Consider the following 279,090-nt stretch of genomic DNA (forward strand, 5'->3'; position numbering starts at 1 on the left):
TGTTGCTTTTTTTTTTTTCTTAAAAAAAGTGAGGTCTCTTGTGAATAATATTATTTGTTGGTGATTGGTATTAGTTGAATGTATATATATATATAAATAAAAAAAGGAAGAAGAATGTGTGAATTAGGTTCTCAAAGTCTCTTTGTCATGTAAAGGTAGCTATCCCCATAGATGCCTATTTCTAGGGATGGAATACCCACCATTCATTTCAACAAAGAGAGAGAGAGAATGAGTGAGTGAGAGAGCTTTACAAGCTAAAGAGAATGTGACAAAAAAAAAAAAAAAAAAAAAAAAACTTAATGTCCCTACATTTAATATTTATATTAAATATTCATAAAAAATAACAAATATTTATATTTATATTAATATTGCCCTTTGCCTTCCCATTCACTATACAAGGAATGTGAAACATGCAAGCTCAAATATTTAATGTCTTACCATTTCTTAAAACTCAAAAGTCAATTCTTTTATCTAAAAAGAGAAAAAATAACTTTGGTTTAGCAACAACGTCCTCGTTCAAAGTACATAACACTAATTAAGGTAATTCGAGATTCTAACATATTTCTAAAAGAAATTTACGAGAGAAAGATCATGGGATGAGTACCAAAAACAAAACTCCACCACAAAATTGTAAGCGACAAAATTACAATTAACACTTACAATGAGTAAGTTCGTGCAATTTTATAAGATTCGTGGACGACTCGTTGAGAACATAAATGATGTTTATCGTTGTTGCTATTGAAAAGAGGTGTTAAGTCATTATTTGTCGGTGGACTCAAACTTAAAAGTTAAGTTGCTGTGTCAATATCCTCTCCATTGAAATTTACTTTATAACTCATGATCAGATACCTACAAATGAGGATAAAAATATAGATATATGATGTACCATTTCAACTTCAACTACTTTTGATGTAATTTTTCCATCATTATCTTTAAGAACCAAACAGTTCTTTTTTTTGTGAAGTGAAGGATACAATCAGACTCCAATCACCCAACTTTAAAATTCTCACTAAAAAAAGAAAAAGAAATGAAGGGTAATTTTCTCAGAAAGGAAATTAACAATATTTACACAAAAAGTTTTGAAATTTAAATGTGGGGTAGTTGAAAAGCAGCAATTGAATTTACAAACATTGAACATTTCCCAATTCAAAATGAAATTTAAAAATTTAATCTTTATTTTTATATAAATTCATATTTTGATGTTGAGATTACGCTTATACAGTCCCAACCAACCGATTTCCAGCCACGCTTTCAATAGAAAAATCTGGAATTTAAATCTTCTCTGTTTTGTAGCTTGACTCAATACTCTCTATATTTCTTTTGTTTTCTTGTTTCTTCCTTAAAACAGGGTTTTTTCCCCTTTTCTTTTCATTTCTCACTTTTCCCAGTAAACATATTCTGAGAATCTTCTTCGCCCTCCATTATTTTTCCTCTGTTTTTTTTCTCTCTCTCTCTCTCTAGCTTTCTGCTTTCTTCTGTTACTTTGGATACCCACCTACTGCAAGTTGAAGAGAAACTGAACCACCAAACTTCTCTCATAACCTTTTTATTTTCGTCTTTCTTATTTTATCGTCATGTGTGTGACGGATGCAGAGCAGGTTGGGACTGAGAGACCAAGTTCTGGGGTTAATAATACCAAGCCATGGCCTATGCATTGTGAATTTTTGCAGAATCAGATGGGGAATCCTGATAAGGAGTCTGCTCTAACTGGAACTAGCGACCGAACTCGCTCTGGGAATTCTTTTCCTGTACGAATTTTGCTTCCTTTATACTCATTTCTAGGGTTTTCTTCCCTTGATTTGTATTGGGGTTTCCTTTTTCTTGTTGGGGTTTTGATAAAAAAATTTAAAAAGTTGTTTTTGTTATTATTTCTTTTGTGGAATTCTCTCATGGGGTATCATGGTTTTGCTTTTTTTTTTTTCTTTCCCTCCATTTTTGTGTTTCTCTCAACTGAATGTAGCTGATAATTCATGTATTTGGTTGCTTTATTTCTTCCCTTTTTGTGTCTGTGTGTGTGTGTGTTTAGGGGGTGCACTTAAACTGGTGGTGGCTTTCTCTTCTTGTGTTTTGCCTTTTCTTTTGTTCTTCTATTTGGTTTTCCTTGCTAATTTCAGCTTTGTTTTTATGTTAAATCTGATCTGATAGTTTCTTATCTTGTTCAATCCAGAGTTGCTGCTTCTAAATATGTTGGACAATTTTCAATTATAGTGTTTCTTGTTATTTTCTTCACTGTAATTGATTTGAAAGTACTAACGTTTTAGGAACAACTACTTTTTGTCCTTAATGTGCTCCTTAAAGATTCCGTTATTTTAGTCCTTTCATGTTTTAATTGAAGTTCCATTGTCAATTTTCTAAAGTTTCAAGCATAAAGTTTTTTCTTTGCATAGCTTGTACAATTCTTACTTTAATTTATTGTCCCTTGGTATGGACCAAAAGGAAAGGATAGGGAGAAAAACTAACAAAGAGTGTTTTATTCATGAATACTACTCTATGGTAATAGACTTTTCTGTTGAAATGTATGGTTGAAATTTTTTTTCCGAAGAATGCATCGCTGTAACCTTAACTAACAGTTCGTTGGCTTTGTAATACATCAAAATTTAAGTGTCACATGTAAAGGCTAACCATGCCAACCAGTACATTTGAGTAGTTGAATTGCCCTTAATTTTGGTCCTGTTCTCACTTGTACGAAGGCTAACTCTAGAATGAATTTACCTTCATTAAATTAATTTAAGAATCTTGTTAGCTGACGTAGATCCAAACTGACCAAATCTTCCCTTAAATTGGACACTTCTGTGGATTGATGGATATGCTAACATTATATGTTGTCCTAAAATCACGTCTGTTGAAACTTCTTGTAATGATATGGGATCCCTTTGGTTCTCCATTTGTTGTTATACCGCTTCTTGAAGAGTGAACGTATGTGCAAGAATTGTTCTTGCATAAATTGTCCCATCTGATGTTGGACAATTACATTTTATAGCATGAACTAAATATTTCCTTCTTGTTACTTTGAATTCAAGTATTGGCTTCTCATTCGTCCCAACTTGTTGATTGTTCCATTATTTTCTTGTTTTTGTAGCTAGAAAGCATTTCTGAGGATGCTGCAGTTATAGACAAGAAGGAGAACCCAGCAACTTTTGCTCCAGCTCTTAGATCAGGAGAATGGTCTGACATTGGAAAGCGTCCTTATATGGAGGATACTCATGTATGCATTCATGACATGGCTAAGAAGTTTGGTTGTAGTTTTCTCAATGAGGAAGCTGTCTCCTTCTATGGTGTAAGTTCATGTATATATTTTCTGTACTGCAGTTATAGTTTAGATGAAACGTACTAGAGCAGAGAAACTGTTGCTCCTGAAGTTCATACTCTGATTTGAGAATTTCCCCTAAGAGTTCTAGTGAATAATCTTCACTTGAGATGAGAAACTGACATAGAATCAGAATCCAGAACATTAGTTCTGTCTGTGTCTTTAACTGCCTTTTGTCGTTAGTTCAGCTAGGAAGAAATCATTCTCTTGGATTTCTTGGTAAAGCTGTTCTGCCAGTTTTCTTTTAACTATAAAACAAACTGCATTCAGCTAGACTAAGTTCTAGAAGTGGTTTCTGAGAAAATTCCCCTGATTCTTGCCACTAAAGGGATTTTTTTTTTTTTTTTTACATGAAAAGGAATCCATACTAAGGTTATCTTGCCAAAATGTGAAACCCCATAGAGAACACAGCATGAAACAAATTTATCCTCTAGTCTGTATGAAAAAGGCCCCTCAAATTCATATCAATTACATTTGAAAACTAATACGAAAAAACATAGAGAACTCTAAATTGACCAGTTGAATTGATGCTGTGGGAATGAATTTGAGAATGCAGGATATGAAAAAAAACACAAGACAAATCAAACTTGTGAATCAGAGTAAAGTGCTTAAAAATTAACATAGAGTAGTTTCAAGGCTTGACTTGGGTGAGAATCGAACAAGATGTTGAAAAGCAGGTTGCTTATTGTATGTTGAAAAACAGGTCTTTTGTAGCCTAACCTTCACTGAGTAGCTGTGGGAAGATTAAAGACAGAATCTGTTTCTTTTCCCTTTGGAAGGACTATTTTGATGAAAAAAAACTGTCATGAAGTGTGTAATATCTTACCGTTCACTATCAGATGGTATGATATAGTGGGTTATGGTGACCATCCGTCGATGAGATAAAAATAGGCAAGTTGATGGTGGCTATTTATTGATTTGGTGAAGGGTGCATCTTAAGGAGCATTTGTGTAGGGTTCATCCAATAGGATTTAATCAACATCAATACTCGCTTAGTGGTAGCCAATTTGACAACAAACATTTCAAGACACGTACCCCAAATTTCTCCAAACCTTCCAACACCTTTTTGCCCCAGCCATGCCTCTTGAGAGTCGAAACCCAACACAATTTTAGGAAAGCTGGTTTCCTTTTCTTTTCAATAAAAATGAAATCTAGCTGCTAGTTGCTGTCGCCGCTCTTGTTTAAGCAGTGGAGCGTCCGAAGGACTGATTTATGGAATATAGCCTTGATCTTTCTTTTCTCGTATAAGTAACTCAGCCACGGCGCGGAAGGCTGCAAGTAATCCGTAAGGCAGTCAGCCCCTACCTATAAGTTGATCTTCGATAACACTCATTCACTCACCTATCTAATGGAGATTCCTTCCTACGAGTCTGATTTCATCTTCCTAATATCCATCTTTTCTTCTAAGCCGTCCTAGGTTTTTCCTACTTTTCACTTTGAGGATGAGATCATGAGGCAATGTGTTTTGATGGATAGCATCAGTAAGCCCATGGTCTTTTTGACATGTGCTAGATATAGGAAGAAGAAACAGATCAAGGAATATGTGTCATTTACTTGGCCAATGCAAGTTTCACAAGTGTGGAAGCATTGCTATGGGGGGTTCAATAGTCTTATTGTGTTGTCATTTGGTCAGTAAGGAATAGGGTAAGGAAAAGCCTGAGATTGTGTTTGTACACTTTTGAAAAAAAAAAAAAAGGAATAGGGTCAATTTTGCTCCTGTAATTGGAGTTGACCAAGCTCTCAGGTTTGTTGGCAGAGCTAGTTTCTGTATCTCATCTCTAGCCATATATTAGAAACAAAAACATTCGGTCGTCTTGTCCATTCACTTTGTAAGGTTTGTATTTGTACCCAGAAAGGTGCTGGTGGCAAATGAGATCATTGTGTTCAGCCCCTCCTCCTCTGGGTAGTGGCTTTCGAACTGAATAATTTAGCAAGAGATGAGATTTTGGTTCTATGCTTTGATAAAAACCTTGAGTGTAGAAACTTCTGGTCTTTAGTTTGTTATAAATAATTGGTTTTGCCTGAATAAATAGGTATTTGACGGACATGGAGGAAAAGGCGCTGCACAGTTTGTTCGTGACCACTTGCCAAGAGTCATTGTTGATGATTCCGACTTTCCTTTAGAGCTTGAAAAGGTTGTCACAAGGTCATTTATGGAGACTGATGCAGCTTTTGCTAGATCTTGCACTCTTGAAACATCTCTATCTTCTGGCACAACTGCACTCACCGCCATGATATTTGGAAGGTAATCACTTGCCTTGCTTTTACCTTTACTTTCAAATTCCTTGTTCTCTTTACCTTTTGTGAACTTTGAACTTCATGGTGGCAGAGCATCAGAATAGTCTGTGAGCACGGCCTTAAGATTCACAAGTGAAATATGTTAAAAGATAATTTAAAAAGTTCTGAGCTATCAAAGCTCTGTCGCTTTCTTGCTAAATGTGCACGCCATTGTTACTAGTGATGAATTGTTAGTTTCTGAAAGATTTTGATCTTCTAGTATATACATATCTGTCAGACTGTCATCATTTTCTTTTATCTTCTAATATACACATCTGTCATCATTTCTTTTATCTTCTAATATACACATCTGTCATCATTTCTTTTATCTTCTAATATACACGTCTGTCATTATTTCAAACAGGTCTTTGCTTGTAGCAAATGCTGGCGATTGCCGAGCAGTACTATCAAGACAAGGATGTGCAGTAGAAATGTCTAAAGACCACAGGCCTTCCTGCACAAAAGAAAGAAAGCGAATCGAGGCCTTAGGTGGATTCATCGATGACGAAGATTACCTAAACGGTTTGCTCGGAGTTACACGTGCTATAGGAGATTGGCATCTTGAAGGAATGAAGGAAATGAGTGAAAGAGGTGGACCGTTAAGCGCAGAACCTGAACTTAGATTAATGACATTAACAAAGGAAGACGAGTTCTTGATCATAGGTAGCGATGGAATATGGGACGTCTTTACAAGTCAAAACGCCATTGATTTTGCTCGGAGGAAGCTCCAAGAACACAATGATGTGAAAATTTGCTGCAAGGAAATAGTAGAGGAAGCCATAAAGAGAGGAGCAACAGACAATTTAACAGTAGTATTGGTTAGCTTTCATTTGGAGCCTCCTCCACCTGTAGTTTTTCAAAGGCCAAGATTTAGAAGAAGCATTTCTGCTGAGGGACTTCAAAACCTCAAATGTCTTCTAGAAGGTTAGAAACTTTAAAGACATTCATTCTTGTTAATTGGCCAGAGAGACTTTCATAATGAATTTTCATGGGGTAGAAAAGTTTCAGCTCTTAACCTTGTCTCAAATTTTATCGAAAGCTTCTTCTGGGTGCTGCCCCAATGAGAGGAAATTAGGATCTAAAAAAAAAAAAAAAAAAAAAATGGAATTGTATAATCACATTTCCTTTTTTTCTTGAGTGTCTCTCTTTGGTCAATAATGGAGGATTATACTAAATTGATAGGGAAATATCATGTATATTGTCTCTACTTTGTAAATAAAATTGTTTTGTTTTGTTTCTTATTCATTCATCTTTGCTTATGATTTTGCTGAGTTCTAAAAATAATCCAACTTGCTGAATATATTTTGTTAAAATTGCGTTACATAAGACTCCTAATTCGATTTATTAAAACTTAAAAGGATATCCATTTATTTTGAATTCTAGCAGAGGCTTGTCAAATTTTGATGAAACAATATAAACATTTGTTGTAATCCCTGCATTTGTGTTTTATTTTCATTTATCCTAATTTGTTTTAAAAGTTGAGATTTTGTATGGTTTATTAATATTTTAATTTAATCCTTCATTAATTTTGAATGTTAAAGTTAGGTTGTCACTTATCATAAACCTACCTAGCAGGGTACTTGGTGAAATAACAAAAGAACATTTTTTTAATCCCATTTAAGACTATGGGCTTATAAAACAATGTAAGGTTACCATCAATCAATTTGGGAATGTTTATATTTGAGATTAGTAATGCCTGTTTATATTTGAGATTAGTATACCGAGAGGTATGTGTGTGCATATGCTTCAATCAAAACATGATACGACACGATTAAAAAGCATTGCAAGCTCGAAAGAAACCAAGGCATCTTATAGTATGACATGATTAAGAAACCAAAGTGAAATCACCAAAGTTTTTTTTTCTTTTTGAGAGATGCATATCCCCAAATCTAAATTCGGATTTCTAATTTGGTAGAGTAACCAACAAGACATGAATATATCATTAGCTAATCTCAAGGAGGTTGATTCTAATTCTTTCATTTCCATTCTAAACATGTAAATGCAACCAAATCTGCCTTCCTGGTTTCACATTACAAGGTTAATACATACTCTAAACATTACAGTATAAATTCCTAAAATATGTATTCAGCTTCAAAATCCCTTAAAATTAGCAGACAAAGGAAACTTCTCTGAAGATAAGATCTACAAATCTGAGTCTGCTTGCCTATCTTCTAATATATAATAAGAATGATGGTTGTTGACTCAAGGCAGGATATGGGAGGAAGTGAAGAGAAATAACTATTGTACAACACTTGGATTCACCAACAAATCAGATCAAACATTTTTTGGATGAGCTTCAATTATATCATTTGTTGATGAAGATCAGCTGCTTGCTGAGCCAGCTCGACCATCATTGCCTCGTCGAAGAACTTGTTTATGCTCACATCCTCGCTCATTCCCTGTAAATCCCAGCAAAGCTAACGTATTAAGGCAAGAACTCTCTGTTTTTCATTTTGTCAAGCTATTGTTTAGCAGAATAATAATCACTACGGCATCAGAACCATCTTGGGGAAATAAGAACGTATAATTCCAAGCATGAACTTCAAATTTTGAAGTTCGGTTATTGTGCAAAGAGCACTTATAAAGCCATGCATGTATATAGCATACAGCCGCCCTTGCATGCATGATAAGATCGTGAACAAAAATAAGCAGGAGGTCTGACCTTTCTACGCCTTGTCTTCACCATGAATTCACGAGCAAGGTGTTGAATTGGTGCTGGCTCAAGAGGCCGTAAAACGATGCTCTTATCAAGGGGATCGCCAGGAACAATGGCCCAGTGGTCAAACACAGAGAGACAAAAAGCCTGGCCTTGCGTATGATAACGCAAATCCGTCTCAAAGCCAAAAGATTCTATAACGGGTAAAAATGCCTGGCAAATAGTAACGGGTAAAATAACATAAGAAATTGAGTCTATCATGCCTTTGTATCCTATAAATTTCCTAGTGAAAATGAAACCCTGTTGTCCAGATCGAAGATCTTGAATAGTGAAATGGACATGGAATCTTGACATGAGAGAACAATTTGTTAATACTATTCAGTGATCGAGTGCAGTAGTGAAGCAGTTTCACTACTGTTCAGAGAAAAAAATTCAATATAGTGAAAGTAATTATCAAGACCCTTAACATTTTTAGATAAAGAGTAATTTTAGTCGATAAAACCTTGACAATGTAAGCTGGAGTCCCTGGTTGAGCAACATCAGCTGTAACATGTCCACGCCTCCGGGATAGGACAGTATAGATTGCAGAGACACAATCAATGGGCGTTTGTATCTACAATAAAATAATAAAAAATTTACTCAAAACAACAATAGAAGAGTTACATGTAGTGTTTACAAAATGTTTTAGGTTTGGTACAATTTAGAAGTACTCTTCACAAAAAGTCAAACACCAGAAGTGATTTCCAAAGAAGCCAATAGGTTTTTTTTTTTTTTTTTGAGTATGTGAGATGAGATCATGAGGGATCAAACCAAAAAATAATTTTGTGGCCATCATATAGTGATTGCTCCCCTTACCTACATGTACACCCAAATGCGCATGGTGAGATTATAATTTCTAGTCTCTCCTAAAACTAACGGTAAAACCGCCAACAGTGTTTATCAGTCTCCTTGAATCATTCTCATGGTATTATAATTTATCAAGTATTTTCTACTCAACACTTTATTTAATATATAACCTCTACTCTCCACACTTCCCCTCACAAATTTTTATATCGGGCATATTTTCTTTTATACCTTTACTCTTCAGGTCTCCTTCACTTACTTTCATAGATTCTCGCCAACTTTCCTCTTGGGCATCTTTTTAATAGTCTTCTCATTTCACACATTCCTTGCACTTCTTATTATCCACACATATTCACTTAGAAATACCTCTAAACATATTTTCTCTCCAATTCTCCAAACAAGAGTGAGTAATTAAGCAGTCTTTGTTGAAGCCACTATGAGTGTTTTTAATACACGACCTCTCGACATCACCACTAAACAGTAAGCGAAAAGAATTATTATACCCCATATTTGACTGCATAAAATATTAAAAAATAAAAATTTAACCTCAACATAATATACTGGTTCCATGAGTCGTGGGGTTGCCATAAGAAAAGAGGAATAGGCCACTCGTCGAGCTGTGGGAATGATCTGACCAGACCCACGATGCAGTGGCTCAGGTGCAATTCTAGCATCAACAATTTTGAACTTAACATTTCTAATGGGTTCATCACAAAGTGGTCCTTCTCTAGCTCCCCACTGAAACCTGTTAAAGGTATAAACGGCTTACATTGAGGAAGAAAAGGCAACAAAATTTAAAACATTTAAAAAATATTTACTAAAAACAAAAAGAAAAGGAAAAAAAAACAGTGGGGGAGCTAAGCCCCAGGGTCCCTTCCTCCGCCAGGAGAGAGAGAGAGAGAGCCATAAAGATAGTTTACCCTTGAACAATGGAATCCTTGACGGCATTCAGCAAATTCTTGTCTACTTCAGAAGAGAGCGTATCATCTAATAGAATGTTAGGTCCCTGAAATTTGATTAAAAGTTTAAAAATCAAGAACAAAAATGCAGTACAAAGCACATGCTGCTTATCAAAATCTCATATATATAGTTATAGAAGATGCTAGCCTATCATGATGGCAGAAATTGATTTTAATACATGACAATTTCTTCTTTTTTTATGAAATACATGACAACTTCATTGAACCCTGAATCTTTTACCACTATGCCTAAAGTTGGAGTTACCAAATGCCAAGTATCAGGAAGATTACTAAAAGGACAAGTCAGACAATAAACTATACCAAGTCGATCTGGAATTCTGCATTGAGCAAAGTATCAGTTTTACTTTTATCCTCTCACAAGAAAACGTCAAATTCTGTGTCCATTTAGAAGTTATGTATTTTGGTAAAGAGATAACCGGCTACAAAAGTTACCTGCTTATCAGGGCCAAATGCCCATATAGACCTTGCAGCCAGCAAATCCCACTCATATTTTGTCTGGAAGAAATCTCCGAGTTTCTTTCTTGACCAATCAAGGCTTACAACACCATTCTCAATGTCTTCTGCAAGTCCTCTCTCCAATGGCTCTGCAATCTAGAAAATTTTTTTTGAATCACCACATCACATTCCAAGTATTTTAAACCTACAGAATAAACTAAAACAGCCAAATTAGAAAATTGCCTACCATGGTTATTTTATTCTTCTTGTTAGGAGTCTCAGCAAAACATTTCATTGAAGAAGACTCTACAACTGTTTCACAAAATGAAACGACAGGATCGGCTACCTATAAGATGGGTTACAGAAAGGAAAATCATCAGAGAAGAACAAAGAAAAAAATTGGGAACAAAAGGTGAGAGACAATAGGGTAAAAGAATACCTTGACTTCTACTTCCGAGTAGAGCTCTCTAAGATCCTTCATAATTGAATCCAAGTAGAGCTCTCCTGTGCCTAAAATGGTATGCTCGCCTGATTCCTCAACTTTAGTGATTGCTAGAGGATAGCTTTTGCTGATCTTCCGAAGACCCTCTACCATCTTTGGCAACTCACTTGGATTTAGAGGCTCAGTAGCTGTTTTTACCACAGGAAGGGTATTGAATTGAAGTGGTCGGAATATGTAAACATCCTCATCATAATCTACATTAGACAGAGTTGCAGTTTTCATAATAGATGCATCCACTCCTTCTATGAGAACCCAAGATCCAGGAGGAGCCTCAGCAATGGGAACCCTGTCTCGAGCTTGATAAAGCCATAATTTTGTTACTTCCTTAACTGTCATATCTTCCTCATCCTCTGGGGAATAGCCCTCACCCAATACCCGTACAGTCTGCCCTGTTTGAATCTTACCACTATAAACCCTACCAAACGCATCAAATACACTGCAGTCTGACTTGGGGTATAGTTTGGTGACGTTAACCATTAAAGGCCCAGAAGGATCACATTCTTCCATTGCTTTGTAAATCATGGAGTCTTTAGGCCCAGTATAAATATGATCAACCTTCCGAGAAGAAGCATCCCTGGGAGAAGGTATGTGCTGAACAAGCATGTCAGTGAATCCTGAAGCTCCACCAAAAACTGAACTACAAGCCAGTCTCAGCAAAGGCCTAACATTCAACTTGTAAGCTGCATTGCTAAGAGTAACACCAAGCTCTGCAAGAGTAGTCTCAACACTTTTCCTATGTTCACCAATAACTTGACTATATATTTTGTATAGCGGCTCAAGTACAAATTGAACAAATGACCTTTCTCCACCACTTGCAGGCTGTTTTTTCTTAAATCCTCTGGTATCAGGATGATAATAATAATCTCCCCAAAGACGGGTAGCAAACTTATCAGCATCAAAAGGGATTCCATGAAGTTTGACATATAACTTTGCAAATGATTGCAAAGTAAACGACCATCCTGCAGTAGCACTTGCAAAACACACATTTCCGGCGGCTGGGTCAATGACTTGAACATTTCCAGCAGTAGATGAGGCAGCAGATATATGATTATTAATAATTTCTAACGTATGCCTTAATTTATAGTATGCATCCCTTGGAGGCAATTTAAGTTCTGTAATCAGCCTGTCAACCTAGATACAAATACTATATCAGTATACAAATTAACACGTGGTGTTTGAGGATCCAACTTCTAAAAAACTGATGAAAACTCAAAAAGAATAAAGAAGGATAACCTTGTTAATTACAACAACAATGGGCAATCGCTCCTGAATTGCATGCCGTATAGCCCTCTCTGTATTGACCTGTAGATTGTAGAATACATTCTCATTAATGCCACCATGCATTTATTCCAACCTCAGTGCTCTCTCTATGAAACAGCAATATCAATAATTCCATAATAAATTAATCAATAAATTTAATAATAAAAAATTTAAAGTAAAAAATTTAAAGTAAAAAATTAAATTAAATTAAATTATTCAAAAAAAAAAAAAAAAAAAAAACTCCATGCAAGGCATATCGAACAACCCACACTCATTATATGGTTACATTCTGCAGTAAAATGATTGCACCAATCCAAAACCAAGGCGAAGAGGGTTAAATCTAAAATGAAGTGCCCCAGCCACAGGTAAAAGTAAATTGGGATATAAATTGATGTTTAAACCACTTAGAAGATAAAGAACGGAAATTTGCTGATTGCTTGGCAGCTATGAAAAAATTATAAACTTTAGCATATAAAGCTAAAAATATATAAATAAAAACTAGGATCGAGATTTATTAACTTACCATAACTCCTTCAGCAGCGTCTACGATCAACACTGCACCATCAGCAAGTCTAAGAGCAGCAGTCATTTCATCAGAAAAATTGGTATGGCCAGGGGTGTCCATTATATTGCAAAGGTATGATTTCGAATTGCCATCCTCGAGGACCAGTGACATAGGAACTGCCTTAATTGATATTCCTCTCTCCTGCTCGTCAATCCTAGTATCTGTGTACCTCAGATGTTTCTCTCCTTTAATATCAAATGTTGACATGTGATGTGTTTGCTCAATCAGCATATCCATGAAGACCGTCTTTCCATGATGTACGTGGCCTACAAGTGCAACATTGCGGACCAAAGTTGGATTGGACATGAGACCCACCAGAAATTGATTTGAGACATATGTTCTAGAATCTTTTACCCCGACCTCAAATTTTATATTTCTAACAGGCTTAATAATTGGTTGCTCTAGCGGTAGCTCATCTTCATCCATAACCAATGTTTCAACATCTTCACCATAAACCTCTTCTGCAGTTGGATAATATTTTTTGTCCTCTGCAAGGACAATCTGGTTGTCCATATCAACATCATTAGACGTTGTAATCCAACCATTTGAAGCACCACCTGCATCTTCTCCATCCGATACACCTTCATCTTCGTCAGGCTTCTCCATGAGGTCTTCATCTTCATCTTCGATGTCACTATCCTTATCAGAATCAATTTCGGGCCCTATGTAGTTTCCAAATTCATCATACAAGCTATCATCCATGCTTAGTATTCTCAAAGCTGCAAATATATAAGAAACTAGCTTAATTTTACGATCCATTCAACTAAAAGGCTTGGAATTCTATGTAGCTACTAAATACAGGCTGGACTTGTGTCTGTTATCTACATTTGCGAGGGAAATAAACAAGAAGCAGGGAGAGAACACTTCCCATAATTTTTTTATACAAGAAACACTTTCCATCGATACAAAATCAATCAAGCCATAACTACAATATCAGTCACTCCCAAGTGGAGCTTAGAAGAACCCACCCCTAGTGTTACCATACTTGAGTGACTGCTAAAGCCACAAACAGTGCGTAGAAATCCAATTCAATAAGAAGAAGAAGAAGAAGAAGAAGAAGAAGAAGAAACCTTAACTAGATCAAAAACATCTACCCAGTTCATTTAACTCATCTTTGAAAATTCTTTTGTTTCTTCCCAACAAATACTCCAAAGTAAGAACTAACTACACTGACCCACAAATCTTTTGCTGTACCCTTTACGAGGTAAGCACAAAGTAAAAACCGATGAATTCTTCATTCTATCCTTCAGAAAATGAGGGAAAAGTAACTGGAGTAGTTTCTCTTCTAAAGAATTGATGGAAAGGCAAAGAAAGACTAGAATTTGTAACAAGAGACTTGATAGCAACCAGAAAAAGAACCAATCTACATTGAAATACAAAGTAAATAAACTTACAAGCTAAAACAAGTGTTTCGAAAACCCTCCCCTCGACGGACAGTGATGGACAACTGTGGGAGACGAGAAGCGGCAAATGACGGCCGAAGACGGTAGAGAAAGCTCTGCCAGAGTAGGCGCAAGAGACGGAGGGTGATGATCAGTAGTGAAAATGCCCGGGAATGGTGGCGGTGGCGGTGCGAGAAGAGGAACACGGCGACGAGGGCGCCGGAGAGACGAAATGAAAAGCTTACAGTGACCTGGCTAGGGTATGGCCTGATTTGTCACGTGCATAGGACGCCAAATCGGGTCGGGTTTTTGGCTTACAAAAAGAACGCGCCGGCCCAATAACCCATCTCAGTATCGGGCCTTTTAGACAGAAGAATTGGGCCACATCCTAGCCCATTAAGAAAAATCATCCAGCTCATGGTCCATTAAGAAATGGCTCTCCCTCTTCTTCTTCTATCGATACTTCTCATCAAAAAAAAAAAATTAAAAAAAACTCACAAAATGATAGGAAAAAAACAAAATTAGGATTCAAAAGTAATCAATACATAATTCACAATCCACCAAAGAATAATATTAACTCATATCCAAAATAGAGAAAATATTCATAGACCGAACTTTCGAGAAATAACTAATTTTTTTTAATTTGATTCTCGAGACTTTAATAACTAATTTTGTTTAATCGGTTGTCCAAAGCTATCATTTGGTAAGGGATGAACATCTATGAAAATTCACCTCACTATGAAGAATCAATCACCATTCAAGTTATCAAAAATAAATAAATAAATAAATCTTTTAAATGATGAAGACCTAATTTCGCTCCCTCAACTATGTTAAATTTTGCACACCTCGAAATCAACACCTTCGAATATATACGCAACGTACTTCCATAAAATTTTAAAAGATGACTATGTCGGTTTTAGTTTAATATTAATGGCTAATAAGTAAATTTAGAACAACTATTATTAAATTTAGAATAATTAAATTTAAATATAATGATATATTTGTAATTAATTACAATAAAAAAGAACAAGGTGTCAAAAGAAAGTTTTTAAAATATGGTTGCTTTTTAATATAGTATAAATTATTATGGGAAGTGAGGGTAGAGGGGGCAATTATTTGTTTATTTCTAATTCACAAAAAGTATTAAAGTGGTTTAATTATTATTCCTTAATGATCTACATGTTTGTACTTTGGAGTATAAAAATGAATTAAATTGCTGTAAAGATGTCCATCTCGATCACACCAAACTGATTTGATTCCATTTAATATGAAACCATTTTCTAAACAAAATAAATTTGTCAATGAGATTTGATTTTCTGTTTAATTCAGTTATATTTAATTGTTTTTAAAAGATTCTTGCATAATTTATTCTTTTACACCATTGTTCGATGGAATCACCGATCTTTAAGATAAAAATAGATATGTTATTCAAAATTTTTATTGTTCGAGTCTAGTTGTTTTTAAATATAGAACCACTAAAATAAGAAAGTCATTGAATATACTTCAATAAACGGGTTAAAAATTACAATTTACTCTTACTTTTATCAAAGTAATAATTCTCCGTAAATTTTAGTTCGTGTAATAATATGAAAGTAGGTGAAGGAAAATGATATACTAACCTCAAATCTTATTATAGTGTTACATTGAGGTGAATATAAATTTTAACCTAAAGTAAATTAAATTTAAAGTTAAAATATCATTTTCATTCAATAATGGTTCAATAGTGTCAAATTTTACTCTATTGTAATTTTAATAAATGCTAAATTATATCCCTCTTTTTTTCAAAAAAAAAAAATTGTTGACATTTTTAAAAAATCCTATTGTTTCATTAGTATTTTTACTATAAATTTAAAAAAACATATTCACATTTTGCATTTTCCAAACATAACAAAATGACCTAAACTATTTACATAATTTACATAATGTAACAAATTTTCATATGATAGACACTACTTTTTTCTTGTATTAGTTTTACCATTTAAAATAAATTTCTTGTACTAAGTGCTATTATTAAACAAATTTCAATAAAATTTAGTTTCAAATGAATAATTTATTGAAAATACAACGATTGATATTTAACTCTCGATAGAGCATGAACTAAAATTAAAAAACTCGGTAACTAAAAAGTTTTTTCAGCCTAAAATCTTAATAATATAACAAAAAAAATTGATATTAACGATCAAAACAAGATTACTCAATATCATATATAATTTAATAGTAGTGATTGTTTTGTAAATTTTGAACACACCTTTCGATCATTAACACATCTATACATATCATTAGCGCTACCTTAGCCTTGATTAACCAAATATAAAACTCTATAGAGTTAGGTAGGGAGGGCTTATAGGGAAGCGCGGCAGCAAGGACAATGGGCATTGGCTTGGAGCCAAGGAACCAAGCAAGTGGAATGGAACTTATGGGCACATGGAAGATGGAGCAGTGGCTCGCCAGATCTGAACCGTTCTAGACAAACGCTGCACTCGTCCTGCTCCGAGGCTTTCCATTTCATTAGCTTCCGGCCCCAACTAAACCTTTTTCTTGTTTCTTCTTCTTTCCCTTTTGTACTCCTCATCTCTTTTCTCTCACCATTATTTTTTTCTCTTGATTCCTTCGACTTTACTTCTTCATTCTTGCTATTCTTGCTCCTGTATTGTACCAAAAAAAAAAATGAGTTTCATAAAGATTTTGATTATTCACGTCGATTTACTTTGTTTTTATAGTTCTACCATCAACTTCTATTATTTTCTTTTTTGGATCGATAATTTAACCCTTGTTTGATATGTTCAATGTTGAATTCTTAGACAATTTCTAAAACAAAAAATACAACAAAATTCTATCATATAGGCATTATTTTTTTTGCTCCGTAAGTAAGAAAACAAAATATAAATTACATGCTATCAAAACATAAAGGGGGCGTTTGGGGGAATGGTTGGATTATGAGGGTTAGGGTTATGTAATCCAACCCCCGTTTGGGGGAAGGCCGGTTATGTAACCCTAGTTTTAACTTCTTAATCCTTCCTCAACCCTTCTTCAACACTACTTAATCCTTTTTCAACTTTTCCTCAATCCTTCTTCACAACATTATCATAACACTTCCTTCATAACACTTCTACCAAACACATCTTATCATAACATTTCCTCCATAACCCTTCCCCCCAAACACATCTTATTATAATCCTAGGTTTATCATAACCCTAACCCCCATAACCCAACACTTCCCCCAAACGACCCCAAAATGTTTGAATGATATGCTTTTTCTTAAAAATTTTTAACTTCCTACAAATTATAGACTTCTTGATCACTAGTATATTCATATTGGATTGACTTCTACTTATGTTTACTTTTAAAAAATTTTAATTATTTACGTAAGGTTGATATAGATTTTGTCATAGTGTGCATTGTAGTAGCTAGTAGGCCAACGTTTTGGCTTCATTATAAATTTAGATTTCTCAATGAGTTTTTTTAATGAAATTGGTCAACGATTTAATGGAAATAATTGCAATGATTACATATGGATGAAAATTTTACAAATTTTTGGACTAAAATGAAAATAGAAATAAAGAGAAATATTTATTAAATTTATCAAAATATGATCGTGGTAGATAGACTAATATTTGTGTCGTGTCTATATATTATAGATACTTTAATATATTCTTTTAAAAGTTTTATCATTTAAACTAACTTTTCTATTTTTTTTTTAACTATAAACATGTATGTTCAATAAATAAAAAATAAATTCTAACAAAATCGAATTTTCGATCTTAATTTATATGTTTTCAAAGGTTCAATTTTACCCTACATTTTGAATAAAGTTTAAACTTAATCGCTAATAATAGTTCATTTATGAATTATTATCAATGATATTTTTCGCTATAAATTTTGGTAAACATATTCTTATTGTAACTATTTATCTCATTTCAAATAAAATTATCTTTGAAATTTAAATGACTAAGTTTTTTATTAATAAGAAGAAACTAAAATTTAGCATTTGAAAATATATAAACTAAAATTGATCATGAGCTCATTTTATGCTTAGAATCCAATTAAAGTTTCCAAATCTATTTTTATAAGGTGTTTTTTTCTTACATGTCCTCTCTTTTCTCATTGTCATAATGTTCATTATTTGCTACTCAATTAAAATAGTATGTACCCCAATTACAAACTATTATAAACACAATTTATTATTACTATAATTCACTAATCATAAGAATCATTTCCTTTAGCTACTAAGCCTCCTAAATGCCCTCTAAAATTTGGGATTTTATTCATTGATAGTCTCTTTTTCGAGGCCCAGATGAAGAATAACCCAAAGTTTAAAAAATAAAAAATAAAAAAATGGTTTTTCTTGTATGTTAGCCAATTGTGAAAGTATCGAGAATGTGCTCGAGGGCTTGACACTGTCGTTTAGTCTTGTTCTTCATTAGACTGGAGGTTTTTCTCTAACTTTCTAGCCTCACTCTCTCTTGGTCTCCTCTTTATTTCGACCCTTAGGAAGAAGAAGAAGAAGTAGTGAAAAGAAGATGGGGAAAATAAAGACATGAACAAATGAGAAAGAAACGGGGAGGGGAGGAGGAAGACGAGGAAACCAGACTAAGAAGGCAAAGAAAAAACACAGAAAAAATGGAAAGGAAGAACGGAAATACATGAGAGAGCACCGGAGGTAGAGTGTGTTTAGGTCAAATTGATACCTTTACCACTATCACAGCTGACACAAACAACAAAAAGCCATCTTTCGAATATTTTATAACTTGGGTCATTTTTCATCTGGCCCCCTCAAAGGGTCATTGTTCTTTCGATTAACAAATGGATAATTTATAATAGAACGAAAAGAAAAGGAAGATTAAAGTAATGACAAACATAAATAAGGTGGATCATGAAGCAATCACCTTGAATTTTCAGGTTTTCGGTGAGTCCTCAACCTCTCATCTAACCGTTCCTTAGCTTCTCTTGCAATTTCACCAAGTTTCTCGTTCTGATGAGCTTTATTCGTCAGGCTCCGTTGCTTAATTTTAAATTTCCAAAGAAACAATTCGTCAGATTTTCCCGAGAAACAAAAAAGACTAGAGGAATTTTTTTTTAGATTTTTATTCATAATAACCTGTGAAGAAGATGATGAAATTAGATGAAAATCACGGTTGCTTGTGTACAAACAGAACGATGGTCTTCTTGTAGATCCTGATTTCGCCGCCGTGGACGGCGAGTCCGATGAGTTTATGCTGTGGTGGAACCGCCTCCTTCTAGCACATTCAACTCCGGGTAACATTCCCGCCATCGATTAACGATGTTTTTGTTAGATTAAAATCGGAAATATCAGTAGATTTATTGGAAACTCATTTGGAAAAAAAATCTGCAGAGTAATCTGAATAGAGAAACAGAGAGGATAACGAAGAAGAAAGAGATAGTCGAGATAGAAATGGTGAAAACTAATTGGATTAAACCCAAGAGGATTTCAACTCAAAATACCCATTTCACGACGAAGAAACACAAGTACAAATTCTCAAATCCACGCTCGCTAATTTCATCTCAAAATCAACCCAGTTTCATAATTTCGTCAAAATTAATCAAGCCAACGAAACCCCTAAATTACAGGGAATGAACAGAAAAAAGAAAACACGCAAAAGCAGAGAAACGAAGAACACGAAGAAGAAGCTTGAAAACAGAGGTAAAATGAGAGATGGAGAAATGTGAGAGGAAGGGATTAAAGTAATATTTTCAACTCAAAATCCATTAAACAACAAAGAAAAAAAAACGATTTCAACTCAGAATCAATGGAGCTTCTCGGTTTGAGCAAACGAATCAAAAATACCAACTCCACCGAAAACAAAGAAACCCAACTCCAAAATCCTCAAATCCATACTAATTTCATTTCAAAATAACCCAAGTTTCACAGTTTCGTCAAAATTAACCAAAACCCATCACGGATTACAACTAAAAAAAAATGAAATCGCTGATTTAAAAAACCCAGAAGCAGAGGAAACGAAGAACACGAAAACAAAGGTAGAATGGAAGATAGGGAAATGTGAGAAGAAGGAATTAAAATGAGGATAAAGTATGAAGGCCAACGAAGCTGGGGAGTGAAGAAGGTAACAGACAAAAGTGGGGCCTCGCGCATTGAAGGTGGTAAGAGCAAAACGTACAATAACGAGACGATTTGCTCAATCATTCTCTCTTTTTCTCACTCTTAAAAAAAGGAATGTAAGTGAGAGAAACGATGAAGAGGAAGAAGGGAAGAAGCTTCCTTCAAGATTTACAGGAGATGATTTCATGACTAAAAAGTGTTAATCCCACTAAGCTAAAGATAATGGTAATGGATTTTGTTTTTGTTTGTAGTTTAACTGTACATGCTAGTAATGGCATAGAAGTAGGCAAATTACCGCTAAAAAATGAAGTTTTTTTTTGGATCCTAGTGTATGTTTGTGCATTTCATTTCACTAATTTGTTCATGACATGTGTAGCAAAATATTCCTATTTATTTTTTTAAAAAAAACATTTTAGTTATTGTTTTTTATGAATAATGGAAGAAAGAAGCAAACATGGATGCACCCAAGTATTGTTTGAGGTTGATTATTTTGTTTCTAAAATATTATACTTTTCTTTAGATTAATTTCAAAATCAATTTGTGTTAAAAAGTTGAATGCATCTAACAAAACTTCATATATATTGTGTATAGCCTATATGGTTTGATTAAAAATATTCTTCTCTTTCGTATTCCCAAGTCCTAAGAAATGACTTATTTTGCTTTCCAGTCGATTAATGTACTCAAAATTGTCTATCCTATGAAGATTTTGGAAATTTGAATCAGGTTTCTTTTTTCGTCGAGTAAAAAACGTGCTAGATTCTTTTCAAATAATCCTCATAGGAACTAACAAAAAGAAGTAAATTGTCTCCATACTCTATATTTTTCGAAGATTCAATCTCACACTTCCATCCATTATTGTACTAAGAAGAATTATCGAAAAAAGAAAATTTCTTATAAACTTGATTGGATGATTTGGTTGGTTGAAAAATAATATGACAAAATTATTGTATGAAGCAAAAGAAAAAAATGTAAAATGATTTGCGTGGCTGTGGGCTTTGTTATGTTAAAAACTGGACCCAATAATATTTTGATATTTTGGTAATTTTGTTATTGTACGAGGTTGATGATGACATTTCAAGTTTTGTCGTCTTCTTATGTGGCTTTCTACTGCAATTTTCTTTTTAATTTAGATCTCAATTATTTACTCAAATAACATTATTACAAATTGGAAAATGTACAAGAGAAAATACATAATCACATCCAAATAATTCCTGTAACTATCTCTGCATTTCAATCCAAATATACTTCAATTATTTAACTATGTATTGACTAAAAACTAAAGATTTGATTGTGAAATAATGATAATTCTTTGTGAAATCTTGATTAGAGATTTCACTTTATAACTTGCACGATTATGAAATTTTCTTGGTTCGATGATGATTATGATTCTTTTTTCGTATATCTAACATGCAAACCAAATGGTTGTTTAAACGTGATGAAATTTTTTTAATGACGAAATTAAGAGAAAATTGTTATAATTTCTTAATTAAAAAATAGTGAAGTTTGAAATTTTACTTGTAAATATATAGGTTATTTTTAAAATTTTGAAATATAGATTTTGAGTGAGACAATTCATACATGTGGATCGTTAATTTTGACATGTTTAAAATTGAATTTTGTCAACCATTTTATAATTAATAGATTAATATATGTAACACACCTATTAATCAAAACGATTAAAGAAGTAACTTTTAAATTTTTTCTTTTATAACTACCGTATTAGACCAAATTGGAGATGATTACATGTCTACTTATTACATTAGATTTCAATTTCTTTCACTAAATAGTAAATATATACGCATCATATATATATAATTCCTAAAATTAGATGGACTAAATTAAGGGAGCTAGAGAGGTCCAAAAACATTATTCTAAAAATACAAAAACTTAAAACTTTATAATTCACATTCTAATTTTGATTGATAAAAAAAGGCAATGATAAAATACCCATCAATGTCAGCCATGTGAAAGACGAAGGAAGAATTTTAACCGTACAGAGAAGAAATGACAACGACTCAATATTAAATGACCAAAATACCCCTCGATTCCTTGTCTTTTATCGTAATTTTATCCTCCACCCACACACCTTATATAAACCCCCAAACTTCCCTTTTTCCTCTAACCGCGTTCTTCAGTTATAAAAAATGGACGATTCCAACGAACACAAAGGAAACTCCTCATCCTCGACTCTTAAAGAGATGCTCAAATCTTCTCTATGTTTATCTTGTTGCCTTCGTAAGCACCGGAATGGCCATCATCATCTTCATCACCATCATCACCACCACCACCACGGCCACCACCGGCGGATGTCGATTTCGTCCGACGGCGATTCGCCTGGACCGCTCACGAGATGTTCTTCTGCAAAGGATAAATCCAGATCTCGTGAGTGTCATGATATTAAAGATCGACTTCCGAATTTCATTTCTCGACTCGGTCGCCATGGACGTCGTCACTCTGCTTCCGCTGATTTCCGTTACGATGCACTTAGTTATTCGCTTAATTTCGATGAAGGATATGATGAAGGTCATGTTGATGATGAGTTTCCTCTCAGGAATTTCTCCTCTAGGTTACCGGCTTCTCCTCCGAAATCCTCACCGTCTTCGTCTACTGCGTCGAGAGAGATGATTACGGCGTTTAGTTAATTTAATCCAAGCAATCGAATTACATTTATGTGGAATGCGTTCTGAGGTTTAATTCGCGGCCGATCGTTAAAAATTTTATTACGGCAAACGGATGACGGATCGGTGTGGTTATACTTATGAACGATGAGGTTCACTGGAACGGAAGAGATCGAATTCCAAAAGGTACATTTCTCGCAGATTTTTCAATGTATTTAAATCCTCTGGAAGTACGTTTTGGTTTCTTTTTGCACAACTTTTTCTTCATGGAAATATCATATACATATATAATACATATATGTAATTTCCTGTGTTTATGTAGCATATTCGGATTTTGCAACATAGTTTTCCATATTGTTCTTGTTTCATATATATGTAAATCTCATCCTGTTCTTGTTTCTTCTTCTTCTTCAATTTTTTCTTAAAAATTACTAGGTATAAATTTACTTTCTAGATAAAATTTGCTTTAGACTTAATTCCTTTGAGTTCAATCATGAACAAAAGAATCGAACAAATTAACACAGATTTGATGGAGAGTTGGTTCCCATTTTCCATTTATACACTAAATTTATGAATATTAACTCATTTCAATATCAAAAAACGATCTTTGATTTTTGTTCAAATAAATAAATAAATAAAATTTGAATCTTACTGAATGAATGATTGATTGAGTCAGAGTAAACAAAATATGATAAACACACATTAAGCAGAGATGATGAGCATATAAATGCACAAATTTTGAAAAACAATGGTTAGAAATAAGAATGATACAAATAATTAAATCGATTGTAAGTTGGTACACTTTTACTTAGGTGGCGTGTTTATTATTTCACATGTCTAATCAATGATATTGTCTTTTTTAAGTAATAATAATTGCTTTTTTCCAACAATTATTATTACAAATCTATGGCATTAGTAATATAATTTTAAAGCATGATACATACCATCCTTTTCCATCCTAATCTAATCTGTTTGTAATTTTTTAAAATGTTATTATACACTTACTTTCTTATTGTCCTTAGATTTGCTAACCATTACCCACGGTGTGAAGTTAGGTATTGGGATTTGGTAATGGCCTTAAAATCATTTTATTTCCCCTCCAATAAAAGGCCAAAAGGTATGGTTTTTTTTAGAAATCTTCCCCGAAAGCTTGAATGAATGAATTAATTAGAGTGATAACTCACTACGTACTTAAGAATTCAATAGCGAATTCAATGGCTCACAAATTAAGTAGTTCTTCCTACCAAGTGAAAGTCGCATTAATAGTTTTAAAATGAGATTCTCGTTAGAGGGGTGAAAATTGGTTAGCGTCCATCTTTTTTTCTTTTTTCTTTTTCTCTATTTTTGTTACTAAATTAATAGGGCCCACTTATACTTATCGAACGGGTTACTCATTTATCCTCTTCAACTAATATAGCATCATTCAATTGAAGTATCAATATTTGAGATGACGACGACGATTTTGCTGAAAACCATGTTTTCAATATTGAAATTTAACGTGTTATTTGTTCTGATGATACTTAGTTAGATTGTTGCTAGCATGAATGCATATAGTAATGTGCTCAAGACATTTAGTTTCAGTTTTAGTTTCTAGTCTTTTCTATCAAGCAAATCTTTTGTCACTTTAGACCAACTTGTGCAAGGAGAAATGATTATAGATGAAAGCAAACAATAGTTGCCATAAACTCCAATGTTACACTATTATTTTCCTTTCCAATATCGTAACTTATTTTCAGGACGAGAATTTAAGAGTCAACTTTCACGATCATTCTAACCTAATATCTCTTTTACGTTATTTGACAACCAATGATTGTCTACGTAGAGTATATTTAGTTACATATATTTTGGTCATATTTCATTATTTTGAGAAAAGCTAAGTTAGCCATCAAGGCATCAATTCAGGCAAAAATGCTATTATACCACGTGGGCAGTTTGGCATCCAACTTGTAATTATGACAATTTGGCATCCAACTTGTAATTATGACAATGACCCAAATTGCTAGAGTTAATTACTCTAACAATTAGTTATACCATTGCGCAAAGTAACTGTATATGTTGGTAAAAATCGAGTTACAATGCTTCTTTTGTTATTTTATTCTTTTCTTTGATGTGGCCTATGTCAACTTAGGCTCGAACCCTCGCGTAATTATGAATTCGTAAAGATCAATGAACATTTTTCATGAAAAAATTAATATTTCTTGAATGTAACGTACATTTCTTCATTTATATAAACTACATATCATTTTCGAATTATGCTATATTTGTTCTCTCCGCTTTTTTATGTTTCTTACCATAAAATGACCATGTGGCTTTTTTCATATATATTCCTCGAATACTTGTACAAATTTTTTTAATAAGAAAATGAATTTCAATTAATCATGCATACACATTTTCCTTATATTCATTAACTAAGTCTCGAACCTCGAACCTGATTTAATGGAACAAAAGAAGTGAACTTTTACTAAATGACGAACATGAACATTTTTTTTCTTTTTTGTTCTTTAAAAAAAAATCACAAGACACTTTATTCGATTTCGTATAATCAAATACTTAAAATCAATAAGACTTGAAAATTTTAGAACTTCATCTTAAAAGGAACCTTTCAACAATACATTAAATAAATAATAAATGCAAAAAGATTAACTTAATATATCCATAAAACTATTTTTTTAATATTTTTTAAATATCTCAATAAATAGATTGTTTTCAAATATAACAAAACGAAGAAAAAACTACAAATATAATAAAATATTATTATTTGTTATCTATATTTATAAATATTTTAAGCAATTTTGTCATTTAAAACTAATTACTCATATTAATATACATAAAAAAATAAAAAATAATAATAGTTAGGAATTTTGAGTATTAGAATAAGGAGAGATAACCTATGAAAAAGGTAGTGCTAGTTTATTGCCATTTTGATATTGCAATACAAGAGTGTCATCCTATTTTCTTACCTTCCAATCTCAAGATGAAGTTCTTGTTAAAGCAGAACAAAAGAAAACAAAAACGACTACGAGGAAAAATTTGGGCAATGTAAGAAATTAAACTTAAGAAGCACTAGAAAAGTATATAAAACCATGAGTTGAAGACTCATTAGTTTGGATAATGTATTTGTGTTACGTTTGTATTGAGACTTACTCAAACACACAAAACATTCTTGAATACCATTCTACCAATATCCATTTGCTTACAAAATGGCTATAGGACAAAAAACAATGAGTGAGCAACAATGGAGTTTTTGTTTTTAGCATATGTAAAAACATCAAAATTTGGTTTCTAATTTGTTTTGATCATAAACAATGGTCAGAACAAAACAGAGGCCTGGTTAAGGAAAAGAAAAAAAAAAAAACAAAAACATGGGGATATAATTTTTGATTTTCACAGAAGAAAGAACACAAATGGAAAGATGAGAAAGGAAAGAAATGGAACCTTGAGAATGGATCTGTGTTTAAGGCAGAGTTGGAGATAGTGAAGGCTTTGCAACTTTGAGCTCTCCACAGCCACTGATATAAACAGTTTGGAGAGGTCTGTTCCATATTGTTCTTGCATTTTGAGCTCTTTCATCTCCTAAAAACTTAGCCAAATCATTGAATTGCCTAATTCTCTCAGATGGCTTGTATGTTGGAGTTGAGGATATGGCTGCCACAACATCCAGTCCTGAAGAATTAAACCCACAAATTTCACACATATCAATAACGTTTGGTTCCACAACCAAGATGAATGTTAGATTATTATATATTGGTTTAAATTACTAATTTCAGCCATTTTAGTTTCAAAAGGTATAGTTTATTTCTTATGATTTGGTAAAAAAACTTGATAAATGTGATTAAACTTTATGCTAAGGTGTGCAATGGATCGTATTATTAGAGTTTAAAAGGTAAGTAAAATCTACAAAGTAATCAAAGACAATGCTATTCTATTTACATGATGTACATAATAAGGCAGAAAACTAATATATTAACATATTGTATATGAGGTTTAAAGTCAACTAAAACTTCACTAACCATCTCATTTGTACAGAAATTCCTAATAATCTCATTTGTACAGAGATTATTCCTGTATTATAATTTTTCTGGATAGTTTTCTATTTTTTTTTAATATCATTTGAAGTGGAAGAATCAAACCTTTTACCTTTAAGTTGATAGTACGGACTAAACTCGTTTTGATAATTTTTATCTTCTTACCTATATTAGTGTTTCTTATGTTTTGTATGTTAATAATGCCCTAAAATAATACTTATGTGACGATTGTTATCCCAAAGCTTAAATGAACGAGTCACTAGAATAAAATTTAATGGTAATTACAATGGACGACACTTTTGGGATAATTAAGTGCATTATGAATAATAGTATTTCTAAAGATTTGGACATATAGCAAAATCTAACCTTGCATCTAGCAATTTTTCATACCTTCTAACAAATTTTCTAATTATAGTTTGTTATTTGGCGAATTCTTATTACTTCTTTTTGATTTGGGAATCAAACTTATAGCCTTCAAGTTCATTGTACAAATTTAATCACATAAACTATGCTCATGTTTGGATAGCTAGCTAAAAGCTTAAATGGATGGGTCGTTATGATAAGTTTAATTATATCACTAATTCGACACTCCCTCGTTGATGTAGTTGAGAAAATTAGTAAAGCATTCGACAAAGAAAATCAACGAAATTCATGTTAAGTCACTCATCAAACTAAAAGCTGGAGTTCATGGTGAATACAATGATGCCAACAGAGTTGAAGGGCAGGTAAAAAATAGGACAAAATTGGAGAGGATCAAGTGGAGAAACTTTTGAAACTAATCATACAGATCAAATTCAAAATTGAAATTTAGAGTTTGAATTTGTACCTTCAAGAACAGTCCCGAAGACAATGTTCTTGCTGTCAAGCTGAGGGCAGGGGCCAGGGCCGGTTGTGATTAAGAATTCCACATTATGATAATCCGGATCCAACTTCAAATCGTCATCGTCATCGTTCTCCGAAAGGCAAAGAGAAACAACGCCGCCTCTCGAATGCGAAAGCAAGAACGAATCTGACTTCACCGATTCCGTATTTCTCGGCAATTGCAACGGCGGCCGAACTTCTCCTTTGTCACGGCGTCCCTGTCGGCCAGCAAGGAAGAATTGGCCAGGGAAGATTTTGTGAACCAAAGTGCCTTTATACGAGGAGCCGCAGGATCCGGTACACATGGATTTGAAATTAGAGACGGTGATAGGAACGAGATGGCCGTAGAGGCCAATCACGAGGCGGCCAAGTAGGACGGAATCAGAGCAGAGGAGGGAATCGCTACCATCATCGGTGGATTCACGGTTAGGGAGGAAGTTGGTAGGGCAAATGCTGAAGTCGATGAAGACGCGGTCAGTGATGGTGGTGTCTGGAGATGGAGAAGCCGGGGAGGGAGGAGGATTGATGGCGGTGGAGAGAGAGAGGGACGTGGAGAGAAGGAGGAGAGAGCGGCGAGGGAGTGTGGTGTCTCCGGAGCGGAAACGGCGATAGTTGTGATGTGGAGGTAAGAGGGCAGTGGTAATGGCGGCGGCGGAGGAGGAGTAGGTGGAAAGGAGAGCGAAGGCCATCGTCGGAGAATGAGTGAAGGAGGAGCATTGTGAAATGTGGATGTGTGAGAGAGAGCGAGAGAGCGAGAGAGCGAGGAGGTAGAAGGAAATGGAAAGTTTTTGACCACAGACAAGTCAGTGGGGCCCTTCCCTTTTTTCCAATTAAATTTATTTTTCCTTTAAAATTAAAAAATAAAATAAATATAATATTTTTTCAAAACTATTTACAAAATCACAAAATTTATTATACTCACAATTTTTATACAGAGTGTGTATAAATACCAAAACTAGGGAACTCATCATATTGGATACCTAACGCAACTCACACATGCACAATTTTGATCATGAATTAGTAGTTATCCTCCTGTTGATATTATCACATTTTTAGTTAAAAGAGTTTTTCTTTTTCCTTTCTGCACTTTGATAAATGAATCAACTTATATTTTTTTCTTTGAAAATTATTTGCACGTATCTTTTCTTGAGAATTTTAAATAATTTCAAAGATAATCAATAAAGAATAGTCTAAAATGATTAACTTATGAATCAATAAATAGATAAATAAAACACATTATTTTAGTCTTTAGATATGAATTTCATGGTAGGATCGGTGAGCTGCATGCAGTGAGGTTGGCGGACGATTAGAGGGAATTAGATAATGGCATAGAGATCTTATTTTCAGTACAATATAAAAAAATTCCATAATTTTTATGAATTTTCTTTTATTCATATATGAATTTACTCAGAGCTCCGGATCTTAGAAAAATTTTATATTAATAATATATCATAATTGATGGCTTAAACTTTGAGATCGATTACTGATTGATTTATGGTATAATTATTGGTTATATTTTAGAAATTTATGAACTAACATAACCAATTATGATCTTTCTATTTTAATATATAAACCTCTACTGATTAATTAAATTAAAGCTATATATATATATATAGTTTTTCTTTTTTCCTTTAATTTTTCTCTGTTCTTCAGGAAGATCATGGTAGATCGATCGCCAATGACTATCGTAAAGAAACAAAGAAACAGTCAATCAAGAAGCAGATGCTACTTGATTAGCAAGAAATCAGGAACAAATTCAGAAGAAGACAAATAAAATATATATTTATATTTATATTTATATTTATATACATAAACTAAAACGCAAGATCAAGTATCTTAATCATCAACAGTTACCTATCCTCCTCCAAACAAAGAGAAGATCGATTTCCAAATCTCGCCATCTATTTGACGACGAGAATGCAAGTAAAAAACATGACTCAAAAACAAGAACGGATCCAATATTTTTCTTTTCAGATCACAGAAACTCAAGATAATAAAAATCACAAGTATAATAAATCATCTCATCTGGTTCACAGTTATTCAAAACCTAAGGCAGGAAAATTGTCGAAAACATGAAAGAAGAAGAAGAAGAAGGAAAATAAAGGATCGAACTCTCAATTCGGCCTGGCAAAGAGAATAGGAGCGTCGTCGTCATCGTCCTCGCTCAAAGCAGCACCAGGCTGAGAGGTCTTACCGACGACAGGGGAGGTGGAAGGGGAAGAGGAAGCAGAGGCAAGGGCGAGAGACAAGCAGCCTTCGCTCCAGGATCGACGAATGGGATAGGAGATGGATTTGGATTTGGAATGGGAACAATGAGGAGGTTGACGGCGAGACTTGTGGAGAGCGCAGGTGCAGTTGCGGTGGTAAGGACGGCGGTGGATTTCGGAGTCGCAGCCGGCGATGCAGGCCTCATAGACGGGGCGGAGGAGGCCGTCGGCGGCCATGGAAGAAGAGAGGGATCGGACCACCGCGAAGGGAAGGTGTTTGAAGAAAAGCGAGAGAGAGATGGAAAGGGAGAAGGAAGGGGGGTATGTATAGGCGCGAAAAAAACGAGGGATTAGAAGATGGAGGAGCGAAGTGGAAGGCGGGGTTTATGGAGTAGAAGCCATGGAGCGTGTACTTTGTGTTAGGCGAGAAAAATACCCAATTTTAGTAATCCACGAAACGAAAACAAAATTAAAAAGAAAAAGAAAAAGAAAAAGAATAATAAATAATTTTGGATTTTAAAATGTAAAATTATATTAATTAAATATAACTTTTAGAAAATATTTACGTAGAATCTCAAAATTTACCCATAATCCATCCTTATAGGTATAGATTTTGAAATTTGAAATAATTAAAATATTATAAACTTTAACTTCATTTAAAAGAAACTATAATCTTTTATAAATTATATAATATCAAGAAACAACAAAATATTTACGAACAATTTTTAAAATGAAAAAAAGCACACAGTCTAGAAAATACTAAAAATATTAACTGATAGTTAAATTTGTTCGTTTAGATGTGGATATAAATTATTTTTTCAATTCTATTGTTTAATTCAATATGTTAAATTAATTGGATTACTTTAGATTTGGTTACACCTTGATTTGATTGGCTACCAAATTGTTTAGATTCTTCTTTTCTTGACAAGCCTGTAATAAAAACTTTCCAAACAATAATTGTACAGAAAATAATTGTATAGAAAAATTGTTGTTATTATTCCAACCAAGAAAAGCCAAAAGAGATTTTTGTTTGAGATAGATTTATTATCATTATTATTATGATCATTATTATTATTATTATGATCATCATTTGTTTTAAATAAAAAAATCAATCAAAATATTCACAAAATCTAGTAAAATATTACCATCTATCTATTGCGTAATCGTTCAAAATATAGACTATCATATATATTTACTTATAATATTGTACTATATTTATAAATATTTTTATAAATTTTGTTCTTTAAAATAATTTTCTTTATTATTGTTATTATTTGTTAGTAAAATGAAAACAAGTTAAGGCATATTAAATAATATTTTTGTTTGAGAAAAAAAGTTTGAAATAGGAGCAATAACCACATGCATGTTGTGTAGATTTTAGATTATTCTTTTTCTAGCTTAGGAAAAATTTTCAAATTATTCTATTTTCTTTTTAAGAAAGAACTTTCAAATTATTCTCTCTCTTTTCTCTCATGGAAATAATCACATGACATTATTAAATACAACATGCTTTCCCTCCATATTTTTCCTTTTAATGTTGCTTGTGAATCCTCACTTTGTTTGCTGCTTTTTTATTTCTTTTTTCTTTTTTCTTATAACAATACGTAGGAGAATTATTCAAATCAACAGATCTTATATATTTTAGAATAAATCTTTTGTTTTAAACTATTTATCAAATATACATTGTTTTAGTTAACTACGTAGCATTATATACTATATTTTCGTTTATATCGTAGTTTTTTTAGTCAAAGCTTGCCACATTTAGTATGCTAATAAAGTCAAAATGTTTGATAAATACTAAGTTATATAGTGGTAGGTAAATATATAGATTGTGTTTTTCTCTATATTTTTTTTAAGGAAATACTTTATTATTAATGTTTAGGATTTTATTGAATAATTGCAACTAAGAAATACTTTTAAAATTAAATGTATAATAACATTTTAAAATAATTACAATTATAGCAAAATTTATCTATAATATACTTATATCTGTAATTGAGGGTATTTTATCTAGTGATATTAGTTGAAGTGCCCGTTAGCTGATCCGGACACTCATGGATATATAAAAAAAAGACTTCTATCAGTGATATATTTTATCGTTGATAAAGTACTATAAGAGTTTGATCTAAATTTTGTTATATCTGCAAATTCTTTCACATTTATAGTATATCCGTAACAAAACCTCATTGATCATATTTGTAATTTTTCAAATATTTCTTTTGTGTTTTTTTAAAAAGCAAAAAAAAAAAAAAAAAATCAACCATGTTATTAACGAATAAACATATTTAGAACGTTAGACATACTTTTCAAAACTATGATCATCAAATTTCTACCTATTCTCCAATCTTGTACCTAAAAAAAAGAACAATATGAACATTTCTATTATTATAAGCAGTTTGAGAATCCTCTCTACTATATAGTAGTATAGTTCTTCACATTAGAATGTATTTTTATTCTCGGTTTTCTATTTCTTCGAAAAAGTGAGCGTTTCTTATGGATGAATGTTTATTTCAAAACCAATATTTAAATTTACAAGAAAATAAAAATTAAAGATAAAAAAGAGTGAGAAAGAAGACATAATATTTAGGATATTGTTGGGAGAGAGAACCCACAAAAAGATCACATTTGCTTCAAATTCCTCTTTCTTGTTAACAAACTCTTCTTACCAACTATACCTACACCCACGTTTGTTCTTCTAGATTCCATATATATATATATATATATATATATATATATATATATATATATATATATATATATATAGGACTAAAACTAATTAATTTATAATTACCAATTAAGTATGTATGTGTATATTATATCAATATTCTAATAGTTTCATTCAAGTAATAATTATTCAATCTTCAACATTATATAACACATGAGGGTTCGATATAGCCCACCTTTCAATTTCTAAACTAAAAAAATTCAAGATTTGTTTGAATTAACATGGAGAAAATGTTTTTAGATAAAACGTTATTTTTTATTTAAATACTTTTGATATCGATAAATAAAAGTTTAAAAATAAAATACTTCATGTGTGTGTTTGCCAACTCTTTCTCCAAGGTGGCTTTATATACTAAGTTTGTTTGTAATTTGATATACATTGAAAGTGATTTTATTAATGTCGAGCTATGAGAAAAGATTACCATAAAATTCTACAAACTAAGTTATTTTAAATAAGGGTCGTCGGAGTTGCTAGAAGTGATCATTGAAGTTGGTTGTTACTAGAGGTTGCCGTTGGCAAATAGTGGTGGTCGGAATGTAGGTCGGTAGAAGGTATATATAGATAAGCACAACAACATAATAGAACCGAAGCTGACGAGTTTTAAGGTAATTTGATAATTTTAAGAGCCATATACAAATAAAGGATATATTAACCGATTCTTATAATCATTTTTCTAAAAGTTGATTTCAAGTGGTTATCTCCTAACTTATTTTATAAACACGTTTTTGGAGAATCTATGTTGAATGGTTTTCGAACACTTGGTTTTTTTTTTTTTTTTTAATTTTTATAAAAATACTTATTTTTTAAATTCTTTCTTTTCTCCAAAATTATATTTTAAATCGTTATCAAATAGTTAGATTTCTTTTAAAAATAAATTATTTTTATAATTAAATACGAGTTAACTTGCGGTTAAGTCATGCTTATTTATAACCATTCATAAGTGGTCTAATTTCAGTTAAAAAGAAAAAAAGAAAACAACTTAATTGCCGAGGGCATGTTTTAGTAATCAATTTGTTTCTTTTTTATAAATTAATTTTCAAAAAGGTGTTTGATAACTAATTTATTGTTTTTCTAATTTTTAAATAAGAAATAAATTGAAAATAAAAAAGATAAACTTTTAAAAAACACATTTTATTCTTAGAAAACGTAAAGCAAAATTAGTTACCGAACATATATGTTTTTTTGTTTTAAATAAACAAAAGTTTAAAAACAAAAAAACACCTACTTTTAAAAAATTAAACTTAAAAGATAAAACAAATGAGTTACCAATGGAGTGATCTCCTAAATTTTGAAGGAAATTTAATTACTTATATAACGATGTGGGATATTTATCAAATTTGGAAGTTTAAAGAGACAAATTTCAAAATTTATAAGGACAAAATTTAAAAATAGTTTATCTTGTCCTTTACCTTACACGTTGTATTAATTATTGAGTATTAATGTCAATGTCGGTTTGTGGGAGGGTGACCATCTTGTTAGCTGTCCCTCTTTTGTTCCTAATTCCACCATCCATTAATCTACCAATTTAATACAAACATAGTATGTATTATTTGTATGATTTTGTTTCAATTTGAATCATCTCTCAAAAAAAAAAAAAAAAAAAAAATCTTGATAGTGAATCAATCGGAAATGAATATAGATTAATTTATATAAAAATGTTATATCAACTTCGAGATTAGAGATTTGATTCTCTCATTCACACAATATTAAAAGAAAAACACACACAATTTAACTGCTTAAAGTTACTTTACCGTTTCAAGTAATATTTCGTGCCATAAATGTGAGAACTAAAACTTCAAGTTTTAAAAAAAGAGATAAACGCAAGTTAACTCTTTAAAAATAAAATTAGAATGTTTTCAATTGATTAAGACAAATACCATCAACAAAAAAACCATCCGAACTTCCAATATGCCTTCATGTTATTTGAACCTAACAAACAAAAGATATACAATATTTTTTTTCTTGTTGCAAAAAAATACTTGGAAGGTGCAATCAAACCATGCTATACATATAACTCAAATAAATAAGGCAAAAATTGAACTTAACTTAGTGGTAATTGACATAACATTTCATCTTCGAGGTAGGATGTTCGATCACTCATCTCCACAATTGTTGAACTAAAAAAACTCAAATAAATAATACTAAAAAAAATCAAATAAATATATAATACGTTACACATACAAAAAAAGTGTTAATTAAGTAGATCATAACTGCGTTTTCTTTAAAAAATAATAATGATGATGAACGGTAACAGTGAAACACTTTCTTGATTGTCAGAGTTGTTTTTAAATTCTATAGTTGAAGTTCTATATTTTCCTCCACATTTACGAGCAAATGAACAATTAAAATTTCGACTACGAGAAAAGAAGTGGGTCAACTATCACTAAAGTATAGTACTCATTACTTTCACCATATATATAGTCGATATATATTTAAAAGTATGACTCTTTAGGGGCAATAATGTAATATCACTTTTTTTCTTTTTGGTATTTAGACCAAATATGGAGTAAGAGTGAGATCCAAGTTGCCAAAAAGACTCCTAAAACAAGTTAAAAGTATAATAGAAATAAAAAAAAGGTTGCTATAAGAGAAGAGTATACTTACTTAGTTTTCTTGAAAGATAAGTTGCTCACATGTTAAGAGAAAATGCCTAAAAAGTATTGGTGGATCCATTTCAACATAGATCCAAAAATTATGCAAAGTCAAACCCCTCTACTAAATTACAACTTCTTTTTCTATGTATTATTCTCTTATTAAATTGTTCTTTTTTAAGTTCTACACTTTTAATGGGCTTTTATTATTACATTTAATGCCTTTTAGTTCATATTTTTTTAAAAAAATTATTTTAATTAAAAAATTTCATTTTTTATTTATAAATACTATGCACGATTTAAGGGTGATAAATAATGATAAACATTAATTAATAGAGTTATCATGAAATTTAAATATTTATTAACATTTTAAAGCATTTTTCCTATTTTGTTTTTAACAAATTAAAAAAGTATATATTTAAAAAATTAACATTTCAAATTTCCTAGTTCTCCTTAAATTTTAATTTTAATAGTGGGAAAATATTTTATGCTTTTGGTCTCGTGTTTATAAAAGTTTATTGACTAATAAATAATTTATCATTATAAAATTAAAAATAAAAAAGTGTTATAGATGACTTAGCTCAAACGGTCAAAGGTGTAGTTACAAAAGCCTTAATTCTCAATTAATAATCTCCAAACTTAGGTCTAAAATTTAATTGATCTAAACTAGTTTTAATATTATTTAGGACGAAAATTGCCTTTTTAGTTGCTAAGTTTTGATAAATACGAGTATTTGATCTTTGGTTTTAAAAATGTACCCTTTTTGTTCTATATTGATAAAAATAGACTCATTTGGTTCTTAAGTTTTTTAAAACGTACATTTTTAATCCCAAAGTTTTTTAAAATGGGTTAAAAAATTCTAAAAATGTTTTTCTTTGATTTTTTTTCAAAAATAATTATATGTTACATGAAATTAGAAAAAAGATAGTTTTAAAAAGAATATAAAATTAGAAAAAAAATAGTTTTCTAATTTTAAATTTCATATGATTTTTTCGAATAAAAGTATAAAGTCACTCGAGGGATCTTTTATGAAACCTATTTTTAAAAACCTAAGAACTAGAGATGTACATTTTGAAAATCCACGAATCAAAAGGATCTACTTTTATAAACCTGGAGACTAAAAAGGCACAATTTTATAACTCGAGACCAAACACACATATTTTTCAAAATTTGGAAACTAAAAAAAAAAATACTTTTCTCTACTATTTATTTGTCTTTCTTATTTAGTGAGTAAAATATTCATCTTGTTATATTTAAAAATAACTAAAAAAATTAATTTAGATTTTAACCAATTATAAATAGATTGTGATATATAGACAGTAGTATATATTAGTCTATCACAATCCATAATAAATAAACTGTGATATTTTGCTGTAGTTTTTTCTATTTAAACACTTAAAAAGTGTTTTTAATCTATATATTACACGTCAATGTTTATTATTTTTTTAAAAAATGAATGAAAAAGAAGCCCACACAAGAATATATATATCATTCGCAATCAATAATATGTCTAAATATATGTTTTTGAAAGATGTGTTAAAAGTATATGTTCATTGATATTGTATGCTTGTCGAGATTGTCGTTTTGATAGCTAAGATTATCGCAGTTGAAGAAGTAAAGATTTTTTCCTTGATGAATTATTTGATTATTCTCTTAAACTTATTTAAAGGTTGAGATTGTTTCAACAACATAGTTAGAGTTTTTTTTTTCCTTCATTACATTCTAGTCTTTTATTGATGAACATTGTTTATATGCTTCTCTTTTTGTCCATGAATTATGTAATTCCATTGCTTACATTCTTGCATGCAATGCACAACGAACCAACATCTCTAGCTTCTAGCTTGAAGATAACCCCATGGATCAATGCTGGTTTGTCTAGTGATATGTATATTTTTAGTTATTCGTTCTTCTTTGTATTACTTTTTCTTATAAAAAACAATCAACATGTCAAATGTTCAAATCTTTCACCGAGTTGGCTTAGGTACCAAATTCTCTAAAATAAAAGGGCTATTTTTGTTTTGAGCAATTTTCAACAAATTTTAGAAAATTAGCCTAACTAATTATCAAAGAGACAACATTTGGGGCTATTTTTCAAATATCAGAATAAATAAACAAATGTAAGAGGAAAACGAGTCCGACCCCTTTGCAGGCTCCAGAAACGGAAATTTTTTCTTTTGCTCATTATATAGAGACGTTTCTCATTCCACAAAGTTGTCTCTTCCGCCAGAACCATTTTCTCCTCTTCCCAAATCTGCCTTCTCCCTCCTCCTTCTTTGTTTCTGCCGCTGCCCATTTCTCTTCTCGTGGGAGATTGTATCGATCTCTGTTAAAAGGTCAGTTTGATTATTTCTTGTAAAGCACATTTTGGGAGCCATTTTGATTCATCTTTGTTTGTTTTGCTATTTCAATGCCTGATTTCTGTTCATCCCATTTGATTTTTTTTTGTATATTATAGCACATGTCGTAGAATTTTATATGAATTCGATTATATGATTGTGTTCTCGTTTGTTTTGATGCGGCATTGATTTTTCCTGATCTGGGGTTTTCAGATCCGATACAAATCGATTATGGGTTTGTCGAGAATGAAGTTGGTCAGTCGATTTCGGATCTGGGTTTTAACTTGTTCTCTGATTTTTCAACTTGGTTATGGGTTTTACCTTCCTGGTAGCTATCCCCACAAATATGTTGTTGGTGACTTGCTGTCAGTGAAGGTCAATTCTCTTACATCTATCGAGACCGAATTGCCATTTGGGTATTATAGTTTGCCGTTTTGTAAGCCTTCAGAGGGTGTTAAGGACAGTGCTGAGAATCTTGGTGAGCTTCTGATGGGAGATCGAATTGAGAACTCGCCTTATCAGTTTAAAATGTTCACAAATCAGACGGATATCTTTATGTGTTCTTCAGATCCATTGACTTCTGATCAGTTTAAGATCATGAAGGAGAGAATTGATGAAATGTATCAGGTCAATTTGATTCTTGATAATTTACCTGCGATCCGTTATACTCAGAAGGAAGGTTATGTCTTGAGGTGGACCGGCTATCCAGTTGGGGTTAAGGTTAAAGATGCTTATTATGTGTTTAACCATTTGAAATTCAAGGTCCTTGTTCACAAATATGAGGAGGCTAATATGGCACGTGTAATGGGCACCGGTGATGCTGCTGAGTTGATCCCGACGATTGGCAAAGAGGGATCTGATGTGCCTGGATATATGGTTGTTGGATTCGAGGTTGTACCTTGTAGCATTGTTCACAATGTTGATCAGGTGAAGAACTTGAACATGTATCAAACGTATCCTAGCTCGATACAATGTGATCCAACTACTGTGTCAATGCCTATCAAGGAAGGCCAGCCTATTGTTTTTACATATGAAGTTATGTTCGAGGAGAGTGATATCAAATGGCCATCTAGGTGGGATGCTTATCTTAAGATGGAGGGATCCAAAGTCCACTGGTTCTCAATCATGAATTCTATGATGGTGATCACTTTTCTCGCTGGTATTGTTTTTGTTATCTTCTTGAGGACTGTTAGGCGGGATCTGACTCGTTATGAGGAGCTCGACAAGGAGGCCCAAGCACAGATGAATGAGGAGTTATCCGGCTGGAAGCTTGTGGTTGGAGATGTTTTCAGGGCTCCTTCAAGTCCTGCACTCTTGTGTATTATGGTTGGTAATGGTGTTCAGATTCTTGGAATGGCAGTCGTGACCATATTATTTGCTGCTCTAGGATTCATGTCACCAGCATCTCGTGGAACCCTTATTACTGGTATGCTATTTTTCTATATGGTTCTTGGTGTTGCAGCTGGTTATTTTGCTGTTCGTTTGTGGAGGACGATTGGTTGTGGTGACAACAAAGGTTGGATTTCTGTCTCATGGAAGGTCTCCTGCTTCTTTCCTGGTATTGCCTTTTTGATCTTAACCACTTTGAACTTCCTTTTATGGGGTAGTCACAGCACTGGAGCCATTCCATTTTCCCTTTTTGTTATTCTACTCTTGCTTTGGTTCTGCATCTCAGTTCCATTAACTCTTGTTGGCGGTTACCTTGGTGCCAAAGCACCTCATATTGAGTATCCAGTCCGTACTAATCAAATTCCTCGTGAAATCCCTGCTCAAAAATACCCATCTTGGTTGTTAGTTCTTGGTGCTGGCACTCTTCCATTTGGAACCCTATTCATTGAGTTGTTCTTCATCATGTCTAGTATCTGGATGGGCCGTGTCTACTATGTTTTCGGGTTTCTCTTCATTGTTTTGATCCTTCTCGTGGTTGTTTGCGCTGAAGTGTCTTTGGTTCTTACCTACATGCATCTCTGTGTGGAGGATTGGAAGTGGTGGTGGAAGTCCTTCTTTGCATCTGGTTCTGTTGCCATATACATCTTTTTGTATTCCATCAACTATCTAATCTTTGATCTCAAGAGCTTGAGCGGACCGGTCTCTTCCACCCTTTACCTTGGATACTCCCTTCTAATGGTGTTCGCAATCATGCTCGCAACCGGAACGATTGGGTTCCTGTCTTCATTCTGGTTTGTGCATTACTTATTCTCTTCAGTGAAGTTGGATTGATGGAGTTTCTTAGAAACTGAGGACAGTGGCAGTTTAGGGGAGGAGGATGATCAAAGAATACAATGTATGGATTGTCTTATTACTATGATATGATATATTAGTTTTCGTCGATTCATTTCAACGAGACGACAACAATAATACCGTCCAGTTTTGATGTGTAATTTCTTTGTGTTTTAAGGGAGATTGTTGCCTGAATTATGATACAACGGGTTCTCATTTGCTTATTTTGGCACATTAGGCTCATACTTAGGTCTTTTAATGTTAGTTTGTAACACATTTATGTGGGTTTTAGTTTGTACTTTTTTATCGCTGGGATCTATCTGTAATGGTTGAAGGCAGAAAAAGTACAATTTTATCTGCCCTTTTATATAATATTTCATTCATTCCTTGGTCTTACATTGCTTTTGTAGGGATTCTTTACCTTTTATATATATTTTATGTTCTAATACAGTTAAATGAAAACTGATTTTATTGCATGTTTGCGATTTGCTAGTGATTTCGAAATGATAAAAGTAGTTTTTGACTATTTTAAAATCATATCAAATTTGTCATTAGTAAAAGAGACCATATTCCTATATACATGGAGTAATACCAGTTGAGATCGAAGAACAAGGATGTCTCAACGTGTTGATTACAAATTGTTTCATCTTAGTGGTTTAAATCCTTATTTTGATTCTTTGGCTATCGATCATTTCAAAACGTTTATTTTTATGTAACTTTTCATCCTAATTTTAGAAGGTTTACTTTAGTTTATACTATTGAAAAATTATTAGTTTGACACAATAATTTTGTACACATGTAATATGAAACTATAATAAAATTTTAAAAAATTTAAAAATAATTGTCCATAAGATCAATTTTAAAGATAATAAATGACTAATGACTCTATTAAAAAAAACTGTCAAATGTTCTTCTACGAACTGCATCACGTGAAGTTACAATATTTCCTTTTTATTATTTTAGGATATTTTTTACTTCTTTTCTCTTTTCTCTGGCATCGTTTCTCCTTTACCAAGCGTCTTCTTTTTCGACTTTTTCTTCGTCTATAGCACGACATGTCTTCTTTCTTCGTTTTGAGAACCAAATTTAACATGACTTGGTTATCTTTAACGTCACAGTAAACAGTTGTGATTGGGCTTTACAAAACAATTGTTTTATTCTTACATAGATGATTGTAATCCATCGTTTAGATTATATTATATTATCGTTTATGTCTAAAACTTTCCCTGTAGAGTTTATTATATGATCGTTTAAATTTAAAACATTTTTTTTCATCATTTAAATTTAACTATACGATTGTGTATCATGATCAAAACTATCGTTCGGATTGTAATACATAATCATTTAGAAGGTCACTCGCGCAGATGTGACCGTATTTTTGGTAATTCACATTGTAGGCATGTGGACCTTTTCATTTTTCAAATTTGTTTTATACAGTATAAATATTTTTAAAAAAATCAATAAAAGGAATTACTACGAATCTTAGAGAGTAATAATTTTTGTAAAAAGTAATTACTACGAGGTAATACAAACAAGAAATCCGTGGTAATGTGCTCCTACATCCACTCTGGCACTGTCAAAATCCTCCTGGCCTCCACACAGGCTTAACTTGTTGATAGACCAGACATTTATCGACATATTATGCTATCTCTCGCTCCATCCCAGGCCACCAATATGACTTCTTCAAAGTTCTGTGCATCTTGGTGCTATCTGGATGCATAGCATAGCCTGCTGTAAGGCCCAGGTTCAAAATAAAGGGTTTCGTTTTGTTGGAAAGAAGTAGAAGTCATTTTGTTAAGAAGTAAGCATTTTGAGGTTAGACCATGTTAAAGCAAGCAGCGGGATGAAGGAGATTGTGGTCAAGTGTAACAAGGCGTTCAACGTGTTATCTTGCAAGGAGATGCAACGTTGAGTTAGGCGGTCGCATCCTACATGGTTGGGTGGAAGTGATCTTGGGGCGAGGCCTGACACTTGGACTATGCGCTTTTTCTATGATAGCATCTAAACACTATAATTATTCAGAACACATAATCTTTCCAGCTTAAGTATGGCCCCATCTGGTCTTAGCTCTAACTCTGCCTCTAAGTCTTGCTTAGACTTCTCAAGTAACTTCTACATATTTGTATCTTATGTCTGTCTTTTCACAATCTCAGTCAATAAAGAAGATCTAACCCTGGAATTATGCTAGCAAACTTCCTGAACTCTCTGCAGTTACTATTGCTCTGACACTCTTCAACTCATTCAACAGAGCTACTCGAACACCTTTTAAGCATTCTTTGGAAGTCTTGACTTTCTACTCAAAGCATCCATACTACGCTCGCTTTACCTAGGTGATACTCGATAGTATAGTCATAGTCTTTGATCAACTCAATTCATTGCCTTTGTCTTAGATTTAGCTCCTTCTGATCAAAGATATATCTCAGGCTCTTATGATCGGTGAAAATATGACATTTCTCATTGAATAGGTGATGTTTCCAAATCTTCAAAGCTAACACTATAGCTGCTAATTCTAGGTCATGTGTCAGATAACTGCACTCATGCTTATCAATGTTTATCAATGCATTGGTAGACAAGTTTATCAATGTTTTATCGACGACAAAATAAAAAAATTTACTATATTTTGTAAATGTTTTCAACGGTACTTTTGTCTTTTACAATAGTTTCTCTTGATTTAACTGACTTAAGTTAATTATGACACCAAAATCCAATAAAAAAAAGGAAACAATTTCTCTCTCTAGGCTTTTCTTATATAAGATAAAATTGAAAGTTCAAAGATCAATTAGATATATTTTATATACACTAATTTCCATTAAATATTTTGGTAAACAACAACTATTCTTACAAAGCAAGTATAGCTCAATTAACATGGACAGTTAAAAAGATATACTAAAAAAGAAGTACCTATTTCTTGTTTTTTTGGTCACGACCAGAAACTATAAATAATATTACTAATAAATTCTTTTTTACAAAGACAAATGTGGATAAAGGAGAGATTGGAACCTCCAAATTTCAAGCCCTAGAATTTCTTTTAGAGAGCTAAAATAGCTCTTTCTAATGTATGGATGGTTAGTAATTAAACTCTTCTTTTTTTTAAAAAAAATGAATTTGTGAGTTAAAAGGGCATTTTGGAGCTGTCAATGTCTTGACAATCTCCGGAATTTCATGCCTTTCATTGGCTTTCATTTCCTTTGGCTTTTCTTTCTCTTCATTTTTCACAAGTGTCTTAACTTTCCTATAAAAACCATAATTTTGAAGAAGCACTTTGCAAACACATCTTTTTCCAAAGCATCAATCCCATTTCATCATTTTACTTGTATTTCCTCTTTTTCTTAAAAAAAAAAAAACCTAATGGAGAGAGAAGGAAAAGTCTAAAGAAAGAGGAGAGAGTGTGTGTGTATGTGTGTTTAATTGGATTTTGGTGTCATAAACATGGCTAATATTTCATTGGAAGATGTTAGAAACGAGAATGTTGATCTGGTAAGTCGAATACATTTAGGTCTCGTTTCAAAACTGTTTGGCTTTTTGTTTATAGTTTCTAGAAATTATGTGTACGTATGTCAACATTACTTCCACATTTTGCCTTAATATTTATGTTTTTAAAATTCAAGGCAAATTTTGAAATAAAAGAAAAGTTGTTTTTATAATTAAGGTCATGTTTGACACAATTGTTTAGTTTTTTTTTTTTTTTTTTTGAAATTTGCGATTGTTTTCTATTCTTCGTCATTGTTTTCTTCATTATTCATAACTAAAAATTTGAATTCGTAGCTAAATTTTAAAAAGGAAAAAAAAGAACAAGATTTTCAAACCAAGAAATCAATAATTACGAGTATTGTTTATAAATTCAATTTTTAAAAATAAAAAACAAAAAACTAAATAGCTAACAAACGTGAGTAAGAAACTTGATTTTTTTTTCAAATTTGACTAAACTTCAAACATTTTTCTAAAAGAAATTGAAAACTAAAGTAAGTTACAAGAGAAAACAAGCATACATCTCAATATGAAATCTCTTTTTTTTTTTTCTTTTTGTAGGAGAGGATTCCAATTGAAGAGGTATTTGAGCAACTGAAATGCAATAGAAATGGTTTGTCATCTGATGAAGGAGAAAAAAGACTTCAAATCTTTGGCCCTAACAAACTTGAAGAGAAAAAAGAGAGCAAATTCCTCAAGTTTTTAGGGTTCATGTGGAATCCCCTTTCATGGGTCATGGAGTGTGCTGCTATCATGGCTATTGTCTTGGCCAATGGAGGGGTACTATTTTCTCTCTTTCCCTCGCCTTTCGCCTCTCTAAGTAGCATCAATACATACATGTGAGACTCGGACATCGTGACACGCTTCTTTCTAAATCTAAGATACAAACAAAATAGAGTAATTGCAACTGAGTAGAAATACTTCAACGGCTGATAATCAACTGTATAGCAATATTTTAAAATGATAGCCAATGTAGCAAAATCCATTAGCGATAAATTATATCGTTGATAGACTTCTATTAGTGATAGCCTCTATTGTTAATAAACTATTATTAACGATATGGTTTATCATTGATTGACTCTGATAACTTGATCTAAATTTTATTATATAATTTGCAAATTTGGTATTGTGTTATATCTACAAATAGTTTGGGCTTGATATCTAAAAAAATGAGTTTGATCGATGTTGTACACAAGACAACTATTATTATATTCCATTTTACTTAACTATTTGCCTTGACTTATTATGTTTAGCAAATGTTTGATATATGTCTCTAACAAATGTTGGACTTATAGTTATAGTTACTTCCTACGATTAGTGTCTGACTCTAATTAGACATGTGTCTGTGGTGTTAGAATGCATCAAAGTTGTTGCTCGGACAAGTTACTCAAACTTAAGTGTTTGTGCTTCTTAGTTTCCTCTTTCGCGTCAGTATGTTGACCTGACATGTTCTAACAATGTAGGGAAAGCCTCCAGACTGGCAAGATTTTGTTGGAATAGTGGTGTTACTCATTATCAACTCCACGATTAGTTTTATTGAAGAGAACAATGCAGGAAATGCAGCTGCTGCTCTAATGGCAGGACTTGCTCCCAAAACCAAGGTATGTGTTTTCCCTATCTTTGGTCATTTCTTTCCGCTATATATACATATACATATGTGGTGAGATAGACTTATTTGGATGGAGATTTGTAGGTTTTGAGAGATGGAAAATGGAGTGAGGAAGAGGCAGCTATTTTAGTACCAGGAGACTTAATCAGTATTAAGTTGGGAGATATTGTCCCTGCTGATGCAAGACTCTTGGAAGGAGATCCTCTTAAGATCGATCAATCCGCTCTCACTGGCGAATCTTTGCCAGTTACTAAGAACCCAGGCGATGAGGTTTTCTCTGGCTCGACTTGTAAACAAGGAGAAATTGAGGCTATTGTTATTGCCACTGGTGTCCATACCTTTTTTGGCAAGGCAGCTCATCTTGTTGATAGCACCAACCAAGTTGGTCATTTCCAAAAGGTGAAGATGTTATATATTTTTGGATAATTGCAATAGGTAACACTTTTAGAACTAATAATTAAGTGCGTAGCAATATTTTTAAAAAGTTGCATATATAGCCCAATGGTAGACACTTTCATTGATGGACTCTGAGAGTGGATTATAAATTTTGCTATGTCTATAAATTTCTTTGCATTGTGTTATATTTGCTAATATTTTGGATGTTTTGGGATTGTATATTTTTTTTAGTTTTACTTTTTTGCTCAATTCTATAATCAACCTATTGTTACCTTTTGAACATTTTTGGGAAGCCAACATGGATGGGTTGTTTGTTTAATCAATCAGGTATTGACAGCCATTGGTAACTTTTGCATTTGCTCCATTGCTATTGGGATGCTCATTGAGATCTTAGTGATGTACCCAATCCAAAATAGGGCATACAGAGAGGGAATTGATAACTTGCTGGTTCTTCTCATTGGTGGCATTCCAATTGCCATGCCGACTGTATTGTCAGTGACCATGGCTATTGGTTCTCACCGTCTAGCGGAGCAAGGTGCTATCACCAAAAGAATGACAGCCATTGAAGAAATGGCAGGAATGGATGTACTTTGCAGTGACAAAACTGGAACTCTCACCCTCAACAAGCTGACGGTGGACAAAAGTTTGATTGAAGTAAGAACAAAAATTTACTATAGTTTTCGAGATAAATTTTCAATGCTTTTCGAATAAATTTTTTTATCATAGCTAGAATTTGGAAACAGGTATTTTCAAAGAATACTGATGCAGACACATTACTTCTATTGGCTGCAAGAGCTTCAAGAGTGGAGAACCAGGATGCCATTGATGCTTCGATTGTCGGGATGTTGGGTGATCCTAAAGAGGTAAATCATATCTTTATCTAGCATTCATTGTTTCGTACCAATTAATTCTTATCCTATATATGATTTATAAGTTAACTTGAAGTGGTGGCTTTTATTACATGGGGGATTTAGGCAAGATCAGGGATCACTGAGGTACATTTCTTGCCTTTCAATCCTGTTGAGAAGCGCACTGCTATCACCTATATTGATAGTAATGGAAACTGGCACAGAAGCAGCAAGGGTGCTCCCGAACAGGTAATGAATTTGATTCATTGTCGTTTTTTGCCAAGTTTTGAATATATTGATTAACTTGCTTTCTGGTCAATCAGATCATCGACCTTTGTGACCTCAAAGGGGAAAGAAGGAAGAAAGCTCATAATATTATCAGCAATTATGCAGACCGTGGTCTTCGTTCTCTAGCTGTCGCACGCCAGGTAAGCTGTCATGTTTGTGTAACACTTATGGATGAATATTGCTATGGAATAAGAAATACTAAAGCTATGAACTTCATCTTTATTTTAGACGGTTCTAGAGAAGACTAAGGAGAGTAGTGGAGAACCATGGGACTTTGTGGGCTTGTTGCCCCTCTTTGATCCTCCAAGGCATGATAGTGCAGAGACTATTCGTCGGGCACTCGAACTTGGGGTAAATGTTAAGATGATCACTGGAGATCAATTGGCCATTGGAAAAGAAACTGGTCGCAGGCTCGGTATGGGAACCAATATGTATCCATCATCTTCCTTACTTGGTCAAAGCAAGGATGAAGCAATTGCTAGCATTCCTGTTGAAGAACTTATTGAGAAGGCGGATGGTTTTGCTGGTGTCTTCCCAGGTAATAGCTTATTCAAACACAAAATATAGGAAATCAATGTATCATTTCATCCTCATTAGGAAAAGGGATTTCATGTTCTTATAAAGTTTGGATTTGCAGAACACAAGTATGAGATTGTGAAAAAGCTCCAAGAGAGGAAGCACATTTGTGGGATGACCGGTGATGGCGTCAACGATGCCCCTGCACTCAAGAAGGCTGACATTGGAATTGCTGTAGCTGATGCAACAGATGCAGCAAGGAGTGCATCAGATATTGTTTTAACAGAACCAGGTCTAAGCGTGATCGTGAGTGCAGTTCTAACAAGTAGAGCCATTTTTCAAAGGATGAAAAACTACACAATCTATGCAGTTTCCATCACGATTCGAATCGTGTTAGGTTTCTTGCTTGTAGCTCTATTATGGAAGTTTGACTTCTCACCTTTCATGGTCTTGATTATTGCCATCTTGAATGATGGAACCATCATGACCATCTCCAAGGATAGGGTGAAGCCATCTCCTGTGCCTGATTCATGGAAGCTAAACGAAATTTTTGCCACCGGTGTTGTTCTCGGAACATACATGGCTGTCATGACTGTGGTCTTCTTTTGGCTAGCATATCAGACTGATTTTTTTCCAGTAAGAAAACAAGAACACAATTCTAAATTCCATAAGACAAGAATATATAGAAAACAAAATATTTGAAATACACTCTCTCTCCTAGATTCAATACTTAATTTTCTCTCATTTCTAGAAAACATTTGGGGTGAAGCACATCAATGAAAATCTAGCTGAGCTTAACTCTGCTCTTTACCTCCAAGTGAGCATCATTAGCCAAGCCCTCATCTTTGTGACACGATCGAGGAGTTGGTCCTTTGTAGAACGCCCCGGTCTTTTGCTAGTTGGAGCCTTCCTAATAGCTCAGCTTGTGAGTGGTGTTTTCTTTCCCCATCCTGCAACTTCCAATTACGATATGATTCACATATGAGATCTTAAAGCATTTATTGTGATTATGTCAGTTGGCAACTGTCATCGCTGTGTATGCCGAATGGGACTTTGCTAGGATTCACGGCATTGGTTGGGGATGGGCAGGAGTGATCTGGATTTACAGCATCATCACATACCTCCCTCTTGATGTACTCAAGTTCATTATCCGCTATGCATTGAGTGGGAAGGCCTGGGATAATATGCTTCAAAACAAGGTTTGTCAAAGTTTCATCTGATTCGAAAATCTCGAAACCACGAATTACTTGTCTCTATAGTCTTACTCTTCAACTCATGCCTTTCTTTACTAGACTGCATTCACAACTAAGAAGGATTATGGAAAAGGAGAAAGGGAGGCACAATGGGCATTAGCACAACGTACACTACACGGCTTACAAAAACCGGAAGCGCTATTTAGTGACACAAGTAGCTACCGGGAGCTTTCCGAGATAGCAGAACAAGCAAAGAGAAGAGCTGAAGTTGCCAGGTAAATACAAATTAAGAAATGATCAAAACATGATCTTCTAACAAATCATTTGATTAACCAAAGTTTTAATCAAAACAAATATACATATATTTATGAAACAAAACTTTGTGTTTCTTACAGGATGAGTCAGAATGTATGATTAAGAAAAGCAGAGATTTTGGAGGGTCAGAGAAGTTTAGTTTGAATAGACTTTCTCAGGAGACTATCAAGAAAGATGGATATAGTTGATTCTTTAGGAACACCCTTCTTTTTTTCTTCTCACTCTCTCACTCTCTCTCTCTCTCTTACATAGATCATAAAGATGGATGCAAAAGAAACAGATTCGTTGTTTCCTTTCTTATTTTCTTTTCTGTTTTTTTTTTTTTTTTTTTGTTTAAGCGAAGTTACAACAAATATATATAGAAAAGAAAAGAAAGGCATATGGAATATATGTAATTCTAGGAATGTTTAGGGAATTCAAACATTAATTTATATAATAGTGAATTTTTTGTGTGAAGTGATTTGATTTCAATGAATTTGGGAAGAAACTTCGATATTATGAGTCATTTATCGTATATCACGTCGGCATATTTTAAAAAAAAGAGTAGAACTCATTGACACTTATATGAAATTTAATAATATTATTATTTATGAAACCAAAATACATAATTTGAACAAAAAGTTAAAATGTATAACATTCTCGTTATACTAGAATTTTTTGGATTGGATAGAGTTTCGGTGCTAAAAAAATGTTTTGGAACAAAGTAAAAGTATTATTCCATGAAATTTGTTTAAAGTTTCTATTAAATCACTATGTTTAGAAGATTGTTTTTTTTTTTAAAGATGCTATCTTAGACTCCATTTTATTTCTTTCCACAAAATATGCCAATTTCATAATAATTCTTTTCCCTTATTGCTTACTTGACAAAATCATTACTTTTGTCAGTTTAACGATTGAGCTATGACCAATCTCTCGTAAGTGTTACAAGAGACATTCCCTATTTTAACCATGTTGGTATAAACCTCTGATGCTGAATAAAAAAGTGTAGAGGCTCCACAGATATAGTCGTGCTAGTATTCATCTGTGGTCGATGTAATTCATATAAATGGCAATTATGTGGTTGAGCCTTTAGACACAAGTAGTGTGCTTAGGTGTAATTCAAAGAGATGGCTATTTTAGGAGAAACTCATCGATCCTTTGTTCATAGGAAAGATTGTTGAAAATACAATTAAGTGTCAAATTAGTTAGATAAATGATTAGTGATATAAAAGATGATAATTGTCTCTAATGGTATAAAATCTTTTGTAAAACCAAAGGTAAAGTCACAAGAGTTCATGTTCAAAGTGAACAATATCATGTCATCCGTTGATGATCTTGGTAAAAAAAAAAGACAATTAACCTAACAAATTTTAGAACAAGTTACAACAAAAGGCCCAGTTTTTATATTTATTTCACTTGAAAGTTGAGAGCTCGAAAGTATGATTGGAAAATGTAGATAATTTTCAATACTACCAATATATTTTATATTCACTTAATATCCAGTCAAAATTTTTTATACTGCTACGTAGTGTTTGAGCGATCAATTTTATTTTTTTTAATACAAGCATAGCTCAACTACTTGAAGTGTATATCTTCTTACAAGTTAAAGCGAGGTTCAAATTACTCCCCTCATATATTTGAACCCAAAGGAAAGGTCGTATTATTACATAGCTCATACTATTATCTATTTTAGTTGAAGGGGTATATGTACTACATTCACTCCAAAGGAAGAAGCTTATACGACCATCTGGCTATTTTCAACTAGAAATAAACTTGAGGTGCCTCTCCTTTGGGCAAAATAATAACAATTGAGGTAGCACAGAAAAGTACTCCATCTTGGATTCTTGATCTTTACGAAATGACAACACTAGTATTCTCTCTTTCTAAGTTCTAGCTTAGGAGGTTTTGTAATTGAGGGAGTTGAGAAGATAAAAATGCCACTTTACTGATGTTTCTGTTTTATAATAAAAAATATCATTTGCTACAAATACATAAGGTCAGAAGTATAGTGTCATGTCAATGCAAAAGGGCACAATATAAGGAAGAAAATTAACTTATCATGATTATGCCTTGCGGAAAATTACACGCCTTTCTCTTTTATATTCAACTTCGTCTCTCTGGTGCATGATAATCAGAGCTCTTCTCACCTGTCCAAAACATTTATAGCATCATAATCGGATGATGAATAAGTTGGAATTCTGAGTACATACAACTTTTCTTTATTCCTCGTCTTTTATCTCAATGATAGTTTCTTCTATCTACTGAATTCAAAAGGTGCCTTGTGACTATTTACTAAGCTTTTTAGTGCAAGCAAGTGTCTAATGCTAAGAATTGTAATGTTCGTTTGGTTCAGAGGGGCTTACAATTGACTCGTTCATCCCCATTTTGGCAAGCTCGTCAATCAGTCTTCTCTCAGATATGTGATTGCCAATTCCTATTCTTCTCTTTATCTGAGTTTCCGCTTGCTGTTTATGGGGGGATGACAAAAAGTAATTAGAATAGCTGGTGAAATTACAAGGAAAGGAGAATCAGTGTTGTGGTTGTGTATTGGACCAACCTTTATTTCATTGGCAATCTCAGGAGTCAGATTTACTTGCTGATGAATCCCAGAGCGTGCTGCGTCCATCGTTGATACGGTAAAAAGTCTAATAGCTTCCTGCACATTTTCCTCAGTGGCAACATGGGACCTGATATCATTATATTGATGAAGGTAAAAAGAATTGTTAGGTCCAATCGAAGCGAAGGGGGGTGATCTGGGGAAAACGTAGAAAATCTGCAATATAAGGACAGTTCACGCAAAATAGTTCAAAAGATGCTAAGAATGGAAAATTTATATCTAAAATATTCATAACAAACCCAAATTTTTATTCGTTAGTGATTAATCAGAATTCATTAGTTAGCTCAATAGCTAAGCCTAAGCCTTGGACTTCAAGTTAGTCAATAAAAATAACTCAAAATCAATCTAGTTTTTTTCTACAACTAAGTGGCTAAAATAAAAATATCTGGAACCAACTTTCATTTGGATGATAACATTAGAATGTAAAACGTAATGACGAAAACCACACTTAAATCATTTTTGTTTTCATTGCATAATCAGTTGTAAAATTAGCTTCTTAGTATCCAACGCCAAATGCAAATCCGTAACAAGTTATAAACTTCATTCACGTGTGAAAACACAACCAAAACCTACTTTCAGTAATGAGGACTGCAATTTACGAGGAATTAAATTCAACGAGTCCAACCATTTCAGATCTATATTAATTCAAGTTCAAAACTTATGCTCTTAATCCATAGAAAACTACAGCACTGATGATTAAGCAAGAAACTTTGTGCATCTCCCATAAAAGTTTGTCTACACTACAAGCTACCTCTTGAATTCATGACTGACAAAAATTCCTCACTCCTTGACATTATAACGAGCTCCCACATGAAAGAAATTTATACGATTTAAATCACGCTCACTTTTATGTTGTCCACCCTTCATTCTTAAGTAGGCAAAATTCAGAAACAAGAGGATATGAGAAAAAGTTGGCCTTAAGTGATACAAATACTTACAACTTCATTTTTGCAAGTGCCTCGCTTAATCTTACAATAGCTTCCAGCTGCCTTACTGTGATAGGAATTGCAGCAGCCTCCCCTGTTTCATTTGCTTGTTGTCTCATGTCCTACAATGAGGGACGATTAAGCATATATCTTAACAAAACAAAACTATTGTTGAGGCAAAATTTCATGGCTGGAGGATTAAGCATTCAAAGTTCAAGTTTCATGTGCAAATCTAATTTAAAAAATGAAATATATCTATGCTCAAACATACCTGTCTGATTTTAACATAGTTATTCTGTAGCATTGTAGATGCAGATTCTGACAAACGGGGATAACATTGAGTTCGACAATATTGAATATACCTACCAAAATTGCAATGCAGACAGTTGAGCAACCACAAGGATTGTAAAAGCAAGCAAAATAAAATATAAACGACTACTTTCTCTCTGTAACTTCCCTCACCTCTTTAGCCAATTCTCTTCTTTGGAAGCTCTATTTTCACCCAAGGTTGCACCAGCAGACGCATGGACTTTTATTATGTGGCTTGCTATAATCTGTAGTTGTTATAAAGCCACTGCCATTAGCAAAGAGTAGCCTGATACTATAACTTAAAAGTGTTCCGATTTCAATGGAACTTATTGATAAAGAATTAAACGTGCTTAAGGGATAAAATTGACAACCTATCCTACCAAAGACTCCATGATGTGGTTGTTTCTTAAGTTGACAAGAACTCGAGCAAAAAGAGGCAAGCCCAAGTCCATGCATGAAAGTGGGAAATGGCATTTCAAGCAAGCCTTATAGTTACCTTATCTTGACTGTACATTCTTATATCTTTAACGATAAAGATCAGATCAAATCTGGAGAGAATTGTTGTCTGTAAATCGATGTTATCCTGTGCTGTCTGCAATGCAGGTAAACAAACACAGCATATTAAGCTAGGCCACTAAGAAACCTATAAAGGGGAAATTGTAGACTATGAATATAATAAAGACCTTAAGATCATCATAGCGTCCTGATGGAGGATTAGCAGCAGCAAGCACTGACGTTCTGGAATTAAGAACCGTTGTTATTCCTGCTTTAGCAATTGATATTGTTTGTTGTTCCATGGCTTCATGAATAGCAACTCTAAAAGCAGAATGAGGATTTCAAAATTAATCAAGAAACTTAGATGGATATAACAAAAAATCCTTTTAGGTTACCTATCCTCTGATCTCATTTTGTCAAACTCATCAATGCAGACAACACCTCCATCAGCCAAAACCATTGCACCTCCTTCAAGATAAAACTCTCGCTGGATTGCACAAACAAGTGAAAAAAAATAAGGCAGCTTATGGAATTGAATAAAAACACACACATTTATTGCAATTATTTATAGGAAACAATGCAAAACCAAACTCTAAAACAATATAAGCAGAAAGCAAAATAAAATTGAGCACTCACAGAGCTGCTATCTCGTATCACTGAAGCTGTAAGACCAGCAGCTGATGAACCTTTTCCAGAAGTATAAACAGCAACTGGAGCTGTCTTCTCAACAAACTTGAGAAACTGGGTAGGGCAATTTGTGGATTTGTATTAATACAAGGGAATATGGGTTACAACAAGTGACATACTATAGTAGTGTTTCATGTTATATCAACCTGGGATTTTGCTGTAGACGGGTCCCCCAAGAGTAATACATTTATGTCACCTCTCAACTTAACCCCATCTGGCAAATTCTGCTCGACAAAAAGTTTGAGCATTAATAGAATCCAGTTAATAACTGAAGTTAAACAATATAGTCCATGACATACCTTCCTGGATCCTCCAAATAGAAGACAAGCCACGGCCTTCTTCACATCATCGTGACCAAATATAGAGGGAGCAATCTTTGAACATATGCTTTTATAGACATCAGGCTCTGCTGCAAATTTTTTGAACTCTTCTATCTGCGAATTTTTCCACCATGTTTATCCATTAGAAAAATGAGACTTGCCTCGTCAATATTGATTAGATGAACATAAATTGAAAGGACGTGCTGTTAATATCCAACTTTGAGGAAATCTATCGAGAACCTGGGAACCTCGCTGAAGACAAATTCAAGATACTTTGACATAATTAAATGGAAAAATCGAACAGTTGTTTGGTGGCAGAAAAATTAACTATATATTACATTTCATCAGTGTGCCTCTTTAAACATATTGCCTGTATGAGCATGAGCACTAATATCGTGTACAAGATGGTAGCATTCGATCAAATTTTCCAACGATAATTGTACCACTTACATCTTCGGTTGTGAAGGATGCAGGTCCCCGGGAGTTAGTTTCATTACATTCTTCAATGCCTACAACCCTGATATAAGGCTGTCTGATTGCAACTGCCCCTTTGTGACTGCAAAGTTAAGTTCTGAAAAATCAGTCACAAGAAAGACTAGGAAAAGGCAATGGTCATTCATATACATCAAAGAATGGTGGTTCTCACGATGTAGAAGAATTGGAAGCTTGGTAGATACTGTATATCCCCATGATGGTCAATCTAGTGCCTGGGACAATTGTTTGAACAAGATGACGATCTACTGATAGAAGCATGTTCCTAGGAAGTTCCCCAGTTGGGACGTCCTTCATTATCCAGAAGAAATATCGTCACTTGTTGTATATAAGCTACATGAAAAACTAATCTTGACCATAATTCGTTACAATGAAATCCTTACTTCTGGGTTTTCCTGAAGTTTTAGAGTCTGTTGATCAACATACATGCTCTTGTCAGGAACCACAATCCAGGGATCTAGTGGGCATGGTTCTTCTCCAGGCTACACGAATTTCAAACCACATAAAATTTTTAGTTAAAAGAACTAACATAACCTAACTAATTCAAAGAAAATGATAGTAAGGGGTATACCTGAGGAACATGAGTACATGATCGAGGGACAATTGCCCCTCCAAGTCCTGGCCGACACGGAACTCGTGTTGTACTTCTACAGTTTTTACAAATCAAGGTCACATATGTTGCCTTTGCCTTGGTCCTTGACGCAGCTATTGTGATTCCAGATATTTTAACAAGTTTCGAAATGTACTGTGCCTGCATATGAATGTAGAAAATATTCAGCACCGAAAAGTACTAATACATATTAGCCTATAATTGAAGCTAAAAACTTCCATTTTCATTAGTTCTTTCATGCTCTAGTTCTGTTTCAATACAACAGACAGATAAAATTCACCAACCCCAAGGGACCGCATTGAAACCGGATCCTCCTTCGACGTTAGCAGAATTTGAACATCACCAGGCACTGGCTCCACCATTTCTCCAGTCTCACCAGCCACCTTCGTCTTCAGATTCATTAAAACCTCCCCAGCAGCAGTCTCAAACTACCAAAAGAGGGAAATAACAAAAACAAATCAATCAATACCTCATAAACCCTAACAACCAACAATCAAGAACTAGATCCAATAAATCCACCATACCAAGGGCAAGAAATCAGCAGGAGCAGATCGAAGCTTTGCCGGAAGATCGGAGTCAAAAGCGTTAACATCCTCCATATCAACGCGAAGAAACTTGGGATTATGGAGAAGGCTTTCTCTATAAGGGAAAACATTCTTGTCGGCTTCAAACCCACGAATGAACTCCTTGAATTTGCGAAGGACGGAGTGATGAGTGGCCTTGTCGTCGGCATCTCCGCTTCGGCCGATGCCGGTTCCGTCACCAAGGGATTGTGCTTGGTCACTGTAGTAGATTCCTCCTTCATCCCAGCCCGACATCTCTGTGTGTGTAAATTAGGGCTCCTCCTCTTGAAACCCTTCTTTCTCTCGTTCTCTCTCTCGACGGAGGTTTGAGGTTTTTGGTTCGGTGCTTGGAAATGGAGGCGGAGGCTTATTACCGAGTGTAGTTTTGGCGGGAATAATGGATTTGGAGGGAAATTGGTTTATCCCTGCTTGTAAGCCACGCGCCAATCGACGCGCGTGGTTTGGCTCCTCCTTCCTTTCTATTAAAATACCATTTTATTATTCCTTCTTTTCTTTCTCTTTTCTTTCTTTTTCTTTTTTGGTAAAATACTAATCGGTAATTTTCTCAATAGTAATTGAACAATTAAATTGAATCAAAATACTTACACAGATATATTCAAATTTTAGAATATGGTAATCATAAGTATCGATAGACTTTTATTGTTGTTCATTAGTAACATTTACAAATATTAATACAAGTTTATTAGTGAGTCTAGCAATATCTCAAATTTGGTAAATTTTGAAATTTTATTTATAAATATATTCAACAATTTTATCATTTGAAACAATTTCTATAGATATAATTTTGATTGTTAGTTCGTTGGTTCTTAAAAAAAAGAAGAGTATTTTCTATTATATTTCTTTACTTTGATAAAAATTAACTTAAATTAAATTTAAAATTTATTAAAAGTACGTAACCCAAAATTAAAGAAGGAAAACCAATATAGTATTTTAACATCTTTTGAGTAGAAATAAAAACATTAAATTATAAGTTTAATCCCTTTAGTTAAAAGATTTGTATTTATTTAATCTATAAACTATGTATGCATAGTTTTGTAGTCTAATATATAAATTCACCCTTTAAAAAAATTAATTAACTTAATAGATATAAGTTTATATATTTTTTCTATATAATAAAAACCATGAACTTTTTCTAAAACTATAATTTTGAAAGTTTAAAAATTAAATATAAAACCTTTCTGGTTAATAAACTAGTAATTGAAATGAAATGAATAAGATTATAAAATATTATCGAAATTTTTTTAAAAAATAAAAAAAATTTAACAAACTATTTAGATTTTATAGAACAAAATCACTAAAAAACAGAATTCATTATTTGATTTTCCTATGAGATGTAATGTTTTATTTTCGAACATTTTCCAATTTTTTAAAGTATTTTAAATATATGTTTTAGTTGTTGATCAAAATAATAATAATAACAATAATCGATGGAAAAATAAAAGTTTAAAGTGTTCTACCAATTTGGTCTGATTGTATACAAAGTCTCCATTTAATTTATTATGTTTTAACATTTTTCAATCACACTTTCACATTGATAAATTTTAATTCTGCAGATAATGGAAAATAAAAAACTAAAGAACTAGGAATGAAATCATTATCAAATAGAGCAGAAATTATGAATAGGCTCAAAGAAGAACTCAAATTAGAGCGATTAAAGAAGTATATTTAGAATAGACAAGACATTAAGATAAATAGTATACACCAAAAAAACATTACCAAAATAGTGGAAACAATATAATATTGCACAGAAAATTGTATAAAATTAATACTTACAAACTTACAATCATACAATCTATATTGTTCCTTTTTTCTTTTGGGGGTAAAAATGATGTTGAAACCAAAACTACAAACAACTTTCTCCTTCAAAGTCTTATGATTTTACCTCTGGTTTTATATCTGATAACAGCTTTAAGATATCTTCCATGGATGGTCTGTTGGATGGCCTGCTCCTTGTGCATAACAAAGCTAGATCAAGAACTTGTTCTATATCCTCTTGTGATGAATTGGGAGAGCTAATACAATTTTCTTTGTATATTTCTCTTAACAGAAGATCTCTTGCCTTGTTTTGTGTGCTCGATCCAGCCGTCGTCAACCGACCATTGCTTATAACTTCCAGGATGATCTCCCCAAAACTATGAACGTCCATCCACAGCTCCTCCTCTGTTGCATTATTGAATTTATCTGTCCAATATGAGAACAAATCAGAATAGTAAAACTACACTTTGGAAAATGTTTGTGTTTCATGAAATGTAGAGAAGAAAAGTGTTAAGTGTACCTCCTTTTGTTGTAGACGACAGGGGAAGAGTATCTTCATTTAGTTGTTGTAGGAATCGAAGTCCGAATTCAGCCAGGCGGGGTTCCATGTTTTCATCGAAAATGATGTTATTTGGCTTCAAGTCTCCATGGGGAATTGCAGGCGAACAATCATGGTGAAGAAAGTGAATTCCTCTTGCTATGCCTATAATGAGTTTGAGTTTAGTTGGCCATTCCCTTTTCATTGAAATTTTCTCTGCTAGATTTCCATTGGGCAAGTAATCATACAAAAGATAAACCATTTGTTTGTTGTAGCAGAACCCCAGCAATCTGACCAAATTCTTGTGCCTCAAACTACCTAATTGAGTTATAAATTCCGATATCGTCTTCATTCTTTTTGCTTCCCAATCTATCTTCTTTATCGACACTGTGATTCCAGTCGGCAATACTGCTTTGAAAATCGAAGCAGACAATGGCAATATTGCTTCCTTAGATTCCGTAGAGTCAAAACTCCTGAGAATATCATTAGCTGTGAATGGGGGAAGTCCAGTAAACGACACCATCTTCCATTTACCTTTGCTACCTCTTCGGACGAAGAAAATCCACAAAATCGATATCACCGAGATTATAGCAAGACCTGAACACAGTATCAGGATGAGTATAAACTTCCCCATCCCTTTGCCTCCAATCATAGCCAATGAACCTGAACATGGTCTCAAAGGTGCTCCACATAGCTTTGAATTTCCAGTAAATGCACTCCTGCCCATTGATCGAAACACTTCTTTTTCCGGGATCGAACCAGAGATATCATTGTAAGACACATTTAGTAAAAGCAAGCTCGACGAATCCTTGAACTTATCAGGTATCGTTCCATTGAAACCATTGTGAGATAAATCGAGGATGCTGATAGAAGGAAGGTGAGCAAGTTCTTCAGGTATATGACCTGATAGATTGTTGTAAGATAAATCCATCCTTACAAGAGCCTGGCAATTTGCAATGCTTTCTGGGATCTTTCCTGATAGTTTGTTATTATTCAATTCAATGGTAGAAATGGATTTACAAACCTGAAACTTGGGAAGTTCTCCTCTAATACCACAATCAGAAGCTGAAAAGTTTTGAAGAGGTGAAATCCATGTTTCTACAGGAAAAACACCTCCTAGTTGTGGGTTATGAGAGATATTCAAGTATTGAAGGTTGGATGCTTTGTTTATATCTGAAGGAACTCCTCCACTAAAATTGTTTCTAGAGAGATCTATATATGAGACATCAGCAAGATCATTAAAATTCAGAGAGATATCACCAGAAAACATATTATCCTCTAACCGTAATCGAACGAGGGAAGAACAATTAGAGAGAGACGGGGAAAGTCCACCACTAAACTTATTTGAAAACAGGATCAACTTAAAAAGTAAACCTCCTTGGCAAATATCTGGTGGGATAACACCCACAAAATTGTTTGTGGAAACATCAACCCATTTGAGTTTTTTGTTGCTGCCTAAGTTGTTGGGGAGTGACCCAGAAAACTGATTGCTCCATATAAGAAGAGTCTCCAATGAAGGAAGCTCTCCGATGCCATTTGGAACAGAACCACTCATTTCATTGTACATAACACTCAACAACCTAAGATTCCTCAACTCAGAAAAGCTTTCTGGAATAGGACCAGAAATATGGTTATCAGAAAGATCTAAATTAACAAGAGAGATGATTTTGCATAGTTCATCAGGTAAGAACCCAGATAGTTGGTTTCTAAAAAGGAAAAGAGACTCAAGCTTGGTGAGATTACCAAATTCTTTAGGAATTGAACCAGAGAGATTTGCACTTGCAATATCAAGATATTGAAGGTTACTCATGTTACCAAATTCCCATGGGAGATTACCCTGGAAATTATTGTAACCAATCTCCATATGAGTTACAGTTTTGAGTTTACCCAATTCAGGAGGTAAGTTTCCACTAAGAAAATTCCCAGCAAGATGAATGAACTCAAGTTTTTTGAAAGAACCATATTCTGAAGGGATTGGTCCCTTGAAGTAACTCCCAGCAAAGTTAAGAAACTTGAGATTTTCAAGCTGAGAAAGATCAACAGGCAATGACCCAGCAAAACTATTGCTAAAAGCATCGAGAACAACCAAGTTTTGAAGACTTGAAATTCCAAGAGGGAAATGACCAGAAAAATTGTTTCTACTGATATCCAAACTTCTTAGATTAGTGAGATTGAAGATTCCAACAGGAAGTTTCCCAGATATATAATTGTGACTCAAGTTAAGATCAACAAGTTCTTTAAAAACATGAAACTGCTCACCAGAAATCTCCCCACCAAGCCTCTTCATTGAAAGGTCGATTCCAATAACAATGGTGGAATTCTTGTCGCATTTGATTCCTGACCAAGAACATCCATGGATTTTCCCAAATGGGTTTTCTCTAGAATCCACAATCCAATCACTCAAACTCCCAAAATCATCAAGAAATTCAGATTTCAAGCTTAAAAGTGCTTCGGAGTAACGATCAGTGGAAGAAGCTGCTACACAAAACAACAAGAACACAAGAAGATAGAAGCACAAGCATTTAAAACCCCCCATTAAAACTCAATCAAACTATAACAAAGGAGAAATGGGAAAAAGAGAAAAACCCAGAAAAGAAACAAGTTCTAGTTTCTATAAATTGCATTTGCTTGATTTATGGGGCAATCAAATGCATGGGGACTGGAGAAAGCTCCATAAAAAAGGATGGAAATGAATGAAAAAAAACTACAGAGTGTATGATTATTTTAAAGTTAAATTACAAAATTTGTTCATTTATTTAAAAAAAAATTAAAGCTTTATCCTCATGCTTTCCTTATTCCTATAATTTGACAAAATCGTTCATCTTATAAACTGTTTTAAGCAACAAAATAAAATAAAAAAATTTACAATCTTTGTCTAATAAAAAAAGTAAAATTTTTGTTGTATATTTATAAATATTTTCAGTTATATTTAGCTAAAAGTTTGACATTTTCCAAACTACAGAAACAAAATTTACGATTTAAATTTGTGAAACATTGGATGGGAATATTAAGGAGTTGCTTTTTAAGAACAAGATGGGTCCCTTGAAATGTTTTTGTATGAAGATGGTGTTGGTCATTTTGGAATAAAGCTTTGCATATTTGAAAGCATCTTTCTTTCTCTCTTTTTTTTTTTTTTTTCTTTCACTAGGGGTGAGAATCCAATAATAATAATCACAAATTTTGAGTTGGAATTTGAACAATATTCCCATGAAATCCCATAAATATTGGGGATTTTTTTTTAATGTTTATTTAAATTGGGAAAGAAAACAAAATAAAGTTCAATTGCTTGGTCCACTTTAGGTAATGTAAGTTCAAGTTCTTGCTGAATTTTAGGTGAGGTGGGAATGTGGAGTGTAAGATCTTTAACATGGGTTTGATGCAATTTGATTTATACACTTCTATTTAAGATGGGTTTAATAAAATTAAGCGAGCTTAGTTCAACGATAATTAACATAGTTCTCTCTTTTATAAGTCGGAAGTTTAAACTAGTACTAAAGAAAATTCAATCGTACAAAAATGATTCATTAGAAGTTCTAGAAAAAAAAACCTAGCAAATGGTATATTTGGAATAAAATTCAAAGCTTAAGAGTGAAAATGAACTTTGTATATTTGAAATATAATTTAGGAACAACAAAAATATAATGATATTCCATATCTATCTATTACTGGTAAATATTAACAGAATTTTATCAGTATATATTATGAATAGAATCTGAAAATTTGTTATATTTTTAAATATTTTTAACAATTTTATTGTTTACAATAATTATTCTATGATTTAACTATATATGGATAAAATTTCTATGAAATGGTAATATGAACCCATCTTGATGGGTGAAAAGTCTAAGTTTTTACTTAATAACAAATATATATTTGTATTAACTACATTGTTTTTCATTGGTTTGCTTTTTAATTAAAGTTGCAAATTTATGTGATTGGATTAGTAAATTTAATATAATATGTCTGAATCAATAAGAATTTAATAAACAAAAGTAATGTTTGTTTAATGAAAAATAGTATGAAATTAAATTAGAATGAAGATTACTTTAAACTCCTTTTAGGGTGGGGTCTCTTCTTTGGTTTAATTAAGATTGTGATTATAGTAATGATGATGCTAAGCTTCAAAATGCATGGAGTGATAAAAACTACATGAAAGGGCAAAATTAGTAATTTAACCAACTTCTATGTTTTTTTTTTCTTTCTTTTTAACATTTAGATAAAAAAAAATAATAACAAGTGGGGTAAAGAAAGGTTTGGAAATTGGATGATAGCTTTAAATCAATTGGATTAACACTTTTTTTTTTTAATTCATTTTTGTATTTTTATTTGATTAACTGCGTGATTTTGAATTCAATCATTTAACTTTGTCTCTATTTGATATTTAAACGTTCAATAAATCTTTAAACGTTGAGAGGGTTTGGTAGACATTTGAATTTTCGACTTATCGTTCAATTCCTTGAACTTTAAAATGTGTCTAATAAGTCTTTCAACTTGTAATCTTGTGTTTGGTTGGCTGTTGACGTACTCTTGTTTTTTAAGAATCGTTTTCAAATATAACAAAATGAATTAAAATAATTATAAAATATAATAAAATTTCAAATCCTGTAAGTGATATTGATAGACACTAACAGGAATATATTCGTATATATTATTGATATAGTTTGAAGTTTTACTATGTTTGTAAATATGTTCAGCAGTTTTTTCGCTTGAAATAATGTCATAATTATATACGTACAAAATTTGAATCCTATGCCTAAAAAAATCATAACTTCTAAATTTTGTATTCATAGTACATTAAATAAGATAAAGTGTTTTCATGAATTTGTAAAATACGAAATTAAAAGGTTGATGTTATAAAGAGTGAAAACAAAAATAACCAAAAAGGACAAAGATAACGATAACCATTAATGTGAGATATGGACAAAAGTTGCCCACAATAACCAAACAAACTTTCCCTCTCTAATTATTCACCAAAACCTTTTTATAATCTCTTTTTCTATATAATAAATATCCAAATTGTTGTATTGTTTTTTAATTATATATATATATATATATATATATGTTTATTATCAAACTATACTTATCATTTAGAATTGCTCATCAATTAGAGTAATGATTTATATTGTAAAACCGACTTTTGAAAAAGACTATACACGTTTGAAAATTAAATGTAAGAGTAATTGTAACATTCCAAGTTTAGGATTCTGGATTTGAATTAGTAGCTATTAGCAACAACACTTTCTTGCGTTCCCTATAATCGAACAATATTGTTCTTACTTGTCTTGAAGTATTTTAAGAGTGAAGGTTATCCTCACAAACCAACACAAACTCATTCAACATTGTTTTATTCTCAACCTCACTTGGCATAGAAGAAAGTTCTCACTCAAGTGCATCGAAAAAATTTCAAAATGTCACCCAACATAAAATTGCATCAACTTTTGAGTTCATATAATTGAGTAATCGAAAATTAAAGTATTTTTTATTGGTATAGATAGTAGTTTGTAATTATTCTTTTAAGTCTTTCGTAACCATGCTTTAACGACCTCAGGATCTCTCTCGTTCAGATATGATTTCGATCCATTCATGTCTCCCTCCTAAGCTCGATTTGTTACAGTAGTTGTAATTTAAAAGTCTAAACTAATTAGCTTACGAAAATTTACAGGTTCAATTTACTCAAATCATAAGTTTTACACGATATATCACTCAAACAAAATCTAAAGGATATTGTAATTGACACAACCCAAAGTCATGGGTATAAATTAAAGTTAAAATTTAGTCTATATGATAAAACCCCATAAATACTCCATATGATTTAATAAAATCTTAATAAATAGTGCTTACCTTAAAAACTACTCACGAATGTTTAATCAAATCATATGGACTAAATTTTAACTACAATTTATGGAGACCAATTTACCACTTTCTTTTCATTATAAATACCAAAATTGTAATTGGGGTTTATTTTATTTTGTGTATTGAAGAGATATTTAGAAACTAAGTTTAGATAACATAAATAAAAATAAAAAGGGGAGGAAGCAAAGGCAATGCTATGAAAAAGGGAAATTGATATTTAAGTACAAAAGACATTAAGAAATTTTGTCCATTGTGCTTTTAGGTATTGTCTCCTTCCCTTCAATATACCAAAATTTCACTCATTTCTCGTGACCTATTTTACTCCATTTTTTTAAATTCAAATTTACATCATTCAAAACTATGTATATATTATCACTTTTTGTTGTCTTCTTAAATATATATACATTTTTTAGGTTTTTTTTTTTTTCTACTAATCATTCAATTACTCTCCCAAAGTGAGTTAAAACGTAGGTAGGAAAGTTGGGACGATAAAATTTGAAACTAAATAAGAAATGAACGGAATAAAAAGTGTATGTGTTAAATTATGCTTAACTCAATGATAATTGAATATTAAAAACCTTAATTATGTTAAGAAAGTTATGAATTCGTTTAAATGCATAATTAATTACATTGCCAAATATATTTTTATTTTTAAGGCAAACATCAATTTGCTAGTTATTAATTGAAAACTTAAACCAATTCAGTATAAATTTAAATTTTTGTTGGTGTATCATCCTCCATATTTTATTACCAATATGATGTAAAACCTATAATTTGGACCAATTTAATTTTTTGGATCTTCATATGCTAATGAATTTGATTTGTATTCAAACATACATGGACTTCTCAAATATTGATTTTACAAATGGACAACTAAAGTACTACATAAATAATTACAATTTTTTTTGAATACGAATCTAATTTAATTAATTTGTGAAAGTTATACAATCGTAAGTTTTGCGTAAAGTTGTTTTACTCGTGAGTATATAAAAATATAAAGTTTTAAATAAATATTTCTTAAATATAACAAAATGAATTAAAATATGCAAAGTGTTACCGTACAATTTACGTAGATATTTTGGTCTATCATGGTTGCAAAATTTTGTTAACATTTATAAATATTTTTTTGAAGTGTTGTTTATTTAAATAATTAATTGTTTGAAATTTATGTAACATTTTTGTTTTGTGGGGAAGGATATAGAGGGAATCCTATAGAAAATAATTTGTGTATAGTAACAAAAATAAAAATGGCATCGTGCGGCCTCGGGGAAAGAGGTGAAGAAAAAAACACATCTTTTAAGGGGGAAAATGGATTTAATTTGACAGCAAAAATAAAATACTCTTTAGGGTTAAAAAAAAATGACCAACGTTTGGTTGCATTGATTTGATATCCAAATCATAATACAAAAAAAGAAAAGAAAAGAAAAGAAAAGCCATAATTGTGTTTGTAACCATGTTTTGATGCTCTCTTCACTTTACTTTCATACAATTATGTCATCTACTATGATTAACCATAAAGTATTATTGTCTATGAAACATAGCCAATTCGATAGACGAGTTAACCTTATTTGGTACGAGTTTTAATTTTATTAATGTTTACTTCACAACGTTAAACACTTGAAAACTAAATGGAAACCATTTATTTCTCTAAAATGTTTTAATTCTAAGATGAGTACATTCAAACCAATTTAGTTAGAGAATTCTTTTCTATTCTATCCTGACCAAGTTAGAATTTTTTTCTATTCTGACCAAGTTAACTTATACACAATCGCACACACACATGTACATTTTTAACTTATATTATTTTTTAACATAATAATGTGAATCAAAATATTTACGATATATGGCAAAATTTTATATTTCATCAGTGATAAATACTAGTAAATTGTTGGCAAAAATGATTAGAATCTAAAATTTTGTTATTATTGTGAATATTTTTAGCCATTTTTCTATTAACAATAATTTATAATTAATTTTTAATTTTTATGTAACCCATGTTTCTTTATAAGTAGTGTTTTAGAATCCATGAAAAATTAATCAAAATAAATCAAATTAATTGATTGAATTATTGTTAGAACTATTTTCAAATATAACAAAATGAACCTAAATCTTTACAAAATATAACAAAATATCGCATTATATCAATAATAAACAACAATAGACTCCTCCTATTCATGTATATCATCGAAATCTATCATAGATGTATTGTAATATTTTATTATATTTGCAAATATATTTAGAAGTTTAGTCCTTTAAAATAATTTTACACATCAGTGGTGGGTGGTAACAATTTGTGAATATAAAAGAAATTAAAGGAAAAAAAAAAGTTGTACTTACTCTTTACGTTTTCATCAACTTTTCAATATATATAGATATAAATATATCAATGTTAAAATACAAGGAATTTAAATAAATAACAATATGTTTACATGAAAAATTATCAGACAAATATAATGGAAATTAAATCATCCATCATCCTAAAGTTTTGCCCAATGATACGATAATAAAGTAAAGCATAGAGTGGTTGGGAGTGGGTAAAGTGATAGCAGAAAGGGCCCTCTTTTATTTTCTCTCTTTTATTTTTGCAAGCTTCAAGATGGAAAAGATTGGCCCTGCAACAGTATAATCATTATAATATATATGAAAAAAGAGCAAAAAATAATAATTAAAAAAAATCAGATTATATTAACGAGATTGAGGTGGTGGAATTCTGAGGCAAAAACCCAAAAGCAGAGAAACAATCAAGAAAAGTCATGAACATTGTGAAATAATTTCCAGCAGTAGTAGTAACAGGGAGAGGCCAATCCCATCAATCCAATCACTTTTTTGATAAATAAATGTGATGTAGATTATAATAACAAAAAAAGTAAGAGAACTTAACCAATCAAATAATTGAATGACTTTGTTCAATGATAGATCAGTCAATTAACAAAATGAAATGTTGATCCTCTTTGAATGAGCTAGATGAGATAGAAACATATGAGAAAAACATGGACATGGTGATACGATGTAGATGATGTGTGTGTGTGTTTGTTTAGGTTAAATACTTTCCAAAAACCATGTTCAAAATTAGAGAAAAATATATGTGTACTTTAATTTAGACATGTTTTTTAGTGTATAAGACATCTAGACAACCTCAAGTTTCCAAATGTATTGCTGAATCAAGCTTTACACGGTTTAATCGAACTGTTCCAAGAATATATTCAGGCAATTCTTCCTCTTCCTTTGCCTGCAATTGTAAATATTTGTAAGAATCCACAATACAATGAATTGCAAATAGTCAGGAAATTAAAAAGTAAAAACCAGTTGATTAATCTCATAATGCCACTGATATATGTTGTTCCATAGAATATAAAAATTATAATGATGAATTAACCAGTTAAAATATGTAGACAGACACTACCCAAAATAACAAATAAAGACAACTCTTATTTCCTTCATTGTTTTCCTAATTTCTCAAGGAGCGAGAGTACTAATAAAAGACCTTTGAAGAGAAGCACATTGGATTTTGAAATATGATTGCGTAAACATATTAAGTAGAAAGTGTTAACCTCGATTAAGATGGCAAGATCAACGACTAAGCTTGTGACATATCCAAGGACAATGCCAATAACACTCCTGGCTACTGTTGATGATCCAATATCCACATCAATCTGCAAGATATTTATGAAGAAATGTAGTAAAATAACTTTAATATATTTTAAAATATGTATTACATTCTGAATATGGCTTAAAAGACCTCTGATCTTACTATGAACAATAGAACAAATCTATAAAGCTTGAGCAGTTCAAGATGGATGGTGCTCTCTCCTAGAGGAGACTCTAGGATAAAAAAACCATTACGAAACCAAATGTTACAGTTTACACAAGCACCAACTCCTAATAGTGCTTCCCCCAAACAAATTAGTATGTCCATTAGGCCATCACTACAAGATGGATCTCGTAATCACACACAAAAAATCCCAATGCCTGGTGTAGCGCAAGCCCAAGCTGATGTCTAATAAAACGCTGGCATGTGGCATTTCTTGTTTTCTTTTTTCTTTTTTAATTTCTTCTTTGTGTGTATAAAAATGGAGAATATGGGATTAGACTACACTTAATCATTGCTTATCACGTACAAAACATTCTCCTCGCTCTCACATTATCGAATCTTCCTACACTTGCTTCTAGCACTTGCTTCCTACTAGTCAAGCAATAGGAGGACTCAACATTGGATAATGCAGTAAAGGTAAATAATGTGAAACATATTATATATAAAGTAAATATTTCGAGCTTGACATTAACTTGCTTTACCAGTAGACATCCGACTCTCTACTTGGCCTGTGCCGTAGAGCATCTCTAGCAAAAATTGCACCTGCTTATCAATGCATGCTGTTAAGGATGGGTTAGAATTACTTACTTCCAGAAAATTGTCTCGCCTGAGGTACTTGCATGTAACTGCTTTGCCCAAAAGGCAAGCTTTTGTTCCAACTGCACGCTTAACCATCCAATATCCCTGTTGGATAAAACTAATCATTAGCTGTAATGTCATCAAGAATAAGAAATATAAGATGTTAAGATTCCGTACCTCAACAATGCTGGGAATTAATTTAAATCTAGAATCTCGATATATATCACTTCCATCCACAAATTTACCCAACAAAGAATTTTTGTTTACAGGCCTATCTGCAGCATAATACATAACCATACTATAGTTTGGCTTGGCTGGAACCTGAACAAAGATCAACATAAGAAGAACATAAAACATCTCAGATAAACTGACATACCATTTCTCGGAAGATCGAGAACAAGGAAATGGTAAGGATCTTCAATAAAGTATCTTATCTTACTTTAAAAAATAACTAATTTTGTACTCTTTTTTATTAGTACAAATGCGTTTAAATTTAGTAAGTTACACGTAAACAATTAAAGACAACAAATGCACATCCTCCACATCCTACTTGTATATGGACATATTATCATTTTTCCACAAAGAAATAAAGTCTATATAGAACGCCTAGAAAATCATTCTTGCATATCCCAATATCACTTCATTAAAAGTGAAATCTATTTATTTCTTTGCTTTTATTTTATTTATTAGAAAAAACATATTTTATTAATATATGAAATATTACAGGAGGGGAGGGCAAGACCACCTAATTGTCAAGGGTACAAAAACCCTTTTCGATAGGCCATGGGTGAGTGAAGACTACGATCTAAAAAAGGTGCATGTACATAACATATACCATTCTAAAGCAATAAATAGAACCGGATCAATAAAAGAGCCAAAGGCACCATCGTGCCGTGAAAGGTGCATATATTTCTCTATAGCAATCAAAGCCACAGGATCTTTTTCTGATTTTTGAATGGATGACCCAAAAGGTAAAAAGCAGGGGGGTGATCGCACAAATTAAAAAACACATAGGATTATGCTTAATGGCAGTCTCAGTTCAGCTGAAATTTTGCAGAAAAGAAACTGTCACAATGTCTTATGCCATCAATTTGTTCTTTATGTTTCAAGGAAGGAGAATCTCTAATCACATTTGCTTCGAGTGTTTATATTATCTAAGTTGTCAATTTTTGTTATTTAATGTCTTCACTCTCCCATGGATTTTTTCTGATTCTCGGAAGGCGAATGAGTTCCAACCTTTATGTGGTATTGAGTGAAATTCGCAAAGTGTATTTACATTGGGTTATGCTGTCAAGACCATTCTCTTCAAGCTTTGGATGGAAAGAAATCAAGGTATTTTTTAAATTCTGCTCAAACTTCTTATGCTTGGTTTGATTTGACTCATCTAAAGTCTTATGCATGGTGTTCTCTATCCAATAAGTTTATAGTGTTTTCAACCCAAGATATTTACTGTGGCTGTCATTTTTTATTGTGCCATCTTGATGTTGGATTTTTAAGTAGTCTTTGTTATTGTTCATCACCTTTTTGTTTGTATTTATTTTCTGTATTATTGTACTTTTTAGTATTAGTCTCTTTTTATTCTTTTTATTCTGTTGGAATCGCTTTAGGTTGTTATCAATCTCTGGAGGAACACGATCCATTCTAGAACTGGTTGGAATTAAAGCAGAGGCTAATATTTAGTTTCCGATCAATAAGGGAAGAACTTAACCACGGTCGATTCTTAGCAAACAAGCCGGAAATCATGGAAGATCGGTGAGAATTACCAGCGAGACCTGAAACGAAGATCCGAGTGAAGAAAAAGTTGCTGTCAGAAGCTGAGATTGATTGGCTGCAGTGGAGAAGGAAGACGCGGAAGTTGACTGGTTCCGATGGAAAAAGAAGATGACAGCAATCGTGTGGATGCTAAGGAGGGAGAAAACGCCGGCAAATGGTGATTTACGGTTGTCCGAGAAACTAATTTGGAATTGGTGTAAATCGCATGGAGAAGAAGAAGATCTACAGTTACCCGAGAAACTGATTTGGAATTGGGATGAATCGTGTGGAGAAGAAGAAGAAATCGCCCATGTGATGCTGACAGCATGGCAGAAGGTGATAGGAAAGAAGGTTAGGGCAAGAGAAATAAACCCAATGGGCTTCAACTTATTTAAAATAAAACAATGGAGGCCCTTAACGCTATAGATGAAGTGGGTGGTGAATTCCAAAAACGGGAGAGAAGAAAAACGTGTCTAAGGGAGGGTTTTGAAAATGAAATGGGCGGCAATATGATTTGGGTTTTGTTTGGGCTTAATCAAGATTATGGCCCTAACCCACAGGAGAAGAAAAGTTTGAAGAGAAGAAAAGTTTGAAAATGGAAGACTTGATGGTGATATGCAAAGGGTTAAGTATGATTTGTGGGCTGAAGGAAAATTATCCTGAGCTATATAGCCTTTAAGCCAATGCACCTTATTGAAGCCAAGAGTTTTTATTGAAGCTGAGGGAAAAGTTCTTTCTCAAACTTGAAGAACATGTCGCTGGAAATGGGTGGTGAATAAAATAAAAGAGAGAGAGAGAGAGAGGGTCAATTTTGTGATTATATTTGTAAGCACAACTTGAGGACAAGGTGTTTTGAAGGGTCGGGTAATGTTAGATACCTAGATTAGTATAGGACAGGGATATAAAAATAATTAGATATGTAGCAGTTAGATGGTATACTCCTTGAGAGAGAGGGGAAGCAGAAGGCCAAGTGCTTTTGTTCCAGTTATTTCATATTGTAATTTCTGTTTAGATATTAATAAAGAAGAAATATTATATCAATGTTCTATCAGAGTAATTGCTAGAAAAAAGCAAGATAGGAACAAGGGTCCCTAAGATTCTTCCTCCACATCACGCGTGCATGGCACGCTTACTTGGAGATAAAATGAGAGGAAATCTTCTTTGCACCTTATCTTTGGTACTAATGCACACCTTCGTGACTGAGCTCTCTAAGAAGAATTCGATCTTGGGAGCACTTTCGTGCCAAATATGCATAAATGGGGAATGAAAAAAATATCAAAATAAGTATGCACCAGCACTAGATGAAAATCCAAGCCTTTAAAATATATTGAGCTATATAACCATTCACTGCAGGCTGTAGCTAATAACCTCTTCACCACTCAACTCAACTCTTGAAATTATAATGTCTAATACCTACAAATAAGCTAAAAACCAAAGACATGCTATGCATGTTTGTCGTCTTGCTGCTCTAGAACCAAGTTTTTAGTTATAAGAGAATATAAAATAAGTTCAATCATAAATATAGAATTGTAGATGATTGTGCATACCTGGAGATTAATGACAAGCATGAAGGGGACCTTCTTTCCAGCTTCTGACTGATATGGAAAGGAAATAGTTACGCTTAATGGAATTGTGGGAGAAATAATCTTCTTATTCAACAAAGGACCTAATAATAGTATAACTACAATAAAACAGATATTACAGCAAATGAAAGTAATTAGGAAAGAAAAGAATACTAACTAATAGATAAAAAAATAGAAAAGACTAATATGTAATCTAAACAACATAGTAATCTATTTATATAGGCTATCCTCAAGCCTATGTACTGTATAACTTGGCTTTATTTAATAAGGTGGCTCCCGCCACATTGTTTTCTGATAAAAAAACAACATAATAATCTATTCAGGTCAATCTTGGGTCAAATTCAACAAGTTGTCCATGGTAATGATTTGGCAAGGATGCAAGTAATTCGATGGCAAGATAGATCTAGGCTTCTAGCATAGTTACACAAATTAATAATTCAACTAAAAGTCTTTTCCAAATTTGACAAACTAATTGAAGGACATCTTCAAACAAGTTTGAGAGGAGTGTTGAGTTTCTTTTCAAAATGTGAATATTAGTTGTCTATTAATTGTCTACATTTAGGTTAGTATTTACTTTTTATTTTCCTTATTGGTAGTTCATTATATTTTCATGTTTTCAGTGCTATCCTAAAGAGGTACATTTGCTCTTTTATTGGGATATTAGGTGGTGTTTCCAGGAGAAGAAAAAGAAAGAATGAAGACGTATATAGCATGTCAATCATAAAAATTGTTCTAAAAATCACACTTGTTCCTTTCTGATCAAATGGCATAAGAGAGTGCAGGCAGTGCAGCAATTGCACATTTCTTAGACACCTTCTTTCTTCTAAAAACTTTTGGGTTTTTAGTAGTGATTTATTAACAGCACGGTAACAAAAATGCAGTCACCTAGCTTTATGGTGTGCTTAAGATTCCAAGCGCAACAAAAGATTACATGATTCTCTAATTGACCCGTTCAATAATGAAGTTATAGAAACAAACAATTTCTAAGATGAAATTACTTAACAAGACAATCAGTTAAAGCTCCTGACTCCTTATGTAAATTCAACATGTAAACTTAAAGGCATCAAGCATGCAACTTTTGGTAAAGGAAAAATACCGTGATTAGGATTAAGAATACAATACACCATAGATTCTGTTAGGGGTTTCTACTGTTTGTAGAAGCAAAAATGCAACGAAAATACCTGAACTAAATTCTGGGGATGCAATGCAATGCCATCAAAGCTTTTATCGACTTTGAACCAATCTACTGCTATGAGCTTGAGAAGAGGATCTCCTCCCATTACCTGAAAGAGATCATATTAGATGGTCTATGTCTATAGCATATCAAAAGACATCAACTAAGGACAATCATCTTTGACATTATTTTCTTTTGATTTAGTCTGCATGTTTTTATTGTACTTGTTAGTTTCAACAAACATTAACTAAATAATCAATTACAATTAATATCTAAATATCAAGATTGGTAAATGAATCATAAATAAAGAATCATGTTTTATAAAGGAAACGACAAATCAATTTACAAGAAAATAGAATATTAGACTATGTCTAGGAAGAAGCTCCATTGACAGGGAAATGGAAGAATGGGACAGTCTTTCTTCTCTTCTGAAATATGTGAGATCCGGCTAGAGTAAACTAATGATGTTTCCATTAGCCCTCCAATTTTTGGCCCTGGGCTTGTGTAACATGAATTGGGATGGGTTACACCGAACAAAGGTTAATTATCTTAAAATGCTTCCCACATTCATCCTTCCCCTTGTGTTGTGTGCAAGAGAAAGGAAGAATACCTTAGAAGTCTAGACATTTATTTGTAAATGGTTTGGATTCATATGATGCTGTCCAAAACTTCTAGAGGAATGGTTTCTCGAGATTGTCAGCCCAGTGGTTAAAAAGATGTTTCATGCTCAGACCTTTTGTAACTGCTCCACGTTTCTTGTCAGTCTAGATTGGAGGGCTTTTGTTCATCACCCACTTTAGAAAAAGGGACTCCTATGTTAAAAATAATTGAAAGAAAACACTAACTGTATCTAGAAGCCTCTTGGAGAATCTACATAAATTATATAGGAGAGGCCTTTAGCAATCTCTCCTGAGGACTATCCTCTTTGTTGTAATTTCATTTGTCTTTAGGCCGGATATGTGCTCATAGGACTACACCTATCTCCTTCTCACGTTTTTCTGAAATAAACTTCAACAAAATTGTTAAAAGTAAATAATTTTGAAAATATGGTAAAGGAAGAAAGAAAGGCCAACGTGAGTAGAAACCTTTTGGATACACCCAACTTTCACTTCTTTCAATGGTTTTGAAAAACTTACTAATTTTATAACCATGTAAAACATTGAGAATCTCACATTGAAAAAAACCAAGGGACCTCACACTACTTATAAGATAGATGAGCTACTCTTTTTATTGCTAATTTGTTTTAAAATTGAACCTCATGTTATCTATGGTATCAGAGCCTTAAAAACCCAAATGTGTATTACAAAGTCCAATAAAAAGAAATTAGGACTCAATCAAGAATGATGACCCAAAAAAGAGGCACCTTCTTGAGGGGACATGTTGAGAAACCCACTTTGAAAAGACTCAAAAATCTCGCATTTCTTATAAAATAGACGAGCTACTTTTCTCAATAACAATTAGTTTTGAGATGGAACCTCGTGTTATCTAATATAAAAGCACATTGGCCTTGGGCTTTCCTAAGTGCTAAGCCCACTCAAAGTTGGATCAATCTTTTTAAGAAGTTTATTAGGACCATTTTTTCTATTCTCTCTTCTTTAGACTTCGAGCTTATCAAGCCAACCCTGGGGTTATTGGCATCCGAACTTCTAAATGCATGAAGGTCATCATTACGAGCCAATAAAAAAGTTCTCTTAATGAACCATAACCCCTCTTGTGGTCACTGCATCAAATGATCTTTCTTTGGCTTGCATTCCATCTTCAAGAACTAGAAAATCAAGGAAGCATTCCGTGAATGGTATACAATCATGATACGAGAAAATAAACCAATACATTGAAGAAATAATAAAAGAAGTGGCGTTAATATAAATGCAAACATTTTAAAAATCAAACATAAATTAAAAATATAATACCTAGATAAAAAAACTCTCCTAGAATAACACTAAATTTTATTTATTATAATATGATATATGTTTGTTAAGACTCACATTTTAAATGTATGCCCATCCAGCAAAACCACAATCAAAAGTACAAGGAATTTAAACCCACAGGAACTTCGATGATTGTAAAGGCCCACTATATCAAAGTTGCAAAAATACCAAATATAGAAACATCAAAATCCAAAGCAGTAGACGTGTGTGAATAAATGTAACTAGTGATTCTTTGAACTGAACTTACATCTTTTAAACTCACAAGAGAAAGAAACCCACCTTAGAGTTGTCCTTGAGGTAATTTTTCCCTCTTATCATGAATCCCGTTCCACTAGGACGAGTCCAACAGTTTGTATCCTTTTCATCCCTTCCTCTCTGCAAAGAACCATGAAACTGGCTTGTTTCCAAGATGATAGGAGCAACATTAGGATCTAGTTCCTTATTAGCATCAACAGCTGCAACCATGATGATCACTCATTTATTACCAAACATTTTTTCAATTAACTTTGTAGATAGACACGCATACATGTGTCTAAGTGTGTGACAAACAAGCTAAAGCACGTAAAGAAACAAATTCAGTTGACCATAATTGTATGAAACATGTGGACGTAAACCAACATTTCGCAGAGGAAAAAATTGAAGGTTAAATTATATCATTATTCTATGTTCCCACTCACATGCAAAATACTGACAATTTCACTCCACCTCTCAGAAGAGCTCATGAAGATCATAAGTCTAGATTGGCCCTAACAAACACTTTCAACTCAACATGAGAGTTTTGGAGTCAGGTTCACAAGGAATTGGGCTTAGGCCAACCACTAACATATTTCTTTTTTTTTTTTTTTTTTTTCTCTTAAGTATCCTCCCATCTGCACCTATGCTAAGCTATAACAACTTCCCCTTCTTTTGTTGAAGATCTTTGGGGGTTACTCATGTAATGATATTTGTAACAATTGAGGAGCTTTATTGTAAGGGTTTCTTGTCTTCTTTTTATTCTAGTTCTTTGATGCTGTTTTATTTATTTTTATCTGAAGTCTACTTCTGGTAGATTTTGGTAGCTTGTACTTTTATGCAATGTTAATTTAAATAAAACCCTGTTTTCATTTACATTGATTTTTAAAAGGGAAAATTATTGTAAATGGCAAAATTGTTGAAAATAGTTACAAAATATAGCAAAATTTGAAATTCTATTAAAGTCTATCATTGATAGAGTCTGAAATTTTAAAATATTTTATAGATATTTTGGTTCATTATGATATATTTGAAAATGTCCCTTGTAAAAATGGGTCAACAGTAGCTTTTTGAGATCAAACACCTAGACTTACCAACAAGCTTCTAAAATTTTCCCTTTTATCCATTTCTTCATGTCTAAAATTGAAATTCGCTAAACACTAGTCTATTACAGCTGATTTTTCTATAAGCACGATAAATGTAAATTATTTTAAATATGGCAGCGCCCAAACTAAGCCTTTGTTTCCTCCTATATTTGCATCCCGTATATATTGTCCTTCCTTACTGAGTATTCATGAACCATTATATGTAGGGCTGTATTTCTAACAAAAGGAAGAGGGAAAGAAGTCAACCATGAAGTCTGTATCATTCTGTAAAAATCACAATCAAAAGTTTCCAGCTCAAAGTTTCTTGTGGGGAAAAAAGTGTAGTAGCTGAAATGAGTTTGTAAGCAACTTGTTTTCATAAAATTGAGTTTCACCATTTAAAATACAAGGTAATATGTAAAGACAAACCTGACTTTCGCTTCAAAGAAAAGCCAGCTAGAGCCCATGACACATTTTTCAGCTTAACTTTTAATTCCTGTAATAGAAAAGCAGTAAATAAGCATTTAAATTTCTCTCTTCCCCTTTGCCTTTTGAGTTGTATTTTTGGCCTTCTGTACATACATGATATATTTCTTGCTTCTGATAAAAGAGACATTTAATTTCAGGGCAAGTGAACTTTGGGACGTAAAATCTCAAGTTCTTGAGGAATGATTAGTGAGGGATTAAGAAATGAACCTAAGTCGAATTCAAATGAAGAAGAGAACTACCTTATGGTCAAGTTCTTTATCATTATCACTATCCTCTTCTGAAGATGATGAATCGGCAGCAATTGCATCATAAAATTCATCCTGCACTTCTCCGTCATCATAGTCACTGTTCGTAGTAGAGCTATCTGAGATTTTTGAACGGACAACAGTGGGCAGGTTTTCATAGTTTAAAGCGGGATTTGCCAAAACATATTCCTTTAGACCTGAAAATTGGGAATCCAGAAACAAAATTTCCAGTGAATGAGGACCCTAGTTCATTCTTTTTAGGCGTTGTTATAAAAACTTAAAAAGATTAAGCCATGTTATTGAAAGTTTAAAGCATGGTTTCCAGAGAGCAAAGAAGTAAATACTGGACACTTATTTGGGCAAAGCAAACAAAGGTCATAATAACAAGTGCCACTTTTTGAGTTCACTATTCTTAGCTTAATTTTTTTTTTTTCCGGTATTTAGACTTCATGGACTCTAATACCATATTAGATAAACATAGAGCTTCATCTCAAAATGAATTGGCAATAGAGAAGTAGCACATGTATCTTTTTTAAGGATTGTGATGTCTTCTCATCTTTTCAGAGGGACGGAAAACTGCTCTACAACTCAGAGCAGTTAATAGGTCGTTCCAAAGAGATGGGGGTTGTTTCTGTTAAATATTTTTTTGGAAGGGATAGCTACAAATGAACTATTGTCTATATAGGCAGTAATCCAATATAATCAGATATGAAAGTACAATAATTAGAAATACACACAATGATTGTCTTTTGTAATCAACATACCTGCAACTTGGCACAACAATGCATAAGGAACAGTCTTTTCAAACTTCGAAGGGTGATTTCTCTGCCATTTGAACCAGCCTACCGGTTGTATCTCTAGTATTTGAGTAACAAGACATTTTGGAGCATTTGAACCCATAGCTGTATTTAAGCACCTTATTTCCCACGTTGAAGCTACAAGAAAAATAAACAAATATCTTAAATGAAATAACAGTTTTCAACGTAATTCATGAAAAAAAAATCATCTTGAAACTATAAATTTATAGAATGAGAACAAGCAATGATAGTGGAAATAATAAAATATTGAATTCAGCAAATAAGAGTTTAGAAGTCAGCAATTAAAACTTAATGATCACTAAAATCCCATCTTTTCAATTAAGAGGAAACATGATCCAATGTTCAAAGAAAGTAAAAAGGAAGAGGATGAAACAAAGAAGACATTTTGTGCTTCTTAATATTAATGTTTTCCAATAACCATCATAGGTCGACCTAGTGGTAAAAAGGAGACATAGTCTCAATAAATGGCTAAGAGGTCAAGGTTCAATTCATGGTGGCCACCTACCTAGGAATTAATTTCCTATGAGTTTCCTTCACATCCAAATGTTGTAGGATCGGCGGGTTGTCCCACGAGATTAGTCGAAGTACGCGTACGTTGGCTTGGACACTGGTGGATATAAAAAAAAATATTAATGCTTGCCAGCATACAAAAAATCTCATATTTCTAGATAGAAACACGCCCCCTTCTCTTGATTACTTTTGTGATCTTATGAAGCTTACAACCTCTAGTTGGAGTGCTCAACATAGGGCCTTTTATAATTACTCTTTAGGTTTATTAACCTAGATTGGAAGATATTTTTGTTATTTTCCTTTGGGCAAATGATGCCTTATCCCCATGGTCCTTGAGTTTTTTTGATGAGGTGTATGCCATCTTAATAATATTTCTTGTTTCTTATTAAATAATAATAATAATAACAATAACAATAACATTTTCCAGTTGTGTTTGTTGTCTAAACTTTCTCCTAATGATATTTGTAATAATTGGGGGGCTTCTTGTAGGGGTTGTGGATTCTAGTCATTTTCTATTCTTTTCTTTTCCTTTTATTCTTTTCCTTTCCCTTTTCTTTCTGCTATATTTGTGTTTCCTTCCTAAATCTATACCTTCAATTCTCCTTAATTTATCAATAAATTTTTGTTTCTTGTTAAAAGAAAAAGAAAAGAGAAACTAGTCTTGAGTATGTGGAGACAAAACTCCCTCTGAAGGACAGGCATACAAGAACATAGACATGATTTTTGTTTAGGGTTTTTTCTGAAGCTTTTGGGATTAAGCTTAATTGTGGGCCTAAGGTTAGTTAGGTAGCAAGCAACACATATTTATGTGTTTATGAGTTTTTTTCTTTGTATGGGCACAAGAAGGTAACTTCTGGCATTGGCAAGAAGACCTCTGCAAGCGGATTTTTTGTTGATAGAAATTCTGGTTTGTTCTTGTGGCAATGAGCATATTTGAAGAAAATAAAGTGAGTACTTTTCCTGCATTTCTGTGTGTTTCTTTTTCTTTCTTATCCCAAGCTACTGAGTTGTGGGACTTCAAAGCAAATAATTGTAGTTGAGTTATTTTGAGAGAGATTTGCGCCGCAAGTTTGAGGGCCTTTTGTAATCTCTATCATAATAGAATAGAACATGCAATTGCAAAAGATTAGACGTGGTCTTGAGTTTGAGGCGAACTAGTGTATTTTTCAGTGTTCTCTTTTTTCTCTCTTTATTATTTGTTATTTTATGATCAATTACTTATTTGGCTCTAACCTGTGAAGTGCTAGTTTGAGATATAATGTAGTTTATTTCACATTTATTTATATTTGTATAAATTCAGTATATATATATATATAACATAGAATAACATAAAAACTATGCAATCGAGCCAAACCTAACCTAGAGAAGAGGATGGAAAAAGAGGTGAGGGCTTTCCAACTAGTCGTTATCAGTCCATACACTAGAAGATCCCCTATTTCTTTTGAATGAGTAACTTTACTTTCATCGAAAAAAATAAAAGAATGCACAAACAATAAAGGAGAATCCACAAAGAAGAAAACCAACTTTAGAAAAGGAGAACCCGAACCCTTTAAGAACACACAAACACCCCCTCAAAGGCCTCTCAAACGCTTTAAAAAATCTAATTTTTTTCTCTCTAAAGCCCCCAAACAATGGCAGATATCCCAGCTTCCCACAAAAATATTTATCGCAAAAAGGAGGATGGAGAAGGCACTCAATCATCTCTCAATAGACTCAAACCAATACCAAACTCCGAAAAATTAGTCAAAGCTACCTACGCAAATTCACAACTAAAAGGATATTCCTTTAATCAAGAGATCCTTGGCTTCTCTCCATTAACAAATGCAACACAACGGCTCAATCAAATTGAGGACCCTCCTCAAAATCCTACCAAAGGTGTTCATATTTCCGTGGAGAACCTGGCATAAACAACTTTAACCTTGCTCAAAACTTTAACCTTCCACAACAAAGCAAAAGATTGAACTCAAGCAATTTTCAAGCTTTTCAATGCAAGACATCTGTTTACATTGGAGAGCTTTCATCTTCCTAGACTAGATTCAACTTTTCTTTTTATCTGATTCATGAGTTCATGTTATATTTTATTATGTATCTTCTTAAGTTGAGCATTGACTCTTTCATTATTTCAATATCGGGATATCATGAGGGTATTAAGGGTATGCCAACCTAATTGAGATATCTAGGTCTACTTGTCGATCCCCTTATCTTCTAGTTTACTTGGATTAGTATGTCTAGTTGTAATTTGAGAAATAGTGATATGAACCGGCCAAAGATAAAATTATCGATTAGATTTTATTGAATAATTGTGGTGTAATTTTAATATTTTTCAGTTTTATCCTTTTTAATAATATTTAAGCATGGTTAATTTAGTTTTTTCACAATACATTAGGGTTTTATTGGAAGGCTATATAAGCCTTGCCTGTAGGTTGTTTCAAGGTAGTTTTTGACAATTGATGGTTAGGGTATTTTCTATCAATAGAAATTATTTGGTAGATGACAGAGTCTCATCACCATCTTTTGCAATTATTGATTCACGGTTGCATGCCAAGAATATTAAGATAAGTTTGATCATCTTGCCTATGAAGTGTTTGAACTTGGAGTGAGGAACTAGTTCTCCTTATCTCTTGGTCTTCGATCAAAAGGTAATCCAGTTCTAGTCCTTCTCTTTGGATTGCTTTTAAATTAATTTGGAGGTTTTAGAATTTGATATTTAGGGGTTCACCAATTGGGTTCCTAATTTTCAATTTCTTGGGTTTTCATATCAAATAGTCTCTTTTAAAAATATCAGTGAAAAGCCTCATTCACCTAATACTACTTCAAATTCACAACCTCCACTTAAACCCAAAACCTTTCTTTGCCAACACCCTATCCTGGAAGTCACGATCACACCTTTTCACAGTCAATCTTGACAATGATTGCTTCTTGTTTGCGAATTCTAGACATCAGATATACAATAGTGGATTCAATGATAGACACATATACAAATAGGTGTGAATTATGTGAACATTAGTGAATAACTCATCGGGTATACAAATAGTGGATTCGACACGAACACAGTATCATGTTATTTTCCAAAGCTAGGACATGTTTATTAAATTTTTTTTTTTAATACACACACACACACACACATACATATATCAATTTTATAATGGAATAAAATTCAAAGTCAATGACTTTATGCATTAAAAATGAGTTTGATGTATTTTTGTTATATACATATCTATTTAGGATACTTAATAAGTGTTTGATATGTGCCTCACAAGTGAGATCTATGCTGACTTTGTACAAATAATGTTTAGACATTTATTGCACCGACAAGTTTCAAGTTTCTGATACATGTCTAATACGTGTTGGAGGGTCTAAGTATTCAACATGTGTCTGACATGCTAGCCAAACTAATGTGTTTGTGCTTCCTAGTTCACCCTATTCAAGCCTTAGAATAAACAAACAAACAAATAAATAAAAAGCGTGCACACACACAGAAATAGTTATAAGTCCCTTGGAATCGCATCATAAAAGTAGGGAGAAAAGAGTCAAGGGAAAAAGAATTCATACGGTTAATCCGTGAACGTCGGAATCCAGATCTAGGTGGCTTCTTTTTATGAGTGCAAGGAACCTGCAATATTGCTGCATGAACGAGAGAAAGTATGGTTAGGCCAACAAAATATATGAGCAGAATTCTTCACAAAGCTAGCTAATAAAAACAGCACAATTCAAATGCTTTTGTAACCCATTCACTGATAAAGCAATAAAGTAGGTGTTAAAACACCAATTGATCCAAAAACCGAAGCTTATGAATGAAGGTAAATTGAATATATCAAAACTCTAACACTATCTCTACTTGTGGGTTTGAAGATGCAGAGGACCTAAAAATTGGAAGTCAATATTAATTGGGGAGTAAATAACATTGCAGTAGTTTGAACACACAACATCCTGCTCATATACAAAGTTAAATCACCGATTGACCCAAAACTTAAGTCGAAGAATTAGAGTAAATTCAATTATATCAATACTTTTAACATTCACTCTTCAAACAAGCGATTGAAATTTTGTAAAAGGCTCAACAAGTGGAAATGAATATTAATTGAGAAGGAAATAGTATTATGGAGGTTCAAACACAGAACCTTCTTAACCGCCTACCTCAATAGAATCACTGATCGACTCAAATGCAAGCTTATGGTGAAGGAAAATCTAAAATTATATCAGCCCTCTAACATTTGGACTTGTTTCAGACAATCCATAGGACAAGTTCAGAATTTGAGATAACATCATATGTAACCTTTTTAGTTACTAGAGAGCGTTTTACAGCAAGATCAGCTGTGTGTGGTTGTACCTCTAAGCACTATGGGTACGATAGTGGCAGAACTTAACTTTCAGAATATAAAAAAAGATAACTAATAATTCTATCTGCTCTTTCTACAACAATACTACATTTTATATAGTAATGTGTAACAAAAACAAGGACAAGAAGCCATAACATCAAATTGTTGCCTATTTTGTTAATATCCGTTTGTACAAAAAGAACACTGTATTTTAAGATTGTAAATAAATAAAAAGATAAAAAAATCATTCGATATAACCCTCTTTTCAAGAGTGTGGTGTATTCCAACAGTAATAACCACAAGAATAATAATCGATGTTTAACAGCAGCCTCTCTGCCACCAAATCACAGAAATCATATGTAAGAACTATGAACTGCTTCTTAACAAAAACAGAGTAGCATAATAGAAGTACAGAATATTTCTCTTACTATATGTTCCATCTTGTCCTCTAAACCATTGTCGAGAGAAGACAAAGTCTCTTTTGCATTGGGATCTACAGTCAGAACACAGTGTTGAAATATATAAATAAAGAGCTGAAAGAGAATTTGAATGCAAATTGACAACAGACAAGAAACTGAAACCAATCACCTTAACAAGTTTGTTTTAAAGTAAAGAATATATTTATATACAATGGGTAAAGAAAAGTAAACATGGCAATGTTAGCAGTGATCTAAATGACTTCTTGAGCACTGCTAAATTGTGTAAACAATTTGTAAGTATTGTTGCATTACTGGCTAAGATACGTGGGATTATTTGTCCCATAAAGAATATCATAATGTCCATCGTAAGATTCAACCAGTTCCAAGTCACTTATCAGTGTATCCCACCTGCACACATTGATATCAAAGTCAGAATTCAGAGGCCATGACCATTGAATCCAAACTTGAAACTTTGAAAGAGATATTAGCAACTTACTCATATCTCTGACTCCAGTCAAAGTTTAAAATTATATCAAAAACAGTATCTGCATGAGCATCGACCACACCAACAGACTTCACGAGAACCCCTTTACCACTCTAGAAAGAAAGAAAATTGCTGAAGCAAGAGATTGAAAACCATCAAAGAGGACATTGAAATGAAGAACCATTTAGTTGCATCAATCAATTTCTATTCTGCTGGTGTATCATGTACATGTGTTTTCTCAGAGTAACTTTTTTATTTCTTTAGGTGATAGGAGATATAGCAATGGCCGATACCTTACTATCAGCAACATCTTCAAAAATTCTAACACCTGAAAACCAAAAATAGGGAAAAGTAAACATTATGGAATACCTAGAACAAACTTGTTATTCTTTTTTCCTTTTTTACTTTAGTTTGGAAACAGAACTTTTTTTTTAGAAAAATGAAAGAGTATACAAAAGCATATAAAAGGAGGAGCCAAATAAGACTTGAACAAGTTGAAACAAAAAAGCATTTCAATCCAGAAGAATAATATCTTACTAGTAGTCACGAAGTCAATCAACTTCAAGCCAAGTAAGAGTTGGGTAAATTAAAAATTTTAGAAACCAATTTGACATACAGGGTCGACGAGAAAGGATGACAAATGCAATGATTGATGAAGCTATAGGGGTCAAAAGGAGAAGCCATTGCATAGGAAAAATAATTTTTTAAAGAGGAAATGATTTTTAAGTCAAAATAATGCCACTGAATCAACATCTTACATGTTTTTATGTACCAAGGAATACGGCCCATTGGCCATTGTACTCCATAGCACCAAGAAGAGAAACACAACACAACACTTTGCACAGGATAACAGTGATTATGAATTAACGGATAGTTCAAATTTGCACCCTTTCAAAGTGCCTTTTCCTAAGAGATGAATTGACTAAGATGATAGTACCGTTAAATGTGCGAACACATTTCCACCTATGTCTTTCAAGTGCATCACCGAAATCCCCTTCAAAGAAGCCATCTGAACCAGTACGAGTATTCAAGTTTGAAGATTGACGCAATAGTATCTCTGGACCTGTGCATAAGAGGTTAAAACGAATGCAAGAACAAAAATCTTCTTGATTCTGATGGGAAAAAAAGAAGCGACATTATGCAAACTGGTCAAGGGAATAAAAGCACAAGATCAGTTACAAGGTCAACTTTTCTTTTTCTACATAAAAAGAATTCCTATGCATGGTAAATAAGGTATCAAATATGAATTATGATAAAATGGGGCAAACAAAAGCTAAGAACTTCATGAATCACAAGTATGCAACCCTTTAATAAAAATGCAACCACTAACACCATGAACTAGTCACTATCACTTAGGTTTCTCAATCTGGCACTGCACCTTGATAAACTGAATGTATAATGTGTGCCAACCCGGGATAAGGAACAAATTTCATTGTTTACCAAACCTGAGAATTAACCTTCATTCTCACAATTCAAGTACAAGAATGTCCAAGCATTTGCGAAACTGTAGCACCATGGTAAATTATTACTGATGTCAAACATGCAAAACTCCTCTAAACTATTTAGCTTTCTTAATTCACCAAATGGTCATGTAAAATTAAAACGAACACCATCTAAACATAGGAAAAAAACACAAGCTACCTCACCTTGTCCAATTTTTATTAGCCTTTTCAATCCATGTGCATACCGTCTAACTCTTGGTCTGTGTCCATCCAGATTTATCCTTCCAAAACATGAAAGTTGCTCAATTATAAGAAACCAACCAAGAAATGTGGAGGGTTAAGCTGGTCAAATTCAAAGTTAGGCCAGAAAAGTAACAACAATATATGAAGAACCCAAGAAATATGACGCCAAGGATATTCAAGTGCAGATTGGAACATCCAATTGAACCAAACCAAATCCAACCAATATCACAAATATGTGTCTAACTATAACTACTTTTCAAGAGTAGCAGGTATTGATCTTTTAAATTCTAAACTGGTCATGGTTACAAAGTAATAATGGTGAAGTTCACAAAATAAACTGTTCTCGATTCAACATTCCATTATTTCTTTATTGTAACTAGAAACAGGGAATATCAAGCATTAGAATGAATTCTTTCCTATGGATGCAAAATATATTTTTTTAGATCAACCTGCCCGCATCCTGAGTTGCAGAGAGTTTATAGAAGAGGTTGATCTATCCACCTGGCGATTTGTTCTGTGGCTATGCTGTTGATCACTTGGCAAGAAAGTAGGAGGATCTTTTTATAATAAAGTTTTTGAAAGGATAAAATTTGTGATTTAAGGTGTCAAGATATGTCAATTTTCTTTTTGCTTTTAAATTATTCCTTCATATTCCATTTTTATTACTGATAATTGAGGATGTTATTTATAATGCTATATATTTCATTAGTATAATCTTCTGGGAATCTAGGTTTGTGGCAATGGGAATCTAGGTTTTTGTTTTTGTTTTGTTTTGTCTTTTTTTTATTTTATTTTATTTTTTTTTAATGAAATTTATCCAAAAAGCAACACCTGTATGTCAGTTTTTCTTTACAGAAAATACCTTCAGAGACTATCTTTATTTGAAAACTCAAGAACTAATTACATCAGAAAAGTCTACCCTTAATAGATAAGCAGTTTCCCCTGCACACACTGAAAGCACCATGACTTCATTCAGAACTATCCCATAGTTTATAACAAAGCATTCATCCAATCAGTAAATCTCAGTTAATTACTCGTACCAAAAATGAATCTGTGCAAACCTCCGTGCAGAGTTTTTTTTATAAAAAAATGCTTACTCTTCCTCCATGATCAGTTTGTCTCGGGGGCTACCTCCTCTGATCAGCTCATACTCAGCCTATCAAATTAACGTCAATCAAATAAACACCAGATACATAGTCCTTTTACCAATTGTGGCATTACAATGTAACATAACCAAGTGTCATGCTTCACAAAAAAGTTTCCAAGTTGCATTCTTGTTAACAGGCAACGATAAATTTTTGCTTGTTTTGGTTACATTTATCGTCCATCCAGACATGAAAGTTTGTTAACCTTTCACTTGAGATTTTTGTACCTGCTGCTTGGCGTGATCAAATGCCTCCATCCATTTTCTGACCTCTCCAGCCGTGGCACAAGCAATCTTAAGCAAAAACACACACACACTTTAAGTTAAAAGGAACATTTTTTCTTAGATACATACAACAATCTTTATCCACTAAAAAAAAAAAAGGGAAGCCCCATTAACTATAAATTAGTTACAAGAAGAAAATATAGCAATGGAGTATGTCTCAACCAATGTTTTCAAAGCCCAAGGCTAAGGCAACAAACTTTCTAATTGCTTCAAGGCAAGAAGTGCCAAAGGCATTGCCTGATTGACGTGAGGTACAATTAATAAAATAATAAATAATATTATTATAGACAAAAAAATATACTTAGGATTAGAAAGAAATTAACTCAAATAATGTTGAAGAAAAAATATTGGAAAAAGGAAATACAAGTAGAAATGCTTTTAAATAGGTAAAAAGATAGTGGTCTGAGTAGTCTTTATTTAGAGTCGAAACATTTCTATTTGGAAATTTGGTTAGCATGCATCTATCATTTCTTTATTCTTTCCGGTAGCCCACCATTCAGTTCTTCTAGGAAGTTATGAAAGAAAAGAGAGCTTTCCATGGACTTTTCTTCTTCCCTTCTAAATTTCAACCCTTATTTCTTTTTCTTGCTTTTCTTCTTCCTCTTTCTTTCTTTTCTTTTTTTCCCTTTTTTTTTTTTTTTTTTTGATAAACTGCTAATGAATAGCTTAATAATAAAGAGAGAGATAGCATATTCCATTATGTTTCTACTTCTTCGAATCCTCTTTTTCTTCAATTCGTCTTCCTTCCTTTAATTTTTCTTTAAAATCTATCTTTACATATTTTGATAATTCTTCTTAATAAAAGAATTGAAGAAATTTTTTTAAAAAAATAATGATAATAACAATAAATAAATAATTGAACAATTGAAGAAGGCGAGCGCCTGTATTTTCAAAGCGACTAAAAGGCACAAAAAGGTGAGCCCCTTACTAAAGTTGCCCACTTTGGGAATTTCCAAGGCATGAAGACCTAGTCTTTTCCTTAGGCGTGTGTTCGGTGTGTCTCAATGAGACTGATCTTATCCACCAAAATGAGAATGTAAAGCAAATGCACTAGCCATCAATTGACTCCCAAAAGTTTACAAGATTACAACCGTTACCAAAAAGACATTGGCTAAGGAAAACTTTTGTAGCCTAAATTCATGAATATTAATGAGAAATTATTTCCTAAAATAAAGAGAAACTTTGGAAGAGCCCATAACTTCTCAAATTAGATGAAAAATGCTTCCACTAACAGGAGAGGTTTACATTGATTCAGTGAGTCCAGTGTAGTACTCCTACATATTATCTTTCCTGTTTAGGTTGCATCTATGAGCGGCTGGTGGTTTTTTCCCTTTTAAGAAACGACCTTTTGTTGAAGAAGTAAGATGTAAAAAAGGGGAGTCTTACTCGAAGGAGTCAGAAAATAACACTTCAATCTTATTTTTCTGTGCACTCTTTTCGTACAATTCATCTAAAGCTTGTTCTAATTCTTAACTACCGAACTTACTCAAGTAACGATGAAGAAATTAATACATGAGCTGCACAAAAGTACTTGGGGGATTAGATAGTCTAAATGGCATAACAAGTCATTCAAAAAGTCCTTCATAAGCAGTCTTCCACTCATCCCCAGGCGAATCTGAATTTGATGATCACGACCACTACGCAAGTCTGATTTTGATAAAATGAGGCACCATTTAATTGATTCAAAAGATCACTGATACGAGGAATGAGAAACATGGACTTGACAGTAATTTTGTTCATTGCCCAGCTGCCAATGCATGTCCTCCAACTGCCATCTTTTTTAGGAATTAACATGAACTCATACCGTGGGATATGTCCTTTGCAAATGAGTTCTTCAATATGTTCATTCAGTATTCATATTCCCTAGGGCTCATTTTGTAATGAGGTAAGTTTGGAATTGTAACACCATGATGAATTTCTTGAAGTGTCAGATGGAAAATCCATTAATTTTGGATGCTGTGTGAGCAGATTCTGCACTTCCGAAGGAATACTCTCCGAATCATGCAGTATTTCTTCTCCTTTTATTATTAAAGCCAATACATTCTGTAGTTCTGAAACAAAGTGCTACCCAATTAAAGTAGTAAAGAGGTTAGTCTTGTTGTTCGTCTTATAGTGGAATTGGAGCTATGAGTATCTCCTTGTAGCCTGTCCATTGATGTTCAGCCTTCCGCACACAGTAGACTAGAGGAAGAACTTGACTCTTATTTGATATTTTGCCACTCAGATAGTGATCTGTCTTTCCAAATTGTAGAATTGGTCACTTAAGCAGGAAACAATTTGTTTTCGTCCAACTACTTTAAATGTCAGATTTAACAATGTCTAACAATCTCTTCTCCTCCTGTGGTGAACATATCCTGTATGGCAAAGTTTTTTTTTTTTTTTCTCTCTCTTTTGGTGTGTCTTTGGTCGGGAATTCCCTTAGACGTGGAATACAGAAAATTTTTAATTCTTCTTTTATGTGATCCAACTCACAAGGGGAAAAAGCGTGAAATGATGCCAGAAGAAAATATCAAATGACTAGGTAACCAAGTTTTCAATTTGACTAAATAGCAATAAGGTTAGTTATATCTCAAACACAAAAATTATGAAGATAAGTTTGTAGATCACTTACTTCTCCTTTTTTAGAATCATCCAATCGGTTATAAATTCGTAATACATAAACATCCTGCAGTAACAAACAAAATTATTAACTTTAGCCCCCGTTATCTTCTGTGGATCATTAAGATTTAAATGTAATGATACTATGAGATTAACTATTGAACTTGACGACAAGAGATATTTCTTTAATCAATCTTATAAAATGAATTTGCTAATCCAACAATAAATTTGCAGTGGATAATAGATACACCGTTTCCTTACCCCATGGTTAACTTTTCGACGTCCAAGCTCTTCAACCATAAGTGACGGCCCCACAACACCTCTCCTGATGGGTTTCTACAAAAAAAAAAGTACAAATGAACAAATAAAGAAAAATAGCAGCCTAGAGACATTGATGAGCAAGAAGAAAAAAGACAGAAAGTGGCAAACCAAGTTCTGAACACATTTACTAAATGTTACTTCCATAGTTTACATTATTGTAGAAGGACAAGATTCTTAGCCAATCCATGAGAACGCTGTCTCATTGTTGATGATACAATGAGATTTTTAATTCAATTTCAAAATGTCTAGAACAATCGCTTAACTTCATAGAAGAACAATAATTTTATTCTTTGCTATTTTGTTATCTATTGGTCCACAAAATAATCGTTCTTAGCCATTACTTGTTTGACTCCAAGTTATCAACAAATAAATAGACATGCTCGTAGTCATAGTCCTGTCATCTGTTTTGATTAAGGAACATATTAGTAGTTTTCTTAAGTTCATAAGCTGAAATGGATATTTCAAAAGCTCAAAGATGGAACCAAAATGGGGTAATCTTGAAAGCTTATAGACTAATATAAAGCCATCGCTCATGTGATCAACTTCCACCCATCAAGAGAGGTTTTGATTGCAGTAAGCATCAACATCTGTACATTCTCAAGCTATATCAAAAGAAAATAACCCAATCAATTTGGAAATTTCATCTTAAAATGACAATGGATGTGATCACCATCAAAGAAGAACTAATTTACAACAAGCACGTTTAGAAAACTTTAATTACCGGCAGTGTAACAAGCAAGCAATTAACTTCAACCAAACAAATAGAATAAACATTCAAAATACATCTTAATCTTGCCAGCATAACATTTAAAGAAAAGGTAAAGAGAAAAAGCGCAAAAAAAAAAAATCTTACAATGCCAGGATTCTCGTGAGGATCACGTTTGTACAACTCAACGTACTTACGACGAATAAAGAGGAATCGAAGATGGCAATACTCATGCCCAATGGAATTAACTCCAATATGATAGACCCAACCGAAATACTCACACGAACCCCTCTCCTCCCGTCCTCCTCCGACAAAACTATTCCCTGAGCTTTCACTCTCGCTTCCGGTTTTTTTGAACGGTGATGCCTCCATCCCCGGTCTCCCTCCGGCGGTGATTGTGATCGGAAGAAGAAAGTGATCTGAAGGATTGAAAAATGGTTAGGATAATGGGAATTGAGAAGGAAATTGTGGGATTTTGGAGGGAGATTGGGGGCTGGTTCGTCAAAACTACGAGATGACGACAAAGGTTGAAAATGATGCCGCGTCGGACTTCTGACCAACGAACGAACAACCGTTCTTTCCCCCTTTTTTTTCTTTAAAGTAAATATTTTTTTTAATAAACAATCATTGTATTCTTAATTTTAATTATGACTATAATAAAAAATAATAATAATTTTGACCTCTCTAGAAATTCAATCTCATACTGAAGATCTTCTTTAACATGATTGCTTTTTTTTTTTTTTAATCTATAGTTTGTTTTAGAAAAAAATGTTTAAAAACATTATAATTGGTGTACTAAAATAGTTAGGAAAAAAAAACAGTGAATTAGAGAACTCGACAAGTCGCTTGAAAATATTTCTATATTATATTTTATTGTTAGATAATGGTTTTTAATGGATAAAAGATGTGATTATCCGTTCAAGTGTGTTTCTAGATCTTGTAAATTTTATATTTATGGTCTAGACTACACTCAGCACACAAAAAAACGCACTATTTTATGTAACAATTAAATATGAATTAGGAAAAAAACATTTAAGTACAAAACAATTATTTAAAGATTATTCTTTTATAGTCACGTTTTACCTGTACCATAAATATGTAAATTAAGAGAATTGAATTTGCTATCTCAATATTAATTATACATTTTGATTTCTATTGAAAAAATATTTTATCTTAATCTAAAACTTCAAAAGTGACCATAAATAAATCAACCACACTACTCCTACCATCAAGTTAGGGATTAAGATATCTTAAAAAACAATTTTTTCTCTTAGAAAAAGTTTATAAGTTAATTAATAATTAAATATAATTTGCATCAAAGTTTAGATTTGCATGTAAAGTTATAATGTCACAACCAAACGTGTTATTAATTAATTATGATGAAAGTGACATGTGTTACATTCTAATTCGTGGTATAATCTTATAGTACTTTTAGGAGTAGTGGAAAACATAAATTATGGATTTTAAAACTTAGCTTTATGTACCTTTATTTTACATAATTATTTTTGTTATTATTTTATCAATCACATCACACATATATAGAGAGTAATAAATGAATTAGTAAATAATTTTCTTTTCTTTTTTAAACGTATCATTTCAATCTTTCAAGGTGGGTTTGATAAGTTGAATTTAACGATTAATTTTATATTTATTTATGAAATTTATTAATAGTTTGGACGAACGTTTTACAAAGATAAATTATTACCATTTTTGTTTCTTTTTTCTTTTTTAGAAAAGATAAATTATTACATCAATATTTTCAATTATTATTATATTCGAGAGTAAATAATAAAATTAACTTTTTTTGTTTGGGACGATTTTTGTGGATATATACACACACATATATATAAGAGAGACAATATTTGTTAGTTAAGAGTTTGAATAAATATTATTGAGTTTTAGTCATACATTTTGTTTTTAAATACAATTGTATAGTTGTAGTTGAAGTTGCATTCATAGATAAAATATTACAGCTCAAAGAAGGATATATTCACTACAAATAAAATAATTGGCTTTCTATATTCTTATATTTAGTCAAACTATAAATATCTCAATTAAAATATAACATATATAAGTCTTAAAAAAACAATTTTTAGAACTCACACGATCACCTCTACCATGTTCATCTCTCTCTCTATATAATTTTGATTTTAATGTCTTAATTGATAAGATGTATTAATTGAGAAAATAAACAATCGATTTTTCAAGTGTTGTTGATATATTGATTTATTGAATTATGTGTTTGGATGGACGAAATAAAATAGATTAGAATAAGATTTAGTACATGTTTGAATTAATTTTTTAAGTGATTAAAAGAAACGTCTATAGGTATAAAAAATGTTTACAAACATTTGGAGAGTCAATTTAAACGAATTCCTTAAATTTTAGAAAGAAAATTAGAAAAAACCACTGTTATAATATGACAACAGTTGTGATTATACATTAAAACTCTCAATTATAAAAATTAAGCTCTAAAACTTGTATATATGTTTAGATTTGATCATCAGATTTACATAATAATAGGAATTGAAATAATCGTACATGTTTGAGGGCCTGATTTAAATATTTGAAATCCAATTTTCTAATAGATATGAGCATGATACATCGAAAAACGAGTAAATCAACCAAATCGAAGAATTTCGATTGAAGGAAAAAAATAGGGTTTGTCAGTGTTGGTTTGAAAAGAATCAAATAGATTTTTGTATCTTTTTTAAAGAATAAAACTAACCGGCCAATTCCTACTCATCGACACTTTGAAATCGATTTGAACATCTATTAAACCGACGTCAATTCAATCACAATCTGATTCGAACGCTAACTCCAACTTATTGCTGCACACCTCTAATTTCTATGACCCGTTAACAGTTTAAACATCAAATTCAATACTGGTAAAAGTTTGAGCGTCCAATTTTTACTATTAAATAAAAACTATAATATATTAATATGTTTGTTTATTATTGATTAAGAAATAGTGATAGTAAATTATAGAGATGGATTAGACCGGCAGGTCGGCCATGACTTTTGGTCGGCGGATGGATCGCCACATAATCTTTTATTTTATTATTTTCAGCCAAATTATTTTATTGAATTAATTTCTATGTGGGACCCCATTATTTATGGGAATTCAATATTTTGCATTTAGAGCTCTGCTACGTGGCTACCCCTATTTTGTTTATTAGTAAAGGAAACAAATATTTTATTCCATTCTTACACTGGAAACTATTTGGAGCAAGGAATGAGTTATCATAATCATAAGTTATTATAGTTTGATTAGGAGAATTTGTGTTATGGAGTGTAGATTATTTTTGTTTTTATTATAATAATATACTTTTGGTATATAGACTATTTTAGTTTGACAAGAAAATAGTAAATAATATAGCAAATGATAGAAAATAATGGATATATAATAGTAAAAATTATAACAAATAGTAAATATCCGAGCAAATTTGAAGTTTAGCTAATTGGGTATTTTTAAATAATATTTACTGTAGTAATAAATGGTTATTATAGTTATAGATAATTTTTACTTCAAACAAGACCTTACATTTAATTTAATACTTTTACAAAGGAAAGATAAATATTAAAACACTAAATACGAAATAAACATTGGACTGAGCTAATTAATTTGCTTAAAATATCATATTGTTTGGAAGGAAATTTGAAATTTTGTTTAATTTTGTCATATTAATTTTTTTAAGCGAACTTCATAAATCAAACAAACTACTCGAGCAAAATCTTTGTGAAGAATAAAGGATAATCGATTGGGAAAACAAGAATCTCAATAGGTTGCATGCACTCCTTGAATATGAGAATAAGGCAAAGCCCTAAAAAAAATATAAACAACACATACAATGCGAGTAGGTATATTCAATTTGGTGAATACGACCGTATGCATCTAATTTAAATTATGTCGTTTCAATTTGTTTTTAAATTTTGTAGTTTAATAAAAGTTCGGGATCGTAAGATTATTTAATTAAAGATGAGAGATCACTTAATAAAAGTAAATGAAAGACCACTTCATAAAAGTTGAGAGATTGTTTAATAAAAGTTGAGGGATCGCTTAATAAAGTTGTAATCAACAATTTCTCAACTTTTACTAAAGGATCTTTTAACTTTTATTAAACGATCACCTGCTTTTATTAAGTCATCTCACAATAAATTTTATCAAACAATCTCCTAAATTTTATTAAACTTATGTCCAAAGTTTTCTTAAACAATCTCCCAACCTTTACTAAGCGATATTATTCCAACCTTTATTAAGCGATAATTAAACGATCATTCAACTTTTATTAAGCAATTTCTCATATTTTAATAAACGATCCCTAAGCTTTTATTAAGAGATCACTCAACTTTATTAAACGATCTCTCATTTTTTATTAAACGGTCGCTTAACTTTTATTAAATGATCTCTCATTTTTTATTAAGGGATCTCTCAATTTTTATTAGAACATCGTCGATTTCCTATTATTATGAACACGATCTTGGAAGAAAAATATATAAAGACTTACATTCTCTCGTTTCTTTTGAAATATTAGTTTATATAAAACATAAAATGTAATGAACGAAGATGAAATAATCAACTGAAAGTAAATAGAGTGACATTTCATTTAATACTAAAGGGTCACCTATGGATAAGTTTATAGAAATTAGTCAATCACAGTAAAACTTTTGCCTTTTGACTACATCCTTTATTTTTAAATTTATATTTTTTAGATCACATACGAAACAAAACCCCAATAAAGTATTCTAAATAAAACGTGTTTGTGCCACACATAAATGAGCATAAAGCATGTCAAAACTATCATCATATTTTTTTAGGGTATTCAAACAATTTGATAGCTCAAACAACTCATATTATCCAACCTAAACCATTGAAATAGATTGAGTTGGTTTTATTATCCGACATGGATGTGTCTTGAATTGAATAAATTCTCGTTGGATTGGGTTGATCCAACCCAACACATATTAAAACATTTAATTGTTTATTTGTCGTTTTTTAATGTTTTCTTTTTAGGATTATCACTATGTTTGTATTTCAACATGATCTGTAATCCCTTTCATTTCTTATAAGATCAATATCCATATACCAATTACCAATAATTATACGATCGTATTAGATGACATGAACTCAAATCTTATAATCAAAATAAGCCTTAGCAATAATTAATATAATGTAATATTTTATCTAAGGTGAGGTTTGATTCTCTATTCTCACAGAACATTATACTAAATAAGAAGCAAAGTTAACGAAAAGAAAAAGAAACCAAAATCTCATAAATCAAAATATAATTCTTATTTATTTTATTATTTCTCAAACAAAGCATTTTGAAATTAAAAAAAGAAAAAAAAAGAAAAAAAGTGATTGGTTGTGTAAAGTGTCGAAGTCGGTTGAACCAATGACACGTGTCAAAATCAGGAGGTTTGTACGAAGACCAAAACATGCGGCCTTCTTTTCTTGCGCGCCTTTCGCCTTTTTCTTTCTTTTTATTTTTATGATGATTCTATTTTCTAAAAATTTGCCCCTCCTTTTACCCATAAATTACACATTGCCCACCCACTTACCTCTCTCCACACGCTTCTAATAATCGTTCCTTTTCTTTTTCCGAGGCCTTCTAATTTCTAAATTAATAATCGCATTCTTATATATATATATATATAAAAAAAAGATTCAAGCTACAATTACAATGGCGGTGGGGTATTTTAGATTTTTATTTTCTTTTAATCTTTGGATATTATTTTTATTTCTATAATTACAATCTTGGTCTTTGTTTTAATAATTCTTAAATTTTTAACAAAGATGAAGTTTCAAGCTCAGAGTTAGATTTTGCTTTTCAATTTTTGTTGTATTGATAAAAATAACCGACCAAACATTCTACTTTAAAAAGGAAATACCATTTTTATAGATAATTCCAATCGAGAAGCACTAATTGACTATACACCTTGTGATATAGCCATATAGGTAAGAAATACCAATTTTCACTCATATTTTGCTTTCTTGTCCGAGAATGAAAATTATTATAATATTTTAAAATATATATTTGATTTTTTATTAGGAGATTTTTTTAAATACAGTAAAATAAATAATATATATTTTTTAAAAAATAACAAAATAAATTAAATTCTATTATATTGTAAGTGATATTTGGTAAAAATCTTTCGATCAAAATCCCAAATATCGCAGTATTTTGTAAATATTCTTAATAATTTTGTAATTTATAATAATTTTTATTTTATCCGAGTATAATATTTCGAAAAAAATGGAAAAAGAAATTGCATACTAATATATAAAATAAATATAATATTCACATTTTGCTTTTTGTTCTAGAATGAAAACTATTATAATATTATAAAATAAATATTTTGATTTTTCCTCCTATTATTTATATAAGGAGATTTTTTTTAAATATAGTAAAATGTATATTATATTTTTTAAAATATAGTAAAATAAACTAAATTTTATCTTTAATAAATATTGATACAAATAATATTTGATAAAAATCTTTAATTAAAATTTCAAATGTTATTTTATAAATATTTCTAACAATTTTATCATTTACGATAATTTTTTATTTTTTGGTGAGTATAAGATAGGGAAGAAAAACAATTTTTCTAAGGGAAAAAGAAATTGCCTATAGATATACACCTTTTTTAAAATTTTATAAAAAGGAACGAACCTACAAAAAGGAATTTTCCAAAAGGAAAATTTATTAAATTACGGAGCAAGTAAACGATTATGTAACTCCACCAATCAGATTTGTCCGTGATATTTCTTTTATCAACAACGGGTAATCCACGTCATACCCTATGAGGCGGTTCACGATCACACGTGTGGTACGTGTGAAAGAAGAAAAACCCTCCCTCTAGAATTCTCTATATAAACTCCCCCATTACGTTCCTCTATTTTTCATCCCTAACAAAATTTCTAAGACGAAGAAGTCGACACTTTTTTTTTCTCTCTCTCCCCTTGTTTTTCTTCTTCTTCCTTGATCTTGTTCTTTTGTGAATTTGAATCTATGGCAACCGTGATTCTTCCGCCACAGGACTGCCTTGGGAAAGGCTTACGCCACCAAGGATTGGTGCTATCGGCACCGTTGAATTCCCGGCGAAATTCTAACCCTAATAGTGCTAGTACTTCTTCAAACCCTAACTTCAATCACGACGATAAGAGTTGTTCAGGCAGACGGAGGAGGAGTGCATCGGTGGGATTGAAGGCTAACCGTCAAGCTAACAGAGAACGGAGCCGGGTGAGGGAGTCGTCTACTACGGCGAAGATGACAACGAAGAGTTTGGTTATGGGACAGGTTAAGATCCTGAAGCGTGGAGAAATATTAACTCCCGGTCGAGGAGTTGGTGGTGGCGGTGGTGGTGGCGATTCTTGTGGTAAGAGGAGATTGGAATCGAAAGTTGAGGAGGTGGATTTGGTTTTGGGATCTACTGATCGGTTGGGTCCAGACCCTGATTTGATGCAGAAGCAGGTTGTGTTAACGGAGTTCAAGGATGGTATGTATGCCGGATCGGGTGCGTTCTTCGCTTCGCCGCCTCCGAGTTCGGTGCCCTTGCCGTCTTTTGTAGTTAAGAACGGGATTGCAACAACCGATCTTAGGCGGTTGCTACGACTTGATTTAGAATGATCACGTCGAGTCAAAGAAGTGAGCAATTCCTTAAATGATTTGGGATGAATGGAATGATTGGGAAATGGTTTGAGGTTGGTGTCTTCTTACTTTCGATGGTGATTGCTTGGTTTTACCTCGGCATCTTCCTTTATTTTTTCAACAGGAGATGTTTGAGTTTTCGAGCAGATGAACTGACTAAAGTGAAGCTGACAGTTTTTCTAGGTTTCTATTACTCAAAACGACTAGGGTTTATAGGTGGGTTTCTTCTATATAGCAATATTACCGTTTCATTGTAGTGGGTGTTCGTTGTTTGAATTTGGGTGTGGGTTCTTACTTTTCCTTACAATTTAGGTGTTAGATATTATGATGTAGGTGTAATAGTTTGAATATGCTACGTATGCAGAATTTGAAGTTGTTTGTACCTTGTGCTTTGTTTCTTCAGACAGATTTCAATGTATAAATACAGAATTTGCTTTCTTTTCTATACATGATTGCCCCTTTGAATTTATCTTGCTTGCATCTTATCTTCAATAGCTTAACCGTTCATCATGAGCTCAAAAAATCCCACTCAGGAAGCCCCTGAATTTGTAAATCATTTGAATGTAACTTGGCTTTCTCAATAAAGACTATTAGAAAATTTAGACTTGCAGGGTTATTTTTCTTACCAGATTCCTGATGAGTTCTTCACTTCTTTTCTGCAAGCGACATATAGCAGAAATTGGATCAGAGAAGACAACAGGGTTAGTAAATAGAAGGGTGAAGAAAATGCAGGTTTTCATTTTCTTCTTATTTTACCTTCTGTTTCCTTGAAAAGCATCATTGATATCATCGGTGGATGGCCTTTTGGGGTACTTGGATAGTTCAATATATTTTTCCTTTCCTGAAGGTTCATCTATCCTTTTGTAGAGCTCATACCCATATGGATAAGACATCCTAAGACAAACAGGAGGATGAAATCAATTTGAATACTGCTTCTAATTTCATTCCAAGACTCCATTGGGAGGCAGCCTCAAAGCCACCTCCTAAAATGAAGTCCAAAATCAACCCTGAATGTAAAAGGAAACCACTAAAAACATCTTTTGCATTAACCAGGTTCAATAAGCTTTCTATTCTCTAATTGATCCTACTTCGACTTTGGGAAGGCATACATTCATGTTGTAAACAAATTCATGTAAATCTGTCATTTTTAAGTTGTTGAGGGTTTTGCAACAGAAGTTTTCATATAAGAAGAGGGAAAAAAACACTCCACATTTCAATTTTCAACCCTTTGTTTTTGTTTTACCTCAGAGCCCCCATGATTGGATACTGTGTCCCTGCATAATAGAGAAGCCGGAAGAAGTAGCAGATTTCAAACGATGCTGCATACTCCAGCCTTTTTTCACGCCCCATTGTCTAACAAGAATGTGAAGCATCAGACATGTTCTCTGTTCAAAACTTCATTCCAAATGATGTTTTTAATACTCACTTGCATAATTCCACTCGAACCAGGTAAGTCCTGAAAAATTGAGATAAAGCTAATCAAATTACACGATACAAAAATATAGAGTAGTAGGGTCAATGAACCAACTTATAATGAACGTCTGCTTAAAACAGATAAAAATTCGTAATACCGGGCGATGTTTCAATTACCTGCTGCAATTAACTTAGATTTCCAGTGATTTCTTGCCAATATTTGTTTTGTTGATGGTTCACAAATCAACGGATCATTGATAATAATGAAGCTCAATGATCCAACACTTGATATGTTTGGCAAGATGATCCCCGTGAACAAAGCATTGATAGATTCTAATTTCTAGTTCATTCCGAAATGTACGGCAGAGATCCCGATACAAATGAACAAGTATTGATGGATTCTAATTTAGGGTCAGTTAGAGACAAACCTTGAGCCTGGGATTTACAAGAATAACAGGTCGGTCGCCAGCTGCATCTGTCATCGCTTTCATATCCTGCATTTACTTGACAATATGATCTTCATAATCTATAAAGCTTCATCCTAAATCAAAGAGCACCATTTTCATATGTAGTTGATAATGTCCACGTTGTTGCTTACATCGATGATACAATTTCCAACAGCATTTTGAGGAGCTACTAAGATGAACATGTCATCTTGGTCGTCAACTTCTTTTGCACCTGCAATTACAAAATGAATATGAAAATCATTTGAAAGTCAAAAATCTTATGCAAATAGAAAGAAATTCAATTAATGTACTAGTGTTAGAATATCAATGTATCTTCAACTTTTTTGAATCATAGGAAATACACGATGAAAGACTTAGTTATTTACTTAAAAGTGCATACGTCTTCTTGGGCTCTTAGCTGGACCGGTCAAGTTTAATTATGACCTGCTTAGTTCTAATCCCTTAGGTCTTGATTTTCACGAATGGCATTATGAGCGACAAACGAGTTGTCTTTCCAGAGAAGATGACGTAAGATACTTCCCTTTCAGACTTTGTTGGCACAACATATTGCAAAGGGCCCTTACTATGAGATTTGGCAGAGCCTACCCTTACTACGGTTCTCACATTCTGAAATTTCACCAAAAATAGACCTCTTTCTACCGACTATTGGAATCGTACAAACATAAAAGGAGGTCGGTCCAAAGAACTCCAAAGAGGAAGAAAGGGAGTCCAAGAAACTACGTACACGAAGCCAAAGACAGAATGCCTATGTTCTACTGAGAAGGACGACCTCATTCCTGTTGAACTTAGAAAATTTCACCATGCTTCCTTTTGAATTAATTGAACTCCGAGCTAAAACATTGATGCTAACAAGAAACTTAGAACTTCACAACTCAAACGAAATATGGAATACAACTAAAAGAAACTGATTGGGAAGGAGAACAGGCGGGAGAATCATGAAGTCTAGAGTAAAAAATGAACCACGGAGCCAACGAGATTAACATCAAAATGGTCGCGAGAGTACACACTCCAGTCCAACGAGATTAACATGCAGGTGCAAACTAAGTGCATAAACTAAATTTTCATATGTTGAGATGAGTACCAATTGAACCAATCTTGACAAAGGTCCCGAGAGCCCCATACTCTCCCCAGTCCATGTATTCTAAGATTCTCCGAGTCCCAGCTAGCTGCAGTGGCATTCCAGAAAGTGCACCTTCCCCCATGGACCCTTGTATGCATACCTTGGAGATAAAATGTCAGATGGTGGGTACCAGCATTCTGGTCTCAAGAGAAATCAGAGAAATTACCTTCACACGTCTTCCATCATCAGCAAATGAAAGAGCAATGGTCCGAATAAGTTCCATAAGTGTACCTATTCGATAAACATCCTGTGGATTGCAGACTCGGTCAACTCAGGATTATTTTTAGGGGAATCAGGAGGAATAGGCTTCCTACCATTTCAGGATTAAGCTCAGGTATATTAATCTCCACCTGTTGATTGGGATTCAAAACAAACAAAAAATTATCAGCCTCTGAAGGTACACATTTTGATGACAATGTGAGAATCTATGTGGTATATGAATGCCCCAACATCATCTTTGAATTTCCCATAGTTTGCATTTGCAGAAGTATACCATTTAAGGCTTCACTTTGTAGTGTCATACAATGTTATGAAATACATCCACTTCTTTCATATAATCCAAGCTCTTGAACTCAACCCATCAGAAACGCAGAAAAAATATATTCCAGTACTAAAGACTACAAGACATGGAAATAATAACAGGGTCCAACCAATAATTGAACGAGATAATCAACTTGTTGTGGTTAAAACAGTCAAATTGTGCAGCTCTAGAAATTATGACTCATTCAGAACTTATGCGGGGATGTTTAATCTCAAATTTTACTAAAAATAAAACTGTTAGGTTATTGATACTTCATTTAAAAAAACCATAGATGAATTCTATAACATAGGAAGATAAACTAGTCTGAATAAAAGTAGGTTTAACACCGAACCTTTAATCTAGTTCTACCGGCTTGTACCGCACGCTTGGTGGCTTCAAGCACATCATCGTAGAAGTATTTCCTGATTTCTCTCGAGTGAGGAATGTTATTCAATCTAGTTGGTATCCCTCTCCAGCTATCCTGTAAAAAGAGAATAGATAAGTACGTAAACACATATTGAGAGTGATTCTTCTAGTCATTATAAATCTTATATATTTAAGGAAACCTCTAATAATTTTTTTCTTCTGATGAATCTTATTTTAATGTCTATTACAAACACATGATTTGCAGAAAATAATGAATATTTAAAAAATTTCTGTTCTCAATCATACAGAGCAAACCTGAGTTGAAGTACTCTTGAATCCGAGGGTTGATTTCCCTAATACAAAGGATATGTAGGATGTGATTTGATAAATGTACAGATAAATAGCTTAAACATGCGATAATAAATAGCTTCTCATATATAAGGAAAAAAAATGTAGTAATATCAGATTAACCATTTTGAAGAATCAGCAGTGACTATCATTAAATATAAAATTGTAATTACAAGCCACCCATGGACGGTTCCTTTATTGTCTGGTAAAAGTTGGGTGAATTCCGCAGAAAATAAAGAATTACCTGACTTCGTAGCCTTTTCTTTTTGTATCTGTGATAACAATGATGACAATTCTTCGAAAATTTCTTCTTTAGGACGGCTTCCATCAATCTATATTTATAGGATTGTTAAATATCGTTGGAATTTATATGAAAGGAAGAAACGAAGGTTAGAAATAAATGCAACGGAAGACACATATATGCATACTTATGACAAGCACACTCATAATTAACTACCTTCTTTGCAATATTCGTGTACACTGGCGCTATCGCTTCTGCATTACGCTTATAAATTTCCAAACGCTGCTTTACCTAAACAGAAATTACATTAAATAAATGTTAGAATGCCTATAACACAATAGCCAGTCATACAAAAAGCAAGCACACAGGATCGTGTCCTGTAAATATTTGAACAATTTCTTACCTTTTCCTCAGTGTCATCAGGTCGAATGACAAGTCTCCCTTTAATTTCCTCCGTTTCTGGGGGAAAATATTTTAGATGGTAAATCTTCCCAGTCTCTGGGTCAACCCTTCGACCAATGCATCTGTCGATTAGAATTTCGTCAGGAACCTGAGTATTAGAAATGTACAATCAAACCTCTAAACACTAAAACAAAAAGTTCATCATCACTGGTACGAGAAATTCAATTTGCTCAAAATGCAAGCCAACTTATTGTGCAATTAATATATAAAACATCTACCCGAAATACACTTGTGGAAAATTCACAATTTTATTGGAACAGAGCTGTCTAGTCGGAAGCATCCCTCCAAGAGGGAAAAAATATATACACATAGTGAGAAAAAGAGAGAGGGAACATTTCTAGATTCTATTATGATTAAGGCCCATGAGTGTTAACGCATTGAGTCAGAACGTATTTCAAACATATAGATAAAGTACATTGTTGACGAAATCAAAAGTCATGTATCTTTTTCTAAGGAATTGCCTTAAATGCTCTTTCTAGGCAGTGTCACAATTTGAATAACAGATTGAAGAGATGACCAAAAAGTTCAAGAAATTGATCCACAAGTTGTAGTTTAAATGGGCGGCTATAGCTGTACAAATGGTCTAATTCTTTCCGAGCTTAAAGATAGAACCATGATTGGGATACCAAGTCCTATGGTAAAATCCTATCGTGAACCTGAACGAAGTGTAGTACTCCAGGATATCAAAATATTTCGAAGTACAAGATATTTACTTTAATTATTATTTTAAATTCCAACAAATGGAAATTAGTGCATGAAGTACATACGTCTAAAATAAGATAAATATCTGGCCTGATTTGCAACTCCTGCAAACTTTCCGCTTGCGAAAGGGTCCGTGGATATCCATCTAAAAGCCATCCCTTTTCTGTTGCATCCTTGCATGATAACCGTGTTGTCACCATCTACAAAACAAAATAAGCTCACATCATGAACACCACACAGGTAAGAAAGTCAATTTTGAGCTCGAAAGAGCATTTATCCACGTCTTACAGTAGTCACAATTTCATCAGGAACAAGCCGTCCAGAATTCATGAACTCTTTCGCTTGGTTTCCAATTTCTGACCCAGCAGCAATTTCTGCTCTTAATATATCACCAGTTGATATGTGCACGAGGCCAAACTGAAGAATGAGCCGAAATCAGTCAATGAAGTAAACATGATACTTTAAAAACTTATGAACCATGATAGAATAGCTTTTTGACATTTTCTTCAAGATAAATTAAGAATGATGTAAAACCAGTTTTCTAGACGTGTGGTGTCTTTTTTTTTCTCTTCTTTCTTTTGTAACTGTATCAAGCAAATCCTGAATTGCTGGTAATCTCAATTCTCAAGTCCCAGTTTGAGTTATGGCAACATTATTGCGTAATAACAATTGCACCCTTTTACTCTCCACCAAAATATGACAATACTGAAATATCATGTTTGTACTAACATTGACATTATCAGCATTACAATCTTCTAACTATAGAGCAGAATTTCAGCAAGACAACTCACATTCTTCAATCAAACATGAATTCAGACCAGGACACGGAAACGAGACATTGGTACAACCCGAAAACTTGACCCAAAAAGTGCATGTGCTTGCCCGCTGCATTTGGTTACCAAGGTAATTTATAGGATATGAAATTCTGAGTATATGGCCACGGCAACTTAAACTTCTCCACTCAAAGCACTTATTATTATTATTAATATTTGTTAGTGATATAATATCTCAAACCATGCTCTGTAAATATATCGGTCAATTTACAAACATTTTGACTAATATTATCAACTCGTCTAATTCTACAAAGTCTGAGTGTCCAAGAAACTTGAAGGACTACTGGAACTCGTTCTCTCTTAGCCCTTTTTTAAATGGTAGACTCATGCTCTTTATTTACTATTAGACCTTCGTTTAGGAACCCTCTATTATCTACGTGTTCTTCTTAACCACTAGACCAACTCCATAATGGTTGTATCTTAATAGCCAAGATATTATTATAAAATCAATCATGCCATAGTTTAAAACTTACTCATTAATTTATTTACGTGATATTGAAACTATTTTATTTGAATATTTTATATGGCTAACAAACAAACTTTAAAACTACGGACATAAATAACAATCTAAACTACGTTGAGTAGAAGACAAAAGGCACAGACAAGTTAGAATAGAACTACCATTTACTTTAGATTAAAAAATTCTCATTGCAACTTGAACTTCTTCGTCCCAAATTAAGAACAAACCGAAACATTAAGCGTTCACAATTCACATGGCAGGATAAGTCACATATACTCCAACAAGCATTTTTGAGGATGTTCCAGTCAACTAATAGGATTTCCTTTTATTCATCTAAATTTCAGTTACCTTCTGAACTATCAACTCGCACTGAGTTCCTTTACCGGAGGCTGGCGCACCCGATATCATCACCTTCAACGGCTCCGCAGCTGCACAATTCACCTTCAGGCCCTAAAGAAACACATAATCTCAAATAAAAGAACGGAAAACACAAAGAAGAACAAAATTTCAGAAATCGAACCTTCAATTTAGGGGTTGGAGTCAAATGGGGGTGGGTAAAGACAGAGGAGGAGCGAAAGCGAGTAGGACGAAATGAGGATAGATGAAGAGAAAGAGAGGAAGGGGAAGAAGAAGAAGAAGAAGAAGGAGAAGATATGGAAAGAGGGGAGATGGAGGGTGTGGAAGAGACATTGGTGGATTGTAGGGAAGAAAGTGAAGTGATGGCCATTGTTGGTTGAGTTGAGCTTTGATCAAACCATGAAGAAACTGCAAATGGAAGTGAGTTGAAGGTTGAGGATAACGGTGAAGGAATTTTTAGTGGTGTATACTTAAAAGAGAAAAGAACGAGAGAATTCAATACAATCAATTTCAACTAAATTTTGAAGTGAATTTCTTTTTATTGAGCTAAATTATAGAGAATATAAATGCTATTTATTTATAGACATAGTAAAACAAATATTGATAGATTTCTCCAACACTTATCAAATATAATATTAACGATAAATTTTTATTAATTTCTATCGTTGATATACTTTTCTCACGTAATAATTTTAATTTTGAGTTACTTTTATGTATATATATTATGTATATATAGCAAAATAACCAACTTGTTTAGAAATATAACAAAAGGATAAATAATTTGTTTAATCTAATGAACCAACTCTTTTTATTTTCTATATTTAAAAATATTTTCAATGATTTTTACATTAAAACAATTTCAATTAAATAGTTAGGAATATATCTCATGGGTTTTAGGTTCTAAGGAAATGAAAAAAATGGGAAGATGGAAATTTTGCTTCATTCACTTTAGTCCACAAGTTTAGTTTTTTTTTTCTTTTTCTTATGATGAGATGGGGTACATAAGCTTTCTTTTTTGGTGCAACCGAGTCGGTAGGAATTGAATCAAGAATCTTTAGATTTTTAATTTATACAAATATCAATTGAATTATTTTTTTTTGTTGACGGGACATATAAATTGTTCCTAACGAGATGGTCATTCAATTTATAGCAATTATTATTTGTAGAAGTATTATTATTTTTCAAAGTTTATTAATCTTAAATATTCTATTTTCTAGTTGTTACTTTCTTTTATAATTAAATTGTTGTAAAAAATGAATCAACATTACTGGTATTCATAGTTTTTGTGTGCATTGTGACATCAATTTTTTTGGGAAAGTGTGACAACTAATTGAAAGGTAAGTACACATATCGTATCTCTATTATTGATAATGTTTATGTGTAGTGTGAATATGGTAACCTTTTGTTTTCCTATTAGGTTTTGCAAGAATCTATTGGAGTAATTAAGCGATGTAAGCACCTCTCATTATGTTCAACTCTACTATTCCCTTTGTAGGATTTAAAACTTAGATTGCAATGTATCTCATACTTTACTACATATAGATTCTTGTAAACTCTTTACCAAAAAAGGTTATTAGTAAATCTTTTCGTACAAATATCATAAAGTGTATAATAACGTGCTTGTGTGTATATATATCTATATCTATATATGTATATATTAAAGTGTTGACGGTTTGTTTTTATATGAGTAAGTAATTAGAATTACTTTGTAACTGAATTGGTTTGTATAATGGCAGGGCTGCAAGAAATAATGACCATCGATTAATGTATTTTCTTGAAAAAACAATATGGTACTATAGGAGTATATGCTAGACATGTTATCGACATTAAATTATAGTAACGTTAGGCCTATTCTTGACAGAAAAAATGTCAAATTATATAAATTCGTGACATTTTATAACAGTCGTCAATATGCAAGAAATTACAGATAATTAATTATCTAAGATATAAAATAATGATATTTATTATTTGTCAATACTACTAGCTATGTGACATTTATTTTTCGTCGTGACAATATTATTATGACAAAATTTTCAAAAAACTGTAAAAAACTGTCAAGAATTTTAAATCTGATAGTTTTTAAATGTCACGGTAGGCCATTTTCCTTGTAATGTTGGTTTTTGAATGATAATTTATTTTGAATGACAAAACTGTCGAAAATGTTTACAAATATAAAAAAATTTAACTATCTATCAGTAACAGACAATGATAGACATCTATATGTAAAAAAAGATAGACTTATTGACACTTAATATCTACCATGGTATTGTTTTTTAAGGCAATTATTTTGTCGATATAAGTTCCAAATATTGGCTTTTCTTGTTAATTAAGCATTTAAAACATGTCACGAAAACAATGATATGACATATTTACAATATCAATAACCTGTTTTCAATAACAAATACCGATTTCTCAAATGTCAAAAATTGATTTTTAACGATGGATTCCTAAATGTTTCATACGTATTATTACAAAATTATCATTAAACAATATTTTGAATTTTAGATTTATGTTCATATTTAAATATTATCATTAAATAATAGTTGGATTATGTTCGTATTGATACAAATAATACTTAAATATTTCATTCGTATGAATTTAAATTATTTTAAAATAAAAATACAACTATATTGTGTTGTAATTATAAACTAGCATTTGAAAACATCTCTGAATAAGTCCACTATACATTTAATTTTTTTTAAATTAAATTAAAATAAAAGACTAAATTTAATTAATGAAGTCTATAAAAGTCAATGGTCATATTCTAAGGAAATTTAAAGTTTGCAATATTGTTTCTTTTTCTTTTTTTAAAGAAATAATTAGATGATAAACTATAAGTGAGGGATAGGATTCAACCCTAATCATCTTCAACTCTAATAATGAAAAATAAATATGAAGTATGAGTTCGGATGGTTCCTATTACTACATTGTGTCCAGAATAAGAAATCACGTAATAAGGTGTCGACAGTATTAAACTGTTGGTATAATTAAATTTTTTATAATCCATTTCACTTGCTTAAGTTTTTGGATCAATAATAAATCTTTTCTCATAGTTTTTTCTAATGAAATCGAGTGAGAAGGTACACACACGTATAATTAAATTACATTAGCCCAATCTGTGTGTGTGTTTGTTGGTATAATACCATTTTACTTGCGTAAGTTTCTGGATCGATAATAAATCTTTTCTCATAGTTTTTTCTAATTAAATCGAGTGAGAATATGCAAGGCAACTTTGGGTGGATATTTTGGTATGGTTTTCTAGCTATCTTAACTTAAACTTTGTGTGTTTTTATTTTGGCATGAGTTTGATTTTGATTATAGTTTATGTGATTGGGGTAAAATTACTTTGAAAGCATCGGTAATAATATGCAATATGAGGGTTTCAATCAACTTGACTATATCTATATCTATATGTATAGGGTTTTAAATTTACCTTCTAGGTTATTTTGAGATTGATTTGGTTTTAAATCGTGGTTCATGTTATAACCTCTATGCTCTCTATTATACCTAAAGGAAAGTAATATCAAATTTACGATTTGTTTGTCGATATTAATTATGTAAACTTTTGTGCGGATGGTTAGTTTATTCTTTTACGATTTCTATTAATTTAATTTTGATTTTGTTGATTCTGTTGACACCTAACATGAATTTTAATTAGAATTGATACACCTAAATTTTATATTTATAGTATTTTGATCTTAGAAACGAAAAAGTCATTGACTTCTTTTATAGTGCTTAAAAGAAATTTAATTATATAGATGATCCATTTTAAAGGTCTAAAATGACAAATGACCTAGCTTTTTTTAAAATGTGAAATGTCACTCTGCTGATGTCACGTTCGCACGAATTTACGATATCTCTCTCTTTTTTTTCTCTTCTTCTTTCTCGCACATGTTTTTCTCCCTTTATGTTTTCTTCTTTGGCACGGTGAGTCCACGTGAGCAACTCTGGTGCACGACCAACTTCCTGTGAATATAGAGCGATGAAGAGTGAGAGACGGAGTGGAAAGAGAGAGTGAGAGATTGAGAGACAATGAGTGAGAAAGTGAGAACGAGAGAAAAGAAAGCAACACCATGAAATGGAAAAGACTATCGAAACGAACAATACTGATTTTGAGAGAGAGACACCAATTTTGGCTAAAACGATACCGATGTTGAGTGAGACGAGTGAGAGCGAGACTGCTTTTCCAACGTATACGAGTGTATTTTGTTAATAATTTCACTTATATTTTACGTCAGCAAAGGACCATTCGACATGTTTTAAAAAAAAAGTTGGGTCATTTGACATTTTCTCCCAAATTCTAGGTCATTCATGCGCAAACTCCTTAAAAAAAGCTCATTCACTTCTTTTTCTGAACCTTTCTGATATCGGATTCACTCTCTCTTGTGTGTTTATACATACATTTCTACGTATATTAATCATTCTATGTGTTGGACCTTTATAGCTATAAGAACATGGATTGAGAAAGGTATGCTTACCAAAAAGATGATATTTGGACTTCCTTTCGATGGATGGGCATGGAAACTTGAGAGATCTTACAATCACAATGTGTTTTCACCTGCCCAAGGACCTGCTCAAGGACAAAATATATCCATGGAAGGTCTCATAGAGTATAGGAATATTAAGAAATTTATAGTTGATAACAATAATAATGCCACTAATGTTCTCATTGACCACAAATATCCAATTGCCTACACTCATTGTGATAATACTTGGATTGCCTATGAAAGTGAAGAATCTATAACAGCCAAGATTGCAAAAGTTAAAATCAACTTGGCAATGCTTGGTTACTTTGTTTCAAATATTGCAGCCCATGATGATCATGATTCTCTATCTAAAGCAGCATCGAGGGAATGGAGAAAATCATATGGTTACTATTGGTGGTAAATTTAATTCCTTCTATTTAGTATTGATTTCAAACCCGCGAATAACGGAAGTGTTACGTATATATATATATCGATAGTTTTGGTAGTTTTAAATTTTGAATTTCTCCATTATTGTTGTGTGATAGTCTCTGCAAGAAAAGAAAATAAAAAATAGTTCAAATATAATATTTACTAGTCGTGTAAAGAAAATATTATTCAACTAACTTTAATTAGAGATAAAATGTGAAAATTTGTTATATGTAATATGAAATCATTATATAACTTAAATTCCGTCTAACATTTTACATATGGACAAAGCGAAGTTAGATACACACAATCATGTTTGACTAAAAATATAATATACATTATAGAGGTTATTAATTTTTTCGGACAATTCTCTCTCTCTTTTTTTTCCCTCTAATATCGAGGATCAAGTATATAACATAGAGCATAATGTCAAGTAACAAACATCGTATATTGAGTATCAAGTGATTCGAGCACTTTCGAAAGGTGTTGACACCAAATAAAGTATCACTTTTCATTGATTCTTTTTTTAATAAAAAAATGCTCAATTTTTTCATTATGACATCTAAAAAGGGGCCATTCGCACGAAGTATCATGTCTATCAAGAAAATGACATTTTAGGATTCTAATAAATAATTTGATTTATTTTACTATAGAAGAAAATAAATTTTTTATAATTAACTATTTTAACTCAAATCTCATGAATTAAAATTATCATATTTAGAATTAAGATATAATTAAATGAAATATAATCCTTATCTTAACCAAGATTTAAAATGTCAATGTTAACAAAAATATCACAGTTTCAACTTTATGGAATTTTCGAAGAAAATTTTGATAAACGTCAATTCTAAATACATTTATAGAAAATTATAAAATTATAAAAATGAAAAAAAAAACTAAAAAAAAACTTAAATTCGCCATGCTATTAAGTATTTTGATTTAAGTTCTTTTCTTTATTAGAGGTGGGATAAAATAACCCAATTGAAGCTTAATGATCATAATGTCGGTAATGCATTGTATGTCCTATAATACGTCCCGTTCTTCTATCCTTTTTAACCGGAAGTCGATGACTATTCATAAAATTAGTAAATAAGCCTTTTATAAATTTTAAACTAGTTAACATATCAATTATTTATATTAATCTACATAAAAACATAAATTTACCACTCATGTCAACATTGAATCCATTCAAACACATAAATATTGTTGTATCCACGGAAATTTGATATCAACTCGTAAATTTTATGGTTTTTCCTAAAAAAAAAAAGATAAAAGTTAAAAGCTTGGGTACTCTCCATCATACTTCAATACAATTCTTTGCAGAATATATATACACACATATACATACATACATACATATATATATACACATATACATACATACATACATATATACACATATACATACATACATATATATATATATTCTTTCTCTTTTTTGAAAAATCAACCCGTAATATTAAAAGGTTGAATACTCTTTTTGGAGAATTCGAACATTAAACGTTAAAAAGAATAAAGAAATAAATAAAAGTAAGAAAGGAAGAAAAGAAGTCGCCGGCGCGAAACCGGCGACCAAATGCTGGGCGCGTTGGGACACGCGCCTTTCATCTATTTCCTCTCTGCTTTTCCTCCTCCATCCATTGTTCCAAATCCCAACTTTCTTCGCTTCTCTCTTATGGCTATCTCTGCTCGAATCGCCGTCATCGGAGACGTCGTAAGCCTTCTCTTTCTCTCTTCTCCTGTACATTTCGATGATTCCACCTTCTTTTTTTACTAATACAACTTTTTCCCTTGATCAATACGCTCCCTTTTAAATGAAATTTCTGTATTCGTGATTTTTTTTGTATGATTGTTGTGTTTTGTATGTGATTATATGTATTGCCCCACTTACTGTTAACGTTTTTCAGCATGGGTATTGGGATTTACGAGAAGATTCCAAGGCACTTCAATTATTGCAGGTACTTTGTTTTCTTTTCTTAACCGATGTGAAGCTGAATTATGAACATGGTGTTGAGTTACTCGTCTAGAGAATAATATTCACTTGTGTGTTTGGTTAAGCTTTGTAATGGTTCTGGATTTTAATTCCTGCTGTCTCCTTATGTCTTTGGGGTCAGTATTGGACTCCATTAGGTCTTATGCACTAGAGTCCGGGTAAAACATAATCTCTTTGTTTCTCAGTCAATTACGAGTTGAAACTGTTTCATTCTGCATAAAAATCATTTAGTTTTTGGGTTGAGAATTATGACGGCCATGCTGCTCAAAATGTTTCTCTTATTAGTTGGTGGGCAAGATATTTGTAAAACGGAATTTAATGAGATGAACTTGAACTTGCAGTGTTCATGTCAACATGCGCCACATTATGATTAATTTCATTGGAATAGGAATTTGGATAATCATTTTGGTTTGATATATTTGGTGTTAGAAACTGAGGAGTTGGGTATTATTCGTGGTTGCTACTTAGACTTTCAATTGATAAGATTGCTAACTTGTTTGAAAACTCTGTTCCCACTGAAAGAACTTCAAAGTCAAAGACTACCCAGATGGAATTCTTTGTGTTCCAACTGCCTACCAAAGAAATCTGGTGGGAAATTGATTAGTTATGTTTGTTGGGTCTCTTCAAAAGGGTGCGAGCATAGTGGCTTACTAAAATGTTTTGCAAAGGTGGAAGTTGGAAATGTCATTGTGTTAAATGAGAAGCTCTTAATGAATTGTTGAGTATTCCTGTAAAGGTCTTGTTTGGAATGACTTCTCAAGTACTTTAAAAAACCTTTGGCTGTCCATAAAAATAATTTTTAGAGCATATATAGAAAGTCGTTTAAACGGACCCGACGTATCCATGTTTCTATGTTCTTAAGACTAAATCCAATTTATCAAATTAAATGGACAAGAGATTCTACATGGATGCTTTTGTTCTTGGAGGAAATTTTTTTTACACTATGCTGATTTAAATAAAAAAATTCATTAGGGTTGGCCTTCTACGAACCTTAAATATGAACTACCTCAAACGTTAACTAGCTATTCTCTTCAAATCTTGAATTTGTCTCCCAATTCTAAAACCTTTTTCTTCTTGCATTTTATTGTCCTTCAATTTCTTTTTCCTATTCTACTCTGCTTCAATTCCCTTCCCATTCTAATGTTGGTTTATGTCTTAATGCAGCCAGATTTAGTGCTCTTTACAGGCAGGTTCTTTTCTCTCTATCTGTTATCTTGTGTTCTATGTTTCTTCCCTCTACCCTATGAGAGCGTTGCATACGTTCATTTTCTTCCTCATTGGAAAAAGGCATGCGGTCTTTGAGTAACACCAACCTTGTTCAAATCTTCAAGTGAGCTTAGTAAGAGAAAACTCTTAATATCTCCTGAATGTCTCCTCTTCTGATTATTAGGATTGGACCCTGATATTAGGTTATAACGAAACAAAAGGAAAACAATTGAAATTAAAGATTTTTTTGGCTTCATACTTTTTAACGAACTTTCAGATACATTTCTGGTGGATAAGTAATATACTCACAAGCATGGCAAGTTCAAAATGCTATATTTAAGAGCAGACAGGATATAAAGGATACTGGATCCTTTGCTGTATTAGGGAGCACATATCCAGATATTCGATAATTCCATTTTCTTTTCTCATTTCTTATCATCTTGTTCCCTTTAGGTGACTTTGGTGAAGAGAATGTTGAACTGGTCCGAAGTATTGCAGACCTTAAATTTGCAAAAGCAGCTATATTGGGAAACCACGATGCTTGGTTTACGCCATGTTTTTCTCAAGAGTATGTCTACCTCTAGTGCTTTTACAGCTACTTCACTTTTCAAAATTAATCGTTTTCATTTCATTCAAAGATTTTTGTCAACAATTAAAACATTGGAAATTGAAATACTCCAATAGATTGAGATAATGCTTTGACTATATGTGTGTTTTTTGGACAAAAGTTACAGATTTCAGGGGCATTTGGTGCATATGCCCCATGTAAGGCAATTCTGTTTAATGTTCTTGATATATAACTTCATTAACTCTTGATTTGAATGTTATATTTCAGGAAGAAGGATGGTGTTCAACTTCAGTTGGAATGGTGAGGCTATTTCATGTGTATGATTAATAAATAAGAAGTATCTTTCTGATAGCATGGATTCAATTGGTTCTTATTGTCAGAGTTATGTTAGAAATTTGACATAGTTACTTGTTAGTATTACTATTTACCTCACGGATTTGTTGAGCTTTATTTTGGATTATTGAGTATGTTGAGAATTAAAAGGCCATTGAAAGTTAATATGATTTGACGTTATCTACTCAAAGAATCACTACACAAGTTTAACTTGCAACTTGGATCGGTATCAACTATTTAATGAAAAAATATCATTAGAAGGCTTGAGAAATTCTGAATACAAAAATGAAAATGAGTATCTTTAGACTAAGATTTGGATTTTTTCTCAATTAAAAAATTCTACCGGTTAGTGGTAGGAGATTTTCCTATACACTTATTTAGCTGTTAGCTTGTAGTTGGCTTATAATTCTAGTTCACTGTGATATAGAAACTACTTCACTAACCGAATAGATAAGATGCGGAAGCCTATTCATTAAACGAATTCTAATTTATTTTCTGGTAACTCTCTTCCTGTCCTATGTCTGTATTTGCCATTGTTAGACAACGAAGAATATGGGGGAAAATGTGTTTTTCCTTGCAATTGCCTCCTGCTCTGTTTTCAACATATTAATCATAAAATGTTTCATGATGAAATTTTTTCCTCTTTCAACAGTCTTGGCGAGAATCATATTGGTTACAGACGTATGGACTTTCCTCAGCAAAAACTCAGCATTGTTGGTGGACGACCTTTTTCTCACGGTGGAAAGGCAATGTTTCGAAAACAACTACTTTCTGCAAGGTGTTTATTATTTCACATTATTTTTTTTATTTATATATAGATGAGAACATATTTAACTTACGATTTAAGGTTCAACTAAAGTTTAGTCTCTGAATGTTCAGCTAGTCTATTTTGTCTGAAATTTAGTAAGTCCCTTAATATGTCTTTGACTTTCAATTTCGTACCTGATAGGTTCCTGAACTTTACAAAATGTCTAGTAGTTCATTAAACCTTTAGCCAATGGATCTCTGAATTTTTAATTTTGTGTTTACTTGATTGTTTACCTATTCAACATTTAAATATATGGATGTACTAGATTCATATTGAAAATTTAGGATTTCATTAGACATAAATTTTAATTGTAAAAAAAAAAAAACATTGATAAACCAGTTGGTTTATTATCTCTTCATGGGCATTAGCTGATCTGACTGCGTAGAGCTTCTCTAGCCGTCACATTACTCGTCTCTTCAACCTTGTGATCATTTTAACCTTCAAAGCTCTCTAAATATTGAATTTTCCTCTTAGATATGGTGTCAAAGACATGAAAGCAAGCGCTAAGAGAATATACGAAACTGCGATAGGCGCACCCGAGGATCATTTGGTTATAATTCTTGCACATAATGGACCTACAGGTGCTGCTTATTGGTTAACGTTGTTTAAAATTATGTCTGAGATGACTGTTGCTCTGTTGCTCTTACTGACTTGGCACTTCCGTGTTTCTTGTTTTCCAGGTCTTGGTTCTCGTGCAGACGACATTTGTGGCAAAGATTGGGAATACGGGGGTGGAGACTGGGGTGATGAAGGTAAATATCTCCTTTATTGTTTGTTCTTTTTCTTTTCCATTCACAGAAATGGGGACCTAAGAAGCATGAATATGGATGTGAGACATGGTTACGACATGGGCACGGGATACGTCGGTTTTTAAACATTTAGGACACAGACACGATTACTAAAACATATATTTTTGAAAAATATTTTGCATTTTTAAACTATAAAAAAAATTCAAAATCAATAAATTTATGCATTTATATGCTTAAAAACTTAGTTCGATAATTTCATTTCACAGTCTTAATTTTAATTATGTTTGTTGTATATGTATCTTTTCATGAGCCTCAACTTGCATGAACTTGTATTGTGAACTTCGAGGTCTGACATTAATTCGACACCCCACATATTGTCACAGAAAAGTGTTTGATACATGTCTGACAAACGTTGGTCCGATTTTGACTTTTATATACAACTAGTGTCTAACATATCTATTGCACTAATGTATGTTCGGTTTGGTTCCATGAATGTTAGTGTCCAAGAGTCCAATACATATTGGAAAAAGATGTCATGCTTGACTTTTCAGATGTCAACATATTTCTAAAACAACAAATGCTCTTGCAATAGATCTAGAACAAGCGATATCTAAATTGAAAGAGAATGGAAAGTTTCATGTCCCTCCTTTGGTTGTGTTCGGGCATATGCATAAAGAACTCACATACGGTGGTCAACGTAAAATGATAGTTGTAACAGCTGACAACACCATTTACCTTAATGGAGCCATTGTTCCGCGAGTTACCAGTTACTCCGGTGAAGAAGGCAAGGTAGGAGGGAACTTTACAAGTAGTGAAACTTCATGTACGCAATCCGTTTCAAGAGGCACCAAGCGAGCATTCACTGTAGTTGACATTTCAGATGGGAAGGTAGATAAGGTTACTGAAAGTTGGATTTCTGTTGTGGGTGATGAGACCAGCTCGGATGAAGCAAATTTGATGTACCAAAGTGGCATTTCAAAGTGTTAACATCATTGTTCATATGAATACAATCCATCGTGTTAACTTGATACTCTTCCTTTAAAACCCTAGTTTAGGGATCCTTTCATCTTTTGTATAAAAATAATCAAATCTCAATAGAGATGGAAATTGTTGGAACTCAAGTTCATAGAAATATTAATGTTGATATCATGATTTATGTTTTAGAAAGAAAATCAAAGTCTTCTTGCACATATGGGCAGGTTTAAGAAGGTTTTCGCTTGTTTGGGAGATTTTTGTTTGTATTGCCCAAATTTGGTTACACTAACATTGAATGATCGAGATTTTGAAATATATATGTATATACTGCTTACAACACAGAATATCAACCAATGTTAAAATCTTCTTAGGAGACGTTTGGGACGAGAAATGATTTATGATAGTTCTAGTAATATGATAGTCATAGTACTAATAGTTGTAGTGTTATGATAGTTTACGCTTGAGGGAAGAAGTATGATAGAAGGTGTTATGATAGTATGATAGGAAGTCTTACTAGATCACTATCATAATCCATGTTATTATGACCTGGGTAAATTCAAACATCTGGATTTTGAACTTTTTTTTTTCTTTTCTAAAATATATTCAAACATCTGGATTTTGGACTTTTTTTTTTCTTTTTAAAAATATATATTGTAAATCTAATACACAAATATCTAATAAATTTAGCACAGAATTCGAAAATGTCTGAAAATTGAAACAGAAAATTGAATAAAATAATTTATTATTATTAACTAGATAATTCATTCTTTTAATCATTTCTAAGGTTTATGAAAAACAAAATCTGAGGATAATATGAATGTTGTTTTCATACTTTGATAAGTTACTTTAAACACAAAATAAGGAACATGCAAAATCCAATAAGGGACGTTTGAGATTAGAAGTTATCATAATCAAATTATAATAATTTTTTTAAAAACCTAAATTATTTTAGTTTAAATTATAATAGCATGTATTTTTTAAAAAAATAGTAAATAACAAATAAGAAAAAAAATTGATAAATGTAAAATGGCGTAGAGGTTATGAGATTTTAAAATAACATTTACAAAAACAAATGTGGTCGTTATTGTTTAAATAACCATTATTTTGAATGTTATTTTGAAGTCTTCGAGTATTTAAAATTTCATACTATGTTATTAATGGATATACATGATTATTGCATTCAATATATAACTCAACAATTCCATAATATAAGGATATAAATGGGTATTACAAAAAAAGTACGATATACAAACTAATAGTTATATGAAATAAACATGATATAAAATGTTATAGTTGTTAAAGCTTTTGTTTTAGACATCTTAATACAAAATACCCATGTTCATATATGTAGAAATTAAAATGATATTATAAGACGATGTAAATTAAATAGATACTACCAAACCTTTAATAATACAGGATATTTTTCATCATCTCATGTTATTTGAAAAGAATTACAATTAGTAAACAGACAAATTTGTTATAAACATTATTCTGAAGTTTGAAGTGATACAACTCTAATACCATCACTTTATTATATATATATATACACACACTCTGCTGCTAACATCTAACCAATATTGGTATCAAATGCTGCGGGCAAACCCAATAGCAGAAAATAAAGACACCATCCATTTCAAAGTTAAATGTAAGGGAAGGTTCAAGAATATATGACAAAACCAAAGAAGAAAATGATGAACAATGATGCTGCAAATTCAGCTAATGAGAGAGCAGACAATTGTATGAGAAATTGATGAACAACGAAGCTGCAAAAATCAGGCTAATGAGAGACCAGAAAAATGTATAAGAAATTGATGAACAGTGAAGCACCAATCAGACTTGATACAAAACTCAATCAAGAAAGCAATCAAACCAACTTAAATGCTTGGCTGACTGGGCAAATGGGAAGTAAATGGAAGCAACATACTTTGAAGCCACAAACCCTTGGTTAAAGCGGCTGAAAAATCAGTTATATTGCTAGAACACGTGGTTAGAATTACACAATGGAAGATCAAAGTTCTACTTCAAAGAACTTTGAAGCCACAAACCCTTGGTTAAACTTGACAAAGAACATAGTCAAACGGTAATGGAATAGCATGGATGACAGTTTCATTTTTAAGTAAACATAAGCTAAGGATCCAAATCTTAGGGCTGGGGATAAGAGAATTAAATACGGGAATTGTATGATAATAAAAAAGAAAAACTGAAAAAGTATATTAGTATAGCATTTAAAGAGAGCTATCTCTCTCCAACGGACAAATCTTCAAAATTCTGCCTAGCCAAACCCAACTTCATCTTTTCATAAATTTCAACACAAACCAACATGTAAGTGATTACAAATACGCCACATTGTCATTGCTACTATTCCTAACAATATTTGCCCTATTTACCTATTGATACTTCCATCATAAACTAAAATTATAAAATTATTTCAAGGGCATTTAAAATATTTTCAAGGCAGGATATTTTCCATTTTTAAGTGTAAGGTTGGAAAATTCAGATTGTTGAATTCAACAAGGAGAAGCTCAATATGGATGTCTTCCTATCAATTATTGGCCCATCCTTTCAAGGAAGAAATGGAGAATATGTAATTGGAAAGTTTTAATGTAACTTCATTTAGAATTGAGGTTCTCCCCTTTTTGTATATTCAATCTACATTTCCTAAGGTGTTCGAGAGCATCAGTGAAATAAATAGGAACTTACCGTCTGACCCATTCTCACGAGCATCAGTGTGGAGCAGGTTTTTCTTCTGTTTTCAAGAGCCTTTTCCACCAACCTTTGTGTTCTTTTTGGATGGAGCAAATTATGTTTCCTCAAGCCAACCTTAGTTTTACGGCCCTAACAAAGAGAAAGCTCCTGCATAAATATAAAGTGATGTTAAGCCAGCACAGTATGAGTGCTAAAGTTTCTACCCTGCCTTATTGAGCTTAATGTTTAAATCTGATTGTCATTCTTGCTGTTATACGTCAAATCAATGACCGTAGGTCACATGTGTGGTGGTTTGCTAGTAGCATAGCTATTTGTTGCTTGCCCATTTTTAAAGATCCTTCAAGACAAAAAGCAATATAAGAAAATATTCTTCTTTTCCTCAAATTTCTCCTCTCCTTTCTCTGATTTTCAGTAAAGATTCTAGGTTTTAAGCAAAATGATCTCTAAAATTAAAAAAGAAAGAAATCACAGCATTGATGCCATTTCTCCAAACATTCAAAAGTTTGTCTACCAACTTCTGCTCATGTAATCCTCCCTACACACATAGGAGAACAAGAAACTACTAAACTTGTGATATTATCAGTAATGAAGACATCAAGGTTCGTCTAAACAGAATATAGAAGTGCATAAAAAGTTAGTCAATAACTCACCTCAGGCACAATAGAGTACCCAAAAAGATCAGGCCCTCAGAGTTCTAGCTACCCTCTTCAATTACTCCATTTTTACTTTAACCAACCCAAAGGTTAAATTTTTTAGAGGCTCTCCTAGTCAAACTCCGTTCCATCTTTCTAAGAAGTGCAATTCAGATTTTGATTCTCCGTTTAGTTTAAACAGTGAGGAAGTTGTTAGGCCTCAACCTCAATTTTATTCATCAACAGTTGGCGAAGGATTTGAGAGCTCCCCTATCTCTCCACATTTCTCAATTCTACACCAAAATAGACAAATACTAAAGAGAATTAACAGAATACTTGGCCCCCACTCTAACCAACACACTTCTAAGGGCCCACACAATTGGAAAGTTACCAACTCTCAATCATTCTTTCTTCTTCCCACTTTTGTCCCTATGTAAATACACCTTTAATATGGGGTGTCTATCATTACCTACTCCTAAAGAGCCAACTTGTTCCAAAAAGTGAAATTCAGGAAATTGTTCTTGAAAAAGAGTGGCCTGTTTCCATCGCCCCAATGGATCAAGACTTAGTTATTCTCCTTTTCTCCTGTTTTGCGAACCCCCAACACTTCTACATGGGACAATTGCATAGATAAATTAGCACCCAAATCTTTTGGAATTGGGAAGAGTGACTCCTTGGGAAAGGCCAAGCAATATGCAACCAGATCAATTTAGGCCATAATCATAAATGGACCAAATGAATCTAGGGGCCAATTTAGGGTGCTTAAAACAGCTTAGAGAGGACTGCCAGTATAGGTGCAACTTCACATAAAGCCAATCGTGTACCTCAAATTGCACCTCATGTCATTGGCATTGGCATATTTGACCATTCGTGTTGTGCTTTCAACAAATTGGCCTTCAATACTCCCAAAATTTCATCTCTTTCCTTCATCAAATGGTCCACTTCATTCACTGGACTCGATCCCTTTATATAATTTAATATAGAGGGGGGTGGCCGATCGTAGAGGGCCTCGAAGGGGGTCATCAAAGTGGCTATATGGACAATAGGACAGTTGTATTATAGCTCAATTAAGCCTATGCTAGCCATTTAGCCTACTGTTCGGGCATGTTCATAGCAAAACATCACCAGATACGCTTCCACCCTGTGATTAACAACTTCGATTTGGGGATGGCAAGTGGTACTTCGTCTCAGTTGAGTACCCAACAAATGCAACAACTCTGCCCAAAACAGGCTTGTGAAAATGAAGCCACGATCCGATATTATACTTCGAGGGCATCCATGCAAACAAATAATCTCATGTATAAAAACAACCACCACAACTTTTGCACTAAATGGATGCTTTAGAGGAATAAGATGTGTATACTTGCAAAGACAATCCACAACCACCAATATGACATCATAACCTTCGGATTTGGGGAGGCCCTATATAAAGTCCATACTAATATCCTCCCATACACAGTTTGGAATGGTAACACTTGAAGGAGTTCGGCCGAAGTCACAAATAGTTGGCCTGCTGACAAACCGAGCATTCAACAACATATGTATGGATACGTCCTTTCAAATACCTCCCTTGCTAGCCTCTGATATGTTTTTAACGCGCCATGATGTTCCCCTACTGGACGTCAACCAATTATAAAGGAATAGTAGGTGAGTCCTAAAGAACCAAATGATCAATATCCCATTGAGGCTTGTTAGCCATTGATCAAAGATAACGTAATACTGTTAAGAAATTCATTCTCAACCACTTGAACAATGAAAACCAAAGGATTGAGCTTGCCCATAACACTCAGAAGACCAAATTCAAATACCATGGTAATCTAGATAAGGCATCGGCCGCTTTGTTTTCCAATAGATAGACCACCACTTATGAATGGCCAGCACGATTGCCATAAGCTCTCATTCATAAACAGGTTCCATAAGATTTGTTATATGATTGGTACTGAACACATCAAGGTCAATCTAAACAGACTATAGAAGTGCATCAAAAATTAGTCAATAACTCACCTCTGGCACAATGGAGCGCCCAAAAGGATAGGAGATCTCACAAAAACTTAATCCAAAACTCTCTAAGTCCTATCTTTTCTTTTTATGTCGTCTATAATCTTCCATGTGTCTTTATGTAATGTTACTTGTATAGCTAAATGTTTTTTCCTATATCCATGTCCACGACAAATCACTCCATCCCTTAAATAAAAACTTAATCTTATTGGCTAATTTAACTCTTAAGGCGTTATCTTAACACTTAATCCATTGTGATAATCCTTTCTCCAAACATGGGCTCTTCATCCAAAAGTTGAAGTCCAATGCCACCATTCAATCCAAAACTCGAATACCTTTACATCTCTATTCATGCTGTTTATAGTTCTCCATGTGTCTTTTTACCACTTATATTAGTATAGCCAACCTTCTTTTCCAATAACCATGTCCATGGGAAATCACCTAGCCCCTATAAAAAAATGTTAAACAAATTAGCTAATCTCACTCTTATAGTCCACCATCTCAATGCTAATCCAATTTGATAATCCTTTCGTTAAACAATGTAAGACTTCTTAAATCAAAAACTTGAATTCCAATATCACACTTTGATGCATACCTCTTATATCCTAACTTTCTTTTTTGTGTAGTCTATAGCTCTCCATGTATCTTTTTCCAATGTCATTTCTATAGCCAAACTTTTTTACCTATATCCATGTCCATGGCAAAAAATAACCTCATGCCTCGAATAAAAACTTTATCTAGTAGGCTAATGTCAATCTTGATGCATTATCTCAACGCTTTCTTAAATTTAATAATCATTCTCCAAATAATGACAAGAGTTATTTAATTCTAAACTTGAAGTCCAAATGTCACACTTGAATCCACAATTCTCATATCCTAACTTTTCTTTTTGTGCTGTGTCTAATCCTCCACGTGTCTTTATCCAATGTCATTTGTATAACTAAACGTTTTTTCTTACATCCATGTCCACGACAAATCATCTCATCTGTAAAAAAAACTTGATCCAATAGGCTAATCTCACTCTTAGTGCACTTTCTCAACACTCGATCAAATTGAATAATGCTTTCTCCAAACAATGACAAGAGTTAACCTGGAATGAGAAAGTTAGTTATGTAATCAATAAACCTAAGCAGTAAGTATGTTGTCTCCTCTCTCCTCCCTCCTTCCGTCACCTTCTCTTTTGAACTTCCACTCCTTTTCGGTGATTTCTCGAGCGTCTCTTCCTTTCCTCTTTAATTCTCCAGCCTTACCTCCCATTTTTCCTCTATAGTCCCCTCTGATCTATCTATATTTAATGATAGTAGCAAACTATAAAATTCTTCATTTAAAATTTTGTGTTCGATTGGATAATAAACGATTTCACGTGAAAGATGTGGAAGCTCAGTGTTCTCTAATTGTCTTAGATGCCCCCATTTGAAATGGTTTCTCGACGCGATTACAAAATTCAATTTGATAATCCTATATCCAATCAATTGCAAGTGTTCTTTAAAACAAGACTTGAAGTCCAAGGACACACCTCAATCCATACTTTCTTTTCAGGCCGTCTATTGTCCTCGATGCGACTTTCTCCAATTTCATTTAGCCAAACTTTTCTTCCTATATCCATTTTGACGAGAAACACCACATCCTTTAAATAAAAACTTAATTCAATAGGATAATCTCACTTTTAGTTCAGAAGTATCTCAATACTTAATCCGATTTGATAATTCTTTCTCCAAACAATGGCAAGAACTTATTTTATGCTAAACTTGAAGTCCAATGCCAAACTTCAATCCAAAACTCGCATATATTAACTTTTCAATTTGTGTCATCTATAGTCCTCCATGTGTCTGTTTCCAATTTCATTTATATAGTCAAATGTTTTTTCCTATACCCATATTCACGACAATTCACCTCATCCCTTACATAATAAAAACTTAATCTAGCAGACAAATTTCACTCTTAGTGCACTATCTCAACACTTAATCAAATTGAATAATCCTTTTTCCAAACAATGGCAAGTATTCTTTAATCCAAAACATGAATTCCAATGCCACATTTCAATCCAAAACCCATATATCCTTACTTTTCTTTTGTATAACCAAACATTTTTTACTATGTACTTGTCCGCGAGAAATCATGATATCCCTTAAATAAAAACTCAATCCAATTGGCTAATCTTACTCTCTTAATTGAATACCCAAATAAAAGACAAGAAAATAGCAAGAAAAAACAAGAAAAGTGAAAAGGCGGTGATGATTATTGATTTGGTTTTTAGAAAAGGATGTTACCAAAAGGTATTTATTACCCATCAATACCCTAGTCCGGCTCTAGGGTAATGATGGGTAATACATACTTTTTAGTATCATCCTCTGCTAAAAACCAAATCAATAACCATCACCACCGTCTCACTTTTCTTGCTTTTTATTTCTTTTTTATTGTTATTTTCTTGTCTTTTATTTTTGTATTTTCTTTTCCCACTTACTTACTTTGATATTTTCCCATTTCTACTTTCTCTTTTCTTCCTTTCCTACTATCTCAACACTTATCCAAGTCAATAATCCTTTCTCCAAAGGATGGCAACTAGCTCCTTATTCCTAAACTTTTAGTAAAATGCCACACTTCAATCTAAAGCTCCCACATTCTAACTTTTCCTTTTGCGTTTCTACGGTCCTCACCAATGTATTTTCCTATATTCATGTCAATAAGAAATCACCTCCCCCTCAACTAAAAACTTAATCCAATAGACATATTTCATCTTGGTGCAATATCTCAACAATTAATCAATTTGAATAATTGTTTCTCCAAACAATGACAAGAGTCATGCAATCCTAAACTTTAAGTCCAATGTCACATTTTATTCCAAAACACTCATATCCTAACTTTCCTTTTTGTGTCATCTATAGTCCTCCATGTGTCTTTTCGCAATGTTATTGCCAAACTTTTTTCCTATATCCATGTCTAAAGCAAATCATCTCATCCCTTAAAAAAAAATTAATCCAAATGGCTTTAAACAGACTCATAGTGAACTATCCTATGATTTTTCCAGTTTAACAAATAATCCTTTCTCCAAATGACAAGACTTCAATCAAAAACTTATATATCCTTACTTTTCAATATATGTCGTTTATAGTTCTCTATGTGTCTTTTTACCACTTACAGTTGCATGGCCAACTTTTTTTTTCCAATAATCATGTCCATGGGAAATGACCTAATCCCATACACTTAATCCAATTATCTTATGTTACATTTATAATGCACTATCTCAGCACTAATCCAATTTGATAATCCTTTCACTAAACAATGGAAATAGTTACTTAAATCAAAACTTCAATTATACTGAAATTTTCTTTTTATGCCATCAATAATCCACCATGTGTCTTTTTCCAATTTTATTTGTATAGCTAAATAGTTTTTCCTATAACCATCTCCATGGCAAAACACCACATTCCTCAAATAAAAACTTTATCCAATAGGCTTATCTCACACCCAGGGCACTATCTCAAATCTTAATCAAATTTAATAATCCTTTCTCCAAACAATGACAAAAATTATTTAATCTTGAACTTGTACTCTAATGTCATGTTTCAATCCAAAACTCTCACATCCTTTTTTTTTGTGTTGTCTAAAGTACTTGATGTGTATTTTTCTAATGTCATTTGTATAGCCAAATTTTACTTACTATTTCCATGTCCATGGTAAATAACCTCAATCGATAAATAAAAATTTAATTCAATTGACTTTTTTCACTCTTAGTGCACTATATCAAAACTGAATCCAATTTGATAATCATTTCTACAAACAATGAGAAAAGTTACTTAAATATAAACTTAACTTTCAATACCATACGTGAACCAGAACTCGCATATCCAAATTTTTTTTTCATGTTGTCTACGGTCCTCCTTGTGTCTTTCCAATTATATTAGCATAGCCAAACTTTTTTTCCTATAACCATATCCATGGGATCTCATCTAATCCCTTAGTAAAAACTTAACCCAAATGGCTAATCTCAGTCTTAGCGAACCATTTCAACACTTAATCCAATTTGATAGTCCTTTCTCCAAAACAAATTTAAGCCATGTTGTTTATGGTAGATTGCTTGATATGGCTTAATTCAATGCACACTTCAATCCAAAACTTTCATATCTTAACTTTCCTTTTCTGTCGTCTATGAGTCCTCCATGTCTCCAAACAATCACCATCACCCTTAAATGAAAACATAATCCAAGTGGCTCATCTAACACTTAGTGCACTAATTAACTTTGATAATCCTTTCTCCAAACAATTGCAAGAGATGTTTTATTTTAAACTTGAAGTCTAATGCCACACTACAATCCAAAACTCACTTATTATAACTTATCCTTTTGTGTCGCCTGTAGTCCTTATGTCTTTTCTCAATTTCACTTGTATAGCCAAACTTTTTTTCCTACATCCACGTCCACAACAAATCACCTCGTCCCTTAAATAAAAATTTTAATCCAATTGGCTAATCTCACTCTTAGTACACTATTATCTCAACAATTTAAACAAATTGAATAATCCTTCCTCTAAACATTGTCAGAGTTCTCAAATCCAAAACATGGAGCCCAATGCCACACTTCAATGCAAAAGTCAAATATATTTAATTACCTTTCTTCTTGTGTCGTTTGTAGTCCTCCATATGTCTTTTTACCAATTACATTTGTATCGCCGACCTTTTCTTCCCATATCCATGTCGATGGGAAATTCCTTAAATAAAAACTTAATCAAATTATAACTAATCTCATTCTTGTAGTGCACTAATTTGATAATCCTTTCGTAAAAGGATGACAAGAGTTATTTAAATCCAAAATTTGAAATAAAATATTACGCTTCAATCCAAAACTCTCATATGCTAACTTTTCTTTTTGTGTTATCCATAGTCCTCCACATGTCTTTCCAATTTCATTTGTATAGTCAAACGTTTTTTCCTATGTCCATGTCTATGGAAAAGCACCTAATCCCACAAATAAAAATGTAATTCAATAGGTTAATCTCACTCCTAATGCACTATCTCAACACCCAATATAATCTAATAATTCTTTCGACGAACAATGACAAAAGGTCTTTAATCCAAAACTTGTAGTGAAATATCACTTCTATCCAAAAAAACATAACCTAACTTTTCTTTTTGAGTTGTCAATAGTCCCTCCATGTGTCTTTTTTAATTTCATTTGTATAGTCAAACTTTTCTTCCTATATCTATGTCCATGGAAAATCATTTATCCCTAAATAAAAACTTCAACCAATTTGATAGTCATTTCTCCAAACAATGACAAGAGTTCCTTAATCCAAATTTCTCTTTCGTGGATGGATAAATTTAAGCCTTGTTGTTTATGGTAACTTGGTGTCCATTTTTATGGGTTGCCAAAGGGGAGTTTTTTTCTAGGGAGTTCTTTTGGAATCAATTTTTGTTTGTTTTGGAAAATTTATCCGAGTTCCTTTGGGATCTAGATGGCACTGACAAGAAAAGTTTTGAGATAGCCAACTGCTTCTCCTTGACACTTCTTGTTCTCCTTCCATATTGAAGATTTAAGTGAGCAAGTTATTATTCAAATGGGCTCCTCTTAAGAGAGTTTGTTAAGTTTCCGCTATGTTTTAGCTTTCTACAGTTGTTTCGCCTTGAAAAGGCTTTATTATGTTTGTTACATTTCTATTTGACTTCGTTTGTTTAGACTTTCTTTTTCTTGTTGACTAAGTTTTCACTTTAGTTTGTATTTCTCTAGTTCCTTTGCTCTTAGTACAATACTCTTATATTTTGAGTTTTAAGTCTCATATATTATCAATTAGAAAAAAAAAATGCTTTAATCCTAAACTAAGAGCTCAATGCCAATGCTGCACTTCACTAAGAGCTTTAAGTCCAATGCCGATGACACTTGAGAAAGTCGTCAAGTTTTTGCTATGTTTTAACCACTCTACAATTGTTTCGTCTTGAAAATGGTTTATACTATTTGTTACGTTTCTCTTTGACTTCGATTGTTTAGGTTTTCTTCTTCTTGTTGCCTAAGTTTTCACTTTAGTTTGTATTCACCTAGTTTCTTTGCTCTTAGTACAATACTCTTGTATTTTGAGCTTTAAGTCTCATATATTATCATTAAAATATAGGTTAATCCTAAATTAAAAGTCCAATGTCAATGCAATACATTTCGAAAGAAAAAACAAGGGCACGAGTCATATAATTCAAAACTAAGAGTCTAATGCCACACTTCAATCCAAAACTCTCATATCTTCATTTTTTTTCGTCTGTGAGTCTTCCATGTGTCCTTTTCCTATGTCATTTGTGAAGCAAAACTTTTCTTCGTATATCCATGCCCCAGGCAAACAACTTCATCCCTTAATCCAATTGGCTACTCACTTTTGGTGCACTCATATCACAAATCCAATTTGATAATCTTTTCTCCAAACAATTGCAAGGAATACTTAATTTTAAACTTGAAGTTCAATGTCACACTTCAATCCAAAACTCATATTCTGACATTTCTTTTTGTGTTGTCTATGGTCCTTCGTGTGTCTTTTCAATGTCATTTATATAACCAAATATTATTTCCTATATTAGTGTCCACAGTAAATAACTATGACCTTTAAATAAAAAGGTAATCCAATTAGCTTATCTGACATTTAGTGCACTATCTCAACACTAAATAAATTTGATAATCCTTTCTCCAAATAATGGAGACAGTTCTTTAATCCCAAATATGCATGCCACACTTCAATAAAAAAAACTCTTATACATTATCTTCTTGTTTTTTGAGCCACCTATAGTCACCCATGTGTTTTTTTCCATATATACCCAAACTTTTAATACACTATCTTAACACTTAATCCATTATGATAACCTTTTCTCCATACATTGGCACTTCATTCCGAATGTTAAAGGTTAATGCCACACTTCAATCCAAAACTCAAATATCTCTTACTTCTCTCTTTGAGACGTTTATAGTCATCCATGTTCTTTTTGACAAATTACATTAGTATAGCCGACCTTTTTCTCCAGACCATGGAAAATCACCAAATTCGTTAAATAAAAACTGAATCCAGATAAACAATGGAAAGAGTTCATGAATTCAAACCTTGAAGTAAAATGACGCACTTCAATCCAAAACTCTCATTTCTTAGTTTTCCTTTTCCTGCCGTCTATAGTCCTACATGTTTCTTTTACTAAATTTATCTACATAGTAGGACTTTTTTTCCTATATATCCATGTTTATGACAAATCAACACAACACTTAAGAAAAACTTAATCAAATTGACTATTCCTACACTTCGTGCATTATCTCAACATTAATCCAATTTGATAATTCTTTTTCCAAACAATCGGCTAGAGTTCTTTAATCAAAAACTTGAGCTACAATTCAATTCAAAACTCTCATATCCTAACTTTTCTTTTTGTTATAGTCCTCCATGTGTCTTTTTCCAATGTTACTTGTTTAGCCGAACTTTTTTTTCTATATCTTTGTCCACGGCAAATAAGTTCATCCATCAATAAAAACTTAATCCAACTGACTAATCTTAACCTTACTGCACTATATTAACACTTAATCCATGTGATAATCCTTTATCTAAACATTGGCGAGAGTTCGTAATTCCAAAATTTGAAGTTCAATGCCACACTTCAATTCAAAACTCAGATATCCTTAATTTCCTTTTTCTTTCATTTACAATCCTCTATGTGTCTTCTTACCAATTACAATTATATGGCCAACCTTTTTTGTTCCTACAACCATGTACATGGGAAATCACCTAATCCCCAATAAAAAATGTCAAACGAATTAGCTAATCTCACTCTTATAGTCCATCATTCAACGCTAATCCAATTTGATAATCATTTCGTTAAACAATGCAAGACTTCTTTAATCCAAAACTTGAAGTCCAATATCACACTTCACAATGCATAACTCTCATATCCTAACTTCTTTTTGCGTCATCTATAGCTCTCCATGTTTCTTTTTCCAATGTCATTTCTATAGCCAAACTTTTTTCTTATATCCGTGTCCATAGCAAAGAATAACCTCATGCCTCGAATAAAAACTTAATCTAGTAAGCTAATGTCAATCTTAGTGCATTATCTCAACGCTTTCTTAAATTTAATAATCATTTCTTCAAATAATGATAAGAGTTATTTGATTTTAAACTTGAAGTCCAAATGTCACTCAAATCCAAAACTCTCATGCCCTAACTTTTCTTTTCGTGCTATGTATAGTCCTCTATGTGTCTTTTTTCAATGTCATTTGTATAGGCAAACGTTTTTTCTTATATCCATGTCCACGGCAAATCACCTCATCTCTAAAAATAACTTGATCCAATAGGTTATTCTCACTCTTAGTGCACTTTCTCAACACTTGAATAAATTTAATAATCCCTTCTCCAAACAATGACAAGACTTAACCTGCATTGAGAAAATTGGTTATGTAATCAATAGACCTAAGCAGTAAGTATGTTGTCTCCTTTCTCCTCCCTCCTTCCGTCACTTTCTCTTTTGAACTTCCACTCCTTCCCGAGGATTTCTTCAATGTCTCTTCCTTTCCTCTTCAATTCTCCGACCTCACCTCCCATTTTTTCTCTATAGTCTTCTCCGATCTATCTAGATATATAATGATAGTAGGAAACTATAAAATTCTCCATTTGAATCTTTGGGTTTGATTGGATGATAAATGATTTTCCACGTGGAAGCTCAGTGTTCTCTAGTTATCTCAGATGCCCCCATCTGAACTGGTTTCTCAACGCGATTACATAATCCAATTTGATAGTCCTACATCCAATCAATTGCAAATGTTTTTTAATCAAAGACTTGAAGTTCAATGACACAACTCAATCCATATTTTTCTTTTCAGGCTGTCTGTTGTCCTCAATGCGACTTTTTCAAATTTCATTTCTATAGCTAAAACTTTTTTTCCTATATCCATTTCAACGACGAAACACCACATCCTTTAAATAAAAAGCTTAATCAAAATAGATAATCTCACATTTAGTGCATCATCCAAATACTTAATCCGATTTGATAATCTTTTCTCCAAACAATAGCAAGAACTTATGTTATGCTAACTTGAAGTCCAATCCAGAACTTTCATATACTAACTTTTCATTTTGTGTCATCTATGGTCGTCCATGTGTCTGCTTCCAATTTTATTTATATAGCCAAACGTTTTTTCCTATACCCACGTCCATGACAATTCACCTCATCTCTCAAATAAAAACTTAATCTAGTAGAAAAATCTCACTCTTAGTGCACTATCTCAACACTCAATCTATTCTCCAAACAATGACAAGAGTTCTTTAATCTAAACCTCGCATATCCTCACTTTTCTTTATGTGCCGTTTATAGTCCTCCATTAGATTTTCTCCAATATCATTTGTCTAGCCAAACTTTTTTACTACATGCTTGTTCCCGATAAATCACGTATTCTCTTAAATAAAAACTTAATCTAATTGGCTAGTCGAAGTAAGAGAGTGGAAAAGAAAATAACCAACTAAAAGACAAGGAAAATGAGAAGGCGGTAATGATTATTGATTTGGTTTTCGTAGATGAAGGTACCAAAAAGTATTTATTACCCATCATTACCCTAGTCCGGCTCTAGGGTAATGATGGGTAATAAATACTTTTTGATACCATCTTCTGCTAAAAACTAAATCAATAACCATCACCGTCATCTCACTTTTCTTGTTTTTTTCTTCTTTTTTCTTGTTATTTTCTTGTCTTCTATTTTGGTATTTTCTTTTTTCACTTTCTTACTTTGATATTTTCCCCTTCCACTTTCTCTTTTCTTCATTTCCTATTACCTCAACACTTATCTAATTTGATAATCCTTCCTCCAAAAGATGGCAACCAACTCCTTACTCCTAAACTTGAAGTAAAATGTCACACTTTAATCCAAAACTCTCATATTCTAACATTTCCTTTTGCGTCATCTCTAGTCCTCCATTTGTCTTTTCGCAACGTTATTGCCAAAAGTACTTCAATTGACTGATTTCACTCTTAGTGCACTATATTGACACTGAATTAAGTTGTTTCATCTTGAAAAGGCTTTATTCAGTTTGACTTGGTTTGTTTAGGTTTTCTTCTTATTGTTGCCTAAGCTTCCACTTTGGTTTGTATTCCCCTAGTTCATTTGCTTTTAGTACAATACTTTTGTACTTTGAGCTTTAAGTCTCATATATTATCATTAAAAAAGAAGCTTGTATTCGTTTAAAAAAACAATGGCAAGAGTCGTTCAATCTTAAACTAAGAGTTCAATGTCACACTTCAATCCAAAACTCTCATATTAACTCAGAGTCCTCCATGTGTCCATGACAAATCACCATCGCTTTTGAATAAAAACATAATCCAATTGGCTAATCCAACACTTAGACTAATGAACTTTGATAATCCTTTCTCCAAACAATTGTAGGAGATATTTAATTTTAAACTTAAAGTCTAGTGCCACGCTACAAGCCAAAACTCGCATATCCTAACTTATCCTTTTGCATTGCCTTTAGACCTTGTGACTTTTCTCAATTTCACTTGTATATCCAAATTTTTTTCCAATATCCACTCCGCAACAAATCACCTCGTTCTTTAAATAAAAACTTTAATCCAATTGGCTAATCTCACTTTTAGTGCAATATATCAACACTAACAAATTGAATAATCCTTCCTCCAAACAAGAGCAAGAGTTCTTTAATCCGAAACTTGGAACCCAATGCCACACTTCAATGCAAAACTCGAATATATTTACTTTTCTTCTTGTGCCGTTTATAGTCCACAATGAGTCTTTACAAATTCCATTTGTATAACCTACCTTTTTATTCTCATATCCATGTTCATGGGAAATTCTTAAATAAAAACTTAATCTAATTATAGCTAATCAATTTGATAACCCTTTTGTTAAAGTATTGGAAGAGTTCATTAATCCCTCTTATAGTGCACTATCTCAACACTAATTCGATTTGATAACCCTTTCGTTAAAGGATTAGAAGAGTTCATTAATCTAAAACTTGAAGTAAAATATCAAGCGTCAATCCAAAACTGTCACTGCAAACTTTTCTTTTCCTGCTATCTATAGTATTTCACATGTCTTTTTCCAATTTCATTAGTATAGTCATCTTTTCCTATGCCAACTTCTATGGCAAAGCACCTAATTCCACAAATAAAAACTTAATCATAGACTAATCTCACTCCTAATGCACTATTTCAATACTTAATCCAATTTTATAATTCTTTCGACAAACAATGGCAAAAGTTCTTAAATACAAAACTTGTAGTGAAATGTTACTTCAATCTAAAAAGCACATAGTCGTTTGGGGTCATCTATAGTCCCTCCGTGTGCTTTTTTAATTTCATTTACATAGCCAAAACTTTTTTTCCTATATCCATGTCCATGGAAAATCACGTATCCCTTGAACAAAAACTAAATCCAATTTGAAGGTCATTTCTCCTAACAATGGCAAGAATGCTTTAATCCAAAATTTTCTTGCATGGATGGATAAATTTCGGCCTTGCTGCTTATGGTAGCTTGCTTGATATGACTTTTGTGTTTTGGCCTCCGTTTTTTATGCCTTGCCAAATGGGAGTTTTTTCTTGAGAGTTCTTTTGGAATCAATTTTTGTTTGTTTTGGAAAATGTATCCGTGTTCTTTTAGGTTCTGAATGCCACTGACAAGAACAATTTTGAGGCAGCCAGTTGATTCTCTTTAGCACTTCCCGTTCTCCTCTCATATTGAAGATTTGAGTGTGCAAGTCAATATATTCAAATGGACTCCTTTTAAGAGAGTTGTTAAGTTTCTGCTATGTTTTTAGCTTTCTACAATTGTTTCGCCTTGAAAGGTCTTTATTCTATTTGTCACGTTTCTATTTGACTTCGTTTGTTTAGGCTTTCTTCTTGTTGCCTAAGGTTTCACTTTAGTTTGTATTCCCCTAGTTCCTTTGCTCTCAGTATAATACTCTTATACTTTTAGTTTTAAATCTCATATATTATAATTAAAAAAAATGTTTTAATCCTAAACTAAGAGTCTAATGCCAATGTCACACTTCAATAAGAGCTTTAAGTTTAATGTTAATGCCACACTCCACACGTAAAAAAAAAAAAAAGAACAATTGCAAAAGTCATTCAATCCTAACTTAAGAGTCTAATGCCACACTTCAATCCAAAGCTCTCATATCTTAACTTTCTTTTTGTTTCGTCCATAAGTCCTCCATGTGTCCTTTTCCAATGTCATTTGTGTAGCAAAACTTTTTTCCACATATTCATGCCCAAGCAAAACACCTTATCCCTTAAAAAAAACTTAATCCAATTGGCTACTCTCACTCTCAATACCCTATTACATCACTAATCCAATTTGATAATCTTTTCTCCAAACAATAACAAGAGATACTTAACTTTAAACTTGAAGTTCAATGTCACATATTTTTTCTTGTAGTGTCATCTATAGTCCTTCAAGTGTTGTTTTCCAATGTCATTTGTATAACACCAAATATCTTTTCCTACATTAATGTCCATAGCAAATCACCATTGCCCTTAAATAAAAACATAATCTAATTGGCTAATCTGACACTTAGTGCATTATATCAACACTAACAAATTTTAATAATCACTTAAACACTAATCAACTTTAATAGACCTTTCTCCAAACAATTGTAAGAGATGTTTAATTCTAAATTTGAAGTCCAATGTCACACTCAAATCCAAAACTTACATATCCTAACTTATCCTTTTGTGTCGTCGGTAGTCCTTGTTTGTTTTCCCAATATTTTTTTGTATAGTCAAACTAGTTTTCCTATATCCACGTTCAAAACATTAGCAATTGGCTAATTTCACTCTTAAATGACTTCGACCCTTTAATAAAAACTTAATCCAATTGGCTAATTTCACTCTTAATGCACTATCTCAACAGCTAAACAAATTGAATAACCCTTCCTCCTAACATTAGCAAGAGTTCTCTAATCCAAAACTTGAATATATTTATGTTTCTTCTTGTGTCGTTTACGTTCATGTATCTTTTTATCAATTACATTTGTATCACTTACCTTTTTTTTCCTATAACCATTTCCATAGGAAATCTCATAAATAAAAACTTAATCCAATTATAGCTAATCTCACTCTTATAGTGCATTATCTCAACACTAATCCAATTTAGTAATTCTTCCATTAAAGGATGACAAAAGTTCTTTAATCCAAAACTTGAAGTAAAATGTCACATTTCAATTCAAAACTCTCGTATGCTAACTTCTCTTTTTGTGTTGTTTATAATCTTCCACGTGTCTTTTTCCGATGTCATATGTAAAACCAAACGTGTTTTCCTATATCCATGTGAATGTCCATAGCAAAAAACCTAATCCCTCAAATAAAAACTTAAAACAGTAGACTAATCTCACTCCTAGTGCACTCTCTCAACACCTAATCCAATTTTATAATTCTATCGATAAAAAATGATGAAAGTTCTTTAATCCAAAACTTGCAGTCAAATGTCACACTTTAATTCAAAAAACACATAGCCTACTGACTCATAGTGCATTATCTTAACACTTATCCAATTTAATAATCATTTCTTCAAACAGCAAGAGTTCTTAATCCAACACTTGATGTTCAATGTCACACTTAAATAAAAACTCAAATATCCTTACTTTTCTTTATGTGTCATTTATAGTCACATGAGTCTCTTTTTACAAATTATAGTTGCATAGCCAACTTTTTTCCAATAATCATGTCGATGGGAAATCACCTAATCTCATACACAAAAACTTAATCCAATTATCTTTAGTGCACTATCTCAACACTAATCCAATTTGATAATTCTTTCACTAAACAATGACAAGAGTTACTTAAATCAAAACTTGAATGATATTGCAACATTTCAATCCAAAACACCGATATTAACTTTTCTTTGTGTGCCGTCTATCGTCTTCCATGTGTCTTTTTTCAATTCCAAAACTTAATCCAATTGGCTAGTCTCACTCTTAGTCATTAGTTGATCGAGTTTGGTAATCATTTCTCCGAACAATGGCAAGAGTTCTTCCTTAATCCAAAACTTGAAGTCCTATATCCATCTCCACAACAAATCACCCCATCCTTAAAATAAAATCTTGATCTAATTGGCTAATTACACATTTAGAACACTATCTCAACACTAATCTAATTTGATAATCATTTTTCCAAACAATGGCAAGAATTCTTAAATCTGAAATTTGCAGTCCCATGCCACGTATCAATCAAAATCTCTCTGTAACCAAAGTTTCCTCTTTGTGTCGTCTGTAGTTACTCATGTGTCTTTTTCCAATTTCATTTGTATAGTCCAATGTTTTTTTCCATAACCATGTCCAAAGCTAATAATCTCATTAAATAAATTAAAATTTAATCCAGTAGGCTAATTTAACTTTTGGTGCACAATCTTAACACTTGATCCAATTTGATGATCTTTTATCCAAACAATACTTCAAGTACTTCAATCCAAGACTTAAAATCCAATACCACACCTCAATTCATACTTTTCTTTTTGGGCCACATATTGTCTTCGATGTGTGTTTTTTTAATTTCATTTGTATAGCTAAACTATTTTTGTCATATCAATTTCGACAACGAAACTCCATATCCCTTACATAAAAACTTAATCCAATTGGATAATCTAACTTTTATTGCATTATCTCAATACTTAATCCGATTTGCTAATCCTTTTTCCAAACAATAGCAAGAACTTATTCAATGCTAACTTGAAGTCCAATGTAAAACTACAATCTAGAACTCTCATATACTAACTTTTCATTTTGCATCATCTATAGTCTTCCGTTGTCTGTTTTCAATTTCATTTGTATAATCAAACTCATTTTTCTATCCCCATGTCCACGGCAATTCACCTCATCCCTCAAATAAAAACTTAATCTAGTAGACAAATCTCACTCTTAGTGCACTATCTCAACACTTAATCAAATTGAATAATCCTTTCTCCAAATTATGACAAGAGTTCTTTAATCCAAACCTCGAACATCCTTACTTTTCTTTTGGTGCCGTTTATAGTCCTTCATTAGATTTTCTCCAATATCATTTGTCTAGCCAAACTTTTTTTACTACATGCTTGTCTTCGACAAATCTCGTCATCTCTTAAATAAAAACTTAATCCAATTGACTTGTCAAAGTAAGAGAGTGGAAAAGAAAACAACGAACTAAAAGACAAGAAAAAACAAAAAAAGTGAGAAGGCGGTGATGATTATGGATTTGGTTTTTAGTAGATGATTGTACTAAAAAGTATTTATTACCCATCATTACCCTAGTCCGGCTCTAGGGTAATGATAGGTAATACAGACTTTTTGGTACCATCCTCTGCTAAAAACCAAATCAATAACAATCACCGTCGTCTCACTTTTCTTGTTTTTTACTTCTTTTTTCTTGTTATTTCTTGTCTTTTATTTTGGTATTTTCTTTTCTCACTTTCTTACTTTGATATTTTCCCCTTTCCATTTTCTCTTTTCTTCCTTTCCTACTACCTCAACACTTATCTAATTTGATAATCATTTCTCCAAAATATGGCAACCAGCTCCTTATTCTTAAACTTAAAGTAAAATGCTACACTTCAATCCAAAACTCTCATATCCTAACTTTTCCTTCTGTGTCATCAATGGTTGTCTACGTGTTTGTTTCGAATTTTAGTTGAACCAATGTTTTTCCTATATTCATGTCCATAGCAAATTACCTCATCCTTCAAATAAAAACTTAATTCAATAGGCAAATTTTATCTTAGTGCACTATCTCAACACTAATCCAAAGCAAATCACCTCATCCCTTAACGAAAAACATAATTTAAATGGCTAAACTGACTCATAGTGACTTATCTTAAGAATTATCCAATTTAATAATCCTTTCTCCAAAGAGCAAGAGTTTTTAATCCAAAACTTGAAGTCCAATCCCACAATTCGATTCAAAACTCATATTCTAACTTTTCTTTTTGTGCCACCTATAGTCTTCCATGAGTCTTTTTCCAATTCCATTTGTATAGCCAAATATTTTTCCAACCATCTCCATGGAAAAACAACCCATTCCTCAAATAAAACCTTTATCTAGTAGGTTTATCTCACTATTGGTGCACTATCTAACACTTAATCAAATTTAATAATCTTTTCTCCAAACAATGACAAAAATTATTTAATCCTAAACTTGAACTCCAATACCACATTTCAATCTAAAACTATCATATTCTAATTTTTCTTTTTTGTTGCCTATAGTCCTTAATGTGTATTTTTCCAATGTCATTTGTATAACCAAAATTTTCTTCCTACATCCATGTCCACGATAAATAACCCCATTCGTTAAATAAAAATTTAATTCATTGGTTAATATCACTTTTAGTGCACTATATCAACATTAAATCCAATTTGATAATCATTTCTACAAACAATGGCAAGAGTTACTCAAATGTAAACTTGACGTTCAATACCATGCTTAAATCCAAAACTCTCATATCCTAACTTATCTTTTTGTGTTGTCTACGGTCATCCATATCTCTTTTTCCAATTATATTTGCATAGCCAAACTTTTTTCCTATAGCCATGTTCATAGGATCTCATTTAATCCATTTAAGTAAAAACTTAATCCAATTGGCTAATCTCACTCTTAGTGCACTATCTCAACACCAATCCAATTTGATCATTCTTCTTCCAAACAATGTGAAGAGTTCTTTAATCCAAAACACAAAGCTCAATGCTACACTTTCATCTAAAATTCACATATCCTTACTTTTATTGCTATGTCATTTATAGCCATCCATGTGTCTTTTTCCAATTATATTACATAGCCAAACTTTTTTTCTTATAAACATGTCCACAAGATCTCACCTAATCCTTAAGTAAAAACTTAATCTAATTAGCTAATCTTACTCTTAGTGAACGGTCCAATTGGCTAGTAATACCCCTAAAGTAAAAACTTCTTTTTTTTTTTTTTGTGAAATCAATAGTACTCCATGCATCTTTTAATAATTTCATATATATAACCAAACTTTTTTTATCACATATCCATGTCCGCAACAAATCATTTCATCTCTTATATAAACACTTAATCCAATTCGCTAATATTAGTCTTTAATCCAAAATTCTTGTATCCTAATTCATCTTCCTTCCTCACAACATACATAGGCATAAATCTGCATGTTAAGATAGTCTTTTCTACTTATTATGTGTATTCAACCCAATAGTCCTCCATGTGCCTTTTTTCTATTTAACTTATGTAGTCTAGTGTTAGATTTCCATATCCAAATCCATAACCTATCGTTTAATCACACTTACTCTACCCTAGTAATCCTTTATTTAAAGAATGAAAAGAGTTTTTCAATCGAAAACTTAAAGCCCAATGTCACACACTTTAATCCAAAATTCTCGTTTTTAATAGATGTTTCTTCCATTTAATAGGTCTCTATGACCCTTTCTTAAATTTTATTTCCATAAACCATCTTCTTTTCCCAAATTCATGACCAAAGCAGATCACTTCGTGCCTTATATTAATTGGCTAATCTTTTTTTCATAAGAATAGGACTTCTTTAATCAAAAACTTGTAGTCCAATCTCACCCCTCAATCCAAAATTCATGTATCTCAACTTATCTTCCTTTCTCATTACATACATTATCCTACTTGATAGTCCAACATGTGTCATTTTCCTAGTTTAGTAGTGTGGTCTATTGTTATCTTCTCATATTCATGTCCAGGACAAATCACTTAGTGGACTATCTCAACACTTTGGCTAATCATTTACCCAAAGAATGAGAAGATTTCTTTAATAAAGAACTTGTAGTCCAAATTCACGCTTTAATCCAATGTTATCTTCCCTTGTCCATGTCTATGACATATCATTTAATGTAATATTTGAGCACTTAATTCACATTGATAATCCTTTATCCAAAAAATGACAAAATTTCTTCAATGGAACACTTGAAGTCCAATTCACGCACCGATGCAAAATTCTTTTATTGTCCAAGGCAAATCTCTGCGTGCAGTATATTAAACTTAATCTAGTTGGCTACTCTATTGTCTGAATTGGGAGCTTTTATCTTTCATGGTTGATCTTTGCTTTGTATTGGGTTGTGGTCGCTTATCTATTGTTATCTTTCTTTTTTCTTATTATTATCATTTTCTAGTAACTTTAAACATTAATCTCTTTTCATTTTATCAATGAAAAGTTCTCTTTCCTCTCTTAAAAAAAGTTATATAAAAGTGTTTTAATTACCCTTTAGGTCCTCTTTGTTGCATATCTAAACCCCTTATTGGTTTTTTCTTATGCTTACTTTGTATTCTTTCATTTGATCTCAAATGAAAGCTAGGATTTTCATTATAAAAAAACAAAACAAAAGCTAACTTGAACATTTATGTAGCTTTGGCTGTTGAAACATTTATCAAATAGACATATGTACTCCAAGTTAATATGCATAATGAAAGTATTGAGATTATTCAAGCATGGGTTTGAGAATTTACTCAATGACGCTATATTCCTCGGTACATCCAGCAGATCGGTACTCCACACCATTGTATCCCTGCACTCACAAAGATAAAAATGGGGTCAACCTCTTCTGTTACATATGCTTACACAATTAAAATAATATTTTCTTAATGGTAAACTTTTTTAAGTTGAACATGGGAGAGAATTTGACTTTATAAGTCACAACAAATATAATGTGTTAACCAATTCAATTATGCTCAAATTAAGAATAACTAGAAAAGTATGTCAAAGTGAACATCATCAATTTGAGAACACAACAAAGCTATAACTTAAACAATGATGTTCGAAATCATGTAATTATTTGACAACTTTAATGATTAGAAACAACCATGCTAGGATCCCTCCACTAAGGTCTACATATTCTCTTTCTAGGTGAGGGAAAGATAATAATAATAATCTGATATGTAAGGGCGTAGCTGAGGAAATTTGGAAATAAAAAAGGATAAAATTAAGGGGAAAATAATGTTTAGTTAAAGGAGTTAAAGAGATCAGATAAGCATTAGAGTCGCTTGGGGATGGGGCTATGCAGGTGGAAAGTAGGCTAGACACTTAGAAAAAACAACTATTTTTAGCAAGGGAGACAATACAAATACTTGAGCTAGTTCCCAATTATGGTATTATTAAAATGACAAAAGAATAAAGGTTAAAAACGAAAAGAAAGATCAATATTTTGTCATGTTATCTGAATTGCTAAATATTAAAATAATTATGAAGTTGTTACCTGAAGGAAGGTGAAAGTATTCTACCCCCAGTCCAAACAAGCGCCTTTTAGTTCAATAGGAATCTTTGAATTAAAGTGAAACTCCTTTATGTTCAGGAACCTCTTCAACATCTTGCAAAGTCTTAGCACTTTCTACAAGAAAATTATTGAATAAGTAATCATAAGTAATAATAAAGATGAATGGAACTTAAAAATGTACAAGTGCCAGCTTAAAAATGTCAAGTTTAGACAACTTTATCAACATTCAAACTTGATACAGAACTCAATCAAGAAAGCAATCTAATTGTTCTAGGATATTACTATACCAACCTCACCTTCAAGTTGTTGGCAATTTACAGCCACCTTTCCTAGTTTCCTCTTGCCTTTTCCAAGTTTGGTAGATCTGTCGAGTCAATAAGAATATGTAGAACATTACTACCCATAAATGACTGACATATAAACAGGATCGTGTGAATAAAAAAAAAGATCCCTCAAAGAGTAACTCCAGTTAAAAAAACAGAAGTTTAAGGCAAAAATTGCTAAAGACCTAGCCTACATATTAAAAATGTACTCAAAAAGAGTAAAAGTTGGAATTAAAAATCATTATTAGTAAATTTGAGAGTGTATACTTCAAGTACAAAAATCAAACCAGAATCTGAAATTTTCAAACCAAAGCATTCTTCAATTATGGAAACTCTGAACCCAAACAAGTAAAGTACAGAAGTCTAAAATTTCAGAATAAACTGGAAAATGTTAATAATCACAAGAATGTGAGAACCAGAAATCTACAGAACAGCAATGCATAACGATTGGGAACTAACATCAGAACCAAATCGCAATAAGTCATCATCATCAAGAAGGGCAGCTATTTCTCAACAACATTTTGAACCCTGACTCCATAGATGACCCAAACAAAAACACGGTCGGTGGCAGCAGTTCCATCGTAATATGAAGTAACGAATAAAAAAGCATATACATATGTGTGTTCTGTCAAACCAGTTGAAACATTCCTCAAACATTGATACAGAAAAAAGAACGAAAACAAAAGAGCAAAAACCTTTAAACCGAGACGAAAACGGAGGGCGAGCGCGGCTGGTCTAATCGGAAATACAGTCGCCGGCGTCGTCTAGAAGAGGGTGAGCGGCGGTCGCCGGCGTCATCTGATCGGAGGGGAGGGGCCGTACGTTGAAGATTGGAGAGAACTAGAAGAAAGTGAAGAGAGTGCTTAGGGTTTGTTGAGCTTAGGGTTTGTTTTCTACCAAAGGGGCCGAAGTTAAACAATAAAGGGGGATTAGTAAATAACGTTGACCGTGTTGACCAACGGCTACTTATTTTAATTTATTTAATTTCTTTTAAGATTATTTCGATATTCATTTACTTCATTCTCACGTCTTCTTCCCATTTTATTAGTTTAATTTTTCCATAAAAAAAATACAAACAAAATTAAATGACTTACTAAAATCAACAAACATATTCTATAAAATTATCCATCTGAGTTAAATCACAATAAACGTAAATAATAATGATAATAATAAAGCAATAATTTAATCTCTAAACTTTTATTTTTAACGATCCTTTTATTTTTAACAATTTAGACGATGTATTTCCAAAATGATAACAGTTTAAAGTCTAAGCCTTAGTTCATATACTTTACAATTTATACCGATTTGATACATGAGAAATATTATTGAATTTTTTTAGACTAATTATTGAGGATTAAATTTATTTGAAAACTATAAATATTTAAATTTCTTAGGAGCATAAATATTTTGTTAAATGTTCTATTTTTTATAATTTTTTATATAAATTTAAAAAAAAAATCATAGTTGAATCAGTTAAACATTATAATAGAATGAACATATTTTGTTGCACTAGATACTGTAAATATATTTTATTGAATAAAATATTCTGTATTTTTACATCAAGTAATAAGGGGAATAAATACAAAGACCTATATGATAAATAAGGCAACAAAAACGAGATGATAATATAAGATAATATATTATTAATTACAAAGGAATATATACATTAATAAAAACAATTTTTATTGATCAACCTATTTCAGTTCATGTAAAAAAAAAAAAAGAATCTAGTTTTACTGCATACTTGAGAAACTCATACATTATTAACTTTGTAGGTCATTCCTAGTCTCTTGTCACCGTGGTTTTTCATTCACTTATGACAATCCCATAATCAATGTTAAAAATTCTATCAACTCAATATAAGACACCATTCCGATTACAACTCATTTTATAAAACTTTATAAAAATATTTCGATAGGACTATTTAAGAAGATTCTATAAAATTATAGTAACTAAATTAATTGATCTACTTATAAATCGTAGAAACTAAATTTACAATTTAACTTATTTGTATCAATTTTTAATACGACAACTAAGATTTGAATGTTGATCGATTGCGTGCATACCAATTATTTGAATTTAAATAGTAATCTTGGTGCACGAGAATATGTAAATTCCTCGTTACTTATTGAAATAAATAAATGTTTGTACGAGCACATAAATAAATAAATATGAATTTTGTACTAGTGGGAGCATTGATATTTTATTTTCTTCAAGTTATAAATCATATATACCATTCTCTTTCAAGAAAAGATTATAACATAGTTTGATATTAATGGATGTAGGATTGACATAAATTACACTTATTCTACTTAAAAGTTTCCCATACATAATGAAAAGTGAAAAGTACAAAGAACACATCCATTGTCCAAACATATTTCCCCTAAATTTAAAAAGTCATTTTTTTTATTTATGGATAAATCCATTATACAATAATAGGAATTGCAATCATTCTACGTGTATCCGATCTACAAAATAGTAGTTTGTTCTCGACACAAATTAATATTTATTGTGCATCATAACGTCAATATTGGATGTCTAAACTTAAAAAGTCATATCCCCAAATATTCATGGAAATACCAACATACACTAAAACTCAAAGAATTGTCTGTTTTAATTTATTCACGGATCACATCCACAAATGAATGGATGCACCAATTCAATGTGTAAGCCTACATGCACCTAAAAGTCATGTCTCGAATATTGAAATATATATAAAAGAATCATCTAATAAAAAAACGTAGATGCAAAGGAGGAAAGTAAATATTTTCCATTGTAACTCCATTTATATATTACCACATAGTAGGGATGAGCAAAGCAAACTAAAAAATGGAGTCAAGTGACCGAAACCGACAACGCAAATGACCTTAGATAAAATAATGTGGGCTCATATTGTTAGAAAATTTGCATCCTTAGTTTATCAAGTTGAGTTTGGCTGTGCTTACGTTAAAGTTTTCAAATGCAACATTTTAACGAAGTTTAAGAAGATATCATGTGTTTTTTCCTTACATGTCAAGTTTTTATTTTTTATTTTTTTGCTATAGTCAATCGAAAATAACGGAGAATTAAGCATATAACTTTCATGCTTATTCATATTATTTCGGGGGATATTAATAACTTTGTTAATATTTTAACTGATTTTTATATAAGGTAATTGAAATATCAACTCACTAATGTTTGGTTGTTGAAACTATGAACATTAGGCATGTCGATAGAAATTTAATACCCGTCTATAATGAATGACGGTAAATTTAAAGGTTTCTTAAGTGGGATTTCGAGGACTTAGCTTTAATTGGGTTTTTTTCTTCATGACATGTTGTTTTGGTATAATATGAAGGTCTTAGAAATAAAATTTTTGTAGTTTGATATTTTGATTTTATTTACTCTTTAATCTATTCTATTTTATTATTGTGGATCACTTGGTTGGTTTAGGTTTATAACTTAAACTAAGAGATTAGAGGTTCAAATTTTCACCTCCATTAATTGGTCTACAAATTTTAAAGAATTTCAAATAGATTAACAACTTTTAGAAAAAAATTAAAACATTATTTAAAGTTCAACAATTAATATCTCTCTAATACTTTTTAAATTAAGCATGTATTCTCAAATAATTTTTTTGATGTAAGCACTAAAGTTGACAATATACCCACAACCATTAGGAATTTCCAAAGCTAATGTTTTTTTTTTTTTTCAATTTTAATTTTTTTAAACTTTGACTTTAAAAGAAAAAAAAAACTTTGAATTAGGGTTTGGTAAATAGATAGAGCATCAAACTCCACCAAAATCGCATTCAGTAATTTGGGAAATTTGTGTATTTTTCTTTCATTATTTTGAATGTGAACTGAAAATTAAATTAAATGAAATTAAAAAGTCAACCAACTAATTATAAAAAAACACAATTTGATTATGTTTCCAATACTGGACAAAAATTGCTCAAATTAATTTTTTGTGTTTTTTTTACTTCAAATATAAGAATTTGACTTTGAATCATTCAATGATTTTTGTTTATAACTCTAAGGAATTGATCATTTCATAATATGGTTTAGTTTCATATGTGGTGAGCATTTCAAATTATAAAAACAAAATGTGGATTATGTTTGGTTGCTACCATGATTCTAATGTTTTCCAAGAATTATTAATATAAAATCTATATAATTAAGATTATGTATCAGTATACATAAATTGTACTCTTTTAAAAATTTATAAAGATCCAACCTCACTTTAATTAAACTACAACTTGAATTATATGGCTCTTTGTGTTTATTAAATATATGTTTAAATTTCATGTCTAACCTATATATAGAATCTTAAATGTGTCTAATAAATAATCCTCAAGCTTTAAGATAATTCTAAATAAAATATGTAAAAGAATAATATGAAAGGAAATTAGAGATAATATTTTGAAATTGAATTGCAATCTAAAATATTTAATTAAAAAGAAATGATGGGGTGTTAATTAATGATATACATATTTTAATAATATGGTCGAATAATAATGTTGACATAAGTCCAGTTGTTCACATGTCGTGTTTTCCACTCCTCTTGTTGGCCAACCTCCTCCTTTCTCTTGACATTTTTATTAATAATTTCAAATCTTATCGTATATTAATTAATTTTAATATATTAAAAAAATTTGTAAATCAACATCTATTATTAATAGAATCTAAAATTTTGTTATATTTTGTAAATATTTTCAACCATTTACGATATTAATCGTTATAAAATTTAACCTATCATGTATCTACCTAATTAAATTATAAACTTCTCAACGACCTTAAAACATGAATTAAATGTCTAGTCGTATATCGATGCAACTAACTCATTTTTTTAGAAAAGAATAGTATAACGAGCGAAGGTTTAAAAAAAATTACAAAGACCACAATTTAGGGGATAGGAGCTTTTGATAATTGATTGGGCCAAATTAAGTAAATATTGACTATTTAAGTTGATTTAGAATATGGTCTTTATCACGACCTTTCTTCTCTTCCCGCTCTTACTTAATAACTAGTTGTTAATTACTCGCTCTCGAGATATGAATTGTTAGAAAATTATGCTTCAAAACGTATATATATAAAAGAAGTATGTTTATTCGAAAAGAAGAAAAAGAAATATGTTGCAATATATGTATTAAACGAGATGCATATTTCACTTTCGAATATTAATTTAATGACGTTATGTATAAAAGCCCTAATTTCACTAGTGTATGCAAAAGAATTGTGTTTATTTGAATTTTTTTAATATGACGTATTGTCATACGGATATTATATTTTTAGAAGAAAATTAGTTTAATGTTTCCATAAGTATTTTCTTTTAGATCTATATTTACTACTTTTCAAATTACCTCTTTGATTATTGATACTAATTCTAAAAATAGCACTATGAAAGTTGCGGATGGAACAAACTCTTTTCCCAATTGATTAGTTTTGATAGAAATGTTTGTGGCTCAACATGTCTTTCCTATTTTGCAAAACTCACTCAAGCATTATTAACTCAATGGTTAAGAATGTTAGATTTGAATTTTATATACTAAACCCTAAAAAAGAAGAAGTGTATATAAATCAAAACTCTTCTTCTCTTCCCCCATTGGAAACTTCAACATAACCATCTTTGACATTTTATCACAAATTGCACACTTGTACACAGCTACCTTTTGCTCAAAACCTCTCTCTAATAAAAACAAATCCCTTTGATTATCCTCAAAATTTCATAATAATAATAATAATAAAAAAAAAAAAAAAAACAACTTCTCCACACACTTTCTCTCTCCCATTTATTCCCTCACTCTCTCTCTCTCTCCTCCTCCTTTTTTTCTCCCTCCACTTTCTTCAATTAAAGTTGTTCTGATTCCAAAGCTCCAAAAAGTAAACAAAAACGAAAAAATAATACAATTTTAATACAAGATTTGGTTAATTTTACTTCCTATATGTTCAAATTCAGTACCTATTTTTAATCATTTAAAGCTAATTACTACTAATTTCGATTGTGCGAATATATTCCGAAACTGCATAAATGTTAAGATAATAAAAAGAACTTTTTAAATTGAACACTAAAATTTATACAATTAAAAGTATAGTAACTAAAATTGTCAAAACTCTATTTACTTTATTTTAGAAAACATATATATTATATACAATTAAAGTAAAAAAAAATGTAATTATAATTAATAACAATTTTAGGATAACATTTTTAAAAAAAGTAAAAAATATAAAAAAGTCAATTTGGACAAACTTTGGAAAAAAAGGGAAATCCTCACGCGGCAACTTGATGGTATTTTTATAATATTGAATCAACCGTTGATCTGCAGCACATCAGTAATAAGATGGAGACGTGTACTACATTAGATGGGCTCTTTTTCTACATAAATAACAAACTTCATTTCGGATCTCGAAAAATCTGCAAGCGGCGATCTGAGAACACACGCGTACAGAGAACTTTACAATGGCGGTGAAATCGATGTTCGCGGCGGTGCTTGTGGTGGTACTGGCCATGGTTTCTCCTCCGCAGAGAGCGGCAGCCGCCACTCACAACGTCGGCGATTCGCTTGGCTGGACCATCCCTCCCTCTCCTACTACTTACTCCGATTGGGCCTCAACTAAAACGTTTCTAGTCGGCGACACTCTCTGTGAGTCTTTTCTTTTTCTCCTTCCTAAATAAATTAAATTACACTAATCTCATTATTGTATATATTTCTAAATATTGCACAATTTATCACTATATTTATAAGAATTTTTATTATTTTTCATTTTTTAAGAAAGGTTTTAGTTAAATTATAAAATTGTTCTTCTATCATTAAGAAAAATTAGAATTTTGAGGTTTAAAATTGAAAGATAATATAAAAACAACCTTGAAATTGATAGTTAAAGTATGCTCGTCTTAGTTATCATATTGTAATTACTTTAGCCTATAATTGTTTTCCAATCTAATTATTATTGATTGTTGAGATTTTGTTAAGAATGGATGAGAAATTATAAGCATGATTCATGTTAAATCACATTTTATTATATTAATAATTTGATTTCATGAACTAAAATGTTTATATCAAGTGAGAAAAAATTCACTGTTTTGTATGTAAAATATTTTAAACTTTATTTTTCATTTAAAATAATTTTTGGATTTAACTAAAATGCAATATTTAATTTGAACTTACACTCAATTTCGTATGTTGAAAAGGGACAAACTATAATCCAAAAATTAGATAAGAAGTTGAAACAAATCAGAATCTTTATTAATAAATTGTATAAAATAAAAAAGGAATAAGTAATCACCAACTAATTATTAAGAATTAATAATTTTCATTAATGTGTTTATTAATTCCAAATTTTTAATTGCAAACTCTTTTAAAAAAATTATGCAGTTTTCAATTTCACCACCGGACAGCACGACGTGACGGAAGTGACGAAGGCCGGATTAGACTCCTGCAGCGGCACCAACCCCATCTCCGCCATGAGAACCGGCCCGGCGAGTATTAAACTCTCGGCGGCCGGCACCCGTCACTTCATTTGCTCAATCCCCACACACTGTAGCTTCGGCCAGCAGCTCACCGTCACCGTCCGATCACAATCTTCTTCACCGCCGACCACCGCCCCTTCACCCTCCCCGAAATCCAGCGCTCCCGTTTCTCCAACGCCGTCGCCACGCACCGCCCGGCCACCGAAAGCCTCTCCTCCGACCACTACCCCTCCGCCGGAAACCGCCGAGACGCCGACGCCGACGTCGAATAACATCGCTCCTTCAACTCCGACGCCAACCGCTGCCCCTCCGCCGCCTAACTCCGGCAACTCGGTCGGCGGTTTTGGCCTCTTTTTCACCGCCGGTTTGGCGATTGTGGTTGGTTTGATTTACTAGAGACGATGGGCATTGTAGAAAGTTAGTTGGATTCGTTTTGTGTGTACTTTATTTAGTTTTCATTTTACTTTGGGATTCTGGTTTTTGATATTCTTCCCAATTGGGAATTTAAATAAAGTTGTTTTTTTTGTTCTTCATTTCAAAAGCTTCACAATGGTTACAACCTTTGATATTTATATATTCATATATATATTTAACTTTTAGTTACCTAATTTTTTAAATATAAGGAAGCATCTTTTTTATCTCAACAATGGAAGATTAATCATGGAATTTTGCGAAGTTAATCCTTATCTAAAGTGATTATAGTTAATTTTACTTATATTAATTGAGTTGAAACAAAAATAGAAACAAAAAATGCAAACTACCTAACTCTTTAGAAAATTTGGGCAATAATGGGACGTTTTTTATTTATATAATTCACATCAAACAAAATAAAAAAGATAATAAATTTTGCGTCAAAAGTGACACTCTGAAAGATTGTCAAAGGAATCAAAATGGGCAAGGGTAGGTACTAAGTCTTTGCCTTCATCGAGACCAGTAAAATGTCAAATTGGGCGTAGCTCCTTGTATTTGAGTTAAAGAAATAAACTTAGGTTAAACTGCACCTATAAATATATCATGATTGCTTGAAAAGAACTAAGTTCATTCTAATACTTAGACACCGCCTATTATATATATATATATATAGTTTATGACTTAATATTGAGGTCCATACGGCAAAAAACACCACAATGGTGCATAGATAGTTTTATTTTATAGGTCACATTATTTATCCTTATATTATAAATTTGTTGTTGTGTTATCAAGTGAAAGTCGTCAAACATACTTAGTTTTCTTTCCTATCTTAATTTTCTTATCAACATCCATATAAAATAAGTTTTTAATCCAAGATAATTAGTTTCTTTTTCTTTTATGTGTGTCAATGTCCATGTTTTGTTATGAAAAAATGATGAGTATTGTTACATTTTTAGGTGGCCTACACATTTGAAACTTTAAACGTTAGACAAAGGTCTATTCTAATGAATAGATGCAAATGAATTATTTTCTTTAAATAAAAGGGAAAAAGATGCCAAGGAGACAAGGTGTCCTAAATAAAATAAGAAAAAGTGTGTGTATTATATATATTAAAAATCCAAAAGGCAATAATGTTCTTTGCCTCTTTTTGCTCCCTTTGGAGTTGGAATTCTATCAAATAATACTTTGGGACTTTGGGTGCTTGTACAAAGCAACTCCAATAATTTTAACCCAATGGTAATCATGACAAAAATTATCAAAATTAAAGAGTTTAATGGGTTTACATATAAAATATAATAGATATATATTAGGTATTATTAAAAAATGTCTGAAATGAGATATATAAAGCTCTAAAAATACAAATCAAGATATTATAATTTTTATAGACCAACAAAAAGAAAGCATAGAAAGATTAATATTGAATTAATGCAAATATAGACTTAGAACCTATGTTGAGAGAAATTCTAAAATTACATTCATTTATCTTGTATATCCATTATTATATCGAAATTTAAAATTTCGTAGGATCAAACATTTATTTGTAGTTTATGCATAAAAAATAATAGGCTCGTCTTTCAAACTTGCATTATAAAAAATCAATTAGATTGTTCCAATATTTATGTATCTATCGATGTAACAAAAATTTACATGGTCAATTCTAATTTCTATACAAAACAACAACGTGTAAGTGAAAAACGAATCACCACCCTTGAAATCAATAAAAAAATGATACTTGACCTAAATTTTATATAGGTGAATATATTGAAACAAACATGATAATTTCCATGATATTGTAGTATTATTATTTTTAATACAAAAAAGAAAAGAAAAGAACAAATCTCATTTGACTAGTCAACGAATTCCCATTACTGTTCCATGTGAAACCCAAAGTTAAAAGGTATGACCAGTCAACCCGATAAAGTCAAAGACTCTAACCAATGGTTTGATTAAGAAATCTAATTAACGCGGCGAAGCCCCAAATTTCTTTACACCCCATACCGGCGACGGCTTAATCCCAACCGTCCATTTCTTCTTTCATGCGTGTCATCCATCCAATGGCCTACTTTCCAGCTTTGTTTCAGACCTTATGCTTTATAAATACCCAAAAAAACTCTCCTCTTTCTTCTACCGAAAAACACATAGTTTACTCAAAGAGCTTAAACAAAAGGGAGATCTGAGAACACAAAATAATCATGGCCGTCGTGTTTAATCGGACTGCCATTCTCCTCCTTCTCGTTGCCGCTTCTTTTTGTCGGAGCTCCTCCGCCGCCACTTATACCGTCGGCGACGCCTTGGGTTGGACTGTCCCGCCCAATCCGACCATCTACTCCCATTGGGCTTCTACAAAAACTTTTGTGGTCGGAGACATCCTTGGTAAGAAGAAATGGTTTAGTTTTTATCATGAAAAATATTACTAAATTTTAATGAAGTTTATTTTCTTAAGTAAACGATAAATTGAATGAGAATTAATTTAATTGTAACAAAAAAAAAAAAGTAGTCTTAATCTTAAAAAGTCAACACAAAAGTTTAAAAAGTCAACTCACCAAGTATAAAAACTAAAATTAAAATCTAAAAAGTATTGAGTATGAGATGAAAATGGTGTTTAACCTATTCCATTTTAAAGGTTTTTATGTAATGAAATTACTAAAATGTAGACAATTAGTTAGGAAAAAATGGGGGTAACGACCTGTAGTTGAGGATGGGTTGATTGTTTATTTGCAGTTTTCAACTTTGCAAGCGGACGACACGACGTAACAGAAGTGACAAAAAGTGCTTCCGATTCTTGCAATAGCACCAACCCCATCTCCGTGGCGAACAACAGTCCGGCGAGGATCACACTCACTTCTGCCGGCGACCACCACTTCATCTGCTCCTTCCCCGGCCATTGCAGCAATGGCCAAACGTTGTCCATCACCGTTAGATCAACATCATCTTCTCCCGCACCGCAACCTAGTTCTCGGCCGTCACCCTCTCCCTCTCCCTCTCTCGCCCCCGAGCCCTCCTCTTCCACTCCATCGCCTTCTCCGTCACCTAGTTCTACTCCATCGTCGTCACCTGTTCCATCGCCCGCTCCATCTCGAGAACCCATGACGTACGTCGTCGGAGACTCGTTTGGATGGAACGTCCCTACAAGCCCCAACTTCTATGACTCCTGGGCTCAGGGCAAAACCTTCGTCGTCGGAGATGTTCTTGGTAAGGATATATAAAATTTTACCTTCAAACTTTTTACGTATATAGTCCAGTCTATACCCATAAACATTTGATAGTACATTAAATATAATATTTTAATTATATAAAAACCAATTCCTAAACTTTTGAATGTTACTTTTAAAATTACAACAGCCCAACACTCAGAATATTACGAATTTATTGAAAGTTTAAAGCTAATGTTCTTCTGATCCGGCGAACTTTTGCACAGAATTCAACTTCGCGATTCAAAGACACGACGTGGCGAAGGTCACAAAGGACAATTACGACAGCTGCAGCGGTCAATCCCCGATCTCTTTTTCCACCAGCCCACCAGTCAAAATCACTCTCTCCGAGCCCGGGGAGCATTTCTTCATCTGCACATTCGCTGGCCACTGCAGTGTGGGTCAGAAACTCGCCATCAACGTCACCGACGGTACCGCCACACCTCCGTCCTCAATTGCTTTGCCTCCATCTGACACCGTCCCTTCAACTCCGTCTCCGACCACCGCTCCTCCTCCACCTCCCAACGCTGCCGCATCGCTCCAAGCCTCCGCCTTCTTCGCCACTCTTCTCGCCGTCGCCGTGGCGTTAATTAATTAATTCGGGTCCGACATTTTCGCAAGGAGTTCTTTTTTATTTTTTTAGTCTCCGTATAGATTAGTATTTTTTTTTGTTTTTTTTAAAAAAGAAGAATAATAAAACTATAGAGCTTTTGTTCATTTTGTATTTGGTGTTTGTATTGATTGATGTAAACATATTTGAATCTTTAATATTATAGTATGAATTCACATTCTTGCATAAAAAAAAAATTATTTAGGTTTACTTTGAATTGCACCTATTTAAATGCATTCAAGTATTAATGTGTCTATAAAATAATTAAACTTCAAGAGACATATTCTTTATTTTCTTATGTACATTAATTTGATAGTAATATATGTTTGAAGAGAGAGTTGAATAAAACTTAAAAACATTTTTAAGGAAACCCCATGAAAAGGTCAAAGGCATATATTATAGACTTTTATATCGAATTTCCTGTCCCAATTCTTCTACTTGTTGTTAAATTTTTTTTAAAAAAAATTAAAAGTCTTTTGATTTTACAAAAATATTGTTTGACTAAAATTTATTTCAAATCACACTCGTGGCATGAGATCTTTAAGAATTAGTAAATTGTCATGAATAAAACAAATATCAAACTCGTTGTTTTTTTCTTTCAAAGCATAATAATAGTAATAATAATAGGGAAAATTATCAAGAATAAAATATTTGATAATAATATATAATTTTTAAAAAAGAAATATTTTGGTTCCCAAACTTTTATAAAAATAACAATTTAACCCTTAAACAATTTAGTTCTTTTGTTCTTAAATTTATAACAATTTATTTTCGAAGTTGAATAAGTAATAACATTTAGTCTCTATATTTTAAAATTTTGTAATAATTTACTCTCTATAATAAAAAGTTTCTTTTATTACAAAACAACGACTCCAAACAATTTATATTTGCATAAATTTTGTTAAATTTCGACCATCTTTTTCATATCAAGGATCAAGTTGTTATAAATTACAAAGTACATAAGAACTAAATTGTTCCAAGTTCGAAAGAAAATTGACTAAATTATAACTTTGATGAAAATGATTTTTAGCACTTCTGTTTATTAACTATTAAAATGCATGGTTAAGAAAAACAAAATTTGATCACCTAAAATCAGTCAAAATGGCTTTCCATGTAAAAACTTCTACCTGAAATCTTAACAAAAACAAAATCTAATATTTGAACATATAATTAAATTAATTTACTTGTTTTCTTTCCCTAAAAAAACCAAAAGAATAAAATAAAAAAGAAACTAACTAACAAGAAACAAACAACTCCAACATTGAAGTCCCAAAAAATGAGTGGTTTTGAGAGCCACACTTTTTCTATTATATGAATATGCATTATTTACAATTTACTAAAAATACTTTTCTGATTTTGTTTTTCAACTTAACTTTCATATAAATGCATGTCATGATGGATAAATATCAAAAGGCCTAAAGCTTCAAGAGAGAATTAAGCAAAAAAGAGAGAGCAGAAAAGTAATGGGCAGCACAATGAGGTTTGTTTGGTGTCTCATTATTGCTTTGGCATTGGCAGCCATGGCTACAACTTCAACTGCTTCAACCACCTATAAGGTTGGAGATGATCAAGGCTGGAAAGTTCCCAAGGACGACCCGGCCCTTTACATGGCATGGCCTGTCAATAAGACCTTCACCGTCGGTGACAAACTCGGTAATAACCCTTTCATTCAAACGCTTTACTCTAATGGCGTCTCTATCTTTGTTTATAACTCTTCAGAACTCAAGGACATGGTTGTACAAATCATAGTCGTGTCATATTTGTCTTATTGTTTACTTAGTATAGATATGCATTTGTAACTCATGCGTTCAACACCTATACTATACATAAGGCTCTATAGAACGTTTGAATCTATGGAATTTGAGATTGGAAAGTCATGCAAGGGAACCACAACGTACTTGGATATTACAGAAAGGTTTGTTTTATGAATTGAATTTGTAGGTAAACATATCCACAACACCTAAGTTCAAACTTGGATTTTTTGAGACGATAAAGTTAGTTATTATAGTCGGTTGATTATAATAGTTTTTGTTTAGTTTAAATTATTTCAATCTTAATTATATTAGTTAGCAATGTCTGGGGGTGGGGCATGGCTAGGAAGCCCGTCCTCGTTTTCATTACCCTTTTCATACCACATCCCACAGAATTGTCTACGTGGATCAATGTAGTCAGACAATTTTTCTTCATTAGATTTTTTTTCCATAGTGTATTCAAGCGTGATAATTGGGGTATTGATTTTAAAAAAAGAAATTTAGATACAATTGATTTTTTAAAGTATATTTTCATATATTTAGAATTAATTTCCAATCATGTATTATGTTTGGTTTTAAAAGTTAATTTAGAGTTAATTAATTGTAATTTCTATTTATAAATAATTATTTAACTAAATAATTATAGTAAATATTTATTTTTATTTATTTTATTGTTAAAGTTTTATTTGTATGGTTGATATATGTTAAATGTATAGACATTGAAAGAAAATTAATATATATTATTGGTTGTTTTATTAACAATTTAATAACTGACATCTTTTGTTCTATATTCAAAAACTTTTTAAAAAATCACAAATGATTTTGGGAGGGATTTGACGGAGAATCAACAAAAAAAAATCATTTGTCATCTAATTCCTTCAAAACCAATTGGAAATGGTTTTATATTTTTCTAAAACCAATTTTAGTTAATGCCAAACACAATCATTTGAAGAAAAAATGATTTTGCAAAAGAATTAATTAAAATGATTAATTTTTATAATTTCAACTTAGGGTGTGCCGTGATATCATGAACTCAAACTCATACATGTTGAGTTTCACATACAGATTTAGTAGTGTACTATTTTTTTCAAAAAGGGGCACTAAGTATATATGTATAAACATCCCTGCGATGATTCCCCATCTGTTCGAAGCGAGTCCCTGCAAGTTAAACAAAGGATTTCAAATAGTTTTGTTACAGCAAGTATGAGTTATAATAATGGGGAACTTTCAACTACCATAATGAAGGACTCAAACATTGAACAAGTTGTAATAGCCCACTCTACCCAAGGCAAGTGGATGACCCAAACACCTCCTAACTATTTTAAAACATGGAGTTGTGAGCTCAAAAGAGTTTTTAAGTTTGAAGAGTTAAAAACTATTCAACTCACGATGTAAGGAGTTAATAAGACATAATATTGATGTTTTTTAGTCCCGAGACTCTAGAACTCCTTTAGCCAAACAAAGAGCAGAGACCTAATAATACAGTTACTTGTATTTAAACCAATGGTGTTGAATTTTGATCAAACCTGTAAGAAAAATAGAAGAGTCAAGAGAAGTAAGACAACAGATCAATGTCACATTTCAACTAACAGGTAAGACTATTGAGATCATGGAGTACAGAACTAAAGAAGACCCATTTCCAATTACCCCAATGAGCTTTTCTCATCTACAATTTGGCTCAAACTTAACTGTCTTTCCTTTTCACAACATTATATTTTAAACTTATTTTATTTGTTTATTTTAAACATTTGATTTAGATTTACTTTATAATTATTCTTTTTAATACAATGGTCTAGAGATTACATTCTTTTAGGTTTTGAAACTTTATTTTATTTAAGTAAGGGCCATAAATTAAATTGAGAAGTTGATCGTTACATATATAAATAAGATTTTTTCTCTTTTGTTTACAGAATTCACATGGACGGGCACACATAATGTGGCTGAGGTAACAAAGGAAGACTATACAAAATGTATCGAGGTTAAAACAGTTCATGAGTTTAGCCCTGTGACAATCTCTCTTGATACTCCTGGCCCCAAATACTTTATCTGTGCCATCGTTCCCCACTGCTCGTTCGGGGAGAGGTTAACTATCGTTGTCGAACCTGATAACTCGACAACGCCACCAGCACCAGCACCGAGCTCTGCTCCCTCCTCACTCCTGGCAAATTCATTGTATGCCGCTATGCTCACCATAGCTAGCATGTTCTTCACTCGTCTATAAGAAGACTTCAAGATCTTTTGGCTCACCTTCATTATGTATTTTATGTGCTGTAACAAAGTATTAAGAAGTAGGAAATCCTGGCTAGTGGTGTTTTCCAGCCTGTTCAGTTTCATTTACCGTTATTGAAATAAAAAATGAACTTTGTTTGTAAAGTAATTTACAGAAGATTTCATATCAGCAAGTTCCCACACATGACATGTTTCTCTTTCCAATAACCTCCATGATGTTTACATCTATATTTGGCTCTGGGTTGGGGAGAGCTAAAGAAAATAATTAAGGTAACTATCAATCAGTCAGTGGCAGAAAAAATAAATGTGCTTAAAAGGAAATTGAGACATGTTTTAAATCAGCAAGCTCCCATAGACAAAAAGCTGCAATTTAATATCCCTCATGTTTGTTTGTGTTTGGTTGGGGTTCGGTGGGGTGTGGGGGATCTTTAACCACAAAACTCTGAAACGCATAAAGTACCAGGTATCTACCATGACATGTTTTCCTCTTCAAATAACCTCCATAAGATTTGTTTCATTGTTTCCTTGAAGCTAAAGCTAGAAGGAATCAGAGAGGAAGCAGATTTTATGCAATCTTTTTCTATTTTACTAAACAAGCAAGCATCCAATGTTAAATAAATTTTGATTTGAGTCGAGTGATTTGGGAGATCAAGACTAACATAAACACCTGATTAACCATAACTAAACAGAAAGTTAAATATACGCACCAATACTTTCATGTTAACCGATCGCCCTGATGAATTTACATTACCCCCACTCACAACAAGGATGGAGTCTTATGCACTGAAAGAGTAAACGAAATCAGAGATAAAGTGATAGAGAATCAAAATACAAACTAAAGATTCTGAGATATGTTATGCAAATTCACATCCATTTCTCATCAAAGGCAATGTACATTTATAAGAAAAATAACATATGAATAATCTTTGACAGACATCTGTAAGAAAGACTACTTCCCCAGGTTACTGACCTTTCTTTCAGCCTTCTTTTTCTTCCTCCTTTTAGGCCCTTTGAAGACTAGGTAACTTTGTTCAGTTGAATTTGAACAAAAATATGTGAATTTACCTAATTTAAACATGTTCTGCTTACACACGTACAAACATATGCATGGACAAATCACCCCATATATAGTAAGAATGAGTATGTGTATATTTCTCATTCAATTATAGAAATAATACCAATTCACTTATGAATTATGATGCACTATTTAGTACAAAATCTCATCATTCAAAAGATTATTTATTTATTTACTTTTGATATAATGACTTAAAGGTAAAGTTCCAGCAGAATCTCCCAGAAAAGATGCAACTTCAACTCCAGAAATTAGGGAAAATCAATAATGAACGGTCAGCTGCTCAGATTGAGATACGAGACACCCTCAATGAAAGAAAGCAATTGTTTTTATATTCTCTTGATAAGTAATCCTAATCCCATGACACAGATAGTTGCTCAAAGTATTGTAACCACACGCTGCAACCAAACTTAAGTACATGAATCAACAAATTTCAGAAAATGCATCCCAGTTGGAAAGTTGTGATATTAGCTCTCAATAGAAATTACAAGAAGGTTCAGCCACGTAACTGGGAAAGGAATAAATATAGACTTAAGCGAGGTTACCCTATGCTCTCCAAATTACACATACATGTGCATCTATCATGATATCAGTATGTGTCTGTGTGTGATATACTGACATGAGTATGTATAGGATGAAAGGAGCCTGCAGAAGACAATGAGACAAATAGTCTAGCTTAAAGAAAAAAAAATGATAAAATACAACAAGATATCTGATTCTGAAGAACTAAAGTTAATGATGTATTTCCTTTCCTTTTATTTTTTTGGCTGACTTTGTTGACTGATATGCCTTATGCACACTGCAACTAGTTCCAAGAGAATGCCACTAGACCTGTGACATTTTTTATCTCAGATATTTCATATCATAGATAAATGGTACTGAAGTTTGAACTCGTAATCACACAAATATCCAAATTTATCCAAAAGTTAAATATAGGCATTTTACTAGACTGATTTATGAATTGCTGAAGAAATTCCTATTTTTCTTCATATGGAAGCATACGACTAAATAGAAAAGCCATTCAAGTGATAACTTCCCTACCCTGCTCCCCAAGTTACAATTCATGGAATTGTAGTTTGCTTGGGGAAGACAAGGAAGAATATCATAAAATACCAAAAAATTATGAACACCTATGACCTAATAATTTAATTAATTTTAACCAATGGCATAATGAATTCAAATTGGGTCTCAGATAAGGCAAAGAACATGATCTTGTTTTCAATGAGCATAAACAGCACGGTATCAAAAATCATGAAAAGTAATTCTCATGTGAGACAAAGAAAGTTGTAACCTCAAGATTGAATTCACTTCTATCGTTGTATTAGTTATGTGCCTCAATTAAAGAAATCATTCACGGTTAATTCAGATTTCTTTGCAAACCATGTTGGTTAATGGTTCACTCAACTCAATGTCACACCTCACATGTTTGGAGGGCCTGATCTAATTATACAGTTCTGTGCAGTTGAGACGCAAATATTATAAAATTTCAACTAAAGCTACAAAAGGAATCGTTCTCATTGGTGACAATACGACATTATGGGAAACTAAAGTTTCCAATCTTATATGCCACAACATTGAAAAACTGTCTACAAACCTGACCCTTTAGTTTGACTGTCAAACCAATAAGATGGAACCTCAGGTGGCAAACAAAATGGTTCATTCTCCTCATTGCTACAAAATGGCTCTTTTCGTTTTTTTGTGGAAGATTCTGAATTCTGACCACCACAACTCCACATATTTGAACAGGAACCGAAGCGTTCGAACTCAGTTCTGGTTGGGAAAAAACTGAATTCTTCATTCGCATAAATGGTTTGATCATGGAATTGGCGCCTCTCCCGAGAACTGCTTGGAGCAACATCTCCAGTTTCAAGAGCCCAAGTTTTTCTGCTGCTTACACATGGCAAGGAAGGTACACCCAACCTTAAAGATAAATCACATTCTGTGTCTGGTAGTTTTTCTTCTCTGGCTGTGATAACTTCTGATGGGAATCTGCTCATAGCATTTCCGGACTTGCAAGAGCGAAGGCTGTGCTCAGCAGGCTCTGCACTTGATATGATTGGTCTACCCAAAAATATAGTCTGTTGGTTGGCGTCTGCAGATATCTGGGAACTTAAATTGGGTTCTTCAGTTTGACAACGAATTCCATAATACAATGGATAAACAGATCCCATGTTAAGTGGGGTGTTGGTCTCAGTCATTGAAAAGTTGTTATGAACAACTGGGACATTCTCAATCAAGAAAGCAGGGCTACTCGGAATGGCAGGGTTGTTATGTTGTTTTATTTGGCTACTGCGCTCTGAACCAAAAAAACTGGAGTTCATAGTCTTGGCTCTTGCAAAGTTCAACTGGTTGCCAGGGTGTAATGGCGATACCGGTAGGCGTCTTTCGTCGGTGGCTTTATTCAATGTAGTGGCAAGAGTAGATGTTGGTTCTTGACCCCTTGGAGTAAGATAAGTCCTCGGGTTGCTATGGCGTTGGCTTCTAGAAGCTCGTACCGGAACACAACCGAGGTTAAGTGCAGCTGAATGAAACAGAGAAGAAGCAAAGAAAAAGAAAACAGGAATAACTAACAACTTGAGTTCATACAAACAGATGACAAAAAACAAACCAAAACCTAATACATTTCGAATAAAGAAAAACAAAGAGCACATTTTCATCATTAGATCCAAGAACTTGAAATACAACGACGTTTTTTACCTTCAACACATGGAGGCAAAAGCTCACCACTTTCACTACTTTCATCTCTTCGAATTATAGTATTAACAGCATCATTTAAACGGTCCCAAAGCGTCTCAAGATTCATATACTCAACCTAAGCAACAAAACTAAGAAAATTAAGGAAATGAAATCCAAAGCTTGAAACACGACAAGATCCAAATTGTGAGCAAAACCCAGAAGAGTAAAGGGCAAAAATACCTCGGAATTAGCTTTAGAATACATGATTTCTTCAGCTCTGAAAACAACAATCGGCAATTTCTCTTGCCATTCCTTGTTCTTTTTAGTTGCAGGGGTATGATTCTCATGGACAACCCTGATCAAACAAATGATGTGCAAATTCACCAAAATGCACAAAACAAAATACAAAGTCGAAACGAATCAACAAAATTAACAAGACCCAGAACCTGAAAATTTGCTGAATAATAGAACCTCTCATGGGTTGGAGCCTATCGCTATGCCAAGCTCTCCGCACACACTCGTACGGTCTCGGGCCTGGCCTTGGCATCTTCGTTCCGCAATAGCTAAGCCAGTCACAAAAATCAAAAATCAACAAAAGATTCGAAACTCTTAGCTCCCAAAAATTCAGTGGGTACTACTGAAGATGGGTTTGGATGATTTTGCATTAACTCTCTATCTCTCTTTTAATCCTCCATTTTCATTCCCCAATTGGCAATGGGACAGTTCTTGCTGGGTTTTGGGGAAAAGAGAGGAAGAGAGAGAGAAAGAGAAAGGGTAGCTTTCTCATTCCCTTGTCTTCTTCAATAATTTAAGATAGTTTACCCCCCAAAACTTTGATGCTCAATCTACTTGTTTTTGTGTATAAGGAGTGTCACCTATTGGGGAAAATAGAGTGGAGGGGTGGGGTGGGCTTCAAAAAGTGCTCTGTAAAATCTCCCTGCCACAACATTCAAGCAATTGGCACATCAATTAACCTTGTGCTATGGGCCACACCACCTCTATAAACAGCGACTTCCCATCATCTCATACATAACTTTGAATCTATCTTCTAAATAACCAAACCAAATTTCAAAAATCTCAATCCATTTTCCTACTCCCCCCATTAAGAAAAATCACTTTTTTTTATTCTGGGTCTCTCTATTTTCACCCAACTCACAACCTTTGCTTCAAAACAAGTAATGGCCTTTGAAGAATGGAGAGGAATTTTGTGTTTTGCTGAGTGGTGGCAGTGGCTAATGGCACTGCCCTGACATTGCATGCCATACCCACTCTCCCATGTCTCATTTCCATGTCCCCACTTTGAAAAAACCATCACAATGAATGACCCCATAAAAACCTCTTCTTTTCCTTTTCCCAAAATGGCAACAATAGCTTACACTTTCAAACTTTCAACTTAGTTGCCCAATTTCTACAGGTAATAATTTGGATCTTCAAACTTACCAGAAACAATTATAAATATAATTTCAAGTTAAAGTATTAATAAATTATAATGCAGAAGATTAAAAATACAGTATGATTTAAATCTAGCTCTCAAAGTCTATCGGTGATAGACTATATAATAGATTTGAGTCTATGAGTGAAAAGAGTCTGACTCTAAAAGTGTTATTCATTGCAATTATCCAACTTACGATTAATTATAAGAATTAGACTCTTAAACTTATATAATAACTACAGCTTCTACCTTTAGTTTAAGGGTCCAGATTCAACAGTGTAGCTGCAATTATCGAACTTAAGCAACTTTATGCAATTTCTCTTTATATTTTTCTTTTTCATTTTAAGTCAATTTTCTTCTTCATTCCATCTTTTTCCCTATTTTCATGACAAGTCTATGTCCACAGGGAGCTCAAACTGCCAAAGTGGCAAACTCATCTTCTCTGTTTCCATGTATGTTGTCTGTCCCCTTTACCCTTTTTCTAACTTGAGAACCTTGAAAGTAGGGATGTTTGGTATTTAGTTTTGGATGGTTAAGAATGAAACGTCTTTGTTTTGGATAATGCATTGGAATTTCATTTTATCTTCTAACTCTTTTAAATCGTTAGCGTGAACGTGACAAGAGTAAATTTACGCATATGTTATAATGCTTGAGTTCAAGAACACATGGCTGAATCGAGAACGACTTTACATACAAAGAGATCTTGAATATATTTAGGTAGGGTGAAGATGGACTAAAAAGAATTGATAGTGAGTAAGAAAAAAACAACATACTGGAAGGACTCGTATTGATACGTAAGAATAATCTTTTTTAAGGACTTGTGTTGATACACAAGAATAATCTTCTTACCGGTCGTTTAAGATAAATATATTAGTAAGTTGCAAAATGTCAAGTTTATTTATATGATAAAGTATATAAAGTTCACTTTCAATAAGAATAAAGAGATTTGAATCTTTGAACATCAACTTAACAAAACAAAAAAAAAAAGAGAAAGAAAAACTAATACCTTAAGGTGGTATAAGGGAATGGAATTAAAAAAAGAAACTTTGTTAATAGTGTGTACTAAAATATTGAGAAATAATGGTCCCACCCATTTGAAAACTGGAATTAAAATATGATCATTCATTTCAATGATTTGTCACAGTACTGCTTACTGTTTCTTGTGACATTTTGCTATATTTGAAAATAACTCGAAAAATGAAATTATTTGCAATCAAAATAAACATAATATTTTATCTTTTCAATTTTATTATTTGAATTAATATACTATAAAAGAAGCTTCATTTATATCTCAATTCAATTAAAAAATAGAATTATCTAAATTTCCATATAAAAAAACTATTACGAAGCTTTTTTATATTTTGTAAATATTTTATCGAATGTTTTATTCTATTTCATAGATATTTTTTTAAAGTACCAATGTTTATTGTTTCAAACACCATAATTTTTTTTTAGTATAATAGCGGTTAAAAGAAAAAACTTACGAAGTTTCTTTGCATTTATTTCTTTTTTCTTTTATTTCATAAATGTTTAGTTTGTGAGTGATTGCTATTGAAAATTTTGTATATCATTCCTAATCCAAAAGTTATTCATTTTAATGATAGTATTTTTTTTGGAAGTTTATGTCAAATTATCAATCTATCTTTATCTTTAGTTTATCTCTACATTTCTTCCTTTGATTTTGATTAAACAAATGAGAGTACGAAGATTTAAATAAAGAAGAAGCATATGATAATTACTATCGTTAGCTTTAACATTTCAACTCTACTTGTTTTTTAGGTTATTCATCATGTAATCTTTGTCGAATTAACCATAATAAACATTAAAATATCGATACTTAGAGAAAGTGGTAATAAAATTAGACTATTAGACACTTTCAAAGACAAAACATTCGTTCTAAATTTATTATAACATATTGCATATCTCTCTCTTTCAAGAGAATTTGCAACATCGATCAACCGTATCCTAGTAAGGATCTTCACTCTCATTATCTGATTTAAATATTTAAACAAGTTTCTGTTTTAAGCAACCAAAATTTACTATTCTTGTAGTAAAATTGAACAAGCTTGCTCGATTTACACTTCGTCTTATATTACACCTCCATTTTTAATCTCCTTTGAACTTGAATGGCTAGACATATATATCTTACTTTTTTTTTTAAACGTGCACTGTTTAAACAAGTGGCTTCATTTTGACCAAATTACGTTAATCAATCAAATTAAGAGTCTACAATGTGCATAACTCAACTGATATAGTATTGTATTATCGACTTCGAAATTAGAGGTTCAATATTCCCAACTCGACTTATTGTCAAAATAAAATAGAGATATATAAACTTTTAAAAATGCAAAATAGTAATAACAATAATAAGAAAGATTTTTTTTTTTTTAAATAGTGTTGACTTTGTTTAAAAGGTTTTTCATGAAAGATTTTTCTCACCTCAAATAAATGTATGTTTATTTTTGTTCTTTCATGTTTATTCTTTTTTGGAAAAAAAAAGTAACAATTTTGTTTTAATTTTTAAACAATAAATGGTCTATTTATTTTTCTGTTCTGTTTTTTTTTTCTTCTTTTTTCTTTTTAATTACAACCTTTACATTTATATTTTTTTAAAAAAATATTTTTAAACTTTAATTTAGGTCTAATAAATCATAAATTTTAAATTTAATTTTTAACATTTTTAAGAATAGCAAAATATTGAAACAAAAAATTCATCAACTCTTTATAACTCATTTGAAATTATTGCTATATTTTATACGTAGTTTCATTAAATATAACCTTAAATTTTGTATTTAATATAACCTTAAACTTATAAATTTTGAAAATGAAGAATAAGTCGTTAACTTTTTAGAACAAAATTCAAAAAAATAAAAAATTTATACCTAAAATTAATAGTATTAAGACATATTATTAAACCCTTCTTAAATTTTATACATTGTTTTGTACCGATTTTTTTTCTTCTTAAATATAGCAAAACTTTACTTTTTATAATGAATAATTAAATCGAGATATAACAAGATAAACATTTATTATCAAACACAACCACATGTTTTGCTCACTTACCTAGTAAATAAATAACTCGTATTTGTATAGACACAAGTACAATGATATCTACGAGACAAGAATCACATAAATGAGAATGACCTTGTTCTTGTCCACTATCCACTTTTAACTCAAAAAGAATATATATATAGATATATATAACTATAAAATTAAACTTGGAAGAAAGTGACTAAACTTTTTTATTATTATTATTGGGGATGTGAAGTGGACCACAACATATGCATCAAAATAGTTTATATAGTGAAATGCAACTCCAACCAATCAAATAACAAATAATTTTCTAAAACTACCTCTCGCAACAAGATATAATTACAAACATAGCAATTAGATTCAAATCATTAGTATATACAAAAATATTTCAGAAAAATTACAAATATAGCAAAATCTGTAAGAGTCTATCAGCAATAGGATTCTATTGTTAGATAGAATTTATTATATCTATAAAAATTTTAAAGTATTGTTATACATTTAATTATTAACTCTAGAATATTTACGTCATTCACAAATAATATAGAAATTAATTACAATCAACATCATAAGAATATTCTAATACCAAACTTTGACCATTGTTGTCACATAGAATGATCAACCCCATCTTTTTTATCCACTCAAAGTCTAAGCACTTAGAGCCTCATTTATTTCACCACCTTCATTATCTTATAATAATTGATGTTTTTTTTTTGTGTACTTTTTCTAATTGAGATTTGAACTTAACAAACATTAATTAAACAAATTAAGAAAAACTTAGACCATTTTCTTCATATGATATATGAGGTTTAGTTAATTTATGTGCCTTAGATTACTTCTTTGTATAACGGTATCAAAATTTTCTTGTAAATACCAATGAAGGAAATCAATGGTGAATGCCTAAATGATTATATTGTTTATGTAAAATTTAATAGTAGAGGGTCTACAACAAAATTTAATCCTAACAATATTGTATATCAATCAAAATTATTAATATACTTCTTCTTCTTTTTTGACTTGACCTCGGATTTTAATGAACATAATCGATTCTTAAGGCCGAGAAACAAAAAAATTAAGTTATTTAAGAATTTACTATATACCTATAGTTTTTTTTTATGTGTCAAATCGAGATAAAACGAGATAATGCATGAATATAATATTTAAGATAAATGTATTATATCAAAAGACTAAAGTTTGAATTTCTTTATCTTTTATTACCGTCAAATTTCAATATATCACTCATATACAAATTTATTATTTTTATGTATAATTGTATTATTGTTCTCTTTTTATATAGTGCAACCAAGGTATGTGTGTGTGTTAGCAACAACAAGATTTGTGGTTCGAATTTCTCGTTTACAATTTGTACTATTTTTAGAAAATATGTTTGTGCATACTTCATTTTTCACCTGCAATAAAATAATAAAGACAAACTTAGAAGTCAACTCTTGTTTTCTCGATAAGTGCATTTCTTTTTATTTGATTTTTCCTTCATTTGATTATTTTAATAGAGAAATTAGTTTGATTTCTCTTCCTTCTTCATTATTATTTCTCATCTTTTAATCCAATTGGTGAATAGTAATGATAAGGATTTAGGGAACTAAATAAGCTAAAGCTAATTTTATTAATCTTGATTAATAAATAAGTTTAATTATAGCTTTTGATCTTCGATTTTTTTATAGTTACAAATGTAGCAATTATATTCAAAATAATTAAGTATATAACAACATTTAAAAAAAATTGCAAATGTAGTAAAATCTATCAATGATAGAAGTCTATCATTGATAGATTATATAGTAAATGTTGGTCTATCACTGATAAACCATAAGAGTCTATCAACGATAGAATTCTATCACTGATAGAGTTTGCTATATTTGTATTTTTTTTTAAAATATTGCTACATCCTTAATAATTATTTTAAAAATTGCTACCCATTATAATTGTATTTTTTTTTTCTTATTTGAGTGTTTGAACTAATTCACTTCTTGTTTTTATAGTATTTTTAATAATAAATTATATATTTTATTATTATTAAAAAATGAGACATTTTCAAATAGCATAATAAATCAAAATACTTATGAAAATAGAAGGTTTGATATTCTGTCAATAATAATACTTATAGACTTCGATCAGTGTATTGGTAGACATTTATAGAAATTTATCGATATTTATTGTTGATAAAATTTAAAATTCTGCAATATTTTGTAAATATTTTTTTTTAAAAATAATCAACAATGAACTAATAGTATGTACTAATTATCAAATTTAAGATAAATTAAAAGTATAAAAAGAAATTAAATAAACTCGAAACCTTTTTTTTCCATAACTATCTTAAAAATTCATTAAAATGGATTAATTGCACTCATATATATACACACATATATATACACACACACACATACATATATACATACACATACACATAAAAAAAAAGAGATAAAGGAATGGTCAATTTCATAGTAAAGAGAAAAAAACAAAAAACAAAGAAACGACATGTCGCTTGCTTCCTTATTGGAAAATGACTTCACTATTTCGAATCTTTAATCCAAGCCGTCCATTACACGATCGTACCGTTGTTTTGATAGTTCCCTTCCTATATTTGGTAGGAAAATAGCAATGGAATAACATTGAAAGTGTTATGTGTGAGTGCTTATATAAAGTAATTTTTAAATTAAATTAATGATGTTACAAATAATTGTCTAATAAATATAAAACTTGAAGAACTTTGCACAATGGTAATGACATAACGTGACCTAACACGCTTTTATCATAAGGATTTAAAAATTTGAACATTCGTTCTCGTAAAAAAGTTTACAAAAGAAATTATTAGATCACAACTTCTGAAGACATGATTATATTCAAAATCATTGTAAGAATGTTTTTCAACTATTTAAAATCAATTTCAAAGGTACGAACAATGTTTTTAATAGGGTAAAGTTAAATATTAAATTGATTTTGTGTGATTAAGAGTTTGTTTTGAAATGATTTTGAACGCGACAACTATGATTTTAATTATTGTAAAATTACTTCAAAAAATCCACCTAATTAATGAAAGAATAAAGATTAACAATATATGGTTTTTCCTCTTAATAGTGTTTATGCACTTAAATACAAAATTATTGTAGGTTGAGATGAGCACAATTTAGACCAAATTTGTTACTGTCAATTTTAGAGTTAAAAGTTCGATTTTTTCATTCATATATCGTAAAAGATAGACATTAGTTTAAAAGAGAGACCAATCAACATGCTTGCTTAAAGGGTAGCATAATCTCAATGGTAATTTTGAAAATGGACTTCATTTGTATTTGTTGTTGTTTAACTATGTTCTATAATGGTAATGAAATGTTGGTCCACAGCTAAATCCGTAATTAACAAACGCAATCTAGTAGTTTGAGGGTAATCAATAAATATCGTTGCGTTTTAAAAGTACGTGAGATCCATTAGGAAATATCATTACCACTGCTGTCGAAATTTTGTTAGTGTAGGAGAATTATGAATCTATTGTAGTTATTGATATCGTTGCAAATACTATAGTCGACCAACTATAAATAAGAGGATAATGATACCTGACGATGCAAAGTGAACAACCTAAGTCGTAGTCAAATTATATTTGCAACATGTCTAAATACACATAATAATAAAAATAGTCTGATTACTTTTGCGACTGCGACATTGCCTACATATTTAAAAAACAAGATATAATTGTTTCAATTTGATCTAAAAAAATTATTACAAACAAATCAATTAATATATTTTATCAAGATTACATTTGAAACGTTGATACATGTGATGACTTCTATAAATATCAAACTATAAAATCGAATAATTCACTTATGAAAATTTATGGGTTTAGTCGATAAAAACCGTGTTTGTTCAAATATAACATAACAAAGCGTAGAGTATAGACATTTTTTTTAAAAAAATTTGCCTTTCGCATGAACTCAAAAAAGAAAAGATGCATTGAAAAAAAAGTCATTTTCTACTTGTCATTGTTCAAATATAACATAACAAAGCGTAGAGTATAGACATTTTCTACTTTTCTTTTCTAATCCTCTATTGTTACACGTGTAAGCCTCTTTCTTCTCCTCCATAGCCTCTCAATTATAAACCACACACATTTAAAAGAAGCTCGTGAAGATTGTGTTGTCACGATAAGCTGGAACACGGTATAAATGTACGATTAAGAGATCTATAGTTAGAATCTTCCTATCCTTATTGTATTAAAAGAAACTCAGAATTGAAAAAAAAAAAGTGTTTACTTTTAAATAAATACTTTCTTAAGGGAGTGGTTTTGGGTAACCAAATGGCAATAAGAATAACTTCAAAAAAAGAACAGGAGAGTGAAATTACAAAATAAAATCAAAATGTTCCCCAAGTACAGGCACAATAAGATGTCAAGATCTACCCCAGCAATAATGTGACAAGACAGATTGCATCATTCAGAGATTGAATGCCAAATGTATATATCATCAAAGCAATTAAACATCTACAAGCTTCCAACCAAAACAGATTCAATAGACAACAGAAACAGAGAAAATTTCTCTTTTTGACTGACAACTTTTGCTGTGAGAGGCCATCACCCCACATTAAAATGTTGGAATATAATACCAAAACCATAGCCAAAGCAAGAATCAAAATATACAAATCCTTCTGGCGTTTAGAACGTGTAAATTCAAAACTCTTACCTTTTCGATTCGGAGTATATGCTAACCGATTGAAGTAGCTATATTCACGCAACCTGTAAACCGTCCACCATCAGTCCAATGAAGATTTTGCATCTACCTTCCTCATATGTGAACATAATTTTTAGCAGTAGAATTGTCCCACAAATGCCTGTTCACTGACATATATGAAATAGAATATATCATTGATGTGTGGACGTTACCATGAGACAAGAGATTCGGCTTTATTAGATGAAACGATATTTATAATATGCTATAAAGATTGAGATGTCAACATCAACATCAATAAAATATCAACAGACATCTTCATAAAATTGGGATTATGATATTTCCATCAACATCAATATTTAAAATCTTGCTGAAAATATTAGGGGGTTTTGTCCACCATCTTTTTTAGACAATCCTTAAAAGGAGGGCTTTTGGCTTTGAAATAATTCTGAATAAATGACATTGTCTTCTGGAAATATGCATTTGGGTAAACTATTTATTTCAAAGATGATTTACTTATAATCTAATATAGATTTTGGATAGTCTCTTGGAAAGTCGTCTCTTTAAAGAGACGTTTATCAAATCAAGAAGTCAACAGTGTTTTTCCTAATGAGGAAGAAAACTTCGTTTGACCTTTTATCTGCCTGATTGAGCCGCCGCTGAAGCTTTGCTTGAACCTTCCTTCATTATGGGGTGATCAGTTTATTCTTCCTCCCCAAGTCCACAATCGTGTTTTTGCACAAAAACTTGGAGAAAATCTACAAGAAACTTAATGCTCCAGAATCATTTGAGATACAAATGATCTTATTGTTTAAAACTAAAAACAGAACAGCAGCACCCAGAAGTATACTTAATTATAAATAACTGATCTAGTTAAGTCAAAATTAGTAGTAACCTTTATGTTTCCAAGCACTCAATGTAAAAATCTCTTCCGACACCGAGCAGATCCAAGTTCCTCGTATTCAGCCTTGGTAACACACATTGCTTCAAAACTAGGACTAGATGCTAGTAGCGATCCCCCTCTCCATGCCCCTAAAATGGGACTGCAACAAAAGCAAGAATGTTCACAATTAAGTATCAGGCCGCTATATTGAATAAATAAAAACTAAAAAGAATTAAGTTTTGGGTCATATAATTTACTCTTCTTGAGTTGTTATCTTCACTTGACACTCGTCTGGGACAAGAGGACGGAGTTCCTTCTCTCTGAGATGATAGATTGAAATTGAATGTCAAATTGATGATTTATTTAAACCAAGAACGTATAAACTTATGATCAAATAAATGAGGGACTCACAATCTCTCAGCAAAATTGTGAAATAAAGTGCTTCCACCAGTCAAAACAATACTGCTTGAAAGTATAAAAGTTAGTCTCAGTTTAAAACGGATTGAAAAATATATGCCTATTTGCGAGTCTACTAACAAATAGCAAACAAAAATACCTCTCATAGAGCACAGGGTGCAGATGAGGATGGCAAGAATTGACAGCTCTAACAATGCATTCTGCTAGACCGGCCTGGTTCATTCCTGTTTCAACTGGTTGAGTAAGACAAAATGGGATGGAAATACACATGGTATCATAGCAAGCCATAGCTTTTCAAGTCTTTCATTAGAGATAATTGAGAATTCAAAAGATTCTACATAAAACCTTGAGAACCCCTGCCCTTTTTGTCCAAATTAAGTGGTAAACGAGTATGGCACATTGGTTTCTCATCCAAGGTTATTCGAATTCATAATCATTCATATTTTAAACGAATATGGTACCTACCCAAATCTGCAGGGTGGAATATCATTTCCGGAACAAGGAATCGTTCATTGGTCAAATCAAATTCCTGCAAAAGGCACGAAGATTGAATTTTACAAACAAGGAAAAACTTGATATTGATTCACAAGTATGAGAATGTACATTTTTTGTTAGATCAATTCTCTTCTTATCTTCTGTCTTTTCTGATACATCTAGCTCAATTGCATCCTTCTTGACTCCAAGTGATGGAGATGAGGCTTTTTCATCAGTCAAGGAGAGATACCTCTTAGCTTCATCTGGATTTTTAACAAAACCCCTTGTATACGATATGCCATCAGGGAGAACATATGTACATCGGAAGAAATTATCCTTTCCCGGTTTTCTACACAAAAATCAATGACATACGATAGCTTTTATTCAAGAGTGATGCATAAACAAATCCAGAAGTACTTAAACAGCCAAAACTACTAAAATACTTAACGAGCCACTCTATGGGGTAGCAAAGTTAGAATCCAAAAGGTCTTAAAACCTGAAAAACTTCACCATCCTTCCCCACATTTAAAGAAAACCAACATTCTAAGATTAGAAAAAGACTAACAGCCTAAAACAATCTCATAATAAATCTTCAAACACAAAGAAAAGAAACTATATACAGAAACTTCAATGGGATAACCAAAATTCAGAAGTCAGATAACTAGCACCGTCCCCTGAAAAAAAAATGGTATTCTAACATCAATTCACCAATATTTTCCCTACGAACAGTCTGAAAATCACAGAAGAACAAGGAAGTTCAAACAACCCCAGCAAATTCATCTATGAAATCATTAGATACCCCCGCCATAGAAGAAAATGGGTGCAAACCTCGCAATCTGGAGGTCGCGGGGGACATTGAGGGAGACAAAGCAGAGCTTTTCTTTGACATCATCCATGATGAAGGTCTCATCCATAACATTCAAAGCACGATAAGACACTAACTCCTTCAAATAATTCGTCAATGCCTTCCCACCCAGGTCGATCCTTTTGACAGCATAGTTCAGAGTGAAGTTCTGGAACACTGGAGCAGCATGAGTGAACGAAAACCCACAGTCAACAACAAGGCTACATTGTGCCCTAGATAGAAGGCTCGTCGGGCGGCGGCTGGCCTCGTAGAAATGAACTAAAGATGGAGAATCCGAAACATAGAGAGAAGAAAAATTGAAATCCTCGAAAACGAGTTCGTCAGTGGCGCGTTGAATGGAAGGGAGAGTGAAGAGAGGTTCTGTCAAAAGGAGGGAGGAATTAGAGGGATTGACGTGAAGAAGAGAACTGAAGAGGTGAGACCAAATGTCGCGTTGTAGGTCGGGGTTTATTAGATACCCACGATCAATTGGGCGGCGGACGGAGGCTGATGTGAGGTCGAGATCGGAAAGGGGTTCGGTGGCGGCAGTGGCGGTAGTGGAAATGGATATTGGAGAAGGGTGGAGCCATTTCTTAGCGGAGAGAGGGCGATAAAGGCAGTTGGGAATTATGACGGAGGGGTCAAGGTCGCCGCCAACACCGGCTTTGAGGAGACCGCCGCCGTTGTCTAAAACGACGACGTTCGACATGAAAGCGGAATGTGAGCTATTTTGTGACGGTTGAGAGTCTTCACTGAGAGCTATGGCTACCTCCTCTCCGGTGGATTGTTGTGGTGATGACGTGGTTTCTAAATTTTTTTTCTTTTGTTAAAATATCATTTTCATCCTTCTAATTTGTGATTTATTCCATTCTACCCCTTACAATTTTAATAAATCCTAAAATTAGTTTATTTAAGTTAAAATATTTTTTAAAATCCAAATTAGCTAAATAATTGTAATTTTTTTTTTCAAATATATAATATTAATAATATATTTTCAAATTTTAACCAAAAAAATGTTAATAAATAACACAAATATTTTGAAAAAAATTCAAGCAAACCAAATCTGAATTAAGATATATTGAAAGTATAAGAATTGTACCAGAACAATCTCTAGAATATAGGGATTAAATAGTTTTAAATAGAGAAGAATTGTTAGAATAAAAATTAGAATATTTAACTACTTAGATAAAAATTGAAACAATTGGATCGTGTTAAGACTTCAACGCTTGTGCTAAATCATAATTTTCATTCAAATAACCTAATTGAAGTTTTTTTAATGTTTTGTAGTAAAAAATATATTTCATTTTTTTTAAAAGCAAAGCATAATTTTGTATTGTTATTTATTATATTATATTTTATCATTGTTTCTAAGCCAATAAAACTAAAAAAAGAAAGTCGATTAAAGGGTTATTGTGTAAATCAAACAAATCTGATTAGATACAAGTTGAAGGGCTCAACGTGCAATTTGCCCAACTATTATGAAATGTTTATAAATTCACCCAACTCCGACCACCGTGCTTCTTAAATTCTCTCTCTTCACGACGGAGCCGCCGCAATGTTTTTTCTGCAAGTTCATACGGTGGACACCGACCACCCTCTAACCGTCGGAATTCCACCGGACGAATCTTCAACCACCAGCACCATTTCTCAACGGAACAGTATAGCTTCTCACGCCCATACGAAATTTTGCGAACGAAGAGGTATCGTTCACTTATTCCGAAGCGTTTCGAACTCATCTCTCCCTAACCCTAGCTCTCAATCCACGATTCTCTTTGTTGTTGCTGTTCCGAACTATCTATCATACGATGATTTCGTCACCTTCTGTGGCTCTCGCATCAACCATGTCTCTGAGCTTCTCTTCATCAGGTAACCCTTGATTTTGCTTGTATTTTCGTTCTTTTGTTAAAAAATTTTACTTTGTCTTGGTATCTGATGAATCGAACTCTACTGATTGATTACAACATCGAGCCGAGCATTCTTGATTTACTTGATATTACGATACAAACATTCCTCGATTAGCCAATGGATAATGAGCCTCAAGACTTTAATTCTTTTATTTTCAAGATTCTTTCCTCGAGTTCTTATTTTGGCAATCACGAAGCGCAGTTGAGTCGTTGATTGTGAATTTACGAAAGTTGGAATTCTCTTGGGAATTTCTTGTTTTTCTTCCATGCATTGCATGATGCTATTGTATGAATTTAATCTGCAATTCTGATGGAATTTTATTACGGTAGTTGGTGGCAATTTTGATAAAATTTCTTGTATTGATGGAAAATTTTAGGAACGATGGTGTGGAAGAACGATACAGTGTTTTGATTAAGCTTGGAAATCTAACGGATGCTGATAGGTTTTTTAGCAATTTGAATGGCAAGAAGTTCTCTCCCTCAGAGGTACGAGAACTTCTATTTCCGTCGTTTATTTGATTTAATGGAAACATGCTCATATAATATTGCCATAAATATTATTCATTTTTAGGCTGAGGTATGTCATATTCTGTTTCTGATGTCTGTCGAGTACACAGAATCAGCAGAGGTAGCCGGGTCGCCTCCCGATGGATGTACAGAATTGCCTACTTGCCCCGTTTGCCTAGGTGAGTCGAGCTTTTTTGTTTCTTGCGTCCTGACGGTTGTTTGATTTATTTTGCTTGAGTTCGATATTCTGATAGTCTAATTCTGCTAACCTAATCTGCATTTGATTGTTAGAGAGATTTGATCCTGATACTAGTGGGATAATTCACACACTATGTGACCATTCGTTTCACTGCCTCTGCATTTCAAAATGGACTTCTTTATCATGTCAGGTGAGTGCATTCTATGTTCGCTTCTGTTATCATTGTGTACTAGTGTTTTTTGCACCTGTGAACCATCGCTTGACCAAGAGCCTCTATAATTGAGGCTTGTTTTTCTCATTCTATGTTTTATTTAACTGCATAAATTCCTAAGAGCGTTGTCCCCCCTGGATTGAGGCCTATTCGTATTTATCGTCTAGTTCTTATTCTTTGGATTAGAGATCAATTTTGTAGCGTTGGTCATTGTGGCTTCATCTTTTTATATGAGCTTTTTGCATTCTTTCATTTCTGTTGATGAAAGTGATTTTCTGCTTTTAAAAAACAAAATTGCTGCAAAACCTGTAAAGCACTGGTGATGCAGCAGCCTTGGTGATTGTTTTTAGCACATCTTAATACATAGATCTAAAATATATCTTGATTGAAATGTCAATGAAGTTATCTTTACATGACATTTTCACCTTCTCATGATATGACATAGAACAATAGCTATGTCTTACTGTATTTGATTCTTATTTTTCTTAATAATCTGGAGAATAATGTGAAATACAAAAAATTACGTTTGTATGAGTTTTATCTGGTTGTGCTCTTCAAGGGAAGCCTTTTAGAATTGGTCAGCTTGCTTGGAAATTGAATTTCTTATAACACCATCTTTCTATCATCAGGTCTGTCGTTTCTGTCAGCAGCAGGATGAGAAACAGGCATGCTTCATTTGTGGAACTGTGGAGAATCTCTGGGTGTGCGTGATATGTGGCTTTCTAGGATGTGGAAGGTTAGTTGCTAATATTTTCGTTTCTTCATATATATTCTAAGATGACATATTCAAGAAGACTGGTGTAGTAAAATACTTCGTGACATTAGTTCCTGCCCTTTTGCATCACGATGATCTTAGGTATAAGGAAGGGCATGCAATCAGGCATTGGAAGAATATGCATCACTGCTATTCTCTTGATCTAAGAACACAGCAAATTTGGGATTATGTTGGTGATAATTACGTTCATCGCTTGAACCAGTCGAAAGTTGATTGTAAGTTTGGAGAGATGAATCCACACTGTATGTCACATGAAGGGGAGTGTGGAACCTGTGAATATGATGAAAACTCCGGATTCAATGACGCCCTGTACCACAGTAAAGTTGAAGCAGTACGGTTTCCCAACATTCTTTGACAAATATATATCATGAATTCTAATTTTTACCAGTCTGTAGACATATTTCTGTTGAGCAATTATAGTCTTAGAATTTCATGGACTTGAGACCATAAATTTAATACGTGTGATATTGAAGGTTTAAAGGTTGGATAATACAAATTGTCTGCATTGACATCTAGTTTCTTAATCACATTATCCATTCAAGAATTGCTTATTCCTAATTGATATATTTGATATTTCCAAACAGATTGTGGATGAATATAATCGGCTTCTTGCAACACAGCTGGAAACTCAGAGACAAGTATGCATCTTCTTTCCTACTTTAGTTCAGGCTTCTCTAATTTGTCTTGCGCCTTATTGTATGCATGTTATTTTTGTTAAATAGTTCTTGCTGTTTTCGAAATTATCGTTGGCTCCCAATATTAGTTCATGTGAAAACATCTGTGTAATACTTCAAATTTCTTGAGTCTTGTTTTTCCTGAAATGAACGTTGAATATTTTACTGAAATACGATGAGACAAGACAAAGTGGCCTGATATGGCTGTTTCTAAAACGAACAATCACATGTTTCTGAACAGGCCTAGTCTCTATCCTATATCATGCCACTTATAACCATGTGTATCGTGGTTTTGAGCATCTTTTGTATGAACTGCTATTCTAGATCAACATTTTGCGCATCCACGTAATATCTTTATACATTTCTTATTTAGTTGCTTAAAGTAAAAAGTAAATGAACTGTTGTGCATATTACTTAAAATCTGATCAATTTCCATCATTGTTTTTCTTTTCAGCTCTAGTTAACCATGATTTGCATACACACACATATAGTGATCAATTGCCTTGCTATTATTTCGACAGTATTATGAATCTCTGCTGGCAGAGGCCAAAAGCAAAAAGGAAATTTCCATTTCTGAAGCAGTGGAAGAGGCTTTAATATCCAAAACTCAAGACATTCAAGACAAGCTTGAAAAATGTGTCAAGGAGAAAAACACTGTTTCCGAAGTACGTTGTAAATATTTTCTCATTTTTGCAGTTTTCAGATGATCACATTTTTTTGTGGCCAATGACACTGATGCTTTCTCTTCATCTTTGCAATTCAATCATGTGTTTTTCTAAATAGGTGAATCAAAAGCTCATCAAGAATCAAGAAATGTGGCTAGCTAAAGCAAAGCAAATCGAAGAAAGGTACATAATCTTACAATCCTTGATGTGAAGGATTTATACGATAGATTTCTTGTGTGATAGTATGATATGAAGCTGACTTACACGATCAGTTCTTGGGACCTTAGTGTAAGAGATCAAGCTGGTGTATTCAAACCTTTTTAGTCCACAATTTCCATTGCTTCCACATGAGGAGTAAAAGGAAAATAAAACCTAAAAACTTATCTTGGATAGATGGCATATATTGAAAGAAGCAAACAGAAGCTCACCTCAGTTGTTAGTTACTAACTAATTACACTTTGTACGACAGAGAACTGGCTTCGTTGAAATCGAGGAATGAGAAAATACATGATTTGGAAGAACAGGTAACAAACATCTACATATTTTCATGTCTCACTAGTTGGTAGTTAATTGCACTTAGCTCTGTTTGATTACGTCACAGATTAGAGATCTTACGGTCTACATTGAAGCTCAAAAGACACTCAACAACATTACGGATTCAGATGACATAAAAGGAGGAACACTCTTGCCTGTACCTGCCAAAGAATCATCACCCGCTAATGGCAGAAAGAAGAAAGGTAACCGAAGGCGAAGTTAGATAGAGAGACACGTGTTCTTGTATGAACTCACACACACAGGTTCTGCTTGTAAACATTTTACTTAAAGCCTTGAAACTAAAGGGGAAAATTCTTACTTTGATCCATGTTTCCATGTTGCTGCAAATGTATGTATATATATGATGATTTGTTGTCTCATGTAAAGCAAAAAGGTATTCTATATTGTATACAATCATGTCAATTGTTGGTTTATTGAGTCTTCGTGCATGCGTTCAAGTATTTGCTAATTTATCTATTTTGATATAAAGGTTAGTTTGCTGTAAATTTAGCGTCCTCCATACTAAAATTGATATTGTTTTATCGTATACAAACTTTATACTTTTTAACATCATCATTGTACAAGTGGGCACTATAATTTTATTTATTTTCTTTATTCTTTTTAAGGGGAATATTTGGTTGATAATAATTCTTTTCTGAATCAAAATAAATGAAAACTTGTTCTTTTGAATCGATGACAGTCAGAGTGTTCAAATAACTTGACAATTCGAACAACTTAGACTATCCAACTCAAATAATAAGAATTCGATTGAATTTTTTTACGTTTTTTGAGTATTGGATTGGGTTCTTGTGACATTTTTAATCAAATTGATTTAACCTAACTCAAATTTTTAATGATTTATATTTTTTTAGGAAGCTTTTTTAAGTTTGTAATAAGTATTTCGGATTTTAACATATAAAATTTGAGTTTTATGAAATTTTAGTTATTAATTTCTGTTGTTGACAAAATTAAGAATTTTAAGTTAATATAAAAATATATCTAAAAAATAAAATAAAAATAAATAAATAATATCCAATTGAATTTTAAAGACTTGGTTGAAGATCTTATTCGAGTTGCTAATTTGACAACCCAAAAATTTAGATTGTTCTTAAAAATCTTCCTAATCCAACCAATTTTGAATAGTAATCTTTGTAACTCAAACACTTTTTATCACCTAAATTTCTAAACTGAACGATGATTTTTAATCAAAAAATCTATTTTCTAAACTAGGAGTGAACAAGAGTTTATTACATTTTTTAGATAGTAAGAGGATCTTGTCGAAAATAGGAATAGATTTGTGACATTTAATTGACTAAAATATTTGAATTACAAATCTCTTTTGTCAAAGAATTAACTATCGAATGGTTTTCGATCGTTCGATAATTGAAACGTCGACGAGATACCAACTCCAACAACTTTCATCCCAATTCCTTTTGAAGATAGAATTTTTTTTGGAGTCCCTCCTATAAGGATGATGGCGAAAGAGCAAAAAGAGATGGTGAAGAAATGGATGTTAGAATAGAGTTTCAAAGGCAAATTAGGCTTAAACAATGGGACAAAAGTAATTTGAAAATGAAGAAATGATGTTGTTATAATGTTAATGTACAAACATATGGTCAAATTAGCCAAAGTGGAAATCGATACTATAAGGAAAACAGAAACACTGAGAAAAATTAACATCAGATTGTTATCTACCCATATCCTTTCTTTCTTTTAATCCCTCACAAAGGACTAGAGACCAAAAATAAAATAAAGAGAAAAAAAAAATCAATGAAAAAATTAACTAAGGCGATATTATGATATCTCACGACAGTCAGCCCACAGTCGATACAACAAAAATCGATTTCTTCGATCGTCAGACATCACCAACCTCTCCTGTTTTGTGTCTGATCTTCTGAACCCCCCTACGATCCCGTACTTGCTTGCTTGTCATCTCCGAGTCTTTGTGGATGTAAACCAACTGCACAACGCTACGGCTTGCTACAATGCCACATATGACAAGAAGCTTCTAGCATGTTTTGATTCAAGTATCCTACATCTACATAACCTATTTCGGCAATTTGCCTTTCGCTCTAATCACAAACATCTCCTATGGTCAACATCATCGTTGAGGCTGATCAGGACCCGCAGCACCCGTAGCAGTGCTTGGCCCGGCACCATTTTCAACTGGAGGAGAGGTCCCCCACTTGCCTTCTGACTCTGATGGTTCGAGTACGTGGACACCGCCATCCGACAGTCCCAATGCAAATTGGTTGGGTTCAGATGGATGTGCGGCGATAACTAGAGGATGTACCCTCAAGCTGCTAAAGAATTAACACAATGCAATTTATTAGGAAAAATGGTAAAGGAAGAACTACAAAGTTTTGCATAACACGTATGAGAGTATTTTACTTTTTGGGTAAGAAACGATTTCATTGATAAATGAAATATCCAAAGGGTACATTGTCTAAGTGAGCTGATCTTACAAAATAAATAAACACACCTTGGATTAGAAGGCAAGTAAGCGTTCGGATTTATTCGACATCTTAATCGAAGAGTCGAAGCAGTAAGAACACCTACACTTCCATCTTCAAAGCTGACATAGATCGACTGACTATCACAAGAAAAGGTGGCATGTGTGATTGGACCACTAGCTTCTCGTGGGACCCACTGTTGAAGAAAAATAAGTTCCAAAAATGATCAATGACGATACAAATTACAAACTACAAAAAAAAAAAAAAAAAAAAATGCTCTTGATTCTTGAATATGGCATTGTTCTGGATACTACATACCTGCTTAAGGCATTCCAATTTTGGTGCTTCATATATGGCTATCTGAGTTTCGTGAATGGCCAACAAGTGTATCTGATCTATGTGGAATTGAACGCGTGTATCTGCGAGAGGAGCGGTTGTTCGACTGCTTGGAACCTGTAAGAATTTGTTAACCTGTTTCTCCCATCCATCAGTGCTCCAGACGCACAGCTACAAGAAACAATAACGATTATAATATATAAACACAATAAAGGATAAAGAAACAAAGGAGCCATGCACCTCAATAACTCCAAACACAAAGTAGATAAAACCAAAAAAGAACATTTAAATCAAACCTGAGAGTCGGCTCCAGAAGATACAAGAACATTTAGTTGATTCGAGAAGGCAAGACCAGTTATTCTTTTCTGGTGACCTTTTAACTTGGTTCTCACCTGCATTATGAAAGCTATTGATTATCAGAGACCTGAACTCCAATTTTCAATTAAGCTATACTTGCAAACTAAAAGATCAATCTAACGAAATCTGACCTCATCAACTCGAACGTTGTAAATCTGAATGGAAGAGTCCTCCATGCCTATAGCAATTATATTGTTATCCTGGGGGTGAAATGCCAAGAATGTTGCTGCTGGTGGTGGGGGCATGAACGTTGTCATTGTCTGCATTGAAAAACACATTTTAGAATTGAAACACCCGACAATCAGATAATTTCAATACTGGCACGTATTTATTACTTGAAATATTTAGCTTTTCATCCAAATATAAGATGTAAATACATTTGTTCAAACACATTAGTTTTGTTGTGGAGTATGCCAATCATGGTTGGTTATGTATACGAAAAAATGAACTACCTTAAACGTCATCATATTGAATAGGGATATTTTCCCTCCTGAGGCAGACATAACATAGGAGTCATTCTTTGAAAGTGCAAAGCACGGGACAGCATCTTCTGGATTTGTATCACTTATATCGTTGGTCATCAATATTCCACTAGGTGGTTGCCATAACTGTGGTGCTACGCTAGCTGTGGCCTGCACACGACGTTATTTCGTAAGTAGAGGATTTCTAGGAATGAATCATAGTGTACATGCATCTGACATGAATAAAGAAAGCAAATACCTTTACTGTCACATTTCGGTCATTTCTCTGCCATCTCCATAACTTATGTACAGCATTAGATGCTAATGCCAATATTGCAAGGCCTGAATTTGTATAGATCAATCTAGAAACCTGAAATAGCAATCAATGTATCACAACATAATTGTAAACCAAGATAAATGTGCTTCACCAAAGAAATTAATCCGTTGAAATCTTTTTATAATATTGTTCACTTAATGCAGCGCAACCCAGCTGCCTTCAGAAGGGAATTCTAAAACCTTTCTGATAAATTATATTAAAATATATGATGATATTCAAGGAAAAGGTGTGATCATAAAAAACTAAAACATGCTGTGCATTAGAATGCTTGATCTTGTAAGATACCATTATAAGAAAACTGGGAGAATCAACAGAAAGTAGCATTTCATTACATCTTCTGCCTAGTTCGACAAAAAATAACTTCAAACTAACAATAAAGACTAACTCTAAGATTTAAGATAAGTAAATAGACCAAATTCGAACATTTTAAAGTATAGAAATAAACTAGAATGAGATTCAAAGTACAGGGACCAAAATGGCAATTTAACCTATGTGTGATTATATAAATATTTAGTAAATTAAAAATCTTGACCAAAGAAATGAAACTTATGAACAAGACCTATACCCTTGAAGCTGTTAGATTATCAGGAAGCCTCAAGGAACGACATTGAGTTGGTTCGTTGATTTCTGTAAGTTTCCAGATCCTAGATTTATCCACTGATTCATCAGCAATTCGGGGCTTTACATCAGCCAAACTTCGACTATCATTGTTCTGAAATTGTCGGTAAAAGAAAGGGTAAATCACTGAATTATCAAACTGCTTATGAATGTCAAGCATGTTAGGTTCCAAATCCAATATAGAAGCATAACAATCATCATTGATAGACAAAACCTGTGAACAAGACACTTACAATTCCAACCATGGCTGCTGCAACTGGGGGAGTCCGATCTCCAATGCTCATACCAACAGACACCGCAGGAGGGCCAAATGAACCTATTGGTGGAGCCTAAAGGAAAATAATTGAATAAAATCACCGCTGGAGAAAAGAGAAGTAAACAAAGCATATGTAATATTTGAAATACTATACCTTCACAACAGCAGCAGAAGCAACTCTAGAAGCATCAAATGTACGATTTTCTACTGTTCGGAGCATCCTAATTCCCTCTGCATTGGCTAGAATCTTGATACCATTATCGTTTGTTGAGACAGCCAATAGTACTCCATCCTTGTTAAATCTTATACATGGGGATGCCTGTGGATTTTGGAAATTAATATGATAAGCTTACTGCAAGCATAGTGTTAGGATCAGTACGAAAGTGATGCTCATATCATGACTAACCGGCAATCCACCATCAGCATCAATACTCGTTAAAATATTTACACTATCCATATCCCAGAATTTAACAGAGAAATCATCACCAGCAGCCAAGAAACGGTTTTTGGTGGTATCAAATTGGACAACACCCACTGATCGCTTGCCAAGACCTTGATATGTACGCTTTACAGCTCCTTCACTTTCATTCCACTCAACCAAGTATGATTCTCCTTCCTTATTTGTCCCGCAAGAAAACAACCTATAGGTAGAAAATAAAAAAGGGAAGATATTGTAGAATAAGTAACAAATAGAAGGATAGCGTTATTACTTAGATTAAAAAATATCCATAATAGTAAAATATTAACATATAAACCTCGTTCCATCAGCACTATATGCCATTGTAGTAGATGAGTGGCCTGGTGCATCATAGTCAACTCTTGACCCCATGTTATCATATAACCATGCCTTTATTTTTCCGTCAGCTGCTGTTGAGAAGATAAACTAGAAAGAAAAAAAGTTGAGAATAAGAAATCACAATAATAAAGTATGTTTACCCTAATAGACAACAAAAATGTTGTGCCCATACGAAGGTACGGACAAATATCATGTTCTAAATTAAATAGTTATTAAAAGTTACACACGACACACCCAACTCAAGAGAAAAAAAGGTAGATACACACATGGTTGTGAGTCTGTGACTGTTGTTAGGGTGAGAGATGGATAAGATGAACAGCTAACCCAAAAAGGGATTCAAATATTCAATGTTTTTTCTTTTTGTCTTCACATTGTAGTAAACTTTTAGTTTTTGGCTAAAAGAAATCATAGCTTTAACCCATCACTCTACACTTAGTTATGTTTAAAGGGATTTCCAGCACTTAGGAACTGAAGAGTTTTCTTTCTTTCTTTCTTTAAACCAAGCCCACAAATACCCCACTAAAGAAAAGGGGACGAAATAAGTAAAATGTTCCCTAAAAGAGTAGAACCCCAAAAGGGAGACATAAAACTTAACCAAAAAAACCTCAATAAATTTGTTCACATTCCTACTAGAACTTTTGTGGGTTTTATTTTATTTCCCTCTCTTAGATAAATTCAGGTTAGTAGATCTGTCCATGGAATTTCAGTACTTGAATGATATCTGGAGCTAATTTTTAGAATTGATAATTTTATTGGGATCAGTTTTCCAAAGATGACTCCATTTTTTCAATAAGAAAATTGACAGTTGTGACAAATTACATAATGCTCCATTTCACAAAGAAAGTCATGAATTGAAAATAGTGAGATTCATACTACCTGAATGTTCTCTTTATGATGTGGGCATATAGAATACACAGGTGCATCATGGCCCTCAAAAGTAAACTGCTTAACTCCAGTGACTGCATCCCACACCTACAAAGTATGAAAGAATAGTTTTTAGTAAGAAATCCACCCGGTGGTCGTCATCTGAAAGTCACTGAGAAACAAACATTACAAACCTTAATAACCCTATCTTCCCCACAGGTAACTAAGCATAGCTGCTTGTTTGGATATGAAAAGGCAAGATCATTGACACTGCCAACATGAGCCTCAATCTGTATTTAGAAGTTCAACAAGAAAAGAAAGTCGATCACCAAAATTATGCAAACAAGATCAAGATTGAGCAGTTTCAATTGGATACTGCAAGTACTAAGTAAAAACTGATCAAGATTTCCCCCCAACACAAACCTCCAAGTGGTTTCTTAATTCATCACCAGCCTGATAGGAATATATGTGCACGATATGCTTTGAATATGCAACACCTGGATGTTGAAAAGTAATCCAAACTAGTCAATTACCAATTTGTTTAAAATATACTTCTCTAACAAAACAACAGTTTCTCAAGAGTCTATAATTAGCACAAAGAACTCAATGGGTTAAAAACAAAAGAAAAAAAACAAAGATTGAACTCACCAAAAAGAGTTCCATCAGGGCTCCACATTACACGATTGATTGATGCAGTATAATCACTGGCCAACGATGCCTAGAAGCAAACCAAAGAGTTCAGTATCTTAAAAGTGCATTTTCAACTATAAATCTAACAAGAAATGTTTCACGGGAGCCCAATGCAACAGAAGCCAAACCTGTAAAGGCACTGAACATGCTGAAAGATCCCAGACTTTAAAATTTCTAATAGCAATCCTTTCACGACCACCAACCTCCCAGATCATGACATCGCCCACATTTGTTCCAACTGAATTCAAAAATACATTGAAGGGAATGTGAGATATGCACTCTTATCCAGCATCTACAAGCCTAGTACAGTCAACATAAAAACAAAAGGGTGTTGATATTGCTTCTAAAGCAAATTGGGACATACCAAGTAGTATAGTTTGTTGTTGTGGATGAAAATCCATACTCTTGACAATTGAACCTTGACTCAAGGTTGTAACAACATTCTTAGGCAAGTCATCAGAGGAATAGGAGCTTTGTCCATGACCTTGGTTGCCATATCCAACAGGAAGAATGTTTACCGGTAAATTAGTACCCTGCAATAAACCATGTGGCAGTTCAAAACTAATGACATAAACCTAAATCCTAACTTTGAGTTGTTTAGAAGAGCAGGTAAAGCACATACTGACATACATAGATGAAAAACTTAGAAAGCTCCCGAGATTAATCAATTCTAGAAATAACCAAAATTATTACATAAGATATTTCCACCATGACTGGCATCATAATGTGTCCTAGGCATGTCAAGAAATGACAGATTATTTATGTGTCATCAGTTCACTTCATTACAACAGTTTCTTGCTAAGATGTGGAGACAAAGATCAGGAAACTCAGGCTAACGTGGTTAATAAATTCAACCCAAATTTTGAAGCTTGAAGTGAAAGTTGCCACAAGAAAATGAGAATTTCAATTTTTCCCCCCCTCCGCTGAATGGATAAGGCGAGAAGCACTCTCATTAATAGATGTAAAAAAATCATAGTGCAAGGTAAGGAGAAAGGCTTTGCTGTGAGATGCATAGAAAGAAAAAAGGAAGAGACATTTTTTAGGAGAGAAAATAAAAAGAAAGAAAAAGATGAAGTTAAGCAGTACCTCTTCAGATAATCCAAATGGTCTTGATCGCTTCAACACATGTTCAGAATCAGCTGTTTGATAGTCCATAGTTGGATTATTGGTAGGAGGAGTTCTAGGTCGCTTTAAAATAGCTGCTACCAAATTTCCATCAGAAATCAGAGGGTGAAATTACATCACGAGAAAATAACTTGAGATGAGAAGTGGACAACATGGAAACTTAACAAGCATTTCATGACTATGGAAACAGACTATCTCAATGAGGGGGGTTCATCAGTGTCGATTTAAATAATATTAAAAAACCACACATTATTATTTTGTTATATATTTTCTTCACCTTTTTTATTCTATGTTATGAGACAATTGGACAAGAACAAAAGATTACAAGCCATACATATTCAGCATAACCAAATGCAAGAGTGTAAATGTGCATACCCTCTCCACCTAGGTGAAAAAGGAAGAAGAAGAGTCACATCCTACCTGCATTATTAGCTACATTGAGACCAATAGGTGCAGCAGAAGCTGACGGATGAGGCACAGGGGACGGATTTGCCATCCATCCAGCTAAAGAAGTTGGAAGAGCAGCTGGTGTAGGCTGAAATGGCTACAAACACACAAAGCAGACCAGCATTCAAACTCCATGGGCCAAGAAACAATCTGATAGCTTGAAAATTTATAAAACAAACAATGTCCTAAACTTACACCATGCGCACTCAAGGGAGGAAAGGCTGCAGCCTTCGGAACACCCCCCATTAAGGGATTGGTCACAGGAGATGGAGCCCTGGCACCATTAGGTTGTCCACAACTATGGTCAACAAATAAGGTCTTTATGTCAGGGTTTGGCCTAGGATTCTTACAGAGCTGGTGCTGCCAATTTAAACTGCATTCTCAATTTGGAAAAAAATAACGTAATAATTAAATTCAGGTTTAAAAACTTATTACAATTAGCCGACCTTAAAACAGAGAGACAACAAAAAGGCAGAATTAGTAGAGACCTCTGATTGATTAAAGTCCGCAATCTCGAGTTTTTCAAGGTTGGAAATTGAAGCTTATCACGAAAAAGTGGATTAGCTTCAATCAACTTTTTCAATTCAGCAAGCATTATACCCCTAGCAGACTTAGTGTCTCCATACTTCGATAACTGCTCGTTATCTCTGCAAAACAACAAATTTCATAAGATTTCATAACATTGATAGAGAAAGACATAAACTGAAGTTCAGGAACAAAAGGTCCACAATCCAAGCAACAACATTTTTTTTCTTTCAAATCAAGTAACCACCTCGTACCTGAAGTTCTCCAAAGTCAATAACTGTGTAATTTCCTTGAAGAGCTCTTCATTAAATGCCGAAAACACTTTCAAATCCTTAACTAGAATATCCACAGCTTTCGCTCTATCCCGCCTACAATTTCATTCTATCCTTTAGTATAGTTGAGGTGAAGAAACCAAAATATCAAAATGAGGAGAAAAAAAAACAAACAAAGCAGCATAATAAACCAAATCCACAAAATTTCATTTCTTCTTTACTTGTCTAAAGCTTCAAGGTACTTCTGCTTCCGTATTTCAAAAAATATCTTCATGGAGTATCTATTGTCATCAACCTTCGTAAACCCAGATAGATACTTCTCCACCTCTTCCCACTCGCCATTCGTAACCATATCCTCAAAATATCTCATATTGAAGAAAAACCCCGACTCTTGCTCCAACCTCCACCAACATCCAAAAAAAAAAAAAAAAAAAGATTAGCAACACCCCACAAATTAACAACATGAAGAAAAAAAAATTAGAGGAAACAAAAAATTAAAACATACTTATGAACTGTCTCCTTGAATTTCTCCTCGTCCAGAAACTGGAGTATGAGAAACACAAGCTCTCTGCTAAGCGAAGACATATTTATGTCTTCAATTTTCGAAACAACAAGAACCTGAAACGATCTAACTAAACAGATCAATTAATTAAACATTACCAACAATTCCAATTCCGAATTGAAATCGAAATTAGGAAGATGTTGAAAAATTACGAATTACATAAAAATAAAATAAAATAAAATAAAATAAACAATACCTCCGCGAGATTTGGGAAGTCAGATCGGAAGTGGTTGAAAGGATGAAGAGGAATAGGAGGAAGAGTAAGAAAAAATTGGAAGAGTTTGAGTGCTTTTTCTCTCTCAAGCTTGTCTTGGTTGAAGCTTTTATACAGAGAAAGAGGAGAGGGTTAGGGATTTGGAAGAGAGAGAGAGAGAGAGAGATGTGAAGCGAAGAAACAGAGGTAATGGGACAAATTAAATACCGCGACCGAGAACGAGATGATAAATAATAGTGTAATAAGGAGAATGGAATATCAGTTGATAAGTTGGGTGATAAGGAGGTGGTTGATAAGTAGTTAGAGTTATATATTTGTCTTAAATAGCCTCGGGCTTGCGTGTATCTTCGGCTGCATTTGCGGGATTTTCGAAGACTAGTCGCTCTAATTTCACCCACCTCATTTCTCTAACTTAAACCACTACCTTTATCCATTTACCTAAATACCCTTCCTCTTCTTTTCTTTTCTTTTCTTTTTTTTAACTTTTTCTTTCCTTCTTTCTTTCTTTTTTTTTCTTTTTTCTTTTTTCTTTTTCATTCTCTTTCTTACGCAATCAACAACTAAGCCTATAGACATTGATATATGTATATTAAAAAAATAAATGTTAATCATTATTGTACTGCGTCGAACCGCAACCTTAAAAGTAAAATTCATGCGTGAGCTGCTCTCTAAGGTTAACATAACTTTCCAACTCAAACGTGCACTCGTGAAAGTAGGAATGGAATCAAAGGGAAGAACTTGTTCAAAGGAAGAAATTAAGGTTTTTTTTTTTTTTTTTTTTGTAAAGAAGAAGAATGAGTTCACGCTAAAAACTTTTCTTTAAAATATATATATAAAAAGAATAATGGTTTTTTTAACTATAAAATGTATTAAATATATCATTATACCTTACGGTATGTATAACCATCAAAATAATAATAATAATTACTATTATTAATTTTTAATTATTAATTATCGATCAGTACAATTATAGTCATTTCCAACAATGTAGTTCACTAGTTCAAATAATGTTTTTTGAACACAAAACATTGTCATCATGTTAAAGAGTTTATATATTGCACTTCTCATAACTCCTCCATGGTCAAAATCATTAATAACTCATAAATAAATTAAAATACATATTCTCTAAACATTCCAACGTAGAGGTTTAATGATTAAACAAGGGACAAGTATATATCAATTTATAACCTAAGTTTTGGATTGTATTAATTTAAATTTTATGTTTCTATTTCATAAGTGTGTCTAAATAAAATATAGTGGACGTTTAAACGAATACATACCTATACAATTCAAAGTATAAATTAATACAATTATTAATTTAGAATTTTAAATTGATTCGATCTTTAAAGTTCAAATAAAATAAAAATTCGAGAGCTGTGATTTAGGTGATATGTAACTTTGTGTTAAATTGGTAAGAGAAAAGAAAAAGATATTTTTGTCATGAATGAAATTAATAGCTAAAAACAATTACTCGATGATAAGTTGGTTTTAAAATAGGAAAAATTAAAAATTGACCCTACAAAGGGAAAATAAATAAATTGGCAAACAAATAAATTTAAATTATTAGGAAAAAGAATATATTCTTTGAAGATATTTGTGAATCATCACTATGGATAAAAAAAATTGAGATTTCAAATTATAGTTAACTTACTCGAACACCATATGGTTGGCAGTCCATCAAAAAATTCTCCTATAATACTTACTATTTCTATTCTTAATTTTAATAACTATATTTTCAATTATTTTATGATTTCACGTCATTATTGCATTCTATTTTTACGTCGAACAATTAATAAAAATATTAAGAATTTTTCTTCCATTAGTTAGTACTATAATTTTTCTCTAGTCGACGCATCTAATGTATATATGTCAACTTAAATGGAAGTGCTTCAATTCTTGTGCCATGGATTTTTTGATGTGATTGCCACGTGAAAATTAATTTTTAAGTATATATTAAAAAGTTATTTTTATGTGTGCATGAGAAATAGGGAGCGAAGGTAATACCCCATGCATGTCGAGGCTCACAAGTGTTTACAAGCTTTATAGACTTGAGCATATGATAATAGAGTCGTACAACGTAGTTGGCAACCTTCACATAACCAATTTTGAAAACCTACATTGGATTCGACAACAACCTTCAACAAAGACTACCTCTGATGGTTAACTTCTACTAAGTAATATGATATTTACTAAGGTATTTATGTGCGTGAACATGTCAATAAATCTCAGATGACAATTGATCTATCTTTTGTGCATATTCAATTAAAGCATGTTGTAGGGTTGTAAAAAATTGTAAAACATATCTTTATATGTTAAGCTCGTATATTTCAAAGAAATGTTAAAACTTTGAAGAAGTAGATTGTAGTTTGAAGGGTGGAACGAAAAGTTAAACGGGAATACAAGCTTCCCTTAACCAACCTAACGTACGCTTCTGATTTGGATAATTATTACGAGCTCAATCCATAGAGCCCTTAAACCCATACAATTATTACCAAACAAACAATTATAATTTTCAGACAATTATATATTAGCAATCTAATATTGATTACACAATTCTTCTTTTTTCATGGATTACACAAATTTAGAACACGAGTCAAATATTATTTTATTTTATCCTTTTATTACCTTTCAAAATTATAAAAAAAAAAGTTTCATTAATATGGATTGATAATCTCTAGAGAAAAGAGACAATAAAGTTATTTATCTTATAATAAAATTTAAATTATATTGATTGATTTTCTTTTATTTTTCTACCAAAAAAGGAATTTTAGTTCAACATTTTTTTTTTATTTTATAGGAGGTAAACAATTTAAAATAATACATACACTTAACAACATTATATTATTAATAGAGCAATAATGAAATAGGAGATATTTTTAATCATGGGTGGTTGCAAATTGTGAGTCAATTCAAATATTTTGCAATTGAATAATTCTCATATATCTAAAATATTATTGATAATAGGAAATGGTCCTAATGGCACACACATGTTTTCATAGGAGAAAAACAAATTGTTATGAATCTTTATTTGAAAAGATAATAATTATGTTTTTTATGAAAAATTATTATTACAGAATGTTTACGGTAATCTAATTAGATTCTATCAATAACAAATATTAACATATACAATGATAGGTACCAGATAGAAGTCTATTAGTATTTATTAATAACTAGCTATTATTAATAAAATTAAAATTTTACTATATTTTGCAAATATTTTAATTTATTTCACTATCTCTTATATATAAGTAGAGAAAAAGAGATTCGAAACGTAAAACTTATTCTAACTCGAATATTATATATTTTAGCATATATAACAAATGATACCATGCAAGTCAAAGCTTATAAAAACTATATAAATACAAAACTAACATCTAAATAATTGTCATGCACGAATCATAGTAAATGTTTTTTTCTAGAAAAAAATATAAATTTAGATATAAATTTGTCGGTCAATGTCAGGTCTAGTCTATAATATATATATATCTATCTTCGCACATATTTCTTTTTAAAAAACAATATTATACTTTTATCTTTTAAAAGAAGGTTTGGTGTGAAAATTCAAATTATAATTAACACAAAAAAGTTTATTTAATATATTGTTTATGTTTATTTTTATTTTTTTGTTTCAAGCCAATTATTTTAATACAATTTCAAGGGTTCTTTGGATGAAATAATTTAAAATGGTTGTCATAACAAAACTATATTCATACTAAATCATTAATTACTTTTTATCTTTTCCTCTATTTTAGAAATGGTCAAATATTACTAATTTAATGTATAGACTTAGGGACATTTTCCTAATTGAAATATAGATTTTATTAAACATATTTTGTTTCTATTTTATTATTGAAATAAATTTAAACTTTACAAGATTCATGCCAACTTTATATAAATAAAATTTTAACTTAATTTAAATATGATTTTCGACTAAATAAAAAAATTAAATATGGTCGATAAGATTTTAAAAATCAATTGGTTCTATGGTGTAGTGGTTAGCACTTTGGACTTTGAATCCAACAACCTGGGTTCGACTCCCGGTAGGACCTATCAATCAATATTTTAGCTCGTTTGATCATCGACATTATATTTGATTAAGGGAGTTAGATATTATACTCTAAAATAAATTTTATCCATGTGTTAGAATATTTTATAAAAAGCCTAAGTCATTTCAATACTAAAACCAAGGCTTTCATGCATTCAAACTTACTACAAAAAGAGTGCTTTTGTTTCTTTTGTAGTCTAAAGAATAATCATTGAAACATATTTTAATCTTTAAATTCACATTTTGAAGAGAAAAAAGGGGAAATAAATAAGGGGTGAGTCAAATCAATGGATGGAACCTTCAACTAAATATACAATTAAATTAATAAATGATCAAATTTTAAAATAAAAAAGAAAAACATAAAAAAAGAAATGAGGACGGTGAGAGTCACGTGCTGAAAGATAAGGTTTTGGAGTAGAATAGAATGGTTGTCATGCAAACGTGGACCTTTTGTTGAAATGAGAGCCAATCAAAAATTGACACTTCAAAAATTATTTCCTTTTATAAACAAAATTAAACCACTATACCTTTTACACGTGGCAACCCAACATTTTCTCTCTCCCTTATCGCAACGACACCGTATTCAGCACCGCTCCCCAACACCTACTTATTTTTACCTTTTTCGTTCTTTTTCTTACTTTTTCTTTTTCTCAAATATGATTTACGGCAAATAATGATTATTATAGTTTGATTAAAATAATTTATGTTTAAAACGTATATTACTCTAGTTTAGGTTATAATAATATATATTTGGTACGTAGATTATTTTAGTTTGATAACGAGATAGTAAGTATGTATGAATGTCAAATATTGAGAATTTTTAAATAATGTTTCACTCTACTTAATTGAAGATTTTTTAAATATTATTTACTATATCAATTATTATAGTTTTAGATAATATTTTCTCCGAATAATACCTTAGCATTTAATTTTTTTTTTCAATCTTTTTATCTTTTTAATCTCAAAATTGCAATTAAATTTGAGAAAAAGATGAAAAGTTAGATTAATCGAATTTTAATACTCTAAATTTAGAAAAATCTGGATGAATTAATTTTTTTTATAAAATATAACAAAAAAGAATTCGACACATATTCATTTAAATATATTATTTAAATATATATAAATTTTAAAATTAAAACATTTAGTTATTATTTTTGTTTCTTTTAACTTGCAATATATATATTTTTTTCAAGTTTAGCTACGAACAAATATTTTAAAAATTTATTGGTCAAAATTAAACATATAAAATACACAACATAAAACGTCTTATAATCTTTAAACATTTAAATATCTCTACTAAAAAAATTATTTTTGCGTGAAAAATGTAAAAAAAAGAAATTGAAACTCTTTTATTTACCGTTACGTAAAAACTACCGAATTTTCTCGTATAAATAGTTTTTCTTTTCTATTTATACAAATTTCTCTTAAAAATATATATGTAATATAAAAAAAAATTAAAAGAGAGCTTAACTACCAATGTAATAAAGAAAATGTGTGTAGAGTATTTTAGGCATAATTTAATATTTCTTAGTATAGAGTGATTTTGGGATTCTCTTTACTTTTCTTTTCCTTCTTTTTTCAACTTTTTTATATATCTCAATCATGTATTCTTTTTCAAAAACATTATGATTTATAAAGTTTCATATTATAAGAAAAAATTTAAAAGGTTAGGAATCAATATTTATTATGGAATTGGATTCTTATTAAATTGTCATATATCTAACCTAACTTTATTTAGAAAATAAACGTGAAAGTCGAGCCAATACTGACACAATTATTTCTATTATTGTTGTTGTTGTTTTGTTATTTTGAGAAATTGAACACACCCCTTAATAATGCATGAAAATTATAATGGTAGAATAGACTACATGTAACACACTAAATGTGAATAAGATATATATCGGCCAAATTTGATTTTAGTATTATTGCTGAATTGTATGAATTTCGATCATAAACTTTTAGTTTAATCAATGTTGACCCTAAACCTTACGTAAGTGTTTAGTTTTAATAATCCATGTTCAGTTTTCGTTAATCCGCTGATTCTCATATTAATATTAACCTAACATTAAATAAGAAAAAGTAGAACTAAAAATATTCATAAGAATTTATGAAAAATTGTCAAAGATAGAACATTTGACATAATATTTACAATTCATAAAAAAATCTAAATAGTTTGTAATTTTTTTATATATTTTTTAAAAGAATCTAAACTTACTTTTAATAAAATAAAGTTTTTCAAAATTAAACGAACAATTAATTAAGTTTGGTCAATGTAAAGTCAACCTTTGGATAAAAGATGATCTACCATTACTACATTAAAAAAAATAGGAAAAGAACGAAACATTATAACAAATATAACTTTTGGGATAGATGCAAACATAACAATTATATTCAAAATAATTAAGTATATAGTAAATTTTTTTAAAAAATACAAGCATAATAAAATCTGTCAAAATCTATCAACGATAAAAGTTTATCACTGATAGATCATGTAGCAAATGTTGACATATCATTAATAAACCATAAAAGTCTATAATCGATAAACTTTATTTAACATTATTTCATCCTTAATAATTATTCTAAAGATTATTATCCATTATAAGTATCCATAATTATTTTCCTTTAGATAAATCCAATTCAACTAAAAATATAAAAGAGAAAATTTCATGAATATAATAAACAAGTAAAATATTTACGACGATTCGTAACAAAATGAAAAAACTCGTAAAGTCGACCATTTTTTAAAAATATTCCAAGTTTGTCCTTTTTTTTTATCAACTATTTTTTCTTTTTTTGTGTAATTTTTTATTCTTTTCATCGTCTCCGTTTTTTCAAAAGATCCGATAAAAAAAAAAAAAAGATATAAAAGGAATAAACAAATCAAAATTCACAATTAAATTATGGGATAGTTGCAAATGTAGCAATTATATTCAAAATAATTAAGTATATAGCAACATTTTAAAAAAATTGCAAATATAGCAAAATTTGTCAAAATCTATCAATGATAGGAGTCTATTACCGATAGACTATGTAGTAAATGTTGGTCTATCACTGATAAACCATAGGAGTCTATCAACGATAGAAGTCTATCACCGATAGATTTTACTATATTTGCAATTTTTTTAAAATGTTGTTACATAGTTAATAATTATTCTAACAATTGCTACCCATTCTAATTACCCTTAAACGAATTAGTTAGTCAAACCCAGTTTGTGGTAGGTGGGAAGGACACGTAAGACGACAAAAAAAAACAAGGCGAGTACCAAGAATTCTGTACTCGCGGGGAGGACTACACTTAATAATAATAATAAAAAAAAAAAAAAAGGAGAAGAAAAAAAGAGAAAAAAGAAAGAAAAAGGAAAAATCAGTATTTAGAATGACTTTAGTGGGGCCCAGGCAAAGAAGCGTGTAAGAAACGTAAGCCATTTTCTCATCTCATGAAGAACGTCTAGGGCGCGTATCATATCGTGATAAAAAACACACAAAGTGAAGAAAGTGTCGATTTCCGCATGACGATGGACATTTTAAACGCTTCCCTATTTCTATTCCTATCGGACCATTTTCCTATTTATCTCTCTCTCTCTCTCTCTCTCTCTCTCTCTCTCTATCTATCAATGAATGAATGAATGATGGGAGTTGTATTTTTACTACGTGTGCGCGTCTATTTTAACTACCCTGCACTTCCTTTCCACCGCCAATCACAATAAACATCTTCCTATTTAATTTTATTATTATTATTTTTTGAAGAGGTTATTTTAATCTTCTCTTTTCGAAAAAAAAAAAAAATTACTTATTTATAAATTTACGACTCTAAACATACTTTTGGAAAATTTTCGATTTTGCCACTATACCTTAGTCTTAGTACGTCGTGTTGGAACATTTGGAATATTTATTTAGAGGACCACTTGCATAAATAGTATAATATATTATATACTACAAAAATTAGTAAAAGACTAAAAAATTTGTGTGTATTCATCATTTTGGATTTTTTTTTTTAATTTTTTAAAATAAAAACCGTCGCTAATTGTATTTTTGGTTGGTTATTGTGTATCGTGTTGATAGTTATTATTAGTGATAATTTTCTATTTGCCATAATTACAAGTGTTTCTTCCTGGTTTTCCCAATTTGAACGTGATAATAGAAATTAATAGTTGTTATCAGTGATATCTTTCAATTTGAGGAACTTGTTATAAGTTGTTATCAATTAATAGTGATAGTCATTTGAGGACAAACTTGATATTTTTTTAAATAATTTTCAGTTGACTGGTCAACATTTGCTATTTTTGCAAATATTTTATCTTCGTTATATTTTTAGTATTGTTTTCTAAAGGAAAAATTTCTCAAAATTAGAACATTTGATAAAATATTTATACTTCATAGAAAAATTAAGTATTAACAAATTTTGTGATCTTTTAGTGATTTTGTTGTATGAAGCGTAAATATTTATCAATTTTTTCTACTTTTGAAAAACTTTTATTTTTAATTTGTGTTATTCGTCGTAATTTTTCGTATCGTGGAAAATAAAAAAATAAAAAAATAAATAAGAACTTGAAATTATTTTTATAGATATTGTTATGGAAGTTGATGTGGATATAAATTGAAATTAGATAGGTGTGAAATGATTGACAATTCAACATTTATTTATACACATAATTAGGATTGTCGTTATCGGTTCAAGCAATTGATCAAAATAAATTGTTGATACTATATATTTACAATTATAACATTATTCACATATAATTGATTTTTATACCTTAAATGTTGAGTCAATGTTTGTGCATATGATGATGTTGAAAATGACATTAGGTACGTGTTGAATTTCTTTTGGAGTATACATGTGGACGTGATTAAAATCTATAGTTGTGAAATATCTTCTAGTAGTGTAATAACCGATTCCGTTTGATTGCAATTTAATTTTCGAAATTTGAAAATTAAGCTTATTTCTTACAAAGAATTTGGGTCTTTGTCTATGCAATGAAAATTACGTTGACACATCATATCTTTGTTCACGTTTTTTGTTTATGTATTGTTAAAAAAAAAAACTATCGACAGAAACCATAATTTTTGTAGTAACTGTTTTAGGGTTCTTAAATTTTTCTTTTTTTTGTGTACTTTTTACAAATACTAAAATTACACAATAAAAACAACAATATTAAGTATAGTATATAAAAATGTGGATAATGTAAAATAAGAGTTATGGCAAAAATTTATTAAGAAATTTTACGATAACTAAATTCTTTATTGCATATTTTCAAAAACAGCGAATTCCATCACATTTCTTTTAATAAATTTAAGTTTTTTTACTATATTTTTTTGTAAATAGATTCATTTTTCTTATATCCATAACAATTTTCTTGTTCTTAATTTTGCCCAAATGAATTTTCTAATAAAATTTGGGGGAAAAAAAAAAGTTAAATACTTCTTTGATTTGTTTTGAATGACTTAGGACAATTGTGAAAGAGGTTGGAATTTTCTTTAAAGTAGAGATAAAAAGAAAATAAGGAACATTATTATTTATTACATAATTAATTTGAATTTTTTTTCTTTTGAAGAATTAGGTTCCTATTTATCGAGAAATTCCCAAAAGCAAAAAAAGAAAAAAAAAAGAAAAAAGAAGAAGAAGAAAGAAAATGATTGCTACTTAAATATGTATCACAATTTTAAGTATTAATTTTGAATAAGAGGGGGAGAAATAAATAAGTCAGTTTTTCTTGAAGTTTCAAGTCAATGTTGGGTTTTTTACACTACAAATATTTAATGAAGACAGTGAGAGATTTTGAAGTATTTTGTCAATTCAATTAAGACTGGAAATTTACCAAAAGGACTTTATGAAAAGGATATTTCATACTTAGGGTAAGGTCATGATTTTCAACTCTTTTGTTTTTCTTAAAATAATTTTTTTTCAATTTGTAAATTTCTTACTCATTCCTTTGTAAATTTCTTTTGTAATTTCCAATTTTGATTCTTTATCGATATAAACGTTGTATGTTTTATGTTAGTACATTTTAAACATAAATCCGATGACTTTATTGTTTTAGTTTCATTTTAAAAACCTCGTGTGTATATATATATATATATATATATATATATATATATATATATATATATATATATATATATATATATATATATATATATATATATATAACATTACAATATAAAGTATACATTTACGTCAAGAAATATTGACAAGATTATAATGAATGTCAACAAATACGACGAACGACTCTAACAATATTCTAAAATAAAATGAAAGTCCCTCTTATTAAACAGTCGTAGAATCTTTAATTTAATTACGACTATATATATATATATATATATATATATATATATATATATATATATATATATATATATATATATATATATATATATAACTATTGTAATAATTAAAATATCACTTACATTTTCGTTGCATGATTTTTAAAATATTATTGTATATATATATATATATTATAGTGTCAATGATTTACTAATGTTTAACGCAACACAATTAAATTGAGAGATTCAAACCTATCTCTATTCATATTTAAATCTCTATTTTCGTCCATATCTTTATTAATGAAATAAAATGCAACATACGTTTATAAAATGATTGAATAGATAACACGAACATGTTAATATAGTTTTAGAATAAAATTTTTTCGAAACAAAAATCATATATAAAAGTGTTGGAAGATTTGAAATCCTAAAAGATATTGTAATAGAAAATTTTAACGAAGAATTAAATAACTAAATATGTCTTTAAACTAAAAAAAAGAAAAAAGAGAAGAGACTTTAAAAAAACCACAAAAATATTTAAAAGAACTTTATGATATTATATATATATATAAATGTAGAATATGTTCATTCCTTTTTCCAAGTTAAGCTTGAATTAGAAGCAATTAGTAGAAAGGTTACTTTTTTTTTAATTACATTATTATGATTAATTATTATTATCATAATCATCATTTTAATGAGTATAGTTTTTTAAATGATGTAAAAAAAAAAAAAAAAAAGAGAGAGAGAGAAGAATTTGGAAAAGGAAACCCTAAATGATGGCAAAGTTGGGCCCATGAAGAAAAGAGATTGACTAATTAGATTTTAATATTTCATTAATCAAACAGTCTTAATAGTGTTTAAGACTAATATGTAAAGATCAAATGATTTCTCTATATTTGGTAATTAATAAAATATTGGGACTAAATAAATAGTGCATTACAAATCATTCATCAAACCTCTTATTTGACAACAAATTACACAAGTAGTTAACAAAATTATTTCTTTTATATATCCGTAAATGTTTGGATTAATTTACGTATCTCAGTTAATGTTAGAGGACAACTCGTTTGACCTATAATGGATAACTAATATTGTTGATGACAAAGTTTAGATTTTTACCAACATTATTCATAATTTTAATTTGAAAAATAAAATACTTTATATTTTCCATGTATGGAATCATACTTTTGCATAGTCTTTTCCTAATATCAAGTATGAAAATGTATATAAGCTCACACTTTATAGACACTTTTCCATTAAAGTTTTATCTAATTGATATTTATTTTCTTAAAAGAAAAATGTAAAGTAAATATGATGAACAAAAAGGGAAGATTTTGGCACTCGTCAAAAACTATCTTATCAACATCTTTGTAAGCTATTGTTCTTTGCAATATGTCACTCAATACTGCTAGGTCCACACCTATCTTTCTCAATACAAAACGGATTAATATTACGATATTTTGTCACGTTTCTTCTAGAGAGGAGAACAAAACAACTCATTTTATTGGAATTTTAACATCCTTTCATGGGTATTGTTTTTTTATTTGAAAAGATGCTTTTTCGGATTGTATTCTTTTTCTTCATGCTTGCTGAAGTGGCTTGAGAATGCTAGTTTGGTTAAGTTGTTTGTTGAACGCGTTCATTACGTTAAAGAAAAGAGGAAAAGAAAGAAAGAAAGGTTCACGTTTGTTCATAGACGGTATTTCTAAGTAAAAATCTTTTAGTACTATATTGGTAGTATCATACCCTTTATTTGTTTATACCACACAATTACTTTCTTAGATATTAGTAGACCTTATTTTATTCTTAAAAAAGACGGTTGCATATTAATCATATTTGTGATGATCCAATTAATCTTTAGATAATATTTTTTTTTCATTCAAATAAAATGATAAAACCTTTGAATTTAACAATATGGAATGTGAGAGATTTGAAATCAATATGTTAGAGAAAAAGTATATACGTTAATTATGTCAATTAAGTTATGCTATTTTTTTGAAAAAGAAAAAAAGGTTTCTTGTTAGCATATGTTAGACTTAATTAAACAATGGTTCTTATGTACATTTCTACAAGAGTGTGACATCTTCATACAAAAGAAAAACAATCATATTATGCCTATTGCCATTTGACTATAAAGTATTAAAGACCACTTTAACAACATTTGACAAAGCAACATTTTTCTATTTCAACTTCTCATTTCAAATAATTAAATATATTTTACAGTCTATTTTCAAGTATACGTGTTTGTTCGTAGAAATTTATCTTGGTCTATCATAGTATCTCATAAATAGATAGTGATATTTTGCTGTTTTATCTTTTAAAGTAATTTACATATATATTATATACAAAACAATATAAAGAAATTATTAAAACTAAAAAATTTGACAAACTATTTACAAAATATAACAAAATTTCAAAATCTATTAATAATAAACATTGATAGACACTGATATGCTTCTATTAAACAATGTTAGAAGCTCATAGTAAATATTTTAGTCTATTTTACTATATTTAAAAATATCCGAACAACATATTAAATTTAAAATTTATTTAACTTTTATTTATTTTTTTCACATGTCCCATTTTAGTTTTTTTTTAAAAAGTATATGAATATAATTTAAACTTTAGCATCTTTTTTTCTTTTTTTTTTTTGGTGAAATTGAAAAGGGCTATTCATCAAAATAATAGAGAGACAAAAAAATGTTATAATTTTGGCAAAAGTCCCTCTCAAGAAGTTTCTAGGATGTTTCCAACTTTCCATGTGTGTTATCTTTTCATTAGTTTTTTTTAATGGAAAGTCCACATGTATTTTAAGCCCAAATGTCATAATAACATTCATATAATATTTAATTTCATATGTCAACATCCCTAATAGTACTTCAAATCTATTAGATAAGATTTTCAATAAAATATTCTAAAAATCTAGATAAGAGATCCCATTAAATAAATTCTAATTCTTTTTAGATATATTTATCTAAGAAGCCCAAATTTTTATTTGAGCGATTCATGTTAGTTTGATAAACATTGATATCATATCTATTTTATTATAGTCGTCGTATTTATCTTTCAATTAAAAACGTAAATTAAGAGTTCGTTTGAATCGGTTTGAAAAAAAATATTTACTTATACAACAAAAATTATTTTGAATGGTTGTCAAATACTCCAATTATTTTCAAAGTTGTATATTTTTTTAAGTTAAACATTTGAAAATGTATTCTAAACACATCATAAAATGCCAAAATGAACTTAACTAAGCGTCAATTGACACTGTCTTTCATCCTAATTTTGAAAGATTCGAATAGCTTTCGCCAATGTAATTTATCGTACTTAGAAAGAAAACTAAACATACCTTAAAATTTCATCCTTATTACTTTTTCCTTAGAAAAATATCAAATACAAAGTTTCCTTAGGACATTGAATTTAATATGTAGAGTAAAAAAAACGAAACTTTTAACGTCGAAATTGATAATATAAACATTATAGTAATTTAAGTTAGGAGATCAATTTTAACCTATTCAAAATTAATATATATATATATAAATAAAGTTAAATTGAAAATTGGAGAGGTGAATTTGAGGTTAGGTGGAGGTCAGATGAGACCACATTAATTCAGTGGGGGCTTTGGGGAGGATAGTATAACCCTAAAGGTGGGGTCCATCTCAATATTCAACCTTTTTAAGCAAAAATTCATTTTCTATCTCAAAATAGTTCCCAAATTTTTTTATTTTTTAAAATTCTATTTATATATACTAATTGAAAAAGAGAACTTTTTATGGTATTCACATACACATACAATGGCTATTTTTTTCTTTAATGTTTATGTACCAAATTTAAATGAGATTTAAAATACTAAAATTTATTAGTTAAAATATCATATATTTTTCTTTAATCTTTTCAAAAAAGATATGAACTTTATCAATCGTGAATAATGTTGCACTTTTGAAAAAGTGGAAAAACCGTAAAAGATGGAGAATTTATTTTTAGTACATAAATTATTTCCATTATTACTTAAGCATTTTCCAACATGTCTTATTATCATTATAGTTGTTATGGAGTATCTTTCACTTTTATGGGAAAAACGGTGTCAAATTTATCTACGACACAGTAACGTCATTTTCAATTTCCAAATAGTTCTAAACCATCTCGATAGAAGAAGAGGAAAAAGCGGAAACAAGTTATGTTGATAGAATTACTACTGTATTTCCTAATTTGTTTCCCAAACCACGGAGTTAAACACAAACGTTACAAAATTGAAAATCAAATAGGATATATATTAGTAGTCACCGACACAATAACTTATTGTAAAAGAAAGGAAGAGGGAGGTAAAACTACTAGAAGTGAATATAAAATTAATAAAACAGATCATTTCCTTTTAAAAAATTTAACATTGGGTTTCTTAGTCAATTAATAGTCAAATTTATTAGGAAAAATTATATCATTTGTTTAATCTCTATAGCCTTTTTTTTTTTTTTTTAAATCTCAAAGAGGGCACGTGAAGTGCACATGATGCATTTGAGCCCATTAGCTAATGAAATGTATTGACCCATCAAGAGAGGTCCAAATCAAAATCCACACTTATAATACTTTTACTATTGTTATTATCAATTTTTTTTTGTAATTTTAATTCTAACGAGTTACATTAAAATGAGATTATTGTTTATAAGTTTGCATGCATCATAATTTGATTATGTTATTTTAATTTATTCCTTGAAATTATTCAAAATTACAAATTGGCTTTTCAAGTATTCTATTTCTTCCTAAGGCATTTTAATATACAAAAGGAACGAACTATCGTTTACAATTAGGTAGTATATTAATTTTATGTTACTTAGGTTTCGTTTGAGATTGAGATTGTTGTACCATTTAAAGTAATTGTTCGCAACAAATGTCATATGAAGTAGATTAGTGTTCCAAATAAATTTCAAGTTTGATATAAATAGTGGATTCCAATGAACAAATTATACAGACATATTATAATTCTAAGGTTTTAGTGATTAAGGTTTGTATACTTTTTTGAAATACTATGTCTAACAAGATCTAGTACATTAGTGTATTTCTATGACTATATCCAACATGAAACTTAGTTTAATCAACGTAATCTTTTATAAATGATAAGCTTCTATTGGTTTATATTATCTATAGACTTGTATCAATTTCTATCACTAATAAACGCTATGATAAGATTGCTAGTATCTGTCTGAAATGTAGAAAATTTTGCTATAATTTATGATCCATTTTTCTATATTTAAAAAGCCTCGTTCTTTTTTTTTTAATCACGGACAAACATATTTTTTCTGAGTATGGTTTTTCAAGTTCAAACATTTCTTAAACAACATTATTCTTCTAATTAATCTGAAAAAATTCGTAACAACACACCAAAACCAAAACTTGTCCCACACTTTTGATACAAAAATGTTGTGTTAACATCAACCATTACACATTTGTTGTCCAAAGTTGATTGAGACTCCTGACCCTCACTATGTATATACCCAAAAAAACAAAAAAAGGAAGGAAAAAAAGAAGAGACATTTGCTTTGATAATAAGCAAAGTGGGTGGGGGAAGTTGAGACTTTCATGGGCAATGTTGTGTCCCTTTCATTTGTTTTAAGAATCAAACTGACTCTTAACTTCTCTGCATTTTGTCACCTCTCTCTCTCTCTCTCTATTTTCTATTTTATACCTTTTTCTCCCAACATTAACATATTTAATTATTTATCTATATTCCCATCAAACAAACAAACAGCCATAAGGATTATTGTTTTCAAAAAGGAAAAAGAAAAAAGAAAAATTAGGGTTAAAAGATAAAGAATAAAAAGGAAAGACATAGATGGCGATGGAAAAGGACCATTTTTGAAAAGTCCATATAGTACATATATATATCATTCTCATATATATATATACAAGGTTCTTTCTAGTCAATGTAGCATCAATAGGCCAAGTTCCCTTTCCAAAGAAAATAAATAAATAAATAAAAGTAAAATATCAAATCACAACTCTAGAGGTGAACTTTCAACGACTGTGCATGTGTATTTACTTGGTCCCCAAACTTCTCCAATAAATTTCTAAATTTCAATTATATGACATGTTCAACATTTCTATAAAATTATCATTTGTGTTCTAGACATAAAATTTAAAATTTAAAATCACTTTAGATATAAACTTCAAAAAGTACATTCGATGGATTTACAAATCTAATCTTTTTCTTTAAAAATAATTAAACATGCCACGAACTTATTAGACGACAAACAAAAGTTTCGAACCCAGTAAAAATCTAAAAATCTAGAGACTAAATTAGAAATTAAAAAGAGGGAGAAAAACCCAAATTAAAACTTGAAGAATGTGACAGCAAACAGAAACAAAATGAGTCACATTAAAGTTGAGAAGAGAAGAGAGGTGAGAAGTGAAGAGAAAATCAGAGGGTGGGGCTCTGTGTTGAAAGCTTCTATTTGAGAATGATTGTTATTTTTCTTTTCCCTTCCAACTTTTGCAGAGGGAATCTCAACTTACTCCACACCCCCCCCCCCCCCCCCCCCCCAAAAAAAAAAAAAAGTTGGAATCAATAGGAAAAAAATGAAAGGAACCACAGCCTTAAGAGAGACAAATATGTCAAAATCATTCATTTCTAACCTCTAGAAATTTTGCTCTTATTGGACATATAAAAGTTGCTAGCTGTTTTTTCTAGGGTGTGGGATTCTACCAACAGTAAATTTCATGTTTTCTTTTTTCTTTTTACATTACATACTATATGGTGGGTGATTTTCCATTATTTTCACCATTTGGATATGGCGGGTCGTAAAGTGAGTTCTAAGATCTATAATTAATATCTATGTGAAGTTAGAAAATCAATGTTTAACATTCAAAGTTGTATAATAGTTTGGAGTTGAGAAGTCTATATTGAGGTGTCAATTATTATAAGTTTTTAAGTAAGGGTTCATCTAATGTTTTTTGCAATTTGAAAAAGTGCACTTACTTTTTGTTTGTTTAACTTTTTGTTGGTTGTAAAGTTCTTTTTCTCTCTTTTATTTGCAAGACTCAATTGAGATATTAACTTGTATTTTGCATGTAACGATAATTATACATGAGACAAAATACTGTTGTTTCTTTGTTTTACCCAAACAACAAAATTACAAAATGATTTCACATATGTGAAATGTTATATGTCAAAAAAGAAACGTCATTATTTAGTTTGAGGTTTTATCTTCTTTTATTTATTTTTTATTATTTTTTTATGGCATCTTATGTCAAATTTGTAGGTTAATTAGGACAATTATCCCCAACAGTGACCAACAAAGTTATGGAGGTTTATGCTTGAAGTGGACAATATCTCAACATTTGTATGTGGTTTGTTTTTCTAATTGTTTAGTCTAATTTTTTTTGCAATAAAAAGAATTTTCTTTAAAATTGATTGTTTTCCTCTTTTGCAATATATATATATATATATGTATATAGAAATAAACCGAATATGTAACTATTGAAACATAGAGTAGGGTAAGGCAAAGGAAGGGACAAAAAAAAGTGGGAAAAGAATAGGTAGCTATCCCATGGCAGAAGAAAAAAAAAACATAAAAGAGAGTTATAATTGACCAACATTTTGGTCTGTGGCTCTATACAATCCGATTGCCTAATTCCTATTTTTATGATTTATAGAAAATTATTTATTTTCTCTTTTAGATATGTGTGAACGTTTGTGAACTCAGTTAATCTCAACTGATAATTCGCGATACTACAACATTTGAGTGCCAAAGAAGTGAGAGAAAATTAATTTCTAGATAGACGACTACCATGAATTGAATTCATGATTTTTTTTGTTATTAATTGAAATGGTCTCTTTTTACCACGAGACTAATTTATGATAGTTTATAAAAGATTATTTCTAAAACCTAATTAAAGGCAAACAAAATTCAAGTAGTTAATTAGTTTTCCTATTTTAAACCATTCTTAAACTTATGCTAATATTCTTAAAATAAAATAATAGAGAGAGAGATAAAAAGTTATAATATCATGTGTATGCACGTGTGTGTGAAAAGGAAAAACGAAAAGCATGATTGTGATAGAAGGATTAGTAGAGAGAGAGAGAGAGAGAGAGAGAGATAAGAGAGAAGAAAAAAAATATGTGACAAAGGGTTGAGGTCGCTACACTAAACACAAGTGAGTGTATGGAATGGATTATGAATATGAAAAGGTGAGATGTTTCAAGAATGGAAATCTATTTCTACCCATTTTGGTAGAACCCATGTGCTTGGAAGGCCTTAAATCCTATTATTTGGCCGCTCCAAACAATTAAGCACAATCAAACTTGATCCAATTAAGCAGTCAAACTTGATCCAAAAAGTAATTTCTTAACCAATTGAGAGAATACATTAACTAGTTGGTGCACTAAGCACATAAGTGCTAACCAATTAGTTTCTCATCCGGGGGATGTTCCGAGAATTGGAATAAAGTAATAAGATTAAAAATATAATCCAAAATCCATATTTGAAATGGGCATTTTGAATGAGTTTTGTAATACTAAACTGATTTGGGAAAGCACGATCCTAATTTTATTCCATCCTCGTTTGTTCATCACGCATTCTAAAACCCATCAAATTCCCGGTATACTTGATTATATATCAACTCTCCTAATTCTTAAGTTTCAACATATTTCACTTTTAACCCATGAGTTGTAAAAAAATTTCTATTTGATTTCTAAATTTAAAAATTCTATGTCGAAGACCATTGAGTTTTGAGTTTTATTTTTGGTCCTTTAGATCTCAATATATTTTACACCTCCCTCCAAATCCTTATGGATGCTCCATTTTTTGTTATCGTAGACGAATAATTACTGAAAATTACTTAAAATTCTAGAGAGCAGATAGAGACAGTTTTTGATGTTTTTGATGTTTTTGATCTTTTACCATGTTTTTCTGGAATGAGAACAAATTATTGAAACACTTCTTTTACCTTAGACAAAACAAAAAACCAAAAATATTAAAATAGTTCTCAAAATCCCTTCACCCCTCTTAAAAAAAGAAGAAGAAGACAAATTTAAGAATTGAACTTTTATTTGTTCATAAACCCATTAACCCATCACTGTGCTGCCCCTCATCGCTGTGATCTTGTTATTAAAAGAAAGAAGAAAAAAGAAAAAGGTTCAACAAAATGAAATATCTTTCACTCATGAAAGGGTCTGAAATTTCGAAGTTCAACAACTTTAAAGGCATGAACTGCCATAAAAAATCCACACAAACTTAATATATACATTTCTTTTTTAAAAAAACCATAAATAAGAAATAGCTATCAAAATCCCTTACACCCATCTAAAAAGTTATTAACCATTTAAAAAGGAAACTGTCCTTTTAGACACAAAATTGAAAGTTAAGACATCTATACAACATGGTTCTAAAGATTGACATATTTCTAAAGACAAACTTAAAAATTGAGTAAATCTGTAGTGTAGTTTACTGCTAAAAGAAACCCATAAACAATAAATAGTTATCAAAATCCCTTACACCCCTTCCTTTCCCCAAAGAAAAATCAAAATTCAAGGACCCTATTAAAACATTTTTGAAGTTCAACGTCCTTTTATAGACACAAAACAGAATTTCAAAATCCGAGGAGAGTAAATTAGTAGTTTACTCCTAAAAGAACCACAATTAAACAATATCTAAAGTTAATTATCAAATTCCCTTTCACGCACTTCCCTTACCAAGAAAAAACAACCACAAACAAGAAACAGGCCAGTCCTTATTAACCCGATATTTGGAAACGTTGATGATTAAGTGGAAATGGGAGTGTGTAGATGTACCTGATATGGAGAAACAGGGCAGAAAAAGGCAGGTAGGCAGATGCAAAAGGAGGGGAAAAAGATCCCAGTGATGAGAGACAGCACTATGTAAGCTCTAGCTTAATGAAGGGATATGGAATCTTTACAATAGGCTGCTGCCTGTCAAGAGAAAAAAAAAATAAGTGAGAAGTCATATCAGTCTATTCTGTCGCAGTACCTATCTTTATGCCAATGCATACAGAAAACTTCAATTATTTATTTATTTGTTTTTCTTTTCAGACTTGTACGTACCTCACGGCTTATGACTCAATTGGCTGCTTGCCTACTTCCTCCAGCAAAAGCTGCCATTGTTTTTTTTTTTTTTTTCTCTCTCTCTGACTGCCTCTAACTTATGAAAGCTTGATAAATACTTAAGCTCCCAGGTAGGAGTAGCTCTAGTCTTGTACCTTCCTTCACATGACCGACAATAATAAAAATGAAAAAGGCTCTCAAATTTCATTGTTGTTCTTAATTTTTCTTGAAGAAAATATTATTTTTACTTATTCTCATTGTCGTCTTTACTATTTTTCTTTTTAATCTTCAAATTTTAGAAAGAATTTGCCCCGACGTTGGTCACTAAACTTGAAATACAAGTCCATGCGATGTGATATAAAAAAATTTATCATGATAATGTTTGGGGCTAGGAATGAAGTGAAGTGGACTATAATAATCCACACTTCATTGAGGGTAAGGATTAGTTTCAGTTGAGGATTAGGATTTAAAATAACTCTCATATCATTACTACTCTTCAACTCTAGAAATATTTGTTTAAGTATTGGAAAGCTCATCAACCAATTTTCTGATCTTCGCTGGTCAATCTCTAATCACCATCTTTGGTGACGGCAGTGACTCCATCAACAAACTTCACCATTACCACTGATCAACCTTGAAAAATTTTAATAATTTTTTTTAAAGTTCAAGCTAATCTCCGATGATCATCATTGGCCAATCTACGACCACCAATGACTCTACCGACAAACTTTCGAAAACTTAACTCTAGCGACCGTCGCCAACTAACCTCCCAATCGCTACCAATCAACCTTAAATTTTTTTTAATGAAAACATTTTTAGGGTTTAGACTAATATCTGGTGATTATTGTCAACCAAGCTCCGACCAATACCAATCAATTTAAATTTTTTAACTAACTCCAGAGACTGTCGTCATCAATCAATTAATTTTTTTTTTTAACAAAAGCATTTCTAATATATATAACAATAAAAAGAAACTTGTATATACAAATGCTTTCAAAACAAAGTTTAACCACATTATGCTTTTGTTCTAAGTTCTTATAAAAAATATTTAAATAAAAAGGAATTTTTTATAACCTTTTTCTAATTCCAAATACATTTAGTTAATTATAATAATATTTTTTAAAACACTTTATTATGCTTTTTTTTGCCTTGCAAAATTATTTATCTACTTGTTAAACTTGTTAATATTCATTTGTACATGAACCATCTAATCAACAAGATTAAATCACATATTAATTTCTACAAAATATATTATAATATAAAATTGTAGAAGAATGCATCTCAACTAGTAATAAACTATTTTGTATAAATTAGTGGAAGGTACATCGAACTATGTTTTCAAAAAATGGTATTTCATGTATGCAAAAATTAATAGTAGAAAAAAATAAACTTGATATGACCCGACTATAAAAATTTACAATTCAAACATAGATTATAATAATCCGCACCACTATTATAATAACCATAAACATAGACTATAATAACACATACTATAATAATAATAAATTTTAATAACTCACTCCGTTAAGATACGCCTTCTTATAAAGAGGAACTTTCTAGAGAAAATTAGAATTTTATTCTCGGAAGAAGCAAGAGTGGTAAACAACGATATGAAATGCACAGTAATATGTATATACAAAATCCAAAGGGGGAAAAAATTAAATTGTTCCATAAAACAAAATCTTGAAACTATTCGGGTAAAATCAAACTCAAGCTTATCCGTTTTGTCTGGGTGTGTATATACCAATAATTCTCATTTCTCATTAACTCCCAAAAAAAATCACTCGTCATTCTAACCGGAAACCAAGCAATGAGGAATAATAAAGCTTTTGTCCTATTTCCAACTTTCAAGTAAAAATAAAAGTTAGAAGTAAACCAAAAAAGGGGGGAAAATAAACAAAAAAAACAGCCATTCTTTTCTTATTTATTAAAAAATACCGTATTCCCTTACACATCAGAACAATCATTGCGCTTATTTATCCCCTCACAGATCCTTGGTTTGAAATATCCCTTTTAGAGACATTCTTGAATCCAAAAACTACAAAACTATTGGATACTAGGTAATAACTTATTATAGGCTCAATTCATGGTGGTCATTCATCTAAGATTAAATATCCCGTGAGTTTCCTAACACTAGAGATTAGTCAAGGTGTGTAAGCTGTCCTAACACTCACTGATAAAGTTATGGAACAAACTAGCTGTCTTTCAAAAACTTATAACAAAAAACCATTTTGTTTAATAAAAGCCTCTTGTCAATAAGGGCCAAGGCCAAAACAGACTTCCCTCTTTTTTATACTCAGAAAATAATATTATTTTAGCAACTAGGCTCAATAATCTTCTACCAAGAATGGAGAGAGAGTTACCTGTCTTGATCGAGAAGCAGGCAGATAAGCTTTTAGCAATGCAGGGCCCTCACGTCAATCCACCAGCGCAAAGAGAGTAATGATAATGCATGCATGACCCAACATTGCAACATTCTGCGAGTAATATATGACAGTGCCGGGAGCCCATTTTTGTGTCATATATATGAAGAATACAATCATGCTAACCATCATTACACCCTGTAAGTTGTATTGTCACCAACCTGAAAAGAAGAAAATAAAGTGATGGAGGAGAGTAAAGCGATGAAGCAACAGCCCAAGAAAAACTTGTGGAAACCAGAAGAAGATTTCATCCTCAGAAGCTACGTGGAAACTCATGGTGAAGGGAATTGGGCGACTGTCTCCCAGGAATCAGGTAAAAGAAATCGACTCCAAAACTATAGATTAACTGAATATAAAAGGTGCATGCAATAGTAATACTATATCGGCTACAATTCATCGTTCCCAGAACCCTATAGAACACAGTGGGACAAAGATGAACGAATTTTTTAAAAAATAGTTCACACATATCAGGAATTGTAGGGTTCACATCTCTGTGTGTGTGTGTGTGGGCGTCCCTCCCCATCTCTCAGGTTTGATGCGAGGAGCAAAAAGCTGCAGGCTGAGATGGAAGAATTACCTCCGACCTAATATAAAACGTGGGGGAATGTCCAAAGAGGAAGAGGATTTAATAATCCGTATGCATAAACTTTTAGGCAACAGGTCAGTTTGTATAGCATTAACCTCTACAAAGCTTAATCGTTACTTACAGTAAAGAGAGCAAACTTGCTGAATGTTTGGTTTCAACTCTGTTACTTCTTCCATCAGATGGTCATTGATTGCTGGTCGGCTTCCGGGTCGAACTGATAATGAGGTGAAGAACTACTGGAATACCCATTTAAACAAGAATGGTCTGCAAGATAAAAGAAAAGCAAATAACTCGAACAGCTGTAAGAAAAATGATGACAACAACAGCGACGATGGGAATAATAAGAAGCAGAAGAAAGTTATCAATCAGACTTGTTATCCTCAACCGCCATTATACAGAGACAACGGGGCAGATTTGGCTCATGATATACAGAGAAGGAACCAGGAAGAGAACAGAGAAAAGCAAAATCCTTCGAATATGGATGACATAACAAGTTCTCATTATAATATAAATTCACCAATGATACCTGCAAATAACACGACGTTTAATTTTGACGACGAGCCTTACTTTGACCACCTTGATCCCTTCTTCCTGTTCGAAGCATTTGGATGCAGTAGTGTTGATGCATCACTGGATAACATGTAACTTGTGATTCATTAGGTTTTGAGAAACTCCACGCTCAGGTAGGCTTCTATTGTCAAAATCCTTATTCTTTTCCACCCATTAAGATGGAAAAATTGCACCGGCTCTGTTTAACATTCAGAACCGAAGCTTCAAATTCCATGCGACCTTTTCCTGTACCTTTTGAGCAACTTCACACATCGTTATCTAGCAATCAAAACTGCACTTTCAAAAAACATCTTGGAATCTACCAAATTTTACAGCGCGGAAGCTGAACATGGCTATTATATTCTAGATATCATTATTTCTATTATATGTATTAAGAAAATAAATAAATAGCGGTACATGTTGGAGAACACAGAAAGACTTATCCAGTTTAAGTGCAATGCTTTGGTGCATTTCCTTGTGGAAGTTGACTGAACAAGAATATGAAAGCCTTTCCATTAGATATCATTGAACATTCATATAATATGATGGATTGATACCATGGAAAATCTAAAAAATCCACACTTTCCTACCAAAATTAAGTTACTTAACAGATATTCAATTCTCTATGTTCCAATGTATTGGACCAACAGGGCTTGTTTATCAACAAGGAATAGAACGAATATTACAAGACTTCATCATGCTGAATGTAATATGAACCATCATCCAGTGGCAATGAAGGAGGGGTTCCAGGAGGGATGTTAGCAGCCCCATTCTCTCCAGCACACACACATAAAGCCTCCGCATCCCTGATGGCAGCGTCAAGGTCAATGTGACCACTTAACTCATTGATAAACTTCAAGAGTGTGTCGAAGTCCATCTGCTCCCCCATTATCTTGTTACGATAGCGCTTCAAGACTGCAACACAAATGTACAGATGCAGGTGTTCGGATGGATAATGAGTCCACAATACCTCCCATAGGTGCATGACCTTTTCGTATTCAAATTCTCTGTCCATGAATAAAGAGCATATTAGCAAGATAATTAAGAGAACAAATGCATGATAAACTAATTCTCTATCGAAAGTTGTGCCATAAAATGAGAAATATAACTCTATTAATGGTGATATAAAATCAGCACACGGTGCAACTCAAAAGAAATTTTAGAAGATGAAGTTAGTCTATGATACAAAGTGGTGAGACTAGGCCTTCATTGGAGGGAAGGCAGCTAAGTTACTAGCAGAGAATTGGGAACATGATATTCAGTTAAATTCAATAAATTAAATATCTTTTAGATGCTGATGTTCATGAGTAGTTAAATCAAATAAGAATTAGGCCCTATCTGTTTCCAATCTATGAATTGCCTATAGAATGCTGCCAACCCATGGATACTTTATAGTTAACTCTTTAGGGTTCTGGAGATAATCTCCTCTTATTACTAGTATCATTGTGCTCTTTGGGCAAATATTTTCAAACTCTTCAAAAGAAGATATAGAGAACAGGGTAAAAATTTCTGTACCTGTCCACATTTTCTAAGTACTAGTGGGACGATCTTCTAACCAAACAATCACAACAAATACCATAGCAATGTAAATTGTAACTATTATCCTTCCTAAGTTTTGTAAATGTTGAATTGCCTATGGCATCCGACTAGCTTAGTTAAACATCCATCTAAATAGCATCATATTCATTGATACTTGGTAGTAAGGGCGGACATATGTTGTTTAATGTGAATTGATTACTCCTTTACTCACTCCAACTTACGTAGTCCTTCCTTCTCACAAAGTAGAATGCTCGAGAATCAGCCCATTTTTTCTCACTCCACACAATGGCAGCAGCTATGTATGTCACGTCTACTAACATGCTAATTTCCCGTCCGCTCACTTTGGGCAGGGTAATATATTATAGCATTTAACTCGTAAAATTGTTGAATAAATTCAATCACAAGGTGTTTTCCTTGCTTGCATGTATTTCTATATTCATGCGAAAGTCAATAAAACTTCAAAGCCAGTCAACAATCTTTTAGCATTCATATATTACGTGCAGAACCTTCCCTGCACAATATTTAGCCAGTCAACATCTTGTAGTTTTGAAACTTTGAAGACTCAAATTTCTTCCCTTTATGCCCACTGCCAGTATAATATGCATTACACACTACACGAACCAAAACTTTCTGTTTTGGACTGATCGGAGTATTGTATCTTACTTTCTAAAGCACATTTCTTAATCCCTTTGCCCAGAGACTCATAATTTAAACAGATATTAATAGCAATCAATTAACAAACGAAAGGATAGTGTAGAAAAACTGTAGAATATTGGGTAAATATAAATATAACCAATATTCCAGTCTTAAAAGAAAAAAAATATGCAAAATACAGATGACATGAGCCTGACCTTTTGAACTGTATGAGAACCCAACGGAAGCAAAAGAAATAATTCAAGCAATCATGCTGGCTGAAGTAGTTGTGCAATGGGGTATCTAACAACTCTACCAGCTGCCAAAGACGTAGCAGAAGAAAATTAGGAAGGAAAATCATACCATATAAACGTACCATTGCATCATAAAATCAATATATTTAGAAAGAAATGTAAGCTTTCCTATTAAATAAAATTAGATATTCATAAATAAAAATTTAAAAATTAATTATAAAAGATAATGTATTTAAAAATTAATGAACAATGAATAAATCAAGTATGGCAGCTTTTTTCACAAAATGATTTGTTGATGCAATTAGATAAAAAGAAAAGATTCCTATGCTCTTCTATTCCATTGACAACAAGACAGCCAAATATTGAAAGAAATTGAGCAAATAAACATCTCAAAAGGTCAAAATGACTAACAACTTAATGTATTGAAGAAACCAAGAAAGCTCCAATAAAATCATGAAAGTAATGAAAGGGAGACTCAGATAAGCAAAGGAAGTCTCAAAAAGAAGATTACAGAAAGCTCTTTCAACTGGCATGTTTTGCATCATATCTTAGGGATTCCTTGGTTCGGGCTGAAGAAGCAATGCCACAAACACTTGACAACGTATAGTAACAAAAGGAGGGGATCATAAAATACAAGGGCTATACATTAGTTAGGTTGATAAGCTAGCCCTTTAATAATAATGTTCTACTCGTAAAAACTAGGCAGATTTATTAATAAATTTCACTTTATTGTTTTTCTCCATATATGGTATTCAGGGCCAGCTTTAAGAGACAGCCGGAAAAAAACAACCACGTTCAGAAGTGATAAGTTCAAACAAGATGTTGTTGTAAGCTCAGGAATCTCTTGGAACAATTCAAATAAATATAATAGAGGTTCAACAAATGATGGATACCAATGGGAAGAAAGTTCAATCAACTAGTTCTATATCTTTCTGATATGCACGGTCAAAGAAAACAAACAAAGATGCAAGAGGGCTAAGCACCTTTCTTGATACATAAAAAATGATGGGATGGAGATAAAGATTCAAAAGATTTTCCGATAGGCAGCAAAAATTATTAACTTAGGTTTCAGTTTGTGGAGAAAACAAGAAAATCCCTTCCCCAAAGTCATTGTCACACAGAGCTCCAACCTGCCCATCAAAACAGCATTGGGAACAGAGGATCTTTCTTTACTGGCAGCAAATACAGTTCTTATACGTTTCTCCATTAAAACCGATTGTCAACAGTAACTGTTTACTTAAAATTTAAATGATAAAATAAATATCAAGCAACCTATTGCACAATAATTTATCTAACCACTATAAATATAGATATCGTGAATCCAATTTGTATGTGCATGCAACGAAATACAAGGGAGGTGGGAACCTTGGAAATTGCAAAAAGTTGGCAATGCATCCCAGTCTGGTCACGATTGAAGTTTGGTCCAAGGCGTTCCATTAGAGCAACAAAACACCAAAATGACTCTGACTCATCGCCCATTACAAACAATATAGGTGAAAGGAAATCACTCATACCCTGTAAGTTATGACAGTAAAATCATCAAGAGTTAGTAGAGCAACAAAACACCAAAATGAATCTGACTCATCACCCATTACAGACAACATCGGTGAAAGGAAATCAGTCATACCCTGTAAATTATCACAGTAAAACCATCAAGAGTTAAATGTAGTTTAACCAATGTGATTTGACTCGCATAATTCGCCAAAGCAATTTTAGTGCATCAAAAAAGGTGTAAAAGAGGGGGGGAAAAAACTAAAGTGTAGCTTACATCTATTGGCATATCAAAAAATTGAATTAAAAAAACTATGAACATGGCCATAAATTAAAACACACACACACACACAACTTTCATGCATTACAATTTGATGATGATCATTAAATGCACAACAAAAGTAAGTCTTAGTTGGCAATTAACCAGGATAAACTGTTTGGAAGATACCATGGTTGTATAGGACCATTTAGAAAGTCTGATTGAACCTTTTTTTTTCTTCTTTTTTATTATTAAGAAACACTTAAATCGATGAATGAAATATCCAAATAGTAACAAAAGGGGAACCTGATAAGGAGAATAACCAAAAACCAACAATAAAAACAACATTGGTCAATTTGATGAAATTTTAACTTTTTTCAGAATTCTCCGAACTAGGCCCTCATGGAATAGTCTTATTCTCCTATGCTCGTATATTTACAGACATTGTAAATATATATATGTTTATATCAAAATAACAATTTTGGTTGAGAAAAAATGAAAGAATACACAAACATACAAAAAACCAAGCCTACAAAAAGAGGAAACTCCCTTTACAAGAAGGAACTCCAATTATACGAAATAACACCTATAGAATAATTAAATAGAAGATAGAATTTAGAAAGCACCTAAAACTTCGAACATCCTAGTTATATCCTTGCTGACATATAGAATTCATATCTAGATCAAACGACTTCATATGTAGATATAATACTGTTAGGTGGCAGCATACATTACAAAAACTTCAGGTAACCCTTAACTGGCGATTAATTTCAAATGAGGTGTACACTCTTTCTGAGCCACTAGTATTTGGTTGATGAAAAAGGTAAGATCAAGTATAAGTAATATTCTTTGATGCCTGAACTATAACTATTAGGCATAGGAAAAATGAAATACCTGACAATATCCAAGATCGAAGTTATAAAATGAGTAGGTCAACAAAATATCGTGAAGAAGCTTCACATTAGGGTTTTCATCCCCATCAAAGAAAGAAAGTGATCGGTCTGTCCTCACCTTAGGAAAACATTAGGATAAACTATTTAGAAATGGAAAAAAAAATCAAATTTATTTAATAACCAACTAAAGAAAACAAAGTATTTCCTTTCAATACACCTACCACATCTTTCTCAATAAGGCCTTTTCTTTCTTTAAATTTGGTAAATCTTTTTGCCTGCTCTGGGGATATACTCTGCAAAAAAAAAAAAAAAAACCATAGTACGTAGATAAGCTTCACTAAGTGGGTTGTGGAAAAATGGATTACTTCATTATTTACAAAGTTTTACCTCAAATAAATTTATCAAGAGAACCTATAGATAATTCCGTGGAACAAAGGTTCCACAACATAAAAGTTCGAAAAAGATTCACTTATATTTTTTGATAGATGGACTACTCACTAGGCTGTCTTGAATGAAGTATACAGTACAGACTTTTTTTTTCTCCATAATCTCTATTGATGGGTTATGAAATACCTTTTTTTGGATAATTGAGACAGATTTCATTTCAAAATATTAAAGGATGTAAGGCATCCCCTTCAATCCAATAAAAATGGGGTCTGTTAACAAAAGTCCCGAATCCAAATTGATTGTAAAATAAGTAAGCAATCACTTTTCATTGGTTGGATAAAAAGAGATTAGTGCTCAAAAGTACAAGAAATCCAAAAAAGGATACAAAACCATAATAGAAAAATAAATTAAAACAAAGAAACATAAAAGAATAATGAGAGCAACACAAAAGCATTTTCAGTTGGGACAAATATTGTAGGCTCTTATTAGGACATCATGTGATGTAGGAAGATTTTTTTTTTTTTTTTTTTTTGGTTCCTTTTTGTTTACTTTATTAATTAGTTGCATTGTTAATTTTAGTTAATTCCTAGCTAAGTAGTATTTAGAATTTAGTTATGATCTTATTCTTCATCAAGTCTATCTATAGCCACTTTTAGGCAGTAATTGAGAGCCACTACTTTCGACCAAGCGAACACTTAGGATCGGCTCGCATGGAGGATGTTGTCAATAGTGGCCCATTTTGTTGTGTTTTCTAATAGGAGGAAGACTCGAATCAAGTTCTTTGAAGATATGAATTCATGGATTTCGTTTAGAGACTCTTCTTCCAGAAGTTCAGTTTGTTGCTTGCTTGTCATAGGGCACCAGAGATTTTTTTTTTTTGTTTTTTTTATTTATTTTTTTTTTTTGGGAAAGGGCACCAGACATATGATCGGGAGTTCCTCCTCCATCAGCCTTTCAATGAGAAAGGTCATTGTTTATGGTTGGTAAGGGTGCATGCTAACATGCTGAATCTTTAAGGGAAAAGGAACAATAGAGTGCTGGATAGAGCCCCCAATTGAAGTTTGGACCCTTATTAGCTTTCATGTTTCTCTTTAGCCATCGACTTCAAAGTTTTTCTGTAGCTATTCTAAAGGTTTTATTTTGCTTGATTAATCTCCTTTTCTTTCGTGGGGTTTCTTTTTTCTTCAAGAAGAGTTAATTATTCAAATTCTTCAGCTAAAAATTATTTTTGGGCATAAAAAGCTAACTTTTATAATCTCTACCATCTAAACTATAAAGTCACGTGGTGATAAAACTCATGTAGCCTTCTAGCTTCTGCAGTAAACTAAAAAAAATTGTAGAAGAGGGTTTATGATAAACCTGCCACTGGTTCTTTATTGTCAAATACTCGGATCTTTTGATGGATTGAAGATATTCCCTCTCAGCATATGTGGAATCATAAGCATGGAACCCCAACAAGAAAGCCCATACCTAGATTTTATTCATATTGTTGACATGAAACATAACTTCATTTAGAAAATAATAATAGTATTAAAAGAAAAGAGAACTTAGGAACAAAAATCTATGGAAGACCATGAAGTCCTTCAAACAGTTAATCATAAACCAAGTTCAATTTGTACTATTGTAATTAGAAGAAAAGAGAATATATAAATTGTACACAGTACTTCACTTCACTAGCTCTATCGAAGACCTACCTCTTTTCGTAGATTATGCTCTACTCCCCCATAAAAGATTCTCTTTCTCAAAGATGTTGAATCCAGAACTCGTCCCTCAGCATCCAAGAAAGTGGCCCACTAAAAATAAAAGAGGCAGTGTGGTCAAACATATATCCTGTTGCAAGTACATGAATGCGATGTAATTGATTTTGTATATATGTGTGCTTAAAGTATTCCATGAAAAAGCCAAATCATCCAAGGACAATCTTGGAGGCCACTATTCTCAACGCTTTCTTATGGCGTAAAAGTTACAAGCCATTAAGAGGCATAGTTTCTCTTCTCTACAAAAGAGAATTTAGGCCTAGTGATATTGACAAACAACAAGACCACAATGATGTTAATTGTATTACTATATCATTCTTTAACAAAAAAATAATAATAATAAAGAAAGCATGAAATATGTATTTACCTCTTCAGATCCGAGAGGTGGTTGTCGTGGCTTTCCCCACACTAAGGTCAATTTATCAAACTGCCAAAGATGCAAAAAGTGCATGATTTGAGATAAGTTTTACCATGAAGTAAAGGAAAAAGAGAAAAGTAAAAATGAAATTACAGTTGAAATTACAGATGTAATCACCTGAATAGGATCCTGTACAACAGGACTATCATCTGTAACTTTTTCTAAACCATTGGATGATGTCTGATGGGAATCAAGAGAAGATTGATTTTGTATTCTCATCTCTGCCACACTAAAACCATTATTATGATTTTCACGGAATAATTGTGAAGTTGTTTCTCGTGCAAATTTGGTGACAAGAGAAAACTTTTCCAGAATTTGAATTGGGAGGTCACGTGCTGGATCATGAGCCTTATGCCTTTGTTTCCCACCGTACCGAGAAATTTTCGATCTTTCTTCATGAGAATCTTCACCAGCCCTCCTTTCCAAATTTGATGGAGACACATCAAAGGAAGCAGATGAAACAGCACTGGCTATCGAACCAGACCTTGGCAGCTCCAAAGAAGATAAAGTTCTCTACATATGAAAATAAAGTGGATCAGTATCCTTGGATGATATGACAGTAGTAAAGCAATAATACGAGAAAGAAGACGCCGCTAAAGGTTGAAAATCTGATGAGAACCAAAAGATTGACCTAAAGAAACAATAGTTGGAAATTGTCAATAAATGAGAAGGGTAACAAGTACCTGAAGAGGATTCTGAAAATCGTTCACAAGAAATGTATTTGCATCTTCTTCAGACCTAAATATGTGCTGAAAATTAGAAAACTTGCAAATAGGATCCGACTAAGATTATAAATTTAATCTAATCATAAAAAGAAGCCCAAAATGAAAACAAAGGTGGGAGAGATTATAACTAAATGGCATATGGAAGAAAAAATTACAACTCCAGTCACCAAAAAAGAAAAACAAAAAGAAGCATACAACCACAAATTCCTCAAGATAAATCCCACGAATGAAACCGACTGCCGAGGACAACATAACAAAGGAAAAACCAAAAAAAAAAAAAAAAAAAAAAAAAACCAGCAGAGAACAGTAACAGAAAACGAAGAACGGCTGAAGAATCAAAGGCTTTTAACTGAAAAACAAAGCCAGAACCTTCTGACTGCAACAGACAAAACAGAACCATGTTACCACAACCATCAACAACTTGCCAACCTTTCAAACTTTCCTCCTGGCACCAACATATAAGATCCTCTATCTTCAACGAGTGAAGGTTGAGAAAAGACTATAAAAAGCTTAAAAGCCAACAACTGTGGTCATCTACAAGCACCCTACTCAAAAGAGTAAAAACACACACACGCCAATTAGCATATGTGCATATGTTATCTATTGTATGAAATCTTGGATACCTAGTTCTTCTTTAATCTTGTTGTGACCTTTTTTTCTTTTTTTGTTAATACAATGCTAATTATTTAAAAACAAGCACCAATATGCATACATTCATAGATTATGAATTGTATGAACTTTTAGATTTAGCTTCATAGGTGCCATGTTCATGGGGGCCCCGAAGCTCTTTTATTGTTTAAATGGGGTTGGAGATTCGTATGGGAACCCAAAGCTTTTTGGTGTAAGTTATTAAAAGTATCCGTAGTTCCAACACTCGTGGTTGGCATTCTTCTGGAACCTTTGGCCTGAGTTTGAGAATTCCTTGGACTAATATATCCAACACTTGGCTGAAAGCCTGAAAGTGTCTACAGCTGCTTTCAAGTTGGGAAATGGAAGACAAATCAGACCTCGGCTGGATATTTGTGTTATGAATCTTTCCTTCGGAGCATTTTTTCCTTAGTTGTAGGAGTTACTTTATTACCCAATAGTGGTTCTGACTTTGAACATTGGGATGAAATATTAATTTTTGGCATATTGCTTTCAGAAGGCTTCTAAAGACTCAAGGTGATTTTCTGATTTTCTGCAACTATTGTGTAGTTTGAACTCCTTACAACCTTGTTCTTCTCAAGATTCAAGGTGCTGGGTGTTACCTCCCCCCAGATTCTTCACGGTTAATTCTCTATATAAGCATCTAATGGTGGCCTCCCATTATCTAAAATTGTTTATCAAGCACTTTGGAAGTCCAGAAGTCCAAAGGAATTAATGTTTTCATTTGGACTATGCTACTCTTCTCTCTTAATTGTGCTGCCACCTTACAACATAAATAGCAACAACACTGTCTCTTTCCCTCAATGTGCCCTCAATGTTTGGCTCAAAGTGAAGACTTGCAACATTTGTTCTTTAAGTGTAGCATTTCTAAATCAGCCTGGGAGGAATTTTTCTCTTTTTTCAGTGAATATTTGCTTTGTCTTTTCCAACTAACATTTTTCAGCACTTGGTGGCCCCTCTTTTGGCAAATACTTGTCAAATAATATGGTCTAATGCAGTGAAACCTCTCCTGTCTAAAATATGGTTAGAAAGAAACCAACAGGTTTTTCATGATAAAAAACCCTTTCTTGATCTTTTCGTGCGGATTCGGCTCATCTACTTGAATCCTCGTGATGTTCTCGCTCCAAGGCTTTCTCTAATTATTCTATTTAAAACATTTGTTTGAATTGGAATGCTTTCATCTACTATGCTTAATTTAGTTTATATCTTTTAGTTGAACATTCATTCTCAGTTTCTATAATATTGTATTTTGAGCATTACACTCTTTTCATTATATCAATGAAAGGTTTTGTTTCCTTTTCAAAAAGTAAAAAATAAGAAGAAGAAGAAAAAATAAAAAGATGTTGCGTTAAGAGGATGTGGATGGGGCATTCTTTTTAAAAGGAAAAATTGAAAGAAAGAAATTATACAAATGACAAGAACAAACCTCACAAGAAAAACATGTTGCTTTACAGTAGCAAGAAACTCCCGAACTCCTCCATTATAAAAATAAAGAGATGGAAATGCAAGTCCTGCAAATCATTCCAACCTTGAGCAGATAGAATTGTACCGTGACAATAGAATTGGGACACAAAAGATGAAATGTCATTAACAATTAGGTGTAACATGTAAGAGTAACAACAATATTCATTATTTCATTCACTGAATAACAACATTCAAAACTGCAGCATAAGCAAACTTTATGAATATTTCTAACAAAGCCAATTAAAGAAAAATAAAGAACTCCATCAACAGAACGATGCTATTATGAAATAGATCGAATAATACTTCAAAAACAATAAGCCTTTTTGGTTGTCCACGTAAAAACCATTGTCATGGCTATTTATTTTGAAATGGTTATATGAGTCTAAGAATTCCATTGATGAATGAAATTCACAAAAAAGCAAGAAAAGAACTTACAAAAATACATAGTGGATTACAAAACATTCTGTCACATAGCTATAGGGTTGCCCCCAAAGAACGTGAATTTTTTCCCTTGTGAACTCAATCTCAGTTGCAATAATAAAATTGTTCTCAGACGTGCATAACAATGTATCTTTCAATTCTTAATTTGTTCCCCTTTTTTTCTAAAATAAGAAATGCTTCAATGATTTTTTCTACTATATCTTTTCTTCTTCTCCTCTGCAATAAAAGACTTTATTTTCTTCCATTTGAGTCACAAATTGGTAAATGAAGAAACGGAATTGATTGTCAAGTTCAGCAGAATCTTCTAGCTTTTCTTTTTAAAAGGTTATTTTTCTCTAGATAAGTTGAGCATCCATGCCAGAGCTGCTGATCGAATATGTAATATCAAAAACTTCGAAATAATATTTAGGAAAATATAAGCTCACCGAAGCTGATTAAACCTTATAAAGTTCGAAAGAACGACTCTCTGATATCTTTTTATAATAAGAAATAAATAGAAACCGTAGAAACTTGAACAAGTTTACCTTTAAAAGGCATCTGAGTTTAATGCATCAATTACCAATGTTAAGGATACAATTAAACGTACAGACACAGTTCAGGAACAATTTAAATTTATATTCCAGTAAGATTGGTAATTCGACGAGAATATATGAATGAACACCGCACTTAGAAAAAGGAAGGAGAGAAAGAATAAGTTACCTGACGACAATACGATAATAACGTACTGCCAACCAAATGCTGGAGTATGGCGACGGATAGACCTGACTTCGGTGAACGGCACTCCTCTGATGGTGTAAAGATTTCTATCTACATTTAAGAATCACATAATCAAGAAATTGACAGCAAGAAGATAATGCATCATTCCGATTACAATTCCAAAGCCAAACTACCTCTCTCCGATAATTTCGCATTTGAGTTTTGTCCTTTGTAAGGAATCCATGTCTGCACAATTAAATACAAATGAATATGCAAATACAGATTTCATTTCTCTATCAAAATAAACACAGAGTTCCGATCAAACGTGCTTACAATGAACAGACACGATCCTTGCTTGATCAACCTCAATCTTCCACTAATTCTTTCAGACGCAAACTGCGTAGGATGAATTGTCACATTTTCTTTAGAATAAACAACCTCGGCACCTTCAAGTTCGCTCGATGTGCTTCCTCGACCGCTATCGGTCCGCATCATAGTAGTGGAACCCTAAAATTCATGAAAACAAGATCAAGCGGAGAAATGACGCAATTGGATGAATATAATTAATCGATGCAAGATAATTAAGAGACTGTAGCTAAAGAAATTGAAATGCGAAATCAACAACAACAAAAAAAGAAAAAAAAAAAGAACAAAGAAAATCCGACGTACTTGCTGCTGTGAGGCTGCGTAATCGGCATCGTCGGACAAATCGTGAAGGTCGGTTTCTAACATCGCCGTCGGAGAAGCAGTTGCTGTAAGAGCGGCTGCCGATGAGCCTCTTTTTGGCTATTATTTGCTTTTCTTTGTTTCGAGAGTTTTTTTCTTTTTCTTTTTAATTTCTCCCACTTCCTTAGAGGCTAAGGCGTCGTATCGAGGACCGTGTGCAATGTACACAACAAGCTTACAACGGGGAAGTTACGATGGCGGACCCACTTACTTGGGTTTATCTTCGTGTATTCTTTTTTCCTTTCATGACTTCTCCTTCTAACACGTGTCTACTACCATTTTTTTACTACCATGTCATTAAACCACGATTACTAGTAATTATCGTTCCTTATAAATAGACGACAATTTTTATTATACTTTGTAAATATTTTGCTCCATTTAAAATTAAATAAATTATAACAATATATGTGTTCGGATGCATTATTTTAATTTTTTATAAGAAATAGTAAAATCGATAACAAATTATAGAGATGATAAGTAGAAGATGTATGGTAAATTTAGATCAAAAAGGTTTTTGATATTTTTCAACGTACATAGCGTGTGTAGATCATGATATATCAAGATATAATACTATTTGTGTCTATATATTATGATATAAATAGACATACATATAAAGTGTGTAGTTTATCTTGAACGGTCATCCATTGTAGATAGATTGACCCTGATATCTTGCAATATTTTGGTTCATTTTTTATATATATATTTAAAAATAGCCCTTAGGTTATATTATTATAAAGGAAATTTAGTTTGAAACTCTTAAAACGAGCACCACTATATATATATATATATATATATATATATATTATTGAGTAGGGTTTTAAACCCAAAAAAACACGAAATTAAGGAGGAACTTATAATTTAGTATTTTTAGTTGTTATTCGTAAATAACGATAAAAAATTCAAGAGAGAGAATCGTAAAAAATGACAAAATAAACAAACTATTTACACTTTTTACGACAAAATCAAGTATAGCGAGTTTTTGTTTTTTTTTTTTTTTTTTTTTGTCATAAATAGTATGTATTTTCTCTATTATTATTTTTGAAAAACACCAAATTTTTATGCTAAGTTTGTAGATTTGGTCAATCAATTAGTTTTTTTTAAAAAAATGGAAACATAAGTAAAAGCATGTATTTTAAAGTTGTCATTTTCAACTAATCCAAATAAAATATCGGAAAATGAATAAAATATATAAGGTCATACGTATATGTATAAAGTACACCAACACCAATTAAGTCATGTATTATTATATAACTTTAAACAAACGAAGTTAGATAATAAAATAAAATTTTGGATACTTTGCAAAATAAATTATACTAATTAGGTCGGTGACTAACCCGCACATTAATTTAGTGTTCGTAAAAATGGGAAAAATAAAGTTCAACCTATATGCTACGTATGCCCTTCACTATCGATATGCTCGATGACGATGCACTTGATTGATATACTTATCAACCATACGCTCATTTATACTATATATTGATAAAACTTAATTGATGCACTTGATTGATATACTTTATAATGTTATGATTGACTAACATTCTTGATATAATTGATAATGATGTGTTTGACTGACTTGTTTATACCATCGATAAATTTGATTGATACACTTGACTAATACATTGATTGATTTCATAACGGTGCACTCTTTTAGACTAGTGAGCAACTTCAATATTTGGTAAAAGAGACTTGTTTTTAAATGGAATGTCTCATATTTTCCATCAATTCGTAATATCCTTTGAGAGAACAACAAAACTACACATAACTTAGCATATTCAGCCTACTCTCTTAGGTATTCATAAATTTGGAAAAATGTCTTTTATATCATCGTTCTTTCCCTTTTGACAAAGTATCTATCATGGGTGGAGTTTTAATTTTTTTTTTTTTTTTGTAAATTTATTGATTCGTTATGCTATATTTAAAAATGTCCCGAATTATTTTATTATCGTTTTAGATATGGACATGACACTTTTAATTTAAAAACAAATATTTTCTCAAATCTCTCTCTTCTCCCACCTTCAACAATCTTTTCCTTCTCTTTGGAGTATCTCATACCAAGAGGTATTCAATGGAGAAGTTGGGGAATTGGGGGTTAAAAATATATAGTTTGTTGACAATCCATGTTGCAATTAGATCGTAAAGAATTATAATTTTTCGAGTATAATTACTGTGGAGATGGTAAATTGAACCTTTCACCTTTAAGATGAAAAATCATGTCAATTAATAATAGATTGAGCTCGTTTTAGTAGAAAAAGATGAAGATACTTACAAACTTATTTTCGAAAGAAACATTATGTTTATCGTATTTTCTAACTTACATTATTAAAATTGTAAATATTTGTATTATTGTTAAAACTAGTAATAAATAGGATTTTTTAAAAAATAAAAAAAATTGATAAAACATTTACGCTCAACAAAACCACTAAAGACAAATTTCATTAAATTGATTTTTCTATGAAGTGTAATACTTTGTCAAATGTTATATTTTTTAAAATTTCCCTAATAAATATTTTCGATAGAAGCTTTATGATTTAAGATGAATGTAAAATACACCTTCTTATCATAAATGAGAATGAAATATATATGGTAAATAGGGACAAAATTTTCCAAATGTGTTGACAAGTAGGATAATGATTCATTTTAGATTTGTTTCTCATACAAAATATAACAAAATCTATTAAACTCTCTGTAATTCAATTGAATTCTTTTTACAATATTTTTTCGTAAATAGTTTCATTTTTTTATCTATAATAATTTTTGTTATTTATTTAAGCGTAGAAACGTACCTCTTTAAAAATTCAAATTTACATATTATTTAATGGTAGAATGTAATAAGATTTAAATGACTGAGTAGAATAAAGATAAATTACAACTTTAGGTTATAAATTTTTGGTTAGTGAACTTTTATATAAATGTCTATTGTTAGGTTTATAATATTTAACTTTTTGTCTAATATGTTTCTAAAATAATCATTTTTGTAAAACTAATTGATATGTTAGATTTAAAACTAAGTTTTATGTTTGATAAAATTACAAACCATTTTTGTAAATTGAAAAAAAAAGGAATAATCCAAAAAGTTGTTAGATATACAATTAGAAATTCTATTATGATAAAGGACTATGTAGACTTTTATATATATATATATATAGAAAAAAACTATTTAGAAAATTATATCAAATCACATCGATTAAATTAGAAAAGCTAAAATTTGTAGGCTCAACCATTGTGAAGGTTGCAAATTTTTTTAACATAATTAACAACTCTTATTAAACAACGAATCCAACCCAAACATGAAACATCTACGATGTGTTGGTCGAGTCATTTATTTAACTGAATAAGCAATATGTTAATATGTAAAATTTGTATCTATTTATTTTCATATATTAAATTTAAATTAAGAACTCAGATCCAAATTTTCTCCTAATAAATTTTCAATATTAAAAAAAATTATTTTTAGAAGTAGTTTGAGACCCAATTAACAAGAGGTATTTAAAAAAAACAAAAATACTAAAATTATTTACAAAGTATAGTAAATTCTATCGTTTTTTAAATCTAGTTCTCCCAAAAACAACCGTCAATAATAGGTTTATGTCTATTTGAGTTAATTTAGATAAAGCACTAAAACGAACATAAATTTTTCTATTTGTTTGAACCTAAAAATTAAAACCCAACTCGATCAAAATAAGTTGATAAATCAACTATAATAGTCGATTTTTTTTGGATCATTGGATCTTACAGAACATTCCTAATTTATCGGACCAAATTTATAGTTTAAAATATTTAAAAAGAGATATAAAAGGAATACCGAAAAGCAACGAACGAGCGGGTGGGAAAAAGAAAGAAAACAGAGTGAAGACCAATGAAGAAAGATGAGAGCAAAATTGGAAGGAAAATAAATGAAATGCATGCATTCGTCTATTCTTTCTGACTCCACACTCCAAGTTCCACTCTCTCTTTCCCTCTCTCGTCTCTAAAGTCGCCATTTCAGAGTTATTTGAGAGCTTGAAGAAGCCATGGCGTCTGAGAGAAATGAAACCACGACGACGACGACGACGCTGTTGCCAGTGCTTCATAAGGAAGGGGAAGACGACGATCATGGCCGCAAAGCTGGATCCGCCATGACAAGAAGAGGAGCTTATGCCGCCGTTTCTTATATGGCTTCTGCTGGTTCGTCTTTATTTCGCTTTCTCCCTCGTCTATCCATAACCATTTTCTTTTCAAATTTGTTTGTGTAATAGCACGATAGTTTCTAGTAATTTTGAAATGGTTAGAATCTCGTTAGTCACGTTTAAACACGTTTGGATTACTTAAATTTAATTCAACCTTTAATTTTAGCTTCTTAAATGCAGTTTTTGCAGTATTAAATTGATTTTGAATGATTAAAAGCATCTCAAGATTGATTTTAACCATTTTAAATTAAACATACCATAAGTTTTTTTGATATAATTAAATTCATCTGTTTTCTTAAGACGTCTTATTTGAGTTTATCATTTTTGAGCTCTAATACAATATTAGATAAATTTCAAGTTTTATTTCAAAATCAATCGATAACAAGTGTAGTAATTAATATATCTTATAAATATGGTGAGGTCTCCCACCTTTTAGGTGGGATCTGATTAATAATTTGAATTGTGTTAATGTCATATTTTCTTTAATCTGTATTGATAATTAAATTTATTAACCGGTCAGCTTAAATTTTAGATTAAATTATACAAAATCTTGACGTACAAACTCTTTAGAATTTAAACAAAAATTGAGATATGAAAGGATGAATTAAATGAAATAGAATAAAAATTGGAATCACACATCGTCTTAGGTTATCGCTACACAGTCGTAGGTCTCAATATCAGTTGAAGGGTGATATTACAAATTCATAGGATATTTTTTAAACAAAAGAGAAGTCAAAAGATATTTGTTATAATTTAGCCAAAAATTTAACGGTTAAAGTTATGAGTTTGTGTGAGAGAACACCCAATTATTTGAGATTATCTTCATATAGTTTTGAACAAGACTTCTGAGTGGTAAAAGACTTTTCTAAGTGCCTATAGAGGTCTAGAGAATAAAGTAGTGTATAAAGTACTTGTAGACTCACTATATGAATAATGTGATGGGACGATAGAGAGAGCGCGAGGCAGAAAGTGGTGGGTCTTGGGAAGATGAAACCACTTTTTAGTGGAATACCAATGTGATAAAAAATCTCTGATGTTAGTGAAAATGACAAGCTTCAATAGTGGTGGAGACTGCCTACCACACTTAGAAAAAAGTTGAAAGTTTACTCTTACCTATTGAGGACTTTCGTCACTATGTGACTTAACAGTTTTGTGTTGTCTTGTTATATATACAAGATAAAAGTTTTACAACATAAAAGCAATCCAGGGGTTATAGGAGTATTCAAAGTTTGGTTTTGGATATATATCAAATGGAACCAAACCACAAGTATTTGGTTTGGTTCGGTTTTAAAATTTGAATTTTCGGTTTGGTTTGGTTTATTGATTTTAGCCTTCATGCAAAGTCATCTAATGGTAGGTACGAGGCAGTCTCTCATTGAATAATTTATTTTGAATTAGTTTTTGGTTAAATTACAAGTTTACTTTATGAATTTTCATGGTTTGTATCTAAAAGTTCCCGGAATTACTTTGAAAAATGCCTGATAATTCTCATTTAATTATTGTGGTATTATGTTGTCATCTCTCCTGCAGTTCTGTTGCTAATGTTCAACAAAGCAGCTCTTTCTTCTTACAAATTTCCATGTGCCAATGTCATCACTCTTTTCCAGGTAAAGTATGTGCTGAATTGTTTTAATGCAATGCGTTATATTTCCTCTTAGTTTTGATACACCATAGTTTTGGTGTAATTGTGGATTGAACTAATTCAAACCGTAAGTTTAATACTACAAGTCTATGCTAATTGAGCTATATGCTCAACTTGACGTGTAATTATCATTTATGCGATTCATATAATATTTGTATTTTGGTGATGAAAACACGATTGCAATTTAAATCTTCTACTTAAGGAATGTTTAGGGTAGTAGGCCTCCTTTCTGTCCTTTTTTCTAGGGAGAAGAGATGTTCAAGTTTGGGTTCCTAATCCGTTTGAGGGCTTTCCATGTTGTTATTCAAAGCTTAGTTTTTTCTCCTCTCCTTGAAAGGTGAAAATTTCTTATAAAAAGGTGAAATTCTTTGCTTTACAAGTCTTATATGGTTGGAGGTGTACGCCTAATATCGTCTTCATCAACGAGTTGGACTCTATGAGTTTCGTTCCTAATCTCGGACCCTAGCTAGGGTTCACATTTTCATCATTTTCTATATTCTTCTCATACACTTGGATAGCTATTGCACACAATTAATTGGTTTTGATCATCTTCAGATTATATGTTCATCCACACTTCTCTATGCATTGAGGCATTGGAAGATCATCTCTTTCACAATGGGTGAATCTCAAAGCATCAGTTCTTCTGGAAAGTCGATAATTCTTGTACCTTATAAGACTTTGGTTCAAACACTTCCCCTGGCCATATCATATTTGCTTTACATGGTAATGTACCTTATGGTAACAATAACAACAATTTCCAACTTTATTTACTTCAACCAACCGTTGTCGCGTTTTTCCTTTCCTAATAAGCCATGTTTCTGAATGATTCTAAAATAATGGTTAAATTCTTTTTGTCATTTTCAACTTGTTCTGGAAAATATTTTTATTAATTCAAATCCAATTTTAATAATATGAAAAATGCAGAAAAGTGACTTTAACAATTTCAAATCAGTCACGAACATACAGTAAACTAACGACTTCTTGATGATTTAAGCTTGTGACTATGGAATCGGTTCGTGGGATCAATGTTCCAATGTATACAACACTGAGGAGAACTACTGTAGTATTTACAATGATTGCTGAGTATTTGTTGACAGGCCAGACTCATTCACTTTTTGTTGTTGGCAGGTAGATTTCTCTTAAGCATTTTAAAATGAACCTATTAAGCATTTTAAAATGAAGAAACCCCTTAGACACAACGATAGGCTTAGTTTATAATTTAGCCTTTAAATTTTTATTTCAATCTACAAATACTTTAAATGTCAGACTTAGTACTATGGTTTATTGTTGAGTCTTTGGTATGCTTTTGGTTTTTTATCAGTCCTATTCCATTACTGCAGTTTTCCATATCTCTCAACATAAGTCAATTTTGAGATATATAGAGGTGTTAGGTTACCATTAAATGAGTCAGGTTATTTTTATACTATAGTAGTGAAAAATATTGATTTGTATCTTTAGTAACTATATTGAATTAAATAAGATAGTATCATGACAATGAACTTAAGCTTTTTACATTATTACGTTTTAACTTTTAAGTATGCAATGCTAATTTGTTTCATCAGTGTGGGGATGATTATACTTGGTGCAGTTGTAGCTGGAGCTAGAGATTTATCATTTGACACCTACTCCTATAGTGTGGTCTTCATTGCAAACATATGTACCGCTATATATCTTGCTTCTATTGCCCGTATCGGTAATGATTACTTTCCTTTTTTTGTCGATTCAACATGTGGAAATGGGGATTTGAACACTTAGGTCTCATTAGATAACAACTTCGTTTTTGTTTTTTCTTTTTACCTTTGATTTGTGCTGTTTTTTTCTCTTAATTTTTCTATTACATGATTCTCACCCATCTCGAAAGAAACACTTACCTTCTACTCAAATTCGAAAAACAAGTTTTATTTTTCAAAACTTGGCTTCATCTTAAAAATCATGAGTAGAAACATGACTAAAGATGTAGAGTTTGTTTAAAATGACTTTCTAAGTAAGTATTTAGAAAGTTGTTTTTTATTTCCAAGTCCATAATTTGGATTCACCCTTTGAACTATGTTTATATTAACTCACAAGGGGTTTTCCCAGGGAAATCTAGCGGCCTGAATACCTTTGGCCTCATGTGGTGCAATGGTTAGACCATTTCTATTTATTTAATTTTAAATACTTCTTTCCACAGTGTCTAAATTTTTTGATACTTTTTATTTGAATTTGAATATAAAGATTATTTTCTTATATTTATAGGGTTAATATGTGGACCTCTTTTGCTATTTTGGATAATTCTACGGGGAGACGTCGAGACGACATTAAATTTTCGTTACCTATTTTCCTTTGGCTTTCAGGTATCTTTTCATATTGTATCAGACTCTAGAAAAAGTCTCAACTGCTTAGAATGAAAAGAAAACGGATGAAACATGAGGATGTCTAGGTCAACTTCATCCATGAGACCTTGGACCAAGCCTCGGTCGAGCTTGATCCAAGTTTGGTCCATAGGTTTGATTTGTCTGGTCCTATCTAACCCATTCATTCATTGGATATATAGTATATGAAATCAAGAAAGTAGACTGAGCTAAACTCTAGCCAAATTTTAATTGAATGAGCTGACAATTCTCAGGCTTGTTTTAATTCTTGATTATTTCTCTCTTACTTTTAGTCATGCCTTTGCAGTGTGTGATGCTTCTCTCCTGTATAATGGCTTTCTTGATCAACTACTTTGTATTTCTAAACACAACTCTCAATTCAGCATTGACTCAAACAGTATGTGGTAATTTGAAGGTGAGAACCACTGCTTTAGTTTCTTCATCTCCAACATGAATAATTAGTCTTTTAAATAAGTTCAGTGTCGTTCTCGTGATGATGTTTATAGTTGGGCTGGTTTGAAATGACTTTTCTAAGTGCTTCCAAATATTTCTTTCTAAAACGAAAATATTTTTGTAAACACTTTGGGAAAACAAGTGTTCCAAACAGGCACTAAAAACTACTAGTTTTAGCCCAAATGGTTTGTGATGTGAAGATTTAATTACCACATTAAAGCTATTAATTTCGTTTTCCAATAAGATTGATTTTGAGACTTTATTATTTACCCGTAGGCTTTAAAATTTGTTATATAAAAAAAGTGAAAATCAATATTAATATTAATGAAGTAGAAATGACACTACGTGAGTTATTTATTTATTTATTTTTTAAAAAAGCTTGCTTAATACCGTACTAAAACACTGATCGAACTAAAAGTATGAGCTAATGTGTTATTTTAAAGTGTTTGATGTAATTAAATATAACAGAATTAAGGAGCTTAAACTTTTAGGTTAATCGGTGATTTATTATGGTATTAGAGCCTCATTTGTTCATATTTTTATATTGTCATTTTCTCCTCTAATTAATATTGATTTCTATTTGTTGAAATTTCTACAAATTACCAATAAGCTTTAGCTCTTAAGATCGATCGATGATTTAATATATTACAACAAATTTATTTATATAAACACTTTAACAAGACATTTGTGATTTTGTTTATCTAACTTTTGATAATGGTCTACAATAGGATGTTTTCAGCATTGCAATAGGCTGGTTTCTATTTGGAGGACTTCCCTATGATTTTGTAAGCCAATTAATCTCTTTTAACTTGAAGTCTTTAATAGTTTGATGCAAATTTTTTGTTCTTTATGTTAATTTATCAATCCTTTTTTCTCTTTTTTGCTAGCTTAATGTCGTTGGGCAGTCAATTGGGTTTCTTGGATCTTGCTTCTATGCCTATTGCAAGCTCCATGGGAAATAAGATATATCAAGATATATGTATGGAGCTTCCCCTTCTATGGCTTGGGTGTAACCTCTCTTAATATATATACAAAGAGAAACTAAGTTCAATTATATTATCATTATTGTGTGCTGATCACTTCTACTTGCCTGTCACCTCTCCCAAATTTTCATGCAATCCAAAGTTATTGTGGAAAGGAAGAAAAACTAGAGGAAAAAGTGATAGAATCTCTCATCCATATGTAGAGAACATCGTCAAGTTTTTTTTTTTTTTTTTTTTTTTTTTTTTTTTTTTGTTTATCGTGAATTTTCTCTCTATATAAATAATTTCTATGAAGTTTATGGTATGATCTAGAAAATTTTCAAAATTTCTTAGAACTTAGAATAAAGTTCAAAATGTTTGTTGGGCAGTACTTATTGTTGTATTTATTTTATGCCTTTTTTCCAAGTTCTAACCAACTCTTCCTTTGAGCTTTACATGATTATAATCTTCACACATATATTTGTGTATATATATATAATTTTTTTTCTCTTTTAGTCAAAACTATCTTCAAACATGTCTTTAAATCATATTTAATTAGTGAAAAGCAACGGCTTTACCTTAGTTCACATTTTAATTATGCTAACTAAACTAGGTTTAATTTGACTATTAATAATAACATGATTTGTGGTACGTTGGATAATAGAGGCACACATTTGATTATATATATATATATATATATATATATATATATATATATATATATATATATATTTATTTATTTATTTATTTATTTTGGTATAAAATGAATTAAATGAGATGAAAAGAAATGTAGTTGGGATTGGACAATTTGGTCAAATATTATCATTTGAGTAGGAAATGGGGCAGAACAAAGCATGTTTTCTTACCTTTTTTTTTTATTTGTTTGGAAAAAGGCTAATAAAAAAAGGTCTAATTATTCGGTCATAGGTGGTGGAACATGCATGGGCTCTTTTTCTCTTTCGATAAAAGTTCATCAATAGGTAAACGTTTGAATTGACTTTTTAAGTACAATTTACCGATACAAAAAAAATGTTTATAAATACTTAAAAAATCAATGTAAACGCAAATTAAATATTAACTATCGACTATATTGGTTATTTCGTTAATTGAAACATAAACCCTCCTAATCTTAAAATGTTGATTAATCTCTATTATTGGACAAAATAAAATATATTATATATATGTAAATAATTCTTATTTCTGCATCCTATTGAAAAGAGAGTTATGAAGAAAAGGTTCACAAAAATTAATACAAACCCTATATCTTAGGCTTTTAAGTTTCAAAGTTAGTGTTATCTTAAAGCTTTTTCCTAATTTTTGAGGCCAAAAAGTGTTAAAAAGATTTTTTTTGATAACATGGACTAGATTTTTATCACATGAGACTAGTCAAAGTGTGTATAAATATATATATATATATAAAAAAGACAAATTTTTTTATCAAATATTATTACTTGGTTAAAGTTAGGGTTTAGATTAGGGTTTTGCAAATTGAGGTTTATTTTCACTTTTCTATTTTGTCTTTACATTATTACTTGGTTTTTGTTTATTATATATAAGGTGAGGAATTAAACCTCAAACTTTAAAGTTGAATTTTTAAATTCATTATTTATTTATTTAATTAACAAAAGGCATGAGAGACTATGATTTCGGAGTACTAGTACTGTTACGACATGTCAGAAGTTATTATCTTCTTTGAATTTAAGAAAACGAATATTTTTTCGAAAAAAAAAACTTTTTTATAAAAAGGGTGTTTTGTATTTCTCTAGATCATGTTGTTTTGTTGAATGAGGAGAAGGGGGACATTGACTATAAAGGGGAAAGAGAAGTTGGAGATAAAAAAGAAAAAAAAAGGTATATATGTTGAATTATTATTATAGGCAAAAACCCTATAGGAGAGTGTTCCCTTAGTGCATGGCCAAAGCCTGCCCATCTCATTAATTGCCATGCCCTTTTCTTTCATATATATCCTTCCCTTATTAATTTTTTTTTCCGACTCAACGATATTTCTATGCTTTCATCGACTCGTATCGACACTTTTTATTATATCATACAATAAAATTATGAAAATAAAAAATAAACAACAAAAAATCATTAACGTAAAGATGACTTAAATTTGTTTACGGTTCATAAAAAACCTAAGTTTATTTACTCATTCACATTTATTTTTAAAAATTTTTCGTAAATATCTATTGATATGTACATTTTATTGATGTTTTTGTAGAAGTATAAAACCTTGGTATTTTCATCAACATCAATATTTTAAACCCTAGTTATGTTGTTTTCCTTTTCTTTTCTTTGTGCTATGAAGCTATATATCTTTCTTCTTAAACGGAAAATTGTCTATATACCAACATCAATATTTTAAACCCTAGTTCACGTTATATTATCTGTTATTTATCTACAAATAAATGACATATACATCAGGGTTGATTTTGAGTGATATAGAAGACGCTGATTTTAGTTACATTCTCTTTTTGTATTCTCTAGATGAGAGTGAAAAAAGTTGGAGATTGCTTTTCTAACTTGGGATCGGAAAGAAAATTATTTGATCGATCATATTAATTTTCACCTCGATAGTTTTTTTTAGGAGTTGTAGTTTCTCTCTCCCAATTTTGGAATTTTTCTGTGAATATTCTTGTTTTTTCTAGTTTTGTTTGTTTAATAATCAATAATCAAATTAGCTTAATTATTTTATACTCCTAATTATGAGGAAGGAATCAAAAGATTTGATTTTTCCTTTGGTGTGATTTTAAAAAGAGACAATGATGATTTATTTGAGAGAATAATTGAAGAGCATGCGTGAATATATAAAAGACCTTTAATTATCTAATTGGTTTATTTTCAAAATTTATTCAAGTTGTGACAAAAAAAAAACTAAAATATAATAATAGCCAAACTATATATGATTATTTCACACCTAAACTATTGCATATAATATAATATAATGTATGCCATTTCTATGAGCATTATTTCTAAAGTTCAATTTCTATATATGACCCCATTTCATTTATCTTTGTCGCTAAAATTAAAGAGAAAAAGAAATGTTCCAAAGAGATGAGTTCTTCAAATCATTATTGTTTTCCATACACACAAAAGAACCTTTTTAATGATTTGACAAGCCACCACATTGCAATAACAAGTGTGACTAGAGGGCTATGGCACATTATACAACAACTATTTACGTTTAACATGTTAAAACACCATACATAATGTAACGATAATGATGCGTTATGCGATATGTCGATATTTAATCTATCACCTTATACGTATACATAATACTAATTCATAGGTTCATGTCTAAGGTCAAAATTGTTGTAGTTAAAACAACTTTAAATATGGGTGTTTTTGTGTCCTAGTTTGTTTCATCAAATTCAACCTTGAACGTGTATGTATATATATATACACACATTGTAATTTTCTTCATTAGGGTTTGTTTTATACTAAATTATTAGGTCCCCCATTAACTAAATTGAGTTCAACTCAATGATAACCGACACGATTTTTCATCTTAAAAGCGAGAGATTCGATCTTCGATCTTCATATTCTAACAAAGTTTTGAACGAAAAACTAACCTCAGTATCATTTATATCTTTTAAGACTTTATTAACTATTTCATATATACTAAACATATAATTACTATATATTCTTTAAATTGACATGAGACTATTTCGTCAATATGTATATATATAACACTTTATTATAAAAGTAACATAATTAATATATTTGACTTGTTAACCAAAATTGGTTCCAACACTACAACAATTTCGACTTCATTATTTCGATACAAAAATTCACTAGAAAAAGTCATAAAAACCCCTAGACAACAATGTTATTCTTTCAAATTAAGCTATAAATTAAGAATACTTTATAACATCAAGATAACAAATTAGAAAAGTTGAAATATTTTTGAACAACATGGAAATAAATAATGTAAGAATTAGGGCTATGGGAATAGAATAATAAAATTTAATTAAAAGGGGAATAAAAAGAAAGAAAGGAATGGAGTGTGGAGATAGGGTTTGGTTTAGAGAAGGGCAGGCAAAGGGGTCCCAAAGCTTGCAAGCTTTGAGAACCGAAAAGCTTGACATTTAAAATTAAAAGAATAAATCTTCCTCTGTAACATAATTTCCACTTTCCTTCTGAAGTATTATATAAATGGAAAGAATTTTAGTCTAAGAAAAAAAAAAAGAAAAAAAAGAAGCCATTAGACAATTTGTGTACAAGTTTAAAAGATTACAAAAGAAGCGATGTTGGGGCAGTTCAATCTCAAGGCCGAGTTTTGTTTTCTTCAATTCCTCTCTAAAATTCTGTCTCTTTGATTGAGCCGCGCCAATATCACTTAACTTTCTTTTAATTTCTCCTCTTTTTTTCACTAAGTCGTGTCAATGTATACATATACACTTTCCTTTCTGTCTAACCCTAGGAGAGAGACTGACATGCATGTAGAAATTTCTCTCTTTGGAACTGTTTCATTTATGGAACTCTCTTATGTACATTTGCATGCAAGTTTTTGGGCGAAACTTGCCTCAAAATCTTACACACACACACATATATATATTAGTTCAAGGTTGCAACGTTTTCTCTATTATGTATATATCGACTATGGATATAATTGTCGATCACATTTTGAGTTAGCAACAAACTTTTACGATTAGATGATCTATTTGCACAAACACTAACATAACAAAAGTGTTTTCTTTTTCTCTTTCGAGAAATTATAATATGATGGGATGAAACGATGTGATTGACGGTTCTATATATGTATGAATGTTGTATGTTTTTGCAGAGAAAAGTACTATGACAGAGAAGAATATAAAGGGTAGCTGTTGGTGAAAGATAGCATCATATGATCATAGGTGATAACTTACTGTTGCATCACCTGGCTGGGAGAGAGGAAGAGCATACTGTGTATGAATGTATGAGAGAGATTAAATTCCGAACTTATGTGCAGTCTTGGTTGCATCCATATCTATCACGCGACGACTCATATATATCGTGCAACTTAGAGACACCCGATCAAAATTTGTAATGTGACGAGTTTATGATTAAATTATTTTTATTTTTTTCATACTATGTATAAAAAGTGGGTTGCGTAAATTAGGTGCAACCTAGGATTGTTACGGCCTAATCATTACCATTTTAAATTTAACGATGAAAAAAAAGACAACATGTATGAATCATATTGGATTAGAATGATAAATCATCGTTATGATGATCACACTGTTTAAAATTTGAATTTCTAACATGTTTGAGAGTGATTCTGAAATGGTTAAAATCACTTTTGTCATTTTCAATCATTCGAAAAATGCATATCTTATTGATATAAATAATATATATTTTTAAAAGTTGAAACCTTATAAAAAATTTACAAAATATAACAAAATGGTAGAACCTAAAGACCAGGAAAATTGTTATAGATAAAAAAAAAAAAAACTAATGAATTTTGCTATATTTTGTAAATAGTTTTAGTATTTCGTTATTTTTTAAAATTAGAAAATTATTGTAAACGACAAAAGTGGTTGAAAGTATTCACAAAATACCGTAAGATTTTAAAATCTAAAAATGTTTGATATAATCTAAAATTTTGCTATACTTTAAAAACATTTTTATTATTTTACTTTATTTAAAAATGATTCAATGTAGTATACAATATATCATCCGATGGCCTAAATTTTTTAACTATACAAAATTATTTTTTAAAATTTACGATTGAGTTATTGGAAGTTATTGTATGTCAATTTTTTTAAATGTAAGTACCAAATCAATTGCATTATGCTCATAACCGTTATTATAGTACTAAATGATTATAGTATTTTAGTAATTTTCAAGTAATTTCTTTCAAATCTTTTTATAAAATAAAATATTATTAGCATCTTATAAGAAACTGTTTAACGTACGGAATAAAATGATAGTCACTTTTTTAATGGACGTTCGATTGAGAAAAAGAATGTTCAATAGCGAGAAACAAACATGCATGAATGATTATCAAACAAGTATCTTTCTTGAAAAATGAAAAACCGAAACAATCAAACAAGTCCATACATGTCGAAGGGTGAATCTCCTAAATGTATCAAGACTCTAGCCAAGCCCACATTTCATAATTTTCATGAGAACAAAGTATTCAAACCTTCAATGGCAAATATTTACAATGTCAAAGCGCTCTTTCTAAACAAAAAGAATGACCAAGACAGAATGTCAAAGCGCAGCAACAGAATGAGTTGTTTTCTCCCTTCTCCCCTCTAGAACAGAAAGAAACTTAACAACGTTTATATATGATATAGCAGCAATGTTCACAATTTCATCTACCAAAGAGCCTCTGCCTTAGTGAGATAAATATCTTTAAATGATCAACATGGTTTGACAACTTCATGAAGCTAACTAAAGTTACTAAACAAAGACCTTAGCAAAATAATGCTTATATATTCCTCTCAAAGCAATGAGTCCTAGCACAACTTCCTTCAAGATGTGACTGTTGTCCCTAAAGTAGGAAGTCATCCATCCCTATACTTCCGTAGCTCTTGTTGGAAAGTAACTTCATCTATTATTGTAGAAGGCTTTATTGAGTCTGGAAACAGAATCCAACAAAGACATTATGCATTGCCTAAGGTTGAAGGTACACGAATTACGCTAGTTGAGTTGTTCTCTTGTTTCTTCCTATTTAAGCCAAATTTAAAGCCTTGACTAAATAATTGAATCCTAGAAGTTCGTTCTGTATCAGAGTTTCGATGGAAACAAACAATTGGTAAAAAAAGTTGATATCCAATTGAAGGAAAAAGTTAGAGTTCGAAATTGCAGATGCTAGCCAGCAATATAAAAGATACACAACCACAAGAAGCACAATGACCAATAATTCCAAACTCAGTGAAACCGACATTCTTGAGGCATCACGAGGCTACAAATGATGATCTTAAGATTGCATCTATATGACAAAAGAAAAAACAGCCATACAGTGAAATTCAGAAGTCCCAAATTGATGGTCAGCTTTCTTAGGATAGGATTTGGAAGAAGAAGAAAAGAAGTAGAAGCTTTTATCATGTACCTTTCCCTCTTCCATCTCTTGCTCTCTGGCTGATCTGATGAATTATATATTCCAATACACAAAAAGTCTTAATTGCAGCGGCATACGATTTATCGACGACGATGAACTCCAACATTCAAAGGAGAGGTTCTAATATTTCTTGATTGAGTGTATGTTAACTGGTGCAGTCCATCTGATTTCTTCTTTCGACGACCTTGCTGAGACAAGCGCGAATGATATGCTAGGATGGCAAGGTCGTTAAGGTCTTGTAGAGGAACGAGAACCTTGACAACTTCATCCATGGTAGGACGAGATTTTGGATCTCTACTGATACAGTGAGAAGCAAGTCGAGAGACTTTTTGAACGCCCTGGATGGAGTAGTTAAGCTCCAAACGAGGGTCCACTATATGGTAAAGCTTCCTTTTGTCATCTAAATATGGCCTAGCCCATGACACTAGGTTCTGTTCACCACTTGGACGTTTCTTGTCCATTGATCTCCTTCCTGTTAAGATCTCGAGTAGGACAACGCCAAAGCTATAAACATCACTCTTTGAAGTCAAATGCCCTGAAAATGGTTAAGAGCCAAAGAAGTACAAATTGTTAAACACCAATCTTTCAATACACAACATGTTATAAATACCACTTCGCACAGTGCAGAATAGCTATAAATTGATAATAGCAAGTATATATTCTAAGCTCCAAAAAACTATATACACTCTTCAATTACATTCTTATTTCTCGTCCCTTGTATTTTTGATGAATAAATCGACATTAACTTACGCTCTTTGTTGTTTCATTATTCAATTTCTAATGAGATTTTCTCACCTGTCATTAGATATTCTGGTGCAGCATAGCCATATGTTCCAACTACTCTGGTGGAAACATGTGTTTTGTCTCCTTGAGGCCCAGCCTTTGCCAAACCAAAATCCGAAAGCTTCGCATTGTACTCCTGCAAGAGTTTGTCCTAAGATATGTTATACAGTTCTTCGGAAGACTCGGTATATATGAATACAACAGTATTGGTAAATCACTTACCGTATCAAGCAATATGTTTGATGTTTTGAAATCTCTATATATGACAGGTTCTGGACCATTGTGGAGGAAGGCCAAGCCTTTGGCTGCAGCAAGTGCAATTTTAATCCTGTTTGACCATGGAAGAGGTATAGTCCCTTCAAAAGATTTGAACACCATGAGAAATTTTGCTATGAACAAACATATAAAACATGGTATCGCATCTCTACAACCCCATTTAATAACCATTTTCATTTACGCATTTCTGTTTTTGAAAATCAAACTTATAAGAACTACTTTCATTTGTAAGTCGTCTTCATTTTATTTTTTTTCTGAAATCAACAACTTTCATTAAGAAAAAAAATGAAAGAATGCCGAGGTGACGTAACAAAAAAAACCCTAAAAAAATAAGCTCCCTTGTAAAAAACACAATTACCCTCCCTTACCATCTCATTTCACATATCTTAATTTCTTGTGGGCTCATTTCTTAATCTAATCACTAGAAGAGAAAACAGAAAAAGGAGAAGGAAAAAGAAAAACATAATGATGGTGACAGAGTTTGAAAGGTATGGTTAAATTCCACAATCTTCTCTCAAAAGGTATAACATTTGATAAGATTGTGATAGCTCTCAACCACCATTTGTACAAAAGAAGGCCATACTAACACTAAAGAGGAGTGAACAGGAAAAGAAAAAGAACATGAATGAAATGAAATGAAGAACAAAAGTCTATTTTGTAATTTCTCAAAAGAAAAAGGAAGAAAAAGTAGGTAAAGTAGAAAAAACTATTGTTGTTGTTCCAATAAAAATGTGCAGACAACATCTTCACATGTCATAATTGCTAGCTTAAAAGTGAAATGGCTGGCCTGGAAAGAAAAACAAATCAAAAGTATAGTAAAGCAAAGAGGACAAAAGAAGGATAAAAGAGAAAAAGAAATGAAAAGACTTAGGTAAAGAGCCCAAGAGGATCCCACTTACTTCTGAAAAGATGATTTTCAAGACTACCACGCGTCATAAATTCATATACAAGAAGCCTTTGATCATCTTCAATACAATATCCAATAAGTTTAACAAGATTAGGATGATGAAGCTGTCCAAGAAAACTAACCTCAGCCTGCCATACATTTATACCAATATCAGTTCCTAAATACCGATCCCATCTACATATATCTTTTTCAAAACGGAAACTAAGTTGACATATCTTTAGCATCAACATCTAGACACTAGATGTCCAATACAAAAACAATCCTCTTTTACGATAAAATATATTAAAATCAATCATTTGATCCAAAATTTATATACCCTTTTGGAAAATCATGAGTTTAAGTTACTTAATATTCATTACTTTAGTTAATTTTTCCCAACTAATTAGTCCTTTCCATTTTTATCTCTTAAGTGTCTGCCACCAAATCCTCCATTCTTGATTTTCCAATGATATTTTCTTCCAATCAAATGACATTAAAGGTAATAAAGATAAAGTTAAATTATATAAAATGGCCTCTATAGTCTCTTTATGTCCCTATCATTTTGCACACTTAAACTTTTAAATTATCTAAAAAATCCCTATGTTAATCATGCTTAGGAATTGAGAGAGAGGAAAGAAAAAGATGAGCATTGATGGCAAATGTTTTCTTTACTCTCTCTACTCACTAGGCCTTCCTTTCACAGCCAACAAATCAAAAGGCTAAATTATAAAAATATTTCTCATAACTTTTTCATTCGTTTAGAAAATATCTCTATAGTTTCAAAAGTCGCAAAATTACCTCTTATCTTTGATAAACATTTCAACAAAAGTATCATAGAATTTTGAACTGATACCAATACTTAGAACTAAGCAGCAGCAATACCCTAAAATGATGGGATGATCATAATTTTCATTCTAGATAACTGTCACACCTTTTCATCAACAATAACTTAGGAGTAGGGGTTACAAAAATACAAGAGATAATCACAATTCACCCTAGAAGCTCAAAGGTTGCTAAGAAAATCTTAACACAATAGATGTTTGATTAAAATCCATATAGTTTGAAACAAAAAAGTTTCTGATAGAATCGAAAGATGAAAATGATAAGGAATTGAAATAGCGAACCTCCCATTCTCTGTGTCCTTGAAGACCATCCGGTTTCAAGCTTTTAACGGCGACAGTGATTCCCGATCCAGGTTTCGCCGGCGCCGTCCCATTCTCTTCAATCCATCCTTTGAAAACGAATCCAAACCCTCCTTCTCCGAGAATGCTATCTGGCCGGAAATTCCCGGTCGCCGATCTTAGTTCCTGAAATGAAAATTTCAGCAACTGGGGTTTATATTTGTCCTCCAACCTCGTCGGCAACGGAGCATTGTCGAAGGATAGCCGAGGTTCGGCTGGCGCACAGAAATCTCGGTCGCTTGCGTTTAAGTATCGGGTCTCGGTAGCTGTAATAGAAAGGATTTAAGTTGAGTAGTGATATTAACTCCATTGTTGTTGCTTCATATTTCTTTTTCAATTCATTTTAACCCATTTGTCTTCTTCATGAACATGAACCAATTCTAAGTTCATATTTTCAAAATTAACGTTTACTGAACACAACTTTTAGAATTAGAAAACCCATGTGAAAAGTTCTAAAAAATTGAAGAATAAAAGTGTGGAAATATTTTCGTATTAAAAAACTTAATACGGAAAAGTTATCAAATCAACAAAATATTGTATATAATTAAACATATTGCCAACATGAGCAAAACTAAAATCCTTTTATAAGAATATTATCAAAGCAAAGTAAAGTATGAACACAACCATAGGCTTACAGAGTTTCAAAAAATGTAGCAGCCTTTTCCTTAGAATCTAAAGAGAAAAAACATCAAGAAGTTCCAAAGTTTTGCAGCTTTAACTCAGAATTCACATAAACAGAAAGAAAAGAAAAAAAACAGAGATTTTCTGTACAATTTTGAACAAAAACCCACAAAGCTCAAAAAAAAAAAATGTAAAAGGTTTAATGTCAGACATATGACAACAAAAAACCCCAAAAGGAAAATAGTACTCTGTTTTGTTCTCTGTCACCATTACAAAAACAAAACCCACAAAAGAAAAGTAAAAAACAATCTAAGAAAACCCATTTTCTCATCATTGAATAAACTGAAAAAAAAAAAAAAAAAAAAACAGAATTGAGAGAGAGATAGAGAAAACATAAAAACAGAGCATTACGAAAATGGAGAAAAGAAGAAGAGAGAACCTGAATCGTAAAGCAAAGTAAGGCGAGGAATGGAGTTGGGAGAATGTTTAGAAGAAGGAGAAGATTTGGAAACATCGGAAACGGTGCGTTTAAGGACTGCCCAACACCCACAGTTTTCATTCTCCTCCATTGATATATACTTTTTTTATGTGTTTTGAAGTTGCAGAGCAAAGTGAAGGGAAAACAATTTAGACATGAATGAAAGAAACAAGAAGAAGAAGAAGAAGAAGAAGAAGAAGAGAGAGAGAAATGGGGAATTTGTTCTTTGTTTTCTTTTGTTGGTGATTGAAAGCATCATCATTCATCATTCATCATCACCATCATCACAGTGTTATGTACAAAAAGAACTTTTTTGGCCACCACCCTTTTCTTTTTTAGGTTTGTTTGTGGAGATGGGGAATTTCACCCACTTTTTAACTTCTCGAATCTAATTATTGATGGTTAGAGTGAGCTTAACTCAATAAATATATTTACCTTATAATGTTCGAGAAGTCCGTAGTTTGAAAATTTTACACTAAACACAAATTGGTTGTTCTTTAAGATGATAGATCGATAATCGATGTCTTTTTCATATTTAACTATGTTTTGGTTGACAGATAAATTATTTTAAATGATAAAACTTTTGAAAATACTTATATATATCACGACATTCGTGATAATCCACGATAGACTATCTTGATACAAATAGATAACCTATGCTATTTTACTACATTTGAAAATAATTCTATAGTGTAAAAGTCTAAATATATTAGATTAAATATTTAGCCTATTTTTGAGTTTTTGAAAGTTAAGCTTGTAAATAATATTGTACTGTTTCTTTGTGTTAGTTAATTTACTTGTAAAATTCAAGCCAGGTTTTAAGAGTCGAACAAAGTAGCTTTAACGATATGTCTTTTGTTTTTAAAATTTGTTTACGGATTTAAATATCTTTTAGAGGTGTAAAAATGATAGCGAGAGAACTACAAGAAATCGATCATAAATTTTTAAAATAGAAAACTAAAATTAAAATTCTAAAATAACTATTATTATTATTATTATTTGAATAATATACGATGAGGTGTGAAAGTCGAACATTTATTCTCCAAGCCATCATTACACCAATGCCCAATGATATCATAGTTAGTCACGGAAAGGGAAAAAAGAAACGATAACATCATATTTGTCGAACGAAACAAATTCAAGAAAATCAATCGTACTGACTCGATCAAGTCTTGTTAGCAAAGAAGCCTTGATCAAATCAATATTTTAAGTTAGACAACCATTTGACTTTTTGTAAAAAACATTCAAGTTTTCGATATTTCACAACACAATCAATCAGTTACATATTTTTGTGTAGATAAATCATTCAGTCATCTTTTGAGTTCTAATATAGAGATGTGAGAAGTTTTGAACATTTGATACTGAAATCATTGAGCTATACTCAAGTTGATTAAATATATTAAAAGAGAAAAAAAAAACATTATTTTAATTAATAATAACAAGTGCCTTAAATGTTGGGCAATTGGTGCAACATCATCATAGTTGACACAATGTAAATTCGATTATGATGCCACTAGTGAATGGGACAATTGCCCTAAAAAGAATGCATTTTCATTGATGTGAAAGTTGTTGACTATTCCTTCCAACTCTTTACACCCCCATTGAATCCAACTTTTAAAGTAATTTTATATCTTTCACAAACTAAGAGTTAAACAAAGTCACGAGTATATAAGTAAGAGACCACATCTCTGTTACTATCAGATATTTTTAAACGATTCTAAATAAATTAGACTCCTTCCTCTATTTTATCGAAGTTTAAATGAAAATAAGAATCTTTTAATTATGTTGAAAAATAATCTAATTACCATAGAAAAAAGTGGCCTAATTAAAAAGAGGAACAAATTTTACTTAAAAATGACCTAATTAAAAATTTACTTCTTTTTAATTAAATTAGTTGAATATATATATATATATATATATATATATATATATATATATATATATATAATGTAAATTAAAATTTTTTTAAAATAATTTAAGGAAAATGTAATTGCTTTTTTAAGAAATGTATTGAAGTTTATTTGGATGATTTGATTGCTTTTAATTTCAAATTAATACATGTATTTCTTTGAAATTTTGTGATAATTCTCTCTTAGTTATAATTTTGTTTTAGATGATATGATTCTCATGTTAATCACTTTAATTTAACACAAAACAAATTATTTATTCAATTTGTGATATTTTTTAAAATTTGATTCGATAGTTGATTATAACCCGATGAAAATATTTATAAATATACCAAAATTTGGTCATATTAATGCCAGCTAGCTTAAGAGTGAGTTTGATTAGATAAAAAAAAAACCAAACTGATTGACCAAAACCAAATCAAAACGAAGTTGGTTAGCTAAACATAAGGAAAGGTTTGGTTGGTGTCGGTTTAAAAAAAATTCAAACCCACTACATCTATGAAATAAATTTAAAGATTTAAATCGACCAATAATCAGTTTATACTTGTTCGATGTTGAAATCGCGGTTTAAACATTTACTAACTTGATCATAGTCCGATTTGGCCAGAAAATTAATTATAACCATCGATGCTCTCGTTGGATTATACAATTAACTCGATTATATTAGGTGAGATGAAAAAATTTATTTTTAAAAATACATAATGTAATATATCTTATCACAAGCAAAAGAGAAGAGATCACAAAGTTTATGCCAAAGTATATATGAATAGATATAGATTAAATGAAGTAAAATTAGAAACCAATTAGAAGCGAACACGTGTCTTACATTGAAGAAATTTCAAAACCCTTTTTTTGCTTTTCCTTCGTACGACGTGTCGACTTTTGAATTGTTCGTTCTTTTAATCTCATCGGTGAGAATATGCACACGATGATGATCGAACTCTTCGTAGCCATGAACGAAGATGATCCAAAGTTTCAGAACTTCAATTGCTGAGAATTTCTCTTCTTTCCTAATTTGATTTCCATCTCAAATCCCTTGGAATTGACTTTCTTCGTTATCAATTTTGTTTGTGGTTGATGAGATCGATCGAAAGGATTTTCAACTGTAACCTAATCCGATTGTTTGTTTTCTCTGTGTTCTTTATGCTTCAATTTTGATTGCTGGTGTTCTTGAGTTTTTCTTAGTTCTTGAAGATGTTTTGGTTTGGATCCGGTGGATTTGCCGCATGAATTGGACGAAAGGTTTGGGTGCGGATCGAGCGCTTAGAGAGTAGAGGAAGCTGAGCAGCGGCGCTGAAACATGTCTGCCATCGTGTGCGGGAAGAGATCCTTATTTGAAGACCTGCCTACGCCTCCCGTTTCTAAGAGAATTCGTTGTTCGTCTTCTTCGCCTGTGCGGTTTTCGCCTCCTAGATCATCGAATCAGTCTGTTTCTCCCTTTCCCCAGACGTCGTCCTCACAATCGGCGTATTTAGTCGATTATCTTCGAGCAATTTTTCCTGATATGGATAAGCAGGTGTGTTTGGATATGTACCTTTTTTCTTTTCCTCTAGAATTGAGGTTAATTTATGCAATGGATGGATGTTATGAATCGAAATATGAACTACTTGTTTTGTTGTATTTTCAAGACATTTCTGATGATAGAATTTTTGCTCTTGTTTATAATTCAAGGGGAAATGTATTTGAATGCTTACTGTTTGCTTTGAAATTGATATTCTAGCTTCTAGAAAGAGCACTTGAAGAATGTGGTGATGATCTAGATTTAGCCATTAGAAGCTTGAACCAGCTTCATTTAGGATATAATGACAGAAACTTGGGAAGTGCTTCAAACTCCTCTGATGTGGCTTTGGAAGCAAATGTTCAACCTCAATCTCAAGGTTTGTATTCTACGTGAACTGAATCTTGGACTTAATAATTCTATTCTCTATGCTCTGTAATTGATTTATAGGAAATATTTTCAATTTTACGACTGTGAGTGCATGAGAGAAGATTTCAATGTTGGTTCATTTATGAATATTTACTTGTGACATTCTTGACATATTCTGAAGTGGTATACCGTCTTGATAAACTGTTTATTTTACAGACTAATTATTTTTCATAGGAGAAGGGATAGTAGTGATTCATTGTTTGAATTCATAACAAGCTTGGGTGCTTGGCTTGCTGGTTAGACTAGTATAACCAAAAGTTAAGAAGTCAAATTTATATTTGGTACATGGATTTGCATCTCAAAACTATGGGTCGTGAGTTTACTAATACCTTAGGTGACTTAACCTCTGAAGCCATGAATACAAATTTATTTAATGAACCTTTTATACTGTGAATGACTGTTGCAAAAACATATTACACAAACCAAGAATCGTTCATGTAGAACCAAGCTTCAACATCAGATTCATTTGCATAAGCCATACACAGATTAAACAAATTTAAGCATTACAATTCAAACCAACAAGTTTCCAGCAAAGAAAAGAAGAGGCTTGTGAGAATTACATCAAAAGCTCCATTTCTTATGATAAAAAGCACAAACAAAGCATCGAGAGGGGTCTTTATCAAAATGACTATTGCTCATCGAGTGCTCTGGTTTGATCGTGGGGCTGCTTGTGTCTGTGCCCTTCCTTTGCTGATCTTTGGTTGTATCTCTCTTGTTTGGTTATCCTGCTTTTGTTTGCTTATCCGGTTGTCCTCCCTAATGGGGTCTTCCCTCTGCACTCTTTGGGCATCTCATTCAATTTCATATCTAAAAGAAAAAATCCATTAAGCTTGAACTTAGCGAAACCAAACATCCTGAAATTGTGCATTTTGTTTTTGTTTTACATTTTTCAGTGAAGCTAGGATTGTCTCGTTTGTCACAGTTGGCTTTTAATATCATTTTTATTCCTCAAATCTATTTGACCTGGATTATAGTGGTAGTTCCTTTCAAATCTACAACCAACCAGTAGAGAGTGACTGAGGGAAATAAGTGATCTTTTATTGTCTTTCCTGAATATTCATGACACTAATAGTTTGGGACAGCTAAGCATTTTTAGGTCGTTAGGATATTGATTGGTGAGGAAGTTACTAACTTTAGTCAGCTTTGATTGGCATCAGAGTGCCTAGGATCAACCTTGGTGTTGGTGATGTCATGCGGAGCTCTCTCAAGTCTGATGAGAAGTTTTCAAACCTTGAAAGTTTTTGTTTAAGCTCATTTATAGCAGAGGCAGTTTTTTGTTAATAAAGACATTCCCAATATCATTCATGGTAAATTTTCTTCAGTTTTTTGTTGGTGGAACTTGGAAGTTAGTTTGCTGCCAATCAATTTAGGATATGTTTATTTTTTAGCCTTCTCTACAGAGTGATTTGTCTGTTAGGTTTCGTTGTTTCTAATATTAAGTGGATTGGAGCACCTTTTGTAACTTCCATTTGATGTGGAGTGCACCCCCTTGTCCGCCTACTCCCCTTTGGTGATTATCTTTTCTTTCAGCATAGTGTTTCTTCCCTCCCCGAATTGGGCATTAAGTGAACCCTCATGGTCAATAGTATACTGTAGTACACCCCTTTGTTGATCTTTTATTCCTTTTATGACGAGCAGAAACCTGTTTACTTCCCCCCTTCATATTTGTGCATTTTAGAATAAAATTTTCTTGTTAGAGATACTGACATATTCTCTCAAATGAAGCAGACACACAAGGAGAAGCTGCAATTGCGGAGGATGCAACAGCCTCTGAGAATCTTCCCACAAATGGTGCAGAATGGGTGGATCTCTTTGTGAACGAAATGACAAGTGCCTCAAACATGGATGACGCACGCAGCCGTGCTTCAAGAGTTCTTGAGGTTCTAGAAAAGTCTATCTGTGCCCGTGCAAATGCAGAAGCAGCAAATAATTTTCATCAGGTCTTGAAACATTTACAATTTCTGCTACTTGTTTGTGTCACCAATATTCTGCCACTACAATTTCCTGGTGGCCTTACTGTGATTCTTATTTCGTTTATCTAATCTAGGAAAACAAGATGCTTAGGGAACAAGTGGAAGCCCTTATTCAGGAAAACACTATTCTCAAACGAGCTGTCTCTATCCAGCATGAACGTCAAAAGGAATTTGAAGGCAGGAACCAGGAGTTGCAACATCTCAAAGAATTAGTCTCTCAATACCAGGAGCAGTTGAAAACACTTGAGGTTGGTTTCATAAATGCTCTAAGATCTTACTTCATTAGTTATTAAAAGTAAAGGCCACGGTTTTAATATCCTTGGAAACAATTTCTCATTAAAAAAGAAAACCATTATCACAATACTTCATAGTCTGATAACTCTTGCATCTTTTAATGAACTATTAGGTGAATAACTATGCACTTACAGTGCATCTTAAACAAGCTCAACAGAGTAGCTCCATTCCAGGGCGTTTCCACCCTGACGTTTTCTAATTCGGAATTACTACATTGACACTGCGGTAAACTCGATCCTCACAAGACTTCTATTCTATCAAAATAGATAATAGTAAGATGACCAACTTGAACTTCAATCAGTAGCATGTTTGTGGGTTCCTCTTTTTTATCTATAAGGTACAAAAGAGTCCAGGCATCTACTTTTCCATCTGTCAGTACATGGATTAATTCCTTTCTTCTTCTTCTTTCTTTTTCATTTAGTTGTTTCTGTCCTACCATTGGATTAAATTTGATTCCAATAGATATATCTTTTGTTATTATTTTTTGTCTTTTCATTTTACCTGATTATAGTTTGAAACCTGATTGGAATACAGAGAATAACACTTCGAACGAAAAAAGTTTCATTACTTTTCTTTTCATATTCTTGTCTAAATGGCTACTTTCTATATACTGAATAATGGATTAAAATATGCCCTCTCCACCTCCAAATGAGATAACAAATGCATCTAGTTCATTCCTGTTCTACCAATTATTCTGCCTAGGATCTATTTAACTTCTAAGCACAATTGTAGCCCATTGATGTGTGATTTTCATAAAAGAAGTAGGGTGATGTGATCTTTATACCATGCTTCATCATTAGGTTCTTGCTTTTTTAACTTTATACTGCAACCTTGTGATGCTTATTTGTAGAAGAAATTCTCTTATGGAGAAAGCTTCACTGCATTGCGAACTTGGCGATTTTCTTCGAAATTGCAAGGTAAATAACTTACTAGTTGGAAAGTCATAAAGCGAGGTTGCTTTAGGTTAAAAATCACCCAAAACTTTACGAGAACGGTTTAGTCCATATACTTTGGTTTAGTCTTTGTGCCATTTAGTTTTCAAACTTTTAACGAGCTTTTCAAATTTATAACAATTTAGTTCTTTAGAAAATCTCATTGAATTTGATCAGGTAACAACTTTGACATCGAAAATCTCATTGAATTTGATCAGGTAACAACTTTGACATCCTTTGACGTGTGGTTTTAAACTTTTTGATAATTAAGCTTAGGAATGCCACTTTCATACCTACCAAACAGGGTCTTAGTTTTTATAATTCATAAACAAAGTTTCCATAACCAATTTGAATTTATCAACCTACATTTGTAAGAAATTTTATCAAATTTTAGTTTTTTTTCTATAGAGGTTAGATGGTAACAAATTATGAAGTACGAGGATTAAATTGACATTTATGAAAGTTAAAAGAGTCTAAATTGTTATAAACATGAAAGTACATAAACTAAATCAGACAATAATGAATTGAACTTAGTATGTGCTTATTCGTGGAGAATTTCATCAATGATAATTCGAAAAGTAGACTTTATTTAATTATATTTTGTTGTTTACTTGTGTTTCGTAATCGTAATAAAATCTGCGTTCCACTGTTACAAAAACCTAGAAATCAATAAACATAATTTGGTATGTTTATGATTAAGTTGAAGGTGGTGATTGCATCGTGAGGTCTACTAACTTTGTTTAGATGGTATGTTTATGATTAAGTTGAAGGTAGTGATTGCATCGTGAGGTCTACTAACTTTGTTTAGATATTTTTGAATGATCTTCGTATTTTTTTTCCTGCAGATTTGGTTACCGTAGGAGAATTATGAATACTTGACAATTAACGTTACCGTCACAAATACCGTTTTTAACTAGCATTACAACGAATAATGGTAATGTTAAGAAAACGGTTGATACCAAACAACACAAAGTAAACGTGACCAATCACTATCATATACCTTTAAAACATGTCTAAGTAAAGCGATAAAAACAATTCTTGTGTTTACGGTCTGAGGTATGTTAAGGTTGATCCATACGATCGAATAATACACATTTATAATGAAAATCTACTATCATTATGTTACATTAACTATTTAATTGCTCTTTTAGGGATGAATTTTTAAATGTTTAGGTTTGGTATACCAACTCTTGACTTGTCATGTGAAGGTTTTATAAAATAAGATGCGTTTGAGCTTTGATTTGATTCCACTTCTCAATGACTAATCTACATTTGGTAAACACAAACCATAATATATTACTTGTCAAGAATTACACAACTTCAATGATTTTAGTTGACGATCAAAAGAGTTTTCTTTTTCACGATGTAATTAATTAAAAAAAAAATTTTTTTGGCAAAATTTCATTTTTGCCAACTCGAGTGATATAAACTTGACAATCAACTTCTTGGTTTGAGATTCGATCTCTCTATCTTATTTATTATTAAAAAAGAATATTAAATTTAGTGTTTCAAAATTAAATAATAATAATTGATAGCAAAATTTATGGTGGAAATGGTAATCAATAGTAAAATTAATTTCCTTTAAGAAAAAAAATCAAACAACCGTCTTTCAAAACACACTAAATTTAAGATTTATATGAAGTAAACAAACAAAAAAAAATTAAATATTTAAAGTATATGAACTAGAATTGAATAATTTTGAGAGTACTTTCGTCAATTTGGTATTTTAACTTTTTATTGCTTAATTTCTTTTAAAAAGAAAACACATTTAATCATTTAAAACGTACGAAAATTTGGTTTGGTTAATTTCTTTTTTTTACATTTTCAAATACAACATAATAAACTAAAACATTTACAAAAATAACAAAATTTTAGATTTTATCTTTAATAGTCATCAATAGACTTATATTAATACATCGATAGATATCTATAGAAATTTGTTGTATACTAATTTTTAAATTTTGTAAATATTTTGCAATATTTTTTTTACCCATTATAAAGTTCAATTAAATTAGTTTAAAATGACCTAAAATAGAAAGTGAAATAACAATGACGATATTGTGATGAAACTTTGGAAGTATTATAATAATAATAATATATGAAACGACAAAATCAAACAAATTTTAAAACGGAAACTTCTATGAATATCATTATTATATAACAATTTCAAGAGAAAAAGAAATAGTCTTCGACTTTTTTTTTTTCTCACTTTCAATACAAAGGAAAAAAATCAAAAGAAAAGAAGTCTTCTAATTCTCTGTTTGAGAATTAATTTAATTTAGTCAATTACTACTTGTTTTTAAATAATTTTGTCTTGAAGCTATCGATAAGTATAATAGAAAAGTACATGTGACCATGTCAATAGAATCTTCTTAATTAATATTTAGGTTGACTAACCATTAATTATACATCGTCTATCGTTACAAATTCATTATTATTAATTTATGCATAACAAGATAACATTTTTAATTGCTATATGTGTGTGTATATATATGTAGGGTGTGCACGTACATTTATGTTTAAAATATTTTTTATAGTGTATTTTTCATAGCTATATAAATATGTATGTCTTTGTGCGTAGATTGTTACTGTGTCTGAACTCTCTAATTTCGAAGTTGATTGTATAAACTCTGTGAAATTTGAATTAAGATGGTCTTTTTATAAGTTATTGCATGTGGATTATGATTGTTTTTAGATAAGATAATACAATATGTAGTATTTTCAAATTTTGTGGTTAGAATGCTATTAATAAGAACTATTTATTTGCTTTTTTTAATAAAATTATTTTGGAAAAATTGACGATTTTGAAGATATATCAAAAGAACATGAATTAAAATTAGAGATTTGGAATTACTAAAATTAAATTAAAAGTTTGGAAATATTAGAATGGATGATATTTTAACCCTATAAATAATTTAGAAGAGGAGAATACTTAAAAAAAAAAAAAAAAAAAAATAGACCACTTTTTTTGTACATCAACTCTGGGGTGGGAGATATTGGATTTCTTACCTCTTGGAACGAAGGTCTCATGTCAATACCACTAAGCCATCGTTTTAGTGATTGGGTGTAAATTTTACGTGCAGTTAGGTTTGAAGTGCACTCGTGTGGCATTCTGTCTTTTGACAAGTGACCCATTCTCGTTCAAGGTTTGCCTAGTGCATGCTTGTCCACCAGACATGTAATCCATTCTTATGGTACCACGTGTTATTCCACTTTTTCGTTATGTGTTTTCTGAAGAACACATCTTATGGTGACATGCAACACCATAAGAACGAACCACTTGTTTGGTCTATTTGAGTTGGATGTAGCCCTAAACTCAAGTTATACGTTACTTCGATATTTTTATTTTTGTTTTCAAATTTTAGCTTACAAACACACTTTCATGATAACAAAAGCATAGAAGTCCTTTCTACTTTCAACGTTCAAATTTACGTTGTCTTCCTATAATTATTAAAAGAGAATGACAAATCCAAGAATAGTTCACTAGATCAAATATTATAAAATAATATCTCCATCGATGTAAAACCTTGTAATAGTGATTCCAAAATCAAAACCACAAATACATTCATGCTTAAAGTAAACAAGACCCTACGATTCTGAAGATATGCGAATGATCCGAATCTTTATAGAGTAGTTTTGAAGGCATATCTCTAACTTAACTAATCTCAAAACGCTCATGAGAGCTAAAGAGTTGATGCTCTAAGTAGACAATATTTACCATAACCATAGAGCTCGAAAAGATCGTATACTTCCAACAAACTAACACAAATTTCCAAAATCAAACCATATGCACAAACTTACACTGTATAAATAGTGAAAAAAAATGGACAGTTAGAGACAAAGAGTGGGATAAATTCTATAATCAGTTTCATAAAACTAATTCCCAGAAAAAGAAGAAACCAAAATCCACAAATCTTTTCTTTCTTTCTTTCTTTCCTACATAATCCTATGCTTCTAACAATTAGACCCACAAAAAAACAAAAGTATAGATTAATTAAGATGATGTCAAAATGCTTACTCCATTTCTCATCATCTTCTTAAACTCATCAAAATTCACCATTCCATCACCATCTAAATCCACTTTCCTTATCATTTCTTTACAATTCTCAACAATTTTCCCTTCATTCATCCCTAATGAACACAACACCAAACTCAACTCCTCAACAGAAATCAACCCATCACTATCCTTATCAAAAACTCCAAATGCATCTTTCAATCCCTCTTCATCATCTCCAACACTTGTTTTCTTATTCTCTTCAAAACCCATCAGTAATTTCTCACCCAAAACACAAAACTCCTCAAAATCAATCAACCCATCTCCATTTTCATCAACCTCTTTCAACATTTCCTCTGCATCTTTCTCTGTTATCATCATCCTCATACTCTTCAACGATTCCATCAACTCCTTCTTTGTAATGAACCCATCGTCGTTCTTGTCGAATGTTCCAAACACTTTCTTCAGCTCCATCGCGGACGGCGGTGGAGGTGGAGGTGACGGCGGCGGCGGCGGTGGTGGTTGGAGTGAAGTGGATTTGAAATGGGGGATTTGAGATGAGGGTTTTATAGATTGGAACCAAGCGGTGAATCTTTTTGTGGGGAAATATAGGAGGAAATTTACGAAACCAGCAACGAATAAAACAGACAATAACAGAAAATTGAAGATGGGTTCCATTGATGAAGGAAGTAGAAGAAGGAAGTTGCAAGGAAATTGGGGATTTGAAGAAATGGGTTTTAAAGGAGAATGAAGAAGAAGAAAAAAAAAAGAAGAATTTGGTGAATTGAAAAAGAAACGCGGTTTTTGAATCTCAACTCTGCTTTTTGGATCCCACAAACCGCGTTTTTCTTTTTTGTTATACGAAAGAGAGAATTAAGAATAGAGAATTAAGAATAGAGAATTAAGAAAACATATATTGGAGTGATTGCGTGAGCGTACTTGGCATTGCATTCTGCCGTTTGCGTTTGGCAAAAGTCCTTTAAATATATCAAAGTGATTCCTCTACCACCAAACCAATTGTTATCGCGTTGCCTTCACGTATTGTATTAAATTTTTATTGATACCGAACCATATTTTTACTTTTCATATTAAAATAAATAGGAAGGGATTTAGCTTCTTACCATACACTAACGTTCTTATATTTATCTAGATGTCTTGAATACATTGTTTAGAAGTCGTTTGAGGAAAAGATCGAGTTATGGAGGGTTAGTGTTATGATAAAATTACAGGTGTTTGAGAAAAATGTTTAAAAGTGTATTTCTATGATAAGATGTGTGTGGATGAATTATTTAAAAAAATAGTTTTATGGGAGAGTTGAAGAGATAAGGTTGTGGGGAGTTGAAAAAGTTTATAAGAAGAAGAGAGAGAGATAAGAGGTGTTATGATAACCTTAAGGTTGCCCAATAATGATAACCCTTGGGCTAAACGACCCCTTAATGTTTTTTGAACAATGAAGCGTGAGAAGAGTTTTTTAATCTTTATTCTCTTTTTACTACTAAATTGTGTGTCGAATTTGTAATTACATTTTTTTTAAAACTTTTATAGTTTCGACATTGATATGAGAGTTCAATCGATATCATAAAAAATTAAATGAAACGGAAAAAACAATCATCAACAAAATGTCACTAATGTCAATATAATATGAGTAACACACATTTTTAACTTGTTTAAAAAAGTATATAATATTTATTTACTATATATATTTTTTAATTTTTTGTATTTTATAGCTTTTTGAAAAATATTTATGTTATATGTACAATTAAATTTTGTAATTCATGACACTTCGGGTAACTCAATCGTTAAAGATATTTTTAGGAAACGAAAAAATTAACGTCAAAGCGAGCATAACTCAAAAGTATGTATCAACATTGCAAAAGCTCTATATTTTAAATTTCCTTATCTATCTCTACCAATATTAAACAAACACAAAATAAAATACCAAAGCGAGCATAATTTAATTGACATGCAACATGCATGTCATAAAAAAGAAAACCTGTGACTTAGATTATATTATGAAAAGAAATAAAATTATATAGTCTAACTATATATTATGTTGAAATAGTGAATAAATTTATGTATTTGAGGAATAGAAATTTTGTGATAATATTGTAATAGAGAAAAGGATAGAAACGAGCATGCTTCACTTCTTTTTTATTTAACAAAAGAAAGTATTTTATTATCATTGAATCTTTGTATTAATGTATATAATCTTAATTCCAACTATTCTTTAAGGTCCTTTCATTTTCTTTATATTATTTCTTGAAAAGGAAGTCTAACTAAAAATTAATGTTGCAACTAAAAGTATGTATGTATTGGTGGATCCACAAATTTTTATTAACTGATCTTATAATTTAATAATTTGAATTGAAATAGAATTGGAGTGGGAGATTTGAACCCGAACCTCTTATTCTCGAGTACATACAGATGCCAATTGAATTGAATTCATGTTGACTATAATTTAATAAAATTAATATGAAAAAGACGTAAAAAAATGGAATTTGAACCTAGGTTTAAAGGAGATTGGATAATAGTTTAATCACCGAACTAACTACTAGTATTACTGTTATTTTAGTTATGTATATAAAGAGTATAAAATTGAGGTGAACTTGAGCCCCTGGACTAGGGTTATAATGGATAGCAATTTTTAGAATAATTATTAAGTAAGTAATAATATTTTTAAAAAATTATAAATATAGCAAAGTCTATCGGTGATAGACTTCTATAGTTGATAGACTCTTATGATTTATAAGTGATAGACCAACCTTTGCTACATAGTCTATCAATGATAGACTTCTATCATGGATAGATTTTATTATATTTACAATTTCTTTAAAATGTTGCTATATACTTAATTATTTTAAATATAATTGTTATATTTGCGACTATTCCCTATATTAAATTTGTTGATGTATATAAGAAGTTGACCTTAATTCTTCAAAGAAAAAAAATTGAAATTTATACGTCGATGCCATTTGGAAGCAAGTGGTGATGACTAGGTGTATGGTTCTTCCATGAACTCATCGGTGAGATTAAGGCTTTTATTATATACATATATACATATATATATATATATACATATATACATATATATACATATATACATATATATACATATATGTATATATATATATATATTTTATCAATTAATTGACTTATATTATGAAATTTGTTCAGTTTTAGTTCATGTACTTTTAATAGATAAAATTTATAGTAAAAATGTTGTAGACAACCGTTCTTTTTTTAAAAAAGCTATATTAGAACTTCTCAAAATTATATTAATTAAAATTAAACAAACTTCAAAATATACAATTCAGTCTAAAGTTATTTGTATTTTTATTTATATTTTGTTAGAACAACCAACTTATTTTGGTTGGAGCATCCACATGAAGGGACAAAATCATTTCTTATGTTACACTCAACAATTACTATCCCCACTTCTCTACACACACAACACTCCCTTTAATTTTCCCTTTACTTTATTAAGTTATCATTTTGAAATTCCCATTTTTATCTTTATTCCTTATTTTATCAATTTTTCAAATTTCCAATTTGGTTTATTCTCATTTTTTAAGTTAATCATATTAAGAATGATTGATGTTCTAGGTTACTATATGATTCATTATAATATTTAAAAATATATGGAAATTTGTACTTAGTACAATATTAAAATTTAATGTCATGAATTTAAGATCCTATTTTATCGAAGCTAAATTTCTATCTATGGTACATATCAAAATGAAATAGTTATGTCAAAACGAATATAGCTCAACTGATCAGTAATTTTGACGTATATGAATTGAATGGTCATGCTTTTAAGAATATGTCCGATAAAAATGAATCAAACTTTAACCCATCACCTTCATTATATATTAGAGTAAGATGTCATACTTAAAAATGGAAGAAATTGAAGAAATCTTGCATTTGAAGTTTTCTCCTCCCCATTCTTTTGGTCAAAAGTGAAAAAGAAAGAATCCTATCCCAAGAAAAAATAATAAAGGAATGAAAAGGACTAATCTACCCCCAACAAGTAAAGGAGCCATGAAAAATTAATATCTTTTAAAAAATAATTATTAATGATATAACCATTTGTGTCATTATATATAATAGTTAAAAAGCAATCATTATTAATTACTAAACATCAAAGTGATCATATGTTTTTATTTGCATCATCAAAAAGTGTTCATATAAATTTATAACAAAGATGAAATTAAATTCTTTGATATCAACGATAAGAGATAATTTTCCAAACATTAATGCATATAACAATGTTTTTAAAAAAAATTAGACAATTTTGCAACTATTGACCTTCACTGTTTCGAACTTAAACGTATCATTTATACAATATTTTATAAAAAACATCTTAGCATAACTTAAATGGAGTAATTAAGGAAATCAACACTCTTAAATATCTTTGTCTCTTGAATTTCAAGGTTACATGTTCTAAATTACATCACCTATATTTCAATCCTTAAACAAATTAACACAAATCTAGAATAGATAGCACACTTGATACATATACACTTCTTCATCTATCTAGTGCTTGATTGATTAGACAGAGAGAATCTTTCCGTTTTTTAAACTATCTTCTTGTGCTTTAGAAAGACCTTATCGTTTTTACTGATTTTTTGCGAAAATTTTTAAACAAACTTTAGTGAAATTATAAAACATGTTATCCAAATTAAAGAGAAAAATATGCAATCATGAATGAAAGACGTGGTAATAAATCTTTTATTGATCTCTGTTATATGTTATTCTTGTCTTGTTGATATGAACAAATGTGCCCCACGACAAGCTTCATCGTAAGCTCGCATTTTCTGCGTTCGTTGCAGTTGTGTCTAAATCTTTTGTTCATGGAAGGACCCATTGATCCGACGTTGGAATAGCAAATGAAACCAAGGGGCGTCCTCTTGTAGCAGCTGTCGTAACAAAAGACCACAAGTTTGAACCTTTGTCTAAGACCAAATGTTGAATGGAATGGCATGATTGTATATATCCCATTTGTAAGTTCCTTTAGAGTTGGTCACAGAAACTAATCTCCATAAATTTGAGAATGCTGCTTCTCCCCATCATCCTCATCACACAATAACCAAAAACATCTGGAATTTTCACTAATTTTTTACATGAAATAATATGCAAACATGCAAGTCGTGGAAAAACAGCTTTAACATTTGACACAGCTTCTTCTCAAGCATTGGAAGCTTTCCACAGTTTCCACAGTTTCCACATTCATTTAGAGTTATATTTTTACTAAATTTTCAACAAAAATCTGGTTGGGAAAATGCCCACCTGAGAAAAGGATTCGATTTCCAAACATTTCAGATTTGTGTGTGGTTCAAGTCCTTTCCAACACTTCAAAATCATCTTTTTTTGTAAGCTTTTGATGTTACTACAAGCACTTGAATGATCGACGTTGTCATCATGTACGTCCTTTTGCAAGATTATTGATTGCAAGATCTTGTTGATGACAAAAGGTTGAGACACACATATATATCCAAACAGTAGTTAGTTGAAAACGTTTTCTAATCCTTTCATCATTGAACACCAACTTGGCCAAAGTGGTTTTTCCTGATCCACCCATTCCATAATTAAACAGGTAATTAGATGGAATTGACTTAGCTTCTTGTTGACTAGCCCTCAATCATATGGTCAACTAGGCTTTCAACTTCCATCTTCCGGAAGTCGTCCCTTGAATCTGCATGCCTTACTTCACTCTACTTCTGTGGGTTTGTGTGGTCAAGTGGTACTAACTGAGGCAATTTGATGCAGTGTGTTTTGATAACACCTCTCTATAATTTCTTTTTTTTTTTTTTTTTTTTTTTTTTTGTCCTTATAGAGCCAAAATCAAGAATAGAAAAAGTAGGAAATACCTTGTGTCTTGTTTTTCTTTTTCAACATCTTCATAAGCAAACAAGTCTAACATATCCTCAGCTTCATAAACAATACGTTGAAGATCATTCACACCCACTCAGTTATTAAGCCATGGTGTGAATAATGATTTGTGTTTTTATGGCATTCAACATCCTTTCGGCATGCACATGAAGTAGCTCTTTTTGCAGCTCTTCTAACACCTTCTTCTTCAACCTTCTTTAAAACTTCTTGCACAGCAAAAGTCCATATAGGAACTCGACCATATTTCTCACCCCTCTTTCCTCTTTACTCTAGTTCTCTCTTTCCGAGGAGAAATTAGGAAGAGAAGAGAAATTAGCAGCAGCAACTGCAACAAAATCAAATTCCATTAATCAAATCAATAGCCATTATATATCATTGATGAATATTTTTATTTATTTTTCACTATTCATCTTCTTTCCTTATTTCCTTCTTCTTCCTTCTTCTTCCATTCCAAGACTATTCCAACCTTTATAGGAAAATTTATAATCTCCATCTCAATAAACCAAAGACATAATATTAATTAATTAACCATTCTGTTCTCCATTTCCAACACTTTTTTTTTCTTTATAATTTTTCTCACACACATAAACTTCAAGAAATATTAACATAGCTCAAGTAGTCTAATTTTCTTTATCTATTGTTTCAATATAAATCCACAGAAACCGCCCAAAAGGAATCTCGTGCAATCTTTTACATAATGATTTGTGGAAGTTCGTCTCTTCTCATTAACTTAAAGATTATACAGTCAAAGTGAGTATTTATAATAAACTCACATTTTTAACAGAACAAAAAAAAAAAAAAAAAAAAAAAACCGAAGAACAGAATGATAATAAATACACTATAAGAGTGTCAACAACCCCATATAAGAATACGCACAACTCACAAGATCAATGGAATTTCTTGAACCATAGGAAGAAACCCATAAGAGGTCTTGAAAAACGGCTTATATTAAAAAAAAAAAAATCAAGTAATTTTCAAAAGAAAAATTGAAGTGTGTGGCAAAAGTATATATGTATTTTATCAAAAGAGTTTAAATCATAATTATTTTTTTGAAAATCACTTTTCTCTCAAATCAATATAGACGAACTTTGATAAAATGACCCTTGGGACATTATTCTACAAATGGCATCTTTGGTCCTAAATATGCCTAAGGCAAAATGCATTTTTTTACCCCAAATTTATAGTTGAATTGTTCCTAAGATTTCAAAACATATCCTAATAGGAAAAAAACCATTATAATTATAATGTCTTTACAATTATAATGTCTTTAGAATAATTATTTTTTAAAAAATCATAAATATAACAAAATCTATTATAATTAATTATTTGCTATAGTAATAAATTCCTATCATTCATAGATTTCGTCTTATTTACGTTTGTTTGGAATATAATGAGAGAAAAAATTTAGTTGAAATTGCATTAAAGAAGAAGAGCCCAAATATAATGTGGGGCAGAGAATGGAAATGGGCCCTGAAAAGTGGGCTGGGAAGGTGGCCCATAGGACGTGGATTTTTCGACTGTACGGTGAGATTTGTGAAAGAAGCGAAGCGACACTAATATTTGTCACCTTCTCCCTCTCTTTTACTCTCTCGCTTTGATAATAAATATTTTTACTTATTTAGTATGGTGTTTTTCCAAATACTTTTCAAAGTCGTTTGATTTTTCTTTAAAAAAAGTTCGTTTTGAAAAAGATATTTAGGGTTTAGAAAAACACCTATCAAGTGTTTAGTGATTAATTTCTTTTTCAATTTGTACTTTTTGTAAAATGACCGTAACGCTCCAAAAGTCATCTTACTTCATTTTTTCTTGGCTAACATATGTCTAACTCTGGTAAACAGTAACCTCCACGAATTCCATCTAAAACCAACTCTGATGATTTCAGATTATTATAATTTCTTACTATTTTATCGTCCGACGATATATAGTAACGTGACATTAATACAAAATATATATTTTGAGTATATAATGCCTCGAAACTAACTTGTATGTAAAAATATTTTCGGAAAAGGTGTTGAAAAACAATAAAAAAAAATGAAAAATAAAATTTAGGAACAAAAATAAAATTTAAACCTTAGATTTTTAGGACCTGAAGTTCTCATTTTCTTAACATGGTTTAACATTGAAAAAAAATGAATGATCTTATACTCATATTTTGTTACATACGTACATACTTATACGTACATACATATACGTACATATTTATGCATGTGTGAAGCTTACAAATACAAGTTGCATTTAATTATATGCCTAGAAATATATACATATATATATATATATAATTATTTTGATGAGGAAACATATACATTTTCAATAGGACAATTTTTTTGTTTTTACCAACTCAATTAATTACCACATGTAACTCCAAAAATCTGTCTTTTCTTTCATGTCATGTAAATCCCATAAATTTCATTTTTAGGTTAAAAATGTCACTCTCACTTCTCTTTCCTTTTTCTTCTAGGGAGAAAGTAAGAATTATTGTCTTTTTTTTTTTTTTCAATTTCTTAATTTCATAGAAATGTCGATTAAATTATCGATAAAAGGTTGAGTTCGATATATATATATATATATGAAATTGTTTTTTATTAAGAAAAAAATTTAATTTCATAGTATTTATATAACTAATTCTTTAATTTGTGGACTACCACACGAATTTACTCAAAACAATTTTATCGAGGAATACAGGTCATCCTATGATCATATTTTTTAATTTAAAATATTGTACACAAAAACATTCTTGGCCATAAATAATTTCATATTATTGAATTCTTTTCGCTATTGTTGATAGCAATATCAGTATATATAATCGAAATATAAAAATTCTAAAGTCAAATTGATGACCATGCTAATTTGCTAAAATTAAACTTGACCGTAATATACACAATTATTGCTAATTATTGACAGTAATGTACTGTTAATTAAAATCTTAAAATACGACAATTCTGAAAAGCATCGGTTGATATTCTTGGATTTGATTTGATGTGTGATTCAATAACTTCACGAAATATAGCTAGTCTCCAAAAATATATATCTACAAGTTTGCCCACTCCCTCTTTACAATAATTCACACAAAAGATATCAAAACGATATAGAAATCCAAAACCAAGGGTCCAAAATGCAAAAAAGAAGATATATGAAGATCGTTTCATATCGATTTTGGAAGTGGTTGGACGTTCTTTTACAAGTATGAAAAGTAGGGTTCTACTAACATATATAAATATAGATATACATATACATATATATAAATACATACAAAAAAAAATTTGAACATGATTTTGGATCTATGATACCTAGATGGAATAATTTGCTATACACAAAAATGACATTAAAATAAAAGATGAGATTTGAGGATCACATGTTAGCATGTGGGCAAAAAAGATGAAATTTTTTAACTTATTATTTTATTTTATTTTTTAAAAATTAATATTTTTTCTTTGTCTTTATAAACCCATGTTATGAGAGGTTAAAAAAAATTATTTTTTTTATTTACCTTTGTTTGATTTTAGTGTATAGACATATACATCACTATTCAATTTCTACACAAGAAATTAATTAAGTATAGAAAAGAAAAAGAAAAAACAATGACATGTCTCCAAATTCCCTTTTATATTATAACATTTTATTATTGACAAACATTTTTATACCCTATAGCTAGTCAATTTCTAAAGAAAAAAAAGTTGTTTAAATTATTATATGTCTAATCCATGAACTTGTTGTAAGATTGTAAGTTAATTCGTTTTAAAATACTTTTTAATTGATTTATGTTTAATGGAGTTGATTCCCAGATCTCATTTATTTTGGACTTTAATTTGTTGGTGGATTCTTGTGGACTTACTTTTTTCTAGTCTAATCTTGAAATATATACTTCGAGTTGACCTGTGTAGGAGATTTTAAGTTGAATAACAACTTCAGAAACTTATTAGACACGAGTTTAAAAAATAAAAGATAAGACGCGTCGGTATGAACCCTGAAACCAACCACAATATAGATCTCTCTCACATCTCTTCTTCTTCTCTATAAAGCTGGCAAGCAAATTGTGTAAGTTTTTGTATAGAGTGGTCCAAATTATGGGATATACTTCTTTTTTTTTTCTTTCTATATTCCATTTTTACCCATTCTTCTTTCTTCCATCATCTTCCTCTTTTCTCCTATCTCAAGAAAGACATTCTTCATCTCTTCTTCTTCTTCTTCTTCTTCTTCTTCTTCTTCTTCTTCTTCTTCTAAAATGTCTTTCTTTCAATGAAGAAGATAAAGAAATTAAAAGGAAGTGCTGTTCTCAGGTCATAGCCATGCTTTTCCACAGCTTTCTTGAACTTTCTCTGCTCTTCCCTTCTTCTCACAATCAATTTTGTAAGTAAAATCTCTCTTAGATTTTACCCAAAAGTTAAATTTAAAAAAAAAAAAAAAAAGAACTTTGGAAGTTCAAGAAAGCTGTGGGAGAACATGGCATTTCTAGGCCTAATTTTGCCTCCAAGATCACCAACTTATCTATGCCCATTTTTCACTTGGTGAGTATATTATTATTATTATTTTGGTTTTTAAATTAAATTTCCCTTTTGATGATTTTTTTTTTTATATATATATAAAAATTTCTCACCTTTCTCTTCAATTTTGCTTTAGATTTGATGTGGGAATTCATGATGTTGTTATCATACATAATTTAGAAAGGGTTTGTTGCATTTTATTTCCTTAATTAAAACCACTTCTTTAGAAACATTGGAGCAATAATATATAATCCATATGAGACTTTTTGTTTTATATCTTTTTATAAGATTTATACTTTTACACGATTTGATTCTCTAAAAACTACATTTTAACGTCAAAATTATTTCAAATTTCTTTCTTATTATTTGTTTATATGTAAGGTTGAAAAGGGGAATTGAATCCAACGAAATGGAAACTGAAAATCTACACTTTTGGTGAACATTATTGATAAGTTCTTCTCATGGGTGCAGTTGGGTTTCTTTTAAAAGTAAAAAGAATTGAATTGAAGAAGGGTTTAAAATTAAACTGTTGAATGAAAATGGGTGGGTTTTAGAGAGAGAAGATTCCTCACCTTTCCTTTTTATCATCATCAATGATGATGTTCATCTTCATTTAATATACAAATATGTATATATATTATTTGATTTTAATTACCCAATTGGTTGTTTTATTGTTTAGGTGCAAAATTGCATCTCCTACATATATTTCTGTGAAAAACGTTAAATTTTGTCCCTTTCTTACATCATTTTTTTAACCACTCTCTGTCTTATTAGTTATTAGTTATTACTTCACTTCATCTTCTCCTTTCTCTTTCTCTTCCTCTTTCTCTTTCTCTCTGGTATAGTACAAATCAATGCCTTCAATGCAATCCAATCAATAAATAACTAAAAAGATAATCTTTACTCTAACTTAGGCTTTGTTTTCTCAATACAATTCAATTTTGTAAAATTTAGTAACTAAACTTTATACTTTAATTAGCTATTGTAATTTCCAATTTGTAATAGTTTAGTTAGGGTTAAGATTTAATTAAATAAGAGTTGGTCGTGTTAACTTTTTTACGTTAGGGGATTAAATAGTTACAAATTTGAAAGTAGGGCTAAATTAGTTAATTGTTACGTATTAAAGTTTTCGTGATCTTCCATCTAAGAGTTGAAAGGTTTGAGCTTCATTCCTTACGATTGTTGTACTAAAGAAAGTGAACTACGAAATCTCATACGTCAATTAAACTATGTTTAGTTTGCTTGATTGATATATTGTTATACTGTAATTACATGACTTCATCTTTTCTCAATAGATACGAAAGATTAATGCTTTAGCCCTTGGTATAACAGTGGCCCTCTCGAAGCAACAATAAGCACCGATTTTTATTTTGAAAAGAAAATAACTTTATTACTTTTTTACTCGTTAAAAACCAACCACGAAGTACTTGGTACATCATATTCATACATTTATAATTCATGTTATATGGTATTCATAATTATCGTATTTTTCTTATTACATGATAAATATTATAAGAGAAAATTGCAAAAACACCTCGAAGGTATGGTGGTATAGTTGTAATTATATCTTCAAAAACTTTTCAATTATATATATATATATATATATATATATATATATAAAATAAGCTCTTCAAATGTATAAAATTTTTTAAATTTGGACCCCTCAAATCTTAAGGTCTTAAATCGTCTTTTAAACTAAGTTTGAATATATGTACGGCAGTTGCTATTGTCACTATATAGACTTCAAAGTGATTGGTGTAATTTATCCTCATTACTACTATTTAACTAATTTCTATTAAAAGTTATGTTTTGAGAGATTGAAGGAAAGATTTACCGAAAGTATATAGATTAAAATGGAACAAACTCGTACCCATGTTAAAATATTATTTTGAAACTAAAAAAGATCCAGAATATATATGGAGTGTGGATTGTGAGTCTCTGATACAGCATTTATGAGCTGTTTGTGTGTGTGTTTTAAGTAAATAATTCCAAAGCATTGGCTGTGGATTGCACAGAGAATGTAAAATGAAAGGATCAGCACCAACACACACACACACATATGTATATTTGTTTGTTTGCTTGCTAGGAATTAATTAATTTACACTACTTTACAGGGAAAAAAACTATAGGTTTTATAATAATGCTTTCACTATATATTAACTTTAAGAATTTGATCATTACATTTGTGAATTATTTGTGTGTGTGACTTTAATATTCACATCCCATTGTGTGGGTATATATATATAATATAAATATAATGTTACTGTGACAAAATTTTATATATTTTTTAATGAAAAAAAGTTGTGTTGTCTATGTTTGAATTATAAAACTAAATGTTATTTTGACTTTTGTTTGTTTTTAGACCTAATTTTCCTTTTTGTAATTATTTTTTTTTCTTTTTTTGCTTCATTAGGGTTTGAAGGATAACATTATTTTTTTTTCTTTGTGTTTTAAATAATAATATATATAGAATGAGAATTAGAGAGATCTAAAATACTAATATATATATATATATATACCACCCCTTAATATATAATGTAGTTGTTTGAAATGATTAAGCCACTTTATGGATATTTGCTTTTATAAAAAGGGTTGTTCAATTTAGGGAGATTTGCTTTTATAAAAACCAATTCATTAAGCTATTGTTAAGTATAAAATTTAACCCTAATCAAGTTTGATTTTTTGGGTACACATTACAAATATAGCAAAATCTATTCAATTTTCTACAAATCATAAAAAAAAAAATTTCTATATTTTGGAAATGGTTACCATTTTTTTGCTATCAATTTTTTCCTATCTATATTTTTGTAAATAGTTTATGATTTTTTTTCCTATCTATATGAAAATTTAAACCTAATCAAGTTTTTTTTTCTTTTTTCTATCTAAAGAACAAATTAATGAATAAATAAATAAATAAATAAATAAAAGCAAATAGTTGTTTTTAGTTCAATAATATCGTAGGTGTGAGATTAAACTTTAAAATGATAATTGACATCTTTATCCGATTCACTAAATTATGTTTGAATCATTTTTTTAAAAAAAATTTATACATTTTTAAATATAGTAAAATGAATCAAAATATTTACAAATATAGCAAAACTCCAATTTGAAAATTTACTATTATTTTATAAATATTATCAACAATTTTTTCATTTATAATAATTTTTCTAAAATAAATAGTTTTAATCGAATAATTAGGTACTAATTAAAAACATGTTTTCCTTCACTTTATAACAATAGTTTTTTTTTTCCTAAACGAATCCTTTATTTACAATAATTTTCAATGTATCTATTCTTTCACTTTTGTCCCACATTTGCAAATTAAGTTTCTATATATATATATAGTTACATAATCAAAATTTAGTGTACTAGGGATTTAGAGTGAAGATTATTAGTGTAGAAAAGAAATAAGTTCTAGTAGGTTAAAACCATTCATATATATATATATATATATAAAAGGTAAGTTCAAAAGTAGTTTTTTGTTCTATCAATAACTATATAAGTAGGGTTAAAAATTAAATTAAAAAAAAAAAAAAAAAACTTTTGACTTGGGGTAGAATAAATTAAAAGTCCCATCTTTTTTCATCATAATGTTAGAGTCAAATAATTCTCTCCATATATAGACAACCTTAACTGTAAAAAATCAAATGTAGTCAAAAGTTTGAATTTAATTTAATAATTAATTAATATTTCCCTTTCTTCAAACTCCAATTATTTATATACATATTAAATAAAAGTATAGGTGCACTATTTGGGGGACACATTGCTCTAATAAAAACTTGAACAAAAAGTGAAAAAAGTAGACCTTAGTAATGTAACACAAAATTTAATGTGACAAAGAGTTAGGTATACAAAACATAACATAAAGTTTGAGGATATTATATGATGAAACATTATATTAAAGAGAAAGGGAAATTAAATAAATTCACAACCATATGGTTTCATATTGAAGTGGTAGTGTTTGGACATTTTGGGTGTCTTTTTTTTCTTTTTCTTTTTTTTTTTTTGGTCATCTCTATAAATTATTTTAAAGTGGTAGGTGGTGGAGAGACACTTTTGGAAAATAATGTCTTACTTTTCAAAATAATTGTATACTATACCCTAAGATTATGGACAATGGATGTGGGGCTTTTAGCTCACAAAAACAAGACCATGTGTAAGGAACAAAAAAATATATATATTAACATCTATCCTTAATTTCCTCTCTAATATATATATATATATATATATATATATAATATATATATATATATATATATAGGTAAAGTTATTTTAACACTAAAAAAGTTTGTCTTTTTTTGGTAAACAATACAATTTTGATGGGGGGTACAATTAGGGTTTCCTTGAAAATCCCTTTAAAAGCAAAAGAGATTGAAATCTTAAAAAAATTTGAGTTTTTTTTTGTTTTCCATCCATAAGTGTCTTTTGGCTAAGAGACTTTATTGTGAACTCAAAGTTTATAGGTCTATTAATTAATGTGTGAAATGTTTAATGTACTTTTGGAATGTCATTCCAAAGATATACATAAATATATAACCTTAATTTTTTCAAATAAAAAGACAATTTTGGGTACTAATTTCATACAAAATTAGGTAGTTTTTTCTAGTACTAAATCAAACTCAAGACAAATTCTCGAAGCATCTACGTACTTTTTTTAAAAAATAACTAATAAGGTCCTTAACTTTCGATTTTGAATTTGATAGATCTCTCTAACATATTCGAAAGAAAAAAGTAGAAAATTGACCAAGGTATATATAATCGAACTCAAAGTTTTTTAATTGGACTCTGATGTATTTTACACAAAATTAAATAATCAAGAATCCATTGGATACAAAAATTGAATGTACGAGTTCCCAAATTGATCAGATGTGAACCCTAAAAGATTACGTAATCGATTTCGTCTCTTTTTAATGTTCAATAACTAAATGGATACAGACTTAAACACCGCTGCGGTACACTAGTTTGTAAGTTGTTGAAGGTGAATTATTAAAAATGGGATCTTATAAGAGAGACAAAATGGTGAAAGTTTGAAAAGCACTCTCATCTAGTATGAGAAAAAATATCCCTTCCCTCTTTAGTACTTGTCATCACCCATGTGTTGGACTGCAAAAATTGCATAGTCAAGTCACTATTAGTACTTGAATTTTTAGATAGAGAACTATCTCTAGTTTTTGTCACACAATTACATGTGTGTAATACCCTCTGTGTCTTCATTGATCATCTGATGTGAAAGTTTGGAAATTTGTTTGGCAAATTTTTGTGGGTACCAAATGCAAAAGAGGAAGGATAATAATTGTTTCTTTACTCAAAGTCATCTCTTTTCCCTCCAAATCAAGAAAATCTCTCAAACGTTTTTATAAGTTATATGGCGTGTTATTTGGAGGTTACAAACCTCTTGTTACTATAGTAGGAATATGAGAAAAATAACGAAAGTATTAAAACTATAAACGCAAGAATTAATATGAAAACACTCTAAAATGGAGAAAAAAAGTACCGACTAGAAAAATTTTATAATGTGAAAAGCTATTACATTATATCTCTCTCGCCGATCCCAATTATACAGTGATAACGAACACTTTCGCAAAGTCTGTGCATCACCCATGTATTTTCTAATTAGAAGGAAATTTAACTAGGGTTAACACACTTACATTTAAAATATTTTTAACTGGGATGACATGAAACAAACGAAAGACATATAAGTTACTTTTATTAGGGTTTTAGACCTCATATTCTTCCTCTTGCACTAATTTTCTAACAGGGGATAATTGTACTTTCAATATTTTGTCAAAACTCAACACATAATTCTCTCCAAATTGATATAAATAAAAAAAAAGGAAAAACTTAAACTGAATCTAAATCAGAAAGGAGTGCATAATCGAATCTAACAATGCAATGTCAAGAAATGGTCTTTAGACCAAATTTTAGAGCGACCAAATCAATGAGCATGAGAAGTAAGTTTACGAGCCAGCAGTAAATAGAAAACCATTTAGTCTTATTAATTTTACCCTTTTGAGAAAACCTAAAGTTATTAGAGCACAAAATTGAAACATATTTTCAGTGTACGTAGGTATTTATGGATATTGTAGACATTTATGGATGAAATAAATGAATAAAATAGGTGTTGTGATTTAATTGGTGAGTGAAAATTAGAAGAGATAGAAAGGAATATTCTATCAAAGTTACCATAAATTTCGACGTCTATTATATTAATAAATCAGAAATTTTGTTATATTCTATCGACATTTTTAATAATTTTATTATTTACACTAATGTTTAAATATTTTGAAAGCAAAAGTGCCCAACATTTGTTCATCAACTTTAGTTTTTTTATATGAAAATTCATTAAAAAGAAAAAAAAAAACAAGAAAGGATGATTTGACACCCAACATGTTGGATAATTTATATATAAATATATGTATGTGAAACTTTTAAATTAAAGTAAATTAGAAAATAATGTTGATATATTTTGTAATAAAAAGTATTTATTTTCAATTTTTAAATGGTCTTTTTAATTATTATTATTTTACAAAATTAGCTAAAAAAAATGGAAGTGTCATAATTAAACCAATTAAAGAATTAAAACCTCAGAAAAGAATAATCAATATTATAATATTCCCAATTAAAGCATTTTTCAACTTACTTCTCTTGCAGTTTATTTATTCAATGAAACCAAACATACCACAACATTATTTTATTTTAATTTGTGTGTTAATTGAATAGTTTAGAAACAAAAAAAAAAAAATGGTAGATTATCATTTTTCATACAATTATATATAATTAATTTAATTTACATCTTTTAATTAATGATAACATTTAATTAAAATGTCAAAAGGCTTAGATAAAAAAAAGGGGGTAATTACAAATTATATTATGGATTAAGAGATGGGATTGAAATAATTAGAGTAACTAAAAAGAAAAATAAAAGAAATAAGAAATATTTTTGTTATATATATATATATGTATGTATATATGAGAGGAAAATTAAAAGAGACAGTAAATTAAATTGGACTGTGACTTGTTGCTACTTTATAGAGAGCTACATTTATATTATATATACACGAAGAGATATATGGTAGTACAAATACAGATAATTAATATATATACACACACTTTGTTTTTTAATTTCTAAAAATTCATCAAATGGGAAAATTTCTTCTTCTTTTTTTTTTTACTTTCCTTGTTTCTTTCTTCTGTTTGTTTGGTTGTAGCCTGCAAATTTTTTGTAAAGGAACCCTACACATGGGGAAGCAGCAAAAACAAAACAAGAAAAGCTAATTTATTTTTAGAGAAAAGGAAAAATATGTCATTAATTAAATTACATAGAAATGGAGATAGAGAGAAACAAGAATATTCTAGTGAAATTTATGTTTTTTTTTCCTTAGCAAAAATTAAACTATTTAACTATAGAAACATATATGACAGCTATATATATATATATTTGTGGGTGTTTCTGTTTGTTTTCAAGTGTATAAATAAGATCCCAATAAATAAATTACAACAAAATTTAAAAAAAAAATCAATTTGAAACTATATATATTACTTTCCATTCCCAATTTCATTATCTTAACTAGGGTTTAACAAAATCAACATTTTATTTCTTGTTTTAATGTGATTCAAATTGAAAATTCAAGAAAAATAAAAAAAAAAGGGGTCATGTGGGTTTTGTTTTTAAATAAAAAGAAATCAAACCTAAAAGGAAAGAAGAAAAATTGAGAAACAGAAGGATTATACCTAGAAGTTCTTCATAGGTTGAAGAAGAAGAATTCCTGTTTTTTTTTTTTTTTTCTTTTTTCTTTTTTCTTTTTTCTTGTTGATCCTTTTATTGTATCTTCCCACAGCTTTATTGAACTGCAGCCATTGAAATTCATAGCAAGAGGAATACGTATATATATATATATATATATATGTATTGTAAAAAGATATAATTGGAAGAAGAGAAAGATCAGATAATGAAATGCAGTTCAAGAAAGCCGTGGAAGAATACAAAGAGGATCAAAAATGGGTATAGAAATTGGTACTGTTTGGGAGAAGAGAAAATGAGAGAGAGAATTGAGAGGGAAAGTGATGAGAAAAAAAAATAGACATGAGTGTGTGCATATGATATGATATGAAAAGCCCTCAATATGGCTACTATACTTATAGCAAAAAAAAAATTCAAACCTTTCTATTTATTTATTTTATAACTTTTTTTCACCAATCCCAATTAGAATAATAGAACTAACTGATGAGAGAGAGAGAGAGAGAGAAAAAAAAAAGAAAGTGAAGAAGCTTGTTGGAATGAGTTAGCTTTTTGAAGAAATTGTCCCACATCTCATTTTTAATTCTCACTTTATATATATAGTTTAATTAAGTATGTATTATCCATCAACATGGTTAAAATTTTATAATTTTTTGAACCTACTCTCTTGTGTTGAATTAAAGGGAAAAAAAAAAGTTGTTAGAATAAAATAAAGATGGTGGGTTATTCTATTTTAATTAGTAATTAAAATATGGTTTTGAAGTAATTATTCATTTTTAATTAATTGACTTGCCAAAAATTGAACTAATTAAATTTCAAATATCTTTTAATTAGTTGGTGTTATCTACAATAATTTTCCTTAACTAAATTTAGATAATTAACATATTAGTCACATGCGTAACATAACGCATTATATAACTTTAATCATAAATTATCACGTAAATTTTATACATATATTTCCTTTCACGATTGGAGGAAATACATTAGACTATCTCGAAACAACAATTACATACATTGAACGACTTTATACATATGAATAAAAAAGAACATAACTCAATTAAGACAAAATCGAAGTATTAACCTCGAGTTAAAAAAAAACTTAGAAATATAATAATAATATTTGTTAATATAAAAAAAAAAAAAAAGTGGAAAAAGAGGAAGGGAATGGGTGAGAAAATGAAGAAGAAGAAGAAGAAAAAGGTCATAAATGTACGTGCGGTTGGGATCTGACGGCAATGGTGGCAGCACAGTTGGGGCTATTTTGATAGATCTGTCCCCTCTTTCATTTTCCTCTCAACTATTGCCCCTTTGAACTCAACCAGCACTCTATTCTACAATACTATATATATATATATATATATATAGAAAAATTGTATCAGATCACAAAACAATTTAGAAAAAAAAGTAGTTTACGACATCTTACTTTTGTATATTACGAATATGACAAGTAATTAATAATATCAGATAACTATTAAATGGCTATCACAGGATTATCTGCTTTTAAATTTGGTAGTGACGTGGATACTATTATCATAAAAAAAAAGTTTTGTTCATATATATTTCAAAAATATATAAAATAAGCTCGTCTTTTTGGTGTTGTTTTTAAGAAAATTATTTTAAATAGAAAAATTGTTAAAAATATTAATGAATATATTATATAGCAAAATGTCATATAGTCTATCTACTCGATAGATCACGAAAGACTACCATCTAAATTTACTATCTACGACATACTAGATAGGTAGGTAGTAGTATCGAATAGAAAGTAAAATTTTACTGTATTAAAATCGATTCATGAGTTTTACGTGTATAAGAGATATTTTAGCATATATTTTTTGAATTTTTGAGTTTGCAATTTTTTTTTTTTATTTACACAAAAGTTTAATAGAGAATTTTCAAAATATTAAGGAATCAAAATGGAGAATTGTATCAAATTATGAATGTTTTTCTTTGAGAAAAAAATTATCACTTCTTTCTCTTCTTGGCCTTATAATTTCTTCTTAATCTTGTTTGTTTATTTGTTTTATTTCATGTAGTGATAAAAAAGAATAATTATAAGATGAAAAAAAAGTGCAACCCTAACATTTATTAGCCATTATTTATGTTTTAAATAAAATCATCAGTGGTATATATTATGAAAATTAATCATAAACTAAACCCCATTTCAACCCATTAAAGTTCATATTATTACTGAACAAAACATTTCACGTCAGTTTATTATTCTAAAAACTAAATGATCACCGAACCGAATTTAGTAAAAACAAGTTAAATTTAGTAGTAATTGGCATATGCTTATTTTTTTTAAGTTGAATTCGATCGTACGTTGTATTAAACAAAAAAGGTCTTCGATTTGAAAAAGGAATTAAAAAGATTCTTATATCGAAAGAGACTAAACCATTTAGTTTTGTATTTTCTTGCATTAACACATGGTTATAAAGAAAGGTGGTGGGTTACGTTCATTGAATTATATTAAATTATGATATCCTCATATATACTTTCACTAACCCATGTGTATGTTAGGTGTCAATTTTTCCTTTTTAATTTAACGTTGTTTTATACACTAATTAAGAGTACAAAAGACAGTACAAAATGATGATATGTCGTATACATCACCAACTCAAACGTACAACTTAACAGATAAGTGACATCGTCATTATTATAAACAAAGTCGATTATTCAATTTTTCACTTTGGTTAAAGTTTTGACCTAAAATGTTAAGAATAATTTTTTTTTAATAAAATAATGAGGAAGGAAATATTTAATTTTGAAAATTGACAGCTCATATTTAAATGCCACTTTTATCATTTTGTTATTTTTAAATTTATACCATGATGTCTTTATCTCATTATATATAAGAACAATTTCATTATGTGGACAAATTTTTTTATCACAAGAAAAGAAAAGAAATGGAAGAAGAAAATCCAAAAGAAATGTATATATAAATTAGAGTAGGGGCCTATGGGGAGGAGATGGTGATATAATTGAAGGTTGCAAAAGAATGGAAAATGGACAGCCAGACTTCTCCAAGTTGAGTGGAGAATATTAAAATAGTTAACAAATTGTGTTATTAATTTTTAGTGTATTTTAAAATTACCTCTTTGCAAAATAATAATAACAATAACAACGATCGACATCCATCCACGAGTTCCTTCTATATCTCCGATCAACCTTTGGTTAATTGATTGGCTTTGGGTTAGTTTTTCAATCTATCGTGAAGATCTTGTTTGGTTATGAAAAAGTTAAACCTTTTATTGATTGAAGTATTCGAAACTTGTTGAGGCCTTAACCCTCCATTAACTCATTGTTACTCCAACTTTAGAAGTTGACATTTATCTTCTCGGAGAGTTGAGACTCTTTCTTTGATTTTGTAGGGTTTTCAAATTAAACGAACATATTTTTGATATTATAAACGAGATTCCTTTCAGAGAAAACTTCCGCTTTTTCGCCAAATTTAGCTGTAATTATATGACACGTGTGCTTGGCTATGCCTGTTTGAAGAAATGAGTTGTCGTCAATTATTTGACTTGGACGACCATCCCATTCGTATTCAATTGTACATAAATTAATGTAAATCAAAGTGAGTTTAAGCTCGAGAGTCAAGCTTTCATTTTTCTTAAATACATACGATGTTGTCATAACTTTCTCAATTTGAATTATAAAATCTATCGATACATATGAAAATATTAAACATAATTACGGTTATCTACCGAAGAAAGATCAATCAATAAAAATCTTGTTATTAAATTTTCTTATATAGTAATTTAATATTAATTTTTTTCTCAACCCATTTTAAAGAATGCTTTTAAATTCTAAACTATATATCTCAAAATAAAAATAAGTTTTGGGTTATTAAACATTATGCCATAAATGATAATAATCAACTAAAATGACAACATTATTTACTTAATTTGCCACAATTATTCAGACTATGTTCAATAATATTCAATCTAATTATGTTGACTTTTGACTAATGTAAGATTAATTATAGCATTGGTTTGGGTATACATCAACATGAAGGGTCGAAGTATCGAGAATTCCATAATCTATTTCAATTGTACAAAAACAATTTTTCAAAAAATTTCTAACATAGAATCGACATTGACACATTTTAAACCTCATATCGATTTCAACTTGTTTGAATTTAAAAAGATTTGAATATTCAAATTGGGTTAAAGGAAGGGTTGGAGACATATGCATTGAAAAACATGTGTTCTAATTTGTCAATATGTTAGTGACATTTTCTTTCTCCACTTCTCATCATGCCCGACATGATTTAAAATATATAGTTGTTTGGTTGTCTCTCTCTTTGATTTAACCCACAAAATTGTCTCTCCAAATTAATTAAAAACACCAAAAAAAGTTTTTAATTTATTTATTTTTGTTATTTCATTCTCTTTTTTCCCTTTTTTTATTTTTATTTTTTATTTTTTGTTGTGTCGTGTTCATATAATTTAATTCAATTGTTATTTTCCATATTATTTTATTACCTTAAAAGTTTATCCTTTTCTTCAAATATATATTCTATATATTATTATTGCTGCCTTCAATTGGATCGAGATTCATGATGTCCAATGAACTAAGGGCAGCTCAAACTCTTGTCCAATTTGATAAAGCTTTATAAGGACAAATAATAATGTTTTTGTATTAATTGTTTTAATTAATTCTTTTCGATGGGAATTGAGACATTCATGTTCTCCAATGAAAAAATTTGGAGCTTACTATAAAATTACTAATTAGAGGTATATTATTTGTCTTTTTAATGATGGCACTTTGGTCAATTTTATTGTTAATCTCATCGA

At 31.4% G+C, this 279,090-nt stretch overlaps 27 protein-coding genes, 3 long non-coding RNA genes and 3 other non-coding genes across 57 annotated transcripts; 17 read left to right on the forward strand and 16 right to left on the reverse strand.

Annotated features, from left to right (window-relative positions):
• The first annotated feature begins 1,165 nt into the window (after positions 1-1,165).
• On the forward strand, positions 1,166-6,829 carry LOC103496549 (probable protein phosphatase 2C 27). The gene is made up of 4 exons (XM_008458455.3): positions 1,166-1,748; positions 3,080-3,277; positions 5,341-5,552; positions 5,949-6,829. The coding sequence occupies exons 1-4, from the start codon at positions 1,575-1,577 to the stop codon at positions 6,511-6,513; spliced, it is 1,149 nt and encodes a 382-aa protein (XP_008456677.2). The 5' UTR covers positions 1,166-1,574; the 3' UTR covers positions 6,514-6,829.
• Positions 6,830-7,545: 716 nt separating this feature from the next.
• Positions 7,546-14,467, reverse strand: LOC103496558 (110 kDa U5 small nuclear ribonucleoprotein component CLO). Its single transcript, XM_008458467.3, has 11 exons — positions 14,220-14,467; positions 12,784-13,544; positions 12,234-12,302; positions 10,938-12,131; positions 10,746-10,844; positions 10,496-10,654; positions 10,004-10,089; positions 9,630-9,828; positions 8,743-8,853; positions 8,247-8,453; positions 7,546-7,983 (listed from the first exon to the last, which is right to left on the reverse strand). Exons 2-11 carry the CDS (start codon positions 13,525-13,527, stop codon positions 7,885-7,887), a joined length of 2,967 nt encoding a protein of 988 aa, XP_008456689.2. The 5' UTR covers positions 13,528-13,544; positions 14,220-14,467; the 3' UTR covers positions 7,546-7,884.
• A 1,912-nt stretch (positions 14,468-16,379) lies between these two features.
• On the reverse strand, positions 16,380-20,403 carry LOC103496570 (probable E3 ubiquitin-protein ligase RHY1A). The gene is made up of 3 exons (XM_008458487.3): positions 19,306-20,403; positions 19,094-19,209; positions 16,380-16,852 (listed from the first exon to the last, which is right to left on the reverse strand). The coding sequence occupies exons 1-3, from the start codon at positions 19,477-19,479 to the stop codon at positions 16,549-16,551; spliced, it is 594 nt and encodes a 197-aa protein (XP_008456709.2). The 5' UTR covers positions 19,480-20,403; the 3' UTR covers positions 16,380-16,548.
• Positions 20,404-22,430: 2,027 nt separating this feature from the next.
• LOC103499607 (uncharacterized) lies at positions 22,431-22,928 on the forward strand. The gene has a single exon (XM_008462637.2). The coding sequence runs from the start codon at positions 22,431-22,433 to the stop codon at positions 22,926-22,928; it is 498 nt and encodes a 165-aa protein (XP_008460859.1).
• A 3,079-nt stretch (positions 22,929-26,007) lies between these two features.
• Positions 26,008-28,672, reverse strand: LOC103496583 (peptidyl-prolyl cis-trans isomerase CYP28, chloroplastic). The gene is made up of 2 exons (XM_008458505.3): positions 27,756-28,672; positions 26,008-26,567 (listed from the first exon to the last, which is right to left on the reverse strand). Exons 1-2 carry the CDS (start codon positions 28,477-28,479, stop codon positions 26,359-26,361), a joined length of 933 nt encoding a protein of 310 aa, XP_008456727.1. The 5' UTR covers positions 28,480-28,672; the 3' UTR covers positions 26,008-26,358.
• Positions 28,673-29,545: 873 nt separating this feature from the next.
• LOC103499614 (uncharacterized) lies at positions 29,546-30,382 on the reverse strand. Its single transcript, XM_017046219.2, has one exon. The coding sequence runs from the start codon at positions 30,232-30,234 to the stop codon at positions 29,905-29,907; it is 330 nt and encodes a 109-aa protein (XP_016901708.1). The 5' UTR covers positions 30,235-30,382; the 3' UTR covers positions 29,546-29,904.
• Positions 30,383-37,445: 7,063 nt separating this feature from the next.
• LOC103496588 (transmembrane 9 superfamily member 11) lies at positions 37,446-40,265 on the forward strand. Its single transcript, XM_008458519.3, has 2 exons — positions 37,446-37,646; positions 37,863-40,265. Exon 2 carries the CDS (start codon positions 37,881-37,883, stop codon positions 39,867-39,869), a length of 1,989 nt encoding a protein of 662 aa, XP_008456741.1. The 5' UTR covers positions 37,446-37,646; positions 37,863-37,880; the 3' UTR covers positions 39,870-40,265.
• A 2,762-nt stretch (positions 40,266-43,027) lies between these two features.
• On the forward strand, positions 43,028-48,958 carry LOC103496614 (ATPase 8, plasma membrane-type). Its single transcript, XM_008458553.3, has 14 exons — positions 43,028-43,346; positions 43,899-44,117; positions 44,801-44,938; positions 45,031-45,345; positions 45,670-45,996; positions 46,086-46,205; positions 46,317-46,439; positions 46,514-46,618; positions 46,707-47,016; positions 47,116-47,630; positions 47,746-47,919; positions 48,011-48,193; positions 48,287-48,462; positions 48,583-48,958. The coding sequence occupies exons 1-14, from the start codon at positions 43,299-43,301 to the stop codon at positions 48,599-48,601; spliced, it is 2,772 nt and encodes a 923-aa protein (XP_008456775.1). The 5' UTR covers positions 43,028-43,298; the 3' UTR covers positions 48,602-48,958.
• A 1,464-nt stretch (positions 48,959-50,422) lies between these two features.
• Positions 50,423-55,888, reverse strand: LOC103496605 (DNA replication licensing factor MCM5). Its single transcript, XM_008458541.3, has 18 exons — positions 55,462-55,888; positions 55,222-55,365; positions 54,899-55,078; positions 54,711-54,809; positions 54,482-54,618; positions 54,286-54,391; positions 53,815-53,949; positions 53,662-53,739; positions 53,465-53,569; positions 53,224-53,315; positions 53,017-53,149; positions 52,830-52,925; positions 52,487-52,578; positions 52,296-52,386; positions 52,037-52,146; positions 51,039-51,168; positions 50,845-50,946; positions 50,423-50,628 (listed from the first exon to the last, which is right to left on the reverse strand). The coding sequence occupies exons 1-18, from the start codon at positions 55,753-55,755 to the stop codon at positions 50,545-50,547; spliced, it is 2,208 nt and encodes a 735-aa protein (XP_008456763.2). The 5' UTR covers positions 55,756-55,888; the 3' UTR covers positions 50,423-50,544.
• Positions 55,889-57,233: 1,345 nt separating this feature from the next.
• Positions 57,234-60,868, reverse strand: LOC103496595 (leucine-rich repeat receptor-like protein kinase TDR). Its single transcript, XM_008458530.3, has 2 exons — positions 57,797-60,868; positions 57,234-57,702 (listed from the first exon to the last, which is right to left on the reverse strand). The coding sequence occupies exons 1-2, from the start codon at positions 60,348-60,350 to the stop codon at positions 57,392-57,394; spliced, it is 2,865 nt and encodes a 954-aa protein (XP_008456752.2). The 5' UTR covers positions 60,351-60,868; the 3' UTR covers positions 57,234-57,391.
• Positions 60,869-66,012: 5,144 nt separating this feature from the next.
• LOC103496625 (protein ENHANCED DISEASE RESISTANCE 2-like) lies at positions 66,013-90,403 on the reverse strand. Its single transcript, XM_008458560.3, has 23 exons — positions 89,981-90,403; positions 89,068-89,142; positions 88,820-88,873; positions 86,152-86,217; positions 85,877-85,935; positions 84,741-84,817; positions 84,032-84,157; positions 83,388-83,422; positions 83,107-83,207; positions 82,923-83,018; positions 82,620-82,684; positions 81,425-81,496; positions 77,309-77,479; positions 76,539-76,741; positions 76,240-76,306; positions 74,774-74,949; positions 72,574-72,675; positions 71,357-71,404; positions 68,235-68,378; positions 68,067-68,162; positions 67,219-67,320; positions 66,803-66,896; positions 66,013-66,279 (listed from the first exon to the last, which is right to left on the reverse strand). The coding sequence occupies exons 1-22, from the start codon at positions 90,203-90,205 to the stop codon at positions 66,804-66,806; spliced, it is 2,253 nt and encodes a 750-aa protein (XP_008456782.1). The 5' UTR covers positions 90,206-90,403; the 3' UTR covers positions 66,013-66,279; position 66,803.
• LOC127149428 (uncharacterized) lies at positions 68,760-70,850 on the forward strand. The gene is made up of 2 exons (XR_007821005.1): positions 68,760-69,389; positions 69,665-70,850. It is a non-coding gene; the product is annotated as an uncharacterized LOC127149428 (long non-coding RNA).
• A 6,329-nt stretch (positions 90,404-96,732) lies between the features above and the next one.
• Positions 96,733-97,932, forward strand: LOC103496651 (uncharacterized). The gene has a single exon (XM_008458592.3). It carries the CDS (start codon positions 96,847-96,849, stop codon positions 97,462-97,464), a length of 618 nt encoding a protein of 205 aa, XP_008456814.1. The 5' UTR covers positions 96,733-96,846; the 3' UTR covers positions 97,465-97,932.
• LOC103496638 (adenylate kinase 5, chloroplastic) lies at positions 97,816-105,317 on the reverse strand. 2 transcript variants are annotated; one of them, XM_008458579.3, is made up of 19 exons: positions 104,938-105,317; positions 104,766-104,867; positions 103,413-103,541; positions 103,190-103,324; positions 102,364-102,510; positions 102,177-102,251; positions 101,964-102,051; positions 101,687-101,724; positions 101,358-101,486; positions 100,800-100,835; positions 100,652-100,732; positions 100,447-100,585; positions 99,497-99,576; positions 99,327-99,392; positions 98,912-98,941; positions 98,729-98,838; positions 98,242-98,379; positions 98,112-98,141; positions 97,816-98,025 (listed from the first exon to the last, which is right to left on the reverse strand). In XM_008458579.3, the coding sequence occupies exons 1-19, from the start codon at positions 105,142-105,144 to the stop codon at positions 98,001-98,003; spliced, it is 1,785 nt and encodes a 594-aa protein (XP_008456801.2). In that variant the 5' UTR covers positions 105,145-105,317; the 3' UTR covers positions 97,816-98,000. The 2 variants fall into 2 exon arrangements, with proteins under 2 accessions (XP_008456801.2, XP_050940769.1); XM_051084812.1 differs by having other exon boundaries at positions 104,766-104,845; positions 104,938-105,085.
• A 3,942-nt stretch (positions 105,318-109,259) lies between these two features.
• On the forward strand, positions 109,260-109,661 carry LOC107991275 (class V chitinase-like). The gene has a single exon (XM_017046029.2). The coding sequence runs from the start codon at positions 109,260-109,262 to the stop codon at positions 109,659-109,661; it is 402 nt and encodes a 133-aa protein (XP_016901518.2).
• A 1,475-nt stretch (positions 109,662-111,136) lies between these two features.
• On the forward strand, positions 111,137-116,444 carry LOC103496658 (uncharacterized). The gene is made up of 9 exons (XM_008458600.3): positions 111,137-111,380; positions 111,574-111,624; positions 112,824-112,845; positions 113,319-113,433; positions 113,701-113,733; positions 114,419-114,544; positions 115,049-115,155; positions 115,255-115,326; positions 115,916-116,444. Exons 1-9 carry the CDS (start codon positions 111,243-111,245, stop codon positions 116,308-116,310), a joined length of 1,059 nt encoding a protein of 352 aa, XP_008456822.2. The 5' UTR covers positions 111,137-111,242; the 3' UTR covers positions 116,311-116,444.
• Positions 116,445-117,661: 1,217 nt separating this feature from the next.
• On the reverse strand, positions 117,662-142,029 carry LOC103496671 (uncharacterized). Its single transcript, XR_539189.3, has 5 exons — positions 141,835-142,029; positions 141,113-141,180; positions 140,799-140,930; positions 140,053-140,111; positions 117,662-119,151 (listed from the first exon to the last, which is right to left on the reverse strand). It is a non-coding gene; the product is annotated as an uncharacterized LOC103496671 (long non-coding RNA).
• A 5,423-nt stretch (positions 142,030-147,452) lies between these two features.
• On the forward strand, positions 147,453-149,121 carry LOC103496681 (cucumber peeling cupredoxin-like). The gene is made up of 2 exons (XM_008458647.3): positions 147,453-147,761; positions 148,494-149,121. The coding sequence occupies exons 1-2, from the start codon at positions 147,578-147,580 to the stop codon at positions 148,982-148,984; spliced, it is 675 nt and encodes a 224-aa protein (XP_008456869.2). The 5' UTR covers positions 147,453-147,577; the 3' UTR covers positions 148,985-149,121.
• A 2,004-nt stretch (positions 149,122-151,125) lies between these two features.
• LOC103496690 (uclacyanin-3-like) lies at positions 151,126-152,914 on the forward strand. Its single transcript, XM_008458657.3, has 3 exons — positions 151,126-151,372; positions 151,721-152,191; positions 152,418-152,914. The coding sequence occupies exons 1-3, from the start codon at positions 151,192-151,194 to the stop codon at positions 152,786-152,788; spliced, it is 1,023 nt and encodes a 340-aa protein (XP_008456879.2). The 5' UTR covers positions 151,126-151,191; the 3' UTR covers positions 152,789-152,914.
• A 3,926-nt stretch (positions 152,915-156,840) lies between these two features.
• LOC103496707 (uncharacterized) lies at positions 156,841-161,469 on the reverse strand. 5 transcript variants are annotated; one of them, XM_051084816.1, is made up of 7 exons: positions 160,975-161,469; positions 160,769-160,883; positions 160,550-160,664; positions 159,447-160,373; positions 157,751-158,250; positions 157,488-157,563; positions 156,841-156,871 (listed from the first exon to the last, which is right to left on the reverse strand). In XM_051084816.1, exons 1-5 carry the CDS (start codon positions 161,073-161,075, stop codon positions 158,159-158,161), a joined length of 1,350 nt encoding a protein of 449 aa, XP_050940773.1. In that variant the 5' UTR covers positions 161,076-161,469; the 3' UTR covers positions 156,841-156,871; positions 157,488-157,563; positions 157,751-158,158. The 5 variants fall into 5 exon arrangements, with proteins under 5 accessions (XP_050940773.1, XP_050940772.1, XP_050940771.1 ...); XM_051084815.1 differs by having other exon boundaries at positions 156,841-157,563; XM_051084814.1 differs by having other exon boundaries at positions 157,488-158,250.
• A 7,529-nt stretch (positions 161,470-168,998) lies between these two features.
• On the reverse strand, positions 168,999-173,094 carry LOC103496716 (actin-related protein 6). Of its 4 annotated transcripts, XM_051084817.1 has the most exons (10): positions 172,263-173,093; positions 171,564-171,783; positions 171,426-171,489; positions 171,100-171,184; positions 170,955-171,005; positions 170,801-170,863; positions 170,556-170,703; positions 170,294-170,418; positions 169,676-169,830; positions 168,999-169,146 (listed from the first exon to the last, which is right to left on the reverse strand). In XM_051084817.1, exons 1-7 carry the CDS (start codon positions 172,985-172,987, stop codon positions 170,574-170,576), a joined length of 1,338 nt encoding a protein of 445 aa, XP_050940774.1. In that variant the 5' UTR covers positions 172,988-173,093; the 3' UTR covers positions 168,999-169,146; positions 169,676-169,830; positions 170,294-170,418; positions 170,556-170,573. The 4 variants fall into 4 exon arrangements, with proteins under 4 accessions (XP_050940774.1, XP_016900983.1, XP_016900985.1 ...); XM_017045494.2 differs by lacking the exon at positions 168,999-169,146 and having other exon boundaries at positions 169,404-169,830; positions 170,294-170,428; positions 172,263-173,094; XM_017045496.2 differs by lacking the exon at positions 168,999-169,146 and having other exon boundaries at positions 169,404-169,823.
• A 631-nt stretch (positions 173,095-173,725) lies between these two features.
• Positions 173,726-178,181, forward strand: LOC103496733 (BRAP2 RING ZnF UBP domain-containing protein 1). The gene is made up of 11 exons (XM_008458713.3): positions 173,726-174,144; positions 174,560-174,668; positions 174,754-174,868; positions 174,981-175,078; positions 175,729-175,835; positions 175,956-176,205; positions 176,459-176,512; positions 177,070-177,213; positions 177,332-177,396; positions 177,683-177,737; positions 177,815-178,181. Exons 1-11 carry the CDS (start codon positions 173,834-173,836, stop codon positions 177,968-177,970), a joined length of 1,464 nt encoding a protein of 487 aa, XP_008456935.1. The 5' UTR covers positions 173,726-173,833; the 3' UTR covers positions 177,971-178,181.
• A 1,131-nt stretch (positions 178,182-179,312) lies between these two features.
• Positions 179,313-188,224, reverse strand: LOC103496740 (topless-related protein 4-like). Of its 10 annotated transcripts, none has more exons than XM_051084820.1 (26): positions 188,043-188,224; positions 187,790-187,902; positions 187,506-187,685; positions 187,267-187,380; positions 186,976-187,134; positions 186,683-186,860; positions 186,461-186,584; positions 186,002-186,114; positions 185,280-185,448; positions 185,044-185,153; positions 184,874-184,943; positions 184,649-184,722; positions 184,420-184,515; positions 184,238-184,333; positions 183,321-183,448; positions 182,972-183,206; positions 182,720-182,884; positions 182,543-182,638; positions 182,257-182,403; positions 181,614-181,724; positions 181,346-181,525; positions 181,025-181,153; positions 180,833-180,928; positions 180,519-180,707; positions 180,230-180,396; positions 179,313-180,047 (listed from the first exon to the last, which is right to left on the reverse strand). In XM_051084820.1, exons 2-26 carry the CDS (start codon positions 187,867-187,869, stop codon positions 179,849-179,851), a joined length of 3,405 nt encoding a protein of 1,134 aa, XP_050940777.1. In that variant the 5' UTR covers positions 187,870-187,902; positions 188,043-188,224; the 3' UTR covers positions 179,313-179,848. The 10 variants fall into 10 exon arrangements, with proteins under 10 accessions (XP_050940777.1, XP_050940775.1, XP_050940776.1 ...); XM_051084818.1 differs by having other exon boundaries at positions 179,313-180,050; XM_051084819.1 differs by having other exon boundaries at positions 186,002-186,117.
• A 3,813-nt stretch (positions 188,225-192,037) lies between these two features.
• Positions 192,038-192,109, forward strand: TRNAQ-UUG (transfer RNA glutamine (anticodon UUG)). Its single transcript has one exon. It is a non-coding gene; the product is annotated as a tRNA-Gln (tRNA).
• A 15,176-nt stretch (positions 192,110-207,285) lies between these two features.
• Positions 207,286-211,688, reverse strand: LOC103496784 (uncharacterized). The gene is made up of 3 exons (XR_007821007.1): positions 211,551-211,688; positions 208,421-211,004; positions 207,286-208,288 (listed from the first exon to the last, which is right to left on the reverse strand). It is a non-coding gene; the product is annotated as an uncharacterized LOC103496784 (long non-coding RNA).
• Positions 210,998-212,403, forward strand: LOC103496778 (transcription factor WER-like). The gene is made up of 3 exons (XM_008458769.3): positions 210,998-211,156; positions 211,374-211,503; positions 211,609-212,403. The coding sequence occupies exons 1-3, from the start codon at positions 211,027-211,029 to the stop codon at positions 212,072-212,074; spliced, it is 726 nt and encodes a 241-aa protein (XP_008456991.1). The 5' UTR covers positions 210,998-211,026; the 3' UTR covers positions 212,075-212,403.
• Positions 212,404-212,467: 64 nt separating this feature from the next.
• Positions 212,468-224,484, reverse strand: LOC103496773 (uncharacterized). Its single transcript, XM_008458767.3, has 15 exons — positions 224,253-224,484; positions 223,917-224,090; positions 223,778-223,829; positions 223,587-223,694; positions 222,409-222,493; positions 220,293-220,347; positions 219,727-220,122; positions 219,559-219,618; positions 219,129-219,227; positions 218,794-218,904; positions 217,269-217,340; positions 217,049-217,165; positions 215,770-215,919; positions 214,369-214,469; positions 212,468-212,985 (listed from the first exon to the last, which is right to left on the reverse strand). The coding sequence occupies exons 1-15, from the start codon at positions 224,313-224,315 to the stop codon at positions 212,661-212,663; spliced, it is 1,968 nt and encodes a 655-aa protein (XP_008456989.1). The 5' UTR covers positions 224,316-224,484; the 3' UTR covers positions 212,468-212,660.
• Positions 224,485-228,128: 3,644 nt separating this feature from the next.
• LOC103496790 (UDP-N-acetylglucosamine transporter UGNT1-like) lies at positions 228,129-234,000 on the forward strand. 3 transcript variants are annotated; one of them, XM_008458788.2, is made up of 10 exons: positions 228,129-228,473; positions 230,006-230,082; positions 230,673-230,840; positions 231,112-231,245; positions 231,680-231,810; positions 232,197-232,241; positions 232,353-232,450; positions 232,776-232,883; positions 233,650-233,706; positions 233,809-234,000. In XM_008458788.2, exons 1-10 carry the CDS (start codon positions 228,320-228,322, stop codon positions 233,881-233,883), a joined length of 1,047 nt encoding a protein of 348 aa, XP_008457010.1. In that variant the 5' UTR covers positions 228,129-228,319; the 3' UTR covers positions 233,884-234,000. The 3 variants fall into 3 exon arrangements, with proteins under 3 accessions (XP_008457010.1, XP_016901731.1, XP_050940779.1); XM_017046242.2 differs by lacking the exon at positions 228,129-228,473 and adding an exon at positions 229,678-229,832; XM_051084822.1 differs by lacking the exon at positions 228,129-228,473 and adding an exon at positions 229,685-229,828.
• Positions 234,001-238,125: 4,125 nt separating this feature from the next.
• Positions 238,126-238,230, forward strand: MIR171G (microRNA MIR171g). Its single transcript, NR_120737.1, has one exon. It is a non-coding gene; the product is annotated as a microRNA MIR171g (primary transcript).
• A 2,392-nt stretch (positions 238,231-240,622) lies between these two features.
• LOC103496798 (serine/threonine-protein kinase PBL34-like) lies at positions 240,623-245,435 on the reverse strand. The gene is made up of 6 exons (XM_008458797.3): positions 245,118-245,435; positions 244,001-244,323; positions 242,890-243,025; positions 241,937-242,070; positions 241,727-241,850; positions 240,623-241,466 (listed from the first exon to the last, which is right to left on the reverse strand). Exons 1-6 carry the CDS (start codon positions 245,245-245,247, stop codon positions 241,012-241,014), a joined length of 1,302 nt encoding a protein of 433 aa, XP_008457019.1. The 5' UTR covers positions 245,248-245,435; the 3' UTR covers positions 240,623-241,011.
• Positions 245,436-247,940: 2,505 nt separating this feature from the next.
• Positions 247,941-253,320, forward strand: LOC103496812 (uncharacterized). 6 transcript variants are annotated; one of them, XR_007821011.1, is made up of 7 exons: positions 247,954-248,579; positions 248,784-248,940; positions 250,716-250,930; positions 251,038-251,211; positions 251,370-251,482; positions 252,108-252,174; positions 253,035-253,320. XR_007821011.1 is itself a non-coding variant. In XM_051084823.1 (6 exons), exons 1-5 carry the CDS (start codon positions 248,364-248,366, stop codon positions 251,454-251,456), a joined length of 849 nt encoding a protein of 282 aa, XP_050940780.1. In that variant the 5' UTR covers positions 247,954-248,363; the 3' UTR covers positions 251,457-251,482; positions 252,108-252,278. The 6 variants fall into 6 exon arrangements, 4 of the variants coding, with proteins under 4 accessions (XP_008457047.1, XP_050940780.1, XP_008457037.1 ...); XR_007821013.1 differs by having other exon boundaries at positions 247,958-248,579; positions 250,719-250,930; XM_051084823.1 differs by lacking the exon at positions 253,035-253,320 and having other exon boundaries at positions 252,108-252,278.
• A 2,597-nt stretch (positions 253,321-255,917) lies between these two features.
• Positions 255,918-257,189, reverse strand: LOC103496824 (calmodulin-like protein 7). Its single transcript, XM_008458836.2, has one exon. The coding sequence runs from the start codon at positions 256,859-256,861 to the stop codon at positions 256,184-256,186; it is 678 nt and encodes a 225-aa protein (XP_008457058.2). The 5' UTR covers positions 256,862-257,189; the 3' UTR covers positions 255,918-256,183.
• Positions 257,190-266,355: 9,166 nt separating this feature from the next.
• MIR396D (microRNA MIR396d) lies at positions 266,356-266,518 on the forward strand. The gene is given in 1 exon segment (NR_120764.1): positions 266,356-266,518. It is a non-coding gene; the product is annotated as a microRNA MIR396d (primary transcript).
• Positions 266,519-279,090: the final 12,572 nt, after the last annotated feature.

The sequence above is a fragment of the Cucumis melo genome, chromosome 5 (assembly GCF_025177605.1).
Source record: "Cucumis melo cultivar AY chromosome 5, USDA_Cmelo_AY_1.0, whole genome shotgun sequence".
NCBI classification, from domain to species: domain Eukaryota; kingdom Viridiplantae; phylum Streptophyta; class Magnoliopsida; order Cucurbitales; family Cucurbitaceae; genus Cucumis; species Cucumis melo.

What these genes read in the sequence shown, in the direction of transcription:
- LOC103496549 (XM_008458455.3), top strand. Translation starts at nt 1,575, where the DNA reads ATGTGTGTGACGGATGCAGAGCAGGTTGGGACTGAGAGACCAAGTTCT. An exon ending in GCTCTGGGAATTCTTTTCCT is followed by an intron (nt 1,749 to 3,079) that starts GTACGAATTTTG and finishes TTGTTTTTGTAG; the next exon opens with CTAGAAAGCATTTCTGAGGA. An exon ending in AAGCTGTCTCCTTCTATGGT is followed by an intron (nt 3,278 to 5,340) that starts GTAAGTTCATGT and finishes CTGAATAAATAG; the next exon opens with GTATTTGACGGACATGGAGG.
- LOC103496558 (XM_008458467.3), bottom strand. Translation starts at nt 13,527, where the DNA reads ATGGATGATAGCTTGTATGATGAATTTGGAAACTACATAGGGCCCGAA. An exon ending in TTGTTGTTGTAATTAACAAG is followed by an intron (nt 12,132 to 12,233) that starts GTTATCCTTCTT and finishes ATTTGTATCTAG; the next exon opens with GTTGACAGGCTGATTACAGA. An exon ending in ACTCGGAAGTAGAAGTCAAG is followed by an intron (nt 10,845 to 10,937) that starts GTATTCTTTTAC and finishes CCCATCTTATAG; the next exon opens with GTAGCCGATCCTGTCGTTTC.
- LOC103496570 (XM_008458487.3), bottom strand. Translation starts at nt 19,479, where the DNA reads ATGGCGGGAATGTTACCCGGAGTTGAATGTGCTAGAAGGAGGCGGTTC. An exon ending in TTTCATCATCTTCTTCACAG is followed by an intron (nt 19,210 to 19,305) that starts GTTATTATGAAT and finishes TTTAAAATTAAG; the next exon opens with CAACGGAGCCTGACGAATAA. An exon ending in CGAAAACCTGAAAATTCAAG is followed by an intron (nt 16,853 to 19,093) that starts GTGATTGCTTCA and finishes GGTACAATACAG; the next exon opens with GAGCAAGAATAGCAAGAATG.
- LOC103499607 (XM_008462637.2), top strand. Translation starts at nt 22,431, where the DNA reads ATGGACGATTCCAACGAACACAAAGGAAACTCCTCATCCTCGACTCTT.
- LOC103496583 (XM_008458505.3), bottom strand. Translation starts at nt 28,479, where the DNA reads ATGGCCTTCGCTCTCCTTTCCACCTACTCCTCCTCCGCCGCCGCCATT. An exon ending in CTTCGGGACTGTTCTTGAAG is followed by an intron (nt 26,568 to 27,755) that starts GTACAAATTCAA and finishes TTAATTCTTCAG; the next exon opens with GACTGGATGTTGTGGCAGCC.
- LOC103499614 (XM_017046219.2), bottom strand. Translation starts at nt 30,234, where the DNA reads ATGGCCGCCGACGGCCTCCTCCGCCCCGTCTATGAGGCCTGCATCGCC.
- LOC103496588 (XM_008458519.3), top strand. Translation starts at nt 37,881, where the DNA reads ATGGGTTTGTCGAGAATGAAGTTGGTCAGTCGATTTCGGATCTGGGTT.
- LOC103496614 (XM_008458553.3), top strand. Translation starts at nt 43,299, where the DNA reads ATGGCTAATATTTCATTGGAAGATGTTAGAAACGAGAATGTTGATCTG. An exon ending in TTGTCTTGGCCAATGGAGGG is followed by an intron (nt 44,118 to 44,800) that starts GTACTATTTTCT and finishes CTAACAATGTAG; the next exon opens with GGAAAGCCTCCAGACTGGCA. An exon ending in ATAATATGCTTCAAAACAAG is followed by an intron (nt 48,194 to 48,286) that starts GTTTGTCAAAGT and finishes TTTCTTTACTAG; the next exon opens with ACTGCATTCACAACTAAGAA.
- LOC103496605 (XM_008458541.3), bottom strand. Translation starts at nt 55,755, where the DNA reads ATGTCGGGCTGGGATGAAGGAGGAATCTACTACAGTGACCAAGCACAA. An exon ending in CATCCTTCACAACCGAAGAT is followed by an intron (nt 53,950 to 54,285) that starts GTAAGTGGTACA and finishes AAAAATTCGCAG; the next exon opens with ATAGAAGAGTTCAAAAAATT. An exon ending in TATTTGGAGGATCCAGGAAG is followed by an intron (nt 53,740 to 53,814) that starts GTATGTCATGGA and finishes TTTGTCGAGCAG; the next exon opens with AATTTGCCAGATGGGGTTAA.
- LOC103496595 (XM_008458530.3), bottom strand. Translation starts at nt 60,350, where the DNA reads ATGGGGGGTTTTAAATGCTTGTGCTTCTATCTTCTTGTGTTCTTGTTG. An exon ending in GTCGTCTACAACAAAAGGAG is followed by an intron (nt 57,703 to 57,796) that starts GTACACTTAACA and finishes CATATTGGACAG; the next exon opens with ATAAATTCAATAATGCAACA.
- LOC103496625 (XM_008458560.3), bottom strand. Translation starts at nt 90,205, where the DNA reads ATGGAGGCATCACCGTTCAAAAAAACCGGAAGCGAGAGTGAAAGCTCA. An exon ending in GTCGAAAAGTTAACCATGGG is followed by an intron (nt 88,874 to 89,067) that starts GTAAGGAAACGG and finishes TTGTTACTGCAG; the next exon opens with GATGTTTATGTATTACGAAT. An exon ending in AGGACAAGATGGAACATATA is followed by an intron (nt 81,497 to 82,619) that starts GTAAGAGAAATA and finishes TCGTTCATGCAG; the next exon opens with CAATATTGCAGGTTCCTTGC.
- LOC103496651 (XM_008458592.3), top strand. Translation starts at nt 96,847, where the DNA reads ATGGCAACCGTGATTCTTCCGCCACAGGACTGCCTTGGGAAAGGCTTA.
- LOC103496638 (XM_008458579.3), bottom strand. Translation starts at nt 105,144, where the DNA reads ATGGCCATCACTTCACTTTCTTCCCTACAATCCACCAATGTCTCTTCC. An exon ending in CTGATGACACTGAGGAAAAG is followed by an intron (nt 102,252 to 102,363) that starts GTAAGAAATTGT and finishes ATTTCTGTTTAG; the next exon opens with GTAAAGCAGCGTTTGGAAAT. An exon ending in ACACGAATATTGCAAAGAAG is followed by an intron (nt 102,052 to 102,176) that starts GTAGTTAATTAT and finishes CTATAAATATAG; the next exon opens with ATTGATGGAAGCCGTCCTAA.
- LOC107991275 (XM_017046029.2), top strand. Translation starts at nt 109,260, where the DNA reads ATGATATTTGGACTTCCTTTCGATGGATGGGCATGGAAACTTGAGAGA.
- LOC103496658 (XM_008458600.3), top strand. Translation starts at nt 111,243, where the DNA reads ATGCTGGGCGCGTTGGGACACGCGCCTTTCATCTATTTCCTCTCTGCT. An exon ending in AGGCACTTCAATTATTGCAG is followed by an intron (nt 111,625 to 112,823) that starts GTACTTTGTTTT and finishes GTCTTAATGCAG; the next exon opens with CCAGATTTAGTGCTCTTTAC. An exon ending in ACGCCATGTTTTTCTCAAGA is followed by an intron (nt 113,434 to 113,700) that starts GTATGTCTACCT and finishes GTTATATTTCAG; the next exon opens with GAAGAAGGATGGTGTTCAAC.
- LOC103496681 (XM_008458647.3), top strand. Translation starts at nt 147,578, where the DNA reads ATGGCGGTGAAATCGATGTTCGCGGCGGTGCTTGTGGTGGTACTGGCC. An exon ending in TCTAGTCGGCGACACTCTCT is followed by an intron (nt 147,762 to 148,493) that starts GTGAGTCTTTTC and finishes AAAATTATGCAG; the next exon opens with TTTTCAATTTCACCACCGGA.
- LOC103496690 (XM_008458657.3), top strand. Translation starts at nt 151,192, where the DNA reads ATGGCCGTCGTGTTTAATCGGACTGCCATTCTCCTCCTTCTCGTTGCC. An exon ending in TGTGGTCGGAGACATCCTTG is followed by an intron (nt 151,373 to 151,720) that starts GTAAGAAGAAAT and finishes GTTTATTTGCAG; the next exon opens with TTTTCAACTTTGCAAGCGGA. An exon ending in CGTCGTCGGAGATGTTCTTG is followed by an intron (nt 152,192 to 152,417) that starts GTAAGGATATAT and finishes ACTTTTGCACAG; the next exon opens with AATTCAACTTCGCGATTCAA.
- LOC103496707 (XM_051084816.1), bottom strand. Translation starts at nt 161,075, where the DNA reads ATGCCAAGGCCAGGCCCGAGACCGTACGAGTGTGTGCGGAGAGCTTGG. An exon ending in TTTGCCTCCATGTGTTGAAG is followed by an intron (nt 160,374 to 160,549) that starts GTAAAAAACGTC and finishes TGTTTCATTCAG; the next exon opens with CTGCACTTAACCTCGGTTGT. An exon ending in CAGTCAAACTAAAGGGTCAG is followed by an intron (nt 158,251 to 159,446) that starts GTTTGTAGACAG and finishes GTTTGGTTGCAG; the next exon opens with CGTGTGGTTACAATACTTTG.
- LOC103496716 (XM_051084817.1), bottom strand. Translation starts at nt 172,987, where the DNA reads ATGTCGAACGTCGTCGTTTTAGACAACGGCGGCGGTCTCCTCAAAGCC. An exon ending in CGCGACCTCCAGATTGCGAG is followed by an intron (nt 171,784 to 172,262) that starts GTTTGCACCCAT and finishes ATTTTTGTGTAG; the next exon opens with AAAACCGGGAAAGGATAATT. An exon ending in CACAATTTTGCTGAGAGATT is followed by an intron (nt 170,864 to 170,954) that starts GTGAGTCCCTCA and finishes CTATCATCTCAG; the next exon opens with AGAGAAGGAACTCCGTCCTC.
- LOC103496733 (XM_008458713.3), top strand. Translation starts at nt 173,834, where the DNA reads ATGTTTTTTCTGCAAGTTCATACGGTGGACACCGACCACCCTCTAACC. An exon ending in GCAAAGCAAATCGAAGAAAG is followed by an intron (nt 177,397 to 177,682) that starts GTACATAATCTT and finishes TTTGTACGACAG; the next exon opens with AGAACTGGCTTCGTTGAAAT. An exon ending in TACATGATTTGGAAGAACAG is followed by an intron (nt 177,738 to 177,814) that starts GTAACAAACATC and finishes ATTACGTCACAG; the next exon opens with ATTAGAGATCTTACGGTCTA.
- LOC103496740 (XM_008458729.3), bottom strand. Translation starts at nt 187,869, where the DNA reads ATGTCTTCGCTTAGCAGAGAGCTTGTGTTTCTCATACTCCAGTTTCTG. An exon ending in CGGACTTTAATCAATCAGAG is followed by an intron (nt 186,861 to 186,975) that starts GTCTCTACTAAT and finishes TTGAGAATGCAG; the next exon opens with TTTAAATTGGCAGCACCAGC. An exon ending in TCAATATGATGACGTTTAAG is followed by an intron (nt 181,154 to 181,345) that starts GTAGTTCATTTT and finishes TTTTCAATGCAG; the next exon opens with ACAATGACAACGTTCATGCC.
- LOC103496778 (XM_008458769.3), top strand. Translation starts at nt 211,027, where the DNA reads ATGGAGGAGAGTAAAGCGATGAAGCAACAGCCCAAGAAAAACTTGTGG. An exon ending in GACTGTCTCCCAGGAATCAG is followed by an intron (nt 211,157 to 211,373) that starts GTAAAAGAAATC and finishes CCCATCTCTCAG; the next exon opens with GTTTGATGCGAGGAGCAAAA. An exon ending in CATAAACTTTTAGGCAACAG is followed by an intron (nt 211,504 to 211,608) that starts GTCAGTTTGTAT and finishes TTCTTCCATCAG; the next exon opens with ATGGTCATTGATTGCTGGTC.
- LOC103496773 (XM_008458767.3), bottom strand. Translation starts at nt 224,315, where the DNA reads ATGTTAGAAACCGACCTTCACGATTTGTCCGACGATGCCGATTACGCA. An exon ending in ACGCAGCCTCACAGCAGCAA is followed by an intron (nt 224,091 to 224,252) that starts GTACGTCGGATT and finishes CATGAATTTTAG; the next exon opens with GGTTCCACTACTATGATGCG. An exon ending in CACCTCTCGGATCTGAAGAG is followed by an intron (nt 219,228 to 219,558) that starts GTAAATACATAT and finishes TTTTATTTTTAG; the next exon opens with TGGGCCACTTTCTTGGATGC.
- LOC103496790 (XM_008458788.2), top strand. Translation starts at nt 228,320, where the DNA reads ATGGCGTCTGAGAGAAATGAAACCACGACGACGACGACGACGCTGTTG. An exon ending in TATCATATTTGCTTTACATG is followed by an intron (nt 230,841 to 231,111) that starts GTAATGTACCTT and finishes TGATGATTTAAG; the next exon opens with CTTGTGACTATGGAATCGGT. An exon ending in GAGGACTTCCCTATGATTTT is followed by an intron (nt 233,707 to 233,808) that starts GTAAGCCAATTA and finishes CTTTTTTGCTAG; the next exon opens with CTTAATGTCGTTGGGCAGTC.
- LOC103496798 (XM_008458797.3), bottom strand. Translation starts at nt 245,247, where the DNA reads ATGGAGGAGAATGAAAACTGTGGGTGTTGGGCAGTCCTTAAACGCACC. An exon ending in AAGGACACAGAGAATGGGAG is followed by an intron (nt 243,026 to 244,000) that starts GTTCGCTATTTC and finishes AATGTATGGCAG; the next exon opens with GCTGAGGTTAGTTTTCTTGG. An exon ending in CAAACATATTGCTTGATACG is followed by an intron (nt 241,851 to 241,936) that starts GTAAGTGATTTA and finishes AAACTCTTGCAG; the next exon opens with GAGTACAATGCGAAGCTTTC.
- LOC103496812 (XM_051084823.1), top strand. Translation starts at nt 248,364, where the DNA reads ATGTCTGCCATCGTGTGCGGGAAGAGATCCTTATTTGAAGACCTGCCT. An exon ending in TTCCTGATATGGATAAGCAG is followed by an intron (nt 248,580 to 248,783) that starts GTGTGTTTGGAT and finishes TTGATATTCTAG; the next exon opens with CTTCTAGAAAGAGCACTTGA. An exon ending in CAGCAAATAATTTTCATCAG is followed by an intron (nt 250,931 to 251,037) that starts GTCTTGAAACAT and finishes TATCTAATCTAG; the next exon opens with GAAAACAAGATGCTTAGGGA.
- LOC103496824 (XM_008458836.2), bottom strand. Translation starts at nt 256,861, where the DNA reads ATGGAACCCATCTTCAATTTTCTGTTATTGTCTGTTTTATTCGTTGCT.